General features: G+C 41.5%; 2 protein-coding genes and 1 long non-coding RNA gene across 24 annotated transcripts; 1 reads left to right on the forward strand and 2 right to left on the reverse strand.

The window, feature by feature from the left end:
• Positions 1-612: 612 nt before the first annotated feature.
• Positions 613-51,023, reverse strand: LOC102149358 (uncharacterized). Its single transcript, XM_023631938.2, has 8 exons — positions 50,987-51,023; positions 23,294-23,946; positions 19,933-20,021; positions 12,735-12,792; positions 8,505-8,613; positions 1,437-1,516; positions 1,147-1,252; positions 613-861 (listed from the first exon to the last, which is right to left on the reverse strand). Exons 1-8 carry the CDS (start codon positions 51,021-51,023, stop codon positions 734-736), a joined length of 1,260 nt encoding a protein of 419 aa, XP_023487706.2. The 3' UTR covers positions 613-733.
• Positions 23,499-209,723, forward strand: ZNF438 (zinc finger protein 438). Of its 22 annotated transcripts, XM_070255491.1 has the most exons (10): positions 23,619-23,651; positions 64,172-64,229; positions 107,829-107,906; positions 158,851-158,899; positions 165,803-165,842; positions 175,274-175,340; positions 194,399-194,531; positions 195,425-195,505; positions 205,441-207,271; positions 208,775-209,723. In XM_070255491.1, the coding sequence occupies exons 8-10, from the start codon at positions 195,436-195,438 to the stop codon at positions 209,388-209,390; spliced, it is 2,517 nt and encodes an 838-aa protein (XP_070111592.1). In that variant the 5' UTR covers positions 23,619-23,651; positions 64,172-64,229; positions 107,829-107,906; positions 158,851-158,899; positions 165,803-165,842; positions 175,274-175,340; positions 194,399-194,531; positions 195,425-195,435; the 3' UTR covers positions 209,391-209,723. The 22 variants fall into 22 exon arrangements, with proteins under 22 accessions (XP_023487796.2, XP_070111579.1, XP_070111583.1 ...); XM_070255478.1 differs by lacking the exon at positions 194,399-194,531 and having other exon boundaries at positions 23,514-23,651; XM_070255490.1 differs by lacking the exon at positions 165,803-165,842 and having other exon boundaries at positions 23,596-23,651.
• A 47,631-nt stretch (positions 209,724-257,354) lies between these two features.
• LOC111771200 (uncharacterized) lies at positions 257,355-261,158 on the reverse strand. Its single transcript, XR_002804887.2, has 2 exons — positions 260,962-261,158; positions 257,355-258,239 (listed from the first exon to the last, which is right to left on the reverse strand). It is a non-coding gene; the product is annotated as an uncharacterized lncRNA (long non-coding RNA).
• Positions 261,159-288,358: the final 27,200 nt, after the last annotated feature.

Below are 288,358 nucleotides of genomic sequence, written 5' to 3' on the forward strand. Positions count from 1 at the left end.
TGCATACAGAATAACCCCCCATGCTATGAAATACATGCAGATCAAATCCTTGTTAGAGAAGTTATTGAACATATTTACTTTCTTTACAAACATTATTTAAAAGTCATAAAAATTTCCAACAAATTAGCAGCCAATGTTGTTTTGATGCTTTCTGTGTGTCAAGTATTCTTCTAAGCATTTCAGTGGTATTGACTCAGTCACCCCCAGAAGGTAAGTACTCTTATTACGTTCATTTTTCAGGAAAGGAAACTGAGGCCAGAAGGGCTAATTGCCTAAGGTTGTACAGCTAGTGCGAGGGGAAGTCAACGTTGAAAGCCAGGCGGTCTGACTTGAGAACCTAAAAGACAGACCTCCCTGCCCTCTCCACCACCACGCTGCCCAGGGAGGAAAGAAATACCACTCCCATTAGATCGTTGAAGAAACTGAGGCTTAGGAAGATCTTATCCAAAGTCACAGACGTTCAGTGGTAGAACAGGGATCTGAACTAGAACATAAGCACTTGGCCACATCAGGTCTTCCTGCATTTTTGTGCTTCTCTGTCATCTCAGGCTGTGTTCAATGCTTTCATCTCTTGAATATTTTTAAGGCTTTAGGTGGAAAAAACCTCAGCGATTTTCATTTATTACTTTTTAATTTGCATATTTATCACTCATTTCTAAAGTGTAGGTAGAAATAAGAGTATCTGGTTTAAACAGGAAGTCTTTAGTAAAAAGACATCAATTTAAAAGACTTCTCAAAAAAAGTTCTCAAATGGGCAAATACTTTTTTTTTTCCACTTAAAAACTCTTCTGAATGAACTTGGCAGAAGACTGGCCACTCCTGCTAGCTTTAAGATTCCTCCCAATTTCTCTTCAAAATTCCCTGGAAGATAAACAAAAAGATTAGAAGTGGAAACTAAAGCTGAGAAGACCATATGTGGAGAACAGCCTAATTCTCCACCACCCGTGCCATTCAAAGGGTTCTAGGTTAAAAGTCACACACTCCACAGCCTGAAGCAGAACAGGACAGATGCTCCTGAAGGAGACTGGACAAGCTGCTGACTCACCCGTCTGTTACTGTGACACACTGGGTTGGCACTAACAAGAAAAACAGACATACTCCCCAACTTTTGAACCAATAAAAGCCACACTTCTGCCTTTCACATACCAAGGTCTCCTTTTTGTTTCTGGTTCTCATCTACGGCCAGAGTGGTGGTAGAAGGCGGAGTGGAGAGGAGATGGGATATATTGCAGAAACAATCTAGCAGCTCCCGCTGGAAGAAGCAATTTTCAGATAAAGGGGCACGCTGTTCCCAGAAGACGAAGGGATAAGGTTAGGCTGGTAAACCTAACTGAAGTTCAGGAGATCTGCCCTGGGTGAACACTAGACTTCATAAATTGAACTGGGTTCTACACATCAATCATATTCTCCAATCCGGTGAGGTGAGGAGTGCAGACCTCCATTACCAGGCCAGTGGGTCCATCCTCCAGGTGCTCTGAACTGAACTCTTCTCCAGGGTTGACAGGAGCTGCCTCACCTGGAAATGCAGGAAAGATTACACTCTCCCCCTAGAGATGATGCTCCTCCAAAGACTGGCACTGTGCAAAAGGCCAGGCCCTTCGTTCAAGGTGGGACAATGTTATGGGGCTCTTCACACTCCAGAGTTCCCCCTGGGCTTGGGCTGAAACTAGATCTCATCTGAACCCTCATTTTCACCTCGTTTCTTCCTCAGCCCCATCCTGGACCCCTCACTCGCTCCTAGGTTTTACCTGCAAGCACTCTCACGAAATCACTGCACAATGATCCCCATCGCAGGCTCTGCGTCTAAGGGACACAAAACCTCAGACAATCTACTGAACTAATTAACAGCAGTTCCAGGTACACTGACTATCTTGTAAATAAAGGTGACACAAAAACTCTTATGCATGTAGTTTTTTTCTTATTTTGTAGATTCCAATTTCATTTTCAAAAATACAGATCCAGGATATTTTGTGGTTCTTGAAATGCATTGCCAAATTATTTTTTATAGGGTTTGTCTCAATTGTACTACCTCCAGCAACATTTCAAAGTAGAAGTAACAGCAAGGCAGCCAGCACTAGAAACCAGCACTATTCCAAACTATTAAGGTTATCTTATTGCTGCTCTGATTTGTATATCTTGGATCGCTAATGAGGTTGAACACTTCCCCATATTTGTTTACTAATTGTAGATCTCTCTTAGTTGAATTTCAAATCTACGAAGAAAATTCCATGCCAGGTTTCCAAAAGTTTCAACACCGTGAGATTAATCTCATTGTGTGCGAGGGCTTTTCAGTTCCATGTAAGACAATTCCAAGTTTAAAAACTGGGCAAAGTCATCAGGACCGTTTTCCTGTGGAGAAAGGTTAAAGTAAAGCAGATGTGAAACTGGCCTCAAATCTCTTTTCTCAGACCGTGTTGTCAGGGAATGTTAACTCTTGAACCTACACACAAAAGAACGCTGAAGAAATAATTTAATAGTCATTAAAATTACTTTTCATGTCATTTTATTAATAAAAACAAATGTGCTAAATAACCTCAGCATAACTGTAGTAAATGATCTCATTGGCCTTACTCCCTCAGCTTCCATGGCAAACTCTCCTCATTCTGCCTCACTAGAACTTCCCTTTCTTTCTATTTTTCTTCCCTTTCTCCCTTTTTATCTGCTCTAAATGTAAGTGTTCCCCAAAACTTCTGTCCTTGGGCCTTTTATTGTTTCCCTTTCATCTTCTCCCTTAGTGATTTATTTATAATGTGAAATTAAACTATCTAGAGTGATTTTTTCCAGATCTTTCCATTTCACTCAGGAGTGTGAAATTTCCCAGGGTTCCCCACAAATTCAGCAGTGCTCTCACACTGATAGAGAATGACAGCAACGAGGACACACTCTCATAAGAAAGTGCACTCATGAGGAAATGCCACAGAGATAAATTGGATGTTCCTACGTAATTCCCATACCACCACCTGACCACGGACCTGGTGTGTCAAGACAGCCTGTCCTCCACAGTTTACATGCTTCCTGTTACCGGCACAAAACAGAAGTCGTTAGACAAAGTCAGCTCAAGGATGTGTGTTTCTAGCCTATGTTAAGACCAAGTTACTTACCAGTGTCCAAAAAATGGGAGATTTCATATGCAATTTCTAGCTTCTCTTAAAAAAATGATAACATTAGGTTCCAAATTCCCACATGAAAAGAATCTATCAAAGCCTGATAATGGCTCCCCTCTTTAAATGAGGCATGTACCCTCCAGTTTACCACAGTCCCCACTGCTCCATATTGCCTGAAACCTCCTCATTCTTCTTTGTCTCTTTGCTTAATTCCTTCACTCTCGTTTTCCCTCATTCCTTCTCTCCTTTTTTCCTTCCTTTCTCCTTCCTATACACACTCTTTCCTCATCTGAGATTCTCTCCCCTCAAGCTTCCTTCACCTTACCCCTCTATATGGCATAGCCTATTTAGTTTTAGAATCCTGTTTGGCGAGACCTCTTCTGTAAATGTTTTCCTGACTGCCCACTATCACTACCACCTAGTTAATCATTGATGCTTCTCTAGTTATTCTCTCTGACATGAATACCTGCATATATTTATCTACAAGTATTGGACAACCAACATATATTGAGAGACTAGCATGCAGCAGACACTCTGAGAAGTGCTGCACACATAAAATCAAAGAAAATATGTTCCTGGGCATCATGGAGTACACAGTTTGTGGAAAATGCAGGGACAGAAGGTGGGGTAGGGCGCTGTGGAGGATGGAAGAAAGGCCATTCCCTTCGAACCAGGCTCTTTAGAGCAAGTGACTTACTTGATTTGAGATTTGAAAGACAAAGAGGAATTAGCTTAGCAGATAAATTGAGGAAAAGTGAATTTTAGGGGATGAAAGCATAATCTGAGAAGGCATATGAGCATAAAATACCCAGTGAAGACAGGGACTAGCAATTAGCTCTGTATTGCCACAGAGAAAGGTATATTCCCTGAAGTAGCAAAAAACGAGGCAGGAACCATTTTAACCTACTCTCTTTATTCAAAACCATGGTTTCCTTTGCTTCCACTATAAATTCTAGAATTAATTGAATATCACAATTAAAATACATAAAGCAATTGCATTTTAGAAGCAAGATTTAATTTTTTGCGTGCATATTGAGCCTGCTCTTAAGCTTTCTTTGGCATCAAGAGTTTGGAAGGGAGTTTGGAAGCAAGAACACAAAACAGGCCATTTTTAACATCGAGCCTATCATGCTGCTTTGTTTTCATAGCCAGAAATACAAAAATTAAAGAAAAAAGTTTCACAAACATAGTCAATGAAAGTCGGATGAGGGCTGCAAGGCCTGCTCACTTATTTTGGGTAAAATAAAAATCTGTTTTACCCAAAATTGTTCCAAATTATTTTCTGGAAGTTACAATGAAATCAAATTTGATTTCTCAAATCTCCTCTTGGGGACCATTTGGCAATTACGAAACGTTAGCAGTAAAAATTTCCTCCCAAACTTCCAAATGGAATTTTCTGCCACAATATCAGGAAAATATTACCTGAATTTATCTTGCAGGAAGACTAGCTGATATTTTATATTTTTTCCCTGAAATCAGCTTCAAAAATTAAGTGAGAAGGAGAAGGGACCATTTTTTAACATCAATTTGCTATCCCTGTAGCTGGATTTTGGTTATAATTGCCTGAAGTATACTTAACATGCATTGATATTCCTGTTTATCTCTTAAAATTCCAAGTTCCATATACAAAATTCCAAACCAAGCTGCCAAATACGCCAAGCACCAATGAAAGTTGTTAGTTTCAAACCTTTGAAGTAATTGGTAACTTCCTTGATGTTCTAAAAGTAAGGCTCCTGCAGTCTTCAGCTAAGTATCTTTCCTTTTGATAACTAATAAACTTGAGGATAGGACACAACAACTTCATCAGGCACATTCAAGTATTCACTCAGTAAGGCACATAGTCTAGCACTTTTTATGGGGTTGACTCCTTTGGTAATAGTAGGAATAATTCCCACGGATTCCTGGGCAGGCTCTGAATAACTCTGATTTTCCTGCCCTGCCGAACTCCTCACTATGAATTCCATGCTGCTGGAGCATCATCAGTGCAGATTTCTACCAATTCTTTTTAATCTCATTTGTTCAGAAGAATTTTAACAGGGCTTCAGAGACACAATTAGGTTTGGTTGTAGGCCCAAAGGCTTGAGAAACAGCTTCCTTGCCTCCACACCACCTTTAACCACAAACCACGCAGAAACACAAGGTTTAGCACATGGTTCTTGGGGGCACTCATAAGATGCATCAAACTAATGGTAAGAAAAAGCAAGGATTTGATCTTTTGCAAAACTCAAAGTGTGGTGTCACCAGGTGAGACATTCTAATGTCTGACTACAGCACGCGAGAAAGAAAGATTCCAGAACAGCTTCAAAATATCCTCTCTGATAAACTGCTAGCAGTACTCACAATGCATAGTTCCCTGAGAATTTCTCCAGTGTTGTGAAGTTGGGGCCTCCAGTGATTAAAAGGATTACTTTATGCAAAGTCTTCACAGCCATTATGGTTTCTTCTTAATACATTCCGATACTATCTAATATTATAGGTTGCAGAGAATTGCACTCTAATAATAAGATCTACCTATACAAAAATAAAGTTTATGTGGGGCTGGCCTGGTGGTGTAGTGGTTGGGTTTGCACACTCCAGTTCAGTGGCCAGGGGTTCACGGTTTGGATCCCAGGCACAGACCTATAGACTGCTCATCAAGCCATGATGTGGTGGTGTCCCACATAATAGAGGCAGATTGGCACAGGTGTTAGTTCAGGGAAAATTTTCCTCAAGCAAAAACAGGAAGATTGGCAACAGATGTCCACTTGGGGCCAATCTTCCTCAAAAAAAAGAAAGAAAGAAAGAAAAAAGATTTGTGTAAATCTGATTTAAATGTTATTAAAGCTGAAATAGAGTTCCTTTGATTATTGTTTTTAAGTTGAATCCTTGTTGTTTGGAATAAACTTGGATCTAACCTTGATGTATAAGTGAGCCTCATCACATTTGTATTTAGCTGCCATCCTCAGTTGTCTTATAGGAAAAAATTGTTTTGTTTTGTTTTTTAATTTTTTTTTTAAAGATTGGCACCTGACTAACAACTGTTGCCAATCTTCTTTTTGTTTTCTTTCTGCTTTTTTCTCCCCAAATCCCCCTAGTAATAGTTGTATATTTTAGTTGTGGGTCCTTCTAGTTGTTGCGTGTGGGATGCCGCCTCAGTGTGGCCTGATGAGTGGTGCCACGTCCCTGCCCAGGATCCGAACCAGTGAAACTCTGGGTCCCGGAAGCGGAGCGTGCGAGCTTAACCACTGGGCCACGGGGCCGGCTCCTCCAAAAATTGTCTTTAATGAGAAGTATTTTTCAAGAGTGCCAAGCTGGTTTTGAAGAGTAGAGTGATGCTGATGGCAGAGGTGACTGCCTAGTTTCCCCTCATATGAGGCCAATAAGCCAAATATTTGTTTTATGATTCTCTGTTCTTATTTGCTGTTGGATTAAACTCTGTTGTCAAACAATACAGAGATATAAAAAGAAAAAGGAATTATTCCCCTTGTCGCTTACAAACTCATCCCACTGAGGTAGATCAAGTTATCTATCTACCCTATTCTTTCTGCTCCTACAAAGACATAGATTCATATTTACACGAATATGTAGTGTTTTATTTTATAAAAATAGAATTATATTGCACATTTTCCTGCAACTTGCTTTATCATTTAGTTTCTATGGTTAATCCCTTGGTCCATATAATTCATTTTCATTTTAAAGAACACCAAAAACTAAGATTTTGATTCAATTTACATTAAAATGGAGAAGGAATTGTTTCATCATACTATATTTCCATCTAGCAACATGACATACATTCATTTGTTGAGGTTTTATGTCTTTCAAGAAAAAAGGGTTTTTGGGGCCCACCCGTGGCCGAGTAGTTAAGTTCGCATGCTCCGTTTGGGCGGCCCAGGGTTTCGCCGGTTCGGATCCTGGGCGCGGACATGACATCACTCATTAGGCCATGCTGAGGCGGTGTCCCACATGCCACAACTGGAAGGACCCACAACTAAAATATGCAACTATGTTCTGGGGAGATTTGGTGAGAAAAAGCAGGAAAAAACCCCCCAAAAACCCAGAAGATTGGCAACAGTTGATAGCTCAGGCGCCAATCTTTAAAAAAAAGAAAAAAGGGTTTTCACAAAGATATTGTGATTTTTTGTTAAATTTATTCTCTTTATAGGTGTTATTTTTCCTGTTTTGAAAAAGAGTTTATTTTCCTGTTACATATAACCGGTTATTGCTGGGATGGTAGGTTGTATTATTGATCATTATCTACTCCCTCTATGGTAAGTGGATTATACATCTATGTTAGATATAATTTGCAATATCTTCTTGGAACGAAGCATACTTCCTATCCCCATTTGAGGTGGCCATGTCACTTGTGTTGGCCAATGAATGTGAATGGGTATGACATAAACACATCCAGACAGAAGCTTTAAATTTAATTGTGTGATGTACTTGGCCTCTCAAGCTTCTGTTCTCCGGCATTAAAGCGTCCAAGTAGAGGCTGCACCTTTGGACTAGATCCTGGAACAAGAATGCTTGCAAAGCAGACCTGTGGCCAACCTATAGCATGGAGCAAAGCGGCAGCCAACTGTCAAGAATTGTGAAGAGTCTCATATTTTACCTTACTTTCAAGCTAAGATGTTAACTTGCCAGTTTCATCGATGCTGACAGAAAACACTTAACTCCTGGGTCAGAGACAAAAGACAGTAGCCAGAGTGTCAGCATGTTTGTGTGGGTTCCCTGAGTCTCCATTCCCACATTCCCACACATGTGAAGGGGTCCATGTAGATGCCTGAAAACATAGTAGGTTGCATTCTAGGAGAGGAACACTGACCTTGAAATCCCATCATTTCATAGCAAACAGTGAGCAAGCCTGCTCTTTGCCCCAAAGGTAGAAATTACCTCCTCTGTCAAGGTTGCTTACTGCAGACACATCCCTGAGAAATGGCTGGGTAAAAAATGATCAGGGTCTTAAAGGCTTAGCACACCCAGCAAGACATGTAGGAACATGAGAGACTCATGGAAGAGCGTCTCCCAACACCAACCCTCAGCCCTCATGGAATGTCAGTGAGAAATAAATGTTTGCTATTTTATGCCACTGCAATATTAGGGTTGTTTTTTACATAAAGGTAACTGATACAGCAAATACAGAGAAAGAAAGATCCATTGATATTTGTACATTTGTCTTATATTCTGCCACCTTACCTAATTCTCTTATTTTAAAAAATAATACAGTTTCTTGGGTTTTCTAGGTATAATACCATCATCTGCAAATAAAGTGAATTGTCTCCTTTTCCCCCCAGTATTTATATTGATTATTTTGTTTTCTTACCTTCAGCATTAGCCAGAGCCTCCAAAACAATGTTGAATAGTAATGATTATGATAGTAAATATGCCATTTATTAAACTATTACCCTTTAGTTCCAAACCTACCCTTTGATGCTTTGCTTATGATGCTGGGGCTGAACCATGTTTTTGCTTTGCAAGTTGGCTCCCTGTTAAACTCTGTGGATAGAGAGTTCACGGGCAGAGAGGGCCCAGGCTGGAAAAGAAAGAAGGGACTTAGTTAATACATCTGTAGTGCTTACTACATATGTTCTAAGAACTTTATTGTATATAATAACTCACTTAAACCTACCTGGTTGTGGCTTATAACTACATGGTCAAGTTTGAATTGCCAAATGTTTATTCAGAACTTATATTCATAACTGAAACTGAGCAATACTTAGAGTTTTATATCTTGTATCATTATTATTATGTTTCCTACTATCTTATTGCCTCTATTGAACTGAAAGATCCTTGAAAACCAATGCCTTACTAATATTTTTCTCCTATATAGTCAATATCACAATATCTGGCAAGAATATGTGATTGATGTATGTTAAATGAATAAACACACAACAGATCTAAAGTAAGTCTACTTTTTGAAAAATTAACATTTATTCTGTAATACAAATTCTAATTTCACACATTTAAAAATATTTGTAAGAAGTTAAAATACATAACAATAGGTAAATTTAATATTAATTCAACTAGATTTTTCTAGGCATAAGTGTTCATTTCAGAACTCTGGCAATTTTTAAATTGTTGCTGATCCTGTCTCATTAAACATCTCTTTGTAGAGTTTTAAAATTCTCCAACATTTAGTTAATAGCAATAATTACTTTTGCATACTTTTGACTTACTTTATGTTTTGTGATGTAGATTATATCAAAATTATTTCTTTTTCCAGAAGATTAAAGACAAATTACTAGAAGATATGCATCAAGGATTCCTAATGTATGAAACCATTTTCAACAAAATGCTTTTTATTTAAGTCAAAATTGGATTTCCATGGTTTGGGGTTTCAGGACTTCTAAGGCTTTGCTCCCACAGATTCAAAACTTGAACTAGACATCAAAGGTTATAATGTTGCCCCTTCAAGGCACCAGCTAAAGGATTTGGCAACTATTTTCTATGATTTAGCTTTGCTTGAATCCTTCCCTTCAAAGCAGCTGTTACTATGTCTTTGCGATTAAGTATAAGGACATGTTATCATTTATTTGCGTGTTTTTTAAATTGCATTTTAAGGATCTTCCATATCCACAACAAAATACTGGCAGATAAATAAAGTAAAAATGTATCCTCTACCACCAACGATCTTGCTATATAAGGTAGAGACCATAGGCAGACCCAAATTTTATAGAGAAATAATAGTGTAGGACAAATTTCTTTCAATTCCATTAGCAATAGGAAGAAAAAACCATCAAAATGAGGGCAACACAACTGAAGTGACACCCTGCGGTTTTCCCTATTGTTTTTGTTGTTGTTTTAATTCTAGGTTCCATTTTATGTGGTCAGGAGGTAACGACTGGACATTTATGATCATTATCACAAAGGATCTTTTTCTCACGTCCTCATGGCATGTTTGGAAGCAGTAATACAAACCATGGTAATAAGAATTATTTTAATATTATTAATTTTTTTTCCTTCCCTACTACCCTAAAGTTTATAACTTTAACTTTCATTATAAGGAATAATTGACGTATATCTTTTTTTACTAAAACACAGTAGTTTTATAAGGCTTGGGCTGGATTTATTTGAGAAAAGACTGTATTTTATTATGTGCCCTGAAAGTGACCTAAAATGCATTTTATCAGTTCAATTCAGTTTACTTACCTTAGCCTATGTGGTTTCTGTGTGTGTGTGTGTATCATACTCCTGATGATGGCAAAAACCTATACAAAGTGTTGAAAATCACAAATACATGGAGCTGTTTTGATGACAGTCATCTAATTTTAGAAGTGAATTATGACATAGAGCTATCTTTGATTATATTAAGTACAGTCTACATTACTGTCCTATATTTTTGTCTGCGTTTTTACTTTATTTCTGAATATAGATTCTTTGTTTTATAATTTTCTTGAATTATGATTTAAAGGCAAGAAAATAAGAAATAACAGTTTATAGGATGTTAAGTGACCAACACAAGGATCTATTTCAGGAAATTAAAATGGCAACTTGGACAAATTTGTTTTTCTTTTAAATTAGGTTTATTAAAAAATACAGATTTTCTCATTCACATCAATTATGTGATATTTAAAAATACCAGAACTATCACAGTAGTTTAACATTGTAGTTTAACATTTCACACAATTGACTTAAAGAAGAGGTTTGTTCAAAACTTTTCACCAACTCTCTGGAATGCCAACCACAGGATAAAGTGTAAAACATACTATATTTTTAATCTGGTATTAGCAGCTGTTTACGGTATGGCTTAAGGACTGTTCAGTTTTCTTATAATTTTGTATTGTTTTTTGGTGGTTTTAGTTTGATTTTTGTTGTCTCACTATTTTTAAAATGGTGTTATTTTCACAGGAAAAAAAAGAAAGCATAGACCAAAGGAAGAAAATTATGTTGAGCAAATTTCCATGGAAAATTACTTAGGTTTTAAAATTGAAGTTGACATTTTTGAATTGTGAAGTTTTGGGTCTTGTTTTATTTAAATCAAAATCTCTAAGATTTTATGAGAATGGTTGAAATCAGGAGACAGTTCTGAGTGAAAAAAAAAATGGGGGGAAAAGGTGAAAATAATGGAGAAACTTCAGCAAATGCCTCAACTCCAGAGCAATATCTTTTCTGTTTTGAAAATAAGTCTTTGCAGGTGTGTTTCCTATCTTGCTTTCTTGCTCAAGGAAGAATCATTTTCTGAATTTACCAGCAATTGATGTGTGCTGAGGGCTCATTTATTTCTCACAAAATGTCGCTAACTCACTCCTGTCCTCTTAAATTTGAAACAGCTGCTCCCCACTGGCAGGCTCTAAATCTCAACAGAGACAGAATTCCAGACTCTCTGTATGCCTGTATTACACTATTGTTAATAATAATCTCTGTCCATCAAGGTGACAAGGGGACAATGTGAGTCTACACACATATTTTCTCTGTCCATACATAAAAAGCTAAAGCTTGCATTTTGTTAGTAAAAACCCATGATTTAATTAAAAAAAAATCTCTGATTGTTGGTGCCATTTGAAGCACTATAATTTAGTTTTGCTTGAAGCACCATAATTTTCAACGTTGTTTCCTTTCTATGCAGTTATATTTTTAAATATTATCTATGAATTAGAGTAGCTTATTCACTGAGAGAAAGCAGCAGAGAGGTCCAAACTAAATGTTAAAAGGCAAAGCAAATCTGTAAAAATAAACATATTCTTTAATTTTAAATTGGTTATAATTTAATTTTCAGATTACATTTTCATAATTTAGAATTTGCAACCTCTTCAACATTTATTTGTAAAGAAGACAACAATTCCAACTTTTTCAATGAAGGCCTCACTGTTGAAAATAAGAATTTTAACACAATCCTTAAATACCTGACTTTTTAGTCAAAGGTACGTATTTTTATTTTACCTTGTTTTTACATTGTTACCTCACCAAAAAGAAATCAATTTGTTCTTCTTAGATTTTCTTGCAGAACAACTGTTCAATTTCTATAAAGACAGATTCATCTGTTTTGAAAAAAGCTAAAGATTATTTTCATGCATAAGATAAATCACTGAAAGAGACAGTAAAGAATTCAAAAGGTACTTCATGTTCTACCAGAACAAAATCCAAATCATTCTTCTCCACAGTGAATTCATGGTTTCCTGCAAGATAAGATCTCATCCTGTTAAGGACTTCATCCTCGAATAAAGAAGAACATAATTTCTCAAGGGAACTCCAGTATCATAACTGATGACATCAAATATATCAATAAGCACAGCTCTTATTTTAAAATAGTCACCCAAGTCTCTAGAACCTACAGTTGAAAGTACTGATGTTAACCTGTAATAGTCTACAATAAAATAAACACATGAAAGAGAACAAATAATTGTTTAATTATTAAAAAGTTTTCATTCTCATGAATAAAATTAAAATGCCCAGTAATCCTTAATTAATACATTTAGAATCCCTTCCTCAGTGATGAGAATTAACTTTGCAATTTAATTTGACACTTTACAGTGTGAAAAAGAAAGATAAAAAATAAGCCTCTTGGGAATGGCAGGAAAATTTCCAGTCTCTCACCAGCCAATTCAATTTAATCAGGTCTCTCTGTCTCGCTCTCCCTTTTTTCCTGAAATCATTGGTGTTTCCACCCCCAGTCCTCTCCAGTCTTCTTTTTTTTTCTTAATAAACAGAACTAACTTTAAAGATCCGAGGTTTGGATTTCCTTTCATCTTGCAGTGTTTGTCTAGATTTGTTGCTGGTCAACATGGTAGTCCAGAATTCAAAAAAGATTAAAAAAAAAATTACAGTCTGTTACAAAAGATACATGATATTGTAGATATAAGATACCAGAAACTAAGGATAGCAAAAATTTCCAAATGTTTAATACTTTTTTACAGTGCCCTGCTTATCTTGGTATTTATTATTCATTCATTCACCAAAGCTGTATTGAAAAGCTATAATTCACTGAAGATAGCGCAGGGCCAGGATCCAGTCTCTGCCAAGAGGAGCTCACAGTTTAGTAGGAAGTCAGACAGGTAAACAAGAAAGTTTCAATATTAGACAGTAAATTCTTATATAAAGGGCTGTATGGTACTGTGGGGAAAAAACAAGAAGTCTTCCCAGGGAGGTGACACCTGATCCAAGGCAGAACAGAAGGTTAACAGAAGGTGGAAAATTTATCCTTGGCAGAGAAAAGACCATATGCAAAGAAATGGATATGGGGAATTTGGGGATATAGATATATGAAGTTGCCTGATGGACAAAGTCAATGGTGACAGAGGTGCCAAGGAGAGAGAGAAGGACTGGAGCTAGCCTATGAAAGCCTTCATATGCCAAATTGAGTTAATATTTTAGTCTGCAGGCAATGGATTTTATGCAGAGAAATGACGCAATCAGCTTTAAGACTATCAAAGGTCAGACTCCCTAAGAAATAGTCACTGAAACCCTGTGATTTGTATGCAGCAATTCATACAGGGAATGGTTTTGGGAACAGTACCTGTTAGGGAGTGAAGGGAAGGAGGGGTGGGAAGAGGGGAAGTTAGACCGTGGTGCAGATGCATCGCAGGTGCAGCTGATGCAGCTGATCCCATGGGGAGTTCTGAAGCTGAAATGGCCTTTCAGATTTGTCCCATCTTGAGGCCAGGCAGCCAAGCCTTCTTACCCACACTGAGAAGTCACTGGATGCAAGCTGTACCCCAGGGAGGAGGGGTAACCTTGGGCAAGTTTGATTCCTGTAGGTGAGAGCAATTCCTGGAGAGGGACACAGCTGTGAGCCATCACCAACCAATACATCCAGCAGTTGGAAGCAGTGTCTCCATCCTGAAGAGGGATCTGAGGAATGCATCATATAATCTACTACAGGGGTTTTATTGTTTTAATTATTATTATTATTTTTCAGCTTAAACCTGACCATAGTGAGAAGGATGGTCTTGAGTGAGGAAAGATTGGTTAGAAGGGGATCAGATGGGATTTTGTGAAAAAGGATGATGTCAAAGGTACCATGGTAATTCATGGGGGAAAGACAGTCTTTTCACAAATGCTGCTGGAACAATTGGCTATCCATATGGAAGAAAAAAGAACCTCAACTCTTGCCTCACACTACACAACAATTTAACTCAAAATGGATCATAGTCCTAAATATAAAGGCTAAAACCTTAAAACTTCTACAAGGAATCAAAATAGAAAAATCTTTGTGACCTTGGGTTAGTCCAAGCTGTCTTAGATAGAACACTAGAAAATAAATAATACAAGGGCTGAAAGATTGACAATACCAAATGTTGATGAGAATGTGAAGGAACTAGGACTCTCATACATTGCAGATAAGAAAGTAGAAGTGCACAGCCACTTTGCAAAGCAAACATGGCAGTTTGTTATAAAGTTAAGGATATACTAACCAGGACATCCAACCCCATTACAAGGTATTTATCCAAGACAAATGAAAATATAAGAGTTGTACTCCAAAGTTTATAGCTATTTAATCAATAATGGACAGAAACTAGAAACAACTCAAATGCCCGTCAACAGGTGAATGGATAAATAAATCGTGATATATCTATAATATTGTATACTACTCAGCAATAGAAAAGGTTTGAGCTATTGATAGAATAATATGGATGAATCTCAAAGACAATGTACTAAGTAAAAGGTGCCAGACACAAAAGACTATATTATTATTCTATTTATATGAATTTATTTCTATAAAGGCAAAAGAACCACTGGTACCAGGCACCAGAGTCGAGGAGAGGACTGACCACAAAGTGGTACAAGGAAACCTTCTGGGTGATGGGAATTTTCTACAATATACATCATAATTGTGTAGTTGGCATACGGCTGTATATATTTTTAAAACTCATGGAGTTGTACATTTATTATTTCTGAATTTTATTATATGTTACCCCTAAAAAATGAAATATAAAAATAAATGAGTAGCATTTAAATGGCCACCAGGCCTTATTTTCTTCAGTTCCTGTTTCTTAGAAAAAGTCCTTTTGTTAAGCCTTCAGCATTCATTCACTGAATGAAGACTGACAATGTACCAGGTTCTGTGTTTTTTCCAAATGGCTGAATTTTATTCAAAGAGAAGGCAATCTAGGAATTCGACAACTATAGTTTTAATGCCCTAGCTACTAGTAAATTGATCACCAAGACCATATTAAGAAACTGGTCTACTTTATGTGACAAGGATAATATAATATTTTAAATAAAAAGTATCCCTTAAAAGTAAGAGAGAAACGAAAAACTCAAAGAAACTTAATACAAAATGGGCATCTCTTTTCCTGGATTTTTTTTGTGAGTATAAGTAAAAACGTAATAAGTGCCCACTTAATTGAACACATATGGCAGGAATGAAAATTTTAAAGAGAAGAAAACCATTTTTTGATTCTATAAATAAGAAGATACTAATAGCAAGGAAAATGTCTAGCTAGGAAAATATTTGACATTTCTCTCAACTGTAAGAGACAGAAAACACAAACATCTCTGAGTGAGGGTTTCACTGTATCTGTTCTGGACTCTAGCTATCAGCCTAAATTTCTACTGACATTACTCTACCTCTCTGCTTTGCACTCACTCTAAAGGGAAGCTTTGTAGCTACAGTCAGATAAAAAGTAGAGCTTGAGAACATACATATAACAATAAAGCATTATCAAATATGAGGTATACCCTGCACTTATATCAGCTTTTGTTATGTCCCCAATTTTGTTCCATGACACCTGAGTCAAAAGTCAGTTTTTCTAAATTAAATCCAATCTGACTTGGCTTCCATGCTAGAGAGGCAGAAAATGCTATTATCTATCTATATATCCATCTACCATTTTCCTGGTTCCTATTCCCTCCCTTGGGGTTGTGCACAAACCCCAAAACGATGGGGAAGAGCCTGGTGACTGCCACTCCTGGTCAGCCTTGCCCATGGGCCTGTGTAGTCCACTCACAGATATGAAGTGTCACACCTCTGGATCAAGTCTGGCCTCAGGACTATCTTTCCAGAATCCTAAGCTGGGCTTCCTATCATTTGGCTTCCCTGGGCACTCATACTCCTTAGGGCCCTGTGTACACATGAGCCGCTGACAGAACCTACAATTGGTGTGAACCCCCCTCCTCCACACCTTCCCACCCCACTCCCCAACTGTCCGTCCCCCTTTCACCTCTGACATTGTTCTCCAAGCACAGATCCCGGACCAGCAGCAGCACCTGAGAATTGTTTTTCATTTTAAAGTTTGTCAGGCAACTCTTAACATGTAGCCAAGGTTGAGAATCATTGTTCTAGATTTAAGAACAATCATGATAACAGAGATGATGAGACTATGCATAATATAAATACATGTTAATATACTTAAATGATTGAAGTCTAGTACAAGTAAGTTTTAAGTGAATTTAGAAGAGAAGTTACCAGTGTAGGCTCTTAATTAGCTAAAAAAAGCTTACTGGAAAAAAGTAGGATTTAAGGTGTACAAGCTGCAGAACATTCTGGACCTTCTCCTTCCTGTACACTGGGGAATTACTGGAGCTAGGCTGCCATCTTGGTCTGTGAGTTGGCTTTGGGAATGTAAGTCATGCATGACTGGGCAACAAGATGGAAAGAGCCTGAATTCCTGAAACAACCCTGGGCAAACTGGCCCTGGATCGCCTATGTCCAGACATCTTTACACAAAAAAGAAAGAAACTTCAGTCTTGTTTAAGCCTATTATCTTGGGGTTTTCCTGTCACTTGCAAGCAAACCTTCTCCTGACTAATGTCAATAGCAGTACATACTGTATGACCAGACAAGAGAATCTCGCCAAAATAATAGACATTAAATACCCACATTCTATATCACCTCAGAGTTTACTTTTCAACGTAATGTAAAGGGATTGTGACTACCATTTGTGGTATAGAAAACATGAACGTGATAATTAATCAGCATTCACCTCTCGTCTCCTGTGTATTACACGAGAAGAGAGAGGCTGAGGGAAAGAAACTTTTGTGACTCTCTCCTGGGTAAGAGTGCATGTGAATGTAATCAACACAACATCCCCATATACCAGGCCATACTGTGAACCCAATCTTGTGTTTTGCAATTCATTTTTTCTTAAGTATTATTCCCTTTTGTTTAAATACCCTAAAGAAGTATCTTATTGGGAAATCCCTAATGCACAAAAAAGTTTCTTCTGTAGAAGACAGATATAAAAGTTGTGAAAAATCTATTTGTAGGGGGAAATATGCATATTGAAAATCATTAATTCATTTAGAGCATTACTGAATTTCTGGGCAAAGCTGTTCATTTTGCAGGTTTTATGATCCTTCTTAAGCTAAAAGCTTAAATGATCAAGCCCTTTGCTTTGTCAAGATCCATTATAAACTCAAGTGCCTTCAGTGGCCAGGCGGGTGGGTTAAATAGTCCCCAGGTGGGGGTGATGGGAAAATGGGGAACACCTGGGCTTCTGAACTGGGCCACTTCACTTCAGCGATGATGCCCTGAGTGAGTGGGGGCTAATATCATCAGAGCTTCTGATCTTTTAGAAGAAGCCAAAATGCTCGGTTTTTAAATGTATCTTCCGATATTCAATCTAAAAATTTAAAAACACAACACCGACCAAATCAAACATCCCTGTGAGCTGAGTACCATCTCCAGTTTAAAGTTTAAATGAAACTGGATCTGAGTTTGCAAAATCAGATTTTAAAATTTTGCTTTAATTTGGCCTTAATATAACTGCTTTAATTGATTAAAAATTGCCTGAACCCAACACGAAGGGTAAAATAATAAATGACGATTTGTCAAGTAGAAAAGAGGCATGCTGAATTAATTGCCAGTGGGCTCTATTACATTCCTTTAGAGCCAGAGACAATTTAACTGGGATAATGCTCAGAGAAGTTGTGACTTCATTTTCCTAGGCCATCAGGGCCTTGGGGATAACCAAGGGTTTTGGTGACAACAGTCGTGACTTTTGCCTCCTCCATTGTACCCATCTTGTCACCCTGTCAGGGAGATGACATCCCTTCTTCAACTGAAGTCAAGGAATTTGTCAAATGCCTTTTATGTGCCAGGAACTGTGTTAGGTGCTAAGGACACAAAGTTGAGTAAATCCATCTCTGTCTTCAAAGAATCCATAGCTTAGTGGGAGAGAAAGAAGCATAAGTAATTATAAAACAGTATACTATGTGTCATTAAATCGAAGAAGCTATCAGTGATAAGAGACACCGTTATTTTTTGTACCTCTAAGAAAAAATTAAATTATGGTATCCTTCCAATTTTAAGATGCATTCTGATTTCAGAGAGATTTAAATGTCATGTGCTATGGAAGTTGTGCTAAGGAGCAAAGAGAAGAGAGGATCTAACCCCACGCGTTTAAGGGTGAACTGGGGAGTCAGATTACTTTAAGCCATGTGATCCAGAGCAAGTCCCTCAACCTCACTTTTTCCCTCATCTGGAAAATGAAGTAATAACATTAGCTACCCCATAGAGCTGTGAAGATTAAATAAGGATTTCACATAAAATGCTCACCAGTGCTTTAGATCTAAGTAAGTGCTCAATAAAGGTTAGCTATTATTAGCAGAGGTAATTAATGACAGAACTTGAACTTAAAGAAAGAATACGTCTTTTCCAAGAGATAAGGGAGAAAATAGATTCCAGGGAGCAAGAACAGAATTCACAAAGACCTAGAGGCATTGTTCTGGAATATCTACTACAGCCTGTCTGCTGTGCTGTAGTAGGCAAGGTTTTGCCCTTGAGGAATTGTAAATCTTTTTGACACCCTCTTCTTTCTCTTGCTCCTTCCTCCCCTCCCCTCCGATCCCAACACACCCACAAAGGCAGCTTGCTTCTTTCAGCTTTATACTCAGAAACATGCACCTGGCCCTGTATTCAATCATGAACTCAGCTCCTCAGAGCAATGACACTAGTTACTTGTCTTCCATTTCCCTCCTCACTCCCCGATCTCACCCTCTTGTCGTTGGGGGCAGCCTTTGTCTGACATCCTTTGTTTAAGAGGATTAATTGCTATCCCCCAGTGCCTGACAGTTTCTTTCAGGGGACTTCATGCAAATTAGGCTCCAGGTGGCCTGTCCTGATTTCCCAGAGGTCCCCAAGGGGTAACACCCTATTAGGACATTCACTACGAATAACATTTAGTGAGCCTCACCCCTTTGAGGTTTGGAGAAGTCATTGGACTTGCACTAAAGTACCCATATAATCACAGAGCTGACCCTGTTCAGTGTTTAGCTATGTTATGCTGCATCATCATTCAAAATGTTTTTCCACCTAAAAGATATTCCTTCTCAGTATTATTTCTATTAACGCAGTGCCCCCGTTTTAGAAGGCAACTAGTATCTTGAGTAAGAAACCTATCCAGTCTTTGAATTTGAGTTCATCCATCCATTTCTTCCTCTACACATATTTCCTGAGCACTTACCGAGGGTAGGGGACTCAGCTACAAGAAGAGGATTTGAGGTTGAATGAGGCCAACATGGTCCCTTCTCTCACAGACCTTACAGTTCAGCAAAGGAGGAAATTAAAATAATTCCAAGGCTAAGAGCAAAGACAGCTTAGGGAAAGCTTCTCTGAGGAAGTTCCTGCCAAGGAGAGGTCAAAATGATGGGGAGAATTAGCTAAGTAAAGGGATAGAGGGAAAGAGGTGCTAAAATGAGATGTGAAATACTTTGCAAAATGTGTAACAGCAGACATGTGTAAGACTGTGTGGTTATTAAAGATACATCCCTCCATAGTTCTCCAATCTCTGTCCCAGACAGTCCTTCCATCAACCTGCTTACTATTTCTGCTCCTTTCTCAGAACAACCCCTCTTTTATTCTGTCTTGTTTTATGAGTGTTTCTTATATTAAGTTATTGGTATACTCTTGGGTTTGTGCTGGAGACAAGAGCCTTTCTGGATGTAACAGTGACCTGATTATTATGTCAATTACCTGGGAACAGATCTTTCAGACCAGATCCGGGCGCTGAGAGGGATGCGTGGGGGTTGCCGAGTGGGATTTTGTTTCCCTTGGTCTTGATTCTGAAAGGCGAAATATGCATGAAAGTTAGGCAACTGGTGGTTATAACAGTACTTTTTAAAACTTTTTGATTGAGATCCATAGTAAGAAATATATTAAGATAGCAACTCAATACACACATCTTACCAAAACAGTAGTTTCTCAAAATTTGTGTTGTAGGAAAAATTACCCTTACTACATGTGATACAACGTGATATTTTATATTTTGGATTCTGATTAGTGTTTTTCAGAGTGGCAATCCACTAATGGGTCACAAAATCAATTTAGAGGGTCATGATGAGCACCTTAAAAAATGAAATAGAAGCATCCATTCAGGGACAGGCTGGGAATAGTGAAGAAGATATCTGTACATTGTGGTCAGTCTTTGGAGTTAGAATTTACATATCTTGGATTTTCTAAGTCTCTGCTTCTTGAATTATTTGTACGTTGTAATACGAAACTCGATACAGATGAGTGGTTATGGCTGTGGGTTCTGGAGTACAGGTTCAAATCTTGACTCCACTACTCAGAGGCTGTGTGACATGGGACATGTGACTTAGTCTCCTGCATCCTGCTTTCCTGGAGTGTAAAATGGAGATGACAACAGCACTTACCTCAACCAGCTGCAAGGATTTAATGAGATGATGCAGTGCCTGGCACAAATAAACACTTAATAAATATTAGCCATTATATTTCGATCTCTTTTATTTTCCCCCAGTGTTAAGGTTTAGCTTTTTTCAGCTTGCTAAGTAGAACTGAGGGAAGAGTTATGCACATGGAAGTAGAAGGCTCTGGAAGCCAGATTGCTTAGGGTAGCAGATATCAAAGTGAAAGAAATACAAGGAGAAACTGAAATCCCAAGGGTCCGAATGGAGGTCCTCAGTCCTTCCAGAGCTAACTCTTGAAGGTCCAGGGTTTTATTTTCTTAAAGAAAGCAGTTCCGCTTAGAGTTCTTCTCTCTAATATCAACACACTTTTGACCCTAGCTCCTGGCTTTTCATGTAGATCAGATTCCAATTTGTTACAGAAACTTGACTAAAGCTGATTGTATATTTCCCCACAAATTTCTACTTGACATTCCCTGGGGTTCCTCTTCTTGTTTAGGTACCCTTTCTGCTTGTCAATCTCTTGTTGGCCAAGTTCCTTCCTTCCTGAATCTAGCAATATATGAGGTTTTTTAAAAAAAATTTAGGTATCAAGAAAAAAATACTGAATAATAAGATGAGAATAAAAGAATGTATTTTATCACACCATTTTGTGGCAGCAAAACTATTCTATACTAAAAACATTTAATGCGTTTGATGCATACTCCTTAACCATTTCCACTCCAAAAAATGACAGATGACATTCATCCGTGGGACACTCCCATATGTGTACCCAGAATATCTTTAAAAAAGAATTCCAATTTTTCAGATAACATACATAAAACACTTTATAACATGTAAATAATGAAATTAACAATTTAAAGTTTTCTTAAAATTATTGTTTTGTAAGGAAAAATATAAATACAGTAGTCCTCTCTTATCCTCGGAGGATATGTTCCAAGACCCCCAGGGAATGCCTGAAACTGTGGATATTACCAAACTCTATATATACTATGTTTTCTCCTATGCAAATACCTCTGATAAAGTTTAATTTACAAATTATGTAAAGAGATTAACAATACCTAATAATAAAATAGAACAATTATAACAACATAGTGTAATAAAAGTTACTATAATCTCAGCAACCTCAGTGTACAATTTTCTTTATTAAGTAGAGAACTTTCACCTTTCCATTTAAAAGAAGTACTTCATGGCTTCTCTTTGGCATACCCAAATTGCCAGCATCACTATTCTTGCACTTTGGGGCTACGGCCCCAAGTAAAGTAAAATAATGGTTACTTGAACACAGGCACAGCAACACTGAGAGCTGCTAAGTGACCAATGGGTGGCTATGCTGGACAAAGGGAAGGAGCAGGACAGTGCGAGATATCATCTCCCTACTCAGAACAGCTCCAACTGAAAGCTTATGAATTATCTAATTCTGGAATTTTCCATTTAATATTTTTGAACTGTGGTTGACTTCAGATAACCAAAACCGTGGAAAGTGAAAACATGGAAAACGGGGGACGATTGTATCGTTATTTTAAAAACATGCAGCACTTTAGAAAAGTGCTAATTTTTCTATAACTCTGTTCCAGAGAATGAAAACCTTATCACAGTTAAAATTACGTACAGACTTTACAAATTTCTTACATTACTTGATAATGATCTTTAAAACCTTGTATGATGCCATAGTAAGATAAAATGTAAAAATATTACCCCAATCAGAAATTATTCAAAACTTAAGTAGACATTTCCTGAATGATACAGGTGTTTATTTTTAACCTGCTCAGATGTCAAGAGTTAAAGGCTAACATTCCCCGTCATCACTCTTTCCTATGAAAATACTACAATATTTTCAATGAGTGTGTAAACAAACCATTGTTTCAGGCTTTATTTACACTGGAGCTGCCTGGCAAAATGCCACGACTGACCTAGCCATTTGTCACGATTCCAAGTAAGTTTTTAACACTAATCCTTGCTATTTTCAATACTTCCTCCTTAGGGTCTATTTCCAAGGCCTGTTTTTCCCATTCTTTATTTTTTTCCCCCAAGACAGATTTTTCTGAGCTACTCTTTAGGATAACATTTACTTTTTTTCTGCTTATAAGGTAATACAAGGATCCTACAAGACAGAAATAATCTAATACACTGTCAGTTCCTCGAGCCTTCATCTTTCTTTCCACTGAGCCATCTTTTAACCAGAGCTCTTCTGGTCCTAAGAGCGCAGAAGAACCGAGACCGGAGTCGGGCACAGGAAGGGGTCGTCACGTGAGCGGGGGCGGCGGCAAGTTGGCTCCAGAGAAGAAGCGTACCTATCTGCTTATACAGATCGCCGTTTGTTAAATTTGACAGACGTGAACGGTAGTCTGTAAGCAGCTTCATTGAGCCCAAACGGGAAATCCAGTAGGAAGGGGAGAGGCTACACTCTCAACAGAAAGGGCTGGAGGCGGCGCCGGGACAGGGCGGGGCAGGTGGCACCCAGCCGAGTCCCGAGCGGGAGCCGGAAGGGCGGGCTCGAGGGGGCGGGGCCGAGCCGGGGCAGCTCCGCGCGGGGCGGGGCCGGGTCGGAGCGAGGGCTCGTGGGAGAGGGGGCTCCTCCCGACCGACGACCCGCCGGCACCTGATGGGGAACAAACGGCTGATTCCACACGTGGAGAACTTTTAACGAACACGTGAGGGAAGGCAGGCAATGTCTGTGGAGAATCTACCTCACAACTCTGGCGTCCCACTCCGACCACCTGGGCGACAGCCTGTTTGCTGTGTTCCCGGGGGTCTTCGTCCCCTTCTATTGAACCCCCGCCACACGCTTTAAACGAAGCTCCAGCAAAGCAGCCCCCGCCCGAAGCGTCCCGGCCTGCGAAGCCCACCAGGCGGCGGCCGCGCTTTCCGCGCCTGCGCCCAGCGCCCCACGGCGGGGGCGGGGCCGCTGAGCAAAAGGGCGTCTCTCCCGCCGGCGCGCTGGGGCGGAGCCGTGGGGCCGAGTGGTCCGCGCCCTGCGGCCTGACCTCCCGGAACGCCGGGGCCCGTGACGTCACCTCGCCGTGACGCGCACGCTGTAGGAAAACTGTAAGTTTCGGAGGATTCCTGCAGCCCACTGGGCCTGCGGCGCTCGCCCTGCTGCCAGCGGTCCCCAGCTGGTAGTGGCTGTGGGGCGTCGGACCCTTGCTTGGTCCGCGGAGCCGCCAAAGGTGGGGAGGGGACAGGTGCCCGCCCGGGCGCGAGCGCGCCCTCTGCGGCGGGAGGGGCCCGGCGTGCGAGGCGGTGGGGCCGCGCCCCGCACGGGCCCGCGCCTTCTCCCCTGGGAGCCGGCGGGCGAGGCCGGCCGCGCAAGGTCCAAATGGGGAAGCCTGGTTTTTCCTTCCTGATGAAGGGACTTAGCTTCCCCAGCCCCAGAGTTTGACACGTTAAGTCGAGGATGGAGGATTCTCTCCAAGACTCCATATCCGGGCTTCCTTTGGGGTCCCGCAAGTGACCAGATCGCTGAGGACAACTTGTAAAGATAACCACTTGCTGCCTCAGTTTCCTTTTTGTGTAAAAGGGAGGTAAAGCCGCTGTTGGCCTCCCTGTTATTCCCACGGGACCGGGAACATTGTGAGAGCACGTGAGGTGACACAAGCATGGAAATTTGCTACGAGGAAACTTAGTCGGTATTCTGAGAATGTGGTGGCCAGTGGCCATTGACAAAGGTTTTGTAGGGAGGGATGTTTTTCCCGATTTTGCCTTCTCACCCCTTCTCCCCATCCCCCATCTCATCATGGACAGCGCGCTTGAGCCTGATGGGCATCTGACCTCTTGTCAATGAACTTGGTGGAACAGGGATCAAGAAATAACTGGTGACGTTATCACAATGTTCTTAGCAATTACAGGCCCCCTCGTGTGGGTTTTGCTGAGAAAACTTTTAGCGTGCTGGAACTAGAACATAAAACTCAACAGAGATACACTGAGTTTTAGGGATTGTGGGCGCGTCAGCTTGGATATTCGATCATCAGTCTGACTGCTTGGATTTCTTGGCCTGCCAGGGGTTAGTACATTATTGATGATTAGTGCTGTATTAGAATACTTCTTAAATTCAGGGACAAGTACTTGTCAGAAACTTTGAAGGGAACAATGTTGTGCACACCCCAGGGTGTATTTATACGGGAGATTGAGAGAGCACATTTCTGTAAATTCATTTCGGGGGCGTAATACCCTTCCTTCCTAGGTTGAGGCACCTTAGAGTCAGAAAGCAGGGATTCTAATTTTTGTTCCACTTGTTAGTAGCTTTGTGTCCGAAGACAAGTCACCCAAACTTGGAACTTACTTTCTCCGTCTCAAATGGGAGATGATGATATATCTGCTGTTGCTTTTTCAAGGATCAAGTGAGATCATGGGTGAAAATGGAAGGCTGTCTATGGGATTGTTCTTGAGAAGTTAGTGTAGGTCCCCTGGCCTGGCTAAGAGGCGTGTGGGTTCAGAAGTCAGGTTCTGAGTCAGAACTAGAAGAGAAGAGCAAATAAGACACTTGTCTCCAGCCTAGTGGAGCTCATGTTCCTGTGGGGAAATAGGCGACAAAGAATGAGTAGGTGGTATCATTTCAGATAGTGATGAGCTCGGTGAAGTGGAGGAAGGTAGGAGACTGACAGTGGGGCAACAGGGCAGGTGGGCTTGGATAGGGTCCCCCAGGGAGGGCCTTCCTAAGGAGCTGACACCTGAATCGGTTGAAGTGAGAGGAAGAGCCTGCGGCGAGAACATTTCAGGCAGGAATAGTAACAGCAGTAAACATTAGTGGAGCTTCCTGTGTGTGATGCACTCTTCTAAACACTAAATTGCATTTTTACAGCCACCCTAGGAGGTAAGTATAAAGTCTCCATTTTTATTGATGAGGAAACTGACACACGGAAAGGTTAAGAATTTGCTCAAGGTTGCACAGCTAAAACGTGGTAGAGACAGTATTTGAATTTGGGCAGTCTGACTTCAGTCAGTGCCCCCAAAGGACAACACGGTACCGCCTCGCAGCAGGAGCAGCACGAAGCAATGCTTTGAGGTGGAGACAAGCCTGAGGTGGACAAGGCATCGCAGGGTGAGAGTGTCTAGAACACAGCGAGGAAGGGGGAGAGTGGTGGCGCGTGATGTCGGGGGGCCAGGCAGACGTGGGGGCCCTTGTAGGCTGTGGTGTAAGATGCTCTTCTACATATTCTGAAGGTTTACACCAGGGGAACAGCATGTGATTTCAGTTTTATTGGATGAAGAATTGTAGGGTCATGACGTGGGGTGTATTGAAAATGGGGAGCTGGAAGGCTGTTGCTGTTCCCTGGGGGAGCAATGGAGGGTCTTGAGCTAACGGGGGTAGTTATAGAGATGATAGTGAGTGGTGGAATTCATGATATACTTTTGATGGTAGAGCTGCTGGTGTGGCCTTACGAATGTGGAATGTGAGGAAAAGGGAGAAGTGATGACTTCTTAGGTTTTGGGCTGGAACAACTGGGAGAATAGTGGTGCTGTTTACTGAGAAGGGAGAGAGAGGTTTGGGAAGAAAATCACAAATTCTGTCATGGACAAGGTTTAGATGCCTGTTAAAGTAACAGAAGTGATAGTGCTAGTAATGATACTAAGCACTATGTGAGCATAAGCTGTGTGCCAGGCAGGGTTTTAGGCACTTTTGCATATATTAATTCATCTAATCCATATAACAGTTGCATATGCTAGGAACTGTTATAGTCCCCATTTCACAAATGAGACAACGGAGGCACAGAGAAGTTAAAAGTGACTTACCTGAAGTCCTCCAACTTGTGAGTGGGCTTCAGACTCAAGCAGTCTGGCTTTGGAGTCCATGCATTAGTCCCTGTAACTACTTCCAAGTGGACTTGTTGAGTAGGCAGTTGGATAGGTGAATATGAAACTCAGGGGAATGGTCAGGGCTGGAGAGACACGTTCATAGTTCTGAAGAGAAAGCCTGCTTTTGTTCCTCATCTAAGCCTTGGTTGGCAGTGGGAGAAAATAACATAGGCAGTGGGGCTGTGCTAACTGGCCTTCCATTTCTTGACTCTGTTCACTCAGCCAATATTCAGTATCTCCCCTTCCATGAGGTTCCATGAGGATGAAGTCTGTATGTCTTTTATTTCTCTATATCTTGTCCCTAATCCAGTGCCTGCTGTGTAGTGGATGTTAGGGATGACTTTATATGCAGGACATTTGGTTAGGTTTTGGGAGTTCAGAGATGAATAAAACATAGTGCTCTTCCTGGAGGAGCAGAGTATGAGGAAGAACCTGTGGGAATAAAAGCATAGTAGACTGAGTGCATAAATGCATGCTGATTAGTTCCTTCTGGCCTCCTGCAGCCCCCTGCACCCATATACTCGAGGGATGGGGCATGAAAGGGTGAAAGGAGCTAAAGAATGCCTAAGCAATTGCAGGCTGAATTTGAGGCTCCCTAAGAGTCCTTTTCAACAAAAGAATTACCCCAAATCTTGCATATTTTACTATATTTGCATTAGTTTTGTTTGGCAACGATAGAAGTTTTACCAAATGAAATATGTTTTGATGCTGGAATATCATTGTAGAGTGATGAGTTTTTCCAGTTCTATTACCTCAGTGTTGACAGGGCTCACTAGTGAAATAAGGGAGTTGGCTTGAATGTTGCAGCTTGCATAACAGAGTGATGGAGGGGCTGTGTGAAGTATTTCGGCAGGTTTCCACCAGTTGAAGTGTATCACGCCAAAGTTCCACATATTCGGATAAGTTTGAGTTTCCCTGCTGATCATCTCTTTGAGATACATTTTTTGTCATAGGGGATCTGACGAGATAGACATAGGTGGAATTATAGATTACATTTCTTATATGTGGAACATAGAAACTAGAACTATATACACAAAAGTAAGTGTCTTATTTCTGTAGATCGCTTTCAGGATGTACTACAACCTTAGCACATTTGTCACAATTTTATTACTTCCTATCATGAGTATTTCAAACTCGAACCATTAAAACATTATATAAAATTACACCATTGTAGATTTTATGGTTAATTTCTGAGTTTTTTTCTTACAATATATGAAATTATATATATATATATTTTTAAAGATTTTATTTTTCTCCTTTTTCTCCCCAAAGCCCCCCGGTACATAGTTGTATATTTCGTTGTGGGTCCTTCTAGTTGTGGCATGTGGGACGCTGCCTCAGCGTGGTCTGACGAGCAGTGCCATGTCCGCGCCCAGGATTCGAACCAACGAAACACTGGGCCGCCTGCAGCGGAGCGCGCGAACTTAACCACTCGGCCACGGGGCCAGCCCCTACAATATATGAAATTATATTTTATTTAGCTTTTTTAGCTTTCAGTGGGAGAGTTGATCTGAAGACCAAGTTCACTATAACTCTAAACAGGAACCCTCCACCAATATAAATGTAGAGATGAGCCATCCCATTTTGCAGTTCACAAATTTTAAATCTGCTCTTGTGGCATTCCTAAATTTAATGGAGTTGAAATGATTAATATTTCTTTATACTACAATTGCAGTTAGCTTCCTTAAGAACATTAGATATGGTAAAGTAGAATTGCATCTTAAATGGCCTGTTGATTGCTGGGGCTTTGTCACTTTTTTAAGTTCAGGCTTAGCAAGGCAGGTTGATGGTTCTTCAGTTGTGTCAGATAGCTCGCAGCAGAGCCAGAACGGTAAGACCTCCTGTTTAAAGACAACAGAAGCCACTCTTTCTAACACTGACCAGATGAAATATAGCATCCTATATAACTTATAAAATCCAAATTCCTTTTAAAATTTGTATTTACATAAGCAAATTTAAAAACTACTTTATGTTAAGAGTACAAATGTAAATATATGGAAATTGTTTCTTGTGGAAAACCATGTGTCTAGCCCAGTGATGGAATGTAGTGGGCATTAAATATAATTCTTAAAATTCTGCTTCTTGTAGTTTCTTTTATTTTTGCATATTACTTTCAACTTATATCTATATATGTATATATATATACATGCATATATACACACATCATATATTAGTAATAACTGAATATTAGTTTGTGTACTTTTACTTAACATTGTAAATGTTTGAATATATTTAAATAGATATGTAGCACTTAATTTTGATTCATTTCAGATTAGTTGCTTAGAAATTAAAATCATGAGGCTTGATTTTTTTTTTCCCCCACATAAAAACTAATGAGTAATAATTAGTAAGTCTGGGTGGAGACTAACCTTTAGTGATAAGTTAACCAAGTTGTCGCCCCAGAGGAACACCCAAGAAGAAAATTCTTAGAGAAGCTTAAGCAAGAACAGCATGTTGGTGGAAAGGGTGATTTAACCATAACTCCCCACCATACCTATAATTCTTCTTAAGATATTGCTGTCCTATAGGCAGCGTTCTATTTGCAAAACTTATATTGTAAAACTGCTGGTTTCAAGCTGCGTTCTAAGCCACCAAGCTATAGAGAGAGAAATGTGAGCTAAACACTGGGATGGAGTACTATGGATTTAGCTCAGTGGATCTCCACTGGAGATGATTGTGTCCCTTACCCCAGCTCACCCTGAGGACCTTTGGCAATGTCTGGAGACATTTTTGGTTGTCAAAACCATCTAGGGGTCATTGCTCCTGGCATCTAGTTGGTGGAGGCCAGGGATGCTCCTGAGTATCCTACAATGCATAGGACAACCCCGACAAAAAAAGTAGTGCAAAATGTCAGTGCTACTGTTGTTGCGAAACCTTGAAATATATATTTCTTTTTCTTTTTTTTTTGATACTTTAGATGTTGAGGTGGTAGTTGTATGTGGCAAACACCTAACTTGTACAAAGGATTGTGTTGAACTGCTTTTAGTATGTTGGAAATCTGAGCTAATTTGGTTCCTTGCTTAGAATTGCATGGAAAATAATTCTTGTAACTAATAGCCTTGATTTCTTTTGGTTGCCAATGTGTCTAGGGTTTTCAGTTTGTTTTTAGCCATGGAATTTTTTTTTCTTAGTAAAACTAATTTAATCCAGGCATTATATAATCCTGGATTGTAACAGGTTTGGTATATGAATCCCCTTCAGTTTTGTACATATTGAATTAACTATCTCATAGTTACATGGTTGTTTATGTATTTCAGAAATCCTTTTCACATTAATTTTCGTATGTGATTATCATAAACACCCCATGAAATGTGTAGGACATGCATTACCCTCACTATTTGACAGATGAGGAAACAGACTTAGATCAAATGACTTGCCATATGTATTATAGCAAGTTGGTGACAAAAGCAAATCTAGGACTCAGGTTTTGATGCTTAGGACATTTTTAAAGTTACCAGTTATTGTTATCCCATTTAATCTTCCTTACAGTCCTATGAAATAGGGTTATTATTTCTATTTTATAGATGAAGAAACTGGTTCAGAGATATTAAGTAACTTATTCAAGGTCGCCCAATTCATAATAGAGTTTTGATTATTGCCACTGAGCTGTGCTACCTTTCTAGGTATTCTTCTCTAGTGAATTTGACAGTTTCTGGATAATTCACCAAATCTATGCCTAACCTAACTAAGTAGGTCTCTTGACACTGTAGGGGAGGGAAAATTCTCATCTCCCCTCCTTTACTCTCTAGCTGGGCCTAAGAATTAAAGTGACATAGGACAGATTAACAGGAGAAAAACATACACATTTATTAAACTTTTTTATGTACATGGGAGCCTTCATAAGAGAATGAAGAGCCGAAGAAGTGACCAGAGCAGGAAGCTTTTATACATTTTAGGCAAAGAAACAAATTCGTGAAGATTTGACAAGACAGAGGGGTTTGGGCTAGGGGCAGTAAATGATGAAGAAGTTAAGGAACTAGGAACTGGGAATATAAGGGTTAGTTTAACAAGATTTCTCAGTCCCCAGTTCCCATCTCTGGCGGTAAGAATGTCTTTCTTCCTCCTGGTACAGGGAGGGTACCTTTCCTGTGGGAGTTTTATCTCTTGCTTTCAGGAAGAAAAAATGAGAGTCAGAGTGTCCTTGCACCTGCTATTTCTTAAGTACCTTTAATTCAAAATAACCAGTATGTCAAAGTGGCATATTTTGGGGTGATATTCTGGTTTCCTTCAACACCTAGTCAAATGTTCATGTTGTCGCTTGAATCAATTCATAATTCACTGTTTGTAATCCTACTCTGATTGGACTTGAGTGGAAACTTCACTGAGTTTTGATAAGCCATAAGGTAGCATTACTTGCTGTTTAGAATTTATGTTTTGAGAACACTAAGTTCAAAAGCAGTCCAGAGAGATGGCTTTCCGCTGTGTTTGAGTGTACTTGGGTGAGGCACCCACCTGGCGTGATTACTTTGCCAACGTAATAGAGGGATTTACATTTGGGGTAGGACTCCCATTCATTCTAGTTTTCTAATTAGAATCCATGTTACTCTCTTTAGCCATCTTTCATGTCAAATGTGAGGCTGTTTCTCTTACTTTTTCTCCATGCTGACCTAAACCTGACTGATTGACTTTAACAACAAACAAAATGATAAATAATGGTTGGTTTTTATTTTCCTTTCTGAAACAGAGTTCGTCTTACTCTAAATGAGTGTACCATTTTTGTGAGGTGCTCAGAGCTGATGATAGTCACTTTATTTTCTAGATTGGAAAAGTTAAGAAGAGGTTATCTGTTTACCCAATAAATCAGTTTCAAAGATAGGATTTAGAATTTAGGTTTTCAGATCTTATAAAACCAAGCCACACTGTCATTTCCATTAGATCAGAAAGAATATCTACTTAGATATTTGACCAGTTATCATTTTGTTTGAAGATTATTTGATGATATTCAATTCTTGATGTAAGTTTCAGTAGTTGGGAATTTTAATGTTTCATATAATACATCCATTAGCTGAATTTGGACCATTGATAGTATGAAATTGTGGGTCTGGGATTGAGAGAAGGAAAAGGACACCTTTGTTAGTGCAATTGTGTATTGGGCAAGAAGGAATATAATTAGACTTAAGAGGTGAAGATTCCCAACTTTCCATAAAACTGAATTATTGTTACAAAAATATTTTTCTTCGCTCCATGAAGAAAAATGCTAATATCAAAGTAACCGTAATATTTATTGTATTATTGAGGGAAGAGACCACCATACAAGTGTGGCTGGAACAAAGCTGAATTTCATACTTGCTAAGCAAGGGAGAACTATACTTGCAGAATATAGTCCTCCTAACAGGCAGGGATGTACTTTGATAGGATTTTGAGGAAGCATGAAGTTTTAGGATTGGCTTCTTTCAAAAGAGAGAGAGTTACAGATTGGCCGACTTTAAACTTGGAGTTTAGGCACTGGCCAGCTTTGAGGAGCCAGGGTACTGAAGAGGGGCAGCGGCTCATTGGCCAACTTTCTCAGCTGTGTACTTAAGTGGAAAAGTTGAGTAGAGTTTAAAGCTGATTGGTTGGGGCATATTTAAAACCAGTTCTGTGGTTACTTGTTCCCACCTTGGGACAAGAGCCAAAGAAGAATCTTTTCCTTTCTTGACGTTGGAGAATAGGTACTTTTTATTTTCCACATTTATGTCAATCATTTATGTTAGCAGTTGTGCTAATATAACAGTTTTGATTTTACCTTTCTTCTGAAACTTAGAAAAAAAATGAGTGCAATGAATATCATTTTTTTTCTATCTACCAGTCTCAGGATTATATGATATTTGGGACCCGGGCTGCTTCAAGGATTATTTTTATATGTGGTTAAAAAGGTAATATGTTATTTATGGAAATACTTTAATGCTTTAAACATTGTGGTGAAGCTGTGTTACTTTTATGTCTATTTTTCTGTCTTGTCGGAGTGTGTTGTATCACATGCCTGCCAAAATTAGCCTTGATGAATACTGAATTATAGATCTAAAAGTTTACTGTTCTTGCTATAGTTAGAGATACATCTAGAAGTGATTACTTTTTGAAAATTAACTAGCAATTATTCTTACCAACATTTTAGAAGTTTAATGATTATATTGCATGTCTTTTATATAAGGTAGTCTGAATCATTTGAGTATCTGTGAATCATTTTACCACAATTATTATATCATAGTACAATTTATATAAAGTATTTTGGTTTAACATTTGTTGTAGAATATTTTTATTCTTTAGAATGAAATAAAGAACTATTTATGACTATTTACCAGAACTGTGACAAAAAGTAGATCTTTTCTAAATTGATCTCTCACAGTAATATTTTAGTTTTAAAAATACTTTCCTATGGAGATGTTAGAAGAAGCTCAGAGGGCATTCTTTGTCTTAGAAGTTAGGGAAGGCAAAATGAGTTTTAGTATACTTTATTTTTTGTGTTGAAATTTTATTTAAAATACTCCATATACTTTATTTACATATGAAATAAGCTCATAATATTTAAAAAAGAGTGGGTGCTGTGTGTTTGTATGCAGCCCCTATTTCTTAACCCAGAGCTTTTGTGTCTCACCTCGCTGACTTCAAGATAGCTATTATTCAGTGATAAAGCTTTATTTGCATTTTAGGTAGACCATTTTTATGTGGGAGCTTTTTGAAGACGTGAAGCCTGATTCTTGTTTTGGTTTATAGTCCAAGTTTCTGACCTGCTATGATAGTTAACTGTAAGAGGTTAAGACTAACCCAGTATTAAAATGAATATTATGATATTGTTTATGAAAGAGTGGTTGTTTAACTCCTAAATGATCCTCAAGTGCTTTTATCCTCAGCATTTAAATTTTATAAATTTATGCTAAATAGGTACTTGAATTTTCCAGGAAAAAGTTGTCTGTGATGCCTGCGTATGGTTACTGGCATTATTTCTGTGCTATCTATAATATGAAATAATAGATTTGAAATGTGTTTTTTCTCTCTGCCTGTGCAGTGAATAGTTGAGCTTTTATTACGTAGTGATATGATCAAGAAGGAATCTTAGGTTAGGTAGTCTTTTGTAGTAAAATGGAAAAAAACCAAGAGTTATATACTACTGTTCAGTAAAAGCCTTATTTTCTAGGCTTTACTGATATAATGGATATAAAATGGTACCTCATAGTTTAATTTGCAATTCTGTGATTTACTAGTGAGGCTGAGCTTCTTTTCATTTACTTATTAGCCATATGGATTTCACCTACAGTTGCCAGATTTAGCAAATAAAAATACAGGACACTCTGTTAAATTTGAATTTCAGATAAACACCACAATTTATGGTATAAGTATATGCTATGTAATAGTTGGGACATGCTTATACTAAAATGTTTTCCGTTGTTTATCTTTAATTCAAATTTCATGAGGCATCCTGTATTTTTATCTGACAACTTGATCTTTTCTTCTGTGAATTGTCTACTTCTGTCTCTTACCAAATTTTCTGTCTTGTTATTTTTCTAGAGAGTTCTTGGCATATGCTAGTTACTATATCCCTTTTTTGTTGTTGTTGTTATAAACATTTTCTTCCAGTCTTTTGTCTGTCTGTTAACTTTGTATATAGTGTCCTTTGTTGAATAACCAGTCTTTAATTTTGATGGAGTCAATTCCATCAGAATTCCCCCATGTTGTTTATACTTTTGAGATCTTTCATTACTCAAGGTCACAAATGTATTATCCTTTTTCTTTCATTAGTTTCATAGTATTACCTTTCATATTTAGATGTTTAATCCATTTGATGTTTATTTTATGGGAAGTGTGTTAGGAGATGAGGTGAGAGAGGTAATGAGGGGAACAGATTGCATGGGGATTGTAGGCCAGGTGAAGACTTTGGTTTTTATGCTAATTGAAGTAGGAAGCCAGTAGAGGTTTTGAACAGAGTGCCACGGTCTGAAATATGCTTTTAAAAAAATCCTCTAACTATTGAGAATAGGTTGTGTGAGGTATGGCACAGACTGCTAATAATTGTGCAGTATCTAGTTCTTCCTCCTGTCTTGTAGTATTAGACCCCTCTGGTCTAGCTGAGTACGTGGCTACCCACTTAGAGACTGTATTTTTCAACTTCCCCTGCCTGTAGGTATGGCTATGCAGTTAGGTTTGGGCCAGTTAGATGTGAGCCAAAGTGATAGGTGCAACTTCTGGTTTATCTACTTAAAGATAAGGTGCTTGACCTGTTCCTACTGACTGGAAGGCGGCAAGAAGTATAATGGCAAGCACTGCCTTGAACCCAGAGATAGGAGTCCTTTGATGAGGAGAGTAGAGCCATCCCTCATCAGCCTAGTCCCTGGATGACATTGTGGAGCAGAACCAACTACTCCTCCTCCTCCCAGCACCTGCCTATCTCTCCACTGTTTTAAGGAAGAAAATCAACTTCTTTCTTCTTTGAGCCACTGTAGTTTACATCATTTTGTCACAACAGCTTACCCCATACCCCATATAATGCCGAAACTGTTGTTTTGAAGTGGGGTGTTTGCATAATGAAAAGCTAAAATGCAGGGCGCTGGCTGAGTGGTTGGTCGACAGGCAGTGGGCACTATGTTATAGGCTAGAAAACTGGTGACCTATACTATGCTGCAGCAAAACCTTAGGGGAAACTGTCACCTCTGATAACTTGGAAGGCAGTCAATGTGCCTATCTAGTTCGTACCTCCAGGGAAGTGGTTAGAAAGACTGCTAAAATGAGTTCACTACTCCTTGCTGCTTTAGCAAGGAGCTGCAAGAGGGTGTGAGATAAGGGAACGGTTAGCTAGTTTGCAATAAGAGTTGGAAGGGAGTGTGCTTTGCTAAAGGAGTTTCTCTCTGCCCATGGCTTGTGCTCTGAATTGACTGAAAGGACAGTAATTTGGAGTACTAACAGGGTTGGAAAAATTGCTTCTCAAACAGCAAGAGGTAAGATTCATCCTCAGGAACGTCTCATTAGAATTTCTTGGCTGACAGTGGAAGCCAGTCCAGGCAAGGATCAAATTAAGGATTTAGCTTCCCACCTGAACCAATCAGTTAAGCTGGGTGAAGCTCTGGTTACAAAGTCTCAGTTCCCTACAACAGAGGTTTATTTCCTACTTGTGACATGTCTGTAGCTCTGTTCCACATGCTCTGTTATTCAAGCCAAAGGAATAGGCCTTTGGGGGACATTGCTATTCCATGGCAGACGGAAAAGAGACATGGCAGAACCAACTGCTTGGAGTGGCATGTATTTTGTTCATATTTTATTGGCCAAAACAAATGAAATTGTTGAGGCTGAAATCAGTCAAGGCAGGAAGGACTATCTCAAATCACATGGCCTACTCTGATGTAAATGGGGTGTGATGATATAATCCTCCTGTAAATCAGATGACCTCAAGGTAGCTAACCTTAAATCGAGGGAAAGAGAGAGCGATCTGTCACAGAGGCCAGCAAATAAAAGAGGAGAAATGACAAGTTTAATATCTATGACCAGACTAAATATTTGGTTGCGGTTACTTTCACTTGGCTCTGACTGAAGGCAAACAGACCTATTGAATTTTTGAGAAGGTTGTGTTGTCAAAGATGCCATAAGTTTGGCTTGCAAAAGCCTGGGATGGCTTGACATTGTTTGACACCTAAGGCAACCCTTGACCCCTAAATTTGCTTGACCCCCAGCTCTTTGCTACCTTTTTGGAGTGCATACTCTTTCGTGTCCACTTCATATATGGCCAGAAAGCATAATGGAAAAAAAGAATCTTCCAGAGGCAGAACCACGCTCCATCAGACGAACTGACAAAGGGGATCACCCCAGAGAACAGAACAAGTTTAACCAAGGGACTTGCTTCCCTGGTAGAGTGGGGATTCTTTGCCATTCCTGTCCAGCAGTATTTCGTCATTGCTAAGAATATGTATTTGCCATTCTTTTCTTTTCAGAATAGAAGACTTAATTAAATTCATTTTATTTGCATTTCATTGTCTATTGGGTATGATGGTGGTGGTGGTGGAGAGCAAAGGTTACTTGTCCGTTAGTTTGTAGGTCACCGGGCTGGGACGGAGCCACATCGTTACCTGTTGAAGAGGTTGTGCATCACTCACAAATCCTAGACTTTGAGCTGAATCCAGTAACTGGATGGGGCTTTACGTTATCCCTTTAGAAAGGAGATAACTCTTCCAGAGTGGGAAGAAAGATGCACTCCCACCTCCCATATTTAGCTAGGCACATAACCCCTACATAGAAACTGTATTTCTTAGGCTCCTTGTAGTCAGATGAGGCCGTATGTCTAAGTTTAGACCAGTGGATGGGAGTGGAAGTGATGTGTGCAACTTGTAAACTACATTTGTATTAAAAAGCTCCTTGTTTGTCATATTCTTTTTTCCCCATCCCCATGAATGAGGTATTGGTGAGCCAGCTTCTGTCATACAGACAAGGACAGCGCCCCCTCCAGTGGTGGGACAAGAGAGGAAGAACCTCAGTCTCTGGACTGAGGAGAGTTGCCCACCTTCCTGAGACCACTTGTCTGCCCCTGGACTCTTACGTGAGAGGGAAATAAACCTCTTTTATTTGAGCCACTGCATTCTCGGTTTTGTTACAGCAGTTTAGCCTATATCCTAGTTAATACAGATGGCAATGATGTAAGCAGGAAACAGACGTAGAAAGTCAGATTTGGAATTGTTCTTTGTGATTTTTTTTCCAATTGAAGCTTTTTGTTTATATATTCTTTCTTTAAAAATTTATTTTTCGAATTGTCTAACAAAGAGTTTAGAAATAAACTCTTACTTGAACATCACTCCTGTTATGATTATGATATATTCCTTTTTATTTCATATGCATATGTTTACATATTTATATAAAATTTTGTATCCTGATATTTTCTTGTGATATCCGTTTTCTTTGTCGCTTTAGAGTTCTTATTCTTGCACAGTTGTTACATAACATTCAAGTTTATCATACTTTACTTAAAATTTCACTTTTTTTGCTGCTATGGACTGGTAAGACTTTTAAGGAGGTGATTAAGGTTAAATGAGGTGATCAAGGTTAAGTGGGGTCATCAGGATAGGTGCCTGATCCGAGGGACCTGGTGCCCTTGTGAGAAGAGGCAGAAACACCATGTGTCTCTTGCATGTGGGGACACAGTGAGAAGGCGGTCTTCTGCAGTCCAGGGAGAGGCTCTTGCTGGAACTCAAGTGTGCTGGCACCCTGGTCTCAGACTGCCAGCTTCCAGAACTGTGAGAAAATAAATTTCTGTTACAGCAGCCTGAGCTGACTAAGACAGAGCCTGTACTTTGCACTGCTACACCGTGTGTAGAGGCTTTTCTCACATCACACAGACTGCGAAGAAAGGTCCAGAAACGTAGAACACCAAGAAAGACTAACGTTACTGAAGCCAAGAGGCAAGCATTTTAAGATTAAGAATGTCAATATTAAATTGACAGGCCTAGTAAATTCTGAATGAATTTTCGGTTGAAAAGTCATCTGTATTTTCGAGAGAGTAGTTTTGTGTTTGCAGGCAAAATCTGGATTGTAGAAGGTTAAGTAGTGAATTTGGAGGGGTGGTAGAAATAGTTTAAACTATCCTTCAAGACGCTTGGCTGTGAAGGGAAAGGGACAAATAGGACAGTGGCAAGAGAGAGACATTATGTCTAGGGAAATGTATTAGTTTTGTTTGCTTTATGGTAGGAGAGGTTTAAGCATATATATGCAGTGGGGGAAATGTCAGAAGAGAAAGAGAAGTTGAAGATTTGGAGGGGACAGTGGATAGACGTGGCATCAGATCCATAAGGAGGTGGGCTGGATGGCTCGAGTTCCGGTTGAAGGTTAGCTTTGGGCAGGAAGAGGGACATCCTTCCTCTGCACTGCCAGGAACGTGGTAAGAGGAAACTGAGGGAGTCTGACCTAATCACCTCTCTTTTGTTTCTGTGGAAATGATGTCACTTGCTGAGTGGAGGGGAGAGTAGGAAGCTTGAAGAAAGTGATGCAGGTCTGGAATGAATTCTGTGGGATGTGAGAGAGGGAGCCTGTTGGGGGCACAAAAAAGATTGATGGGCAGCAGTGAGTAAGGGCCTACAGAGATGGGAGACTGTGCATTTGCAGAGTCCCCGGTCCTCATGGTTGGGGCTTTTTAAAGCAGTAATCTCTAGATGATTGGGGGGTGGCACTGAAGAAGTAGCTTCTTAGATTGGTTTAGCGGAAGGACAAGCCAGCGAGAAAGTTGAGAGTTTAGGCAAGAGAGTGGGCAAAATTGGGCAATTAGATCCTGGTTATAGGGGACAGAGAGGAAGCTTGGAGCATGGTTGATGGGTTAGGAAAAAAGTAGAGAAAGGAGTCAGGGAAAAACTGGAAGCTTAAACATACTTAAGATCAAGTATATCTATCTTATTCATTCATTCAATAAATATTGAGCATTTGTCTTCCAGACACTGTTCTGAGTGGTGTGGCTATCTAGATCAAAACAAAGTCCCTGCCCTGGTAGAGCTTACTTTTGGTGGGGAGGTAGACAACAAACATATCTGTATATATAACTTCACATGGTAAAAACATGTTAAAAAGAAAATGAAGAGGAGTAAGGGGGTAGAGAGTCATGCATCTGCTATTTTATGATAATGTGAACGGGAAGAGGCTTTGGAAGAGGTGACCTCTGAGCAGAGAGTCGAATGTAGTCAGGACGTAGCCTTGCAAAGAGCATCCCGGGTAAGGAAACATCCTGGCCGAGCCCTGGCTGGGAGCTTGCCTGAGAAGCAGCCAGAGCACTGGGGAGCAGGAGCCCGGAGGAGAGGGGTGATTAATGAGAGTCATGATACATTAGGGCTGCCAGAAGGATTTAGGATTTTATTCAAGTGTCATGGGAAAGTCACTGGAAGATTCGAATCAGAGGAGTAACTGTCTTTTCTTATGGTTCGAGTTAGCTGCTTTGTGGAGAATTGATTGGCAGTGGGAGGTGAGGAGTGTAGAGAGCTAGAAGGATAAGAGTTTGTGGCCTGCAAGCAGCGTTTGGAGTTTGAGATTTCAGCAGCTGGGTGCTTCTGGGTGACGGATCCCATTGCTGCTGCTTTAAGCAGACGCACCCACTCCACAATAGGCATTCTTTTCAGTGGATGAAGGCCTGACCCCGACCCTTGCCTTATACCGCACCCTTTCCTGTTTTTGACTCTGCTCCTCACCAGTTTCATTATTCATTCTCCCATTTGGTCCTCACCTTGTCTTTCAGATCTGATGCACATTGTTGTGTGCTGCACCAAGACTTCCTCTCGATTTAGGTTTTCAGACTTTTTTCCGCAGTTTGATTTCAGTCTTCAGAAAACTTTCATGGAAGTCTGCTATGTAAGACAGGTGAAGATGAGAGAAATAGAAGTCGGGAGTACAGTGCTCTGCCCACTTACAGCTGTTCTCTGACCCCTCTAAGCAACCCCGAGACGCCTCCAGAAAAGCCCCAGCCTCTCAAGTCACAGTGGGGAAAAGCCTGGCCTTGAACTGTGATGCTGCCTCTCTTGCAGCAGGCGTCCATGGGGTCACCTCGGGTCATGCTGTCCCAGCTCAGCCTGTGCCTTCTTAATCCTTAGTCACCTAGCTGGCCAGACGGCAGCATGCACACAGTTACAGAACAGTGTGCTGAGGGCACTCACAGCCATGAGGTGGGCATGGTGCATCTTCCCAAGTGGTACTTTTACTTGCTGGCTGGTACTTAATTTACTAAATTTGCACAGTAAAAATTAGTGTAGTTCTAATTATAAGCTGTAAGTTCTGTCTGTCCTTCCCAGCAAATTCTTATATTGACCCTAATTAAGGATGTTAAATGTTTTTTATAACAACAGAAAAGACTTATTGTAGTTTAGAATGGAACATTTGTGTGAACTCTTTAAGGACAAAAAACATAAGATCAAGAAATGAAAAGTTTGCTTGGGCCACTTAGGGCTATGCCTCCAGTCTTCTGGGGATTGTTCGATCCCTCTGCTCTGCGTTGGGAATGCTTTGATAGACAAGGTTAGAACTACCTTTTTAGGTTGTCAGATATGTAGTTCTCTACTTTTTTTTATGTTTAATGGAGCTACTCTAACATTTTTCTTCACCATGGAGTAGGAACTGGCCATAATACAGACTCTGAACCGTCAAGCTTTTCTGGTTAAAGGTAAAAATATGAGTATTTTCTTCCTTTAGTCAAGTTTCATTTGGACAAATGTCATTAGAGTAAGCATTGCTGCTTAAAAAAGGATTTATATGAACAAGGAGATGGCCTACTAAGGCCAATACTCAAAACAAGGTTGTCCTGAGCCACAAAATAAGTTTTACACTTTGGATTAAAAACAAAAGGGATATCACTTGCATTAAAATCTGTAATGTTTCCTCTGAGTTGAAGGTGGATCTTTAAGTACTAAGATAAAAAATTTCTTTGTCATTAAGAAATTGATTTAGGGCTAGGGATTTTGCATAACACCACCAAATTATAAGACTATTGAGGGCATCGGTCTGGTCACTTTCACTGATGCATGCTGGGCTAGGAGTAAGTAGCATGGCACCTGCGGTGTCACACTTAATAACTGTATTTTGAGTGACTGAATGAGCCGTCTTTGATAGAAGTGTGGAAATAATATTGTCTGGTTGTAGATACAGGACAGCATCTGGCTTGAACGAGAAAGACTTCCTGGGTTTGCCGTCACAATATTGTTCTGAATATATGGCCCCTTTAAATTAGTAAAAACAGTAGCATAGCTGTAAGTGTTTTTTTTTGAGTTTCCCTGTTGTTAAGTCTGTTTAATCATGTAACATGCCAATTCTATCTGTAAAATGGGGATAGCAGCGCAGAATCTGTTTATTTAGTGTAAGTAGCTGCACTAAGATTAGATGAAATACACAGAATATGAGAAAATACATGAAAATTATATATGACAGTGGACTTGTATCCAGAATTTATAATGAACTCTTACAACTCAATATTAAAAAGGACAAATAACCCAATTAAAAAATGGGCAAAGGATCTGAATAGACATTTCTCCAATGAAGACTTATAAATGGCCACCAAGCACATGAAAAGATGCTCAACATCATTAGTCATAGAAGTATGCAAATCAAAACTACAAAAGATAGCACTTAACACCCATTAGTTTGCTATAATCAAAGACAGATAATAAGTGTTGGTAATGATGTGGAGAACTTGAAATCTTCATCCATTGCTAGTGGGAATGTAAAGGTGAGCAGCCTTTGGAAAACAGCTTGGCACTTCTTTAAAAGGTTAAAACATAGTTACCATATGTTACCCAGCAGTTCTGCTCCTAGGTGTATACCCAAGAGAAATGGAAACATACATCCACACAAACACTTGTATGTGAATGTTCATAGCAGCATTATTCCTGCTAGTTAAAAAACAGAAAAAACCCAAATGTCCATCAACAGGTGAATGGATGAACAAAATGTGATGTATCCGTACAATGGAATATTAGTCATCAGTAAGGAGGAATGAAGTACTGATATATGCTACAGCACAGATGAATCTCAGAACATTATGCTTAAGTGAAAGATACTAGACACAAAATGCCCTATATTATATGATTCCACTTATGTGAAATGTCAAGAATAGGCTAATCCATAGGGACAGAAAGTAGATTAGTGTTTTGTGGGGATTGGAGGACGGGATGGGGGGCGGTGATTGCTCCTGGGTAGGGAGTTTCTTTTTGGGATGATGAAAACAGTCTAAAATTGTTGTGATGGTTGCACGACTCTGGGAATATACTAAAACCAATGAATTGTATACTTTAAAATGGTGACTGTATGGTATATGAATTATATCTCAATAAAGCTGTTAAAAAAGAATAAACGAGGTCATATATGGGAATGTATTTAAGAAGATACTATTATTGTTGTAGCTTGATTATAAGGTCTTTAAATAGTAGCAGGATGACAGATATTTTTCCTTGCTTGTCGGTCTGTGATTTTTATGCAGTGACTCAACTTTATAAGGCTATAACTCAGCAATATAAAATACTGAAAATGTTGAAACATAAAAGGAAAACTGCTTGGCTTACTATTTTTTATTTAATAGGATTTTCTGAATAGTTAACAATAAATAGAATGTGTCATTAAAGAATTAAATTTTAGAATGATAAAATTTTAGAGCTGGCGGAAACTTCAGAAGTCATCTATTCGAGGTCTTCTCATTTTGTTTTGTGAGAGAACTGAGTCCTACAGAGGTTAACTAAGATAACTTTGGTCACAGAGTTGAGTAAGTTCTTGAACTGAGACAGTATTCTTTCTGTTGACTCCTATTGGTTTTGGTGCTATTAATAGTATTAACACTAATAATATCAATAGCAGTTATTCAAAGCTTCCTATGTGCTAGGCATTCTGTTAGGCATTTTATATATATATGTATACGTTATCTTGGTTAATCTGCACAATTTGGGAAGATGATTCGTTTTACCTGTGTATTAGTCTCCTATTGCTGCTGTGACAAATTAACAAAACTTCATGGCTTAAAACAACACAAGTTTATCATCTTACAGTTCTGGAGGTTAGGAGCCCACCGTGGGTCTTACTGAGTGTCGGCAGGGCTTTGTTCCTTTCTGGAGGCTTTAGGGGACATCAGCTTTCTTGTCTTTTCCAGCTTCTAGAGGCTGCCCACGTTCCTTGGCTTGCAGCCTCCATCTGTCTTGAAACCAGCAATGGCAGGTTAAGTCTTTCTCATATGCCGTCTCTCTGGTTCTAACTCTTCTGCTTCCCTCTTCTGCCTTTAAGGACCCTTGTGGATACTTTGGGACCACCTGGATAATGCAGGTTACTCTCCTTATTTTAAGGTCAGTTGATTAGCAGCTTTAACTCCCTCTTGCCATGTAACATAACATATTCGCAGATTCTAGGAATTGGGACATGGACATCCTTAGGAGGGGGCATTTTTCGGCCAACCACAATCTATTAGGTAAGAGATTTAGGTTCAGAGAGGTTAAGTAAGTTGTTCAAGGTCACAGTATTAGTAAATGAAGGAGCTGGTAGTTTAACCCATGTCTGTTACTTAGTATATCTTTCGCAATAAGATGGCCTTTTCCATAAATGCCATTTGATCCTGATCTGGAAAAGTAAACAGGATGGCGAGAGTGTCCAGATAGTAGATAGTTCTTTATTTTTGTTTAAAGATTGGCACCTGAGCTAACATCTCTTGCCAATCATTTTTTTTCTTTCTTTCTTCTTCTCCCCCAGTACATAGTTGCATATTCTAGTTGTAGGTCCTTCTGGTTCTGCTGTGTGGGATGCTGCCCCAGCATGGCTTGATGAGCAGTGCTACGTCCGCGCCCAGGATCCGAACCAGCGAAACACTGGGCTGCCGAAGCAGAGCCTGCGAACTAAACCACTTGGCCACGAGGCCAGCCCCATAGTTCTTTCTTATTAAAGTAAAATCACATTTACTTTCATAATATCAAGAAATAGGCTGTTATTATGGAGCAATGGAAAGCACGTTAGAGAAGTATATTTATTGATGTGGGAAAATGTTTATCACTTTATCAAGACTTCCCATTCATTAACCTCCATTTCTCTCTATTCATCAGTTCCCTTCTGTCATCAATTCCTTCCTTATCAGCCTGGCTGCCTCAGTTAAATTACTCTCCTGCAAATTCCCTCAATTCCTTTGCACCTCTTTGATCTCTTCTATCTGGCAAAGCTTCAGGACTGGATGAGGGAACTACCTGCCTGTTGGTTTCACTTTAGTGATATACTTAGCAGCCTGGAAAATGCCCTGCAGCCTCCCCGAGTGCCTCTATTATCTCTCTCCCCACAGCATACCTCCTCCATTCTTTCAAACCGCTTACCCCTACCCTGTTACCTGACCTCTTAGCGGTTCTCCATGCGGCTGACCACAGTTGAGTATTGCTTCCTTTCAGAAACACTCTTCTCTTGGTGTTTGTCACACACCCTTTCCTGGTTTTCCTTTTCCCATTCTGGATCCCACTTTTCAGTCTTCTGTGTTGGTTCTTCCACTTTTACCGGACTTCTGAAAGAGGAGTTCCTCAAAGTTTAGTCCTCTTTTTTCTTACTTGGCATTTTTAGTTTTGTGTATGATCTATTTGAACAAATCTTTCATATTTATAATTCTAGGCCAGGGTTTCTCAACCTTGGCATTAGTGACATTTTGGGCTGGATTATTTTATCTCATTATTTTAAAGGTTGGCACTTGAGCTAACATCTATTGCCAATCTTATTTTGTTTTTTTTTTCCCTTCTTTTCCTCCCCGAAGCCCCCCAGTACATAGTTGTATATTCTAGTTGTAGGTCCTTCTAGTTGTGGCACATGGGATGCCACCTGAGCATGGCTTGATGAGCGATCCCATGTCTGGGCCCAGGATCCGAACTGGTGATACCCAGGGCTGCCAAAGCGGAGCGCACGAACTTAACCTCTCTGTCACAGGGCTGGCCCTGGACTGGATTGTTTTTTGTTGTGGGGACTGTCATATGCATTGTAGTATGTTTAACAGCATCTCTGGCCTCTACCCACCAGATGCCAGTAGAACCCCCTCTACCCCAGGCATGTAACCAAAAATGTCTCTACATGTTGCCAGATGTCTCCTGGGGTGCAAAATCACCCATAGGCAAGAACCGCTTATCTAGCCTAAACCTCTCTTCTGAGAATTGAGGGAGGACACCTTTTCGGCCTCTCCACTTGAATGTCTCTTAGGCATCTCAAACTTAACATGACCAAACTGGACTACTGTTCCTTTTCCCTGATATGCTCTTCCTCCAGCTTTCCTCATTTCAGATCATTCGTGACCCTGCAGGCCGTTGGAGATGCTTTGGCTTTTATTCTGAGTGAACTAGGGGGCTCTCAGAGAATTTTGGGCTAAGAAATGATATGATCTCACTTAGGTCAGATCTTTGCTGAGAATAGACTATGAGTTGGAAAGTTGAAGCAGGAAGACTAGTTAAGAAGCTACTGTGGTAATAAGTAAAAAGATGATAGTAGCTTGGACCAGGGTGGTAATAGAGGAAATGGTAAGACGTGGTATTTTGGTTTAAGCCTTAAATTCAAATGTCCCTGAGAAGAGGAAGCAATGTATTGTCATGAGAGTAATATCTTAGTGTGATTTGTTTATCACACATTTTTTGAAAACTTGCAGGAAACAGGTGTTGGTTGAGCAGAGTGAGAAGAGAGTAATCAAAGGCCATTAACTTGCAGGGATGTTACTTGAATTCAGGCCAAAATGGGAAGTAAAGTAAGACCCCACAGGAGGAGTAAGCAAGACATCCGTATATCCAGGACTACCTCGCAGTCTTCCCAGGGCTGGCCCTCCCACTGGACAACATGTACCTATGGCAGGATAGATAGAATAAATGGAAGTCGGGAGACTTGTCTTTACTAGATATTGGAAACAGGTCCTTTTGGGCTGTAAGGCTCTTAGCTGAAGTGAGGTGGCTGTTGGCATTTGGGGTGGGGCGAGTTTTTGTTTTACAAGATTGCCCGTACGTTGCGAAACACAAGGCCTGGTTCCTTGCCGGTAACAATGTGTGTTCCCTCATTTTGACATCTGAAAAGTGCCCCTCCCCTCCAATTTCCAAACTCCCCATGGGAGTCAGACATGCTCAACTGCAAACCACTCAACTAGGACCCCTTTTCTAATTTGAAAATTGCCTTCCATAACATGAAGTCAAAAGGCTATGTCATGCCAGGCCCTGAAAGAAACCTTAGATTATTTGTTTCTAGTTTGGGTGGCTTAGAAGATATAGCAGTGAATATTGCCACCAGCACTTTAAAGTCAGCATTGATTTTTTATTGCTGATGCATCCCTTAAGTGTTTTCTGACCTTGATATGTACTTTAAAATATTAATTCTTAATTCTTTCATAGAGTATGTGGATGTCTCAGGGCCATCTCTAAAGACAGTGCAAAGGACAGCTACTCCAGCTGCCTTCTTCCCAGCATTGTTATGTAGGAGGACTTGAATGAAAATGAATGCGTTTGGAAGAAAGGGAGTTCCCAGCTATCTTCTAGCAGAGGGAGTGGGAGCAGGGTTGGGAGAGGACGGTTAGCGATTATATGTGCGTGTTTATGCACATCGTGCCTGGATCAGGTCTAGCTGCTATCCAGAGCTAAATTTGTTTTTATTAAAGAGCTAAGTAGTTTTAAAATCAAATTTCAGAAAAAGTAGAAAATAGAATGTAATATTTATCAGATTTGTGAAAGATCAGTAACTCAGTATCGGAGCAATGAAAAACTCACCAAGGAAAAGAACAACAGTTTTGAATATATAAAATTTAAGACTTATTCACAGTGAAAAAATAATAGACTGGGGGAAATGTTCATATCAAGTATGACTAAGGGTTAATATCTGTAATACCTGAAGAACTCTCTCAAACTTAATGAGGAAAAAAAATCAAGATTTAGTACATAAGTGGACAGAGAATTTTAGCAGATAATGAGTAATACATTTAATAATAATGTGGGAATATGTTCATCATCATGGTAATCAAAGAAATGCATTTTAAATCAATCTTGAGTCACCCCTTCTCTTCTCTCGAAAGTACTGAAACTTAAAGTAACTCTCAGTTCTGGTGAGGTTTTAAGGTATTGCGGTCATTCCCTCCTATTTGTTTCTTGAGCTATAGCTAACCCAGCCACTGCCTGTCTCTGAACATGTATGATTTCAGCTTCTTATGCCTTGGCCATGTGTATGTGTTTTCTCCCTCTTCCATCTGACCTCCTGTTGACTTCTCATCCCTTGAGAGCTGCAGTGGGATGCAGGGGGCGTCCTGACCAACTCAGCACTGCTGGTGAGCTGCCCGCTCATTTGCACCCAGGCCTGCACTGCAGTCCTGGGTGTATGAGTCAAACCCTGCCCCTTGACTGGGCTGTTCTTGAGGTTAGGGGTGGTCAGTTGTGCCTCAGGGCCTGGCACACAGTAGTTGTTCAGTCAATGTTGAACTAAATTATTGAAATTTGGTGAATGTTTTAATGAACTACAATATGTCAAGGTGATGGAATAACATGATCACTGAAATTATGAGTGTAATTTATGGCAAAATTTTGTAACTGAATACATGATGGTTTAGTGTGATTTCAGCTGCATTTGAAAAGGTAATAATCCTGTTTGCTAGAATTTTGATGATCCCTTTAAGTTGCTTTATAAACCAGCAGTGGGGAAGAAGTTGGATAGTAACCTTCTCCCCATGAACAATCTGTAGGTATGTATTCAGAAGTGGAGACGTCTTCTTTGGACTCTTTTTTCCTTAGTAATGAGCATAAGATCAGGTTAAATATTCCACAGATCAGGTTAAAAATGCATTGTGAAAATTCTCTTCTCTTGTGAAAATTCATTATACAAACAAATATGTATTAAGCATGTTCAAAATGCCAGCCACTCTTCTAAGCTCTGGGGTTAAAATAATGGCAAATAAAGTGTAACCCCGACATGAAGATTATAGGGGAGATAGGCTAAGTGATTATAGTAAGTGTGATAAATGCTGTGGTGGGGAAGTGTAGCAGGGACACCTGACTAGTGTGGGGACAAGTGTGCCTTCTTGAGGAAGGAGCATTTAAGCTGAGACCAAACGGCTGAGTGGAGGTGACCAAGGAGAGGACAGGAAGGGCATGAGAGCAGTGACTTGGAGAGGAGAAGGCCCTGCAGCTTGAGGAAGTACAGTGTGGCAGAGTGTGGCGAGTAGAGAGTGAAGAGAGAGGGCGTTGGAGAGGTGAACAGAATCCATGACTAGGCCCGTTCCCCTGGGACTTGGTAGAGGGTGGAGGGAGAAAATGATGTATTTTCCAAAGGAAAAAGTATTATTCTGCTTGGGTGTAGTTCAAACAATAGTCTTATGCATATGGTTTTATAAGGCTTTTATTATTCCTAGTAATGGAATGACTCATAGTAACATTGTTTCTATAGGAAAAATGTTTTGGGCTTCAAAAACTGTCTTAGAAGTTAACTTGCAAAAAATTTTTCTCACCATTTGGGGACTGCTTGGAAAGGCACACAATTGTAGTGTTTTTTGTTATTTGTGCTCAAATCATGCTTTGTCTGGTGTTTATCTATGTGGCTACAGTGTTGATTTTCCACCCTCTGATATGAATCAAAGGTAGCATTCCGCAGATGTGGTTGAAATGTTTTCTTTTCCTGAACAGATTTAGAAAATGTGTGGAAATAAAAATAGAAATCTTTTCATAAATTTTTTGGTTTTCAGAGTATTTGTTCTTCAAAGTTAAAGATTCCTTCTGTAAACTATATTTTGGTATAGTGTTATATACTATGAAAGTATGAAAGATGAAACGGACTTGAAAATTGTTAGAAAGTAAAAGAGATTGGTATGGTTTCACTATGGAAGTCAAATGGAATGCAAAAGGTAAACAATACAAGGATAAAATGCCTGCTTTTAAAAAATACTTTAATAACCATGAGCTTATCATCATCATCTTCTTCATTAATAGCTATTGTTATCATTAGAAACACTAGATTTTTTAAAGCAGAAAAGAGCTGTTAAGGCCAGTCCTTTTATAAAATAGATCTATATGAGCTTCATTTTGTTTAATAAGTGAAACTTCAGGCTGAAACTCCCTCAAATTCCTCTGTCTCCACTAGGCAAAGTTAATTTCATCCACACCTGTCTCAGTGAACATACCTTTCTTTCTATATCAGTTAGAATCCTTTAGCTGGCAAGTAACAGAAGACCCAACTGAAAATGGCTTAAATAATAAGTAAATTTTATGATCTCATATAACTAGAAATCTGGAAGAAAGATGGTTTTATAGTTGGTTCAGGTGTCAGCTAACTGCTGTCATTGGGCTCTTGGGATCTTTCTGTCTTTCCATTCTGCTGTCATGGATGAGTTAGCTTTTGTCCTCAGGCTTGTCTCCTCCTGGTCTCTAGAAGGCAGCCAGCTTTAGGTCCAAGATTTACATCCTCATATCAAGGCATCCAAGACTATAAGAAAAGAAGGTGTCTCTTGTAGTTTGGGCTGCTATAACAAAATACTGTAGACTGGGTGGCTTAAACAACAAATATTTATTTCTTGTGGTGCTGGAGTCTGGTAAGTCCAAGATCAAGGTACCTGAAGATTTGATTCTTGGTGAGGGCCCCTTCCTAGCTTGTGGACAGCCAGCTTTTTGCTGTTTCCTCACATGGTAGAGACAGAAAGCTCTAGTCTCTTTCTCATTTTATAAGGACACTAATCCTATTATGGGGGTACTTACCCCCATAATCTCATCTAACCCAAATTATCTCCCAAAAGCCCCACCTCCAAATAGCATCACACTGGGGATTAGGCTTCACCATACGAATTTTGGGGGAAACACAAACATTCAGGCTATAGCATCTCTCTTATGTCTTTTTTAAGTGAAAAATCTTCCCCAGAAGTCTCCCAGCAGACTTGACTTCACTAGCCAACTTACATGATATAAGCCATTTCTAAACCAGTCAGTGGCAAGAGGTATAGAAGTCCTAAGACTGGCTTAGACTAGTCAAGAGTCATGGCCTTCCAGCCCTCCTGGAGAAGAACAAAATTAGGATTCTGTTATCCAGGAAGGAGAGTGGACCGGGAGGCAACTGCAGTGCCTGCCCTACTCTTCCAAGCTCAGTTCCTCTGCCTGGGCTCCCAATCCCTTCCTACCTTTTGGAGGACTTTATTCTCTTGATTATTTTCTCTCACCTTTATGTTCAGTCTGTCTCTCTTCTCATTCCTTATCTTCAAGCTTAGTGGTCTACATGTGCTGTCTCTGTTTCTTTTCCTCCATTTTATTCTTAAATCTTTTGTAGTCTGGATTCTGCTCCTCCTAATAATAAACTTCCCCTTCTCGTATCATCAGTGCTCACCCGATTGCCTCATCCTTTGCCAGTATTATCTGTAGCGTTTGGCAAGACCAGTGGTTCTCCAAGTTTAGCATACACCAGAATTATCCAGAGGGTGATTAAAATACAGATTACTGGGTTTCATCCTCAGAGTTTCTAATTCAGTAAGTCTGACATGGGACCTGTAGACTTGAGGTTCCTTAAACTCCCTGGAGACATTTGATATTATTGATTTTACTAATTACTGCTTTCTTCCTGAGCTTCAAAACTCAAAATTGCCTCTCAAGCCTATGCTTCTTGTTCCGCCTGTATTCTTTTCTTATTGGTGAGTGACAGTGTTCTTTTTCTCCAGTAAGAAATCTGGAACTCCCCCTAGTTCTTTACTCCTTACCCCCATATACAGTCAGTTGATGTTCCATACTGTAAGTATCCCTCAAGTGCATCATTTTCTCTCCATCACTACAGTCTCTGCTTTAGTTTGAACCTTCATTTCTTTTCACCTGTGCTGTTATAATGATTTCTAAAGTGCTTTTCCTGCTCGGATCTCAGACTTTCTCTTATTTATACTTCATACTGTTGCAAAGTGATTTTTGTTCTTTTAAATGGTAGTCTGATCACATTATTCCTGAGCTCAAAATTCTTTGGCCTCCTGCACCTTCCAGATAAAATCCAGACTCCAGTGCAAACAAAGGGCTTCAGGATTGGGTCTCTTCCCATCTGTCTAGCGTTTGCTTCTCTCGGACCCCGCCACTCTGGGCTTCAGTGCTGACCTGGCCTCAGTTCTGAGTTCTCTTGGGCCTTGGTGCCTTTGTACATTTTCTCCTTGCCTGAAACACTTCTCTCTCTCCTTCACTGCTTTGGTAGCTCCTGCTTACCTTTCAAGACTGAGCTCAGGGAGGCCTCTACTGTCATGCCGCTTCCCCGGCCCCTTTTCTGTATCTGGGAATTAGATCCTCCTTTTCTGTTCAACCATAGAGAAATGCAAATGGTACTTAAACACACTGCTCAATGCTAGAGGTTTGTTTACTGCTTGCCCCCCTCTAGACTATGATTTCTTTGAGGAAAAGATTCTACTTTTCATCTCTTTCCTGATATAACTTAGTAATTGGTCAATAATTGTTTGTCGAGTGATTGAATGTTAAGGACACTCTTTAGTGAGAGAACCTGATCATAAAACTGAATCTGGAGAATTTAGGACTGGGAAACAATTTGGAGGGTAACGGAAACACTTTAGACTTGATTTGTTCAAGATTCTGGTGGAATTAGTGGTTCTTAGAGTCTGTTATAGGGCAGGGGTCGGGGTTGGTGATAAGTTGTAGAAATCATTTGAGTGATGTTCAAATTAGGTTGCTATTTTCATTTTCTTGAGAGTTTGAATGAAATCTGGAAATACGGCTGCTGTTACAGTTCTTTGGCATGTTAAGAACTCTATCCAGTAAGAGGAGAACATCTGATTTCAAACTTTTCTGATATATATATAAAAGGATGCTAGGCCCTATTTATTTCATTGCTCTTTGAGAAGTTTATGTAGACTTGAAAACAAATGGTAGTTGTCACAAAACTGCCATTTCTGTGATATATAAATTTTATTTTTAATGTTTTAAAGGTTAGCTTATTCATCCATTGTTCTTGGAAAATATATATCTGCCAAAAATTTCAAAATAGATTCTGTTCAGTTCAATTTCAAAAATAGAGTTGTACGCTCTAAACTTGCATTGTCCATGTGGTAGCCACCAGCCGCATATGGCTATTTAAATTTGAATTTAAATTAGAATTAAATTAAAAATTCAGTTCCTTAATCATGCTAGCCGCATTTCAAGTGCTTGATAATTGTATATTGGACAGTACAGATATAGGATATTTTCATCGTCTTAATAATTTAGTCAGATGATTAGCATATAATCTCAAATTCCTATTTTTAAAAAAAATCAAAAAATGTTCTTTTGAAAAGAAAGTCTTGGGGCCGGCCTGGTGGCGCAGTGGTTAAGTGAGCACGTTCTGCTTTGGCCGCCTGGGGTTCTCCGGTTCACATCCCGGGTGCGGATGTGGCACCGCTCAGCACGCCATGCTGTGGTAGGCATCCCACATATAAAGTCGAGGAAGATGGCTCTTCATCTCTTCATGGATGTTAGCTCAGGGCCAGTCTTCCTCAGTGAAAAGAAGAGGATTGGCAGCAGTTAGCTCAGGGCTAATCTTCCTCAAAAAAAGAAAAAAAAGAAAAGAATGTAAAACAACAGATATAGAAAACCACCCAAATAAAATGTATGCTTTAATGAATTATTACAATGCCAGTAACCCTAGGTCAAGAAATAGCACTTTGTCTGTTACCTTTGAAACTTCCATGTGTCCTGTGTCAATCATATCCCTCTCTTCTACCGTAAGTAACCATTCTCATAACTTTCATAGTAATCACTTGCATTTTTCTTTTTATAATTTGCAGATCCAGTTTGCTTCCTTAGACACTATAGTTTGGTGTTAACCAAAATAAAAACATTTTATTGAAACATAATTCCCATGTCATAAATTAACTCATTTAAAGTATACAATTCAGTGATTTTAGTATAGTCCCAGAGTTGTACAATCATCACAATCTAGGTTTAGAACATTTTCATCACCCCAAAAAGAAAGCCATACCCATTAGCAGTCACTCCTCATCCCCATCCTCCCAATCACCCCAGCCCTGGCAGCCATTAATCTCCTTTCTGTCTCTATAGATAGGCTTATTCTTATTTTTCATATAAATAGAATTACACAATAAATAGTCTTTGTGTCTGACTTCTTTCACTTAGTATACTTTTTTTGAGGTTCGTCCATGATGTAGCATATACAGTTGTCCCTCAGTATCTGTGGGGGATTGTTTCTAAGACCCCACCTCGCCTCCTCCACCTCCCCACCCAATACCAAAATCCGAGGATGCTCAAGTTCCTTAGTTGACGTTGTGTATCCATGGGTTCTGCATCTGTGGATATGGAGAGTGATTGTATTAGTACTTCAGTCCTTTTTATTGCCAAATACTATTCCATTGTGTGGATATGCTACATTTTGTTTATCCGTTCATCAATTGATGACGCTTGGGTTGTTTCCACTTAGCAGCTATTATGAAGAATGCTGCTATGAACATTTGTGTACAAGTTTTTGTGTGGATTATGTTTTCATTTCCCTTGAGTATGTACTTAGTAGTGGAATTGCTGGGTGAAATGGTACTCTATGTTACAACCTTTGGAACTGCTAAACTGTTTTTCTAAGTGGCTGCACCATTTTGCATTCCCGCCAGCAATGTGTAGTGTTCCATTTTCTCCACATCCTCATCAATACTTGTTATTATCTCTCTTTTTGATTATAGCCATCCTAATGGGTGTGAAATGGTATCTCATTGAATAGCAAATTGACTTAAATGAACTGTTTTCCTTTGCATTTCCATGGGAGCTAATGATGTTGGGCATCTTCTCATGTGCTTATTAGCCATTTGTAAATCTTTGGAGAAACATCTTTTCAAATCATTTGCCCATTATTTAATTTTTATTAAATTTATTAAATGACTGTTTATCTTTTTATTAATGAGTTACAAGAGTTCTTTATGACTAATACCAGTCCCTCTTAAGATACATGATTTGCAATTATTTCCTCCCATTCTGTGGAGTTTTTTCATTTTCTTGATAGCATTATTTATAGCTGAGAAGATTTTAATTTTGATGTAGCCCAGTTTACCTTTTTTTTCTTTTGTCGCCTGTACTTTTGGTATCGTGTTTAACAAACCATTGCCTAATCCAAACTAAGGTCTTAAAGAGTTATTGCCATGTTTTCTTCTAAGAGTTTTATACTTATAGCACATGCATTGAAGTCTTTGATCCATTTTTAGTTAATTTTTGTGTATAGTGTAAGGAAGAGGTCTAACTTGATTTTTTGCATGTGGATATCTAGTTGTCCCCTAGAACATTTGTTGTAAAGACTACTTTTCCCATTAAATTGTTTCGGCTGGCATGCTTGTCGAGATTTACCATAAGTGTACGAGTTTATCTCTGAACTCTCAATTCCATTCCATTGTTTTACATGTTTATCTTTAAGCCAGTACTGTACTGTGTTGCATTCTGCGACTGTATGGTAAGTTCTGAAATTGGGATGTGTGAGTCTTCCATCTCTGTTTTCTTTTTTAAGATTGTTTGACTATCCTGGGTCCCTTGCATATCCTTATGAATTTTAGGATCAGTTTTTCAATTTCTGCAAAAAAGGCAGCTCAGCTTATAATAGGAATTGTGCTGAGTATGTAGACAATAAGGGGAGTATTGATATCCTAATAACATTAAGTCTTAACAGTCTGTGAACATGGCATTTTTTTCCACTTGTTTAGATTGTCTTTAATTTCTCCAAACAATTTTTTGTAGTTTCCAGTGTGTAAGTCTTATACTATTTTTGTTAAACATCTTCTTAAGTATTTTTTTTTTGATGTGATTGAAAATGGAATTGTTTCTTAATTTCATTATTTCATTTTTGGGTTGGTCATTATAATTGTATAGAAATAAATTGAATTTTGTGTATTATTCTTGTATCCTCCAACCTTGCTGAAACTGGTTATTCTAATAGTTTTTTTTTAGCAGATTCCTTAGGATTTTCTATATACAAAATTATGTTATTTATGAATAGAAATAGTTATACTTATTCCTTTCCAGTCTAGATGCTAGTTTTTCTGTTGTTTTCTTGTCTAATTGCATTGGCTAGAACCTGCAGTGAAATGTTGAGTGGAAGTGGTAAGAAATAGGACATCATGTTCTTGTCCTAATTTTAGGAGGGAAGCATTCCATTTTTCACTATTAAGTATGATGTTAGCTGTGAGTTTTTCATAGATGTCCTTTATCTGATTGAGGAAGTTCCCTTCTATTCCTAGTTTGTTGAATGCTTTTTATGATAAGATCATGTTGGATTTTGGCAAATGTTTTTTCTATGTCTATTGACATGATCCTGTGATTTTCATTATTTTTTAAAATTTTATTAATATGGTGTGTTATATTAATTACTTTTTTGTATACTGAACCGATCTTTCATTCCTAGGATAAATCCTAGGTGTATAATACTTTTTATATATTGCTGGATTTGGTTTGCTAGTATTTTATTGAGGATTTTTGTATTTATATCCATGAAGAATATTGGTCTGTAGTTTTCCTGTGATACTTTGTGTAGTTTTGGTAATAATGGCCTTGTAGAATGAGTTGAGAAGTGTTCTCTTCTTTTTTCTTTTTGGAAGACTTTGTTAAAGATTGATATTAATTCTTATTTAAATGATTAGTAGAATTTACCAGTGAAGCCCTCTGGATCTGCACTTAATCTTTGTTGTAAGCATTTTAATTACTAATTCAATTTCTTTGCTTGTTATAGGTCTATTCAGAGTTTCTACTTCCTCTTGAGTTAGTTTCAGTACTTTGTGTTTTTCTAGGAATTTGTCCTTTTCATCCAAGTTATCTAATTTGTTGGTGTATGGTTGTTCATAGTATTCCTTTACAGTACTTTTTATTTCTGTGTGGTCAGTAGTAATGTCCTTTTGTTCAACAGCTATGTAATTTGTGCGTTCCCTCTCTTTTTCTTGGTTGCTCTAGCTAAAAGTTTGTTGATTTTGTTGATCTTTTCAAAGAAACAACTTTTGTTTTCACTGATTTTCTTTCTTATTTTTCTGTTCTCCTTTTCGTTTGTTTGCATTTTATTACTTCCTTCCTTCTGCTTGCTTAGGTCTAGTTTGCTCTTTTTTTCTCACTTCTTAAGGTGGAAGTTTAGCTTATTTATTTGAGATCTTTATTTTTAATATAGGCATTTACAGCTTTAAATTTCCCTCTAAGTGCTGCTTTCTTTAGCTGCATCCTGTAGGTTTTGGTATGTTATGTTTTAGTTTTCACTTATCTCAAGGAATTCCCAAATTTCCTTTATGATTTGTTCTTTGACTCATTAGTTGTTTAGCGGTGTATTGTTTTATTTCCACATATTTGTGTATTTCCAAAATTTCCTTTCATTACTGATTTCTGATTGCATTCCATTATGGTCAGAGAACATTCTTTGCATGATTATAATCACTTTAAATTATTGAGGGTTGTTTATGACATAGTATATGGTCTATTTTAGGAAAGTTTTCATGTGCCCTTGAGGAGAACGTGTATTGTGTTGATGGGTGGTGTGTTGTAGGTCTATCGGGTCTATAGCTTTGTTCAAATCTTCTGTTTCCTTGTTGATTTTCTTCCAGGTTGTTCTATCTGATATTCAAAGGGGATATTGAAGTCTCCCATATCATTTTTGAATGGTCTATTTATTCCTTCAATTCTTCTTTCTTTTTAAACCTATTTTGTCTGATTCTCTTATGGTTGCTGTTGTGTAGTTTATCTTTTTCTATCATTTCACTTTCTACCTGTTTGTATCATTGAACCTAAAATGTATCTCCTGTAGATGGTATATAGTCTATAGTATATAGTTGGCTTTTAACAAAACAGAACCTGATAATCCCTGCCTTTTGATTGGGTTGTTTAATCTATTCACATTTAATGTTACTAATATGATTGGATTTACATCTGCCATTTTGCATCTTGTTTCCTATAGGTCTCATGACTTTTTTGTTCTTTTCTTCTTTACTGCCTTCTTTTGAATTAAGTGAATATATTCCTATGTGGTATTTTAATTTCTTTAATAATTTTTAATTTACATATTTTGCATTTTTTTTTAGCATTTGCTCCTGGGTTTATAATATGCATCTTAACTTACAATAATCTACTTCTGATTTTTGTTTACTTTCAGCAAAATAAACTTTCCTCCTGTTTAGCTCCATTTCCCTTGCCCCCTCTTTTTTTTTTTGCTACTATTGTTATACATATTGTATATTGTAGAAAATCCAACAATATATTATTATAATTTTTACTTTATATAATCTTATGTCTTTTAAAGAAGCTGAGAGAAGAAAGCAAGTACATATTTATAGAATTAGTTATATTAACTTTTCTGTTTTTCATTCTTTTTATATGTTCCTGTGGGTTTCAGTTACGATCTGGTGTTATTTCTTTACTCCAATACACCCTTGTTCTCACCTGTCTCCTCTATTTTGTTATTGTCAAATATGTAAAATTTCTATATGGTATTAGCCCAAGAATACAATTGTATGCATATTATTTTATTGGGTTAATCTTTAAGTCAGTTACAAGAAGAAAAGGGAAAAATATGCAATTATAGTGTCTGTTATAATTATATACATAATTCCCTTTATTCTCACTCTGTTTTTTGTGTGGATTCAAGTTACTGTTTTGTGTTATTTGCTTTCAGCCTGTAAAATTCTCTTTAGTATTTTTTATTAAGCAGATCTCTTAGCAACAAATTCTCTGTTCTTTTTTTTTTTCTGGGAATGTCTTGATTTCACCTTTATTGTTGAAAGAGTTTTGTTGGATATAAGTTTGTTCCTTCAAAGTTTTTTACTTTCAGCAGTTTGAATATTTAATCCTACTGCCTTCTGGTCTCCTTTATTTCTGATGAGAAGTCAGCTTTTAATCTTACTGGGGTTCCCTTGTATGTGGTGAGCCATTTTTCTCTTGCTGCTTTCAAGATTTTCTCGTCTTTGTTTCACAGCATTTTGACTATAATGTGTTTAGGTGTGGATCTCTTTGTATTTATCTTGTTTGTAGTTCATTGAGCTTCTTGGTTGTGTACATTCATAATGTTTTAATCAAATTTGGGGAGATTTCAGCTGTTATTTCTTTACATCTTTTTGCTACTCCTTTCTCTTTTTCTCTGGCACTCTGTTCATTTTTCTTCATTCTCTTTTTCTCCCTCTCCTTCAAACTGCGTAATCTGTTTATCTCTGAGGCGTACCTCAGAGATATTGCACGTTTGGTTCCAGACCACTGCAATAGTGTGAACACCACAATAAAATGAGTCACACAAATTTTTGGGCTTCCCAGTACATATAAAAGTTATGTTTACACTATACTGTAGTCTATTAAGTATGCAGTAACATTATGTCTAACAGAACAATGTATATACCTTAATTAAAAAATAACTTTATTGCTAAAAAATGCTGACTATCATCTGAGTCTTCGGTAAGTCATAATCTTTTTGCTGGTGGAAGGTCTTGTAAAAAATGCAATATCTGGGTACCAGCCCATGGCCGAGTGGTTAAGTTTGCGTGCTCCACTGCGGTGGCCCGGGGTTTCACTGGTTCAAATCCTGCGCACGGACATGGCACCACTCATCAGGCTACACTGAGGCAGCATCCCACATGCCACAACTAGAAGGACCCACAACTAAAAATACACAACTATGTACATGGGGGCTTTGGGGAGAAAAAGGAAAAATAAAATCTTAAAAAAAAAAAGCGATATCTGTGATGCACCATAAAGCAAAGAACACTAAAATGAGGTATGCCTGTATCTTCAAGCTCTCTGATTCTTTCTTCTGTCAGTTCAAATCTACTGCTGAGCTCCTCTAGTGAATTTGCCATTTCAGTTACTGTACTTTTCAATTCCAAAATTTCTATTTGTTTTTCTAATCATTGCTATATCTTTATTGATATTCTCTGTTTAATGAGATATTGTCATCATACTTGTCTTTAATTCTCTATACATGGTTTCCTTTAGTTCTGTGAACATATTTATAGTAGCTGATTTGAAGTCTAACATTTGGGTCTCTTTAAAATCAGTTTATATTGCCTGCCTTTTTTCCTGCAAATGGGTTATACTTTGCTGTTTCTTTGCACATTTTGCAATATTTGTTGAAAACTGGACGTTTTAAATAACATATTGTGGTTTAGATAATGTATTGTACTTTGTGTACTGATAACCTCAGGGCTGAGGGTTAGTGTTGTTGTTTCCTTACTCATTTATTTATTTTTTAGTGACTTGCCTGAGCTGATTGTATGAAGTGTGTATTTCCCCATAGTGTACAACCTCCCATGTCCCTGCTGAAATTTATTTTCTTGTTTTTTTCTTTTAGCCTTACTACCTAAGGCTTACCCCTTGGTCAGCATAAGCCACTTATTGGTCAAAGGTAGTGCTTATACCCTCCTAGCCCAGTTAGATTTTTACTCTTTACTGTTAGATGTGTGTGTGGCTTGAAGAATGCTATCATAGTTGACGAAGTTTAGGTATTACTCAGTGATACAGTTCATAAAGGAAAGGCAGAATAAATTCTTGATTTTCTCCTTTGATTTAATGGTTCTTAAGATAATTAGCACTGTTTTATCTCTTGAAAGTGACCAAGTTTTAAAAAAATATTATGAACGCTTAGAATTAAACATATTTGATGGATTTTAATCAGTTTCAATTATCATCATTAATAAAGCTAAAATTATTCTATCTTTGGCCAGTGGGAGCTTTTCAAAATTGGCTCCTGAGCCCTAGAATCAGCTGTTTCTTTACAAAGCCCTGGTCTCTAAGGGATGCTCATTGATACTGGGTTGGTCAGTGTTTCTAGGCCTTTTCTATAAACAGAGCTCAGAAATTATGCTCATATTTGAGATAAAATGAAAGTTCCTCACAAACTTATATTGATGCTTCCAATTAAAACTCTAGACTAGGGGCCAGCCCCGTGGCCGAGTGGTTAAGTTCACATGCTCTGCTGCGGCAGCCCAGGGTTTCTCCGGTTCGGATCCTCGGTGTGGACATGGCACCACTCGTCAGGCCACGTTGAGGTGGCATCCCACATGCCACAACTGGAAGGACCTGCAACTAAGATGTGCAACTATGTTCCAGGGGGATTTGGGGAGATAAAGCAGAGACAAAATAAAAGAAAACAAAACAAAAAAACCTCTAGACTATACTGCATTTAAATCTTCCTTCTGTATCTCCTTTTCTCTATGCCACAAGTGACTATAGAATTAGAAAAATCCCGTAATTATTCATTCATTTTTATGCCATATTACACAGGCAACAATCTCAGAATGATGACACTAGTGCTACTAGAACCATTATGATTACTGAAAACATTAAAAGACATAGTTTTGTATACACCCTCACCATCTTTAGAGCGTTGAGGACTGGCGATGTCTTCTGAGATGCCATTTATTTAGCAACATTTTAGAGCACCTTCCCTGTCTCAGACTCCCACTAGAAAGGAGGTGCAAAGAGGAGTAAGACAGGACCCTGTTCTTTAAAAGCTGGGTGGTTGGATTATTTGGTGTCATTCTGGTATAGGAACGTGTGGCCCTAGAATCTGGATTTTATTCTTCTTTAAAGGTGATGGTAGTGATTTCAATTGCATGCTTCCTAAAATAAAGCCATTTCACTTTCTGCTCTTATCAGGGGGCACCTTCCATTGGGTGGAGTTCCTTAATGCCTTCTAATCTCCCTTACCTAGTGTATTAGTCAGACATTCCAGAGAAATAGAACTAATAGGATCCATATATATGATTATAGACTATCACATCTTTTGTGGATGCGATGTATATATATAGAGAGAGAAAGAGAGAGACAGATTGAGAGAAGGAGTGTGTGTATTTTAAGGAATTAGATTACATGATTGTGGGAGCTGGCAAGTCTGAAATTTGTAGAGCGGGCCAGCAGGCAGGAAATTTAGCTAAGAGTTGATGATGCAATCTTTAGTCCAAAATTTGCAAGGATTCATGGCAGCCTGGAAACTCACACTGGGTTTTTATGTTGAAGTCTTGAGGCAGAGTTGCTTCTGGGAATTGAGAAAGTTCAGTCTTTACTCTTATGGCCTTCAACTGATTAGATGAGGCCCACTAAATTGTGGAGAGTAATCTGTTATATTTAAAATCAGTCAATTGTAAATGTTAGTCACATCCACAAAGACCTTCACAGCAATGTGTAGACTAGTGTTAGACCAAACAACTAGGCACCGTAATCTAGCCAAGGCGACACATAAAGTTAACCATCACACTTAGGTTACCATTTGATTTATTGCCAAACTGAGATTCTTTTGACAATAAGGAGTATTAAAAAATAATAAAATTATATAATTTTATTTGTTGATTGACAAGTTGTTTTTATTGGTGAATGTATAAAATAGTTCTAAGAAGTTATTTTAAAAATAAATTTATTTCTAAAAGATAACATATTTCCATGTACATTTAAGCAAAACAAAATTGTTCCATACTGATTTTCTCAACATTAAAAAGAACATAAATAGAATTCTCAGTAAAAGTTCACATACATTATTTGGTTTCTTAGTCATAATTTGTATCTAATACTGGGTCTCTGTATTTTTCTGAAAGAAATGTAGTTTTGAAATATGGTTGTACTATTTTTAATTGTTTCGTAAGATTATAGTCTTCAGAGTTTCATTTTATAGTTACTAAATTTGAAATTGTTGATTATTTTCAACAGTTACTATTCACTGTAAATCATATTTTTAAATTTGAGAATATAATATCTCTGTCGGTACTGAGGTACCCAAGTTCAAAACAAATTCTAATAAATTTAGATTATTATGAGTTTTGATTTTTTAAATAATTTAATATGAAAATATTCCAGCCCCCAAATTTTCTCAGGTAACTGGTTTTTTCTTTTTACTTTATTTAGAGTACCTTTAGTCAGTAAAACTTTTACAAGACAAAGCCTGTCCAATAATTTGTATCTATTTATAAGTCTTTTGAATAGTCTACTAAATTTAGATGCTGCTGCATTGTAAGCATTTTGAAGTTTATTTCATCCCGGTACATAGTATAACCTTATCTAAGTAAAAAAGTAGGTTCTCTGTATAAATTACATCTTGCGTTAAAAGTGTCCAAATGACGGAACAAAGTGCAGCCAAGATATAGAGCGCTCGATGGAAAAAGCACAGTGCTGTTGATGATTTTACGAAGCAAATGTTAACAGCCTTAAAGATTTCTAAGACAAGTAGCAAAACAGAGAAAATGTACTGCCATGCTGATGTATTTTACTTTTATTCAACATCATCTTTGTCACAAAAACTATTTTAGTTCAGTTTCTTTAACGATGTGCGTGTTTAAATATTTGTAAATTGTGCTTGCTAGACTACACATCTGTAGTAGATGCGATTGCAAAATGTATTTGCTTCTCCTTTGCTTGGTGGTATATTGCAGTTCACATGGCACAGTTGTGAATTATATGTGAATCACAACCATCTCCAAGTTTATTTCTGTTCCATAATTTTCTAAATAGGAACATTGTTTTTTACTCTGTGATGCCGTGCTTGACCAAATTGTATTTGTATTATTACTGTAAAAACAAATACAGGCTGTCCTCATTATTCGCAGATTCCATTTTGTGAATTCTACTCACAAAAATTTATTTGTAACTGCAAATTCTGCACTCATGGCGCTTTTGTAGGCATTCACAGACATTTGCATAGTGACAAAAAATTTGGATTGCTCAACATACATGTTCCCAGCTGAGATAAAACAAGGCACTTCTTTGCCTTTTTCTGTCAGCTCTTATACAGTAAACAAGTGTCCTTTTCGTGGTGCCACAGTTTTTGCATTTTTGCGCTTCTTGTTGGTGATTTCACTGTTTAAAATGGCTCCCAGGCATAGTGCTGAAGTGCTGTAGGTTGTTTCTACGTGCAAGAAGGCTGTGGTGTGATGTATTTTGTGGAGAAAAATACATGTTTTAAATAAGCGTCATCCAGGCATGAGTAGCACTATTGACTGAGAGTTCGATGTTGGTGAATCAGCAATGTATATTAAATTTAAAGTGTCTTTAGACAGAAGCACACGTAAAACAAGGTTATGTTTGATCAGTTGATGAAAATGTTGTGGCCAGAGGCTCACAGGAACTTAACTCGGTATTTTCTCTAAGAAGAATGGTTTACTGTTGGATAATTCAGGGTTCATGGTGACTTTATAGGATTTATTTACTGTGAATAATGAAAACTAACTAATTTTATCTTTGTTGTTGAACTTTTTGACTGACTTTAAATGGTAGTTATGGCAGCATCGGTTGTTTCACCTTCTACAAAATGAACTTCCAAAAGCTTTACTTTTGATTCCATAGATTGGATGAAAACAATCAAACTATTATTGGAATTAACTGATTTTTCTATTTGCTGTATCTCCTGACACTGAGAGAAAACTGGCATCATTTAAGTGTGAATTTCTTCTGCTAATAGAGCCAACAAAGTAACAGCTGTGACTTAACTTTGTCTATGTGAACAAGATTTGTACTCAGAACTGAGTGAGATAAACTTGAGGAACAGTCGTTTGATCTAAATGAAAAGTCATGCTTTACAGAGTAATATATAAAACATCTTTTTCATCTGCTTTTCTTAAATTGATGTCTGAGCAGGGGCAGCGACATTGAATATTTTCTCCAGTATTTCTTTGCCACCAAGTTGAAGGAATAGCTGTCCCCAGCTGCTGAGTCTGAATGCACTTTCTTTCCCTGCAAGTGGCGTGGGTGCTGTCTGAGAGAGGTGTCAGTTACGGCCCTCCAGAGATGGCTTACTGCTCAGGGTCTTTCAGATTTAACCACATGTTAAATTGGCAGCTGGGGTCACTGCACGTGCATCAACTCTGCTCAATGAGATCGTGGCAGAGCCTGGAAGTAAAAGTCCTGGCTAACTAATGCTACCATAAAAACAATCACTAGAAAGTGGAAAATCCAGGACAAATAATAAATTGAGTGGGACATTGGGATAATAGACATAAATTGGGACTGTCTCAGGCAAACTGACACACATGGACACTTTACCAGACACTTGTCTTTTTAAAAATCTCTTAACCCCAAGGTCTTGATTACTATTTTCCCATCAAAAAGGCTGTGCTGTCAATATGATTCACTTGTTTGTGACTGTTGAGTAATTGCCGCAGCATTATGCACGTGGAAAAGAATGTGAAGCATTCTTCTTAGTCAGTTTTATTCATTGTGGCATTTCTTTTTTTCTAGAACATTTTCTGTTCATCTTAAAACCTTTATTAAACTTTGCATGTCTTCATTTTTAAACTAAAGACATATAATAAATTTATGGACTTATTCTCCCTTAAATTAGTTCTTTTGTTATCTTAATAAAAATATCATACAGCAATTAACAATAGAAGTTGGGAATGAAAGGAAGGCAGTTTTTACATATATTTGATAAAAATGGATTATCTGAATATGATTATAATACTTTATATTCTATTGCAGGATTAATTAAAAGAATTTGCCATATATCTTATGACTCTACTGGAGCTGTGGGAGATAGGTAAGTGACAAGTGTTTTTTGAAAAGATATTTCTGAAGCATTAAATAATTTGATCTCATAGGTTCCTGACAAAGTAGGCAAGGGGGCATATCTTATTTCAGTGATTTACCTCTTTTTCTACTCAATAAAACAGTAGAAATATCATCTTTACATGAATTTTAATGTAACATTTCCCTAATATCCAATAAATCATATTTTCCAGGGAGCTGTAGGTTTATTTTCTATAATAATTATAATGAGGACATTGTTTATAAGACACATGGGTTTGTCATGTTACAAAACTTAAAGCACTAAAAAAAAAATCATTAAATGCAATGTGGTACCCTAGATTGGGTTTAGAACTGAAAAAAGACATTAGTGAAAAAGCAGATGAAATCCAAATAAAGTCTATAGCTTAATTAGTAGTAATGTACCAACGTCAGTTTTTCAGTTTTGTAAAACCATGGTTATGTAAGATGTTAACTTTAAGGGAAACTGGGTGAAGGGTATACAGGAACTCTGTAGTATCTTTGCAACTTTTCTGTAAATCTAAAATTATTCGAAAATAAAGATTTATTTAAAAGCAGAAAAAAATCAAGGTTTATTTGTTTGAAAATTATAGTTAGAGGTAACTTTTCTGTGTAATAGTGTGAAAAATCAAAATTATTCATTACCTTTAAAAAATCCATATTCCATGAAATAAAGATGCAGAGAAATATGCGACTATAGATTTTATCTTTCAGTTCATAAGAGGTGTGGAATTTAATTTCTTTTACATTGGCATGGTGTCCGTGAGCTTCTCCTTGTACTTGGTTACAGACTTGCTTTTTGATTCCTTTGAGGTATTTGTGTGTTCTTCGGTAGTTTAATACAGCATTTTCTATTAACACAAGCAGGCCCTTTAGGTGATTCCCAGGATACTGCTTTTTTCTTTTTCTTTTCTTTAATGTACTGTTAGAGGCAAAAAGGCTAGTAATGTGACTCGGTGTTTTAGAGTTGAGACCCTCTTAAGTGTAGTTTTGCTCAGTCACACCTACTTGAGCTTCTAGGTCAAGTACTAGACACAGTTGACCTATTGTTAAAGAGGATGAGTAAAGATGAGCATAGCTCTGAAATAGCCTCTCTGTAATTGAGATAAAATAATTGATCACTGTCAGATAATAGAAATTCTCAGTTTCCAAAATGAACTCTAGCAGTATAACTTTTAAATTTCTATAAATATTAAAAGACTATAAGAAGGAAACTCTGTAGTTTGCTGAAACTATTATATAACTTTTCATTAATAAAAGTAAAATAGCCATGCTGGTCTTATAAATGGTTTCCTGCTTCTGTTGCCAACTTCAGTGATTTTAGTTAAACTTAAATTTCATAAAGGGAAATAGAAATACATTATACTTAAAGGATATAGACATTTAAAACAACAGACCCAGACCTGAATGACTCTTGCAGAATAATTATTAGGCTTGGAGAGTTCTGTTTTGCTTGACGATATTTATTCAGAATTGGTGTTATCAATCTCATATTAAGAGAATTTACATCTTTACTTTTTAGTTGTGTAACATGATTGTGCTAACCTTGGTAAGGAAGTTTGGAAAAATAGAGGAGAGTTTTTCAGGACAAGTTTAAATTCCATTGATATATAATAGTTCACACATAAAAATCAAACAAGAGCCCTTTTATTTTTCTTCTGTGCTAAAAGAGCATTAAAAGTGTTGTTTTTAGAGATATGCTTACCATTCAGCTGGCCGACTGTCATTTTGTGGTCATCTAAAGTATAAATGACAGCAGCTATATGTATTGAGCATTTTCTATGTGCCAGGTACTTTGTTTACAATGATCCCATTTAATCTTCACAAACTCCTATGAGATAGGCTGGAATTCCCTTTACAGATGAGGCTGGGAGAGTAACAGATGTCTCCAGGCTAACCCTGACGGTATGGGGCAGAAAGAACGAGTGCCCATGGTGTGCAGTACCTACAGTTTGGTTTACAATGTTATCAGGTTCCGGGAAATCCTGAATCCACAGACACACGGTAAACTTCAGCTTACGTCAACTTTTCTGGGTAAAAAGAGTGTCTGATCACACCGGGTGACCTAGAGCAGATTCTCCTGGGATGACTGTCCTGGAGTATAGTCTTCAGTTCCCTGTTCCAACCTTGATCTGGCTCATTCTACAGTTCTCTAACATGTCACTTATTCTCTGCCACCTGATTAACTGCTGAACACTCACTCATTGTATGCTTCATTGATCCTATGCCAAGAACTTTTGGCAGCTCTTGGGAACATGATCTCAACATGCCTCCTGGTCAGTGTTGGGCAACTAGAAGTTGTTCGTTGAGATGAGAACTTGGATCCAGAAGCTAGGATGCATGCCAGAGGCCAGGGATGGGGCAGTTGAGCAGCTGACGTGAAATACAGCTATCCAGACTCAGTCAATAGGTCAGTAGTCAGAAATAGAGTAGGCACATGACTTTGAAAGGTGATTTTTGAAGAAGATTATGATGGCTGGCTGTGGACTTTGTAGACATAAAATAATTCCAACTGCTTTTTGAGGAAGAATAATAATGTTACCAACTTACTATAGCGCTCATTAAACTTAGCAGAAACCTCTCTCCTGTAACTCTTCCCCAGCGGTTCTGCCTGTGTCTTTCTGTAGCTCTACATCTTCAGACCCTTTTACGTTTTAAAGCGTGAAATACACATAAAATTGCAAAGTCTCCTTTGCTACCTCCGCTTCTTCATGGTCTTCAAAAGTTGGCATTCGTCAGGGCTCAGTTCTTGGCCACCTACATTTATTTCTCTGTGTAATCTCACGTGATCCCTTGCTTTAAATGCCGTCTGTCCTCCCACATTTATTTCTTTACCTGATCTCTCCCATGAGCTCCAGGCTCATATCTATGTCTGCCTATTCAACATCTCTATTTGAAAGTCTAATAAACATTTCAAACTTAACATGTCTGAAATAGAACTCTTGAACTCTCCTGCTAAAACCTATTCCTGCCTCCTTCTTCATCTCAGTAAATGACCCACCCAGTTGCTGGGACCAAAAACTAGAAGTCGTCTTTGACTTTTCTGTTTCCTCCATACCCTTCATACATCCAGCTCATCAGTAAGGCTTGTATGCCCTCCTTTCAAAATATATCCCAAATCCCCCTTTGCCGCCCCTCTCCCCACTACTGCCCTAATATAAGTCACTGTCATAAGTTACTAAGATGATAGTAATAATCTTCTAACGGGCCTTCCTTATCTCCTCCTTGTCCCTCTCTAGTAGTTCTCCATATAGGAGAAGTGTTTTGTTTCGCTTTTTACATGTTAAATGGTTCCTGTCATTCCTCTGTTCAGAACCGTTCAGGGGCTACACAGCACACTCAGGATAAAACCCTAAGTCTCAGCGTGTTCTACCAGGCCCTGCATGACTTTATCTGTATGTCATGACTCTGTCTGCAAAGCCTGCTGACTTGATCTCCTGCCGTTCTCCATCGTGCTCACTTTGCTCTGGTTAGACTTGCCTTCTTGCTGTTTCTTAAATCCTCCAAGTCCATTTGGAATCAGCTGAATCCCTCCAGCTCCCCCACCCTACACCCTCGTTCCAGCCAGTTCAGCCTGTGGTACCAGTGGAGGTGGATTTAGAGAAGAAAAGTGCATATCCAAGGCTCTCTAGCACTTGTAGGGGGAGAGGTCGCACTAGAAATTTTACAGTTAGTTTTCTTATTCCAGGTTTCTGTAATTTGAATTGCTTTCCAGTGTCAGAGGGCCTAGAGATGGAGAGCTGCAGAAAGACCTAGCCAGAAACAGTGGGGAGAAGTTACAGAGAGCGCGAGATTTCTGCTCAGTTTAGTGAGCACTGGAATGATTAGATATAACAATTACATCTGCATGAAAATAGACCGGGCTGCTTCGTAAGACAGTGCGTTCTCCACCACTGACAGTGTGCAAGTTGAGGCTGATCAACCTCCCGGGCTGTTGTGGGGAAAATGTGCTGAAGTAGAGGAGGGGAGTTGTTTTCTAAGGTCTTCCCAACTCAGATCCTATCAATTTTTAGAGTCTTCTTTTTTTCAGAGCAAGTCTTCTCAGAGTCCTCCTCAGATTCTTCCTCCTGTATTTGTATTGGGAAGCTTCCACCAATAAAACATAAAGCTCCTATAGGTGGAACCTTCCAATATTTCAGGTGAAGGAAGAGCTACTAGCAAGGTTGATTTCCAGTCAGATTGGCCAAGTCCGCATCTAAGGAATTTAGTTTGAGATGTTTTTCTTTCTCTCATTTTTTATTTAAAATTTATTTTGATTGATCTTTGGTCTAAAATAAACAATACATACATACACAAATTCCCTAATACATTTTAGTTATTTAAAAAGATTCACTGAGTCTCAGAAGTAACGAGCACAATATTTGAAAATAGCCTTTGGTCAGAGTTTGCTAGAAATGGAAAATTCACCTTATCCTTACTCTTATACAAGAAGCTTTTTTGAGAGGTAATGACCGTGTTTGAGTGTTTCATGGAGGGTGGTCCAGCCATTCCCTTATCTTCTCTTAGGCAAAAATATGATTTAAGTGATAGAGATCTTTAAGTTATAAGTGCTTTTAGTTAGACCTGAATAAGGCTGTTTATGCAAACTCATGTCTCTTAACTGCTGAACTGTGGAATTTGGAATTAATGAGATAGGAAAGAATGATTTTCAGGGTCTCAGTGATACGCAAGTGTCTCATATTTGATTGCTTCTGGTAGCTAGCACCTAAATAATAGGATGATGTATCTAAAAGTTGCCTCCAGCCAGAGAAGCTTCTTTCAGCAGCTGGACCTGCCCCACCCCAGCGTGCACCTGGCACACCAGATAAAATCAGCATTCTGATGAACGTGCTGGTCTGACTCTGAACTCCTTCCTATGCCTTCATCTTGAACCTCTTCTTGTTTCTCTGTGTTTCTGACTTTGCTGCCCTCTTTCTCATAATACCTATTTCTGTCCTTTAGATTTGACTCCTTCTTCCAGGTTATTATTTTGATTTCACTAAGACAAAACTGCTGCTCTGTATTGACATTCCTGTCTTAACTTGCGCCAGCTGTCCTCCCACGAGGAGAGTGGACAGCAGAATCTCCTTGCTTGGGAGGGTAACATGAGCATCGCACATGTGTCCTGGTTCTTCCTCTCTTGCTCCTAGACAATTGAGATCAATTTTTGCACCTGGCTTTAGCAGAAGACTAATATATCCATACTCCTCTTAAAGCCAATAATGAAGTAATGAACAAAGAAAGGGAAAAACAATTCTCAAATGTAGTACACTTCTTTTTGTCAAACCCAGCTGCTTAGAACAGATCCAAGAATCAAGGATGAAATGAAAAAGGCTTTTAAGACGCATACAGATGATGTTTCAAAGTTCAGGCCTTAAAGTGGTATATTAGGTTCACTTAGAGCCTTTTTATTTACTCATTTTTCCTCTTAATAGTAATAGCAAACACATAGATAGCACTTACTGTGTTCTATGTGCTTTACATATTTTAGCTAATTTAATCCTCACAGCAATCCTGTGAGGTACATCCTAGTATAACCCCTGTTTAACGGATGAGGAAACTAAGTCTTGGACAGGTTGCATCATTGTCTGTAGTTACACAGCTTGTTGTCAGAGCTGGGATTCAAACCCAAGTGTATAATCACTTGTTATATTGATCCTTGAATTCTCCAAGTCTTAATTCTAAGAAGTCTGGTTCACTGGTTTCTCAGACCATTGTAAGTTAGAAGTTACAAATTTAAAAGAGAGTATAGTGACCTGGGATCCCCATTTTAATGTGTCCATCCTAATAAAATAATGACTCAAGGACACAAAGATATATGTGCATGGGAGTCCTATATAGTGTTAGTTACCATAGTAAAATAATTGAAAATAATACAGAAGTTTAATAATAGGAGAAATGGTGAAACTAGGGCACTGCTTTCCAAATTTTAATGTGCTTGTGAATCACCTGGATATCTTGTTAAAATGTAGATTTTGATTAAATCTGTGGTGGGGCCCAACATATCCTACATTTCTAACAAGTTCCCAGGTAACGCTGACACTCCTGACCTGTGGATCCCACACTGAGTAGCAAGGAATTTCAGTCCATCCGTTTATGTTTGTTAACAGCAGGTCCCGGGGGCCAGCCCAGTGGCACAGCGGTTAAGTTTGCACATGGGGTTGACCATTCAGATCCCAGGTGGGGCCCTATGCACTGCTTGTCAAGCCATGCTGCGGCAAGCGTCCCACATATAAAGTAGAGGAAGATGGGCACGGATGTTAGCTCAGGGCCAACCTTCCTCAGCAAAAAGAGGAGGATTAGTGGCAGATGTTAGCTCAGGGCTAATCTTCCTCAAAAAAAAAAAAAAAAGAACAGGTCTGGGACTAGGGAGAGGTGAGTGGGGTACCTTAGGGGCCCCATTTATCTCACCCTAGTCCAGTCCCTAGTTAAGAATCTTGTTTTTAAAGACTATTCAGTGACTCTCAGTTATGCTTATAACATAATTAAAAGAAAATTCAAAAATGGTGTCTGCATTATCTCAATTTAAGTTAGGAAATATATTTGTGTGTGTGTATATATATGTATCAGTGTATGCATGTATGTATCCATGTATGCATGTATATGCTTAGCAAAACTCTGTAAGAAGACATGCCAAATGTTAACAGTTGTTATCCTCTGTGTCATAGATTTACAGATGGCATATATTTTTATCTTTATATATGTGACATTTTTCAATTTTCATTACCAACCCTGCATAACTTTTAGATATAGATTATGATTATTAAAGTTATTAACACTTTCAGATAACTATATGCTCAAACTTGTTCATGAAAGCCTAGCCTTGGAGGAAACATTTATTTCCTGCCACCCACATACCTCTCTTCAACCTCCCCCAAAACATCTGCTCATTTTTTCGAAGTAAATATATAAGCTGTTTAATGGTTTAGTGGGGCTTCAGTTTAGTGCATCTATCTACACAAATAATAAAGGGCAAATATTTTTAAGAATAAGGGTAATCAATAAATACTTTTTTATGAATAATTATGGGATGCATGTAGAAAACCCTACTTTTCAATATTTGCTGGTATAATTATTACCTATTCACCTTAAGTTTCTTGAGAGGCAAAATCTTTGTTTTTTTGTATTCAGTACCTAAAAAAATATATCTACATAAAATAAATACCCTTTCCCGTTACCTTGCCGCCTCCTCTCCCAGTGAGGAGTGCTCAGCAGGTTTTTAGAGGAAGATCAGTCTTCTCAGCCTTCAGACGTCAGTAACCTGAATCTGTAAGTGATGTTCCTGACTCTCACTGTGGAGCAGGGAAGGAAGGAGCAAGGAGACAGGACAGAAAAGCTTAATTCATTTAAAGTATAGATTTGTTTTTAAAATGCTACAAATTCCATGAAAATAAGACATTTTTTAGTATTTGCATGAGCACTTGCTGCTTCACCTTGCACTTTTATGTTATGGAGACAGCTTCTTTCCCTAAACCTTATGAATGAACCTCTACTAGCTTCAAACTTTTCTTCTGTAGCTTCCTCACCTCTCAGCCTCCATAGAATTGAAGAGTTATGATTTTGCTCTGGATTAGGCTTTGGCTTAAGGTTATGTTGTGGCTGGTTTGGACTCCTATCCAGAATGCTAAAATTTTCTCCATAGAGTCAGCAATAAGACTATCTTGCTTTCTTATTCATGTGTTTACTGGAGTAGCACTTTTAATTTCTTTTAAGAACTTTTCTTTTGCATTCACAACTTGGCTAACTGTTTGATGCAAGAGGCCTAGCCTTTGGCCTGTGTTAGCTTTCAACAGGCCTTCCTCACTAAGCTTAATTATTTCTAGCTTTTGATTTAAAGTGAGAGGTGTGCAACTCTTCCTTTCACTTAGAGGCCTTTATAGGGTTATTGATTGGCCTAATTTCAATACTGTTGTGTCTCAGAGAATAGGGAGGCCTCAGGAAAGGAAGAGAGTTGGGGGAATGGTCAGTTAGTGGAGCAGTCAGAACAAACAACATTTATCGATTAAGTTCCCTATCTTATATGGGTGTGGTTCACGGAGCCCCAAAATAGTTACAATAGTAACATCAAAGATCGCTGATCACAGATCACCATAACAAATAGAACAATAATGAAAAAGTTTGAAATATTGTAAGAATTATGAAAATCTGACTCAGAGACATGAAGTGAGCAAATGCTGACAAATGGTACAGATAGACTTGCTTGATGCAAGGTTGCCACAGACTTTTAATTTGTAAACAAGGCATTATCTGCAAAGTTCAGTAAAGCAAAGCACAGTAAAATGAGGGATGCCTGTATAATATTTTTTGAAGGTAGGTTGTAATAAGTTAAAGAGAGCATCCACTAAAGAAATTTTAAAAACAGAAAGTTTTAACTAATAAGAATGCAATAGTGGATATAAAATTAAATCCTAAAAAGTAATCCAAAAGAAGACAAGGAAAAAGGGAAAAAGAAAGAAAGAACAGATGGGACAAATAGAAAATCAGCAACAATATGGTAGAATTACATCAGACTATCAATAATCACATTAAATGTAAATGATCTACTCCAATTAAAAGACAAAGATTGTCAGATTGGATAAAAAAACAAGAATAAACTTGGCATTGTCCTGAAGAAACCCTTAAAATAGGTTAGAAATGAAAGGATGGTGTGATATTGTGATTTATAAGAAATACATATTTGGTCATTGAGATGACGAAAATATATTTCTCATATATATATTGTCTTTGTCCAGAGTTCCTGGCTTACAGCTCTCAGAACCCTTGGAATTTCCTAAGTGTTGAGAGTGATTAAGTTGTCCTTTCTTATGTTAATGAAGTGACTGGGAAGCACAGAAGGATGGGGGCTGGTTGCCAGGAAAACCAACCATGTGATTGCAGGGCTGGAACTGTCAGCCTCACTCCCTGACCTCCTGGCAGAGGAGAGGGGCTAGAAGTGGAATCCCTTCCCAATGACCAGTGGTTTAATCCATCATTCCTGTGTGCTGAAGCCTTCATAAAAACCCAAAAAGACTGGGTTCAGAGAACTTCTGGGTTGGTAAACATGGAGACTTGGGGAGAGTGGCGTGCCTGAAAAGGGCGTGGAAGCTCCATGCCCCTTCCCACGTCTCTTGCCCTATGCATCTCTTTCATTTGGGAGTTCCTGAGTTATATCGTTTTACAATAAACTGGTGATCTTGTAAATAAAATTTTTCTCCAAGATCTGTGAGCCACTCTAGCAAATTAATGGAACCCGTGGAGGAGGTCATGGGAACCTCTGATCTATTATCATTTGGTCAGAAGTACACGTAACAGCCTGAACTTGTGATTGGCATCCTGAGTTGGAGAGGGTAGTTGGAACCTCCAGTTTATAGATGGTTGTTAGGAAGCACACCTAACAACCGGGGCTTACACTGGCATCTGAAGTGGGGGGCAGTCTTGTAGGACTGAGCCGTTAACCTGTGGAACCTGATGCTGTCTCCAAGTAGGTAGTGTAAGAATTGAGTTGAATTCTCAGACACCCTACCTGTGTCTGAGAATTTTTTGTTGGTTGTGGGGGGAACGCCCCCCCCACCCCATGTTGGAAATTTTGTCAGAACACTAAAAGAGGTGGAAAAACATACACCTTGTAAGCACTAAGTATAAGAAAACTGGACTGGCTGTATTAATATCAAAGTGGGCTTCAGAACAAGTGGTATTAATAGAGTTAAAGAGGGACATTCATAATGATAATGAGTCAATTCATCAAGATGAAATAATAACCTTAAATTTAAATGCAACCAATACCACGTTGTCAAAATACATGAAGCAGAAAGTTACAGAACTGAAAGAAGAAATTGACAAGTATTCAATTATAGTTGGAGATTTCAACACCCATCTCAGTAACTGATGGAATAAGTAGAAAGAATATCAGGAGAAATATAGATGTTTTTAACAACACTATAAACCAATTTGACTTCATTGACATTTATGGAACATTCCACTGAACAACAGCAGAATATACATTCTTTTCAAGTACGGATGTAACATTCACCAAGATAGACCACCATAAGCTAGTGTATAAAACAAGTCTCATTACATTTGAAATGATGGAAACTATGCAGAGTATGTATGGCCTCTGATGACAACATAATTAAATTGGAGATTAATATTAGTAAGATATCTTGAAAATCCTCAATGTTTGCAATACATCACACACTTCTAATTAACACATTGGCTAAAGGAAAAAAAACTGGGGAAATTAAATGATTTTTTGAAGCGAATCAGAATGAAATCACATCAAAATTTGTGAGATATATCTGAAGCAATGCTTAGACAAATATGTAACTTTAAATGCATATATTAGAAAAGAAGAGAAAACTAATACTGCCAAAGTAAGTAGAAGGAAGGAAATAATAAAGAGAAGAACAGAAATTGATGACATATTGGATAAACAACAGAGACAATGAATGAAACCCAAAGCAGGCTCTTTGAAAAGATGAATAAACCTGTAGCTAGTCTAATCAAGAAAAATGAAGAGAGAGAAAACATGTTACTAATTAAAATATCAGGATTGAAGGGACGTCACTGCAGAGTCTATAGAAATTTAAAACCCACAGAAGGAATATTACAAACATCTTTTGGAAATAAGTTTGGCAACTTTGATGGAATGGATAGATTCCTTGGAAGATACAAATTACTGAAACTGACTCAGAAAGAAATATAAAACTAGAATAGCACCATATCTATTAAAGAAGTTATATTCCTAGTTAAAAATTTTCCCACAAAAACCAAAAAAAGCCCCCCAGACCCATACATGTTTTAACTGATGAAGTCTGAAACGTTTAAAGAAATAATTCAGAACATAAAGAAGGAACACTTCCCAACTCATTTTAGAACACCAGCATTATTCTAATATCAAAACTAATAAGACATTACAGGAAAAGAAAACTACAAACAAATGTCCTTTGTGACTATAGATGAAAATGTATCAAATCCAGCAGTATATAAAAAGTGGGTTTATTCTAGGGATGCAAGTGTGGTTTAACACTGGAAAATCCACTAGCGTAAGTCATCACTTTAACAGGTGTAGGGGAGGAAGAGAATTCCTCTGTCTGCTCTAGGTCCTTCTAGCTGGCCTAGAAATTAAATTGATGTGAGACAGAATAACAGGAGAAAATCAAACAAAGCTTTGTAACATGTATACATGGGAGAAACGCAGGAAAACTGAGCAACTCACCAAAATGGCTGAGCTGCCAGCTTAAATATCATCTTCAGCTAAAGACAAAGCAGGATGTTGGGAAGGTGGTTTGGGACTTCAAGGGGGAGGAAGGCAATTTACATGGAGATGGAAAAGTAAATGGGCCAACTATAGACTATGTGACCTGAGAGACATGTTTTACGTTACGTTATAGTTATCTTATGGTATTAGTTCCTCCCTGGAAGAGGCCCTTCTATTTTAAATTCTTTTAGGCAGTTTGTTGGGGCAGGGTGTCAGAGTTTCTTCCAGAGTCTTTTGTTCTTAAAAATAATCAAGCCAGGGGCCAGCCTGGTAGTGCAGTGGTTAAGTTCACACGCTCAGCTTCGGCGGCTCAGGGTTCGCTGGTTCAGATCCCAGGTGCAGACCTCTGCACTGCTTGTCAAGCCATGCTGTGGCAGGCATCCCACATAGGAAGTAGAGGAAAATGGGCACAGATGTTAACTCAGGGCCAGTCTTCCTCAGCAAAAAGAGGAGAATTGGTGGCAGATGTTAGCTCAGGGCTAATCTTCCTCCAAAAAAAAAAAAAAATCAAGCCAAAGAGACACATTTTGGGGTGGCCAATTCTGATCCCACACACAGGAAAAAAGGGGGAAAAAAGCTTTATGATCCTGCCAAGAGTTGCAGAAAAGGCATTGGACTAAATTCAACAGCCATTCATGATAAAACCTCTCAGGAAACTAGAAACAGAAGAGAACTTTCTCAACCTAGTAAAAGATATCTGCACCTAACCTCCAGTTAAAAATCTCATTTAATGGCAAAAGATGGAATGCTTTCCCCCTAAGATAGGAAACAAGGGAAGTGTACCCACCTCCTTCTTATGTCTGTTGAACATTGTAATGGAGGCCCAGCCAGTGTGATAGGCAATAAAAAGAAACAAATGGCATGCAGATTAGCAAGATAGGAGTAAACGTGATCATTTGTGGAGAAAATGCTAAGAAATCTTCAAAAAGCAACTAGATTTTGTAATTGAATTTAGCAAGATTTCAGGACAGAAGGTAGATACACAAAATTAGTTGTATGTATATATACTACCAGTGAACAATTGGAAATTGAAAATTTATATGGAAATACAAAGAACCTAGAAAAGTAAAAACATTTAACAAAGAACGAACAGTAGTGGAAGGTTTTCACTACCTGATTTCAAGACTTTCTCTGCATTTTAAAACTTCCCCTTTAAAGCTGCAGTAATCAAGGCAGTGTTGGCCTAAGGTAGACATGTATATCAATGGAACAGGATACAGTATCCAGAAATAGGCCCCTATGTATATGGTCAATTGATTTTTTGACAGTGGTGCCAAGGTAATTTAATATAGAAAGAATAGTCTTTTTATAAAATGGTACTGTATCACCTGGAATCCAAATGTAAAAAAATTAACTTGAACCCTTACCTCCTTTCTGTACAAACGTAACTTGAAAAGAGTTATAGATCTAAATATACAAGACTAAACTATAAAACTGTAAGAAAAAAATCACAGGAGAAAATATTGATAAACTTGGGATAGGCAAAGATTTCTTAAGACACAAAAAGCATGAATCGTAAAAGAAAAAATTGATGAATGGGACTTCATCAAAATTTAAAACTTCTATTCTTCAAAAGACATAGTTAAGAAAATGAAAAGGCAATCCTTAATCAGAGAGAACATATTCGCAATACATATACATGACGAATGACTTGTAGCCAGAATAGATAAAGAACTCTAACAGCTTATTAAATAATAAGGCAACCAAGTTTAAAAAATAGGCACAAGAAGATAACGAATGGCCAGTGCAGCACAGGAAAGGAGGCTCAACATCACTAAATGTCAGAAAAATGCAAAGCAATACAATAATGAGATACCATTGTATGCTCATCAGAAGAGCTGAAATTAAAAATTAAAAAAGAGCAAATGTTAGAGATGTAGACCAAATGGAACTTTCATATATTGCTGGTGGGAAAGTAAAATGATAAAACCATTTTAGAAAACAGTTTGGCATGTGTCATAAAGTTAAACATATTATTACCATAGGACCCAACAATTCTACTCCTAAAAATTTACTCAAGAGAAGTGAAAATATATGTTCACACACGCATTTGTACATGAATATTCATAGAAGCTTTATTCATAATATCCCCAAGCTGGAAAGAACTTAAATGTCCATCAACTAGTGAATGGATAAACATAGTGTGGCATGTCCATGCAATGGAATACTCCTCAGCAATAAAAGGGGATAAAGTACTGATACACACAACATTTATGAATCTCAAAAACATTATAGTGAGTAAAGTAAGCCAGACACAAAAGAATGCAAACTGTGCGATTGCATTTACCACCCTGGATTATTACCTCAGAAATGCTAGAAAAGACAAATTTAGTCTTATGGTGACAAAAAGCAGACAAGTTGTTGGCTGCAGCTTAGAGTGGAGTGTGATTAACCAGGATGGGGCACAAGGAAACTTTTTGGGATGATGAATGTGTTCTATATCTTGACTATGGTCATGATTATATGTATGTACACGTTTGTAAAATCCATTGAAATGTACACTTAAAAGGTACATAGTTTATTCTGTATAAACTCTACCTCAGTAACATTGTTTTTAAAAAAATACTACATTTCTTTAAAAGATTGGCACCTGAGCCAACATCTGTTGCCAGTCTTTTTCTTTTCCTTTTCTTCTTCTTCTCCCCAAAGAACCCTGGTACGTACTTGTATATTCTAGTCATAGGTCCTTGTGGTTGTGCTATATGGGACACCACCTCAGCATGGCCTGATGAGCAGTGTGTAGGTTGCACCTGGGATCGAACCAGCAAGCTCTGGGCTGCTGAAGCAGAGCCCCTGAACTGAACCACTCTGCCATGGGGCTGGCCCCTCTACAAATTTTGAAAGTTTTTTTTTTTTTTGAGGAAGATTAGCCCTGAGCTAACATCTCTCGCCAGTCCTCCTTGTTTTGCTGAGGAAGACTGGCCCTGAGCTCACATCTGTGCCCATCTTCCTCTACTTTATATGTGGGATGCCTGCCACAGCATGGCTTGTCAAGCGGTGCCATGTCCACACCTGGGATCCAAACCAGCAAACCCCAGGCTGCTGAAGTGGAACGTGCGCACTTAACTGCTGTGCCACTGGGCCAGCCCCTGAAAGTTATTTTGCTAGCAAAAGATTAACTTGTGTCTAATGTTAAAAGACCTCTGTGTAGGGCTGAAATTGAGTTGACCTGAAAAATCCATTTGGATAAATCAATGTGCAAAATATAAACAATAATACCTGAATTAAATATCCTTAAAAAAGAAGAGTAGGTGAATTCTTAATATGCTTTCTAGTTTATGATTCAGTGTAATGGAATGGGACCCTAGCATCCTTAGAATGGGTTGATATGCCTTTCTAATTTTTTAAATTGATATTTGGTGGTGCCTTTGGCACTAAGAAGAATCCAGCTAAAATAATTACAAATAATCCATTTTTGGTTTTGTTTTATTGTTCTTTGCATTTTTTTTTTACTGGAAGGAATATGTGGAAGACACACCAATGTCCCTTAGAGTCTGTTCTTCCTTTTAGGAATAGAACCCATAGATTTTACTAAGTATGTACATGGCTGCCCGTTGAGAAACTTCCCTTCTCTGCTTCACTTGAAGCTGGATATGGCTTTGTGACTAATGAGAGCTGGATGGTGATGTGTATAAGGTTACCTCCTTAAAGACAAGCCACTTGCCCTAGACATTCTCTTCTCCCTTTCTGCTGGCTGGGACGTTGCATCAGGTGTAGCTACTGCCTTAGGTCCAGAGATGGAAGCCATGTTGGGGATGATAGAGCCAGCCTGAGTCCCTGAATGATCAAGTGAAACGCACCTCCCCCTGCCAATTAAAATAATTTCTAATATAGCGTATGATTGCATGCCAAGAGCTTTCTTTGATCTAGTAGTTATTTAGGAGAGTGTTTCTCAAATTTACAAGTTACTTTGAAACTTTAGGTACTAATTATTGATAAATTGATATACAGCATTCTGCTTTTCTAGTTTTTTACTTTTTTGGTGAGAAAGATTGGTCCTAAGCTAACATCTGTTGCCAATTTTCCTCTTTTTCCTTGAGAAAGATTGTCACAGAGCTAACATCTGTGCTAATCTTCCTCTATTTTGTATGTGGGACACTGCCACAGCATGGTTTGATGAGCGGTGTGTAGGTCCCTGCCTGTGATCTGAACCCATGAACCCCAGGCTGCCAAAGCAGAGCATGTGAACTTAACCACTATGCCACCGGGCCAACCCCTGCTTTTCTAATTTTTTAAGGTTTTTATAAAGTAGTTTATGATCAATTTTGGTGAAGCTCCACACACCTTTTTAAAGAAGTTGTCTTATTTATAAGATACCTAAATATTTATCTATATTTTGTTCAACTTTTCTGTAATTATTTTTTGTCTGGTCTATCGAAGGCTTAAAGATATAAATCAGTGATTGCTTCCATTAATTTTTCTTTACATTTCTGTCAGTTTTTGTTTTGGTATTTCTGTTAATATATTATGTACTGTCAACGTCTCAGTTGAGGATTGTACATTTTATCAGAATAGCATGACTTTCTTCCTAATTTATGCCTTGTATTTTGTGTTTAGCTGACATTAATATTGCTACCTTAGTTTATATCTCCCTGTACATCTTTGTACTTCTCCTTATATTAATCCTTTCTTTGTTATTTATTTTAAATATGTTTCCTAAAAGTGGAGTACAATTGGATTGCATTTTTTAACCTAATGAGAACCTTTGTCTTTTAATAGATATTTTAACTCATTTGTATTTATTGTCAAAGTTGATCTAATTGGTTTTACTTCATTGATCTTATTTTAAGCTTTCTGTTTTAATTTCTTTTTTGTTTCCATTGTGTTTTGAACTTTTTGCTATTTGATTTAAAGTTTTGTCTTTGTTTAATTTTGTTTTGATTTTTAAAATTTATGATATATCTTAAAGGCATATAGCCTGTTTTGAAATCTGCTAGGGATTATTTTTAAGTGTTTTTTGAAAACTTAAATCTATATGGAATTTATAATTGACAGTCAAGAATGAGATGATCTTTTGTTTTCCCTCAGTATGAAATCAGAAATTTAATAGGGTTTTGCTTAGCTTCTTCTCAGTGTTCGTTAATATGATCTGAGATTTTTATCTCAGACTATTAGTAAATTGTAATTTAAAACAATTTGTAAAATATTTCTTTCATTAATTTTTATATAGGCATAAAAATTAGGAAAACCCTAAGATTGTCACAACTTTAAATAAATTACCAGTGTTTTCCAAGTATATATTGAAATGAACTTTAAGAAATTCATTACAAATATATTCTTATGTTATATTACATTACTTATCATTATTTTCTTGATCTATTTCTATATTATATCTTAAAAAGACACACTTTTCCTTTTCCCTGTTGCCCACTTTCAGGCCATTTCCCTGCTCATTAGACCAAGAAAAAAAGCAGCAGAAAAAGTCAAATTTGAAATTAAAATATCAAGTTTTGTATTTGGTATTTGCTATAGCAAAGTATAAGATTCAGAATATGTTTTGAATTATTGATTTAATGGATTTTATGGTGGTGGGTGCGGGAACATTAGCAGTTATTTATTAGTAAGCTTGTCCTCTAAGATGTCCCTGTCAATCACTGTATCAAGTGACACCGGAAGGGTGTGGCATTTGCATTTTCAGTAATGCTTGTTCAGTGACGGAAGCTGTCCTCTTGCTGCTTGAGTCTCTGATAGGCCATTATCCCTACATGCTCTGAGGCATGTGACCTTCTCAAATGAGTGGAGTGCTTGTATGGGGCTTTCCCAGTTTTTTCAAAACATACTTGAGGACTATTTAGGGAAGCAGAGTCTTAGAGGACACTTGGCCTTGTCTTGGAAATAGTGTAGAAGGAAGAAGCCTGTAGCAGTTGCTCGGGGTAATAGCTTTAAGAAAACAGTGATGTTGTAAGTTATTTTTAGAGATGGAAGACTTGTCTTTCTCATATTTTTTTAGCAGATAATTGTGTAGCTGGACTACCAAGATGTCAGGAGTGAGGTGGAGATGAGAACAGCCTCTCCAGGATTGCGGTCAGGGCGAAGTTCTTGGCAAGAGGCTCATTTTAGTGTGTTATGTAGAAAGCACATGGGCTGACGAGGCAGGAAGACCTTTGTTCTAGCTGTGGTTCTCTGTTTTTCTTTGTGACCATGGCAAACCACTTAACTTTTCTGGGCCTCAGGCTACATCTATTAAATGAGGAAGATGACTCTCTGAGATCCTTTCTAAGTTTAAAACTCCATGACTGACCAGCACCAGGGATAGCAAGGAAGTTTCCATTTGACAGCATTTTTATTTTTAATTTTATTAAGCAAAGAAGTCAGCTGAATTTCATCTTGTAAAGTCAAGAGGAATAAATCACTTATCTTACTACCTTGAGTTTGGAGAATTAGAAGGGATCATACGTGACTCGTGTATTTGTGCTCTGACCTAATATTAGGTAAGTGACACATGTTGTGGTGGAGTGTCCCAATTATAACACCTGGAAGTAATCTGGTAACAGAGTGACTCAGAGGAATGTTAAATCACCGCTTTTCCCTGAGAAAACTGAGAAAGATATTTATCTAGACTCCCAGAAGGTTATTACCTTTTCCAGTGGGATATGTGCGTGTCTTGAGATTGAGGATGTTGGGAGGTAGGCCCCCTGTGTGGTGACAGTCAGGCATCAGACTGAAGGTCACACTGAAGATCTTTCATTGATGAGCTCCTGACTGGTACAAAGGCTACTAGCGCTGAATTCATGTTTCACAAGATCAGCAGTCGGATGCTGCCCGAGCTGACTTTTTGTCCTAAGCTGAGCTGGGCATGGTCAGAGGCATGGTGGGCAGAGAGAGCTTTCAAATAATGAACGTGTCACAGTTGTGAGACAGCTAGCAAATGGTGCTGACTGAGTAAAATCTATACAGCGGTCAGAGGGTGACTCTTGAAGGAAGGCTTTGTTCTGGTTGGATTCTGGAGGCTGAGCCGCCGACAAGGCTCCATCTAGAGTGGCATGGAAAACATCATGCACAGGACATTTGTTGCTTCTCTTCTCTGTAGTCATCACTTTAAGGACTTAAAAAATCATTGAAAAGTTTTACTTCCCATTCTATCGAGAGCTTCTAGGGTAAAAAAGAGAATTGTTTCATTTCAGAAATGCATTTTGTTTTAGAAAATACAGACATGCCGTGAATAAGTCCAAATAAATTTCAAAATAACTTAGAAACTTGGATAAAAAATGTAGGTTGTAAGTTTTTATGAAGTGCCACGGTCTAGTGGGCCCTTCTAGGGATACAGAGATCAGTGTTCGGTAAGCTCTGTTCTCAGGAACTTGAGGGAGGCAGACAGATGAAGGGCTAGTTTTTATTATGTTTCCATTCGGTTTTTATAGAGCCTCTGCTCAATGCGAGGCACTGTGTTAGATGTTGAGACTACAAGGTAAGAGAGAGTCCCTCTTCTCAAGGCATTATAGTCCAGAGTGAGAGGCATGAACAGGTATCTAGCAGCAGATACGTGGAGGCATACAGGAAGGAGTCAATAATTAGAATGCACAGGAGAGAAGGATGCAGGTCACTTTAAGTGTGTACTAAGAATAGAACTAAGCAGTCTCAAGGTCTCCCCTCCGTGGTTGTGGTAAGCTGTGCTTAAAGGTCTGTTCCAAGAGCTATGCGTTTCTGATGTTAAGGATAGTAATAGCCAAGAATTTTACAATGCTTTATTCTGTGTCAGGCACAGCTCGAGCTTCACGTCTAACAAGTTATGTAATCCTTGCAACAATCCTGTAAGGTAGGTGTTAGTATTAGCCCAGGAACTGGGGCTCAGAGCAGTCGAGTACCTTGACCAGTAACAACTAGCATGTGGTGGATCTGGGAATTGGCTTCAAAGTTCATTTTCTTAACCACGGTGCTACGTTAAGACTTCTAGAATTAAGGGAGTCAACTACTGGAGGAACCATTGTTGTAGATTTTTGTAGGTATAGCAACTTTATAATATTAATGAGTTCTCAGCTGAGCATCTGGGAGAAAAACATTGTCGATACATGTGCTTTTCATTTTCCAGAAATAAAGCTGTATGTTATTATTAACGTTGGAATTGCCCTGTACTAGCTATAAATCATAACTAGAATTTTTTATTAGAAATTATAGGAAGATACCTTTTGATCAAACACTGTTCCCCATTAATTCTCAGAAAAGGGCTTTCTTGAATTTTAAACATCTCTAAAAGAGATTACACAGCCTCCCACAATCACTGAACCCCACAGCTCTTTGAGGTGGGGATTTCGTCTTCTGCCCAGTGTCCTCCTGCTCAAGTAAGAGGCTGTTTTATCTCTCCTCCGTTGAAATGTTGGTCTCTTTTCACACTGGGGCCTTTAATTTATAAGCTGGATTTGTAGATTTGAGGGGTGCAGGCTGGTTGGGCCTGTGGTGCATGTGGCTTGCCTCCATGCCTGAACCACAGGAGGCCCCACTAGTTTGCTGCTCTGAGGGAGGTAATGAGAGCTTTTATGACCTGGTTTGCCCACTATTTATAGGCTCAAATCTAGATGATCTGAAGGAAAAAAGAATGGGATGAAAAAGTCAAAGTTATGGTCATGAACTAGAAGGAAAGTTAGAATTTTAAAACCAGCATCAGTATGGTACAGACAAGAATTAGAAGTTAGGAAGAGCCTAGGAGGAGAGGTTTTTAATTATGGCAACCCTCAAGACATCTGAAATTGTTATGATGATTTTTAAATAGGCAAACCTTTGGCCTTAAAAAGAATCAAGGACTCTGCTTTCTGCATGTGGTTTATTAAATGTAAACACATAAAAAATTAAGAGGAAAAGATTATCTTTTTATGTAAAACTGTTTTGATTTATGGCTTCCCGGACTTTGAAAGCCTCCTTGCACCTTGACTAAATATGTTGAGTAGTTTTAAAACTTAATAAAATTGTAAGGAGGGCATTTTTTTTTTCTTTTTTCACAAGCAGGTATTTTTAATGTAGCAATTAGGAATATCATTAGGAAGATTATTGAAAGCAGTGTGTAATATAAAGCTTGAATGGTATTACCAAATAATGAAAATGAGATTTTAAACTTCATTTGAACACATTAACTACAAATAAAAAACTTTTTTATGTAATGCTGAAATCAACTATGGAATTGAAGAGACAAAGATAATACTTTATCTTAATATATCTAAATATAATATATTCTTAATAAGAAAATATATTTTCTATTTTACTTTTTAAAAAATTCATATTATTTACAGAAGGCAATACATAAATATTTTCTTTTGTTTTAAAAAGGAAAGCATTACAGGGGCTGGCCCAGTGGTGTAGTGGTTAAGTTTGCGTGCTCTGCTTCAGCAGCCTGGGCTTCACAGGGTCGGTTCCTGGGTGTGGACCTGTACAACACTCATCAAGCTGTGCTGTGGTGGCATCCTACATGCAAAATAGAGGAAGACTGGCACAGGTATTAGCTCAGGGACAACTTCCTCAAGTGAAAAAAAAAACCAGTAATAAAAGCATTACAAATCCCATTAAAGTTCCCTTGACCACCACCATCCCGTCTTTTCAGAGGTCATCGTTTTGCCATTTATTCTTTCAAATCTTATTCTGAATATTTATATACATGTATTTGTGTGCATAGAACAGATATTTATGTTTTGTGTAGATGTTAAAAATAAAAATAAGAATGTATTGTTTGCTGTTTCTTTATTTTTGAGGAAGATTAGCCCTCAGCCAACATCTGTCGCCAATCCTCCTCTTTTTGCTGAGGAAGACCGGCCCTGAGCTAAGATCCATGCCCATCTTCCTCTACTTTATATGTGGGATGCCTGCCACAGCATGGCTTGACAAGCAGTGCATAGGTCCACACCCAGGACTGGAACCGGTAAACCCCGGGCTGCTGAAGCAGAATGTGTGAACTTAACTGCTATGCCACTGTGCCAGACCCTGGTTCATTTTCAGTATGGCCTTCCAATATATGTTTTGTTTTTAATAGTTCAATAATGTTGTTACTAATAGCAACTAACATTTATTTAGTAGTTACCATGTGCTACTTTCATAGCAGTTTTTATATAATTGAGTCTCATAATCTTCATAATAAGCTTAATAAGATATGACTACAACTAGTTGATTTTGTATGGATAAAATTCTACCTTCATTATGCCCCACATTTATATTAAATTACTAATACCAGTAGTTCATCATTCTTTAATAAGACTTAAAAAATAAAACCTTTAGAATTTTTTGTGTGTGTGTGAGGAAAATTGGCCCTGAGCTTACATCTGTTGCCAATCCTCCTCTGTTGTATATATGGGTCACCGCTACAGCATGGCTTGATGAGCAGTGTGTGGGTCTGTGCCCGGGATCCAAACCTGCAAACCCCAGGCTGCTGAAGTGGACCACGCGAACTTAACTACTGCACCACTGGGCCAGCCCCTAGAATCATTTTTAAAAATTAGTAAGACTGTAACTTTTAGTTCCGTTAGTTTTGTTATTCTTGTGCAGTTGGCCTTTCTCTACCAAGTCCCTGGAGTCTTTTCTAAGCCAGAGGCTGGGAATCTGAGGGTGACTCCTGCTCACCTTTTAGGAATGAAGAGGTAGTATGTGTCACATTTGACTCATTCTAAATGAAGAACAGACAACCCCAGACATTTCCTCAGTAGTTAAGAGTTTTGAAAGCCTGTGCCTGTGATGATGTCCTTATGTGGGGGGACAGTTATAGGATACAAGAGCTAGGTGGAAGGAGGTTTGTTTTTGAAAGATGGTTTTTATTGTGCCCTTAGTCATAGTGGTATGAGGAAACAAAGGCTGCTGCAATGGGAACTCTGAGAATTTTTATGGGAATTAGTAGAAAGGGAGTGATATTGGGTGGGTTGAGAGAAAAAAGGTTGTGCTTATTATATATACCCCAATTATGGAGTTTGGATGAAGATATTTTCAAAATTCATGTCAAAGTAAAGGGCTCTTAATGGATGGAAGAGCTGTCAGAAGGGTTTAAGTCTCAACTCTGCTGCTTGACTAGCTGTGTGACCTTGAAAAAGCCACTGAATGCTGTTTCAATCAAGTGATAACCTCCACTTCGTAAAGTTGTGGGGTACTGTCCAAATACGCACCCGTTAGGGGATATTCCTCTTGCTTTCATTATCGGAACTGTTGTCAAGGCCTTCTCCAGTTTGCCTCTTCTACTGTTGCCTCTGTACTGAAGACTTAACCTGCTTGCTTCTATCCTTCATTACTCGAAAGGGGGTACTACATTAGGGCTCTGTTATTTTTAGCATAGAAAAAGAAGCCTTATTGCTGAATCATTTAATAAATATTGAAGGCCTGTATGTATCAGTCAGCATTTCTATGGGGCTAATGTCAGAACTAAAAGATCATCTATGGTAAGTCTCAAGGAGAGGAGATATGCTGAAGGACCAATACATACCATTTCATTGTCATTAGTACATTAGTGTTCATAGACATTTTTGACCTTTTTGTCTTCAAGATAAAAGTAAAGAAGTTTTAATTAATATCTGTCCAGTTAAGAATATGTTTTAATAAATTCTACTGTAGTGGGACAGTGTTTGAAAAAAAAGTCAGAAATTATCTTGCTTTGGTTTCTTTTTATAATACTTAAATTATTTTGAAATCTCCTATAACATTCAATGAGGGTATGAGGTTTTTATGTATATGAGAAAAAAATGTGTTAAAAATGGTTAGAAAGCACTAAAAGTAAGCTCCCCTTTCCAGCTGAAGAGAGAGCTCCATTGAATTTCCATTTGGTGCCCTTCAGGGTCCACACTATAGTGAGGAACTGATCCCTGCTTGGAAGCCCAATCAGAAGTCTGGTTTATCACTTGGAGTTTGTGATTTTGTTCCCTGTCATTCTGCTAAGGTTTTTCCTAATATAAATGTTATAGTAACTCAGAAGCCATGGAAAGAGCAGGCACCTTTAGTGTGTTGCAGAGTGATGGGACTGCCTATCTGTGGGTCAGTGCTAGAGAAATTAGGTCTCAGTTGTTTAACTTTAAGACAACTAGGAAGTCTGCAATTTAAATCTCATTTGTCATTTGAGTGATGCGCCATTTATTGTACAAAAACACTACTGGCGTATGCTATTTCTTGAAGGAGATTGTATGTGCTTTGGAGGAGGCACTTCACTAGGAAAAAAAATCCTTTGGTTTTATTGTTTCCTATTCTGGATAGCTCTAAAAAGCTGACCCTTTGGCTTTTGTTGGTGGTTTGCTTTGTTATCTCTATATTGACTTTCATTTCTTTCTTTTTTTTTGTTGAGGAAGATTAGCCCTGAGCTAACATCGGCCACCAATCCTCCCCTTTTCTGCTGAGGAAGATGGACCCTGAGCTAACATCCTTGCCCATCTTCCTCTACTTTACATGTGGACGCCTGCCACAGTGTGGCTTGACAAGCGGTGCATGGGTCCGCACCAGGGATTGGAACTGGCGAACCCTGAGCCGCTGAAGCCGAACCTGCGAACTTAACTGCTGTACCACTGGGCCGGCCCCCACTTTCATTTATTTCTCGACCTGCTCTTTGTGGCAAACCATCTCTATTCTGAAGTTATACCAAAGGAAAAAGTTAAATCTTGTGTCAGAATGACCAATGAAACTCCAGACAATATTTTAAACTTAGCCCATTGGAAATACCACCTTTTTCTTCATTTTATTTTGCTGCTCCACCTATGTCCTCACTATCTGAGGACTCTGGGGTTTTTTTTTGGTTTTTGTTTTTTAATTAATCTCTCTCAAACTCACCTGCTTATAGAAACGGAGTATTTCCCCTCCTCTGAGAGGCAGATATGTAAGAGTAGTTGGTTTTCTTGAGATCTAACCAAGGGTCTCTAAAGAAGTCTGAGATCTGTACAGTCACATTTCCTTTTCCAAATTAGCTATGAGAAATAGTTTAACTTTCCTTGACTATACCTAAGCTGCTCTTTAAAAGAAATTTCGCAAGCAGTTGAATTCTCTAACTTCCTGCCTTACAGTGCTGAAGAAACTTTTACATAAAATAGATAAAGGAATGGAGTAAGAATTTCTGATTCAATTGCATATTATTTATTGTGGAAAGAATGTTTTCCCTACAGACTGACTAGGAACAAGATGTTTAAACATAAGCCAGGGTGGAGACCTGTTTGTTTGGTCAGCTTCAGAGGAGCCACGTTTCCCTGCTCAGGACAAGTCTGCCAACTATTCTACCCCCACCCCCGCCCCCGCCCGCCTGATGCTTCAACTTTCTTTGGCGTTTTTACTTAGGGCTCTGTTGGATAAGGCAGTGCTGCAGTGCACACGTGGCAATTAGAAAGGCTAAAGGCTGTTTTCTGGAGCAACATGATCTTATCATGTCATTATGAATTTATGTTGTGCTGTGTGTGTGGATAAAATGGCTTTTTCCCTTTTTCCCAGTTCCCTCTGCTGTTGGCTTATATATTCGCATAGCTGGACGCCAGCAGGACTTCATTTATCATGGGAGGTGGGAGCGGGTACGGAGATGTGAAAGGGTTACTGTTCGCATTTCCTGTGTAATTCCCTCTGATCTGGCTGAGCTGTAATTCCTTTCTTGATGTTAAACATCCCCAGGCCCCTGTAACCTTCTAGCCTGCTTGCACTGGCCAAGTTTGTCCCAGGTGATCACGGAGGCGAACCTCCTGTTTTCAAGACTAGAAATTGTTCCTTCCCCATGAGGTAGGCTAAAGGCTCATTCCTGTGCAGTCCCAGAAGAAATCGTTTTGATTTAAAACAAGAACAGAGCAGTAACATATTAAAGTTCAAATTTATCATCCAAGTTTGTTGTCAAGTTAATTGTATAGATTTTAGAATCTACTGATTCTGGATTTAGTGAATTTCTAGTTGAATGAAAGCCCATTCTAGCAAAGATTGCATTCTTCCTTCTAAAAACACAGTTGAAAAACGGGTTCTGATTCTAAAAGGATAAATTTTGACCCCGCCATCTCACTTTCAGCTTACACAATTGGTAGATCGTTTTAAGTTGCCTCAGATGTAAACCGGCTTAGCTGAAGCAGCAGCATTTCTACTTCACGTCAATTCAGAAGACTGTAGTTGGGCATACAGAGATACTTGTTATTTTCTACTTTTCCTCTGGTTTCAAAAGTATCTAGCAGCTCATTTCTATTCCACAATATTTTAAATATACATTTTTGTGGTTGGCAAAGGTTTTCTATTTTTGCCTTTCCCCCTTAAGTTTTAGAAGAAAATGTTATGCTCCTATGAAGCATAAGAATGTGTCAGCAGCTGCCGATGAATTGATAGGGACAGGAAGTACCTGTGCCAGCACTGCCCTCACTGCAGGTACCAAGCTTCTGTTTGGACACAGCTCTGGTAAGTCTACTCATATTGCTTGTAGCACATCTCTATGTCCCCATCCAACAACTTGGGAACAACAGGATGGACAGAAACGAAACAATGTCTCTTTGCAGGAATTTACAGGATAATTTAAGTTTGCTGGTGTTTAGGCCAAAGTAAACTATTTGCATTGTTCAAAGCAGTGAGATAAAGTATTTTTTTATGGACCTTAACCATGTGTGATATGGTTTTATACGGAGATGGGTAGATGAATTTTTAGACTGATTCTGTTTGATTCTGCTTTAGAGAGCCAACATGACTGGTTGATATTTCTCACTCTCCTTTAGTTCTCCATTGCCTAAAACAGAGCCTGTCACACAGTAGGCTTTCAGTAACAGTTTGTTGAGTGAATGAATTATACTGTGAAATTACTTTTGTAGGTTCTTAATTGTTCCATATATGTGTAATAATGTTGCTGTCACCCTACTAGTCTCTCATGATGGATCCTGTTCAAAGTCCTTTATTATTAAACAGTTACTTCCCTCACAGCATTCTATGCCTGAGTCCTTAAGTGAGCTACACCTGGCTGGCCTAACCATGACACTGCTCTGTCAGAGAAAAAAAATGACATTTAGTCATAAATTACTTAAATTATAAATAGTCTATTAACATTTCTTAAAACCAATAAGTTTTTATTATTGTCATAGTGGAAAAACGCTTTTATTTTCTTCCGAGGATTAACTATTCCTAGGATCATCGTAAAGCACTGAATAGTAAGGTCAGTAAGTCCACAAATGCCTATAGAATGCTAATATAAACAGCATGGTGCCTGGTATTGAGGGTTCTCCAAATCTGTGTACAGCCTTGGTCCTGCCACCTAAAGTCCCTTAGATTTCTCAATGAACAGGACAAGTACAGTAGTCAAGTTAAACAACAACTTAAGGTACATGAAATATGGTTATATCCTACGTGAGAGGCCTGAACAAGAATCAAGTAGCTTAGTGGAGGGAGAAATCATTTTGACTTGAGTTAGAGAGTGGTGAGAGATTTGAGAGAGGAAGCCAGAGTCGGGCATTAAACAAGGAATTGATTGGGGTTTGGATATAGAGTGAGGCAGTTTGACGTTTATAAATATGGGCGATAGTTATCACACTTCCTTTTCCCAACAGCAGAGAAGAAGCAACAACAACAGAAAGTTGAAGTATCTGGTAGAGACTTTTCTCCATGGGTGAATTATTTATTCCTCACTTTTTACTGAAGTGGAATTTCAGAACAGCTTCTACCAAGGACATACAGCAGCTCTTTCAGTTATCATAAGGATCCACTTCAATAGGAAGTCCTCCCAAATTTCTCACCCAATTAAAATTCGGGAAGGCAGGAATAAGATTTATTGAAAAGTTATCATTCATGATTATACTTGGGTAAACAAGGCCTCGTCCAGTCTCAGTGGCAAGTTTTAACAGTGCTCTCTACTGAGTATATCCTGATTTGAAGTCTAACATATAAGGAGATAGATCCAAATTTACTGTTTTCTTGCACGAATATAGGGAGCTGTTGTCACTATGGATAAAAATAATCTCACAACAATTTTTCATTAACCTCTTAAAGGTTCTTCTCAATAAAGCAATTACTATACTAATATCCCAAACTACTTTAATCCAATTATATGGTTTTGTAAAGCAAATTAAAAAATGGATAGAATTTGTATTGAGACCTTTTGATTTTATTTACTTATTATTAAAAGTAAACACTTTAGTGCATTTAATTTCAGAGCCAAACTTCTGTCTCTCGTTTTATTCTTTTATTGTATAAAGAGCCAAAGGAAAAATAATGTAGCAAAGAAATGAAACCTGTTTTTCCAACATAGTAAAGATGGAACCTTAAGACAGTCTGCTGACTTCGTCTTTTTGGTGTTTTGGTCAAACAAATTTATGTGGCCCTGTGCATATTTCTGAATATCCCCATTTGTTCAGTTGTATGAATTGCTGTCAGTGTGATAATGAAGGGGGCTATAACCAGTGCTTGTTTTCCAGACTGTATTTTTTGTGAAGATCTAGAGTCTCAAAATATTACCTGGTGACCCAGGATTAAAGAGTTCGGTGGTCAGCTAATTTTATGAAAGGTCAGAACCTCTCAGTGATATTGCTATTTTACTTAACCCAGTAATTCCTAAGTGTATTTGACTTTGGAAATGCCCCTGCCTGCCTGTCTTCCTTCCTTCCCTCCAGCTTCCTTCTTTTCTTCCATTCGTTTTTAACAACACTTAGTTAAATCTCCTGTAGAACAAGTTTCAGGAATCGTCACTGGAAAGTTTATACACACACACACACGTTATTTAGGTCTATTGCTTACGTTTACTTTTCTCTTAAGCCCCACCTTTTCTAGGTATAGGATGGGATATGGAAAGAAAAAGAATAATTTTCAAGTCTTGCTGGTTATTCTGATGCCATGTTTGGTGGGAAAGAGGCTGAAGCTCCTATCTAAAACAAGGTGTGAGATTTGTCTCAGGATTTCAAGAGTTCATACTCTCTGCATCTTCTATAGCTCTGAGCCATCGAGAAGTGACCAAGCATAACAGAACTTACCTCTGGGGGGAAGAGTAGGGTGAGTTGGAAGTAAAATGAGACTTTCACTTTTTACTATAAATACTTCTGTTTTGTTTGAATTTTTCCATTAGTGTAAATTCCTTCTGTAACCTTAAAAAGAAAGAACCAAGTAGAAGACCTAAGTAGTTGAGAGAGCCTCTACTTTATAAAAGGATTGCTAACTCCAAGCTTTTGTAAGTACTAGCTTCTCTGGTGTTTTAAAACTCAGTTTGTTTAAAAAAAAGAAACCAAAAATTTTCAACCATTTTTTCAGAAACAAGCTTATTTTATGAAGTAAGGTAAATCTGACCAGATAAAAGTAATATCCCTTTCCCTTGCTACCACTGTATCTTGTACATATTTCTTTGTGGCTATTAATACACAATACCATCGTTCTCTGTTTATGTGCTAAGTGAGGGTCTCTGTATCTTCAGCACCTAAGTTTGCACGGTGCCTCGTATCTAGCAGGCATTCAGTAAATGTTTGTTGACATGGCTGTGGGGAGGAGGGAGATGTAACTTCACAATTACTCCTAAGGGAATACAGTAATGATTGTCACTTTCACATTTAAAGAGGAATACATTCTTTTGAAAATATCTTTAAAATATAGTTTTATTTCTGTGTTTATTTGTAACTATCCTCTCAGAAAGAATTTAACATGATATTCATTAGTACTCACAATATAAAGTAAAATTTAAAATAAATGAATAAAATAACAAAGTTGGAGAGGACTTTGTTACTTCCCAATTTCAAAACTCACTATGAAGTGACAGTAACAAAGACAGTATGGCAGTGGTATAAGGATAAGCATACAGGTCAGCAGAATGGAGTTGAGGGTCCAGAAATAAACCCTTACTGGTCCATTGATTTTTCACAAAGCTGCTAAGACTATTCAATGGACAAAGGATTACCTTTTAAACAAATAGTTCTGGGAGAATTGAGTATTCATATGCAAAAACATGAACTTCCTCACAAAAAACAACCATACACAAAAATTAATTATAGACCTAAGTGTAATAGCTAAAACTATAAAATGTCTAAAAGAAAGCACAGAAGAAACTTGGTGACCTCAGATTAGGCAGAGAGTTGTTAGAAATAACACCAAAAACATGGCACGTAAGAGAAAAAATTGATAAATGTGACTTCATTAACATTAAAACTTTTGTACTTCAAAAGACACTGTTAAGAAACTGAAAAGACAAGACACAGAGAAGATATTTGCAAATCATGTCTGATAAAGGACTGTATCCAGAGCTTACAAAGAACTCCAGCAGTTCAATAAGACAAACAACCCCATTAAAAAAACAGCAAAAGAACTGAATAGACATTTCATCAAGACATACGAATGATTAATAAGCACATGAAAATGTGCTCAGCATCATTAGTTTTTAGGAAAATACACATTAAAAACACAGTGAGATACTAGTCCATACCCATTAAGATGGCTGTGAGTCAAAATGACAGACACTATCTAGTATCTAGGATGTGGAGAAGCACAAACTCATGCATTCTTGGTGGGAATGTAAAAAGCTACACCCACCTTGGAAAACAGTTTGGCCATTTGTTTAAAAGTTAAACTAACTTACCATATGTGTTAAGTTCTCCAGAGAAACAGAAGCAAGAGGATGTGTCTATATATAGGAAGAGATTTATTTTAAGGAGTTTCTTCATGTGATTGTGGAGGCTTGGCAAGTCTAAAATCTGGTAGGGAAGGCCGGCAGCCTGGGGACTCAGGAAAGAGTTGCAGTTCGAGTCCAAAGACAGTCTGCTGGAAGATTAGGAAGAACGGATGTTTCCAATGAAGTCTGAAGGCAGTCTTCTGGGCAATTCCCTCTTGCTCAGAGAGGTCAGCTTTTGTTCTGTTCAGACCTTCAGCTAATTGGATGAGGCCCACCCACATTGTGGAGGGCAATCTGCTTTACTCAGAGTCCACCAATTTAAATGTGAATCTCACCTGAAAACACTCTCCCAGAATAATGTTTGACCAAATATCTGGCTACTTTGCCTAACCAAATTGACACATAAAATTAACCATCACACCATATAACCCAGCAACTCTGCTTCTCAGAATCTACCCAAGAGAAATGAAAACAGATATCCACACAAAGACTTGTATGTGATCGTTTATAGTAGCATTATTCATAATAGACAAAAATGAGAAACTGTCCAAATGTCCACCAACTAGTAAATGAATAAATAACATGTGGTATGTCCATACATTAGAATACTATTGAGGATTGGAAAAAGGAAAACACTGATACATGCTACAACGTGGATGAACCTCAAAAATGTTATGCTAAATGAAAGAAGCCAAATTCAAAAGACTAAAAATTGTATGATTCCACTTGTAGACTGTCTAGATAGAGCAAATCAGAGGACGTTTGGGGGTGGGGGAGGGGATTGACTGCATATGGACTCAAGGAAATTTTGGGGGGTGATGGAAGTGTTCTAAAATTGGATTGTGATGATTGCACACCTCTGTAAAGTGACTAAAACACCATTGAACTGTACACTTACGACAGGTAAATTTTATGGTATGTAAATTGTACCTTAATACTGTAAAAAAAAAAAAAAAGGACTGATAAAAATGAGTCAGATGGACTAAGGATAGAACACACAATGCATCCCATAAGCGCTCCTGTATTTGCTTGAGGTGGATCACAAATTTTGCTCTAAGCTCTCTAGGAAGACCTCTCATAAGACAAGATATGTTTTCTGGTGTTCACAAGATCAAAATTTATCAGCATTTTAGAAGAAGCCTAAAAATTAAAATTCAAAGAACAGTGTATCATTTTGGTCATAGTGCGATGTACTCAACTCTGTCCTCAACAGCATCCTTGTGGTAAATAACTGAAGCCTCTTCTCCAGACCTCTTTCTTAAAGCTCCCTTCCACACAGTCTAGTGGCTTAACATCAAAAGCACTTTACTAAACACAGTTCTGCTGGGTGGATAGGGCAGAGAGCAGTAAAAGGACAAAGTCAAGAATGCTGCTCCTTCCTGGTATGTCTTAATCTAGACAAGCAGTTTTAGAGTAATGAAGGGATGGACTAAATAGCCATGAAGCAGTCCTGTTTTGGTAAAAACCGAGTAACAGTAAGTTTAGCACCTTACTCCTTGGCAAGTACCTGGATTGTAGTTATTCTCAATTATAGGTTAGATATGGAGCCTTTTGCTCTAATAGCCAGCAAGGTTAGGAGTAGGATTGGCATCCTCTTATGAAAGTTGGGAAGCCTGGGGAGGAAAAGTATTCAAATAGACTATCTACCACCTATGAATAGAAATAGTCCAAAGAAATATGTTGGTGGGTTATGAGTCTCCCTGAGAAATAATTCTTTTGGCTGTTCTCTAGTGCTTAGACTGAAGGATCATTCAGGCTCTAAAGACAGTGAAACATGGCGATAGACATTAGCTTCGAATGGTGTGTTTTTCATGGTAAATTTTCACAGGTGATACATGCTTGTACATTTTCTAAAATTCAATTCATATGTCAGGTATAAAGTATATAGAATAAAAATCTCCTTTCTTTTCTCTGTCTCCTTCTTAGCTATGTTCCAATTAATATATAATTAAATTGTTTCCAGGTTTTAGCTGTTATAATACTGCAGTAAACATACTGGCACAGGGCACTCCTCCATTTAAAAACAGATGAGTGTGCACACACACACACATACGTTCATATATGTATATAGATGTGTACATTATCATTTTAGTAACAGCTATTACTTATTCTATACTTCATAATTTATCTCAACAGTGAGTTATTTCTTTATGTTATGTTTTAAAATCACTGCTTTAGACAACTACAAATAGTCTTAATTTTATATTTGTAATCCTAGTCTTGCTTCAATCATAAGAAAATATCTAAATAACCATTTGTTAGATGAACTAAAGGACAACCTGAGTGTGAATTTTTTGGCTTTATGTATGTACAGTAGTTTGTTTAGTAAGAATAAAATGGTTGGTTTTAATTGCAATAACTTAGTTGAAATTTATGATGCTTAGAAAATTATTTGTTTTATGATATCTCAGAGAAAGTTGGCTTTTTTATCTCCAAGAAATAATTTTACTTTATAATAACTTTGCACATTACTTCTGAATAATATCTAGGTTTAGGCTTCTGCTTCCAATTGGGTTGTAGAAGGTGGTGGCAGGACATTGCAGCCCCTGCAAAACTTAAATAAAGATAAATTTACAAAACTCACTGTTGCAATGATCTGTTATTTCATGATAAACTGCCCCAACACTTAGTGCTTTAAAACAACAGCTGTTTTATATTGCTCATGATTCCCTGAGCTGAGAATTAAAGCAGGTCTCAGCTGAGTGATTTTTCTCTTCCATATTCCATTGACTGAGATAATTGGATGATATTCAGCTGGTGGATGGATTGCTCTGGAGGATACAAGATATCTTTTACACGTGTATGTGGTGCCTGGGCAGAGGTGGAAGACGAGTTTATGTGACCTTTGTAGCATGGTAGTCTCAGGGTAGTCAGACTTCTAATATTGTGGCTTGCGACTCCTAGAGAGAATTTGCAAGGGATAAGAAGTGGAGAGTGCCAGTGTCTTAATGGCTAAAACTGGAAGCTGGCGCTGCATCACTTCTACTATATTTTGTTGGTCAAAGCAGTCCCAGAGCCCTCTCACTTTCAATGGAAGAGATGTCAGAGAATTTGTGACCATCTTTGATCTACCACAATCTGCTCTCTGGCCACAAATGATTACATTCCTCTTATATTCAAAATACACTCACCCCCTTCCAAGAATCCCCAAATTCTCATCCCACTGTGGCTTTAGCCTCAATCTTAAGGTCCAGGATCTTGTCATTTAAATCAGGTTCAGATGTGCAGGAAGCTCCTCAGGTGCAGATCCCCTGAAGAGGAAGGTTATCTGCTCAACATATAATGGAGAGGCAGGCAGAGAATAACTGCAGTAAATACTTCCGTTCAAAAGAGAGGAAACAGGAGGCACTAGCTTTCATTGGCCCATAGTAATTTTGAAATTCTGATGTTCTCAGTTCTTTTATTAGGGCTATTTCTACTCCCTGTAGGTGATTATTCATGGCTGCTAGCTTCACCCTATCAATTCTGAGTCATTTTTCCTTTTCTGTAAGAAACAGTTCATGTTTACACCTGGGTATCCTTTCCAGTGTTGCTGCCTGCTTGTAAAAGTTTGAGTCCAAAAGCCTATTTTCATTTTGTGCTTTGCTGCTTTCAGTCAAATCTGACAGAATTCCTTAAAAACTGTGAGATTCCTGTGTATCAAATTATAATCCACTCCATGAGAGAGAAATTACCCCCACGTTTGTTTCTGAGATAGGCTTTTTTCTACTTTAAACTCAGAGTCAAGGTATTATAAGACAATATCCATAAGATTATTAGAGGTTTCTCTGCTTGAAAGAGTCCAAAAGACACACCCTCAAGATTCCTTGAGGGCTTTTATATAGAAGAGAGCGTCTAAGAGGCACAATCTTAAGATTCTTAGAACTGAACTCATACAACTTTAAATCACTTTTCAGTCTCAACACAGTGTTTTACAGCCACACTCCAGAGATTTTTAGCCTGAAACCATGCTTTGCTTGTACAGCCCTAGACTTGATATTTATTGTGAAGCTATTTCTTACTTTTCTGTCTGGAGAGAATGGGATAAGAAACTGTTTTATTTTTGAAAATAGCAAGTCCTGGATCCTTTATATTCTTTATATTTCCTCTAAATTCTGCTTGAAAATGAAACAGTTCTTTTGTTAGCTCATCTTTCTCTGTGCATACCTTATTATATATGGCTGAAAGAGACTAACCCAGCCTTCTACCTAGAAATCTTCTTAGTTCAATCTGCTTTTTACTGGGCATATTTTCTCTTTTCTGTGTTATGCAAGGCACATGTTGCAAACTTTCCACCACTGTGTAAGAGAGGTGGTCGTTTCTCCATCTGTTACCATTTTCACTAATGTCCTTCAAACTTTTGTTAATAGTCTTGAGGCCCTCGCAGCTTCTGCTTACCAGCTGGCCCCAAAGCCAATGCCACATGCTTTAAGATTTTTATTACAAAACTTCATTTCTATGTACCAAATTCTGTTATGGTTATCTAATTCTGTAACAATTACCTAAAAACTTATAATCTTGAAACGACCATTTTATTGCACTTCACAATTTGTGGGTCAGTGAAAAGAGTAGGCTCAGCTGGTAGTTATTCTTTATGTAGCGTTAGCTGAGGTTAGTTGGTGGCATTCAGGTAGAGGGTGGGCTGGTTTGGAGCATCCAAGACAGTTTTAATCACATTTCTGGTACTTTGACAAGGTTAACTCAAAAGCTAATCTTAGCTAGGACTGTCGACCAGAGTGCCTACACCTACGTTCTCCAATATGAAGTCTTACTGTAGTTAGACTATGATGACAGTAGTACAAAAGACAGGAAGGAGGAAATAGGTAGATTCTGTTGTAAAATTCTTATATTATATGTGAAGTGGTATAATATCATTAGAAGTTAGATTGTGATAAGTTAAAGGTGCATATTTTAAACACCAGTGCAACCACTAAAACTACAAAAGAAATAGGTATGTCTAATAAGTCAATAGGGGAGATAAAATGAGATACTGAAAACTATTCAATTGCAAATAATGCAAGAAAAAATGGGAAAAGGAAAGAACAGATTGGGACAAATAGAAAATAACAAATTCAACTGTATAAATTATGACAGGTAGAGATCATCAAGCTAGATAAAAAAGCAAGACCTACTAACTAGATACTGTCTATAACAAATCCTCTTCAAATATGAACACATAGTTTAAAAGCTAAAGAACCGAAAAATACATACAATGCAAACACTAACCATTAAGAAAACTGAAGTGAGTGTATTAATATCCAGCAAAATAGTCTTCAGAACAGGGAATATTACTAGCGATGTTGAGAGAGACTTTGTAATGATAAAAGAATCAATTCATCAAAAAGACATAACAATCCAAAATGTCTGTGAGTCCAGTAACAGAGCTTCAAAATACTTGAAGTAAAATCTGACAGAGCAGAAATGAGAAATAGACAAAACTACTGTTGCAGTTAGTTTCAAATACTTTTCTCTCAGCAGTTGATATGTAAGTAGGCAGAATAGTAATAAAAAAATAGAGAGGCTGGCCCCATGGCCAAGTGGTTAAGTTTGTGCTCTCTCCTTCCACAGCTCAGGGTTTTACCACTTTGGATCCTGGGCACAGACATGGCACTGCTCATCAGGCCACACTGAGGTGGCGTCCCACATAGCACAACCAGGGGCACTCATAACTAGAATATACAACTATATACTAGTGGGCTTTGGGGAGAAGAAGAAGGGAGAAAAAAAAGATTGGCGACAGTTGTTAGCTCAGTTGCCAATCTTTAAAAACAAACAAACAAAAAATAGAAATCTGGGATGACACTGTTAACCAGTTGGACTTAAAAGATTAAAATCATATAGAGTATGTTCTCTCACTATAACTAAATTGAATTAGAAATACGTAACAGTAGAATATCTGGAACTTCTCCCCCAAATATTTGGAAATTAACACACTTTTAAATAAAACATGGTTCAAAGAGAAGTCAAAAGGAATATTAAAAATTATCTTTGAACTGAATGAAAGTGAAAACACATCATACCAATATTTATGTAGCTAAAGCAGTGCTTAGAGGAAAATGTATAGCTTTAAAATACTATCATTAGAAAAGAGGAAAGATCTAAAATTATCACCTTAAGAAGCTTGGAAAATAAAAGCAAAATAAACCCAAAGCAAGTAAAAGGTAGAATATAAGAAGCAGAAACCAATAAAATAGAAAATTATAAAACCAGATAAATAATAGAAAAAATTGGTGAGAACAAAAGCTGTTTTATTTTTTTAACATATCAAGTTAATTGGCTTTATTTAATGGAAGTTCAGTGCTTTCAGTGTATTCCACAATATAAGAAGTTAAAGTTGTCAGTGTCTTAAGTTCTTGGCACAGAAACTGGTGTCATGTTATATCCACCATATTTTTTTTAGTTCAACAAGTCTTTATTACCTTTAAAACAATAATTACTAGTAAATGAACATCTAGGTATGTGCCAGATAACAAAATAGCTAATGTTTATTGACGGCTTACTGTATGCGAAGCATGATTCAAAGTATTTTGTATTTTTTAACTCAATAAAGCAGTGCAATGAAGTGTTTTCTTATCCCCATTTTACAGGTAAGGAAAATTGAGGCAAAGACACTAAGTAACTTATTTAAGGTTACAATGGTGGAGTAGGGGTTCAAACCAAGCAGTCTTGCTAGAGAGACACTCTAGGATAGTGATCAAGAGACAATTCAAACATACTATTTCTTTTTTTCCTAGTAAAGAGAGGATTGAAATCTAGACAGATAAGAGCCCACTCTTATCCATGTCCTAAGGACCTTGTTTGCCTTATTCAGCATCTATCTCCAGGTCCTAGAATAGAGACTGACATGTGGGTGCTAAAAATAACTTTTGAATGAATCAATAAATACCATCTTGCAGAATTGTTTTAAGGAGGAAGGAAGTAATATTTCTTGAGTATCTGCCATGTTTCAGGCCCTTTTATGTATCTTTCTTTTTTCCTTACAGTGTAGCTAAAACAACTTGCTTTAAAATCTGGAGGAATTTAATGTCTAATTCCCAATTTTTAAATATGCAATACAATATTGTTAACTCTTATTAACCATATCTACCATATATTATTGGTCAGAGAAGCCACAGAGGTCACCCAAATTCAAGGAGGGGGAGGGACATATATGCCTACTTCTCAATGGGAGAAGTTTCAGAATATTTCTGTCACTCTTAAGGACAGTCATATTTTTGACACCTCAGAGAGCCATGAAAGCAAATAGGACTAACTGAGTAGAAATTCCAGAAATAGAAGAGCCCATATGAGCTGAGATTGCTAGCAATCATCTTTCCTGATTGTGTTTTCCCAGAATGAATACTGGCCAAGGATCAAGCTTGCTATGGAAGTGAGACTCTACTAGGGGAAAGAGAAACAAGTTGGAGTTTTGATGAGGTTGTTTGCTGAGCCTTGAGGCAGTAATGGGAAGCTAGGAAGTTGAGCTGGAAATATACGATGAAGTCTACAATCTTGCAGTGTTTAGAAGACAGTCTCCATGGGATGGGGGTAGAGTGCAGCTGCAGTAAACACACAACTGATCTCACCTTTGAAATATTTTGTACCAGATGCAAACTAATTAGGTTGAGGTGATCAGCTCCTCACCCTAGCTGTCTAATAGAGGGAAGGATGGGCCCTCACTGGGAGAAAATAACATCAACTACAGTTTTATAGTGGTTACCATCACAATATTAAAAATGCACTAAAAAATTATATGACATGTGAAAAGTCAGAAAGAAAATGTGTCCAAAGAAGAGACAACAGAAGCAGATCCACCAATGATATAGATTCAGGAGTTACCAAACAAGGATTATATAATTGTTATAAATATATTAAAAGAAGCAAAGGAAGAGGTTAACAAAATGGATGAAAAGATGAGGAATGTCAACAGAAAGTTTGAGTCTATAGAAAAATAATCAAGTGAATATTCTACAGCTGAAAATATAATATCTGAAATTAAGATTTGAATTAAATGGCACCTACTTGGGACTGCAAAAAATAACTAGAAGCTGTGAACTCAAGGACAGTTCAGTGGAAAAATGTGCAAGCTAAAGCACAGGAAAAAAAAAGGAATGGAAAGAACAAAGCAGCATAGGAGACATATGGGATTGAGTCATTTCCTATAACATGTATGTAATTGGAGTCCCTGGAGGAGAGAATAAGCAAGAGCAATATTTGAAAAGATGATCAAAGATTTCCCAAACTGTTGAAAGATAGCAATACACAGATTCAAGAAGCATAAAAATCTTAGTGACCCCCCCCCAAAGAAGATTAATGTAAAGAAAACCACATAGGTACAACATAGTGAAACTTGTGAAAACCAGATATAAAGAGAAAATCTTAAAACCAAACAACCGAAAGAAACCACACTGCCTTCAAAGGAGCAACAATAAGATTGATGGCTGACTGTTCTACATAAATTATTAAAATTAGAACACAGTGGAATAACAGCTTTAAATTTTAAATGCAGAAAAGAAAAATACTGCCAACTTGAAACTCTATACTCAATAAAAATTTTTTTTAAATGAAGGCAAAATAAAAATGTTTTTAAACCAAAGATTGGAGACTTTGTCACAGGTAGATCCATATTACAATAATACTAAAGGAAGTTACTCAGTCTGAAGAAAAATGATCCCAAATGGAACCATAAAACCTCAGGATATATTGAAGAGCATAGGAAAGCATAAATCTATGAGTAAATAGTATTTAAAGCAGCCATGACATTGTCTTGTGGGGCTTAAAACATATATAGACATAAAATATATGGAAACAATAGAAAAAGGGTGGGTAGGTGTAAATGGCCTCAAACTGATATTTTTGTCTTGTTCAGGAAGTGGTAAAAGTCAACTGCAATAAATCAAAGAAGTATTTATAATCTTTAGAATAATTGCTAAAAAATTACAAAAATGTTTAAACATAAAGCTAACAAACAGGAGATAAAATGGAATAATAAAAAATGAATTAATCAAAAGGAGAAGAAGAAAAGAAGAAAAAACAGATGGAATGAATAGAAAACCAATAACAGGAAGATGTTCTTAAATATCAGTAATTGATTACATGTAAATGGACTTAGTCCTCCAGTTAAAAGCCAAAAACTTTTTTGGACTAGATTAGAAAAAAGACCTAACTATATATAGTTTGCACAAAACATACATTCGTAAAAGGATATGGGGAGAAAAGAAAAGGTATGCTGTGCAAACACTAAAATCTGATATATTCATATCAGATAAAGTAGGCTTTAATGCAAGAAGTATTATGAGTGATAAAGGGAGCATTTTATAATGATAAAAGGGTTAATTCAATAATAAGACGAAATAGTTCTAAATTTATATGTTCCTAACAATATAACTTCAAAATATATAAAGGTAAAATTGACACAAAGGAGAAGTAGACAAATCAACATCACAGTTGGAGAATTTAACAATCTTCTTTCAACCACTAATGTAGCAAGCAGAGTTTTAAAAACCTGTAAGGTTATAGAATATTTAACTAATACTTTTAACCAACTTGACCTATTGCTATTTATAGAACATTATTCCCAACGACTGCAGAATGCACATCTTTTCAAGTGTACGTGGAACTTATGTGAGAATAGAATATGTGCCGAGCCAAAAAGCAAGTCTCAACAGATTTCAAAGGATTGAAATCATACACTATATATTCCACAGTGGAATTAAATTAGAAATAAATAACAGAAAGATTAAAAAATCCTCAATTTGCTTGGAAAATAAGCAACACACTTCTAAATAACCCATGGGTCATAGAAATACAACAAAAATGACAAAATATTTTGAATTGAATCAGTGTCAAAACTTACGACACACAATTAAAGTAGTGTTTAGAGAGAACTGTATAGCTTTAAATGCGTATGCTTAGCAAGCTTGAAAATCAGTGATCTAATCTTTCATCTCAAAAAGCTACAAAAAGAAGTGCAAATTAAATTCAAATAAACTGGAAGCAAACTGATGATAAACGAAGATGACATAAAATAGAGAAAATAACAAAGTCAAAAGTTGTTTCTTTGATATGATTAGTAAAGTTGATAAATCCCTAATAAGAAAAAAAGAGAAAGCTCAAATTAGTGATATAAGAATGAAAAGGAAACATTACTGTAGATCCAGGAAATATCTAAAGGATAAGAAAATATTACGAACAACTTTATGTCAATACGTTTGACAGCTTATATGAAATGGACAAATTCCTTGAAAAATACAGCTTACCATAGTGACACAAAAAGAAGTAACAATTTTGAGTAGTGCTTAATCTTTTAAAAGCGTTGAATCCATAATTAGAAATCTCCTCACCTCTAATAGTAGTCTTCAACTGAATTGGGTCTCAGTATTAGGTCTTTGAATGTTTCTAGGAAATTTAAAACTTCACTGAGGCTGACAAGTTCTACACTCAATCCACTTTCCATATAGTTTCCTTCAGATTGATTTCCATTTATTCACATCTTTTGTTGGAGTTTGAGAGGACCAATTAATTAAACCACGTTTTTCTTCTTACAACATCTGAACCGTTTGAGAAGTAGACATAACTCAGAATAAAAATGTCAACTTTATTTATGGGGAAATTGGGTCTGGTCTTCCTACCAATTCAAATTGGATTGACTTAACTGGCTCTGTTGAGTTTACTGTATGGAAGAGAGGAGAATGTATGTGCGTTTGGGGGAACAAGTTAAGAGAGAGTGAGAGAGTGGTGACATATGTGGCTGGCCTTTTGCCCTATCTTACTAAACAGATAAGGCAGAGAGAAAGAGAAAGAATGCTGTTTTGTTAATTACCAACCCAGGTGAAGCCCTGCTTTTATTGTGCTCTCCTTTTCCAAGGAGCCCTACCTACCCAGTTCAGGTGGAACCCACAGTTTCACTGCTGACCTACCTCCACTTCCTCATGTCATCTGGACATCCTGCTCTATTTTGAAACAGTTTTTATAACTTTGGTATTTTCCCAGAACTCTTCTTCATTCTCCTCCCTAGATATGTAAACCTGGTTTTCGTAGACAGTGCCACTTTTCTCACAGCCATCTCAAGAAAAAGTATTGAATTTTGTTAACTCTGGATTTTAAAGGAAGGTTGCTGTGTTCTTTTGCTCTTCACTGTCAGTCAGTGATCCATGTGTCACCTTTATTCATCAGTTCCTTCTCTTCCAAATCTTAGTCTGTCATCTCCCCTTTCCAATTCATGTTATTGGTTGACTTCCAGGACACCATGCCGGCTTCCTCAGTCATGTCGGTATCAGACTTGAGACTGTCCTCTCCATGCCACACTACGTGCTTATGATCTTTTTCTCCTTATTCATGTTTTTGAGTTTCTGATACTCAGAAGTCATTATTTTTTAACTTGCTCAGTTCTATTAGCCAGAATCATTGCATGATCTCAAATACTGAAAGCCGCCTCTCTTTTCCTTTCTCCTCTTCTCCAGCAATGTTTTTTCTCTTCTTTAGGTATTCATTCAAATACTGTCTTCTCCTCTCTCTTTCCTTCCCTCCCTCCTTCTCCCTCTCTATTTGAATAGATGGTCTTGCCATTGGACCTTAACTCCCTCAACTTGACCCCCTTACACACAATTTTTATTTATATTCGTCACTCAACCTTTCCTTCATTTCTAAATGTAGAGAAAGAACTGTTTCTCTCTTTAACATGGCTTAACATGTTAACATGGCATAACAGAGTTCTTGTCCCCATCTTCTCTTGAATTTGCTCCATTATTTATCACTCTTATGTCTTCCTTTTACTAGCATTAAAAATGAAACAATAGAAATAACAAAAAATCTTGTTAAAGATTCAGCTTCACTTTTATACAATGCCAGGCTTCTTAAAAGAGTAACATTTACTAGTTACTTCCACTTCTTCTCCTTGTTCTTTGATCTCTCAGTTGCTGGGAGTTTTTGTTCTCTGTCATTGCCTTCCTGAAATTGCTTTCTAGGGTCACCAGTAACTGTTAAGTTCTTCTTAGTCCTCCCTCTGTCCTGAAAAGGCAGAACAGGGTATTCCCTCCTGTTGCTCTTCTTCCTTGACTCCATTGATGGACATCAATATTTTGTCGAAAGCCACCTTCTCAAATAAATAATGTTAGGAGATAAGCAAACTGTTCTGTTGACTTGCTGCAGCAAGAGAGGGCACACAGATGACTCTGACATGGTGCCTCTGTGGAGGAAATGAGTTTAGGGTTTTTGTTGGGTATAGGCAGGGCTCTGAAGTTCTAGGGTCAGATATCAGAAGTGAGGTGACTCTTTGGATTGGTTGACTTACTGAAGTAACAGTTGATGCAAACAACACATGATTGTGATTGAAGAGCAAGGTCTGCTGAGGCCCGAGACATTCTGCCACTGTAACTATAACTGAATGATGGTAATTGTTCCATTTCTCAGTCTCGTGTAACTGATGGGGTGGTTATTCTGGTTCTCATTTTCAAGCACATCTTCATTGAAGTTTCCACTTTTTATTTCCATTGCATTTGCCCTGGTTTCTTCCTATCTTGACTATTTCAGTAACGAAACAGGTCTCATTGCCTTCTGAGTCTTCTCACAGTAATGCATACTGCAAAACCAGAGTCATTTTTCCAAGATACAGATTTGAAAGGTATTCTGCTGAAAACCCTTGATGGCTCCTTTTATATGTAAAATAAAACCCTATATATTGAATGTAGTATTCAACCCCTTTTACAGTATGACCTCAACTCCAGATCGCAGTCCTTCTCTGTCTGTTGGTCTGTCAGTCTCCTGGTCCCTCTTCCTCCTCTCCTCCTTGCTTCCCTCCCTGCCTCCCCGGCTTCCTGCTTCACCTCTTCACTTCCTTCTCCGCAAACTATACTCTTATTATGGAAGTGTATTGACTAGTTCTGAGCTCGCACTGTACATTGTGGCCTCTATGCCTAAAAGAAAGTCATTTTTGTTTCTTCCTGGAATGTTGTTTATTTCTAAACCTTACCTTTATCTGATTGTTAAAATTGTATCTCCTTTACAACTCTATTTAAATTTCGCCTCTACAGAGTATGTTACTTCGCTAGGATTGCATAACAAAACACCACAGACTAGGGGGCTTAAACAACATAAATTTATTTGCTCACAGTTTTGGAAGGCAGAAGTCCAAGAACAAGTGTCAGCAGGTTTGATTTCTTCTGAGACTTCTCTCCTTGGCTTGCAGATGTGCGCTTTCTTGTTGTGTTCTCACTTTCCACTGTGTCTTTCCATGGCGTGCACACATCTCTGGTGTCTCTCTGTGTGTCCTAATCTCTTCATATTAGGACACCAGGCATATTAAGTTAAGGCCCACCCTAGCGGCCTCATTTTAACTTAATCACCTCTTTCAGGGCCTTATCTCCAAATACAGTCACATTCTGAGGTACTGGGATTAGGGCTTCAACACATGAATTTTGGGGGAGACTTAATTCTGTCCATAACACAGAGCCTTCCCATATTTTCCCTGTAGTAATTAACCCTTTGCAAAATCCCGTAGCACCTTGTACCACTTACCATATCAGCACTGATATGGAGTTATTCATGTTTGTCTGTCTCTCCTGGGGTTTGTGGGTTCCTTGAGTACAGGAACTCTCTCTTATTCAACTTCATCTCTCCCTGTTCTCCATGATGTAGTAGTGCATAGGGCTTGATTATTGGCTAAATTTTAATTCAGTGTAAGTCAGGCTTAAATATACTATGTTCTCCAGAATTTTAGGAGATTGACGTCTAAATATATGAAGGGGATGTATTATATCTCCTATTTTGGAAATCTTTGAGCATGGCTTGAAATTTTTATCTTAGGTTCTTAAATTATACATAGTAGAAGTAATGTCAATTTTATAGGACTTCGTATAACTCTTTTATGGTCTTTTAATGTATAATCATGTAATCGGCTTCTATAAGCTACTTATCAATTCTTTCAACTTGACTACTTCTGTTACATTTGTTTTCAGATAAAGATGAATGCCATGTCTCATCCAGTACTGAAAATCTGAAGTTTAGAAGACATTTACTAAGTCAGATCACTTCAAGTAAGTCTGCGCGTATCCATCTTAGCATCAGCTCAAGATCGATTTAAAATGTAAAGAATTAAGTGCACTGCCTTTGATGCTTTGTCAGCTCTCAGATTTCTCAGGATATCTTATGGTCACCTTGTGTATTGAATCACTGCTCTTGGAAAATAGTGGAACGATGATTTGTTATGAAATTTTCATCTGCTTGTCAAAAATATAATGTTTAAATGTGATATTTTTAAAGTGAGACTAACACCTCAAAATCATCCTTTATTTTCTATCAAGTCCCGACTATGTGCTACGCTTAATGTTTTTAAAATAGTTTTTCCATTGTAGCTAATGTTCTTTTTTTTCAGTTTTTTAAGTCTTTGTATGACTATTCTAAATGATTTATATGTTCTCAGTCATTAAAGGGAGATACTCAGTAATTAACTAGCACTTGAACCCTAAATGTTTAACTGTTTAGGGCCGGCCCGGTGGCGCAGAGGTTAAGTGCACACGTTCTGCTTCTCGGTGGCCCGGGCTTCGCCAGTTCGGATCCCGGGTGTGGACATGGCACCGCTTGGCAAAAGCTGTGCTGTGGTAGACATCCCATATATAAAGTAGAGGAAGATGGGCATGGATGTTAGCTCAGGGCCAGTCTTCCTCAGCAAAAAGAGGAGGATTGGCAGCAGTTAGCTCAGGGCTAATCTTCCTCAAAAAAGAAAAAAGAGAAATGTTTATTTATTTAAAAACCTAGTTTTGAACGTCATCTCAACCAACTTCAACTATTATTCTTCCATCCTGTATTCTGCTGCCAGATAGATCTGCATGTAGAACCACTTCAAGAATTTTAAAGCTCTTTAATGGCTCTCCATTCACTGTTGGATGGAATCTATGCTCCTTTGCCTAGCATTCAAAGCCCTCTCCCAAGCTCCTAAAAGTACCCCCTACTTTAGCCAACTGGACTCTTTCCTATTCTCTGAACTCTCAGTGTTCTTCACATCTCTGTGTCTTGACTTGTACTGTTTTTCTTGATATTTTTCTATGATGTCCCCTGCTCCCCACTTGCTGTTTCCTCTGCCTGTTGAAACCTTGTGCAAGCCCTCAAGGCTCAGCCCAGGTGCAGACTCCTCTGTGAACCTCTCCCTAGAAGCTCCAGCGAGAAGCACTAGCTCTCCCTCTCTCTCCTGGCTTCAACTAATATTTTATTTTTATTACTATTATAGCACATTTTACCATGCAGCTTTGTTACTTGTGTGTATGTCTGTCTTATCTCCCATCCTAGGTTGTAAGGACTATAAAATCAAAGATCTTGGCTGACTTATTTTTGTCTCGCACAGCATTCAGCATAGGCTTTAATAATGCTCAGTAAATATTTGTTTAATAAATTAAGAATGTGCCTGGATCTTTCTCTCATCATCTCCTCTGTCTTTCATCCTTATAGCCACATACAGTCCATATGCATGGCAACTACTCATTCCTGTTATGCACTCCTGGCAGACCTCCATGATGCCATCTTATCCTAGGAAAGTGCTGACCATAGTGTAATTAATAAGATACAGTCAGTTCCCTAAGAAATAAACTGTATTCCAACAGTTCATGTCTAATTCTGTTGTTTGGAATGCAGAAAGCATTTTTCCACAAAAGCAATGTTGTAAATAGTGGTTAGGTTCTCCGCCAGCCCTCCCAAGACCGTTTAACTCATAAGTCCCATTGCTGCTGTAACTACAGGCGGCCACCATGGATACCACTGTTTTGTAGAGAAATTCTAGCTGTGGATATGGAAGCATATCTCCCATGCCCTAGAAGCAGAACAGTAACTTTCTGGGCAGCATGAGCCATAGGAGGGCCTGAGCTGGGGTTCTGGCAGTGGCTAATATAGTGGACACTCTCACACCAGTAGCTTTTTAGTGTTCAATATTTGCCTAAGAGGCATTTACTTTTAGGTTACTTATACTCATGTGTTCTAAATTATGTCAAGGGGACATGTGCTCTTCTAATGATTTTTTGTGTGTGTGAGGAAGATTCAGCCTGAGCTAACATCCATTGCCAGTCCTCTTTTTTTTCTTTTTTGCTTGAAGAAAATTAGCTCTGAGCTAACATCTGTGCTAGTTTTCCTCCACTTTGTACTTGGGATGCCTCCACATCATGGCTGATGAGTGGAGAATAGGTCCACACCCAGGGTCTCAGCCCGTGAACCTTGGGGCACCGGAGGGAGCCTGTGGGACTTTAACCACTTGGTCTCGGAGCCCGCCCCCAAGGTGGGTCATTTTTAAGTCAGGTATTGACAGATTAGGAACTGTTTTACTATTACAACTTTGTTATTCTGTCAACTTATGAGAATTGAATATGTAAACATGGAAAATACTTCTATACATAGGAAAAACACTTCTATAGGTATCAATCCTATATTTGACATCACCTCAGTTTTTCTGACTAAGTGACTCTCATTTCTACATGGGCATAGTAATGCTTCCCATGCAAAACATGTCAGTGTATGCATAAACAACCCTGGAGGTTGACAGTTTATGTTGTCTGGCTATAAGAAAAACAGTTGATAAATTTTAGGGAATTTAATTTGTTCAGTCATCGTAAGCTTTGAGCACATTAGTGAATGTCTACTTCATGCTTAGTACTGTCGTAAATGCCAAGGCTGAGGAATGAGAACCAAAGATATTATGAAACGTTTGCTTTCCCTCCAGGAGCCTGAAATATAGAGAGGGAAGTATGAAAGTAACACAGTGCAAACAATACGTTATTAATTGCCATAATATACTTCGTGAAGGTAACAAATGCTCTTAGGATTATCAGAATGGCAATATCATTGTGATTCACCCTGGTGGTACAGATAGTGGTGGGATTTCACATAGTCTTAGAGGAATGGTGAAGATTTACATAAAGAGCCAGGAGAGGAAATGATATGCCAGGTTGGATTAACAGCATGAACAGAGGACTAGAAACACACAAACAAAAGCAAAAGCGTTACTGGCTGGAACAGAAAGTTTAGTTCATGTTGGGTGAAATAATAGGTGGGAAAATTACACCAGTGGTTGAACCCTGGCAGTGAACAAGAGTCATCCATAGATATTTTTAAAAATAAAAGTCCCTGGATCTTACCCCAGAACTAATAAATAGAATTTCTGGAGCATGAGACATAAGCCTGTTTATCTTTTAAAGCTCCGCTAGTGGTTGAGAACCACTGAATTAGAAGGGTGGGCCAGATTTCGGAGAGCCGTGAATGCCTTGCTGGGGACTTGGGCCTCTGTCCCTCAAGCAGTGGGAAGCTCTCACAGGTTTCTGAGATGGGTGACATGATCAAATTGGTGTTTGCCAAGATAAATAATTCATCAACTGCATGTGAATAAAAGAGAAATAAGAAACAGCTTGAATTAGAGCAGAGGTGGTGGGGAAAAAAGAGAAGAGTCACATTTTTAAGTTTACTTAGATGTGTGGGAGTTGATGATGTCAGCCTTGACCTCGACATGATTTGTTTTATAAACTGATTATACAACTTCACCCTCATTAATTTGATCTCTTTTCTCTTACAACCTGGCAACTTAAACAGTAATTTCAGCCAGTTTGCATTTAATGGAAGGAGACCATTGTCTACTCATGTACACATCTAACTCATAATAATAAGTGAAGTTATATGTATGAGGAATATGACCTTTAACATAATCATTATAAAGCATTTAATAACCACCCACATATGCAATAACAGCCCCAGTTCTGCAGGGTTGTGCCAAGAGCTGGAGTCACATATATACCATAGTTCTTGGCACACAATTCTTGAGCATTAAGTTGAAATTTGAAGACATATTCTAAATCATGCTGTTCATTTAAATATTTTTAGCATCAAATTTGATAATTGCTTAATTTTTCTGGTAGCGGTCCTATGCATGCCTCCTGACAACAGCATCTGTGCTTCCTCTGAGCTTATGCTTCTCTCTTACCCACATCCGCAGTGAGTGCAGCCCCTCACCTCCCGTTCAGGCCGATCCCTTGCTAGTGTTGGTCCATGAGCTCCCCCACCCCACCCTCACCCAAGTGAGCCAGCAGAGTGGATGTAAAGGAGTCAGAAGTTAAGTTCTCTTGTCACACTGACAAGCTGGATGATCCTGGTGACTCTCACTCCTGGCCGATGTGGGACATGACAGCTGCTAAGGTACCCACACTCAGGAGTCTCAGCCTCACTATAGTTTGGAAACATTTCATACCTTTTTGGTGTATTTTGAGTATTTTATGTTTGGAAACAATGAGCCTTGTTTATTAGATGGCAGAGAATAAGCTCAAGGCAGGAAGTTTTGATGTGACCTGTCTCTTTAAAAAAAGACTCAACGTCATGGATTTTTCGAAAGAACTACTTTCAGGGCAGCCTGGTGACATAGTGTTTAAGTTGGTGTGCTCCACTTTGGTGGCCCAGAGTTTGCAAGTTAAGATCCCTGGTCTGGACCTACACACTGCTCATCAAGCCATGCTGTGTCAGTGTCCCACATGCAAACTGGAGGAAGATTGGCACAGATGTTAGCTCAAGGCCAGTCTTCCTCAAGCAAAAAGAGAAAGGTTGGTAACAGATGTTAGCTTCCTCACAAACAAAAACAAAAACAGTACTCTCTTGGCTACTCTATAATAGTACGTGCATGACAACAATTTCTGTTATGGTCTTCTTTGCCTGTGACAATGAATTTATTTTTGTATTATCAATATCTACATGTGCCTTGAGTTACTTTTCTTTGACTACTAAGGCCTTCACTAATCATCCCAATGTTTAACCAGACAGTGGGTGATCTGCTGGATTGGGGACCCTGTGGAGGGAGGAGGAGAGAACTGACATTTGCTGAGTGCTTACCCTGGGCCATGTTCTTTCTATGAATTTTGTCATTCCAGCTCCGTTTTATAAATGAGGAAATTGGGATTTAGGGAGGTTTAAAAAATTTATCTGAGGTCAGAAGTCCAGTCAGCAAAAGAACTTAGGTTTTGATCCCAGGTCTGGCTGTCCAACTGTCTAAAACAGCCTGGTCTTATAAGTCTTAATTTGTTGGGAATGATCAGTGAACTCAGAATCAGGAGGTTTGAGTACAAGCTTTACCTCTGTCACTAACAACCTTGAATAAGTTATTTAACATTCTCAGCTTCAGTTTCCTCATCTGTCATACAGGGATAAAACCTGCTCTACTGACCATTTGGGATTATTTTGAGCTTAATGAGCTAGGAAATTTCTGTTTGATTTTATTGGTATAAAAACCAATGAAAGATTGAGAGATTTTTAATTCCATCACAAAACAAACAAAAAACCTCCCAAAGCATTAAATGAGATGATTTGGACAGATTTTGTGTTATTTCACTTCCTTAATGTTGCTCTGTAAACATTCCACAAATAATGTTGATCAATTTTTCAAGTCTTAATTGCCATGGTGTGCCAAACTGCATCACAGAACTTAATATCTCAGTGTAGCAGAGAGAGTCCTGGCAACATATCAGGTACCTCCTTTCACTTACCAGAGCAATCATCAGTTTCTATACTGTGTCAAATAGGTCTGAACTCTGGTAGATACTGAAGAAATGTTCATAGCTCGTGAGTACTCAGAAGATTCTAATGCTGCTAAGTTGCAATAGAGACTTACTGGACTAGAGTTGATGTCAACATTCTCAGAACAATTCTTTATATTTTTGAGGTTTTTGAATAAGCCTGAGTAATAAAGTCACATTTTGTAAAACTGCTTTTCAAAAATGTTTCCATGTTTCTGGACAAGTTTTATAGTTAGAGGATGGTGAACACTGAAAGTCACTTGTGAGCTATTGTAATTCACTATGCTTCTTTCACATATACATATAAGAGATAAACGATTTAGGGAACTCATTAAACAATAAGGATGGTGCTATGAATGAAGTGGCCCTGAGTCTGAGAAGTACCAACGTCATGTCTTAAGCTTATCCAAAACCTTTACCCAGTTAAAGCTCTACATCTCTTATACATTGGACTGATGAAGACAAATTCCTTAGGAAGCTCAGCTGACAAAATAAAGGAACAGTGTTAGACTTCAGATGTGGATCCAGAAGAATGTACCTTGTTCAGCCTTGGATTCATAAATGTGTGGTACTCCCCTGCATCTGCCGCACTCAGTACATCCACAGAGGGTTCCCTCATCCTAAGGTGCTAACTTCCACATGGCTCCTAGTGCCTGCGCTGTGCCTGCTTTTAGATCTGGCGGATGAGGTCTCTGGTTAGGGCTGGTCAAGTAATGTGAAAGGAAAAATAGACGTAGAAAGCAAAGCAAACACACAAAACAGAGATTGTGGCTAGTCCATGTCACATTTGGCTTGCACAATGTTTGTTTTAAACATAAATTAGTTATTAATTAGTGTTATTTTAACTAGTTACTAATTTGATTTGTTGTTAGCTAATTTAATGTACAAATCCAGATTTCTGGATTCTCTTAAAACCTGTAAGATCTGGCAACTTTGGTCCTGCCTTTGCATGTGGCAGTAATGAGCTAGAGCGGAATAGAAATTACCTGTTAGATGGGTGGCTTTGCCTTTCAGGCACAGCCCCACCCCTGGCAGTTGATTTTCTTTAAATAGAATTAAGAGAGAAGTTAAATGTTACTTATACTGATCTCTCTGAAAATTGGAAATCACAGCTTGATAGTGTGAGTGAAAGACAGTGTGTTTGTTTCCTAGGGCTATTGTAACAAAGTACCACAAACCTGGGAACTTTCAATGACAGGGTTTATTCTCTCTCTCTTCTGTGGGCTAGGAGTCTGAAATCAAGGCGTTGGCAGGGCCCTGCTTCCTCAGAGGCCTCTAGGGGAGGATCCGAGGCTTCCTGTAGCCCCAGGTGTCCTTGGTTTGTGGCAGCATAGCTCCACTCTCTGACCCCATCTTTTCGTGACTGTCTTCCCTCTGTGTCCAGATTTTCCTCTTCTTATAAGGACAGCATATTACACTATGGCCCACCCTAATCCAGTATAATTTCATTTTAACCTGATTACATCTACAAAGACCCTATTTCCAAGTAAGGTCACATTCACAGGTGACTTCACAGGTGAAGTTAGGCCTTCAACATAACATTTTGAGGGACACAACTCAACTCACAACAGATGGTGTATTTCTTTGTGGAGTGCAGAGTAATAGTTTAAGAGCAGGGATCCTTGAGACAGAGTGCCTGGATTCTTATTTTCAGCTTATTTGCTGTGTGATCTTGAACAAGCTGTTTCCCCCCTCAGTGCCTCCACACCCTCATCTATAAAACGAGGATAATGGTACCCGCCACCTAGGGTTGAAGTAAGGATGAAATGAGGAAATATACATAAAGCACTTCAAACAGAGCCTAGCCCATACTAAATGCTCAGTAAAGTGAAGTATTATTATCATTATTGTTATTAGCTCTTGCTCGTACACAATTTCTGTGCATACAGGACTATCAGTGCCAAAAAATTATCATTTAAGATAGCATTATGGCACAAACCATGGACAAACTAGGAATAGTAGCTAGAAATGATGCATAAAAAACAAACCTTGAAACAATAAAAAGGACAGAGACTGGAATTTTAATAAGATTTAGTTTTTAATGCAAACAAAATAATTGTAATACATTAAAAATGTTTAGCCTCCTCACTCTTTTAGATTACCTGCCTAGCCTCTAGATGCATGTGAGACTGATAAAGACCCACGTGAGAACTTCAGTCCCAGAAGCTGAGACATTGGCTGTTGGGTTGGCGAGCACAGTGGCCTGTAGATAATAGTGGGGAAGTCACTCCAGTGAGGGCGTCCAAGGAACACGTGACTTCTTAACATTCCTGCCTGTCTCCTTGGAAGCATGTTGTTACCATCTACCTCCTTCCCATAAATCCTTGGGTTGAAATTATCCTGGTTTCTAGTTTCTGGGTCAGAGATTGAGGCTGACGAATTCTTTGAATTTAAGTCGTACTTTTCCTCCTAAGAGAGCAAATATTTTGAGATATGTTATTTCATTTCCCCACATAGCCTTTATGTAACATAACTACACAATTGGAGTTTTATTAAAAACTGGGAACTCTGATAGAAAAGGTTTAAAGAAATGACAAGACTTTTTGAAGTATGTGGAAGAAAATTGTTCTGTAGGTTAGTGGCCATTGGTTTGTAGTACTGCAGAATCTATATGCCTCATTCTCAAAGGTACTGTTACCCTGAAAACATGAGAATATTTAAATAAAATCAAAGTATCTTACCTAAATGGTAGAAGGTACATACATGTATGCTATTTATGATTTGTGATTTTATTTTAATAAAAGAAGTTAGGCTATTTAATTTTTGGCAAAGAAGTGGTGGTTTATAGTTCAGGTATTTGCAATTTAGAACATTTTGATTAAATGATGAATTCATCAGGACTTCTTTGGTTGCAAGTGAAAGAAAGCCAGCTCAAGCCAGCTTATGAAAATAAAAGGAACTTCATTGTTTACGTAATTATGGTTTCCAGAGGTGCATCTGGCTTCAGGCATGGTGCAGCCAGGAACTCAAATGATCTCATCTGGACTCTTTTTCAGCTCTGCTGGTTTCTTTATTCATCATCCTTCAGATAGGCATGTGATCGGTAACGTGACCACCAGCAGCTTGAGACTCTCATCTTCCTAGTTTAGTAATTCCAACAGAAAGAGAACTTTTCAGGCCCAACATCCATCTTTCTGCCTCAGAGAAGATGTGGATTGACTAACCCCACATGTAAGGAGTAATCACTGTGGCCCAGGGAATGGGATACTCTGGTGGGCCAGCCTCAGGTGTATTTTCCTATGCTGCAGTAGAGGGGCATGGCCAGCGATTGAAAGCCCCACTGGGGCCTCATGGAGTGAGGGAGGCTTTCTCCAAAGGAATTAGAAGAAGGGAGATGGGGATGTGTGCTCCACAGACCAAAACTGTAGTGAGTTCAAACCGTTACAAATGAGAGGTGGAATAATTTAGAGACTGTAACTTCTGATTTTAAGATGGCAAATAAAGAACTTTCTGCCTTGTCCTATTAAAACATCCATCCAAAACAAAGGAATAAGAAGCAAAACTTCCAACTCTTTGATAAAAAGTAGGTGACATCAGTAACTCTAATCCATGAATATGAACGCAGAAAGTATGAGACTGACTTAGTAGAGGAACGCAAAAACCTAAGACCTTCTACAGAGGAGAGTACCAGGGACAGGAAGTTTTGCCTTGCAGAACCTTAGAAGGCTCTGTGATTAGAGATGTCCGGTTAGGCTGAAGGAGGAGGTAAGGCCTGGGGCTGGAAACAGATGTTCAGCTGCAAGTCTGTGAAAGGACCAGTTGGACACTCAGGTCTTTATCTCACCCCAGCCAGATAACTACTTTTCCCATGCCCTAGAAGATGGAAGGTTTATTCTCGGAGAGGTTGAAACTACAGAGAAGCTAGGCTCAGGGACACCAGAAGAGTGGAGAATGGAGTTAAATGAAAGTCTGTGCTTCTCTTAGAGCACCAGGATCAATCTGCTAAGTCCCAAATAGGATGTTGGAGGATTCTCTCTAGAAACTGAATGGTCCCAGAGAAAGACCTGTAGTGGTTCCCCCACAGAGAAGTCTGCTGTCTACTTGCTCTTTGGTGAAGCTCACCTTCAACAAGCTCAACTCCGCAGACAGAGCTGCCATCTTGCTTTACTTATATTTACAGTTAAATAGGAATAGTCAGCCAAGGATCACCGGATATTCGGGAATGCCTCCAATATGAAAGCAGAGAGAAAGTAAAGAGAAACAAAGAACTCTAAGGAGACAAAAACTATAGAGACAGCAGTAGAAAGCTTAGGAAACAAACTGTAATTATTATCTTTGAAAATATGAGAAGATTTTGCATAGAAAACAGCATCTTTTTTAAAAACAAGAATTAGGGGGCCGGCCCTGTGGCCAAGTGGTTAAGTTTGCACGCTCTGCTTTGGCGGCCCAGGGTTTTGCTGGTTTGAATCCTGGGCGCAGACATGGCACCGCTCGTTAAGCCATGCTGAGGCAGCATCCCACATGCTACAACTAGAAGGACCCACAACTAAAAATACACAACTGTTTACCGGGGGGGTTTGGGAGCAAAAGGAAAAAAAATAAAATCTTTAAAAAACAAGAATTAAAGGAAAGGAAAATTAGAGAACTAGAAATAACTCATAAAATTTAGAAATATGATTGCTGAATAAGTTCATTAGATGTGTTGAAAGATAAATATGAGGAAGAAATAGAGACATAATCCAGGCGGTCCAGTAACTCATTAATACAAGAGAAAATGGAAAAGAATTATCAAAGAAATAATATAAGACATTTCTCTAGAACAGAAGGAAGAGAGAAACCTTAAAGTTGCCAAAGAAGAAAAAAAAATGTTATATACAAACCAGAGACTTCTCAACATTAGAACTGATATGGAAACAACTAAATTTGTGAAGTATTCTCTAAAGGCCTAATTTTTATCATAAAAAAGCTTCCCTTTTTTAATCATAAAAAAATCTTCCTTTATCTGAGATTTATTGTCAAATATCTCTGAATAGTTTCCTTAGCACATTTGAAATATTTCACTTAAAAGTTTTCCCTTATTTAAACTTATTTAAATTTTTGTTTAATCTGAGGTACCTCTGCAAATTTGTGTTTCAGAGATTTGGGGTATTTTCATGGTGCTTATTCTGTCTGGTTCCTCATTTTTTGATTCACTAATTCACTCAACAGATAATTAAAGTGATCTTTTCTCAAGCACTGTGGCGTTGATGTTTCTTGTTTTACACGGTGGTCCAACATCTATCCATAGTTTTGTAGTCAGTGACAATCAATAAATGTGCTTCATTTAGAATCTCATGGATGAAATTAGGGTATGTGATAGCAGGACTTGCAAAATGTTTGCCATTTTTTGTTTGTCTCAACTTCAGTGATTTGAAGTGACAAAATCTTAAAATGTTTGGCTCTTACTTTTTACATGTATAAAGATAAATAATTATGAGTAACAAAGTATCAATATAAGAATATTAGTTTTTGCTTTGTCTTTTATCAGTAAAGGAGACAGAGTCCTGAATACTATTTTCTTGTAAAAATTAGAGGGAACATCAAAATTTGAATTTCAGCAGACATATTTTGCAAATTTTAATTATTTGAAAAATATTTTTAGGATTCAGTGAATATTATTATTGACTGTATAACTAATAAAATGTTATTATGGTATTTTTTTATATTAAAAGTCTTCTCCAAATTGCTTTTGGATTTTTAAAACATTCTGTATTTTAGTCTGTAAATATTACATAAGAATTGAAATTTTTACTTAGGAGTGGAATTCCCCTCCTCTTTTTGGATTAGTTTCTAAAGCCTAATGAAATGCAAGGCAATTGTCTTTTCCCACTTAAAAAAGTTATATTTTACTGCTTAATGTACTATAATGAAACCAAAATAATATAGAAAAATCAAGAAATGAAAGAGTGCCAGTTTTTCTTGCCAATATAACTTTTTAGAGTTGTGCTGAGTTGCTTTTGCTATGAAAACCAGACCATCTAGTCTGTTACAGATTCTCCAGGTACTGACATTTTGTAGAGGATTTTTGTAGTTCTTTTGGCTCAGGGAGGTCAAGGATTTTAAATTAGAATTATAGAGCTGGAAGGCATCCTCTCACACAATTTACAAATGAAGGAACTGCAGTCTGAGAAATCATGATTTATCCAGGGTCACCCAGTTAATAGCAAAGGTTGGATGAGAATCGTGGCCTCCTGGCAGTCAGTTCAGTGATCTTTGCGAAGACTCTTTGGGCTTATTCTCACCACCGTCACATTACGTGCAGTGTCTATAATTTATTGCATTAGGCCCAATTAGAAAATTGCAAGTTTTTGTTTAATTTCCCAGTGCTGAGGGAACATTTAGAATTAGAAATATTGATAGTGACAACAAACATGGGATGGCAAGAAGCATTTTGAAGAATCGTTGCCTGGAGTAGATGTCCCTTGATGGAGTCTGATCCTGCTCTGTAGAAGGAACTCCATCGTTCGTTATTCTCCAGGACCTGATTGTGCCTTCTGGAAGGGTTTTCCTTGCCCATTTTCCTCCACTGTGACATTTATGTGGACACTGGGGAATTCCCCCTCCTTGGAGGCTATATAACCTTTGTTTCCTACTTTCTGCCCATGCAATTTTGGCAACTTGAGCATTATTTTAAGGTTCCGTTAAAGCTTATAGGCAAGACTTGTGGGGTTTTTGGCAGTGTTATTCCCTCAGAAACTTATCTGGCTCCTGATGTATCTTCTTGTAGTTAATTCCATTTGCTAGTAATACAGTGAGTGCATGTCCCAGTCTGGCAGGGTCAGTCTTGGTTTGTATCTCTTGTGCGTGTTAAGTAATAATGCCCTCTTTCACTTTCATAACTATCCCAGTTTGGACAATAAATTATATGGTCACTCCAGCCAAAAACTACACAAAAAAATCCCAAACCTAATTTATTCCTTTGCTTCCTTACACCTATTCCTCACTCTCCACTTACTGAGCACTGTTGTATGGCCATTTGAAACAGGCTTCATGGGAAGCTAACGTATTTCACCTGATCTGCAGCGAGGCTGACTTCCCTTTGTTTACCTGAGAAAATGTAACAGGCCATTTTTGCTCAAAGCCTTTTTCAGTCTTCTCTCTTACTGTGTAAAATCCAGAAGCAGTCAGCTTTTGTAACCTGGGAGCCCCCAAATTTCTGGATTCTGTATTGTTCGTTTCTACTCTCAGACCTGTCAGTTCTTGCCTGTGCACATTTCTTTCTTGTAAATTCTCCATAAATGCAGCAACTGATATTGTTATTCTAATATTCTGTTTTCCATCTCTTTTCCCCGTAGCCATAGACTTGGTAGACACTCATTCTGCCTCTGAAGCTATCTCAGGCATTTTGAAAAATTGAGGTATAATTTACATACGGTAAAAACACAGTTCTTAAGCATTCAGTTCAGTGAGTTTTGACAATTGTATACACCTGTGTAAGCCACCACCCCAAATAAGATATAGAACATTTCTATTACTCCAGATAGTTGCCCTTTTCCAGTTAATTCCCTGCCTGCTCTCCTGAAGACAACCACTTTTTGGCTTCTATCACCAGGGATTCCTTTTGGCAAGCAATATTTTTATTAAGTGTTTTGTGACTGCATGGCATAACTGTCTTACCATCCTTTACTCAGTTTCTTCATTTCCTGCTGTCTAGCTGCAAAGCAGTTGCCATACATATTAGATTTTTTGTTTGGTATATACCCCACTTAAAGATAACATTTTCTGTGTTAGTTAGGGAAAGCTAACTGCTGTAATAAATGGACTCCAAAAACACAATAGCTTAAACCTAATTAAAGTGTATTTATTGCTAATGAAACAGTGCAGTGAAAGCATTCTTGATCAATAGGTGGCCTTATAACCTGGGCCTTTGAGTCCTCCAGCAGCTGGGGAGAGAGAGCATGAACACACCTTGCTTGCTTCTGAAAAGCCTCAACCTGAGAACTGACATTCAGTCACTTCCACTGACATTCCTTTGAGGAGAACTGTTAGAAAGCCACATCTGGTACAAGGGGGAAGGGTTTGGAAATGTAGAATATGGCTGGACAGCCACTCCTCAATGACAGGTCCACGCTGTGACAGGAGAAAAGCACAGTTTGGATGATCTTAATTGTCTACAGGTTAACAAGGCTAATGTCACAGCTTTTATCTTGTTTTAATAACATAATGCCATGTTGCTTTTCTGTTTTGTCTTCATATTGCTTCCTTTTCTGTGTTATATATTGTTTTATGCTTTTTGAATAAACACTAATATTTGAAACTAAAAAAAAGAATAGTATTGCTTTCTCTATGGTAGACATGTCAAAGCAGAAGCAACTTATTTTCCTAGATTATTCTGATGAACTTAAAATCATCTCTGGGCATCAATAGATACAATTTAACTCTTAAAAGGTAAAAATCCCTGATATCACTAATTCTATTCAGTATTGTACCAGAGATCCTAGCCAGCAGAGTAAGATGAGGGCAGAAAACCAAAAAGAAAAGATGTAGAAATGGAAAGGAAGAAAAACTCTCATTACTGGCAAATGACGTAATTGTCTATATACAAAATTTCCAGAACTCTACAGCTAAATTCTTAGGATTAACTAGTGAGTTGAGCAAGGTTTTTGAATATAAAATCAATATAGGAAAGCTAGAGAGTGATGTCAGCATCATGGCAGAGTGAGCTGTTCTCTTAGGCTCTTCCCCCCTAAGATACAATGAAAAGGACATTCATTAATGAACAGAGGACACCCACACAGCACAATAGGATGTCTGAGAAATCCCCACAGCTGTATGTCTGAAGGTGGGAGCACTGGATCCCTAGGGAAGCAGTTGAAGGAGGTAAGCGGATCTCCTCCCCCTCCCCAGTGGCAGCAATCTAGGGTGCAGGACCTCACACAGCAGCTGGTGCACAACTCTCAGAGGAGATAGAGAAAAAGGCAGCCCTCCATGGGAATGCTTTTGCTCTTGGAGTTGCTTCCCAGCCTATGGGAACACTCCACACTGAAGCGACTAAGTGACTGCAGGGTCACCCTCACCAAGCCAAGCAGCCCAGTCAGGCTTCCACTGAATGCAGAACGGGGGCACAGGTGGGAAAGAAAGCACCCCCTGCTCCCCGATCCTGCTGAGTGCACCAGCTTGGCCAGTTGGCAAGGGCAAGGAATCCCCACCAGAGTGCCTGCACCTGCGTGTGTGAAGCAGTGACAGCCAGACACAGAGAGCCCTATCGGCACAACTTCCAACAGACAGGCACAACTGTCAGGGGATGCAGCAGGCTCAGAAAACACAGTTCCTGCAAACCCCAGTGGTGGCAGGTGAAATCTGTGACCAGATACTACAACTGTGCACTGGCAAAGATCCACCCCATCAAAAAGCATAGAGAAATACATTATACTCTGGACAAGAAGGAAAGTGATAAGTATCCAAAAACCAGTCCTGAAGTCATGGAAATTTACAGTCTAAATGACAGAGAATTCATAATAGTTATCATAAACTCAACGAATTACAAGAAAACACAGAAAAACAGTTCTATGAACTCAGGAATAAAATTAATGAGCAAAGGGAATGCTTCACAAAAGAGATTGAAACTCTAAAAATAAACCAAACAGACATGTTAGAGATGAAGAACACAATGAATGAGATAAAAAACATAGAATCCTTAAAAACAGAGCTGACATTATAGAGGACAGAAATATAGAATGCTTCAGGTGAAGGAGGAGAGAGAGCTAAGACTGAAAAGAAATGAAGAAATTCTTTGAGAAATATCCACCTCCATTAGGAAATGCAACATAAGGATTGTGGGTATTCCAGAGGGAGAAGAGAGGGAAGGGAGAAGAGAGCATGTTCAAAGAAATAATAGCTGAGAACTTCCCAAACTTGGGGAATGAACTGGAATTACATGTAAATGAAGCTAATAGAACTTCTAATTATATCACTGTAAAAAGTCCTTCTTCAAGGCATATATTAGTAAAAATGGCAGAAGTCAATGACAAAGAAAAAATATTAAGGGCAGCAAGCCAGAAGAGATTCATCTACAAAAGAACCCCTGTCAAGCTTTCAGCAGATTTCTCAGCAGAAAGCTTACAGGCTAGGAGAGTGTGGAATGATATACTCAAAATACTGAAAGACAAAATCTTTCAGCCAAGAGTACTCTATCCAACAAAACTATCCTTCAGATATGATGGAGAAATAAAAACTTTCCCAGATAAACAAAAGCTGAGGGAGTTCATTGCAAAACGACTACCCACCTCAAGAAATGATCAAGAAGGCCTTCATACCTGAAAAAAGAAAAGACAGGGTTTACAAAGCCTTGAGCAAGGAGAAAAACAGACAAAATCAGAAAATTGCAGCCTTCTATTCAGAACAGGTTAGCAAACACTTAATTATAACATTAAAGATAAAGGGAAGGAAAGCAACAACTGTAACTGTAATCACTTCATTTTAATCCCAAACTCACAACACAAAATGGAATAATTTGTGACAACAATGTGGGGAAGGGGAAAGGGATGGAAACTACTAAGGCTATCAGAAAATAGACTGTCTCATCTATGAGATCTTTTATACTAAGCTTATGGTAAATACTAAATAAAAAATCAGAACAAGGACACAAAATGATAAATAAAGAGAACACTGAGAAAACCATCATAGAAAAATCACAAAACTGAGCTGGCAGTCATAAATACATGGGACAAGAAATAAAGGATATACAGAACAAGTGAAAAACAAAAGATAAAATGGCAGCATTAAGCCCTCATATCAGTAATCACTCTAAATGTAAATGTATTGAATTCTCCAATCAAAAGACAGAGAGGCTAGATGGATTGAAAAACAAGACCTAACAGTATGCTGCCTCCACGAAACACATTTCAGCTCGAAGGGCAAACTCAGGCTCAAAGTGAAGGGAGGGAAGATGACACTCCAAGCAGATGGCCAAAGAAAGAAAGCAGGTCTTGCCATACTTACATCAGACAAAGTAGATTTCAGGATAAAAAAGACAATGAGAGACAGAGGGGCAGAATATAATGATAAAGGGACACTCCACCAAGAGGGCATAGCACTTATAAATATATATGTGCCTAACACAGCAGCACCAAAGTACTTAAAGCAACTATTAATAGACCTAAAGGGAGAAATTAACAGCAACACAATAATAGTAAATAGTTCTGGGAAAACTGGACAGCCACATGCAAAAGAATAAAAGTAGACCATTGTCTTTTGCTATACACAAAAAATAACTCAAAATGGATTAAAGACTTGAAAGTAAGACATGAAGCCATAAAACTCCTAGAAGAAAATATAGGCAGTACACTCTTTGACATCAGTCTTAGAAGTATCTTTTCAAATAACAAATCTACTCAGACAAAGGGAAAAAAAGAAAATATAAACAAATGGGACTACATCAGACTAAAGAACTTCTGCAAGGCAAAGGAAACCATGAACAAACCGAAAAGACAACCCACCAACTGGGAGAAAATATTTGCAAATCATATATCCAACAAGAGGTTAGTCGCCAAAATATATAAAGAACTCATACAACTCAACAACAAAAATGTAAACAACCCGATCAAAAAATGGGCAGAGGATCTGAACAGATATTTTTCCAAGGATATACAGGTGGCCAACAGGCACATGAAAAGATGTTCAACATCACTAATCATTAGGGAAATGCAAATCAAAACTACGATGAGATATCACCTTATGTCTGTTAGAATGGCTATAATTACCAAGACAAAAAATAGCAAATGTTGGAAAGGATGTGGAAAAAAGGGAATGCTCATATGCTACTGGTGAGAATGCATACTGGTGCAGCCACTATGGAAAACAGTATGGAGATTTCTCAAAAAATTAAAAATACCGTACAACCCAGCTATCCCATTATTGGGTATTTACCCAAAGAACTTGAAATCAACAATTCGAAGAGACTTATACACCCCTATGTTCATTGCAATATTATTCACAATAGCCAAGAAGTGGAAGCAACCCAAGAGCCTGTCAACTGATGAATGGATAAAGAAGATGTGGTATATATAGAATGGAATACTACTCGGCCATAAAAAAGACAAAATTGTCACATTTGAAACAACATGGATGGACCTTGAGGGTATAATGTGAAGCAAAATAAGCCAAACAGAGAAAGACAAACACCACATGATTTCACTCATATCTAGAAGATAAACAAATACATGGACAAAGAGAACAGATTAGTGGTTACCAGAGAGGAAGGGGGTTGGGGTATAGACAAAAGGGGTAAGGGGGAACATATATATGGTGACTGACAAATAATAATGTACACCTAAAATTTTAGAATGTTATAAACTATTATGACCTCAATAAAAAATATACATATATATATATAGGAAAACCAACTGCATTTCTATAGACCAGCAGCAACAAGAACACAAAACAGAATGTAATTTTAAAATACATTTTATGTTGAAATAATAACATCCTACATAGCCATGATATATTTTTTCAAAACTAAGAAATTAACATTGGTATATTAATGTTAACTAAACTCTGCCTTTATTTGGATTTTCCCAGTTTTTCTACTGATGTCCTTTTTCTGTTTCAGGAGCAATTCCAGGTAGCTGTATCTCTTTTGTCTACTCCAATTTGCAGCAGTTTTGGGGCCTTTTCTTTCAGGGACCTAACACTTTTCAAGAGTAGTGGTCAGATCTTTTGTAGAATGGAGCTCAGTTTGGGTTTGTCTGATGTTTTCTCATGATTATATCACATCATATCAACATGACATTGCTGGTAATGTTAACCATGATCTCTTAGTTAGGTGATGTCCGTTGGGTTTCTCCACAGTGAAGTTACTGTAGAAAATGTAATTTTAAAAATATATAGTTTACAATAGCAACATAATATAAATAACATTTGAATAAATCTAACAAATAATGTCTATGACCTTTCTTAGGAAAGTTTTAAACTTTTATTGAAAGGCATTAGCTATGATGCAGTTGAATGGAGAGAAGCACTGTGTTAATGGATTGGAAGACTTAATGTTGCAGAGATGGTAATTTCCTATGCACTTGGAAGCACATGTCTAAGAGAGTTTGGGATTTTAACATTACTACTTCTATTATTATTTTTTTTATTTTTATTTTGGTGATACTTAACATTATAATTCTGAATTTAAATGGAAGAGGAGTGGTCCAAAAATTACAAAGACACTCCTGAAGAACAAAGTGGTTTTTTCTGCCTTATATTGTGACTTAATATAAAACTATAATAATTAAGCCAATGTATGGTGTAGGATAGACAAATTGGCCAATGGAAAGAATAGAGAATTTAGAAACAGATCCATCTATGTATGGAACCTCAATTTATGACAAAACTGGTATTGTAGATCAATGAGGAAAAGGATGGATAGAGTTTTCAATATATGGTGCTGGGGCAAGAGGTTGCTCATATGAAAGAGAATAATATTGGATTCCTATTTCATATCATACACAAAATGGGAAATGGTTAAATTATAAGTTGTAAATTAATCATTATAATTAAATTTAATTATAAAATCAGAAGCCATGAAAACAAAATTGGAAGGAGTAGAAGAGAAGAGGGATTGTACAGAAAAATAGTGAGGTCATGGAGAGTAGAAATGAGAGAGGTGAGCCAAGTCAAATATACTAAAAGAGTGATGTAACACCTTTAGTTTTAAAATACCAGTTTTTTCAGTATGCCAGAACTGCATCATTTATTAACTTTTCTCATCCTGCTGAGTTATGTGCTGGAAATCAGGTGATCTATAAATTATTTTAATGATCTATCTACTGACAACTCAGTCTCTCAATTATTTGTAGAGTGCTAAGAATTGGAAACCAGCTGACTTGCAGAGGGATTTATTATCGCTTTCTCAGTTTGAGGAAGTTTATCGAAAAGGCTTAACTAAGGTTTATCAAATTACTGTTATACTTATTACTCTTTTACTCAGAGGCACCTTGTTTAACCCAATATACTTAGAAAAGGTTATGCGGGAACACTTATTAATTTTAATATGTATTTGCCAATATAAAATGAGCTTTTAGAGAAAGTTTTTGTCTTAACATATGTCTGAAACATATTTTTATCAAAACCTGCAGCTATAAATGTAGATCACTCAGTTTAGGGAAAATAGTTGCCATTTAATCTAACTGACAAAGCTAGTCTTCAATTTCAAACCTTTCTTCCAAGTCAGGCTTCCTTCTGTCAGTAAAAGTCCAACTTGATTTTTCAACTCAAGTAAATATGTTAATGTATGTCTCCATGACAACCATCACACAGCTGAATTCTCATTCTAATACAGATAAATAGGTATGGCACAGAGCCTTACCATGTGTTGCCTGGATACAATAAGATACTGCTGCCTTCACTGTTCTTTACTTTGTGCTCACTAAAGTCTCCAGAGTTGAGATGATTCTTTTACAATAATAAGGGTATGGAAGAGGTAAGATCGTTAAGTAAAAATGCCCTCTCTACTGCTTTATTCTGCTGTACATCTGAATTTATAATATACTAACGTGGGCCCACATACTCCATTTCTTAATCAAATATATGTTATATGTATATGTGTGTGTATATATATCATATATATATGATGAGTAAAGCACAAATCCTTATTGTAGTGCTTTGATTAAGGGAAGATTTATAGATTTGGCATCGTGGAGGGTTTTTATATTCCAGGGAAGTGTACTAGACAGGATTAGTGAGTGGTATGAATTTCTTTTGTAAAGTGGGAAAAGAGTGATTGTGAAGGAGAAGAGGGAATGAGAAAGAGGCTAGTGGGATACCTTAGCTGCAGGTACATTCCCAGAAAGATCAGTAGTAAGAAGGTTGGAAGTTGAGGATCTGGAATTTGATTGCCTTGAAACTACCTGTGCCTACATAATCTCTTGGAAGTCTTTATGTAGTCCCAAATGTACCTCAATTTGTAGACTACTGATTTAGAAGACAGGTAGAGCAGATCCATCATAGGTACAGCAAGACACCCAATCCAATGAAGGAAAACTAATGTTTAAAGATTAATCTTTTCTGAAATAAAAGACAACTAGAGAATATAGAAATGGCATACTGTGTGTCTGGGCCTAGTAAATTTGCTGGACCTCAGAGGTAAAGAAAGATTCCTTTGGGGATCCAGGCAAATAGGTCAAGTTATTTATGAGGGAGGAAGTTACATTAACTTCGGATTTCATTTGATGCAAGAAAATGGACTATATTTAAAAGATTTTTGAGAAAAGGATAGGTAACATAGATTTTTATATCTGTCCAAATAATCCTTCAAGTGTAAGTCAACAGGCAAATAGTTTTGAACTTAAAAAAATTCAGAAATTATTCCTTTAAGACTTTATTGATATACCACTAGAGGATAGACTTTTTTTTTTTAACCTAGTTTTGCAAGATAATGATGTAGGGAGTTGCCAGAATGGGATCTGGCAAGACTTTGACTTTCTCTGTCCCAGTACTGGAAACTTTTTATCATCTGTAATAGTCTTTGACAGGTGGAGTGTGGGTTCTGATAATATCACCTATGACAGAACTGATCTATTTCTCAGGTGTTTGGGTTTTCTGAGAAGTAGGAAAGAATCATGACTTTTCAACAATCTCATCATTGGTGGAAAGGATCTGAGATAAGATATTTAAGAAGATCAACTACATAAATCTACTTGTTTGCGTACAGTTTGACTTCTTAAACACAAGGATGAAGCAGTAAGTTTTCATGAAAGATCTCCAAAGTTTAGTTCATGATGAAGGAGAATCTTGGTCATGGACTTTGCTAATACTATGAATGCTGTTATCAAAAATCTTCCCCAAAGACATTTACTTTGCTTTTTTTGAGGCAAAACAAATAAAATCTGTAAAAGAGCTTGAATGCTTGAGTTGGAAAAACTGAGTGTATTTGGGTTGGTTAGAAAAGTAAGATATAACACCCTTGTCACTTTGGAATAAAACTGCGTAGTTTGTGAGCTGTAATAAAAAATAACTACCTTATATTCCTTTTTGAGAAGCCATCTGAAGAAGAGTATTATAATTTTTTTCCAGTTGTATCTAAACCGAGTTTTCTAATGCCTATACTCTGGTATTTCTATTCTTGATGCCTGTGGTTGACAGCAGCAGATGAGAAAAATGAAAGCCTTTTATAAGTTTATCTGCCAGAGAGCTAACAGTGCTCTTTGCTGCTGGTATTGCAGCCAGGATGTTTGATATTCAGGCCATGAATTGGGTTCTTCAGTTTGATTGCCCACAGGAAGCCAACTCATATTCACAGATCAGATAGACCTGCCAAGTAGATGATGAAGCTTTATTAATTTTGCTTCCCTCAGAAGAAAAAAGGACAGTACAGCAACTTCTTGAGAAGTGCCTATGAATAAAAATTAATCCAGAAGAACTTAGAGACATCTAGAAAAAAACTGAAGGCATTTTTAGCCCAAGATTAACAATTAAAAGAAGGCACTCAAAGGTGTGTTTGTTTCCTACATATGTTAGTATATCTGATTAAGAATTAAGAAGTGTTTGAGTTGAACAAGTTACCTTTATCCAAATATGCTATGTCTCTTGGTCTTGCTGTGACACCTTGGATAAGATTTCTTCAGAAACTAGAAACAATTGACCAAAGAATTGTTAATGAGCCTAGGGCTCTGTCCCTCACCAGTGACTAACTGGAAGAATTTAGAGCTTATTTCAATAAGAAAATGTCCATCCTTTAGTAAGGTGGAAAGAGACCAGAAGCAGAAGAGGAAGAGTACAAGCTGGGGAAGTGGTGGAGGAAGAGAGGCAGATGAGGGGGAGAATGGAAGAGAAAGTGGTAAAAACAAAAGGGCCTCAAACTCAGCCTGTTCTGGTGAGGCACAGAAAATTAAGGAAGTCACAGAAACAAAAAAGTAATGAGACTTTTTAAGTGAATAAGAAAATGTTTAGTGATAAAGGAAAGTTGGTTCACCAATGGCCACCAATGTGGAAATTCATTGTGAAGGATATTAAGGAAGAGGATCATAGTAGTATCAACCTTGATAAGACAAAAGAAAGGCTTCAGGCAAGAGGACAAATTTGACCAAGAAGTGTATGGGAGGAAAGTTTAGGCAAAGCATATGGAGAAAAGACTTCTAAAAAGGGAAGTCAAAAGAGAAGCCAGCAAGAGGCAAGCAAAGGCCAAAGATGAATGGAGGGATGCCTTTTAGGGTTGGAGTGGTGATGATGAGGAATTTAATCTATTCACTCTCAGATCCTGATAAATACAGAAGTCTGAAGAATCAGATAGTGAAGATTTGGAAAATAAATTAATGATGTCAACAAGAAGCAGAGAATGAGGAAAAGGAAGAACAGTGAAGTGGAAGAAGTGAAACAAACAAGTTGTAGTAGAAAGAAAGCCAGGTGGGGAACCTAAGAGCCTTTGGATACAGGCCTGTCTTTAGCAGAGGACAAAGAGCTTGAGTTAGGTCTGCTCAAAAGTCAAAGCTAAATACTCTTGTTCTACTCTTCTTGAAACCCTTAGTCATGATTATGTGGGCCAGAAGTAAAAGAAAAGTTGGCTTTGGAACAGTTAGGTAACAAGAGTCCCATGCTTAAAGGATCAGTGTAACTCCAGATAGAAGTGATCATATGTCTAACTCCCTTCTTACCCCATCACAGAATATACTTAGAGTGAGAGTGGATTAAGCAAATTTCCCGATCCTACTTTCAGCATATATGCTCTTAGACTATATCCTTTCCTTTATTTTACTACCAAGTTGTAGAGTCTTTGTTTCATTTTTAGAAATTCTTATCTTGCTTACTCTGCAGAATATACTATGTACAGGTAAACAAAATTGTTCAGAATTCTGATGTATTTAATATTTCCAAAGAGAGTATATGATGAAACAGCCCTAATAAATGAATATTTTTGAATTAAGATTATCAATAATAAGCCTATTTCCCATTTTTAGTTAAAGTATAACATTTAAGAGTAAATTTAACAAAAGATATGCAAAATTTCTACATTGAAAACAATAAAACGTTACTGAGAAAAATTAAAGATGACTTGAGTAAATGAAGAGAGAAGACATTCGTGGATTGGAAGATTCAATTAGATGACAGTCCTCCCCAAATTGATCTATAGAGTCAACATAAGCCCTATCATAATCCCGCAGGCTTTTTTTGGTAAAATTGACAATCTGATTCTAAAAGTTGTATGGAAATGAAAAAGACTGAGAATATCCAAAACAATCTTAAAATCCTGACTGGGAGGACCTGACCTCATAAGATAACTGTGAAACTACAATGACTAAGACAGTGTGGTGCTGCCATAAGGATCAACAAATAGATCATTGCAACTGAATAGAGAGGCCAGGATAGACCCACAGTTATTGGTCGTTTGATTTCCAACAAAGATCCAAAGCAACCCAGTGAAGAAAGGAAAGTTTTTTAATAAATGGTACTGGGACAACTGGATATCCATATGAAAAAAAACCCTCAATTCCTACTTTGTACTATGTACAAAATTAATTTGAGATGGATCATATTACTAAAAGTAAAAGTTGAGCATAATGCTTTTAGAAAAAAATTCAGAGAATATCTTCATGACTTGGGAGTAGGTAACGATTTAAATGCAGAAAGCAATAACCATAAGAGAAAAAAATTTATAAATTAGGCTTTATCAAAATAAGAAAAAAGTATGCTTATCAAAAGATACTGTTAAGAAAACAAAAAGGCAAGCCACAGACTGGGAAAACATATTTGCAAAACATATTTGTCAAAGGACTACATGGATAAAGAATTTATACAAATCCATAATAAAAACACAATCATAAACAAAAAAGTGGGAATAGGGGACAAATGATTTGAAAAGACACTTTATAGCATAAACACTCCACAACAAAAGATATTCAAATGGCCAATATGCATGTCCTCAATATCGTTAGTCATCAGAGAAATGCAAGTGAAAACGTTAGTGAGATACCTACCAGAATGGCTGAAATTAAACAGGTTGATAACATCAAATGTTAGTAAGTATGTTGAGCAACTGAAACTCTTACACATTGTGTGGGAAAGTTAAATGGTACAACCTCTTAGGAAAAACATCTGAAGTTTTCTTATAAAGCTAAACGTAAATGTACCTGATGATCCAGCAATTCTACTCCTAGGTATTTGCCCACAAAATGAACATATAAGTCTACAAAAGAAGATGTTCATGAGAAGTACATAGTATGTATACATGTAGCTTCATTATAGCCAAAAACTAGAAACAACCTAGGTGTCCAGCAATAAGAGAATGGATAAACAGACTATGGTGTATTCATAAAATAGAATGCTACTCAGCAATAAAAAGAAACAAACTACTGGTATCTACAACAACACGGATTATACTAACTGAAAGAAGTCATATACAAAAGAGTACATACAATATATTACTCCATTTTTATGAAGTTCTAGAACAAGCAAACCATCTATCAGGGAAAAGAATCAAGAGTGGTCGGCTCTAGAGGATGAGGCAGGGAATGACCGGGAAGGATTATGAAGGAACTTTCTTTGAGGTGATGGTAATGGTTTGGGTTATAAGGTATATACATTCGTAAAAACTCATGGAATGGTACGCTTTAAATTTATGATTTTCATTTTGTGTAAATTTGACTTAAAAAGAAAGAAAAAAGAGCTTTAAAAAATATCCCCAGGAGATACTATTTTCATCCACCAAATTGGTAAAAATGTTGGCAAGAAAGTGGAGCATCCTGACCTCTCTTACCCTTGCTAGTGGTAATGTAAATTGGATCAACATATAAAACAATTTGTCATCATCTAATAACTTGTGCATATACCAACCCAACAATTCCACTCTGAGGCATAGAAACTCTTGCAGATGTACACAGAGAAACATGTATAGCAATATTCCAGAAAACTGGAAGGAACTCAGACACCCATCAACAAGAGAAGGCATATGTTGTTCTATGTTCAAACATAACGTCATGGATGAATCTCATAACGTATAAGAATACTTTTCCAACCAATGGAATTCCATCCAAAATCTTGGAAAAGTAAGCAATCTAGGAATACATACAGTAACACTGTAAAGCAAAGTAAAGAACAATAATTCAAGGTAGTTAGGAAGAAGGCATAGCAAGGAGGATTGGAATTGGAATGGAAAAAGCCTAGAAGTGACTTCAAAGTCACCAGCAATGTTCTATTCCCTAAACTGGCTGGTGGGAAAATAGGTGTTCATTTTATTATTTTTCTTTATAACTTACACATATGTTAAAATATTGTTTGGTATGTATTCAATATTTAATAATAACTTCATGGGAAACAAAATGTACTTTTTAAAATTAAATAATCTTTAAGAATTCTTCATTAGCACCAATATAATATGCAAGATATAAGAAATTGGCTTTCTCGCATCATTAGTTTAGTCATTTATTCAAATGCTTATCAAATGCCTGTACACAGCCTGATGGGGATAGGACATGGGTTAAGCTCTTACTTGGAGGCTACTGTTTTGATAACTGTTATCTTAAAAATTAAGTGGAAAAACTACTTAAACCCAGGATATTTACAGTCTTATATAGGCCCAGCTTTGACCTCACTCCCCGAATGCTAGTCTATGGGACTTCTGAAGGCACACTTTTATGACTTGGAATGTCACTTGAACTGATCGTTGACCAATTTGTTAAATTTGCTTTACAATCAGGTCATGGAGAAAGTCTCTGATAGTTTATTTTCTTGAAACTTAACTATGATAAAAATTCTCAGGATGCTGTAGCTAACACCTAGATCTTATTGTTCTTTGATTGAATCTTAAACATTTTGAGGGTATTAATATATTTTTCATTTCAACATTCTCTGCAATATCTGTGAATATTTTTCCTTAAATCAACTCACCAGAAAATAAAGGTTGAATTCTGTAGCTATAATGTGGTCCTAAATTTGTAGCTTAAAATTAAAAGGGCTTACCCCAACCTTTGCTCTTTATAAATATTAAGACATTCATTTGGGTGCCAAATAATAAATTCATGGTGCTAGACATCGAGCAAGTTGACAGTCTGGTTGCCTGTATGAAGTACTTAAATATACCCAATTACAATTCCAAAGCCTTATTGCTTCATTTATCACAGGAAGTGCCAGAGTTCTGAAATATTTTGTAAGAAAAGCTATTCTACTTACATGAATTCTCATAAGAATGACCAAGAATATCATGCCAATTCAATTCTACATATTGAACCTAGGGTTCTAAATGACATTTGATAGTATGATTTATTTTCTATCTTAAACTTTATAGCGCACCAAACAAGATCCTATCCTTTCATACTGCTTTTTATTTCTAAAGCATCTGAGTGATGATAAAAATCTAAGCTTAAGAACTGTCAGATGATTTATGATATTTCATTTATTTTTCAAAGGATTGGGGTGTCACCAGTAAGCCTATTAGAATTGTAGGTTTAAAGTTCCTCGATTTTAAAAGAGACCAGCTGCATAAACAAGTGTGTGAGCTTTGTAATTTAATTCTGTGTGATTTTTTTTTAATACTTCAAAGTACCAAAGGAGGCAGATTTTCTCAAGTCATAAATACTTGTTTATGTCATTATGATCTCAAACTTTCAAGTACACTTCAAGATCTACTTTTTAAAATATTAGTATGTTTTTACTGTGTTCTTTACAACCTCAAGATATTTCTCCTTTTGTTTACCTAAATCTGCCTTTCTTCGTGGGCTGACACTGACTAAGGTGGAATGTGGATATACTGGAGGAAAACTCCTTTAAAAATTTGGAATTCCGTAGTCATGGATGAATAATCTAATAACTGTCTTTGAGAATGTGCTGTAAGCACCTTAAAGCTAGTTTTTATTAAACATTTAAATTTGAGATAATGGTAAATTCACTTGCAGTTATAAAAAATAATATGCACCCCATGTACCCTTTACACAGTTTCCCCAAAATGGTAATATCCAGGATATTAACATTGATACAATCCAGATCTTATTCAGATTTCCCTAGTTTTACTTGAACTCATTTGTGTATGTATATATTTAGTTTCTGTTTACTTTTTATCATGTGTATAGCTTCTTGTATCTACCACAGTCAAAATACAGAACAGTTCTATCACAAGGATTTTTCGTGTTGCCCTTTTATAACCACACTCACCTACCCCACCTTCCTATCCCTAACCCCTGGCAACCACTAACCAGTTATCCATTTCTATAATTTTATCAATTCAATAATACTATATAAATTGAATCTTAGAGTGTATAAACTTTTGGGATTGACTTTTTCATTCAGTATAATTCCCTTGAATTCATCCAAGTTGTTGAGTGTGGCAGTGGTTTGTTCCTTTTTATTGGGTGGTATTGCATCAAACTCTATTTTGATTTTTAGTTTTCACACACGTACTTACACATAAAGTGATAAGAGATAATTGAAATATCAGTTTAAAAGGTATTTAAGACATTGTTGCTATTAACCTCTTAATTAAAATTACAGTAAGTGTAAGTGTCCTTTTAGTCATTTAGATTGGATTTGTCTATGTCTTAACATACTAAGACCAGATAAATTTGCCACCTGTATACTGAAAGTATATTTCTAGTAGGAAAAGAAAAGATCATTCTATTCTGTAACAATAACTCATTCAAATAAAAGCTGGCAAGATTGGAGAAAATACCGGTAGCTGATACCAGGCAAGACAGGTCCTTGTTGTGGTTCCAGCAGATTTGCTATTTAGTTTTTTTTCCCTTCAAACAGCATATGATTACCCAACTAATTCTTTTCATACAGCATATTGTTACACAAGTAAGTCTCCTTACCCTTGTGCCTGTGTTTCTTTTTTGTTTTTTTTTAAAGATTGGCACCTGAGCCAACAACTGTTGCCAATCTTTTTTTTCTACTTTTTCTCCCCAAATTCTCCTAGTACATAGTTGTATATTTTAGTTGTGGGTCTTTCTAGTTGTAACATGTGGGATGCCGCCTCAGCGTGGCCTGATGAACAGTGCCATGTCTGTGCCCAGGATCCAAACCAGTGAAACCCTAGGCCACCAAAGCAGAGTGCATGAACTTAACCACTCAGCCATGGGGCAGGCCCCCGTGCCTGTGTTTCTTAAGTGTGATAAATAAAGCTGTAGATATGGATGAGATGTCCTAGGGAGAGAATATAAAGTGAGACCTGATGTTTGCCTTGAGGAGTTGCAAGATTTAATGACCAAGAATTGCCAGAAAGGCAGAAGGGAAAAAACAGAGGCTTTTGGTTCATGGAAGCCAAGAGAAAAGAGGGTATGAATAAGGAAATAAGATGAGGGATGAAGAGAAGCTCTTGATGACTGGCAAAAGTAGTCTTGGAGGTTGGGAGATGTGGAAATGGCAACTCTAGAGAAGTTTCTTTGCGACACTGAGTATCTAGACAGGCCATTGGACTATAGTTGGAGGGAGAGGTGGTGCCAAATGGTTTTGTATGTGTTGTTGTTGTTTTAATGGAGGACACTTGGGTTTGTTTAAAGATCAACACAAATGATCCAGTTAAGGAGAAGAGGAATATACAAGCGAGAGAAGGAATAATATTTTCACATTGTTGGGAAAATAAGAGTGAATGGAATTCAAGGCAAAGGCAGAGGGCGTGGCCTTGGGAAGGAGGAAGGGCATCCCCTCTATTGTGTCATATCAAATGTAGGAGGGACAAGAGCACATGTAAGTAGTTTGTATGTAATACCAGAAGGGTGAGTGACTTTATCAGATAACTTCTGTTTCTGGGAAAGGAGGTGAAGTGGTCTAGAAAAAGGGAGTAGAGAAGAGCGTAGTACTGAAGGTTTGAGTTGTTAATGGGAGAGGTTTAGTGTTAGTCATCAAGGATACTTGCTCTTATGTTTACAAAATGTCTGGAAAGTGGGATTCCTAGTTGACCACAAATACTATTTTCTGAACTGTTGCAGGGTTTGAGGAGATGAGGATATAGGATACAGAGAAAGATTTAGACTGCTCTACTTACAGCTCTTCTGTTGTGTGTCTGTTTCTCCTGGGAATGAGGTCAGTATTAAAGCATAGAGAGAGGCAAGGTGTAAGGTATTGTACTGTGGAAAATTTTAAACACGTTTTTTAAAAACAAGCATTGGTACATAGTAGTCCTATGATTCTTTGTATTTATATGGTATGAGTTGTAATGTCTCCTCTTTCATTTAAAATTTTATTGATTTGAGTCCTCTTTGTTTTTTTCTTGGTAAGTCTAGCTACAGCTTCGTCAATTTTGTTTATCTCTTCAAAAAACCAACTCTTAGTTTCATTGATCTTTCCTATTGTCTTTTTAGTCTATTTCATTTATTTCCACTCTGATCTTTGTTATTTACTTCCTTCTACTAACTTTGGGCTTTGTTCTTCTTTTTCTGGTTCCTTGAGGTATAAACTTAGCTTGTTTGTTTGAGATCTTTCTTTTTTCTTAATATAGGCGTTTATTGCTCAAACTGACCTCTTAGAACTGCTTTTGGTGCCTCCCATAAGTTTTGTTATATTTTATTGGTTCTGAACAATTATACACCAACAAATTGGACAACCTAGAAGAAATGCCAAGACTGAATTATGAAGAAATTGAAAATCTCAACAGACCCATCACTAGTATGAAGATTGGATCAGTAATTAAAAACCTCCCAACAAAAAAAAGTCCAGGACAGATGTCTTGACTGGTGAATTCCCCCCAAAATTTAAAGAATTATTAGTACCACTCCTTCTCAAACTCTTCCAAAAAATGTAACAGGAGGGAACACTTCCGATCTCGTTTTAAGAGACTAGCATTACCCTGATACCAAAGCTAGATAAGGACACTATGAGTCAAGAAAATTACAGGCCAATATCCCTGATGAACATGGGTGCAGAAATCCTCAATAAAATATTAGCAAACTGAATCCAGCAGTACATTAAAAGGTTCATACGTTGTGATCAACTGGGATTTATTCCAAGGATGCAAGGATGGTTCAACAACTGCAGATCAGTCCATGTGATATACATTAACAAAATGAAGGCTAAATATCATGTGATCATCTCAGTAGATCCAGAAAAAGCATTTGACAAAATTCAACATCCTTTTGTGATAAAAACTCTCAACAAAGTGGATATAAGGGGAATGTACCTCAACATAATAAGGGCCGTAATATGACAAGCCCAAAGCTAACGTTATATGGTGAAAAGCTGAAAGCTTTTCCTCTGAGATCAGGTACAAGATGGGGATACCCACTCTTGCCATTTTTGTTCAACGTAATACTGAAAGTCTTGGCCAGAGTAATTAGGCAAGAAAAAGAAATAAAAGGCATCCAAATCAGAAAGGAAGAATTAAAATTGTCTCTATTTGAAGATGACATGATATTGTATATAGAAAACCCAAAATGCTCCACCAAAAAACTGTTAGAACTAATTAAGAAATTCAATAAAGTTTTAGCATACAAAATCAATGAAGAAAAATTAGTTGCATTTCTATACGCTAATAATAAACTATGAGAAAAGGAAATTGAAAAACAGTCTCATTTACAATAACATCAAAAAGAATAAAATACTTAGGAATAAGTTTAACCAAGATGGTGAAAGAGCTATACACTGAAAACTTAAGACACTGGTGAGAGAACTTGAAGAAGACACAAATAAATAAGAAGATATTCTGTGTTCATGGATTGGAAGAATTAATATTGTTAAAATGTCCATACTACTCAAAGTGATCTACAGATTCAATGCAATCCCTATAAAAATTCCAATGGCATTTTTCAGGAAAATTGGGAAAACAGTCCTAAAATTTGTATGGAACCAAAAAAGATTCTGAATAGCCAAAGCAATCTTGAGAAAGAAGGACAAAGCTGGAGGCATCACACTGCCTGTTTTCAGACTATATTACAAAGCTGTAGTAATTCAGGCAGTACGATATTGGCATAAAAACAGACACATAGATCAGTGAAACAGAATAGAGAGCCCAGAAATAAACCCATACAGATATGGTCAATTAATTTTTGAAAAAGTAGCCAAGAATATGCAATGGGGAAAGGATAGTCTCTTTGATAAATGGTGCTGGGAAAACTAGATAGCCACATTCAAAAGAATGAAGCTGAACCCCAATGTTCCACCATACACAAAAATCAACTCAAAATGGATTAAAGACTTGAACATTAAGACCTGGAACCATAAAACTCCTAGAAAAAAACATAATAAACTCCTCAAAATTAGTCTTGACTATGATTTTTCATATATGACAACAAAAGCAAAGGCAACAAAAGCAAAAATAAACAAATGGGACTACATCAACTTAAAAACCTTCTGCACAGGAAAGGCAAGCATCAACAAAATGAAAAGGCAACCCATAGAATGGGAGAAAATGTTTGCACACCTCGTGTTCCACAAGGGATTAATATCCAAGATATACAAGGATCTCATATAACTCAATAGCAGAAAACCAAATAACCCAATTAAAAAATGGAAAATGGTTGGGAAACAAGACAAGCCTCTACAAATTTAAAAAAATTGAAATAATAACAAGCATCTTCTCAGATCATAGTGCTATACGGCTAGAAATTAATTACAAGAAAAAAGCTGAGAAAGGCACAAAGATGTGGAGATTAAACAACACACTACTGAACAAGCAATGGATCGTGGAAGAAATTAAAGAAGAAATTAAAAAATACCTGGAAACAAATGAAAATGATAGCATGCCATACCAACTCATATGGGATACAGCAAAAGCTGTATTAAGAGGAAAATTCATCGCAATACAGGCACATCTTAACAAACAAGAAAAATCCCAAATAAGCAACCTTAAAGCACACCTAACTGAACTAGAGAAAAAAGAACAAATGAAGCCCAAAGTCAGCAGAAGGAGAGAAATAATAAAAATCAGAGCAGAAATAAATACTATTGAAACGAAAAAGGCAGTAGAAAGGATCAAATGAGACAAAGAGCTGGTTTTTTGAGAAGATAAATAAAATTGACAAACCACTAGCCAGACTTACAAAGAAAAAAAGGGAGAAAGCTCAAATAAACAAAATCAGAAATGAGCGAGGAGAAATAACAACAGACTCTGCAGAAATACAACAGATTATAAGAGAATACTACAAAAAACTATATGCCAACAGAATGGATAACCTAGAGGAAATGGATAAATTCCTGGACTCCTACAATCTCCCAAAGCTCACTCAAGAAGAGGCAGACAATTTGAACAGACCAATCACAAGGAAAGAGATTGAAACAGCAATCAAAAACATCCCAAAGAATAAAACCCCAGGACCAGATGGCTTTCCTGGGGAACTCTACCAAACTTTCAGAGAGGATTTAATACCTATCCTTTTCAAGCTATTCCAAAAAATTAGGGAAGATGGAACACTTCCTAACACATTCTATGAGGCCAACATCACGCTGATACCAAAACCTGACAAGGACACCACGAAAAAAGAGAACTACAGGCCAATGTCACCGATGAACATAGATGCAAAAATTCTAAACAAAATTTTGGCAACCAGAATTCAGCAATTCATCAAAAGAATCATACATCAGGATCAGGTGGGATTCATACCAGGGACACAGGGATGGTTCAACATCTGCAAATCAATCAACGTGTGATACACCACATCAACAAACTGAGGAATAAAAACCACATGATCATCTCAATAGATGCAGAGAAGGCATTTGACAAGATCCAACAGCCATTTATGATAAAAACTCTGAACAAAATGGGCATAGAAGGAAACTACCTCAACATAATAAAGGCCATATACGACAAACCCATAGCCAACATCATACTCAATGGGCAAAAACTGAACCCCATCCCTCTGAAAACAGGAACAAGACAAGGATGCCCTCTATCACCACTCTTATTTAACATAGTACTGGAGGTCCTGGCCAGAGCAATCAGGCAAGAAAAAGGAATAAAAGGAATCGAAATAGGGAGGGAAGAAGTGAAACTCTCGCTGTTTGCAGACGACATGATCTTATATATAGAAAACCCCAAAGAATCCATTGGAAAACTGTTAGAAGTAATCAACAACTACAGCAAAGTTGCAGGGTATAAAATCAATTTGCATAAATCAGTAGCATTTCTATACTCCAGTAATGAACCAACAGAAAAAGAACTCAAGAATACAATACCATTCACAATCGCAACAAAAAGAATAAAATACCTTGGGGTAAATTTAACTAAGGAAGTGAAGGACCTATATAATGAAAATTACAAGGCCTTTCTGAGAGAATTGGATGACGACATAAGGAGATGGAAAGACATTCCATGTACATGGATTGGAAGAATAAACATAGTTAAAATGTCCATTCTACCTAAAGCAATCTACAGATTCAACGCCATCCCAATCAGAATCCCAATGACATTCTTTACAGAATTAGAACAAAGAATCCTAAAATTCATATGGGGCAACAAAAGACCCCAAATTGCTAAAGCAATCCTGAGAAAAAAGAACAAAACGGGAGGCATCACAATCCCTGACTTCAAAACATACTACAAAGCTACAGTAATCAAAACAGCATGGTACTGGTACAAAAACAGGTGCACAGATCAATGGAACAAAATTGAAAGCCCAGAAATAAAACCACACATCTATGGACAGCTTATCTTTGACAAAGGAGCTGAGGGCATACAATGGAGAAAAGAAAGTCTTTTCAACAAATGGTGCTGGGAAAACTGGAAAGCCACATGTAAAAGAATGAAAATTGACCATTCTTTTTCACCATTCACCAAAATAAACTCAAAATGGATTAAAGACCTAAAGGTGAGACCTGAAACCATAAGGCTTCTGGACGAAAACATAGGCAGTACACTCTTTGACATCAGTATTAAAAGGATCTTTTCGGACACCATGCCTTCTCAGAGAAGGGAAACAATAGAAAGAATAAACAAATGGGACTTCATCAGATTAAAGAGCTTTTTCAAGGCAAATGAAAACAGGATTGAAACAAAAAAACAACCCACTAACTGGGAAAAAATATTTGCAAGTCATATATCTGACAAAGGCTTAATATCCTTAATATATAAAGAACTCTCGCAACTCAATCACAAAACATCGAACAACCCAATCAAAAAATGGGCTGGAGACATGAACAGACATTTCTCCAGAGAAGATATACTGATGGCCAATAGGCACATGAAAAGATGCTCATCCTCGCTGATCATCAGGGAAATGCAAATCAAAACTACACTAAGATATCACCTTACACCCATTAGAATGACAAAAATATCTAAAACTAATAGCAACAAATGTTGGAGAGGTCGCGGAGAAAAAGGAACCCTCATACACTGCTGGTGGGAATGCAAACTGGTGCAGCCACTATGGAAAACAGTATGGAGATTCCTCAGAAAACTAAAAATAGAACTACCATACGATCCAGCCATCCCACTACTGGGTATTTATCCAAAGAGCCTGAAGTCAGCAATCCCAAAAGTCCTGTGCACCCCAATGTTTATTGCAGCACTGTTTACAATAGCCAAGACGTGGAAGCAACCTAAGTGCCCATCAACAGACGAATGGATAAAGAAGATGTGGTACATATATACAATGGAATACTACTCAGCTGCAAAACAGAACAAATCATTCCATTTGCAATAACATGGATGGACCTTGAGAGAATTATGTTAAGTGAAATAAGCCAGCAAGAGAAAGATAATCTGTGTATGACTCCACTCATACGAGGAATTTAAAACTATGGACCAAGAACAGTTTAGTGGATACCAGGGGAAAGGTGGGGTGGGGGGTGGGCACAAAGGGTGAAGTGGTGCACCTACAACATGACTGACAAACATTAATGTACAATTGAAATTTCACAAGATTGTAACCTATCAATAACTCAATAAAAAAAAAACTGGAAAAAAAATGGAAAATGGACCTGAATAGACAGTTTTCCAAAGAAGACATACAAATGGCCAGCAGATACATGAAAAGGTGCTCAGCGTCACTAATCATCAGGGAAATGGAAACCACAATGAGATATTATCTCACACCTGTAAGGATGGCTGTTATCAAAAAGACAAACGACAGTGAATGCTGGTGAGGATGTAGAGAAAATGGAACATCTGTATGTGGTTGGTGGGAATGTAAACTGGTACAGCCACTATAGAAAACTATATGGAGATTCCTCAAGAAATTAAAAATAGAACTACCATATGATCCGGCGATCCCTCTTCTGGGAATATATCCAAAGGAAATGAAACCGTTATCTCGAAGAGACATCTATATTCCCATGTTCATTGCAGCTTTATTCACAATAGCCAAGGTATGGAAATAACCTAAGTGTCCATCAAGGGATGAAAGATCAAGAAAATATGGTGTATATGTATGCAATGATTTTTATTTAACCTTAAAAAAAGAAGGAAATCCTGTCATTTTTGGCTACATGGATGAATCGGAGGACGTTGTGCTAAGTGAAGCAAGCCCGAGAGAGAAAGACAAAGACTGCATGGTATCACTTACATGTGGAACTAAAAAAAATTTTTTAAAGTTGAACTCACAGAAGCAGAGTAGAAAAGTGGTTGCCAAGGGTCTGGGGTGTCGGGGAATAGGGGGAGGTCGGTAAAAGGATACAAACGTTCAGTTATAAGATGAATAAGGTCTGAGGATAACACTGTATTGTATAATTGAAATTTGCTGAGAGAGTGGAGCTTAAATGTTCTCACCAACAAAAAGAGGGAAAGGGTACATATGTGAGGTGACGGTTGTATTAACTAACTTGATGGGGGAATCCTTTCACAATGCATACATATATCAAATCAGCACGTTGTACCCTTTAAATATCTTACAATTTTATTTGTCTATTGTACTTCAATACAACTGAAAAAACAGAAACATTTGTGGTGATTTAAATTCTTTTATCAAAAGAATCTTCTGGTGCTTCACGTGTTATCTCACGTTTTGTTTATCGTAGAAGACCTTTTATTCACCAGCAAGACTTTTCAACTAGATTTTTAAAGACAGGACCTGTTTCTATCTAAGCAATCTGCTGAGTGTGTACCCCCCAGGTACTCACTAAATAAATAGTAAAAAAGCGCCGGATATTGCAGCTCTACTGATACTGTGGGACACGTTTTATTTGATCAAGGATTTTTAATAAAACTTTATACTTTTTTGAAAACTTTTGCTAAATACATGTGTTCTTATTTGAAATAATAGAGACCTGCCAAGAGAATTACTTTCTTTTACCCAGCTAAACTTTTTGTTTAACCGAGAAGTGTGAATCATACTTGATGTATTATATTTATTTATTCTTTCATATTTTTTAAATTATGAAAATTTCTATTTACTGGAACCACATTACTCTAAGATTTTGAAACTTTTGTAGTGATTCCCCTAAATGTTTTCAATTCTAGAATATACAAAATTTTAATCTTGATTTTTGATAGGAAAGATACATTGAATACAATAGCTTCAGTTTTAACTATTGATTTAGAATTAGCTTAGGAAAAACAACACTTACATAAAAATTCTTAGAAAGATACTTTAAAAATTATATTTTATTTTCGTCATTTTTGTGAAGAATATTCTAGGTAAAAAGGTAATGTTTTTCTGTAGATCTAAGTATTTTTTACCAAAGTAAAAATAAAGATTCTGTTGAAACCAATGATTCACAAAATTGAGTGATGTGTCAAGACTAACAGATAAAGTCCTTCTTTGCTCCCTTTGTAAGATTAAGATTCTTCATACTCTGTGCTACCAAAGCCCTGCTGAGAATCTTTCATACTGAATAGGTTTTTATTTTTTTCAATCTAATCAGATTTGGAAGTGCCTGCAGCCGTCGGCTACTCTATCTTGCCTCTTTGCCCACCTGTGATTGTAGGAAGCTTTTTTTCCTGGGAGTGGAGGAAAAGATGTTTTGTCATTACCAGATTCTTCTAGACATATACTGGAGAGCTACAGAGTTCTGGGCATTTGCTGAAGCATAGTCCTCTCGTCTCTTCCTAAGCACCCGTCAGTTCTGGTCTTCATTAACCCTGATGTTCTCCATCCTTCTCTCCGGAGAATCTTGCTGTCTAGAACCTATGACTGCTGTCAGTAAGATCTTTCCTCTTTCCTTCCCTGTAGCCTCAGTTGAGTCTGCTTCCCTACTCTTGCACATGGTAACTGTGCTCTAGATCTTCAAGAAGGCGTTCGGTCCTTCTGCATCCACTGCGTCCCAGGCGTGGGTAGAATGCAGAGACCTCTAAGACCTTGCTTCTCCAGAAGTCCTTGGGCCCGGGGAGCCTCAGGAACTATTGTGAAAGAAGATCTAGCTGGGCGTACCATGAATAAAAATAAATCTGCCTGCCACTACCTTTACTTTGGTCATGAAGACAGTTTCAGAATCTCTTTGCATCCCTGTTGTTTTCCCTGCCATGTATATGTACCATAGTTGTGTGGATGTATTGTGATGTGGTTATCAAAATTGGAGGAAGGCATGATGTACCAGCATGACAAATATATTTTTAGATTCAAGCCTGTGCTCCATAGTGGTTATCATGACCTGATAAGCCACAGCTCCTTCTAAAATATCTTTGCCGAACTTAACTTTTTCTCACTTAGTTAGATCACGTAGTTAATGTCATTAATTTGGGATGGAAAGTACCCTTCCATCACTAACACTACCTCCTACAAGTTTGAAAATGATTCACCATGCAGTATTAAGAAGTAAAATGATTTTATTTCTTTCAGTAACTGGATGCATGATATAAGGGTAGCTGTTCAGAGTGAAAATGAAGAAGAGTGAGTAGGAATGAGGACTGGGAAAAGAAAATTAAAGTACAAAGTTATTTTCTGAGATTTCTCATTTTGGGTATAATGTTTGGAATTTGGGGGGTTTTTTTTTAGAAATATAAAATCTCAGCCCAGAACCGGGAGCTCTGCATTTTGTTCAGTTGGAGACTTTTGATGTATTTTTGGAGTCTAATTTTTCTGTTGCCCAAGTAGAGATGGCAATGATTTAGTAGCAGCTCATGGATATTATGTGAAGTACTGTGTGTTGATTACATAATAATCAGAACCAAAAGGGGCCGGCCCTGTGGCTGAGTGGTTAAGATCATGTGCTCCACTTGGGCAGCCTGGTGTTTGTGGGTCTGGATCCTGGGCGCAGACCTATGCACCTCTCATCAAGCCATGCTGCAGTGGCATCCCACATAGAGGAACTAGAATAACCTACAACTAGGATATACAACTAAGTACTGGGCTTTGGGGAGGGAAAAAAAAGACGAAGATAGGCAACAGATGTTAGCTCAGGGCCAATCATCAAAAAAAACCCAAACCATAAGTTAAGTATGTCTTTGGATTTATAACTTCATATAATTTAGGTAGTCACTATTTAAATCATATTCATGTACGTATACTTTGAGAAATCTTAGTTCTTTACCAAAGTGGTAAGTTTTTGTATCGTACAGTAGAATAAGGTAAATATCTTTATGGATTTTGCTTAAGATCCCAAATACTGTGTCTTTTGTTTCCAATAAATGTAGATGTGGCCTTCATGATATGTAAATAATAGTTTTGTATTTTTCTCTTAAGTTTGAAAATCTAATTAGCTTTTCTAATTATGTTGAAGAAAATGAACAAATTTTATCTTCTACACATTTTGAGGAAATAACCACAAACCTCATAGAATAGTGAAAAGATTTTATAAGATAATTTTTGCACACTGATATAGTTGTCATAATTTCCAGATTTGCCACTTAAGGCCTACTTTTAAAAAAGTCTGCATTGGATACTACTTCCTAGAGTATATTTCATATACAAAGTTTCTTAATCATAAAATTTATTTTTGTGTACCAAGTCATATGATCTTCCTTTCAGAAAGTGCTTGGGCAAATTAAATTTCAGTATTAGCTGTTTGAAATAACATTTTCACATTTCACTTTGCACTTATAATAATTTTTTTTATTTGCAATAATTTATTTACACCATACCCATGAGATAGAAGCCAGCCCTGGTGGTCTAGTGTTAAGATTCAGTGCTCTCACTGGCTGCAGCCCAGGTTCATTTCCTAGCCATGGAACCACACTACCTGTCTGTCAGTTTTCCTACTGACAACTGTGTATTGTTGTGATGCTAAAAGCTATGCAGGGTCACCTATGGTGGACAGGTTTCAGTGGATTTTCCAGACTAAGACAGACTAGGAAGAAGGACTTGGAAACCCACTTCCAAAAAAATTTGCCATGAAAACCCTGTGAATAGCAGTGGAGCATTGTCTGATATAGCATGGTAAGATAAGACTGGGAAGAGTTCTGCTCTGCTGTACACAGCGTTGCTAGGAGTCAGAATCAACTCAATGGGCGCTAACAGCAAAGCCATGAGACAGATACGAAATTAATCAGGAAAGGTGGAACAGCTATATTTATTTCCTACTTTGCTCTCCTTAGAGTTCTTCAGAATAGATGTGTTTAAGAGCAAATCCAGAGTGAGGACTTAACTGTGCCTACTTCTTCCCATTAGGGTGATATTAAATGGAATGGTGAACACTTAAAAAGATGAGCACCCTCTTAAGTACACCAGAACAGCTTAGGTTTCATTCCAACGCTGTAAACCAACTGGACCTAAGTGACCTGTATAGAACACTCCACTCAACAGGAGCAGTATACACATTCTTTCCAATGCATATGGATCATTCTCCAGGATAGACAATGTCTTAGGCCATAAAACAAGTCTCAGTAAGCATGAAAAGGATTGAAAATATACAAAGTATGTTCTCTGACCACAACAGAATACAATTAGAAGTAAGTAACAGAAGGAAATTTGGAAAATGCATGAATATGTGGAAATTAAACAACACACTCCTAAATAGGAAATGGGTCAAAGAAAAATCACAAGGGAAATTAGAAAATACCTTGATGTAGATGAACCTAAAATACAACATACCAAAATTTATAGGATGCAGCTAAAGAAATCAGTGTTAGGAGGGAAATTTATAGCTCTAGATGCCTACATTTTTTTTTAAAAAAGGAAAGATCTTAAATCAGTAACTGAAACTTCCACCTTAAAAACTTAGAAAAAGAAGAGCAAACTAAACCAAAGCAAGCAGAAGAAAGAAAATAATAAAGGTTAAAGCATAAATAAATGGAGCCAGCCCTGATGGCCTAGTGGTTAAAGTTTGGCATTCTCACCACTTCGGCAGCCCAGGTTTGGTTCCAAGTTGCAGAGCCACACCATTTGTCTGTCAGTTGCCATGCTGTGGCAGCAGCTCACATAGAAGAACTAGAAGGACTTACAACTAGGATATACAACCATGCACTGGGGCTTTGAGGAGGAAAGAAAAAAGAGGAACATTGGCAACAGATGTTAGCTCAGGGCAAATCCTTCCCTGCAAAAAAAAAAAAAGAAAAAAAGCATAAATAAATGAAATAGAGAATAAAAAAGAATAAACAAAATCATTGAAAGCAAAAGTTCTTTAAAAAAATCTATGAAATTGACAAGCCTTTAGACTGACCAAGAAAACAAGAGAGAACATTCAAGTTACTAAGATCAGCAATGAAAGAGAACATTACCACCAAACTTACAGAAATGAAAAATGATTATAAACGAATACCAGGGAAAATTGTATGCCAAAATATTAGGTGAACAAATGAACAAATTCCTAAAAGAAAAAAACTACCAAAACTAACTCAAGAAGAAATAGAATATCTGAACCTATAATAGTAAAGCGATTGAATTATAACCAAAGAAGTTCCCACAGGGAAAAGCTCAGGCCCAGATGGCTTCACTTGTGAATTTTATTAAAGATTTAAAGAAGACTTACTACCAGTTTTTCACAAAGTCTTCTAAAAATTAGAAGAGGAGAGAATACTTCCCAATTTATCCTCTTAAGTCAATGTTACCCTCATGCCAAAACCAGAAAAAGACAACACAAGAAAACTACAGCCCAATATCTCTTATGAATATGGATGCAAAAGTCCTCAACAAAATACGAGCAAAACAAATCTAATAACATATAAAAAGGATTATAAACAAAGACCAAGCAGGATATATCTCAGAAACGAAGATTGGCGTAACATATGAAAATCAATGTAATATATCATATTAATAGAATAAAGAAAAGCCATGTGATCATCTTAATAGACACAGAAAAGGCATTTGACAAAATCCAAGTCCCTTTTATGATGAAAACACTCACAACCTAGAAGCAGAAGGGAATTTCTTTAATCTGATGAAGGGAATCCACAAAACCCCACAGCTAACATCATTCTTATCAGTAAAAGACTAAAAGCTTTCTTCCTAAGATGAGTAATAAGACAAGGATATATTCTCTTGCCACTTCTGCTCAACATTGTATTGGAGGTTCTGACTGGGCAATTAGGCAAGAAAAAGAAATGAAAGACATCCAAATTGGAAAAGAAGTAAACCTTTTTCTATTTGCAAATGACATGACCTTGTATGTAGAAAACCTTAAGGAATCTATTAAACTGTTAGAATTAATAAATGAGTTCAGCAAGGCTGAAAGATAGAAAATCAGTATAAATATCAGTTGTATTTATGTACCATAGCAATGAACAATCAAAAAATGAAATCAAGAAGACAGTTACATTTACAGTAGTTTCAGCAAGAATAAAATACTTAGCAATAAGTTTAACAAAGAAGTGCAAGACTTGTACAGCAAAATATAAAAACGTTGATAGAAAATAAAGACAAATAATTTGAAAGATACTTTATGTTCATGAATTTGAAGACTTAACATTGTTAAGATGGCAGTACCCCCATATTGATCAACAGATACAATGTAATCTATGAAAATCCCAGCTGCCTTTTTTTGCAGAAGTTGACCTGCTGATCCTAAAATGCATATGGAAATGCAAGGGATCCATAATAGCCAAAACAATCTTAAAAAAGAAAACAAAGGAAGACTCATACTTCTCAATTTCAAAACTTCCTATAAAGCTACAAAAAATAAGATAGGTTGATACTGACGAAAGAATAGACATATAGATTAATGGAGTAGAACTGAGTCCAAAATAAACCCTTACAGTTATGGTAATTTTATTTTCAACAAGGGTATCAAGACAATTCAGTAGGGGAAAGAATAGTCTTATCAGCCAGTGGTCTCAGAACAATGTGGATATCCACATGCAAAAGATTGAAAGAGGACCCCTACCTCACACTGCATACAAAAATTAACTTAAAATGGGTCAAAGACTTAAATATAAGAGCTAAAACTAAAATGATATAAAACTCTGAAAGGCAAACAGGCTGAAATTTTTATGACCTTGAATTAGACAATGGTTTCTTAGATTGAAATGAAAAGTACAAGCAACAGAAGAAAAGATAAGTTGGACTTCACCAAAATTTAACTTTTGTGCTTCAAAGGGCACCATCAAGAAAGTAAAAAGACAACCCACAGAATGGGAGAAAATATTTGCAAATCGTTTATCTGCTAAGGGACTTGTATCGAAAATATATAAAGAACTCCTACCACTCAACAACAAATATAACCCAATTTAAAAACAGGGAAAGGATTTAAATAGGTGTTTCTCCAAAGATGATACACCGATTGCCAGTGAGCACATGGAACATTGCTGGACATCATTAGTCATTAGAGAATAGCCACAATGATATACCACGTTACAACCATTAGGATGACTGTACCAGTAATAGACAAACATTATAAATCTGTAAGTGCCATTTGTGTGAGCAAGGCTCAAGGCAAATTTAAATTAGGAGAATCAAGAGTCATTTAGAGAAAATCATAGTGACCTGCCTTTTTGTAAGCCTCTTCTGGGACATGTTCACTCATATTTGTTCTCATAAGCCAGCACACACAGCAAGGAATTAGGGACTATTCTTCCTAATTTTCCCATAAGAACACTGAAGCTTACATCCATTTGAATCAAGTTTCCATTTTTCTTACTGTCGCTATAGGTTCAGTCTAAGGATTAGCTCTTTACTGATAAGCATTAACTAGTAAGAAAATATAGAAATTGGACACTATAAATTATTGGTGGAAATATTAACTAGATAGCTGCTTTGGAAAACAGTCTGGCAGTTCCTCAAAAGGTTAAATATAGAGTTATCCTATGACCTGGCCTAAACCTATATGAATGTACCTATTCTATTCCTAAGTATATTACCCAAAAGAGATGAGTATATCTACACAAAAATTTGTACACAAATGTTCATAGCAGCATTATTCATAATGGCCAAAAGATGGAAACAAGCCAAATGTCCATTAACTGATGAATAGCTAAACAAAATGTGGTGTATTCATTCAGTGCTGCTACTTTTGTGAACCTTGAAAACATTATGCCAAGTTTAAAGAAGTCAGACACAAAAGGCCACATATTGTATGATTCCATTATATGAAATTTCAAGAATAGGCAAATCTAGAGAGACAGAAAGTAGATTAATGATTTCCAGGAAGAGGGGACAGGGTGACTGCTAGTGGGTATGGGTATGAGGTTTCTTTTTAGGGTGATGGAATATGGTTTTTTAGGGGTTTTTTTTTTGGCTGGGAAGGATTCGCCCTGAGCTAACATCTGTTGCCAGTCTTCCTGGGGTTTTTTTCTCCCTCCTCAAAACCCCAGGAGATGGTTGGTATATTCTAGTTGTAAGTCCTTGTAGTTCTTCTATGTGAGCCACCACCACAGCATGGTTACTGACAGACAGGTGCTGTGGTTTCACACCTGGGAACTGAACTTGGGCTGCCAAAGCAGAGTGTGCTGAACTTTAACCACTAGGCCATCAGGGCTGGCTCTCTTTTTAGGGTGATGGGATATTCTGAAATTAGATGGTAGTGATAGTTGTTCAACTTTGTGAAAATACTAAAAACCACTAAACTGTGTATACTTTAAAAGGGTGAATTTTATGGTATGTGAATTATATCACAAATATAAATAAATACTAACTGAGCTCCTCCTAGGTGTTCTGTTATTGTGCCATATGAACCATATGAACATAAAGGGATGTGAGCCCTACCTTCCAGAGCGTCTTGTCTGTTGAGGGTACTAGGCATTATCTGACTAAAATTACAATTGTGATAAGTGCTCTGAGGGAAAAGACTTATTCCAGGGGTATCTGATCCAGACTAGTCAGAGACAGTTCTCCTAAGGGGGTGATATGGTCTTGAGAGCCAAAGGATGAATCCAAGTTATTAAGAAGAAAAGCAGCATTACAGGGAGGGGGACCAGCATGTATTGAGACTGTCAACAGCCTCAGTATGTTCAGAAAACTGAAGGAAGGCTAGTGTGGCTGGGACACAGGAAATGAGGGCGAGGAGTCCAGAATGAAACGGAGAAGCAGGCCAAGATTAGATTGGGCAAAAACTCATGGACATGTTATGGCTTCTAATGGTTTTCATTCTGGGATGGCATGTTCTAATGAGTGTTTTGAAAACATCACTGTGGCTGTGTTGGTTGGAGAAGGAGCAGGAGTGGAAGCAGTTAAAAGAGTATTCAGTGGTCCTGGCAGGGAATGATAGAGCAACTGGCACCAAGTAGTTGGCAGTGAAGATGAGAAAAGTGGTGTATCTGAGGGCTTTTTAGGAGGTAAAATTGACACAATTTGGTGAAAGACTAGATATGAGAAGTGAGGGAGAGAGGTATAAGGCGTGACTCCTATATGTTGGACTTTTGAAAGTGAAAGTGTTGGAAGTCCGTTTCTAAGCCAGAGATTCCCCTTCAGTATACACTTTGTTAGGAACACCTTCAAGTAACGAGTGGATTTTTTTTTTCTGTTGAGAAATAGTTCTTTCCTACTAACACAGTCACACATAATATAGAACGATGCAGTTTACTGACAGCAAATATTTGGGGAAAGTAAAAAAGATGTTGAGGAAACTAGACAATTTTTTTTTTTATATTTGCCAGATGGATTTTGTTCAGGGAGTCTCATTTGTCCTAGTCTACATCCTCAGTGTCTTACTGTAATTTACTTGGCCTTGCTGATGATCCCCAATGCTGTAGAGATCATCTGTCATTTAAGTGTCCTCATTTTGATGTAAGTAATGAAAATAGACTCTGAAATAATTTTCTGGCAAGTAACTGCCTTCCAATGAGGAATAACTGGAATGGATTCAGCTTTAGCAATTCTTATTTCCTTGGCCAGCCGAAGTCTTAAAATGTCAAGTTTTTCAAAGATGTTTTTATTCTGCAGTTATGTAGAACGATAAGTGTTTTATTATAATTTCTGAAAGCCACCTTGGCAATTTAAGACTACATTGAAATAAATTTTAATCTGTAACCTAAAAGTTTTTCCATATGACCCTTGAAGAGTTAGTTATTGGGCATCCACTTCGATTTGGAATGTCAGCATGAAGACCTGACTGACAGGTAAAGACCTGGTGAAGAAAACAGATCGTGCAAATTGGGTGTGATTTAAGTTATACTGTAACTGCTACAAGAAAGGCGTCTCCCTGCTTATTCTACTGTGCATTTTAATTTCTGAGAATTGTCATTTGAAATGGGACCTTTAAGAAAAGAATGGGGGATTCTTTTTTTTCAGTTATTTTGTTGAGGTCATAATGATTTATAACATTGTGTAATTTCAGGTGTACATTGTCATATATCAGTTCTGTATAGAATGCATTGTGCTCACCCCTAATATTCTAGATTTTATCCGTCACCATACATATGTGCCCCTTTACCCCTTTCACCCTCCCCCAACCCTCTTCCCCTCTGGTAACCACTAATCTATTCTTTGTCCATGTATTTGTTTATCTTCCACATGGGAGTGAAATCATGTGGTGTTTGTCCTTCTCTGTCTGGCTTATTTCGCTTAACATCATACCCTCATGGTCCATCCATGTTGTTGCAAATGGGGCAATTTTGTCTTTTTTTATGGCAGAGTAGTGTTCCATTGTGTGTGTGTGTGTGTGTGTGTGTGTGTGTGTATACACACCATATCTTCTTTATCCATTCATCTATTGAAGGGCACTTGGGTTGCTTACACATCTTGACTATTGTGAGTAATGCTGCAGTGAACATAGGGGTGCATAAATCTTTTTGAATTGTTGATTTCAAGTTCTTTGGACAAATACCCAGTAGTGGGATGGCTGGATCGTATGCTATTTCTATTTTTAATTTTGGGGGAAATCTCCATACTGTTTTCCACAGTGGCTGCACCAGTTTTCATTCCCACCAGCAGTGTATGAAGGTTCCCTTTTCTCTACAGAGTGGGGAAATTTTTGATGTTAGAGGCAGTTGTGGTTAAGAGCAGGACCCAGTGCCTGTCCTCAGACCTCAGTTTCACTATTTATTAGCTGGTAAGTTACTTAATGTCTCTGTGCCTGGTTCCTTATGTGTAAAATGGTGATCATAAAATACCCATCCCAAGGCTGTAGTGAGAATTAAATAAATTAGCATGCATTTGAAATGCTTAGAACACTGTTTGGGGTGTAGTGAGCTCAAAATAAATATTAGTTGCTGCCGCTATTGTTATACTAATAAAATGGCTCTCTAACTCCCACTTGAAAATTAAGATGTTGTAATTAAGTTATGATCTCTTTAAAAAATTTTGTTTATTGTTTGGGCTTTTTGGTGGAGTAAGGACAAGGTTACATGGGTAGTAAGTGGTTTAAACCAGGTTACTAAAGAGTTGGTTTAGGTCAGGAGTTAGCAAACTATGGCTCACAGGCCAAAGTGAGCCTATTTTTGTATGACTTGCAAGGTAAGAATGGTTTCTACATTTCTAAATTACCGAAAAAAAATCAAAAGAAGATAATATTTTGTGACACATGAAAACTGTATAAAATTCAAGTCTCAATGTCCATAAATTTTTGAAAATTTATTGGTACACAGCCACATTTCTTCATTTATATTGTCTGACTGCTTTCAAGCTACAATAGCAGAAAGGAGTAGTCATCACAGAGGCTTAAGGGCCCACAAAACTCAAAATATTTACTAGATGGCCTTTGATAGAAAACGTTTTCTAATGCCTGGCTTATGAGGTTCTTAGTCATTAGTTATGTTGAGTGAATGAATGAACACATGCCTACACTATCCTGCTTTGACAAAGGATGTAAGCTCACAGAAGAAAGCACATGACTTTAATTAGTTATTCTTGTGGCCAAAAAACTTTTGTTTCGATTTAGTAAAAGTATAACTTTCCACCTTGGTTAAACGTCTGTTGAAACTGGCATACAAGTTCATGAGTAGACTTAATTCAACTCTAGTAGACTGCGTAAGTGTAGACATGCCAAAAACCATACATATTCAGTAAAGAGTATTAAGATTTGGATTCCTCTCAAGAATTGTCAAAAGCCCAACTGTGTGTGTGCGCGTGCATGTGTGTGCGCATGCGTGTGTTTAAGGATATTTGCCATCCAATCATTCTTATTAAAAGATTATTGAAATATAGTGAATTCTTAAATAATCTGCTAATATGGTGAATTTTTCAAAGATAACATACCTTAAGCGTATAGTATTATAATCCCATTTCAGAAGTTATTTGTGGTTATTTTTTTCAAGGCTTTGGCTTTGAGACTCAGAGCCTAATATTTATAAGATAGCCAAAACTCTGGAGGCTTTTGGCAGTTGTACTCAGAGAACATATGCTTTGATTTTGTCACACTGATCATTTAGGCAAATAACCTTTTCTTCTGTCGTTATGCTCTTTTTCACTATGATAGGGATCTTTTTTGTTTGCTTGGTTACATAATCTTTATTTAGGATCTGTTTGGCCCTGGAGTATCTGTGAATCTTGCAACTCGTTTTGTTTAGGTTCCTATCTTTCCAAGTATGTTCATCAAATACTTTTAAAAAAAGACTTATCCCCTCCAAGGCTCTGGGGCTGATGGGAACAAGACAGACTTGGACTTGCCCTTGTAGAGTTTTGAGTCTGTCGGGAAAGACAGACATTAAATTAATATGGGTATGGTCAGTGTTGGAAAGAAAGTGTGCAATGAGGTCATAGGCTAAGAAGACCTAAACTAATCAGGGGAAGTGAGAGAATTTGTTTCTTTGGATTTTTTTTTTTTTAGTTTTAAGCTGACTTTGAAAATCCATCTTTAATTTTCTGTTACTAAGCTGAAATTATTTTGAGTTTAGCAAAAGTATTGAAACAAGAAGTTTACAAGAAGTACACCTAATGTCCCTCTTAACTGATAGAGGCGCAATCTACTGATTGCTGTTTATTGATACATATTAGATGGTTGATTATGAACCTTGTACATTTGATTTTCACAGAAAATTACTTAAGTGTAATGGTCACTGTGAATTTGGGATGAGGAAAATGCAAAGCGAAAAAAGACTACTGTTTAGTTTGTTAATTACCGCTTGAAAATCAAAATATCTATTTATCCTTCTTAAATGGAAAGGTGTTTTTTGAGTTGATTCTAACTAGGTTTTTTTTCTCTTTTAGAACAGTTATTGTTTTTAACATAAAGATAGACAGTTATGTAGTTATATATATACACACTATGTGTATATGTATGTGTGTACACACACACATACACACACACTCTACAAAGAGAAAGGGGAAGTTCCACCAACCCAAGTCCTAAAGGTAACTGTTGACAATCTGATGTTTCTCTGTGGGAATACAACTTTTTTTTTTTTAAGACAAATGGGATCAGAGTATACCCACTGTTCCACAATTTGCTTCACTTAACATTATTTCATGGACATCTTTCCCTGCCAGTGTTTGCTGAGAACCACCTGTCTCTCTAGATTGCTTCATTCTTCTTGTTTCTCTTATTGTTGATAATGCTGTTTTAAGTACTACATCCACAAGGTAAAATATTCAAAAGGCTTACAAAAGAGAAGACAGTGGTATGTCAGTCTCCCTCCCAAATGTGCTTCCCAGTTCTCTTTCCAGAGGCAGCCATCCTTTGCAGTGTCTTATCCTTTGAAATCATCCTTTTATTTTTATATGCCTTTACTTACTTAGACTAAAATTAACCCCCTACCTAGTCATTTGTAGGGAAACTGAATGTTTAGTGAATTTACAGTGTCAACCAATTGATTTTGTAATGTAAGTATTTAAGATTGTGTACCAAAGTGAGAAAAGATTTCCCATTAGTTGTATTTCAATTTTGGATTTCATGCTGTGTGATTGTTAGAGGATATGATCTGTAGATGTGCAATCTTTTCCAGAGTTCTAGATCCTTAAGGTGAAACTGAATGGTCCCAGGAGAAGCCCAGCAAGGCCCTGCATGCCCCAGATCACTGCCTCCTACCCACCCCCACCCACCTCCACCCACCCATGTCTGCTTGTTTTGCTGTTGATGCTGTGAATACAGACCTAGGTCTTGGGGAGCCCAAGAATAAATGGCCTTGCTGCTTTTATCTCAAATCTAATAAAAGGATTTATGGTTAATCTCTGCGATGCCTACAGTTAATTTAATCTGGAACCGCTTGGGTTAACTTGATTCCTTCCACTCAATTTCCATCGTGCCAGAGCCTGGGAAGTGGAGCGGGGATGATGGCCAGGGTGGCAGTGGATTGAAGGGGAAGAGGGGACCTCACCTGAGCCAACCTGGAACTGAGAAGATGTTATTTACTGAGGCACTTTCCTTAACACTGGGTCTTTTGCCAGTTGCTAATATTAAGGTAGCCTCATGAGCAAAGATTGCCTGGAAACCCCCTGCCTCTCTGATAAACTCACAGAGAACATGGGGTGATACATGTTTTGGGGAAATAAAAGAAATGAACCAGATCCAATCTTCAGAGTGGCTGTGTTGACAAGCTTATGGCCTGAGGAGCCCTGGGCTGGTACTTCCTGTTTACAGGCAGTAACTAGTTTTGTACACAATATGTTCCTTCAAAAAACACACGGAAGTCCCGTGTATAATGCTATATATGAAGATATTCTATCATCAGACGACTAGTAAAACATTATACAATCTCTTAATACATCATTTCTTTCACGTAGATATAAGTCTAGTATAAATATTGTATATTTTGTAAACATTCTTTAATTTTATTATTTTTCTTCACAATTAAAAAAATATATGCCTGGCTAAAGTCCAGTGTGCTTCCAATAAATGTTAAAGATTTGCACACTTACAACACCTTGAATGATTGCCATTTTCACCTAAATTTAATTGTTTACAAGGTCTATGCTTTTTATCAGTAGTATAATCACATTTACTTTTTAAACATTGTAAACAACATATAACATAAAGTTTACCATCTTAACTATTTTAACTGTACAGTTCACTAGTGTTAAGTATATTCACATTGTTATGCAACCAATCTCTAGAATTTTCTTGTCTTGCAAAAGTGAAACTCTATACCCATTAACAATAAATCCCAATTTTTTCCTCCCCGTAACTCCTGGCAGCCACTGTTATACTTTCTGTTTCTGTGAATTTGACTACTCTTGATACATCATATAAATATAATCACAGAGTATTTGTCTTTTTGAGACTGGCTTATTTCACTTAGCATAATCTCCTCAAGGTTCATCATGTTGCGGCACGTGTCAAAATTTCCTTCCTTTTTAAGGCTGAATAATATTCCATTGTATGTGTATACCACATTTTGTTTATCCATTCATCCGTCGATGGATACTTGGCTTGCTTCCTGACTATTGTGACTAGTGCTACTATGAATGTAGGTGTGTGTGCATATATCTCTTTAAGATCTTGCTTTCGTTTCTTTTGGATATATATATAGAAGTGGAATTGCTAGATCGTATGATAATTCTGCTTTTAATTTTTTGAGGAACTGCCATACTGCGTCCATTGATAGATGAGTGGATAAAGAAGATGTGGTATGTATATATACATGGATTTTACTTAGCCATAAAAAAAGAATGATATCCTGCCGTTTGTAACAATATGGCTAGACCTGGAGGGTATTGTGCTACGTGAAATAAGTCAGACAGAGAAAGACAAATACCATATGATTTCACTTATATGTGGGATTTGGAAAACAAAACAAAACAGAAACAGGCTCAGAGACACAGAGAACAAATTGGTGGTTGCTTGAGTGGAGTGGGTGGGGTTGGGGAAAATAAGTGAAGTAGATTAAGAGGTACAAACAAAGTTATAAAATAAATAAGTCACAGGGATGTAATATACAACATAGGGAATATAGTCAATAATATTGTAATAACTTTGTAGGGTGACAGATGGTTGCTAGACTTATAGTGGTGAGCCATTTTGTAATGTATGTAAATGTCAAATCACTATGCTATACACCTGAAACTAACATAATATTATATATCAGCTTTACTTCAATTAAAAACTGAAACTATCAACAAGGCACGAAATATCCTGTAAGTATCTTTTCTAACTGCAATAGAGTGCATCAAGAACTAGAACTAGTTCTTCAGTTGTTTTCTGTGTCTTCTGAGATATTAAACAAACTGGAATTTAAGTGATTTTTTCTTCACATGCCATTTCTCCTTTTAAAATAATGTTGCCATTGTACTTTTTCCTCCCACTTTCTTTTCCTTTTGTGATTGCTGCTTGTTCATCTTTTCCCTGCTCATTAGTCCCACACGGATGTTAGTACATAGTCCTTCTCCTTGCCTAATTTTCCTTTCCGCCCACCCAAACTCATCACTCACTGTCCTCTGCCCTCATCTCTCCTCCAGCATTTGTAAGTATTGAAACAAGTCAAATAGAGTCAGTGTGGGTATTGTTCTAGTTTTAGGGCACTAGGGGATACACACAGCTAATACATCCCAAGTGCCAGGTTAGGCAGCTTCCTGTCCCACCTGGTGCCCAGGCCAGGTCTTGATAAGGAGGTGGGAACCTGAACTACAAAACAGGAGAAGTGTTGGACAACAACAAACAAGTGAAAACTGCCCATGACAGTTAAGTCCCTTGGCTCCACCCATGTTGAGTTTTTCTTCTTAAATAAAGCTTTATAACAGATAGAGCATTTTCTGCAGAAGCTTCCATATATGTTTATGAAACTTCTTAGTTAAGCTTTAGGTGAGTAAACATTTAGGATTTTGAGCGGTTGCTTTGTTCTGCTAGTCCTCCAGTGAGTCATTTTGCTCTGTGAGAGGATGCAGTAATCTTCTTTGGAAAGTTTTATTCGTTAACAAAAAGTACCAAAATAAATTTAGCTAGGGTCACAGTGTTTAATTTAATAGTATTACAATAATAACTACCATAATTAGTTTCAGATTTGCCTTCCTTCCCAGAGGACAAGATTTTTTAGTTTTTTTGATGCCTATTTAAAGCATGAGAGTGACAGGAAAATTAATGTCATGACCTTTATAGCCTGTTTATGGTTTTTTCATGTTGTGTACCCTAAAGGATTGAGGGAGTAGTGTACATCTAAAATAAACCACTTAGGACAGACAAGTAAAAACTGGGTTAATTGGGTTCACCTGATCCTCAGCTGGTAGCACCTCAGTCAAGACACCATTTCATATTAGACAAAGGAGCACCATTTTTTTTTTTCGAGGAAGATTAGCCCTGAGCTAACATCTGCCAATCCTCCTCTTTTTTCTGAGGAAGACTGGCCCTGAGCTAACATCTGTGCCCATCTTCCTCTGCTTTATATGTGGGACGCCTACCACAGCATGGCTTGCCAAGCGGTGCCACATATGCATCTAGGATCCAAACTGGCCAACCTGGGCCACCGAAGCGGAATGTGCTCACTTAACCACTGCGCCACTGGGCCGGCCCCCAAGGAGCACCATTTTTATACCATGAAATTATTTTTTAAACTACACCTGTGCATCCTGTAATGTCTTGAAAAGAAAAACATTTTTTAAAGGCTAGTTTTTCATATATGTAGGATTTTTTCCCTCATATTATTTTATCTGGTTTGCCTTTTTCAATTAGGAAATCACTTAGTCTTTTCATTTCCATAGGAAGAATGTGCTGACACCAGCGAATGGGCCCTGCTCTGTGATAGTAATGCCTGCCTCCTTTGGGGGATGCTGGGCAGCAGGACTCTTACAACTCACTCTTTTTCCCTTTTCTAGTCTGTCAGGGACTTCCCATAAACAGTCACCCTTCTAAATCTTTAAGATGTGAAACTTGGTTTTCATTTTATTATCAGGGTTTGTGTATTTCAACAAACAGCAGAGTTTGTGTTTTCAGCTAGAGTTGAAAAAAGTATCTAGGCATGCTAGAGTCTCTGAAGCTTTTAGACAGTTGATTGAAAAATTCCTGGGGCAATTTTTGCAAATAGTGATTTGAGGTACTTTCATACATTATTGGATAAATCAATACAGCTTCTTTGAATGACAATGTGGCAATATCCATAAAAATTTTAAATCAGCCCAGAAATTTCTGACTCTGACTTCATCCTACAGATAGACTTGCACATTTAGCAAAGATATATGCATAAGAATGCACATTGCAGCCTTGTTTCTAAGACCAAAAGGCTGAGAATAATCTCATTGTCAGTCAGTGGGTGACTAGTTAATAAATTGGGGTTCCATGCATGAATACTATACAGTCTTTAAAAAGAATGAAGAGGATCCATAAGTGCTGATATGGGAAGCTCTTGAAAATATATTAAATGAAAAAAGAGTAGCATGTACAGTCTGCTCTAATTTGAGGAGGGCAGAAAGGAGATAGAGCATATTTCTACACATGTTAGGTAATATACACACAGACTGTTTCTGAAAGGGTACCCACAAAGGTGCTAACAGTTGTTGCCTCTGAGGAGGGGAATTGGGATTATGAAATGAAAGGGAGGCTTGTTCATTTTTATTTAGCTTTTTCCATGTTGGAAGTCATCATTTTGTGATAACCTAAGTGTTAGAAAAATGCCATCGGGGGCAGGGAATAAAAAAAATTTAGGTGATGCTGAAAAGGTAAATCTGTGACTAGAGTGCTCCAAGGAGAAGATGCAAGTTTGAATAATTTTAAAAGAGGACAAAAAATCACCAGAATCGTTTGTTAAGCAGCAGTTCACACACCCACAAGAACATCAAAAAATATAAAGCATGAATGAAGTTAGCAGGAAATAGAGCAGAGAAGTGGGTATTCCTTTAATTGAACAGTTATTGTTAGCTAATTGATCAGATTTTAACTTAATGCAGGAACTATAGAGAAAGAAAAAGCTAGAGATGGGAGCAGAGCTGAGAGAGAAATGGACCATACTGGCAGTGTTGTGAGTAGTTGAGGATGAGAGTCAGGAGGTGGAAATAGAGTTGGTTCAGAGTATGCCAATGGGTCTATGGTGATGAACCCAAAACTCATCATTTAAAACTTGAGAGAAAAGGAATGTGAGGAATCCAAAATGATCTTAAAATTTTATCAGTTTTGGGGCTGACCCCATGGCCAAGTGGTTAAGTTCGCGCGCTCCACTGCAGGCGGCCCAGTGTTTCGTTGGTTCGAATGCTGGGTGCGGACGTGGCACTGCTCATCAAACCATGCTGAGGCAGCGTCCCACACGCCACAACTAAAAGGACCCACAGCGAGGAATATACAACTATGTACCAGGGGGCTTTGGGAAGAAAAAGGAAAAAAATAAAATCTTTAAAAAAAAAAAAATTTTATCAATTTTCTTTAAACCTGCTTAGTTTACAGATGATTTTGTCAGTGTAGACAAGAGAAGAGCAAGAATGATAGAAATATGATCATTTCAAAGTAATAAATTAAATCCAAACTGATTGAAACGCCACCAGCCAGACTGATTGAAGGGAATGAAATAATGAACAGTTTCATGATAGGTATCTATATCACGGATATGTAAATGACAGACTCCTTATTTTATGGTATTTGTTTTACTGCTGAGTGTCATTTATTACCAGATGGTTCAGTTCTTTTTTGAAATGCTTTCATCTTCATTATCATGGTCACCTCACTGGCCTGAACAACTTCTTCATTCTTTTAGCATTGAGAAGCCAGGCTAGAAATTCCAAAAATGCTCTCTTTGATTTAGAAAGAACCAAACATTTTTCTTATATCTGCATCTTTTATATTTGAATAAATGAGAAATGAAAGGATGTCTGTTTGTTAAAACTTGCCTAAAACTTGGGTCTTTTTAAACTTAACTAAAATGTACTAAGGCCTTTTAACAGGAAAGCAGCATTGTCAATATATTCTGTTTATAGATAATCTTGGGAATCATTGTTTCCTTAGACTTGTTATCTGTGGGTGATGATTCTTAAAACAGTGTTGATGTACTGAAAAGCCCCAAGCCTGGTACTAGAGAAACTGAAGAAACCAGGACATTTTTTCATTTACTTAGGATTATTTTAAAATCATTTTAGGAGTGGTTCAGTCCTTAACACAACCAAGCAATCTGTAGAGATCAAAGGAAATTTATTACTGAAAAAATTAACTTAGTCAATTATCTGTCACTTTAAGTTATGGAAAAGTATAGTAATGGCAAAATTAATAAGACATTGCTTCAGATTTCAAAAATCACTATTCATTAAAAAAATGACTCAGAATTTTAGAAGTTATCCATTGAAAATAAAAGATTTAAATGGTATGAAAAGCACTCTATGGAACTGTGCAGGTATTGTTAATTTCTCACACTCTTGTTTTTACAGGATTATTGACATTTATTCATTCAATAAACATTTATTAAACTTTCTTATGTACCAGTGACTTCTAGGTTTGGAAATATAAAGATAAATATAGCATTGTCCCTGCCCTCAAGAAACTCACAAACTTAAAGGGAAAACTGACAGATTTAAAGAGATGCTACATGCTAAGAATGAGGCAGTCAAAGTGTGTTGGAAGATAATGGACAGATCAATAGGAATTTCTTGAATTGGCCAGGCAGACATTGCAAAGGAGTTGAGTAGGAATTATATAGCAAGACAGGGGAAGAAGGCCTTTCCATGAAGAATCGTGGAGGCATGTGAGAGCTGGCCTATTTGGCCGACTTCTGAGAAGCAGCTCTTAATAATGTAGTGGTGATAACTACACAGGCCAGTGTGTGAAAGGCCTCCTGTGCTGTGTAAAAGAGGTTGGGCTTTATCTTGTGGACAACAGGGAGCCACTGAAGGACTTGAAGCATGGGAAAAACATGATTAGATTTGCATTAAAAAGACCGTTCGTGGGCTATTGGGTAAAGATGACAGTCGAACTCAATTGAAACACTGGAAGATAAGGAATTTTTCCAGAAAAGGCAAAAATAAAAGATAAAACATGGGAAAAGAAAAAAAAAAGTATAACCATCCAGGGAGGGTAAACATTTGAATAATAAGAGTTCAAGGTAAAAAGTACAGAGAAAAGTAAGTTAGGAAATCTCAGAAAAATAATTGAAGAAAATGGCCCAGGATCTGAAATACAAGTTTCCAGATTGAGAAGGCCCACTTGACAAATGGATGACAATGGACTCACTTCATTGTGAAATTTCTAAACATCGTTTCCATAGAGAAAAAAATAAAAACAGATTGCATACAAAGGATCACAAATAGTTTTGGATTTCTTAACACCAACATTGGAAACCAGAAGAGAGTGGAACAATGCTGTTAAATTTCAACTTGGAATCCTATACTCAGAAAAATTATTAAGCAAGATTTTTGTTGATTGAGAGAGAAATAGAGATAAATCTTCATCCTTCACAGTGGGACATCAATAGATACTGCCTAAAACTGAACAATCAAGCAGTAAGATTATAAGTACATTATTGACAGATATGGAGATATAAATACCAGAAGAATTAGCTCTAATAATTGAGAGTGCTTGTCTCTGGGGAAGATCAGATGAGTAAGGTCTGGGGATCTAATGTAGAGTGTGGTGACTATAGTTGGTAGTATCACGTTGGGTTCTTGAAGTTTGCTAAGAGGGTAGACCTTAACTGTTCTCACCACAACGTAACTGTTCTTACCACACACACAAAAGGGCAACTATGTGAGCTGATGGATATATTAATTAACCTGATTGTGGTAATCATTTCTTAAAGTTTACATATGTCAAATCATCACATTGTACACTTTAAATGTACAATTTTATTTGTCACTTATACCTCAATAAATCAGAAACAAGTTAAAATTTTTAATTGAAGAAAAGGGAAAGATTGTTCTGGCTGCATCATAGAGAATAGATTGGAAAGAGGCAAGACTGGAGGCAGGAAGACAGTTTAAGAGGCTGTTGTGATACCAGCAAGCCCTGACCTAAGGCAGTAATGGGGATGGAGTGGAGGCGAGAGCTTTGAGAAGTACTTCAGAGGAGGCAGGAGCTTCGTTTAGTTTGCAGGTAGCCAACTGGAGAAATGTAAGCAGAGAACATTTCACCTTGGAACCTGGGAACTAGAAATATAGAGTTGTAATTAGAGGCACAGGAGTTGAAAGAAATTTTACAGAAAACCTGTAAAGAGAAAAGAAATGAGTGTCTAAAGCTAGAACATATTTTCCTGCATAGATTTTTACTGAGGTAGAAAAATGCCCTCCCAAACGTTGTAACCTGCCTAGTCTAGTCGTATGCGTAGCATGTTAAGGAACACAAGTAATCTGTATGTGCAAGCATTTTATGAGGATAAATGATTAGATCTTACAGTTGGAAATAATGTTTGTATTTCTAAATATATCCTAGTATATTCCCTTTTTTTTCCTTGGAAATGCCAAAGATAGTAGTAACTATTTTCTTTTGAAAGGATCCTGGAGAACTTTATTAACATATGTAATATCCTGCTTTTTTGAACAGTTTTTTTTACAAAGTATTTTCAACACATAGCATCTAGTTTTCATCTTTTCTTCAGCCAAATGGGTTAAGTGTTATCATCTCTCCTTTTCTAGTTTGGGGAAATGGAGGAAAAGATTAAATGACTTGTCCAAGGTAAGAAGTAAGATGTTTCAGTCAAACCATCTACCTCTCCACTCAATTCACTGATCCTTCCGTAACATTTTAACTCTTGTGTACTTGAAATTAGGCGGAAACATAATCCTAAAAATTAAGTCAGTCTAGTCTTTTAGGGTTTTTCATTTGGGGAACAGTAGTGAGCATTTGATGTGACCACTTTAACAACAGGTCTAAAAAATTAGAGGAAATAGGATTACTCCCAAAGTTTCCCCGACTCTACCTAGAAAAGAAGTTGCCTTGGAGGGTCTTAAGCTAGTCACTAGGAAGACTCTGTGAAGAATTTTACTGTCAGTGGCTGACGTTCAGAGCTATCTGAATTAAAGAAGTGCTTTTTTATTGAACTCATTAGCTGTACACAACCATTTAGGAAAGGAAGAAGATTGCCAAATATTAATACATTATATTAATACAAATATTAATGCAAGCAGTTAAGAATTTTCTAAGTGGATCAAAATTTATTCTGTAGATTATCTTTCAACTTTTGTAATCCTTTAGTTCCAATTTAAGAATTTTATTATTTGTTTCTTAAATATGACAGATTGAGATGGGAATAAGTGTTTATTACAGTTAAGCAAATGATAAATACTACTTTTAGTCAGAATTCATGTACTATAAGCTTTTATTTTTTGACAGTATTGAGTGTTAAGGTGTTTAGGTCCTCTTATTTATGTAAAGATCTTGGAAATATGAATTCCATCATTGCTTAGAAGAGATGGTTTTCTAAAATCAATGATATATGGTATGACTACTTTGGAAAACAGACAATTGCTTATAAAGTTAAACACGCTTAATATATCACCCAGCAGTTTCACTCCTTGCCTTTTACCCAAGAGATAGGAACGTGTTTATCTGCACAAACACTTGGACACAAATATTTGTAGCAATTTTATTCATGAGAGCCAAAATCTGGCAACAATTCAAATGCTCATCAATGGGTGAATGGATAAACAAATTGTATTATGGTTATAGGATGGAATATCATTCAGCAATAGAAAGGAATGATCTAATGATACACACAAGAAAAGAATACATACCGTTTGATTTACGTGAAATGATATGAAGTTCTAGAACAGGCAAAATTAGTTTATATTACAGAAAGCATCAGTGATTGCCTAGGGCCAGGGATTGGGGTGGGGATTGACCATAAAAGAGCACAGAGAACTTTTTGAGGTAATGAGGGAACTTTTTGAGATGATGTTAATGTTCTGTATTTTCTTGAAATTTGTCTGGGATTTGTTTTAATCAGATATGATAATGTTACAGACACAGAATGCCTTTGAAAAAAGAATTTATTACTTACAGTTCTGAAGAGGAGGGGCGTGCATGCATTCAGGGCCACAGGGGGAAGTTCCAAGGGTTAGTCAGGAGGCAAGGTTGTAGTTTTCAGTGTGTAATTCTTTTACATCTTTTATCACATTTACCCTTAATTACTTAATATTTTTGATGCTGTTACAAATGGCATTTTAAATTTAAATTTCTGATTTATTTTAATTTCTGATTGTTACTAGCATAGGAAATATAATTGATTTTTGTACATTGATCTTGTATTCTGCAACCTTATTGAACTCGTTTGTTAATTTGAGGAGCCTTTTTGTAGATTCCATTGAATTTTCTGTGTGGACAGTCACGCCATCTGTCGATATAGACAGTTTCATATCTTGTTTCCCAATCTAGATGGATTTTATTCGTTTTTGCTTTATTGAACTGACTAGATCTTCCAATACGATAGTGAACAGAAATGGTGAGAGTGGATATCCCTCTCTTGTTTGTAAACGTAAAGGGAAATCATTCAGTCTTTCACTGTTTAGCACAGTGTTAGCTGTAGATTTCTCACAGATGAGAACCTCTACCAGGTTGAGGAAGTTCCCTTCTATTCTTAGTTTTCTAAAAGTTTTATTCTTTTAATTTTATTTTTTTATCAGGAATGCGTGTTGGATTTTGTCAAGTGTGTTTTCTACATCTGTTGAGATGATACGTACTTTTTCTTTTTTAGTTTATTAATATGGTGAATTATAATGAATTGAACGTTAAGCCAAGTGTGTTTTCCTGGGATAACTCTACATGGTCAGGATGTGTTCTCTTGTTGCATTTGATTCGCTAAAATTTTACTTATAGTTTTTGCATTTATGTTATGAGGGATATTGCTCTAGAGGTTTCTTTTCTTCTAATGATTTTTTTGTCTGGTTTTGATTTCTGCATAATGTTGGCCTCATAGAATTAGATAGTTAGAATTCTCTCTTTTTCAGTTTTCTGTAAAAATTTGTACACAGTCATGCATCGCTTACAACAAAGATATAATCTGAGAAATGTGTTATGTGATTTCATCATTGTGTGAACATCATAGAGTGACTTACACAAACCTAGAAGGTATGGCCTACTACACACCCAGGCTATATGGTGCTATTCTTATGGGACCACCGTTGTATATGCAGTCCATCCTTGATAGAAAAGTCATTATACAGTGCATGACTGTACATTTCATCTTATTTCTTCCTTAAATATTCAGTAGAATTCACCAAAGAAGCCATCTGGGCCTGGAGTTTTCTTTGAGAGAACATTTTTAACTAAAAATTCAGTTTCTTTGGAAATAAAGGGCTATCTTCTTGAGTCAACTTTGATAGTTTGTATCTTTCAGGGAAATTGTCCATTTTACTTAAATTATCAAATTTATTGCCAAAATGTTGTTTGTAATTATCCCTTATCATCTTTTTAATAGCGATTGTATCTGTAGTGATGTCACCTCTCTCTCATTCCTGAAATTGACCATTTGTGTCTTCTTTCTCCTCAACAATTGAGCTAAAAGTTTATCAATTTTATTGATATTCCCAAAAAATCTGCTTTTGATTTAATTGATTTTTATCTATTTTTCTGTTAACCATTTCATATATTTCCTCTGTGACCTCTTATTTTCTTTCTTTTGCTTACTTTGGGTTAAATTTACTTTTTCTAGTTTTTAAGGTAGAAATTGAGGTTGTTTGTTTGAGACCTATCTTCTTTTCTAATATAGATGCTTAGTGCTTTAAATTTTACCCAATGTATTGCTTTAATGGAATCACACAAATTTTGTTATGTTGTGTTTGCATTTCATTCAGTTCAAAACACTTTCTAATTTTCTTTTTAATTTCTTCTTTGACCCATATGTTATAAGTGTTTGATTTAGTTAAACAGTATTTGGAGACTTTTCCAGGTAATATTTGTATTCTTTTGGTTTCTACTTTTATTCCATTGTGGTCCAGGGAACATACATTATATGCCTTGAATTCTCTTAAGTGTATTGAGACCTGTTTTATGGCCTAGAATATGATCTGTCTTGATAAATATTTTATGTTCACTTGAAAACGGTGCATATTCTGTTGTGTTAGGTGGGATGTTCTGTAAATGTCAATAGGTCTCGTTGGTTTATAGTGTTGTTCAGATCTCCAATATCTTTAGTGATTTTCTGTCTGCTTCTTTTATGGATTATTGATTATTAGTTATTGTCTGTTTCTCCTTGCACTTCTGTAAGTTCTTGCTTCATGTATCTTGAAGCTCAGTTATTAGGGACGTATAAATGTTTAAGATCGTGATAGCCTCTTGATGAATTGACCTTTTTATAATTATGAAGTCACCTCCTTTATGCCTGGTAATATTCTTTGCTCTAGAATCTACTTTTCCTAACAATAATATAACCACTCCACCTTTCATTTGACTAGTGCTATATGATGATATATCTTTTTCCATGCTTTTACTATTTTGTAACTTACTTATGTCTTTATATTTAAAGTGCCTTCCTTATAGCCAACATATAGTTGGGTCTTGCTTTTTATCCAATCTATCTGTACCTTTTAATTGGGATATTTAGATAATTTATATTTAATATGATTATTGATATGATTTAAGATTTAATCTATCATTTGCTATTTGTCCCATCCATTTTTTGTTCTCATTTTTCATTTTCCCTTGAAAAGCAGTATTTTTATGATTCCATTTTTTTTGTTGCCTTATTAGCTAAAATTCTTTGCTTTGTGGTTTTAGTTGTTGCTTTTGAGTGTATAATATACATGTTTAACTTATCATAATCTACCTTCCAGTGATATTATACTACTTCACCAATAGTATAAGAACCTTAGGATAGTGTACTTCCATTTCTCCCCTCTCAACTTTTGTCCTATCGTTATCATACATTTTTTTGTTATATATGTTATAAACGCCACACTGCATTTTTTTTTTATTTAAGGTAGTTATATTTTAAAGAGATTTAAATATTAAGAAAAAAGGCTTATATAGTTACCATGTAGTTCCCATTTCTGGTATTCTTTTTTCCTGTATGTAGATCCATATTCTAATCTGGTATCATGTTCCTTCTGCCTAAAAAACGTTACTTAGTGTTTCTTATAGTGTGAGTGGGCTTGTGATGAATTCCTCAAGCTTTTGTATGTACAAAAATGTCTTTGTTTCTTCTTTATTTTTGAAAGATACTTCCTCTGGCCATAGAATTCTAAATTCTAGATTTTTTTCTTCTAGTACTTTAAAGATGTTGTTCCACTGTCTTCTCACTTGCGTTGTTTCCAGCAAATTTGCTGTCATGCTTATCATTGTTCCTCTATATGTAATGTGTCTTTTCCTCTGTCAGCCTTTAAAATGTTCTTTTTTTCACTAGTTTTGAGCAATTTGGTCATGATGTGCTTTGGTGTAGTTTTTATGTTTATTGTGCTTCAGGTTTTTTGAGATTTTTGGATGTGTGTTTATAGCTTTACACAAATTTGGAAAATTTTCTGGCATTATTTCTTAAAATAATTTTTCTGTCCTTCCATCTCTCTTCTCTCCAATTACTGATATATTAGCCTTCTTGAAGTTGTCCTATAGTTCATTGATGATCTGTTCATTTTTTAAAATCTGTTCTTCCTGAGTTTCATTTTGGATAATCTCTATTACTACACCTTCAAGTTTGCTAATATTTTCTTCTGACATGTCTGCTGTTAATCCCATCAAGTGTATTTTCATCTTATATATTATAGTTTTCATTTATGGAAATTTTATTTGGGTCTTTTTTTATATCTTTCCTCTCTATACTTGACTTTTTGAACATGTGAAATGCAATTGTAGGGGCTGGCCCCGTGGCCGAGTGGTTAAGTTCGCGCGCTCCGCTGCAAGCGGCCCAGTGTTTCGTTAGTTCGAATCCTGGGCGCGGACATGGCACTGCTCATCAGACCACGCTGAGGCAGCGTCCCGCATGCCACAACTAGAAGAACCCACAACGAAGAATACACAACTATGTACCGGGGGGCTTTGGGGAGAAAAAGGAAAAAATAAAATCTTTAAAAAAAAAAAAAAAGAAATGCAATTGTAGACTTAATGTCCTTGTCTGCTAATTCTAACATGTGTGTCAGTTCAGGGTCAGTTTTAATTATTTTCTACTTTATGGCTCATGTTTTCCTGCTTCTTTGTATGCTTGATGATTTTTTATTAGATGTCAGGCCTTATGAATTTGCTTTGTTGGGTGATGGATATTTTTGTATTTCTATAAATATTCTTGAGCTTTGTTCTGATACACGGTTAAGACACTTGGAAACAGTTCGATCCCTTAGATCTTGAAACCAGAGAAATGCTCAGTCTAGGACTAATTTTTCCCCTTGATGGCTAAGGCAAGACCCTTCTTTGTACTACCCAATTTCCTGTGAATTTTCAGTCTGGCTGGCAGAAACAGGCAGTATTCCTGTCCTTCTGTGAGTGTTGAGCATCTTGGATCTTTCCCTGGCCTCGGGTAGTTGCCTTACTTGGATGTGCTGATCAAGACACAATGAATACTTGATGGGGAATACTTCATTTCTCTCTCTCTCTCTAGCTCTCTGTTCTCCATTACTCTGTGAATCTCCACTAGGGTTCTCCCTTCCTACAACATAGTCATAGGGCTCATCTCATTTGTTTCCTGTCTCTCAAAGATTTCCTTGTGACCTGATGTCTAGTGTTTTGAAATATTGTTTCCTATACTTTATCTATGGTTTTTTTTTTTTTTTACTATACTTGCTTTTAGGCAATTTCATAGAGAATTGGATCCTCAAATTGGCAAGTACAGTCTTTTAACAGTCTAAACTGGTTATTTCAGGCAAGAGGGCAAATCTGGTCTCTTATTACTCAGTGTAGGCTGGAAGCAAAAGTTGTGCCTTTTAATTTTGCCTAACTTTCTATTTAAAAAACACTTAAAATTTTAATTGGAAAAATTCATCAGTCTTTACCTTGATGGCTTCTGTCTTTGGTGTCATGCTTAGGAACACTTGTAGTTTGAAAGCTAATAAAAATATTTACCTATATTTTTTCAATAAATCTAATTGTCTTATTTTTATATTCAAATAGTTTATTAATATGGAACCTCATATTATAGACAGTTTGGAAAATAGCTAAAATGTAGGGGAAAACACCTGTAATTCCATGACCAAACACAATGCCAATATATGTATGAGCTTATTGTCTGCCGTGCATTTTCTGTGCCTTTGTTTTTTATATAGTTGTAATTCCAGTGTGTATGTCATTTAGTATATTCATCCAATGCATTATATCATCAACATTTTCTGTGTTGCTACATAGTCTTCCTAATTGCATTTTAAAGACTGAATTATATTTCATCAAAGGATTATATTGCAATTATATGACCTTTACCCTACTGTTAAACATTTTAGTTATTTCTTCTTAAACAGAGTATGTGAAACAAAATTATCAGGCAGAGCATTTTTAGAGAACCTTAACCTAGCCTGCTTGCACATTTCCCTGACTCCATGAAGGCAGAGATGCAGATAATACCCATCTCTCAATGTGCCATTGCTTTCCTCTCCAAGCCCACACCAATACGTTCAGTAAAATCCTATCTGTATAAAAATGAGAAGAAGATAAAAACATCAGTTTCTTAATAGTTCGTTTCGTTTCTTATTATAGGCATACCTTGGAGATATTGTGGGTTCAGTTCTAGACCACCACAATAAAGTGAATATCAAAATAAAGCAAGTCACACGAATTTTTTGCTTTCCCAGTGTATGGAAAAGTTATGTTTACATTATACTGTAGTCTGTTAAGTGTGCAATAGCATTATGTCTACAAAAACAATGTGCATATCTTAATTTAAAAATACTTTATTGCTAAAAAATAATAACCATCATCTGAGCCTTCAGCGAGTCATAAACTTTTTGCTAGTGGAGGGTCTTGCCTTAATGTGATGGCTGCTGACTGATGACTGATCAGGGTGGTGGTTGCTGAAGGTTGGGGTGGCTGTGGCAATTTCTTAAAATAAGACAATAATGAAGTTAGCTGCATTGGTTGACTCTTCCTTTCATGAATGATTTCTCTGTAGCATGCGATGCTGTTTAATAGCATTTTACCCACAGTAGAACTTCTTTCAAAATTGGAGTCAAAATCCTCTCAAATCCTGCTGCTGCTTTATCAACTAAGTTTATGTGATATTCTAAATCCTTTCTTCTCATTTCAACAGTCTTCACAGTGTCTTCACCCGGAGTAGATTCTATCTCAAGAAATCACTTTTTCATTGCTTATCCATAAGAAGCAACTCCTCAACTGTTGAAGTTTATCATACGTTGCAGCAATTCAGTCACATCTACAGGCTGCACTTCTTGTTCTAGTTCTCTTGCTGTTTCCACCACATCTGCAGTTACTTCCTCCACTGAAGTCTCGAACCTCTCGAAGTCATCCATGAGGGTTGGAATCAACTTCTTCCAAACTTCTGTTAATTATTCCAAACTTCTTCTGTTAATTCTTCCAAACTTCTGTTATTGATATTGACCTCTTCCCGTGAATGACAAGTGTTCTTAATGGCATCTAGAATGGTGAATCCTTTCCAGATGATTTTCAGTTGACTTTGCCCAGACCCATCAGAGGAATCAGTATCTATGGCAGCTGTAGCCTTACGAAATGTGTTTCTTAAATCATAAGACTTGAAAGTTGAAATTACTCCTTGATCCATGGGCTGCAGAATGGATGTTGCATTAGCAGAATGAAAACAACATCAATCTTGTACATCTCCATCAGAGCTCTGGGGTGACCAGGTAATATTTTGAAAGGAATCTTTTTTTCTGAACAAGTCTCAACAGTGGGCTTAAAATATTCAGTAAACCATGTTGTAAACAGATGTGCTGTCATCCAGGCTTTGTTGTTGCATTTATAGAGCACAGGCAGAGCATATTTAGCACAAATCTTAAGGGCCCTAGGATTTTCAGAATAGTGAATGAGCACTGACTTCAACTTAAAGTCACCAGCTACATTAGCCCTTAACAAGAGAGTCAGCCTGTGCTTTGAAGCCTTGAAGGCAGGCATTGACTTCTCCTCTCTAGCTATGCAAGTCCTAGATGGCATCTTCTTCCAATAGAAGGCTGTTTCATCTCCATTGAAAATCTGTTGTTCAGTGTAGCCCACTTCATTAATTATCCTGGCTAGATCTTCTGGACAACCTGCTGCAGCTTCTGCATCAGCACTTGCTGCTTCATCTTGTACTTTTGTGTTATGAAGATGGCATCTTTCCTTAAACCTCATGAACGAACCTCTACTAGCTTCAACCTTTTCTTCTGTAGCTTCCTCACCTCTCTCAGCCTCCATAGAATTGAAGAGAGTTAGGGCCTTTCTCTGGATTAGGCTTTGGCTTAAGGGAATGATGTAGCTGGTTTGATCTTCTATTCAGACCACTAAAACTTTCTCTGTATCAGCAGTAAGGTGATTTTGCTTTTTTATCATTTGTGTGTACACTGGAGTTCACTTTTAATTTCCTTCAAGAACTTTTCCTTTGCATTCACAGCTTGGCTAACTGGTGTAAGAGGCCTAGCTTTTGGCATGCCTTCGTCACTAAGCTTAATCATCTCTAACTTTTGATTTAAAGTAAGAGACGTGCGACTGTTCCTTTCACTTGAACATTTAGAGGCCATTGTAAGGTTATTAATTGGCCTAATTTCAATATTGTTGTGTCTCAGGGAATAGGGAGGCTTGAGGAGATGGAGAGAGATGGGCGGACGGCTGGTTAGTGGAGCTGTCAGAACACACAACATTTATCGATTAAGTTCCCTATCTTATATGGGTGCAGTTCATGGAGCCCCGAAACAATTACAATAGTAACATCAGAGATCAGTGATCACAGATCGCAGTAACAAATATAATAATAATGAAAAATTTTGAAATATTTTGAGAATTACCAAAATGTGACACAGAAAGTTGAAGTGAGCAAATGCTGTTAGAAAAATGGTGCCAGTAAACTCGCTCGATGCAGAGTTGCCACAAACCTTCAATTTGTAAAAATACAATATCTGCAAAGTGCAATAAAACAAGGTATAGTTATTAATAGACTGTTTAAAAAGCTTATAATTTATATTTTTTGTATGTATTAACATGGCATCTCAATTATGTTCTAATTATTATTTGTGCTTGGTTATTTTTAGGGAAGTTCTATTCAAGTCAAATACATCAGAATGCAGAATTCTTTATCAGTGTCACCAAAAGATCAAGGTAAGATAAGCCATGCTGAGGAAAATGGTAATGTGTGTGTTATAAATTAATTGTTAATTTTATGACCCTATCTTCTAACAATAGGGTGACTTATTTCTTGGAACTAAGAACAGAAATTCTAATTACGTATGAAAGTTGATTTCCTTTGGTAAATTACTTGAATGTGTATGGCTCCTGGGTTATAAGGACATGTCTCCGTTACTGAGAGCTCCTTAAGAGCAGGGCTGTCTCGTTCCACATGGAACTTCCAGAGCCAGCACAGTCGCTGGCTTTGCTGCCGCTGATAGATCAAGAGCAACTACGGAGTACTGGATTTAGTGATGCAGAATGACACGTGTGTCTTAGTGAGAAGAATATGTGTATGGATACATATTCATGCACACACACACATGCACATACAACACACATGTAGACAGAAAGGATATTGCAAATGCATATTTTCTTATGTATTTATTTGACCTGTTTCTTCCCATACCCATTTAAAAAGAAACCTAAAGAAAACCATTTCCCCCTGTATGATTTATTGAAAGAAAATCATGATTTTTTTAATTGGAGCTCCCTGAACTTTCAGAAAAGCAGTTTACAGGTAGAGATAGAGTCCCTTCTGAATAAAAAATAATTAAACTCTTCCTCACTAAAGAACAAACTCTGTTTAGGAGGAATTTCAAGTGTTTCCCTTGCTCTTACATCTTCTCTTCTGCACAGAAGGAAGTTTTGATGTGTGTGTGAGAAAATCATGTCTTTAATGATGTAAAATGGGGCTGCCTCAGTGGAGGATGTAACTTAGTGAATGGAGGGAATTTGCTATAAAGAACGTTTAACTGGAGCAAACACTCTTTCACCTCTCTACAGAAAAGAGAGGTAGTATCGTAACTGGTAAGAACTCTGGGTTAGAAACTCAACTCTACCACTGAATTGCATAACCTTAGGTAAGTCACTTGATCTCAGCGTTCTTATCTATAAATCTATAAAATAAAGATAGTAAGTCCTACCCTATAGGTTACGTGGAGATTAAAGGAGATAATATATCTAAATCACCCAGCATATTGCTAATTGTGTAGTAAGTGTTTATAAGATGATAGTTGCTGTTGCTCTTAATGGTTGTTTTTAATAGCTGGGCTCTCTCCATCTGTGAAGGTGGTACAATGAGCATGGCTGCCTCCTGCTTGGGATACCTACTGGTCTTAGAAAGCCAAGCATGATCAGAGGGACCCATGGGAAGTGAACACTGATCGCATTCCTTTGCTTGGTTCTCATCCAGACCTTGGGCCAAAGGGAGAGTAAGAGTCCTTGAAACTTGCACAAGATTCAGCCCCGAATGCTGGGGCAAGAAAGGAGATGGGAATGAGAGGGAGGAGAGCAAACCCTAATTAGAAGGAAAAAGTGTACATTTCCTGTGAGTGTTTTCTGGTGTGTATCCTTTGGAAGATTTGTACAGTAGGTAGCTGATCAAGAGTTTGGAAATTCATTGTCCTGGCTGGTATCACCTTGTTCGTCTGAGCAAGCAAGGACAGGCATGACTGCTTAGAAGAAAGAGTATTGGACCAAATGTTGGAAAAGCTGGGCTCCTTTCCTAGATCTGCCTCCAGCCAGCTATGGAAGCTCAGACAAGTTATTTTGCCCCTAAGCCTCGGTTTCCCTGATAATAAACCCAGGATTTCTAGACATTCTTTTCCAGCTCTAAAAGGGTATGAGTGTGTGCGAGTGACTGAGCAGTGAGCCGCTTGGTTTCTGGCTGATGGAGGGATGGAAAGCATGTCACCACTCACATCTCTTGCCTCCTTTGCTTGTGACCAAGGTTTACTTTGTGTTGTTTTTGTGTCTACATTTCTGGGCTGTTACATAAGCCTAGTTACCTCTCTTGACTTGGCCAGAAAATAAGGTGCCTTTAAGCCTAGCTACAAATTTCATACCTCTGGTAAATTTCTCATCAGTCTTTTCTGGGACCAAAGATGCTTAAGGCCCAAACCTGGAATTTGACAGAGAAAGCGATATAATAGCTAAAAGAACTCAATCAAGTGCCTCCTGGGTGATAGTAACTCTGTCTACAACTTTGCATGCTTTGTTTTATTTAATCCTCACGATAAGTTCCATATCATCTTTATTTTAAAGCTTCAGGGAGATTAGGTACTTTTCCCAAGATCACCAACCAGTTAAGTGAGCCAGGATTGGAACCCACATCTATCAAAATCCAAATTCGCTATTTGTCCATTGTGTCACATCGTAAATTTATAGAGAGTGTTTTTAATCTATTTTTAGATAATTTCCCTTTTTCCTCTCTGATCAAATATATTAAGCTTAATTACATATATGAATACTTAAAGCTATTTTAAACCAAAGTAGGCAGAAATTAAATTTATATCATGGGAAATTGCATCAGTAAGGAAAAATAGCATGGTACATATGAGGTCTAAGAGTTGCCTACTTTTTATTAATTTACTCATTTACCCATTCAAATGCTTTGTGCATGTCCTGGATTACTACTAATATATTTTAACAAAGAAGAATACCAGATTTGTTAATTATGATTCTGTATATCTGTCATCAAACATAATCATTTGTGAGAAGTTTGCTGGGTGTATACCATTTGTTAATTATGATTCTGTTTATATTTCTGTCATCAAACATAATCATTTGTGAGAAGTTTCCTGGGTGTATACCATTTGTTAATTAAATGGTGCGTGATTTATTTAACAAACCATTGATGGCTGTCTATAAATTATGGTACTTTTGAATTTCAGACTTGTAAACACGTACACACGTATTATACACATTTGTGTATGAAATTCAGGTAGAACATCACCAGCAGAGATGCGAGGCTTAGGGAAAATCTTCTGCGTAACATACGATCTCTTAACAAAATTTCATGTGGTAGAAGCAGATTTAATGATCACCAAGGTAATACTTACTAGGAACTGTGTCGGATGCTATAAATGATCCAAAAGTAAATCAGACAGAGCTTGTGCTTTTATGAAACAAAGTCCTATTAGAACAACAGACATATGCAATTAACTAGAATAAAGCATGATAAATTCTGTGCTAGGATTGATTAGGACGTACTTTGAGAACCTGATGATGAGACAGTTAGTTAGGCCAGAAGTTCTGAGGCTGGTCAGGAAACACAACAGAGAGGAGATGACATTTGCTCAGCACAAGATGTGAGTTTAAAGCTAGGAAAGAACTAGAGGAAACTAATTAGAAATTCTAGTGCCTTCTATTTAAATGTTTTCTAATTTTGGATGAAGAGATTTAATATTGTAATATCACTCTGAGGATAATTTGTACTATATTAAAAGTTTTTCATTATAATTTAGTGTTGTCATTATTCCTGTCTGTGTGAAAGTATTACATTTAGAATCTCCAGAACTTCATTAGACTTATTTTGGTACAATTTTCTATCTTCTCATGCATTCAGGATTTGGGGATTTATGGTTTTCCCATAACTTTATTTTTTTGTTTGTTGTTTTCCAAATGATAAGCTAATAGAAATATAAGAACGGATATTTTGTGTTGGAAAATAGCAAATTGTAGCAAGTGATAAACCATGTTTTTGAAAAAAAGGCATGAAAACAACATCATAAGGTAAACTACAGTTGTTGTAACTTCCACTTGAAATTTGTTGAAGGAAAGACAAAACTGACACAGTGATTGGAAATGCAAGTGAATTTATATACCTGCCAGATAAGGAAACACACAAGTGAGCAATTTTGCCAAATAGTTCTCTGACAGGAACAATTTATGTTTTTTTGTGCCAGAAAGAAGTTCACTGTGGTTGATGCCAATTAAGGATTGAAGTTTGCACCTTGAAAAGGGCAGGATGAACTTTAAGTCCCCACACAGTTGGTTAAGACAAGTCCCAGTTCATTGCTCAAGAAAGAGTTTTCGTTCAAGTGCAGGGAGGCTGTGTTTTCCTGGAGGCGTTCAGAGTTCTCGAGCCGTGCACCATGCAGTTGTGCCGTTTCCTCGGCAAGTGTGCTGCGAGTCGAAGGTCTTCCTATACAAGTCTTCTGACACTTTTCTCAGCTCCGTTCTAATATTGGTATTGGTTGGTATTGTTTAAACATAGTTTTCAAATTGTGAGTGCTATTTTTATTCAATGAGAGTAATAATAAATGAGGGTGAGAAGACAGCAGAGGCTTTGAGGCAAGACCCAGTGGGTCTGAGTGACCCCTTTGGAACCATGGCAGTTAGTGAGTATGCGCTGCACAGCTCCTACTAGTTCTCTAAACCTGTACATTATTTAAGTGTGAAGCCATAGCCATTACTGTCTATCATGTGAATTCAGAGTTGGATCTGTAAAAAGAAAAAACCTGGATTTTCTGATTCAATAAAATGTTTTTAAAATAATTATGGCACAGCCTAAAAATATATTCTCATTTCTTATAGACGTAAAAATATATACTTACATCTTTCAGACATAAATGTTTTGGTATTAGTGAATATAGCATTTTAGAACTCAGGGAAGGAACACTTGGGGTTTCTAGTTAATATTCATATTTTTTTAAAGTTTAGAAAAATGATCTTACTTATTTACAGTCCGAGTATCAGTTAGGTTCTTTATAAACTTCCTGATGAATTTTCTGTCTTTGGTAGTGGTTTTTCAAATGCATATAAAATTTTGTTGAAAATGCTTTAAACTCTCAAATGTTTTTTTAAAAACATCATATTACTTAGTTGCTGTGAAAACATTTTAATCTTTGCTTTTTACTGAAACACCAAGCTGGAGTTCTCAGGTGTATGTGTTCATTTAACAAATATTTATTGTCTTTGGAGAGGCAGTGAGCAAGGAGCAAAGGAGAAAAAGGGAAAACCAAACTAAGCTCTGCTCTCCTACAGCTCAGCTTCAGTTAATAAAGCCGGGCTGCCTGTCCAAGCAGGAGTTTACTTTTCATGAGGATTCAACCTAAAAATGGCTTCTCTTGTTATCAAACTACAGTTTCACTCTTTCAAACGTGGTATTCAAGCTGTTTGTTAAGCTCCTTTCCTATTTTCTCTTCTCGTCTTCCCCCTTGGTTTCCTCCACTCTCCTCTCAGTCCCATGAAAGAACACAAAGCTAAGAGCTGGACGCTTGAGCACTGGTTATTCTTCTGCCCTTCTTTTTAGGCTCTGTGATCTTGGCTAAATCAGTGAGCCTCAGTCCCTCTCTCTTTCAAATGGGGATAATTATTCTTGCCCTGAAATAGTCAAATGAGATAAGTACAGTCGATTCTTGTCATTCACAGTAGTTACATCCTATAAAGTCACCGTGAACACTGAATTAGCTAACACTGACCCATCGCTTCTAGGGCAAATACACGGTTAGGCTCCTGCGAGCCTCTGATCACAACACAACATTTTCATCAACTATCAATGCAGAACCCAGCTTTATATGTGTTTCTGTTTAAAGACACCTCATTTAATATATATTGTCGATTCCTTAATACTGAACCCGACAGACACAGCATTATAACTCATGCCTGAACAGAGCTTGTCGAACACTTATTTTTCCATAAGGCACATCATAGTCTTCTTATGCTTAGGAACACGGGATAGCATGTCAGCACTATACTTAAAGGCTACTTTAAATGGTGAAATCAGCAACAAAAAGGAAAAAAATGCAAAAAATGTGGCACTAAATAGACCACAAAAAGGACACTTATTTATAGTAGAAGAGCTGAAACAAGGCAGAGCATTGGTCACTGCTGAGAAATGCACATCGAGTGACTCAGAATTTTTGCCTGTGCATGTCCAAAAATGACCACGAAAGTGCCACCAGTATCGATTTGGGGATTACAAGTAAATTTTAGCAAGCAGGTGAATTCACAAATACAGAATCTGTGAATAATGAGGATTAACTGATGAATACACCTTGTAAACTCTTTTAAAGCACAATATAAATCTCAGAATAATTTGCAGAATAAAACTTATTTGGGGTAACATTTAACTCAGATATAATAACTTTATAAAAGGTTGATATTATCAGTGTCAAGTTAATAAAGTAGTCTATTATTTAAAAGTGACCGCAAGTTCTTAGCTCAGTAAGCTGCAAAGACAACTGCTATTGCAAATTCTTTAGCTCTTCAACCCTCACATTGAATGCACAGTAGCAAGGAGAACCAGTGTAATTTGATACTTTGCATTTTAGTGGTTAACATGGCTTTGTGACCTCATTATTTGGAGAAAAAAAACATTCCCTATGCATTACCAAAATATTATGTTTCCAAATATGTGACATTCATATGGAAACATTTTGATCGTAACTAGTGTGTAAATACTGTTCTTGGACTTTTGGTACCATTTTATGTTGCAGACCAAGTACAAATTGACATTTTCAAGCTGGTTTTGGTTAACTCCTTAATGTTGGAAATTGGAACTTTCCAATGTAATAACCTCTGCAAAATACCACTGTGGAATATTAGTGCGTTATGCTGTTGACAGAAGTACAAATGGAAAACATGCACGTATCTATAGAAATTTATGTGTAGAACAAAATGAAAATGACCTGGGTGGCCTAAAACTTTTTAGGTAGACCTTATACTGGAAGTCATTTTCCTATTTTGAGATAAACTACTAGAGTTTGGAATATTCTTATTAGTAAAATCAGATTATGAGTATTCTTGTTGTTTGAAATAGCCATATTTCCACTGCTTAAAAAGCAGGCTACTAATCATATAATCTTCTTGGGCACATATCAACGTCAGTGTGACCATTTGGCAGCAGAGTTTCTCAGAAACTCCAATTAACCGTGTAAATATATTTCATAGCATCACATCTCACTTTGTCAGAACCCCTGCTGCCTTTATATCATTAACATAAATGCAGGTGCAAATAGCATTTAGGAACTTTGATAGAAAGCAGTTGGAGGCATTTCACTGTGGGACACAACACTTTCAGATTGTGTACATCTGTTCAAATAATGTATCCAGCCCCAGTGACATGAACACAAGGATGAAAACATCTGTCCCTGAGACCATTTGCCATATAGCAGATGCTTACATCTTTATTTATGCAGATGGTTTGTGTGATGAGTTGAGCAGGGATAAAAGCAAAGAAGTTTGACAGGAGTATTTAAGATATTACACAAGCCAAAAATATAGGCTAAGCATTTTTTGTTTATAAAGATCTAATACTAATAGGAATAGAAATCCATAAATCCAGTAACGCTTTTAATAGAGTAAGTGTATTGTTCTTGTCTTTAAACTAATTGGCACCAAAATCCTAAAAACATTTATAGAAATTCCAACATTCATCTTACACTAGAAACAGCAGCTTATGATTATTTTGGTTTTAACAAGGTAATTAAAAATGATTTTGAATGCATTTTGTTGAAAGGAGGGTCTTTAAAAACAGTGCTTTATTTTGAAAAAAGACTGTATACTACCAAGAGAATCTTATGATGATATTTCTTAAATATTTTTAAGATTTTTGTCAAGGATTTTATTACAGGTAAGCTGTATTCTAACATTTCCAACTAGTGATATTTTAATTATAATAGATATTTTCATTAAGATAGTCTGCCTTTAAATACTTTATTTTGGAAACTCTGTCCTGTGGATCTGTCATATTATATTCTCATGGGAAACAAAGATGAAGGAAACAAAAACTTATCACCCAAAAGCAAGACATTTCCAGATTTGTTTTAAACAACAAAAAAATCTTAGAATCTCAAAAGAGCTGGGACCTTAGATTTCATCTGGTTCAACAGTTCTCCAACTTTTTAGGTTCATGACCCCTCTACAATCTTAAGAATTATTGAGGACACTACAGGTGACAGCATCATGGCAGCATGAGTTGCTCCTTTTGTCTCTCTCCTCTACATTACAACCAGTAGGACATCTGTAGACCAAGATAGGATCCTCTATACAGCACAGCAGAACACCTGACAGATCCATACATCGATACATCTGAGGGTGGGTGGACTGGACCTCGTGAAGGCAATGGAACTAGGGGAGCTGTGGCAGTGGCCCCCAAGACCGGAGGCTCCAGGAACTGTGGTGGCGCCCATGAACAGAGGCTTTAGGGACCATAGCAATGCTTGTGAATGGAGGCCTCAGGAACTGAAGAAGCACACATACCAGGAGGCATCATGAACCACTACAGCATCTGCAACCCAGCCCCCTCCCCCTCCTCCAGCAGCAGCAGTGGACCTGCAACCCTGGCCCTCCTGGCAACGGGGTCTGCATCCAAGACCCTGGTATCTCAGCAGTGGCAGCAGTGCCTGAGACCAGAGCTTCCAGGAACCACTGTGGCACCTACAACTGGAGGCTTCAGGAACCGCAGTAGTGCCTGTGACCCAGGTACAACTCCATGGCAGTGCTGGCCGCACCTGCACCGCCAGCCTGTCCAGCAGCAGTGGTGGCAAAACCTGTGAACCCAGCACCCCCAACAGCCGTGGTTCCAGCACCCCCAAAAAAACCAAGAGCAGCAACAGGAGCAGCAACAGAAGCATCAGCCCCCTGGCCAGAGTAGCACCCAAAGCTGCAGAGAGCCTGGTAGCAGCAGCTCCCCCCCCAAATGATAGCATCACCTATGAACCCACCAACACCAGATTTGGTGCCCATGACGCCAGTTCCCATCTCACCATCTCCCACCCCTTCTCATGGTGGGGAAACCCACGATCCAGGTGACCCCAGAAACAGCAGAGGCCCTCCCCAGCCTGCTGACCCCAGTGCCAAAAGCAGTGACTGCAGCGACACCAGCAGCAACAAGATGCAAGCAACCTCAGAGGCACAAGCTGCACAACGGAGGGCACTGATGACACCTCTGGCAGAGGCAGTGGAGGGTGGAAATCACTGGCTCTCATATACAACCAGAAGTAGCTCAGAATCAAAATAAACAAAGGCTTACCTAAATAAAAAATTTGTAGTTCACTACTACAAATGTGCTGGCAGAGGTCAACAACTCATCAAGTACCATGAAAAATTATGGTAACATGGTATCACAAAAAGAAAATGACAGATCTCCAGAAACCAAACTTGAAGTCATGGAACATTGCAATCTGATAGAGAATTCAAAATAGCTGTCATGAAGAAACTCAATGAGCTACAAGAAAACTCATAAAGACAGTCCAACAAGCTCAGGAATAAAATTAGTGAACAGAAGGAGTACTTCATCAAAGAGATTGAAACTCTTGAAAAGAAGCAAACAGAAATTCTAGAGATGAAGATCTCAATAAATGAAATGAAGAAAATGGTAGAAAGCATTGGAAATAGAGCAGACCATATGGAAGAGAGAATTAGCAAGCTCAAAGATAGAAATCTAAAAACGATTCAGGTGGGAGACAGAATTAAGATTTTTAAAAAATGAAAAAATTCTACAAGAAATATTTGACTCCATTAGAAGAAGCAACAAAAGGATAATGGGTATCCCAGAAGACAAAGAGAGGGAGAAGGGAGCAGAAAGTTTATTTAAAGAAATAATAGCTGAGAACTTCCCAAACCTGGGGAAGGAACTGGATGTACAAGACATGAAGCTAATAGAACACCTAATTATCTCAATGCAAAAAGACCTCTCCAAGACACATTATATTAAAACTCCCAAAGGTCAATGATTAAAAGAAGAATATTAAAGCAGCCAGGGTAAAAATAACAATAACCTACCAGGGAACCCCCATTAGGCTATCAGCAGATTTCTCAGCAGAAACTCTACAGGCCAGTAGAGAGTGGAATGATATGTTCAAAATATTAAAAGATAAAAATTGTCAGCCAAGAATACTTAATCTAGGAAAGTTATCTTTCCAATATAAAGGAGGAATAAAGGCTTTCCTGGACAAACAAAAGCTGCTGCAGTTTATTGCCTCTAGACCTGTCTTATGAGAAATGTTGAAAAGAGCTCTTATACCTGGAATGAAAAGGCAAAGGTGTACAAAGTTTTAAGCAAGGTGATAAAGAGACATACAGAATCAGAAAATTGAAGCTCTATATCAGAATAGGTTAGTAAATATTTAATTATAACAATAAGGGTTAAAGGGAAAGGAAGTATTAAAAACCATAACCAGTTCAATGTGATAACAAACTCACAAAAAGGGATAATTTGTGACAAAAAAAAAAAACATGGGAGAGGAAGAGTAAAAGGACAGAACCTGCATATGCAAATGAAGATAAGATGCTATCAGCAGAAAAAGAACTATCTCATCTATGAGACCTTTTATACAAACCTGATGGTAACCACAAAAGAAAAACTCAGAACAGAGTTACAAAACATAAAAAAGGAGGAAACTGAGAAAGACATCACAGAAAACCACCAAACTGAAATGTCAGACAGGAACACAAGGAAAAAGAAACAGTAAAAATATAGATCAAGAAATATAGAGCCAGAAAATAAAAGATAAAATGGCAGTACTGTCGTTATATATCAGTAATCACCCTAAAGGTAAATGAATAGAATTCACCAATCAAGAGACACAGAATGGCTAGATGAATTAAAAAACAAGACCCAACAATATGCTACCTCCAGGAGACCCGTCTCAGCTCTAAAAACAAACATAGGCTCAAAGTGAAGGGATAGAAGACTTTCCAAGCAAATGGCAACCAAAAGAAAGTGGGTATAGCCATACTTATTTCAGACAAAATAGACTTCAAGCCTAAAAAGGTAAGAAAAGACAAAGATGGACCATATTTAATGATAAAGGGGACAATCCATCAAGAAGACATAGGATTTACTAATATATATGTATCTAGCATAGCAGCACCAAAGTATATAAAGCAATTATTAACAAATCTAAAGGGAGAAATTGACAGCAACACAATAACAATAGAAGACTTTAATACTCCACTTACATCAGTGGATAGACAAAGTCAACAAAGAAACTTTGGCCTTAAATGAAACATTAGACCAGTTGGACTTAATAGATATATATAGACGATTCCATCCAAAAGCAGCAGAATATACATTCTTCTCAAGTACACATGGAACATTCTCAAAGATAGACCTTATGTTGGGAAGCAAAACAAGTCTCAATACATTTAAGAAGATTGAAATCATATCAAGCATCTTTTCCAAACACAATGTTGTGAAACTAGAAATCAACTACAAGAAGAAAGCTGGAAAAATCACAAATTTTTGTGAAGAAGAAAGATGGAAAAATCACTAAAGAATATGCTACTGAAGAAATATTGGATCAGTGAAGAAATCAAAAGAGAAATAAAAAAATACATGGAGACAAATGAGAAGGAAAACGCAATATACCAAAGTCTATGAAATGCAGCAAAAGTAGTACTAAAAGGAAAGTTTATATCAATATAGGCCTACCTCAAGAAATAAGAAAAGTCTCAAATAAACAATCTAACATTACACCTAAAGGAACTAGAAAAAAAGAACAAATGAAGCCCAAAGTCAGTAGAAGGAAGGAAACAATAAAAATCAGAGCAGAAATAAAGGAAATAGAGACTAAAAAGACAATAGGAAAGATCAATGAAACTAAGAGCTGTTGTTTGAAAAGATAGGCAAAATTGACAACCTTTAGCTAGACTCACTAAGAAAAAAAGAGAGAAGCCTCAAATAAAATCAGAAACAAAAGAGAAATTATAATGGGTACCACAGAAATACAAAGGATTATAAGAGAATACTATGAAAAGCTACATGCCAACAAATTGAGTAACCTAGAATGGATAAGTGGAATGGATAATTGTTAGAATAATACAATCTCTCAAAACTGAATCCGGAAGAAATAGAGAATCTGAATAGACTGATCACTAGTAAGGAGATGGAAACAAAATCAAAAACCTCCCAAAAAACTGAAGTCCAGGACCAGTCAGCTTCCCCAGTGAATCCTACCAAACATTCAAAGATTTAATACCTATCCTTCAGAAACTCTTCCAAAACTTTGAAGAGGAGGAGATGCTTCCTAACTCATTTTATGAGGCCAGCATTACCTTGATACCAAAATCAGACAAGGATAACAGAAAAAAAGAAAATTACAGGCCAACATCGCTGAAGAACATAGATGCAAAAATCCTCAACAAAATATTAGCAAACTGAATATAACAGTACATTAAAAGGATCATACACCACGATCAAGTGGGATTATTCCAGGGATACAGGGATGGTTCACCATCCACAAATCAATCAACTTGATACACCACATTAACAAAATGAAGAATAAAAATTACATGATCACCTCAATAGATGCAGAGACACCATTTGACAAGATTCAGCATCCATTTGTGATAAACTGTGTATGGAAGGAAAGTAATTCAACATAATAAGGCCATATACAACAAACCCACAGCTAACATCATACTCAATGATGAAAAATTGAAAGCTATCCCTCTAAGAACAGGAACAAGACAAGGATGCCCACTCTTGCCGCTCTTATTCAACATAGTTTTGGAAGTCCTAGACAAGAAAAAGAAATAAAACATATCCAAATTGAAAAGGAAGAAGTAGAACTGTCACTATTCATAGATGACATGATTTTATATGTAGAAAAACCTAAAGAATCTACCAAAAAACTATTAGAAATAATAAACAAGTACAGTAAAGTGGCAGGGTACAAAATCAACATACAAAAATTAGTTATGTTTCTATACACTAACAACAAACTAGGAGAAAGAGAAATCAAAAATACAATCCCATTTACAATTGCAACAAAAGGAATAAAATACTTAGGAATAAATTTTAATCAAGGAGGTAAAAGACCTGTACACTGAAAGGTATAAGACGTTGAAAGAAATCGAAGACGACGCAAAGAAATGGAAAGATATCCCGTGCTCATGGATTGGAAGAATAAACATAGTTAAAATGTCCCTATTACCTAAAGCAATCTGCAGATTAATGCAATCCCTATCAAAATCCCAATATTTTTCATGGAAATAGAAGAATCCTAAAATTTATATGAAACAACGAAAGATCCTGAATATCCAAAGCCATCCTGAGAAGAAAGAACAAAGCTCAAGGTATCACATTCCCTGATTTCGAAGTATATTGCAAAGCTAGAGCAATTGAAACAGCATAGTACTGACAGAAAAACAGACACACAGATCAATGGAACAGAATTGAGAGCCCAGAAATGAACCCACACGTTTAGGGACAGCTAATTTTCAATAAAGGAATCAAGAACATACAATGGGGAAAGGAAAGTGTTTTCAATAAATGATGTTGGGAAAACTGGACAGGCACATACAAAAGAGTGAAAGTAGGGGCTGGCCCAGTGGCATAGTGGTGAAGCTCATGTACTCCGCTTCAGCGGCCTGGGGTTTGTGAGTTCATATCCAAAGTGTGGACCTACACACCGCTCATCAAACCATGCTGTGGCAGCATCCCATGTAAAAAGTGGAGGAAGATTGGCATAGATGTTAGCTCAAGGACAATGTCCCTCAAGCAAAAAGAGGAGGATTGGCAACAGATGTTTGCTCGGGGCCAGTCTTCCTCACCAAAAAAAAAAGAATGAAAGTAGACCACTGTCTTACACCATACACAAAAATTAACTCAAAATGGATTAAAGACTTGAATGTAAGACCTGAAACCATGAAACTCCTAGAAGAAAACATAGGCAGTACACTCTTGGACATCCATCTTAGCAATATCTTTTTGAATATGTCTCCTCAGGCAAGGGGAATGAAAGAAAAAATAAGTAAATGGGACTACATCAAACTAAAAAGCTTCTGCACAGAAGAGGAAAACATCAACAAAATGAAAAGACAGCCTTCCAATTGGGAGACAATAGTTGCAAATCATATATCTAGTAAAGGGTTAATATCTAAAATATACAAAGAACTCCTAGAACTCAACAAAAAAAAAAAACAGACAACCCAATAAAAAAATGTGAAGGGAATCTGAATAGACATTTTTCCAAAGAGGATGCACAGACGTCCAACAGGTACATGAAAAGATGTTCAGCATCACTAAGTATTAGGGAAATGCAAATCAAAACCACAATGAGGTATCACCTCATGCCTATCAGAATGGCTATTATTGAAAAGTCAAGAAATAACAAGTGTAGGAAAAGATGTGGAGAACAGGGATCCCTCATATTCTACTGGTGGGAATGTAAATTAGTGCAGCCATATGGAAAACAAAATGTAGATTCCTCAAAAAATTAAAAGTAGAGCTAGCATATGATCCAGCTATTCCACTTCTGGGTATTTATCCAAAGAACACGAAAAAACTAATTCAAAAAGATTATGTACCCCTATGTTTATTGCAGCATTATTCACAATAGCCACGACTTGGAAACAACCTAAGTGCCCATCAAGAGATGAATGGATAAAGAAGATATATATATGCAGTGGAATACTACTCAGCCATAAAAAAGGATAAAATCCGGACATTTGTGACAACATGGATAGACCTTGAAGGTATTATGCTAAGCAAAATAAGTCACATAGAGAAAGACAAACTACGTGATTTCACGCATATGCGGAAGATAAACATATGGACAAAGAGAACAGAGTAGTGGTTACCAGAGGGAAAGGGGGATGGGGGTAGGGCAAAAGGGATATAGAGACACATATGTATGGTGATGGATGGCAAGTAAGCTTTTGGTGGTGAACACAGTGCACTCCATACAGAAGTCAAAATAAATGATGTACATGTGAAATTTATATAATGTTATAAACCAAAGTTACCTCAATTAAAAAAAATAAAAACTTACCTTCGATCAAGTAAAAAAAATGGTAAGCAATTATAAGGCAAAAGTATTCTTCATGAATGTAAAGGATTTACAACATGATTTCTTTAAACATTGAACTCTCCTACCACCTTTCAACACATTATTCAACTTAAAATAGGATTTTAAGTTTCTGTGGAAATTTTGTCTAACACGATTAATATAGAAAATAAGGTATTTCCCTCAAAAAAATTATTGAGGGCTCTAAAGAACATTTGTTTATGTCAGTTATATCTATTTGATATTTGCCATATTCAAGATTATAAACTGAAAAAATATATATTTGTGAATTCATTTTAAAATAATAATAAGCTTATTAAAGCTTAACATAAATAACATATTTAATGTAATTGGCTCTATTTTCCAAAAGAAAACCCAGTGAGAATGGCATTGACTTAACGTTTTTTGCAAGTATCTTTAAAGTCTGGCTTCACGAAAACAATTGGAGTCTCATATCTGGTCCTGCATTCAGTGTGTTGTGATACGTTGTTTATGTTGAAGTATTTGAAGAAAATCCAGCTTTACAGTAGCTGGGAAAGGAGGGACTATATTAATAGTCTTTTCAGATAATTGTGGATGTTTTTCTTTGCTACTATACCAAAACATGTCAGATAACTATAGCTGACTTTAAATGAATCAGGTAACTTCTTAGAGTTGTAATGTGGAATTTGAAATTATGTCACTGTACTTCTTGTGTCCTGTTACATTTTGGTCTGTCTTACACTTGAATGATCTTTTACCCATCCATGTAAAATCAGGCATTGGACATTAGGAAACATTAGTTCACTGAGTTATGCAAATCTTCTGTAAGTGTAATTTTAGACACTATTTTTAAAATCATATTTGTTATTGTAACCACCAGTCTCATCTGAAAAACCATTAAACACTGGGAAACTTTAAGCTCCTGGTGACAGATTCGAGTTTTCCCAAATTCTAACTGCGGCTTGAAAGAATGATTTTTATCACTGGCAAGTTACTGTCAGATGTTTTTTCTCATAATAACAGGCTCCATTCGTTCACTTTTGAGAAAATGTCTGCCAAATACCCAAGTCTATGTTCTTTCAACATATGTCTGTCAGATGTTCTTTCAAGTAAGAATGGTATTCCATGAAAAAAGCAGCTAATTCCGCTCCACAGCTCAAACAGTTGACTGCACAAGTGCTTTTCCTCAGGGCAAACATCATATAGCAGAAGTGCTCGATGAGTGGGAGCCTTTTCATCACACAGAATCTTAAAAAGGCATGTGAGGATCAAGGTGGAATAAAACTAAAACTTTATACTGCTTTTTCGTTGTTCTGCTGAGTGAGTGTGGTGGTGAAGAACGCAGCTGCTGTCACTGCCTTCATTCAGGCTAAGGTGCCAGAGCACGTGTGCCCTTTGTCTCTTTTGCCCATCACTGCATGTGTAAAGGTGAACGCCGTGGAGAAGGCAAACGACATCTTAATATTCATACAAAAATAGAGTGTTGGGACCCTCCCCAGAGTTTGCAGACCATGCTTTGAGAAACAATCTAGTGCGATCCTCTCTTACTAAAGTGGAGGAGCTAAGGCCAAAAGGATTATTATCTTGCTCAGGCTCATTCCAGTAGTAAATGGAAGACCCAAAGCCGCCTCTGCTCTCTTTCTTACAGGTAATGCAATTTGTCTTGTTTTCCCTGAGGAACTGCCTGCCCCACCCCTCAAAAAAGGAAAATTCCCCGGATCTGAACAGTATCCCACAGCACCCATGTTTTATCAAGTTTACTAAAGGGGCAGGACTTACCACATAAAGAATTTAGAAATTCTTTCAGCATTTGTAGACTTTTTCATTCAGTCCTAGTGTTCTCCGATGACCCCAGTTTTAGAAACAAATGGGATAGGATTCGAACATATCTAGGAAATTTATATTATATGCAGAATTATTAAAGACCTGAGTAATGATTTTTTTCCTTCATTTTTGCTTATCATAAAAGAACTTTTTGTCAGTACCTAAAAGTGTTAATAGGGGCCGGCCCCGTGGCCAAGTGGTTAAGTTTGCGCGCTCCGCTTCGGCGGCCCAGTGTTTTCACTGGTTTGGATCCTGGGCGCGGGCATGGCACTGCTCATCAGGCCATGCTGAGGCAGCCTCCCACATGCCACAACTAGAGGACTCACAACTAAGATATATGGCTATGTACTGGGGGGATTTGGGGAGAGAAAGCAAAAAAAAAAAAGATCGGCAACAGTCGTTAGCTCGGGTGCCAATCTTAAAAAAAAGTGTTAATAAATTTATTGTGTAATTGTTCCTTTAAAAAAGTTACATTTGGCATAAGCCTGATTTGTTCACCAGGAGCTCTGTAAAAGAAGGCTGCTCATGTGAGAGCCTGGCTTTTAAGCACTAGGGCATTGCAAAGGGACTCACTCCGTGTAAATTTCATTAACTGCCTCTCCAGCAACCGTGCTATAGATTCCTGTTAAAAAAGGAAGCTCTCCCTCTCTGGACAGTTAGGCTCTCTGATTGGAAAATCTTAGTCAAAAAGATCTTTATTTTCTCCACATAGAGATGGCTTATGTGGCACTCACCAGCCACTCGAGGAGATTGACATATAAATGGAATAACTGCAAAACGCTTTTCAGAGTTCAGTGTATTGGAATGGAAGGAGAACAGCTTTGGTGCCAGACAGACCTGGGTTCAAATCCAACTCTCACCAGCTTTGTGACCTTGCAAGAAATAATTCAGTTTCCACGTCTGTAGACTGGAGATGTTAATGTCAGGAGCTGGTAGAGGATTAAGTGAGATACTAGGTTAAGCACTGCGTCTGACTCCTGACACAGGGACTTGCAGAACTTCATCATGGAGTTTAGAGTTTGAGAGGTTGAGGAAAGAATAGGAGTTGATGAGCAGAAACAGGAACATATACACTATCTACAGTAAATTTTCTCATGAGGAAAAGGAGATAGGACAGTAACTTAAGGAGGAGATCAAGCCCAAGGACTCTATTGTTGTTTTGCGTGTGTGTGTGTGTGTGTGTGTGTGTGTGTTCAGCTAAAACAAAGAAGAAAACGACAATACAGTTGAGAGTTCACACATTTAGTAATTAATGTACTGTGCAACTGCATGTACCAGACACAGATCTAGGCACTGGAGACCTGGCAGTGGACAAAACAAGCCCCAGCTTTCTTGGAGCTTACATTCCAGTGGGAGGAGACAGAGAATATAATCTCGTTATAAGGATAAGTGCCATGAGGACAATTAAAGCAGAGAAAGAAAGGAGCAAGCGATTGCAGGGGGCTGAGCAGCTGCTTTTAGATAGGATGGTCAGGGACGGCCTCCCTAATCGCTGGGGAGCCCACTGGTGGTGCAGGGTCCCTGAGGCAGTGCGAGGGCCTGCGGATAAGTGTGGGGCCCAGAACAGGGTTGGGAATACTCCATTTCCTTACTCTGAGATGCACATTTTAATATTTCAGGACTTGAGGTGGATGTTGCATAGAATGATAGGGCTTCTCACTCCTCACCCTCCCCCCCCCCAGAAAAGGTAAATTTATTTGTGTTGTATAATTAAAGAAGAGAGTGTAGAAATAGAAAGAAGCCATGGTGAATGAGTTCCTACTTGAGGACCTCTCTGTTCTCCATGAGGTTTTAGTCACTTCAGGCCGCTGTAACAAAGTGCCAGTGGCTTACAAACAACAAAAACTTATTTCTCCTGTTCTGGAGGCTAAAAGCCCAGGATCAGGGTAGCGGCATGGTCAGGTTCTGGTGAGAGCCCTCTTCTGGGTTGCAGACTGCCATCTCTCCTTGTATCCTCACATGGCGGAGAGAAGGTGAGAGACTTCTCTGGGGTCTTTTTATAAGGATACTAATCCCATTCATGAGGGCTCCACCCTCATGATCTAATTACCTCCCAAAGGCCTCACCTCCAAATACCATTACACTGGGGATTAGGATTTCAACATATGAATATTGAGGGGACACAAATATTCATTCCATTGCAAAGTCAATGCCAAAAATCATTGGCAAGAGAGAGAGCTGTGGGGCTCGGTGGGGTAAGCTGGGGGTCAGGTAGAAGGAGAAACCTGGGCTAGCTCCAGTGAGGAAGTGAGGGGAGCCTGTTAGGGAGAAGACGCACATTGTGGAGTAGGTCTGCAGTTCGAGACTGGAAACCGTAAATGTGTAATGCTGTCCAGTGTTACAGTGGTTAGATTTCTCCAGCACTAAGCAGCAGGCAGCAGGAGTGGAAAGCACAGGGTGGAGCCGCTCAGGGTAGGTGCTGTAGGAAGACAGCAGTGGTGTGAACCCACAATATTCTGGGGATGTACATGGATGATCAGCCATGAAGCCAGCTCCAGAACCAGAAGTACCTCCCCATGTGCACGTGTACAAACGTGCACAGCTTCGAGGAAAAGAGAAGGCAGGCAGGTGGACTGCGAATCGTTCCATCTCTAAGGGAAAATGGAGAGTTAACTCTTACATGCTCTTAACCTGTAAATGAGAGTAAATGTTTCCTTCAACCAGGTTTTGAAGTTGTCACCCTAAGAACAATAAAGGTATTAATGGAGGAGAAGCCAGGCAGAATTCAGAAGAAAAGGAGTCCATAGTGGCCCACAGCTTTCAAACTCTGATGACTTCGCTCTTTGTAGTAGCTCAGGTCAGCATCGATTACATGAGCTGTACCTCAGAATCTGTGTATGCCGGTTAACTCATACAGCCTCACAAAGGCAACCACCACAAATCCAGTTACCTCAGCACCAGTCAGTGCCTGGTGCTTCATCGTCTTTTTCTTTACTTTCTTCAAAGTGTCAGTATTGTAGGGGGTCTCTCTATGTTAAGGTAAGGTGTGCCTTGATTAAAGAAGTAAGTAACAGTCAAGACTTACCAAGCAGGAGTTTTAGGGAATAATTATTGATATAACAAAGGAATACATGGTCTGCAGTCATAGTTACAAATCATGAATTATTTGACATAAAAGCTGAGGTACAGGAAAACTTGCAGCAAAAAATGTTATAAATCACTGTGAGTTGAAGATAAATCAGAAGTGAAGATGAAGCATCTGTAAAACTATACTATAAAGCAGTGGAACAATTATTTCAGTTTTTAAGTTGCACTTTACACACTCAAAAATGCCTGTTGTATGTATATAAAGTAAATCTACTTTTGAAATTACAGTATAAAAATATCTTTGTGATTCTAGTCCCTTGCTCTTAATTATGCTGTTTTTGAAACATTGTGGTCTTTCCCACTTTAGTTTCATAATCCTGGTGTTTTGACCGAAGGCAAGAACCTTCCAACCTTCTGTGTGTGTCCTAGTTTAATTGTTCCAACTGACTACACATTCTGGTGCTGAAACCTTATCTTTCTGTTTATCCCATGAAGGAAAAGGTTTTCTTCACCAACTGTCATTTTGTTAGTCATCCCAGATGCTTAACTGTTCCAACTGATATTGAAATAGAAGATTAAAAAAGAAGGGGCTGCTTTGTAATTTGTTGGTGGAAGATTTCTTGCTGTGAGATATCTGTGCAGCTTACTGCAGCTCTTTTGCAGGAGATGTTTCCATGCTCACCAGGCCTGAGAAGCAGCTGAAACAGAAAATGTCAGAATCTCCTGGAAAGACAGTGTGCACAGGTATTTGTTATGGGTGATAGCATGTCAAATGAAGTGATTCTCTGCTTTTACCTTGATGAAGTTCAGTTAACAAGCTCTTCTCAATTTCAGCTCTCTGACTCAACTGAATATTAACAGTTCTAGTAATGTTAACAGCAAAATGAATAATGGGAGGATGGCATTAATAAAGTATTTCAAAAGTTTCTCTTTGTCTTGCTTTGTGTCCCCCATAGATCATTAGCTCTTGGTTAAATTTTTGTGTTACTCAGTCATTCGTAGATTTGGGTAAAAATACAAGATTGATTGTTTTATAATAACGAATAAAATCTTGTGTATGTAACAATTTTGTTTTTACAGAAAGATAACTTTATCTTTCTAAATGTATTAAAAATAAAAATATTTCATCTAGCTTTCAACTCTTTTTCATCAGAAGCACTTGAAATTAAAAACAATTCCTCCCAGAAATAAGGACTGATAAAAGGGGGATTCATTAAAATGAAGGGGAAATTCATTGAAATTGAAAATTATGAAAATATATTTTAAATGATAGAGCTTTTTAAGTTTTATTTTCATTTGGGACATTGTATGGCTCAAAAAGAATAATTAGTTACTTGGATTTAACAAACCACATTATGTTATTTTTTTCTTTTATTGCCATTTATATTTTAGGTAAATAGCTTTTAAATTCTTCCATAAAGAATGCTTGTTTCTTCTTGCTTTATAATATATTACATATCTAATTTATTCAGCTTTATGGGCTGCAGTACCTCTTTTGGTGCCAAACTTTTCTTTCTATATTCAAGCTATCCTGATTTCCTCCACAAAATACTGAAATCTGCAAGAAAGTGCTTTCAAAATTCAGGTTGTCCTGCCCCTGCCCTCTGTGAGAGTCCACATGTTTTCTCTTCTGAATTGAGAAATCACACAGCCATTGCTCTCACCGTCCTCCAGAGATGTGACCAGCATCCTTAGTCCTACTCTAGGCCCCATTCCTCACAAGGCCACTGAGACCTGGGCTCACTCCTACTCCATGAACTGTCTACGAGGGTGGGTGCCTTCTTTCCTGCTAGGTTTGAGAGCAACAACAATTAGCATCAATACTCAATATAAAGAAAAGGAGAGAAGAGTGTCCCCATAAAACAGCTCTTTAAAAGGCACATGTTAACTCCTATTCACTAGAATTGTTCATCTGATTAGCACCTTCTCAACTGAGTTGCAAAAATTAGGGACAGGGAGTAAGAGAGCCTAATAGGATGGATCAGATGTAGGGAAAGTTGAACTCCCAGAGTGGATGGCAGGGGAGAGGCATGAAAGAAAAAATGCTTTATGATTTTATCAGGAGCGTTATTCACAAGCAATAGCCATTTCTTCCCTCTTACCTTCATTTACCTCTCAAAAAAGAAACACCAGTTTAAGGATTCAGTACTATTTCCGTATGATTCCATGTCAGGAACCTCATACTTTTTGCCAAGTGAAAGTGGAAAACCAGTGTCTGCTGAGCACTAACTTGTGGTAGGCACTACCCTGGCACCTTCAGGGGTACTTTTTCCATTTAATCCTGACAGTGACCTTTGTAGCCAGATACTTTTATGCCCATTTCATAAATGAGAACATTTAGGCTCAAAGAGTGACTTTCCCAAGCCATAGGACAGAGCCAGGAGTTGAAACCACGTCTGTCTGAACCCCAAACCCATGCTCCTTCCACTGGAGAGTGTGACAGTGGCCATAATGATACATAATAGCTTACCATCAGCACATAGAGGTGGGAAGAGCCCTGGGAGTCACATGGGCCAAAGTTTGAGTTTCAGCGCTGTTACTTACCAGCTGCAAAATCTTTATCTGTAAAATGTACATAACAGTAATTCCTAACTCAGGTTATTGTAAGGATTAAATGAGATAATGCATGTAAAATATTTTGCTCAGCGTCTGACACATAAAATATTCCCTATCATTGGAATAATGTTTAAGAAACAGTATTGGTAAGTGCCAGGAAATAAAGAAACACTGGTGCTCAGAAAGCAAGAATTCCCTTTCTTGCTAAACTGGGAGGTAACTTCACTGTTTGGCAAGACAGCTCTCAGAGGCCCGTGCTGAATGGAAGGTGCCTGGGTATCACTGGTGTTTTTACAGGAGGAAGGGCAGGGAGCTAGCTCAGAGGAGAGCAAGTATGCCAAGGAGAATGGGCAAAACTAGACTCGCAATACAAGATACCCAGTTGGGAATGTGTTTATTTCCTTTATATAGTGTCAAATTTCCTGAAATTTGTGCCCCAGATGTAATGACTCTTGGAGGTCTTAGTGCTACAGATATGGGCACTAGAAATGATATTTGGCATCCTGAGCCCTTAGAAACAAAAGAACACTTGTGCTTGTTGCCAGTACATTTTACAGGGCGCTCACTACGGTCCACGCTCAATAAATTCTGTTGACTCTGTTGCCACAGAGGCTGGACAGTGCCCTGGGGAGAGGGTAGGCAGTGGCTAAATGTGTTTATAGGTTTTTCAGCAAGATTAAGTTGAGCTCCCTTGTGTTATGAGGCATTTCTTTTATCTCAGACTTCTCCAGAGTTTATCATATTTGTTTTAACCAGAGACCATCTTGGGAAACAGTTTGAACCCAAACTGGAATTTATTATTTGAAAGCCAAGTGGGAGGGAGAACAGGGATGCCAACAAATAAAACTGAAAATAGAGTTTTTCAGTTTAATAAAATTAAAACCTAAATAACACCTAAAAATTTTGGCTCTTTTGTGGCTAAGACTTGGCAGCACTTTTGTTCTGAGCCTGGATCCAGGAAGCCTGTTTCAGGAGCAAGGAGTCTGTCTCCTGCCCTACCTGCTCTCTTCTCCGTGCTCAGCAGTAGGCCTGTGAATCCCAACAGATGGAATAAAGGAACTCTGCCCAAGCCAACAAAGGGACGACCAGGAATAACTTTGTTTCAAAGCAACGAAGTAGGCCTTGGTTCTGCCAGTGGAAATCAGGAAGGGAGTTGTTTGTGGCCGTCTAGAGAATTGCCTGCCGAATGTACTTGTCTCTTAATATTGTCCATGCCAGCTGTGTTGTGAAACGGTTTGATCAAGCTGGCATAGGTGTAGGCACTTAGTACTCTTGAGCCCTCATTCTTCCTTCTGCGGCCTCTGCCCTGCAACCATATCCATCAGATCACGTGTTTTGGTGGTGATGGAGGAGGGGGACCCACATTGCACTTTCTCTAAACAAATATCTGGCAAGCTTATTAGATTTATCAGAATCCTATGGATAGTAAATGGCAAATTCAACTCTAAAAATCTGCTTTCATCTTAGAATGACTATTAATTTTTCATGAGTTCTGTCTAATAAGCAGGCTTTCAGAAAGAATCAGTTAATGGTAATCAAAGTTTTAGGATATGATAAGCCATTTCTATTGCAAATTTTCTGTTTTTTCTCCTTAAAATTCAGAAATAATATTATACTTTGAATTAATTAGGGCAACTTTATATTATAATTTTCCTCCTTTTGAGGGAAGTGTGAAAGAGAAGGTTATTGCTTCGAATTGTAATGGGACAGATCCAGGTTGGGTCGACTTTAGCTTAACTTCCTTAAGCCTCATTTTTCTTAATCTGTGAAAGGAGAACAATAATATTTATTTGCAGAGTTTGTGTGAGAGTTCAATGAAAAGACCCAGCGTGGATTCTAGACCATAATATGGACTCTATCCTCCTCGTTTCCCTTTAATCCACAGTTAGATCAATTTCTCACCAGCTGTAAATGTCACTTTTCAAAATAGTTTTTTAAATATGCTTAACATATTAAAAACAGCCCACATTTAAAATCCTAAGTATTCGCATTGTATAATTGTGCAAAATTAATTTTACAGAGTGAGCCCTTTATGTTTTCAGTTAATAAAAATCCACGTTTAGTGCCTGAGAGTCCTTTCCATCTCTTTAACTGTGTTATGGGTGATTTTGCAGGATTTCCAGAAATTATGAATGTCAGTGGAAATCTCTCCTTCCTATTTAGTGCACAGTTCTATGAGATCCGTAATTTAGTAGGTGGCAGGTGAGGGTTTAGATCACACTGTCTGAAAGGCCTTGTAAATGTGTAGTGGAGTAAACCGCTGTTGTAGCCACACTGCCAAGAAAGACTTCCTACAGTCCTACCATCTTAGCGTTTTAAAAATTTAATGGCATTTTCAGCTTCTCTAAAGACTCCTATTGTTCAAAATATTTTAAAAAGAAAAAAAAAAAAACCCCTGTAGTTATTCTAACATAAGTGACCTTTATTGCAAATTGCCTTGTTTTATCCTAAAGAGCCAAATGTTTGGACGAATAATTCTCAGGACTCAATTGTCCTTAGGAGGTAATGAGCTCTCATACTTCTCAGTGCTTAACTTTGGGGGCTAGTTATGTACTGCCTGTCAGATTATTAGATTGCTTCCCTTATTATTAGCAATTCTTGTCATTAAGTAGGCAAAGAAAATAGAAAACGTGAGCCACTCTCAGTGTGTAATCTAGATACAGTCATTTATGCAGACACACTTACCCGTCACAGATATCCCAAAAGAAACCCCTTTTTAAAATCGATTCAAAATGGAAAGTTTTGTTTTCCTTTTATTCATTCAACAAATATTTATAAACACATCCTGTGTGCCAGGCACAGAGAGTGGAAAGTAAGGATTTTTCCCATCCTGACCTTTTAGTGCTCCTCAGTGCCCTCACCCTGAAGGTCACCACTAATACTAGTTTCTTTTGTTTCCTTTAAGAGATATTCTGTGCATACATAGGAATATATTTGTGTGTATATCTCAGTGTTTTTGTTAAATGCAAGTGATAGCATACTATAAGTGTCGCATCTTGGAGAGTGTTTCATATCAGTCCAACTCATTCTTCTTTTCTACTGCTACATGATATTATGTGATGGTTGGATGCTTATTTTATTAGTACCCTGTTGCTGGACATTTAAATAATTCCTAGGGGTACTTTATTCTTCTGTGTTTGTGGCCTTGCCTCTTTCTCCCACCTTGCATTTCTTGTAATACATCAATATCATTCCCCATCACTTCATTCTGTTAAAAATGAACCCAAAGCAGCCAATTATTTTAACTGCAAAATGAGTTTATTTGGGAAAAACCAAAGAATTGCAATTCAGGACCTGCATGCTTGCCATAGGCAAGTCCAGCAATCAAAGGAGAAGAACATTATTTTATAGGGAAAAAGGAGGAAATTGGGAACGGTTGTTTTGAATGAAAATCCATTGGAGAAAAGCAAGAATTCAGGGTGGTAATGGTTTCTCATTGGCTGAGTTGCTGGGGTCGTCATTTCTATTTGGGATGTAATGCACATTTCTTCCTGTTGGGGTCTGTAATTGATGATTCTTCCTGTTGATGACTTCTTTTTGTTGGGTCTATAATTGACTGTCTTTCCTGTAATCGACCTCCAGTGGTACTGCATGAGAGCTCCCCCTTCTGTCTGGGAAATGGGACTCAATACCACCCTCATGGAGACTGTCACCCTTGTCTGTACTTCCCAGTAGATCCAAGCGAGCCTGAGTACATTGAATTTACCCTCAAAGGCCTTATCTTTTCACCCCACAGATTTCTTGTGATTAGCTCTTGATTATTGGTCATGAAGCCAACTGATAAGCTCTTCTACCCCAGTATACCCTTCTTTAAATGGCAGGGAACTTGAGGAGAAGGAGTGGTGTGGCAGCCTCCACACCTGTGGTCTGGGAGTCCGTGGTTTCAGGTTGCCCAGGCTGCTCACTGAGCAGTGCTCTCCCCTGCTGGGGAAGCTAGTCACCCCAACGAGATTCCCTTGGTGCCAGACCACCGTCAGCCTCCTTTTCCTTTGAACATCTTTGCTCTTCCTGTGTGATTTTATTTCCACTGTAACGTATAAACTTTTGAAGATCAATTGAAGCACGTTACCTTTAAATGCATCATAATTAGCCCATTCCCTTTTGGAATGGCTCTATAAAGTATATTTAGTCTCATTTCTGGAAACCTTAACTGTCAGGGTTGTTTTCTTACACTCGGTCATAAAAAAATAGGAAGCCCCTTCCCAACTGAAGTCTTTAGAGACTGTGAGGTGACCTTGACCACGGGTTGTTGCTTCAGCTGCATCTTCTGTTCTTTGTTATTTCTGCTCTTCTTCATGTTGACGTGACCGTTCTCTGCCTGCGAGGTCCAGTTTTCCCTTTGTGGCTGTCCGTCTCCTCTTCACTCTAATTGCTCTCTTTTCTCTGCTCTGTAAGTCTGATTTCTTTAAAGCACTTTCTTCTTCAGAGCTTCCTGATCTCTTTGACTATTTTAGTTTGTCCCCCAACAGCATGATTTACTGTTCTCTCTTATTCTTTCCTCAGATGGTCAGTCAGTTGGCCTCACCTATCCCCTTTATCTTGAAGGGTTTTATCATAGTGCCAACCCATTCCCTTATTCTGGCAGTGGGCAAAATAACTGAAAAAAAATAATGTCCCAGAGATATATCTGCTATTTCTTTTTCAATTTTCAAAATATGGAAGTGTTTGAGTTTGCTTTTAAACTGTGTACTTTTTTCTTTTTCATTTTTTAGAATTTTCTAAGTGCAATCTGTAAATGCCTTATTTCAGCCATTAATCACTTTATTACCACTTACAAATTCAACAAATAATTATTGAATTCGAAATGATGTGGGGTCAGCGAGCTAAAGAGTCAAAAGAAAGATTTCTTGGACTCTCAAGGTCTGGCAGTAGTGCTCTTTTATTTAGAGAATAGTATACAATAGCATGGGGACAGGACCCATGGGCAGTAAAGAGCTGCTGCCCTGAGTTGAGTGTTAGGGCTAAATTTATAAGGAATGGGTACGTGACTTATTTTTACTGGAAAAAGAAAAGATGATGTAAAAAGTCGTTAAATGATTTCAGTGCAGATGGGGTCTGGTTATTGTGCGGTCGTATAACTTTAGATACGAATCTGGTCATATAGATTGGCATGTAGGTGAGGATGCCCTGGGCTTCTCTCCCTGGGGCAGCCCTAATTCATACCATAAAAATCCACTGGGTCATATAGATCGGCATGTAGGCCAGGTCACCTTGGGCTTCTCTACCTGGGGCAGCCTTAATCCACATCACTACCACATGCCCAACACCGTTCTAGGTACTGACGACACAAACTCCCTGCCTTGAAGGATTTCGCTCCAGTGAGGGAAGACAGCAGACCATCATGTAAGCTGTAGGATGGAGCAAGTGTGCTACAGAAAATTCAAATGGGACAGAGGGCCCAGGCGTTCAGAACAGGCGTACGGTTTAATAAGGCGGTCAGAGAAGAGCTCCCTGGAAAGAGGCCATTTGAGCAAAACGTGAAGAAAATGCTGCAGCAAGCACTCGAGATAAATCCGGAGGAGGAGCGTCGGGCAGTGAAAGCAGCAAGTGCAGAGACTCAGGAGTGGGCGAGTGGCACAGTTAAGGAACAGGAGAGAGCCACCGAGGCTGGAGGGGAGCGGGTGAAGAAACAAGGCAGAGAGGTTCCCAGGGGCGGTCCTGAGGCCTTTTAGGCCATGGCAGGGCCTCTGGCTTTGGCTGTGAGATGAACAGCAACTGGACAGTCCGAGCAGACCAGTGAGGTGATACGTCTTGTGCTGTGATGTCTTGTTGTCACATATTATTTCAAGAGGATTTATGACTGATTAAGGACAAAATAGTCTTTCTTCTAGCTCTTCTTGTGGTAAATATTTTGTGCTCAATCAATTAGTAGGAGTGTGAACTAGAGATAAATGACGCACTGTTGTCTCTTCTCTTCCTTCCTCACACCCAATCTGTTGTGTAGACACAAAGACCATTGTTCTTGTTAGTATAATTATTTAAGAAGCCTTGTCTCTAGGTAACCAAAAGCTATCCATAATTTTAAGCTTTCTGCAACTCTCTCAATCCTGATTTAATATATTTATTCGCAACTTACTCCGGTATTATTCCAAAAAGAAGAGAGGATGAGGCTTAAAATGATAGACAATTTAAAGGCTGTGAAAATAGAACTAAAAAATAAATTATGTAGGAAGAAGAAACGAATGTAGTTGCCCCATGTGGGCGACTGTCGCAAGGTGGCTGAGCAGTCAGTTTACCCTTGCACTTCGCGATAGCAAAGTGAAAAGGAAGATAACAGATGACATAGTTATCCTCATCTGATTTTCCCAGATCATAGCACTCGACTTTTTTCTTCCTACTCTAATGCAAGCTACCATGTGAAATGTGTTTAACAATCTTTTTTCCACCAATGGTTGCTTTCTAAAATAAGTTGGTCAGTAAACATTTCAACCTTATTCTTACTATGCTACTTATTTGTATATTTGCAAAATGTCATTTTTGCTGAAAGAATCAGCTTTCTGCTAAAATGTTAGTTTGCTAACTGTAGATAGAAAATTTGCGGTTGGTTAAAAAAATCTTGTGAATTGTCAGTTTCACCAGCTTGTCAGCTACCTGAGGCAGAAATCATGTCTGTTCATCTTTGTGTCCTTGGTATCCCCTAAGCAAATAGTTCTTCAGTCCCCTACCTTTAACTCCAAAATCTAAAAAGCTCTGAAAACAGAAAATTTTATCAAAAGTTGGCTATGAAAACTCATTCAGAGGCAAAACCTAAACTGGAGTAAGACTTTGGAAGTCTTCCTTTGTCCTGCTTGTTGTGGATGCCATATATGCTGCTGCAGAAGTGTAACAGGCCTAGTCACGGGTGCTCTGCAGACTCTGCTGGGTGTCACGTAACATTTGGTGTATGCCGCTTATTATTGCTCTTCTCAAATGTGAAAGTGTAAATTCCAAAATGTGTCTGGCCTTAAGGTTTCAGAAAGGGGATTGTGAGCCTGCAACAGCCAGTCCCTAGAACAGCGCAGGTACCTGGTGAGCAGGCGTGGAACTGAAGTTTGCCGAATAGGAGGTACTTAGAGATGGGAAACTTTCCTGCAGCCAGGCCTTCTGACCCGGAGGCCTCGGAATAAAATAGGTGATTCTGTCCTTAGAAGCAATGCATGAAATGTGTCCTTAATGCTTCTCTTAGAGTCCTTGTAACTGGTCTGTATTCAGCCTAATAAATCTGGGGTGTATGAAGTGTTATTCTGTCAGTTTAAATTGTGCCTGTTAGCCTCATAGAAGGTGCTTTTTGTGTGATTCATGTATTTTTTTTATTTGTTGTCTCTGTATCTGTACTTATCACATTGTATCTTTTTGTTTTTCTGCAACATTTTTTTAAGGTGTCACCTCAGCTTTTTTAATCCTGGTGACTTAATTGCAAAAACGCACATAAACAGTTTGAAAGGTGTGAGGAGAAATTCACAAGTCACATGGGAAACAGCAACCAAGCTAGCATTCAGTCTGGAATTCATCCACTGTGTAAAACACATCGCACTGCCAGTGGATCAGATGGTGTAGCCCGAAATGGAGTGAAAAACAAGTTTGATACAAGAAACATTTGTTTCACACTGAAGATACAGTGGAAAATATCATGATGAATTACATATAGACTTCACACTCACAAAGCTTAAGTTGAATAGGGAAAACAAGACATCTATGCAAAATAAATAAAATACACAGTAGAACATACCAGAGGAGGTGACCAGAGGAGAGACTTTGCAGCTCAGGAGATCAGGAAAGGAGGTGGGGTGGCACTGGCCTGTCAAGATGAGTGGGCATTAGGTAGATGGAGAGGATGGACTTGCAGAATACAAGGCAGGGAGAGACAGTCCCAGCTCTCCAGAAGCTCTGTGTTTAGTAGTAGAGATACGCAAACAGATAAATTATTCTGGCACGTGGTCAATGTTATGCAATAGTCAGTCCCTGGAAGGGGGCAGGGGCTGACCTTCAGGCTAGATCTTGAGGAACTCAGGCGTTTGCCCGGTGGGGGAGGGCTGAGTCTCAGAGTGCCTCGTAGGCAGAGTGAATGATAAGATGCTTCTTTCTGCTCTCAGCAACAGGACAGTTACACTGCAGTGACTTTTTATATTGTGTTGTCATTGCAGGTGAATCAAACATTCCTTCTGGAACAATTCAGAGTGGTAAGGGTTTGCAGAATAAGAGTCAGTTTAGGACCATTGCACCAAAAATTGTGCCCAAAGTGCTAACACCCAGAGTGTTATCATGCCATTCGCCGTCACTCTCTGATCAGGTGAATCCAGGACCTTCCATCAACTCCAAGCCCCTGGGGATGCCCACCCAGAATTATGCTCTGATGCAGGTTTCTGGCCAGGAGGGGACATTTTCTCTTGTTGCTTTGCCGCATGTTGCCTCAGCTCAGCCAGTCCAGAAACCCAGACTGCCCCTGCCTGAAAACCTTAAACTGCCTATTCCTCGATACCAACCCCCGAGAAATAACAAAGGATCAAGAAAGAAACCCATTCTGAGCACCTCTGAGAGTGGTTGTATCAAACCTCCTGCCCAGACCCAAACGTCCCCTTGCCCACCTGACCGTCCAGAACCCCCACACACACCCAGTCCATCCGAGCCCGTGCTGGCTCTAGACCACGCCCCCGCCAGCATCACCACGGCTGCACTGACCAATGGAGGTGGCCACGGAGACTCTCGCCCTCCAGTGACCAACGACCACGGAGATCCAAACCCTGCTGCCACCCCAACATCATCCACACCAGAGGAGCCCTCTGCCAAGCAGGGCCTCATGCAGATTTCAGGGAAGGCAAACTTCACAAGCAAGAAAATACCCAGTAAGCCTTCTGCTGTGGCCAGTGAAAACCAGAATGAGCAAGTGGACCTTGCAAAAGCCGTGACCAATTCAGCACCAGCCGTTTTGGGCAATGCAGTTCAGCTGATCTCCTCAGTCCCCAAAGGGAAACTGCCCATCTTCCCCTACTCAAGAATAAAAAGCACGGAGGCTTACAGAAGTGAATCGGATGCTAACATCACAGAGTTTTCTTTACCTGGGCTCAGGGCAGACTGTGATAAGACAGCCTCCATCACAGAAGGCTTGAATGCAGTCCCCAAAATCGCCAACAAGATCCCTGCCCCACAGGTGTCGAAGCAGAGTCCCTGTGAAAGTGCCTTTTGTCCGGCCACCAAGCTAGATCTCAGCCACAAACCAAAACTCAGTGGTGGGGCAGCAAAGAGAAGAGGAAGAAAACGGAAGGTACCGGATGAAATTTTGGCGCTTCAGGGAAAAAGGAGGAAATGTGTCATTAATAAGTGTAAAGATGGTAAAGAAAGAGTAAAAACTGATCCCCAGGAATCCAGAGATCAAAAACCTGGGGCTATGAAGAAATACCGTAGCATTATGCCTAAACCTGTCCTCGTCATGCCAGCCTTGGCCCCCCTGGCTTCTCCTGCAGCCCCAGTGCAGTCCCACACGCTCAGCAGGATAGCACAGGACGTTCTGTTCAGCCATTCACTCACTCCTCAATATCTCGGCTGTAAGCAGGATGACAGCCCTTCCGCCAAGCCCAGCTCTGCATTCAGAAATGGATTCTCTGGCATTAAGAAGCCTTGGCACAGATGTCACGTCTGTAACCACCACTTCCAGTTCAAACAGCACCTTCGAGAGCACATGAATACACACACGAACAGACGGCCATACAGTTGTCGGATCTGTCGCAAGGCGTACGTACGCTCTGGCAGCCTGAGCACACACATGAAACTCCATCACGGGGAGAACCGTCTGAAGAAGCTCGTGTGCTGTGAGTTTTGTGCAAAAGTGTTTGGTCACGTCAGAGTCTATTTTGGCCATCTAAAAGAAGTGCATAGGGTTGTCATCAGCACCGAACCCTCCCCCAGCGACCTGCTGCCAGGGGACATGGCAAAGAGCAAAGATGTGAACGTACGGGCACTGGAAGGGTCGGTGGAGAGGTGAGTGCCGGCAGGGTGGCAGCCTGGGAGGAAGGCTGTTTGCATTTGGGGACAGGTGAGGTTCGCATTCAGCAAGGGGGGTTTGCGGAAGCATCCCTCAGGTTAGGATGTCATAAGGTAGCTCCTCCTGCCCCTAGTTCTGTGAAGAATGACCTCGGTTCTGATCAGTCATGATCTTAATTACTCTAACCCCTGCAAGCCAGTTTGAGGTATGCTGGGGACAGTTGGGTGAGAGATTGTTTTTGGATTGGAAGTATGAAATAGTAAATATTGTGTATAGTTCCTGGTACTCTTTACAAGTAATTTTCCCCATAAGCACGTCCACAGAATTTATGTCTAAACAGCATCGTTTGCCCTGGAACATGGCGTGACACATGGTGGGGACGCAGCATAGGTCTGCTGCATTGACCAGACCCTAAGGTGCCCAGACCTGACCCTCTACATTGGCCCTGTTTTTCCTCTCAGGCCAGGTTCACTTTTTCCTGTGTCATTCCCTTGTGCAGATACTGCTTCCTAGCATAATAAATAAACAAGCTAAGCACTCTGAAAGCCTGGCAGGCGGTCTTAGAGCAATAAGCAAACCAGGGAAATGCCCTCAGTCTGTCCTTTGCAGCAGGTGACAGAGGGAGCTTCACTGAAATGGATTCTCATCAGCACCATGAAAATTAAGCATTTTCCAGCACTTTGGATTCTCTGTCCCTTGTCATTCTTAATTGTCCTAAATTGTTCTAAATACTTTCTATTCAATTTTGGCTTACTCTTAATCATTAAAATAAGGAGTGCTCTGGGGCCAGTCTGGTGGCGTAGTGCTTAAGTTTGTGTGCTCCACTTCGTTGGCCCCAGGTTCGCAGGTTCGAATCCCAGGCACAGACCTAGCACGTCTCGTCAGTCCACGCTGTGGCAGCGTCCCTCATAAAATAGAGGAAGAGTGGCACAGATGTTAGCTCAGTGACAATATTCCTCACAAAAAATAAATAAATAAGGGTTGCCTGTCCTGTTTCTTCCTGGCTTTTCTATAGTTTCTCCGTTTTTCTAAAGAAACCTCACTTCCTAATTGTTTTCCTGTAGTGCCTTTTTATTTTAGGTAAGATGTCCAAACTGCATTCAGTGCTCAAGGGTAGGGTGGGCAATGGTGGCGTGGGACAGTTACCTTCAACCGGACCAAGTGTGCTCCTGTAGCGCTTCAGTTGGTGCTGCCTGACTCCCATGTTGATTGCACCTGTTCCCACAGTAACCAAAGGACAGTTAGCTCCTCTGGGGAGATGCAGAAAGGGAAACAGTCTTTTACTAAAAGGACCCTGCTAGCTTGAGAAATGTGTGGCCCCACACAGGAGTGACAGCTGGTGTTCACCATGGCCTGTCTTGTCCGTGCTCCGTTTACTCCATCCTTTGTCCTTCCCATCACTGTGGGGATTCTAGGTCCCTGAAGCCTAAGAGCTGGAAGGAAAAGTTCCAGTTGTGTTTTTCTACAAAATCTTATCTGGACTCTTTCCCCTTTTTCAGGGAAAACAAGTCTCACCTGGAAGAAGACCTCCTTCTGAACCAGGCTGATGAAGTCAAATTACAAATCAAATGTGGCCGCTGTCAAATCACAGCTCAGTCTTTCGCTGAAATAAAGTTCCATTTACTTTATGTTCATGGAGAGGAAATTCAGGGCAGGCTACAAGAGGAGATCATACCAGGAAACAAGGGAGCTCAGGAAGAACTGGTTAAACAGGCTGCTCCTTACTGGAAACATCGTCCCGAAAGAAGAAAGCCCGCTGCACACTGTCCCTCCGACGAGGATGTACGTGCGTTTCCTAAATTGAAAAAGCAGCTCTGCGTTCATCGTCAGAATGACGTGGGCGTGCTCATGAAAAGTGAAGGAGGCCAGCCGGTTCCGAGGGAGCCAGGGGAAGAGCCCCGGGGCCCTGGGTGTCCCAGCCCCCGCCCCGGTCTCCTTCAGTCCCAGCGGGGCTTCCACTGTGTCCTTTGTGCACAGACTCTGGGAAGGAAAGAGGAGCTCCTCCTGCACTGGGAACAGCAGCACAGCTGTCAGGACCCTCCCAAACTCTGGACGATTTTAAACGCGCTCTCCAGCCAGGGAGAGGTGGAGCTGTCCCCGAAAACTGAGAAATGAAACGCTGGGCGAGAGCGAGGTTAAAGAGAGTTTTGCTATCACCTTTCTCTCGAAGCTTTGAGTTTTATGGTGGTGCTTAATTACAGAAACCAAACAAGTTAGGATCAGCACTAATGAGCAGAAGGGATGTTTGTACATAGTTTGTTTTCTTATGACATATATCTATGCCCTTGATGCATATTTTTCTAACCATATGCAGCTTATTTTAAAATTCTGTGTACTGTTAATGTCTTAGACTTTATTTCAGAATAAATATGTAAAAAGATCAAAATTTGGAAATTGAAATATAAAAGATTATAGGCTGTTCCTAAAATACACTTTTCAGTAAAAACACGTGTTTGAGTGTGTGTGTGTGTTTTCTGTTCATATGTTTTCTGTTTAAGTAGATCAACAAATGTGATAAATTTCTAGGTGACAAAACCATTTCCATCTCAACCATAGTGTATTATTGATATTTATCAAAGTCTCTGCCTTATTTGAATGTTCTGTAGAGCAGTATATTTAATAGCGTTCTCTCATCTACCAAAATTTAAAATCCATGTTTTCAGGACTTAGTTTTTTTAAAATTTTATTTTCTTAAATGCACATTGCCTTGAAGATTAGCTATTGGTAAGTCTTAAAGCTATAGTGTTTCATATCAAAGTAATCAAAAATGTTTTAGTACTTCAGCTAATAAAACAATCTACTTTTTCGGTTAAAGGTTATTTTCAAATAGTCTTTTGGGCCAGAAAATTTACAAGCTGGAAAGTGAACTGGATAGTTCAGTCCAGATGTCTAGGTGTCTCAGCTGCTTTCCCTCCCTCCCAGGTAACTTCAGTGGGTTGTCGCTCGCTGATCAATTTTAGATGCAACTGTGCCTTTCAAGTCCAGGTTCTCTTTGAAACTCAAGAGTAAATGATTGCCTCTTAAGTTCCTGTGAAATTACCTCGAATCAGAAAAGTTGCCATTTGACGTTTCTGGCCATCCTGGCTGCAAAATCGTTTTCTTAGAACAGGAGGGTTAAACAGTCATCCTACTAAAATTTCAGCCTTTGGATGAAAGCACCGTGTATGTAGCCAGCTCTGTTTGCCCGAAGCTAGGCCCAGGCATCGTCATAACGTTCTTCTGTGCTAAAGGAAGTTAACCTAAACAGAGGAAGAACTAAATTCTAATTGATAGGCTAGTGAGTCTTGTCTTTTTGGTTTTTTTGCTGAGGAAGATTCACCCTGAGCTGACATCTGTTGCCAATCTTCCTCTCTTTTTGCTTGAGGATGATTAGCCCTGAGCTAACATCTGAGCCAATCCTCCTCTATTTTGTATGTGGGTCACTGCCACAGCATGGCTGACAAGTGGTTTATGTCCGTGCCTGGGAACCAAACCCACAAACCTGGACTGCCAAAACAGAGCACACCAAACTTGACCACTGTGCCACAGGGCCAGCCCTTTAAGTCATCTTTTTAATATCTAGTTTTAGAAGCAAGTGTTCATAGGCATGATCTGGCTCAAATAGTACAAAAAGAGAAAACTCAATCCTTGGCTTTTTACAAATAGTTTTATAAATTTGAGAATAAGAGGGTAAGGATAGAAATTTTTGAAAGATTTTGCCGTGGTTTATCGATTGATCACATTCTACCCTGTTTCAAAGAGGTAACATCAGACCTCCACTGTTTCGTATTTTCAGAACTGGGTTAGTAGTAAAACAGCTTTCCCCTTCAGTGCAGTACCCAGTTTGTTTTGGGAAGATTGGCCTTGAGGACGTTAAAAAATGAGACCTGTCAAGAATACTGCTTGAATTCAAACTACAAAATAGTTCACAGACCACTCAGTCCTTAGAAGCTAAGCAGCATTTCTGAAATACTGGCCAGTTGGCCAAGGACAGAGGAGCATTCTGGAGTCTGTATGGAGGCAAAGGTGTTGGGACAGAATGCTTCCACCCAGCGTGTAAAGGAAAGTGTCAAGTCCCCAGGGTTGTGGAGACACCTGCCTGTGGCCAGCGTTTAACCACGTATTCTTGCAGCGAGGACAGAGATAGTGCCTGGAAAGTAGCGAGTCGGGAATGGGGCAGAGAGCAGAGGTGGGGAGAAGATGTGATTGGCTCAAGGCTAAGTGCTCTGGCTGCATCCCCCTGGCAGCAGGGCATGATCTGTGGGGGCGGGGCAAGGGCACTCATCTGCAGGAAACCTTTTTCAATGAGAAGGAAACTTGCAATGCAGAAAGGCCTCACAGGACGCCTGTATGTGTGCATTGTTGAGAATCAAATGTTTCTTACAGTTCTTAGCTTCTAGAAACACTCCCTGCATTACAGCTGAACAGCCCCAATGTCACCTAAGATAAAGAGTTTCTGGCCTTTAATAGTAGCACTTCTTCAGAGAGAATGGTGGGAAGAGGAACTCCAGTTGGGGAGCGAGTAGAAAAGAGGGAGTATATAGCTAAAATAACTTTGAGAACAGCTCGAATTGATAAGCCAGTGGGTCTTAGTTGATGAGCCGCCTTTGGGTGTAGACATGTTGTTGGCATAGTCCCAACCTACTACCTAACCCAGAGGCAGGTGTAGAAGTGGTGTGATGCTTACGCCATGGGACCTTGAGAGAGTACCTTTCGAAGGCTCTGTTCCTCATCTGTGAAGTGAGCCTGAAGATCCCACCGCAAGGCATTGTTGTAAGAGCCGATGAGACACAAAGAAAATGGCCGGCACACTTGGGCCACGGAATACCTGGTGGCTGATATTTACTATGCTTTCAGCCAGACTTGGAAGAAGAGGTGTGTTCTATCATGGAAAGACCATTCACAACAGCTGAGGGAGCCTCAAATCCAGGATTCAAGGATGAAAACTACTGAGAACCATAGAAATTTGCATCTCTGCATGAAAAGTATATTTTCATTTTTAAATAAACTGGGATTTGGATTACAAGGAGGTTTGGTAAGTGTCTATTTAATCAATAGAGAAAAAGCAAAATTCGCTAAATTGTTCCCATTCCAGGCTCCACCTTGGGCTTCATATTCCCCCCTGTGGCTGCCCCCCCTCTGCCCCTCCTTCACCCTGACGTAGCCGCTCCCACAGTGCCCACTCCCATGTCCTGACCTTCTCGATGGACTTGTCTCTTCCCACGCTAGACTACACGCCTCCTGAGGCCAGGGACTGTGTCTTTGTTCAGCATGTAGCCCCACAGGGTCCAACACCTGATGTGGGATAGAACACAATAAATATTTGTTGGAAAAAAAATTTGTTGAAAAAAATATTTGTCAAAAAAATTAGCTAAATACAAACAGAATTGCTACTTCCCTTTTATTAATAAAGCCAGCTCTAGGAGCAACCAAACTTATAGGTAGGACGGCATCAAGGCAAATTTGGTCTTAAATGCAGCATTTTGCTTAATGTCTTTTGCTTCTTGGAAAGTTGTCCCAAAGCCAGCAAAATGAGATTTTTTCCTTTTCTTTTGGCCCTAAATTATTTCTGAAAGTTACAGCATTTTAGATTTGTATTGTTTTATTAGCTGTCATTTTTACTCGTGTCCCCTGGTGTTTCTCTCCTTCTCTGGGCCTCTTCCTGGTTTAGCCTGACTGTTCCTCTGTTAAGCTGTTCCTCATATGGAAAGCTGTCTCTTCATCAGCACGCCATAAATAATCAAACCTGGGCGCGTTCCATTGCCTTCTCTGGCTCCACACTCCCTCCTCCCAGCTGCACGGCTCCAGTTTTCTGTGGCTCCAGTGACATGATTGTTGGCTGTAAATGCTCAGCTTCATTTATTTATTGGAATTTTCAGATCTGGCCTGGTTTGCTCCATTCAAGCTGCTGACATGCTTTGTTAGGTACGTCTTTTACAGTCTCCCCTTTTCACTGAGCTCTGAGGAAGAGTGCCCTGGCCAGGATGCACTGGGATTCAGCAGAACAGGTTTTTAGCTTCAACTTGACGCTGGCTTCCCTGACACTGGACAGCCAGCAGCTTATCTAGGCTTGTGGTGCAATCCAGTATATATTTTAGCTACATCCACCTCTTCAGGATTGTTCCTTTCGGAGGTGAAATGTTTATTGTATCTCATATTCGGTCTTGGTTATCCCCATAATAAAACACTAACCACAGTTTTGCAAGCATATTTTCAATTTGTGTTACGTATGCAGATGTTAGCAGAACATCACATTTTCCAAACTCCCAAGTGTGAAAATGTTTCAGTGTGTTGCCTAACCTTGGGACAAATCGCCATCTTTTGAAGGAAACCAAATGTGACAACTAAAGGGGGAGCAAAGATTGCTTGCTCTAATTTTGATGTGAAGCTAAGCAGGGTTTTTTCTTTTTTTAGTGAAACTTGCTCCCATCTTCAAAATTGCCCCCCACCCCTTGGTTAGCTTAGCAGTAAAGAATTCATCTTAATAAGAGGGCAATATTGCCTCTTTTAGTATGTTCCAAAAACAAAATTGCAAGCAATTAGCATTATAATCGATCATTTTTTGATAAATCAAACATCCACTAAGTACAACTCAAAAGAAATAAAAGATTTTACCTTCTGTTGTTAAATAGGAATTTAATCTCCACCCAGGAGTTGCAAGGAGACCACCAGGTGTTCTGTAGGCATTTGCAGAAACAGAGCATTGAACTTGATCTGATTACTGCCTGAGTTGTAATGCAGATCTTACTTCAAAAATTTGGCCATGGAAGAGACCCAGGTGGCTCCAACGTTGGAGCTGTGTAACCATCCCATAGCTCTGGCTGTATCTGGAAGTAATATTTAAGAGTCTGTGCTGAGGAAACTAAAACATGCCTTTTCCTAGTCTAATCCAAATTACAGCACCGTTACATTTTTCATAAGACATTCATTGAACCAAGACTTTTTGACAATGGTTACACCCAAAGAAAGTTAAACTATCCAAGAAGACTAAGTCAGTTGAATGGTGTTTATTCTTTCTTGAAATAAAGGGCGGGGTGGAGGAAGCAGGAGGGTAGGAGTACCATGTCAAGACAGGGCGTGAGGAGCTTTTTGATGAGGGACGGTCCAGTGGGGCATGGTAAGTAGAAGAGGTCCTGGCTCCAGTGTCCAGGCAGCAAAGTGCCATTAATATTTTGGTATGGCCTCAATAGACTGAACCAAATTTGACATTGCCTATCAAAATCTAAAATGCGCAGACCTTTTGACCCTGGAACTCCACTTCTAGGAATTGTCCGATAGATCATGTAGATATTGCTGCACAAAGGCAGAGACAGCTGTGTGAGGGCATTCACTGCAGTGTTGTTTATAAGAAGCAAAAGACTGGACGCAAATGTCCATCAGAGCTGGTAAAAGAATTACCATACACCAGAGGATGGCCTGCCGTGCTGCAGCGCAGAAGACCCAGATGGTCCTTCACGTGCTGAGGGATGCATGGTGTGAAGGGAGCAAGGCGCAGAACCAGGATAGTGTGCTCTCGTTGGCTTTTTGAGAGAAGGAAGAAAGGAAGGGAGAGATGCATGCTAGCGTGTGCACAGAAAACTTCTGGAAGGTCACTTCAGGAAAGGGGTAGGGGGCATGGGAAGGAGGGACACTTTTGCGTTATCAGAATGTTTTTGCTGTGTCTTATTTTTTTCAGTTGAAAAAGATGTCCTCACCACATTAAGCTGCAGCTGTGCTGTTGTCTTTTGGAAAGGCCTCAGCGAAACCGTGAAAGAGGGAAACTGCCTCTTACCCCTCAGCTTTGGGGCCCACACGAAGTCCCCACCTGAGCCACTGCTGCCTGATTGTACTGCACAGACCGTGATGCACGGGGAGAAGGGCATCTTCTCAGCCCAGTACACACGTGCACACATATAGAGACAGAGGTACCTACAATCAAGACCAGAGTTTGATTTCATAAAACAAAACAGTGTACATGATAATGCCCCCTGCATTTTGGTATGTTCTCATTTCTTTTTTAAATTCTGGCCACCTTGCACTAAGTTGATTTCATGATCCTCTAATGAGCAAATCTGAAATATACTGCTATAGACTTTAGATTTTCTGACCCTGCCCCTATCCCATTGTGGCCTCCCTAGGCTGTCTTCCAGTCCCTCAGGTCCCTGCCATCAGGGGCTTGCTGAGTGACTCGAATCTCTTCCCACAAATTTGCATTTTATAGACCTTTTGAAGGGTAGCCTCAAGCCAAAGGGATGACTAATGCTGGGAATTTTAGACACCCTGTGGCCAATAGGAAGGCCCTTTGGTGCCTCTCCAGAAACGCCCTAGGTGGCTCTTGAGTGCCCCTTTGGACAAGGGCAAGGCCCTTGCTTAGGAACCGAGAGACACTGCTGCTCAGCTGGGGGCTCACCCCAGTCAACTGCCAAGTTTTGAGACCCTTTTTCAAAGTTTCACTTGACTAGAGTTTCCAATTCATTGGATTTGGGTTGGGTTTCAAATTGGCTCTCATTTCTCATCCTAATTCAAGGAAAATGATATGGCAGAAATCGAGGCCTCTGAAGAAGACGCAAGTTCTGGCAGCGTTGGAAGCAACGGCCTTCCTCCACCCTCCACCCCTCCTCCTCTTCTTGCTACGGAAGCCCACATCTGGCCAGTTTTCTGAGTATATGGGTGTGACCTCACCTCACTTTTCTGTTGAAGGCCCTGCCTTCACCAGGCCTTCAGGATAACTGAGTCACAGGGGTAGAGCACGGTCAGAGAAAGGGCCTCTCCGACTTCTCAGTGATCCTGTCCTTCCTTCATCTCTCTAGGGAGTGACTCTGAAATTAGACCAGGTCTCTAACTGATGCTGACAAATGCTACTGCCCCCCTCCCCATGTGAGATACCCAGGGCCTCTGTGAAGAGGAAATTCTGCTTTTCACTTAGCTGTCACTTGGCCCAAACCATTCAAAGGTAACACCTAGTTAATTCACATTCTCCTGCATGTATTCCTCAGAGGTCCCTCTTTTTCGATTTTGGTATGTTGGCTTGAAGAAAATAGGTCTGTTTCCCCTTTTTATAGCAGCTTAATTCTGTCCCAAGTTGCCAAAAAAGTGTTTATGGAACTACGCACAGTTCCTCCAGGGAGATTTCCAAATCGACGCAGAGCTCCTGCGAGCCCACACGCACGCGCTGAACTGCGCCGCCAGCACACCCGCTCCGGGATGCTGCCCGAAGAGCCAGCCCAGCCCAGAGCCGCTCCGGTTGGGGCATCTTCCAAACTTGCAGTCGGATGGGTTTATCGGGGAGCTGCGGCCTCTAAGCTGTACTTTTCCACTTGCACGTGGCTGGGAGAACTGGGTCTGGCTCTCCCATTGATAATAGCCACTAAGAGGAAAAGACTTCGCAGATATTAGCTAACAATTGGATGTTTTCATTTTGCTATGATTTTCATCAGTGCACTGAGATACTGCTTCAAACATGTGCATCATCTTTATGGAAAATAATAATTACAGTAAGAATTGCTTTATCTCTGAGGGCCTTTATTGTTGAAGAGGGCAAGATTACTCCAGTTTCACAAAGGACTCATGCTTTTCTGGGTCCTGTGGGATTAATTGGCGATTTCAGTCCAGTCACAATTGGGAAAATTTCCACATCATAAAATCTATTGCTATAATGGACAGTAATTGGCCTCCTTGTTGACAGTCCCAGAAGAGAAAGTTCTGGGCCCCAAGACTTAGTGATTTGCTAAAGAGTTGAGACAATAGGTGGGAAATCATGCTGTTGCAACCCAAGATTTGCTCTCTTCTGGGGATAAGGGAGTATCCGGGGCTGTAGGACTGTCAGTGTCACAGGCAATCCATTCAGAAATAGCAAAAGGCCTTCTAGTGTAACAAGAAACTTTAAATAGAGTCAGGAAGACCTTAAGCATACTCCAGCATTAATAGTCTTTTAACTTAGGGAAGAAACCACTGAATTTAGTTGGTGGCAAGGCCGATAGAGGGGATAGATGAAAGAGCTAGTTCTCCTGAAGTAAGTGTGTTTGACCATATTTCAGGAAAACAGGCTAATGGCTCTCTTTCTATGCATTGTGGCTGGCAGGCTATTTGCATGGACCACATTAGTCTTCGGGAGAGGGAGTAGGCTCTGCCACACGGTGAGGTCTGAATTAAAGCTTTCACACTCGGGCAGCACTGAAGGCTGACTCATCTCATTATTAGCTAGTGCCAGCCAATTTCCTACTAAGTGCGGTCTGATGTTGGTGTGAGGCAGCCAGCAGCAAGCTCTTAAGTCATCCCAATATTTTCTGTCAGATTCAGCACCAGCTTTGAGAAAATGTCTTAAATGGATGATTCTTCTAGAAGACCATTACAATAAGACTCAGAAAAGACCAACAACCCCTCAAAAGTCTGTTGGATCTGAAGCATGCAGAAATTACACCCCCCCCCCCCATATACCATGGACTATCTTATTTCCCCCTTTCAGACCAATATTTATAGTGCAACCATGGTTTCACAGGCCTGAGCATCCAGGGAACAGGGATGAAAAGAACTCATCTCTGGCTCTGAGATCCACCTTGGCGCCGACCCTCCTTCCCACACCCAGCCCAGCGCAACCTGCCTTCTCCTCTGCTCCTGGGGGCTTCCCCTGACTCTGCTCTGGCCGCGCCTCTCCATCTGCCCAGTTGTTCATCTGACCACTTGCATGTGGTCGCCAACGATGGAACCGTTCCCTCGGAGGCCGCAGCTGTGCTTCCACGTCAACCACCCGAGGCTGAGCCCTCCTCCTCAAGCAGGGACGCAGATTTTTATTGTGCCCCTAGCTGGGAGATTAGCCCTCAGTTTCTTACAGTCACCTTTTATTCCTTGTTTACCCTCTTTATACCCAAACTTGAGTCAAGCTCAATGGGAAGGCGCTGGGAGCTGCGCCACACAGTGCCATGCCGGACTCAGTCCTCCCAGCAGCCTGCAAGCTCTGTGACAGCCGCGACCACCTCTGGGTGGGCTTTCTGCATCTGGGGGCTCCATCCTGGGGCTGTCACTGCAGTGGGTGTCAGTTTTCCCTCCCAGGCAAAACCTCCCTAGCCCCCCGCCCCACACACTGATATGAGCCCCTTCTCTGCCCGGCACCCTGAATGCCCACAGGAGCCGCTCCCTTCGCCTTTTGGGAGCATGGTTCTGTTTCTTGTTATGATTCACACAAATGAGCATAGGGTGGAGTCATATCTTCCAAGGACCCGAGTTCCAACCTCCGCAAGGAGGGTGAAAGCCATAAACTGTCAACTTACCTCCACCCATGAAGCACACTACCCTGGGTTTTGTGAATACAATGCTGTCGAGTGATGTTTACAAAGTACAAGTGACATGGTATCTAACAGATTATATGTAAATGCAAGTTTACGTACTTTCAATTAAGAGAGAGAGGCTGGAGAATGAAATTTAAAAAGGAAACCAACCTGCACATTCCCAGGATGAAAGTGGGGGGCTCCCACTCACAGGTGGGAAACCGCACAGCCATGCCTCTGGTCTCTGGCTTGGCCGGCGTGCCCACGGAATAGGATGGGGTGGAAGCAGGGCCCATGCTATTGAAACCATGTTGTCAATGCCTGGATTGCCCACCCGCTTGATCTGGGAGCACAGGTGGTTCAATTCTCGGAAATTAAATGCAGGCACAAGGAGACCCCACTGAATGTCTTTGTTGGAATCATCCCACTATCCAGGTTGAGGAAACGCGCTCAGGGTTCTGGTTTCCTAAGTAACTTGTGCTCGTCAGTCTCAAGGACCTCGTGCTGTTTCTTCCATGGAACTTGATTAACGAGTTAGACGAAGGACCAGTACACAGTACAGGTGACCAACAGGGTCTGAGCGGGCTCAGACTAGTCAAAGCAATTAAATGTGTGAACGGCACTATTTATGCAGTTGCAGGGCTGTAAAAGAAATGGCCGTGCTAAGCAACAGAAATCCGTCCCTGGAACACCAAGGCAAAGGCCCACTCTTCCTAAAAGCGAATGGGTGTCCCCTTCACCACAGGAGAAGACATCACCAGCTCAGAACATTAGCCCAGGTTGGGGTTCTCACAGGACCTGCTCTCCCGAGGTGGTGAGCAGGGCACCAGCGAGGCCCACTGACAATTGCTGACGCGATTTACTAGGGAGGGAAATTTGGAACTGAACTTCACCGTTGGGATTTACTTGCATTTGAAAGCAATGCAGTTAGTAGTCCATCTTTCAACACTGACTGTATTTTCTCCACTTTTCTATCTTTCTGATGAATTAAGGGGTTATTTAAGGTGAGGGATTGAAAACATTAGCAGCTGAATATCTTAGTGGATCTGCTTGCCAGACATGGCTGGATGGAAAAACACAGGGGCCAATTTTACATCATTTCTCCCCACTTCACATCAGCCACAAACTGCGAGGTTTTCCTCGTTCAACTGTGGGGGTAATATGGCTTCCTTGCCCTCTGCGTCTCCAAGCCGTTTTGAACAAGGTCTGCTAATTGAATTCAGTTGTTTGCAGTTTTAAACATTCCGTGTTTTCCACAGAGCAAGAATATATTGAACTCATTTAATCTGTCATCCGAGAAGAATTGGAGCCTGCATTTTTATTACCAACTGACTTGCGTTCACCTTTATCCTAGATTTTTTCTGAAATGTTTACAATGTAATTAAAAACAATCAAGTCAAATTATCTATCTGAATTTGTCCCTTTTGGGGAATATTAAGGAGGAGAAAAGGTGTTACCATTACTTCATTTTGCCCTAGCATTTCTGCCTTCTACACAGAAATATATCAAGTATCTGGTCACCAAGAGCATTCTGTAATGTCACTGGTGATTTAACAATTACAAAATATTGTAATTAAATGTTTGAATGCCCTCTTACATTGTCCCATTACAAATGATTGTGAAACTGGATTGATTTCAGCGGCTTAGAAAGGCCGTGGCTTTTGTGATATTGTTTCCTGTGATACACACCTCCAGGGAAAATTAGGATCTGAATCCTGAAGTCAGAACCGATTAAACCCTTGCATTTCCCCTCAGTCCAGCGTAAGATGAGCACACTTTTCAGGCATGGCGCAAGCAGACTTGTGAGGTCTCTGGGGCTCAGTGCCTCTAGGCTCTGCATGTCTACTGCCAGCTGTGAAAAAGCATTCCCTGGGAATGGTCGCATCTTGGGGAAGGAAAATGATAACGCACAGAGGCAGGGGCCACCGTGGGCGGTTCGGGGCACAGTGCTTGTTCAGCATCAGGTTAGCTGATGGTAGGGAAGCCCAGCTCCCTGGCACAAGAGCTTGATGCTTTGATGGTCACAAAGAGGTAGGTAGCTAAGAAGTTGTGGAGCAGAAAATGAAACCTCTGTATTAATTGTCAGAAGGGAAAAGGGGCTTCCGACAGAATTTGCCTTTGGGCTGACAGAACTCAGGAGCAAATGCTGAGGTAAGCCGTCAGAGAAGAAATGAGCAGGCAGGGGCCACTGATCAAGCTTCCTTATTCTTAAAGTTAGTTTTAATGATTCCCCAGATGATTTATAGAAACAACGCGAAGGTCTTGCCTTTTCTCCTCTAGGGACTTGAATGTTGTGTAATTTTGCTCCATCTGACTTTTTCCCTGACTTTGCTGTTAAATAAACAAACGACGCCAGAAACCTCCAGGATAATTAAGATCTCACAAATGAGCTGTCAAAAGAAAACGGCCTCCTCTTCCGGGGAGGACTGCTGCCCACTGTCTGCTTTGGAGGGTTTTTGAACAGCTCTGCCCTGCTGAGTGATAAATGCCAACCCCAAATTTGCTACTCAGAATGTTCTGATTTTTTTTACAAAGGGGATTGTGTTTTGCATTTTCTTTCTTGACCTAAAGTACACGGTCTTTGACATGTAATATTGATGCCAGCCTCTTTTATCACTCTTGATTTATAAAGCAGTCAGCAACTAGGTCGATAGCACCAGAAATGAGCCCAAACAGGCCAGGCGATTGTAGTGAAGGAGCCCGCCAGCCCCTCGCCAGTGTCTTGACATCCGGGCCCCCCACCTGCTAGGAGATCTGTTTACCAATATCAACTCTACATAACCTGCTCCTTCTCTTTTCTCCTCACATCAATATATGTCCAGGTATTAATAAATCTTTAAGACGAGCCCAAATCCTTCTAGACATTTCCCCAAAGTCCAGCAAAGAGTGGTGTTTTATTTTTACATGTGATTTGAGCAATAATTAGCCAATTCTTTCTCATTAATGCTGTCTCATTATTAGCCAAGCAGAGCACTACAGCACATCCTTTGTATTGACAAAGGGATATTTTGTTTGATGTCATGATCCTTCTTAAGGGAATCACGTTCCAGATGTGCACCAGGACCATCCCAGAGTCAGATGGGAGGTTGCTGCCGGCCTCCTGGGCTGAGTGGAGACAGCCTGCCCTGGCCAGCTTGAGGGTGCTGGACAGGCTGTGCCATCCTCCCCCCATGTCTGAGCTGTGGTGTAAGAATTTTCCAGTGGCGATCAACCCCAGCAATGTGGTTCCCCTCGTGGTTGGATATCTGAACTGAGACTGCAGTACCACCAATAGCCTGGGGCAGGAGGAGGACAGACCATTGCCCATCAACCAGAAGGGCATGTGTGGGGGATCCGGGAAGAGAAGTCAAGGAAGTACCAGGCTGCCCTAGGTACTTGAGAAGTACTTGGTCTTGCTGATCATGTGTTCCCAGACCACAGCATCTCCAAAGGAGGAAGCAACTCAGGCCTCTCACAGCCTGGAAAGCCAGGCTGCCCCAAGACCCGAGGGTCTTGTTAAGCCAGCCTCTGTCAGCTCCAAACTTGCCACCCACAGGTACCACCAGGCAAAGGCTCTGAGGCCCAAGAGGGACAGCAGAGCAGGTGGGTGAGGGAGAGTTCAGTGGAAGGGACCAGAGAATGTGGAAGAGAAAGAAAAGTGGGTGGAAAAGCCAAGGGTCTCCAGAATTGGAAGAGTTGGGATGGCCTGAAGGAAAAGGCCAGTTTGGAAGGAAGCCAGCACAGGGAGGACCGTTCACAAGCCTGGCAGACACTCAGCCTGAAGGGCTGGTCCAGGCAGCACCCCGAGGCCCAGAGCACAAGGCCACTGGCCCACGGGGGATAACAAAAGCAGACTCTGCTGGACTCAGCACCACTTTCTAACCCAAGGGGTGCTTGCCCTCAACCAGATTCTCCATCTTGGTGCTTCTGGTAAAAATCCGATCATAACTTCCGAAGCCCAGTCAGATTTACAACAGGAGAAGGCTGGAATCACGGGAATTGAGCTGTTCGTTACACCTGCCCCGCCTCCCTCCCCCAGCCATCACCCAGCAGCCAGCAGGTTTACGCTTAGAAATCCTGAGCTGGGCTGAAATGCACCTTGTCCCGAGACTGTGGAGATAAAACAGGATTTAAAGACAATGCGTTTTCTTCTGGGCAACCTTATCAGGACTGACTGCTCTGGGTTTTCAGCTAAGTGTGAATGTGAAGGGTAATTACCATCGTGTGTTACCTGCGATTACAGGGTTGTATTCCAACTAATGACACCAGAAGAACCAAGCAGTGGTTAATATTTAATCAGTCTCTTGGCTTAACAATTGGATAAATGAGGTGTGTAATTACTCAATTATAAAAGACATTTCGGATAGGAATGGCGCTATTATGAATCCTGAAGGTGAAACCTTGTGAAAACACACCCCGGGTCATTGCAGGAATATTACCAGAGACCACCCTCCGCAGAGGGTCTCCTGGAGGAAACTGTAAGCACAGATCTCAAAGGCTTTTCCAGGGTGGACTTCCCCTCCTCCTCTGGGGCGCTCAGTCTTGAACATCAGGCCGATATTTTGTTGACGTCACAGATAGCTATCACTGGAGTATTTAAATGGGCCCCAAGAGACGAGCACCAGAGTTTTCTTAATTGCATTCTAAAGGTGAGTCAGGTTTAGTGGCTAAATGTGCTGGTGGAGTTTTGCTTGTTCATTTATTTTTCATTTGGGGAATTGACAGTTGACAGAGACTAAGCCCAAACCCAGGACAGTGAACACCTATGCCACCTTCCTGGGGTTGTTTCTACACCCCCCAGTCTGTACCACCGCTCCCCGCCCTGGGAGGCACTTGTCTACCAAGGGAGCAGCCCACATCGTCCCTGCTAGAGGATGCGATTGGCAATCACCGTGTGGTCTAACTGGGTGCTCTGGTTTCTTCTGGTGCTCAGAGCTCTTCAGCGGAACATCCTGCGTGCGCATTGAGGGGCCGCAGCCCCCAATTTACTGAGTGTTCTTCCACTGCCGACACCTGGAAAACACAGTCAAGAGTCCATTAAAAGCACCCGGCACATTTTAGCACCCAAACTAGAGCTGTTATCGACCGGGACGATGGCAGATCTGTGATCTGAAGATGAGTGATGTCTTGGGAATTTATCACGGTCAGAGCCATGTCCCTCAAGGGTCATTCATCAGAGCTGCAAAGAAGCCCTTCTCCCACGTGCCATTTGTCCATCATTTGAAGACTCACCTGAATTCACCTGGCCCAGCGATGCGCCGTTAGCAGCTCGGAAGGCCCGTCCCCATCTCCCCTACCGGGCAGCCCAGCCTCCATCCCTGTCCTCCTGGACTTGGGGGCCCCCAGGCTTCACGGCCTTCCTTTCTTTCTGGGCTCAAGGGAAGGAAAGGGAAGCCCCTTTCGTGCCTCACCTGTTTAGCAACATCCCTCAGTACCGAGGCCAGCCTGTCAGCACATGCTCCAGCACTGGCAGGAAGCAGAGCCCTCCTCACTCCCGGGCCTTCTCCGAGGGCGACGGATGAGGGGAGAGGAGTCTGGGGACAGGAAGTCTCGGTTCATTTTGCAGTTTGAACGTCCCCCTCAGTCTGAGGCCTTCCTCAACTTCTCTAGATAGGGAGTCACCTCCCCTTGCTCTGGGACACTGTTGCTTTTGCGAGGCTGAATGGTCTGGTGGAAGATTATGGGCCCAAGAGCTAGACAGATCCAAGTTTGAAAGCTGGCTCTGCCACTTACCCTGAATGTGAACTGGGGAGCGATTCGCCTTCCGACGCCTTCATCCCCTCAGCCATAGGGTGGAGGTTCCATCCGAGCGCTGTTGGGGGGAGGGGAGGCCCAGCCCCTGGGCAGGCTCTGTGGAGATGGTGGTTTTCTTCCCCTCATTCGGGTTAGAGTTATTAATTGGTGCCACAGACTATGAGTTCCTTGAAAGTGGAACTAGGGCCAGTTCATCTTGGGTTTCTGGCTCTTGATGCCTTCAAGCACACAGTAAGTACTCAATGAAGACTAGCAATAATTGTCAGCAATTTAGTTTTTCACAGTGACGCCTAGATCTTTCCTGAAAATCAAAGCTTCACGTTGTACCATCTCCTCTTAAAAGCTGAGAGAGGATACCTGACATGATCTCCTACACCTAACAGCTTGGTGAATAAATGAACTGCACTGAAGGCATGAGGAAGCCACGCCCCTCTCTCCGTGGCGCCATCGAGGCTGCCCTAGGATGCTCTCTGCAGGCACAGCACGTGGGCGGGGGTTACTGATGTCTGCTGTTAAAGCAGATCCTGTGACAACCCGCCTTGGCCCAGGCTCACAGCAGACACATCATAGGCAAGTCCGTCCAGAGCAGGCAGATCGTCAAAAGTTCGCAATTAGAACCATCCAGTTCCGAAGGTTTTGGCTTCACAAAGGAAAAGCAGCATCTTAAGCAGAAACTCAGGGGTCTGGCACAGAACATCCCTTAACACATTTGCACTTAAATTGTTGGGGGTGCTAGAGGAAAAGTATTTAAATCTTAATAATCATCACTAACTAGTTGGAAAGAGTAAGCAAGGGAAAACTGCCACTACCTCGGGGAGACTTCAGTTGCTGGTTATCAGCCTGATCATGCGGTCCTTTCTCAAACACAGAAGCAAACGCTCCAGTGGCTCGTGCCGCAGTCAGAGGTCTGGCCAAGGAGGAAGCCCAGCAGAGGACGAGTGCCAATGTCTTTGTGATGGGTCCACGTGGTCCCCTCTCCTCTCATCACATGTGCCCCAGCGCTCAGGCTCCCTGGTCTTTGTCACCAGGCTGCTGTTGAAAGTCAGTTCTCAGCTCAGTCAGTCATGCTGGGATGAAGCAAGGCCCCTGGAAGACAGTTAATCCTTTCCCCATCAAATCCCCAACAACAATCTGGGTTTGTTTAGCTGTTGGGTATGCGTATGTCAGTGCTTTTTCATCAACACTGAGGGAATCGCTCACTTTGGCGGTGGCCAGAATGGCCATGACAGCTGGGCGCCCGGTCACTCCTGCTCACAGGGGATGGCCGCATCGTACCCTTTGTACTAGAGGAAGCCGGTCATTGCTCTGCATGGTCCGCGGGAGCCGCAGAGAGAAGCACAGCAAACTTGTACGGCACCTACTGTGCACCGAGCACCAGGCCGGGGTCCTTACCCATATCAGCTCCTGAAACTTCACAGCGTCCCTCTGAGGTCGGCATTTTTATTACTCCCACTTTACACACGAGGGAACTGAGTCACTGAGAGGTTAAGTAACTTGCTGTCAAGTAGTTGTTACTGGATTCAAACCCAAGAGCCTACTGTGGCGCAAACACGCCCGTCACACTCAAGGCTCCCCAACACAAGCACCCGCCCCCCTGAAGCCCCCACCCTCCGGTCTGCAGGCCTTTCCAGAGTCTTGGTGAGCTGCAGGGGCCTGAGAGGCTCTGAGAGCTTCTGTCCCTCTGCTCTTTCCTCCTGAGGCCATCACTCCGCATCCTCAACCACTGTCACCCGACCTGAGGTAGCCCGATGTCACAGACCCCCTGCTCGAGACTCCCTCACCTCTGTCCTGGCAGCTGTCCATCCATCCACCTTCCTGCACGTGGGGGCAGCACACTGGCACGTGGAGGAGGAGGAGAGAGGTGGTTTCCTGTATAACCCCAAGGGAGGTACAACGAGAGGGACGGCAGGAATGTTTCCTCGTTTGTATCATGGACTTTTGTAACGTTCTCTCCCTGCTGATTCTGGAAAATAGACTCCCTGAGCATTTCCGCATGATGCTGAACTTTTCTGAATCATTTTCTACAGTAATATGGGAGGTCTCAGATGAAAGTAGCAGGAGAGAGGAGAGAAAAGGGGTCTCCAGCAGGCATTTTGAAGAGGCGCGTTCTCTCCTGTCATCATCCCAGAGCTAAGCCATCCATCCCAGAGATCGCTGGTGACACATAATTTAAGAAGTCTAGCAAAGCTGGTATCTCTTCACTCTCTCCCTTTCAATGTCCCCATTTTCTCGTCCACTCCTCCATTCCCACTTCAATTCCACACCATTCTTCCCTTCCCCCATTGCCATCTGGGCACTGACCCTCACCTGGAAACCTGCGCTGGCCATTGTGACATACAGTTGTTTATCTCAACTCTTCCAAACTGCCTGCTTTGGCATCTTTTAAGGGAGGGGCATCATTTGCCCGTGGCTAAAAATAAAGATGTCTCTTTGCAGCAAGCTTCCTATTGATCAGTGTATTAGTCAGGACAGGTTGCCAGTGACGGAACTTCAACTCAGATTTCCTCAAACCAAAATTAAGGTGGGGGTGGGCCAGGTGTTGGCTCTCCCAACCGAAAAGTTCAAGCAACACCCTCCAGATGCCCAAATGATGTTATCAAGGCTCCATCGCTTGTTCTACCCTTGGCTCTGATGGGTTCATTCTCCAGACAGACTCTGCATGGGGAGGCAGGAAATACGCTGGCAGCCCCAAGCCTGCCCAAGCCTCATATCTCACAGCTGCACAGAAGGAGACACGGCCTCCCAGGTGGCCAGCAAAGGTCCTGGGGAGGATCTGGGGTCCTTGGTCATGGGTTTGGGTCATGAGTCCACTGTGCCCAAGGGTCAGGGTTGGCGTGGTGTGAGTAGAGAGAGCCCCACCCAAAGCAAACAGGAATGCACATACTACAGAGAAATGGCTCCCTCAAGGACAGCGTGCTGGACAGACAAACCAGGTGTCCATTCCAATAACACAGTCTCCTAAGCTTCCTCTGGCCTCCTTGCACCTAGAACAGACTTTCAACAAGAGGATTTCATCTTTCCCAACCAAAGAGCGTGCCAGGGATTCCTGCTGGGGGGCCTGTGCATCCCCCTGAGTTTGGAGGGCGGGGAAACGAGGCACTGATGTGAGTCTTTCCTCAGGAGTGTGGTCACAGCTGTGGTGTCTCTGACACTCCCAGTGACCTGAGGCTGGAATGACAGGCTCCCCCTGGAGAAAGGGCAGGTGGCGGGGGACTCTGGGAACAGGGGCCGGGCTGAGATGTCTCCACGTCCCAGGCTCATTTCCAGCCTGGCCAAAGTTCATGTGTCAGATCCTTTCCCTTCTGATGGAAATATTTCTTAGGCTTTTTCAAAGGCCACTAGGCCCTTCCCAGCACCCTCACGGGGAGGAGACTTCACGCTCCTGGAGCCTCGCTCGGGGGTGGGGCCCTGAGGAGCTTCAGGGTACTCCTTGAACAGCACCCAGGGTGGAGCTTGAGGGCTGCATAGCCTACACCTTGGGCTTGGAGATGCCGAATCTGAGCAAGTGAGGGCCTATCATGAACCTTGCCCGGAACTGGCCACTTCTCACACTTCCTCTCATCTGAACCTCACAAAGCCCACAGAGGTGGGTGTCGTGGGCACCGCACCCACAGATGAGGGACCGAGGCTCTCGGAGTGGAGGACCCTACCTGAGACCACACGGCTGGGGGCGAAGAGACAGATCGGGTCTGGCTGGTTCAGAGCGTGGCTTCCTGCTTGCTGTCTTCTTGCTCCACTGCCTCAGCTGTCCCCTGCAATGAAACCCTCCTCCACATTGGGCCATGCACTTCTCCTGGGACAGACCTCCCTCGGAGTTCATGTCCAGGTCTCAAGGTTTGGCCTCACTTGGAGTGGAATCAAGATTCGCCAGCTCAGAGGAAGGTGGACCGGGCTCCCGGGTCTACTGGAAGTTTTCTACGTTTCACTTACCTCCCTCCTCTCTATTGTCAACATACACACATGTAACACACTCACACTCACATGCTCATACATATTGTGCACTCACACATGTACACAGACATGCATATGCACGCACATACACACATGCACATACATTCACACAAGTGCACACATGTGTATACACACACACTCGCGCACACACATGGCATTTCTGTCTGACACACAGGAGGCTCTGGGGTGACCCAGGTCTGCATGGCCTCTGTGCACGTCGTGTCTCATCTGTGATCCTCTCTAGCAATTTCCAAGGGGGAAGTGATACCCCAAGCCCTCACGTCCTTAGAGCGAGAAAGGAGTATAGAAATACCGTGTACACTGGAGGGGCGGCATTCGTCCTCGTCACACAGCCAGGTCTAGATCGGGTCTCCTCAATCCCGTCTGCAGCCCTCTTCCTCCGTCCCGCACCACATATCACCCCTCACACCTAAGACTGAAATGTGCAGCGCCTTCCAGTCCTAGGTCCATGGGCACAAAGCAGGCACAGCCGAGCTGCAGATACCAGATCGCCGGGGCCTGGAGAGCACCCGGCCTGCTTCCCACCCCACGAGGACGCGGGTCCCACCCCGAGACTCCGATCCCATTGGCCTGCAGGGCGGTGATTTTTTAAACTTTCCAGGTAATTCTGAAGTGCAGCCAGGGCTGATTACCTGAGGCCAAGTTGACGGCCCCTAGCAATGAGATCTCAAGTTCAAGGGGGCCTCGGTGTCCTCCATTCTCCCGCTCCCTCACGTTCAGCCCTCCAACTGCCAGTCCTTGGACCCTTCCATGTGCCTAGGAGGAGCTCACAGCGGGAAGGGAAGGGGGACCATGAGCAGCGTTCTCAGGAACTGAATGACGGGCTGCAGGAGAGCGGAGGAAGCGAGGACCTCCTGGGAGACTTTGGGAGCACCCAGAGGAGGTGACACTGGATGGGGACCTGGAAGCATGAACGTGGAGGGACTAGCCAGGGTGAAGGCACGCTGGTAGGACAATGCTGAAAACATGAGCGCCTGGAAGTATGGTGTCGGGGGGGACACGTGCTGGGGGCGGGCTGTACCGGGTCCTCCGTACCCCTGGGGCAGTGGGGAGCATTTGTTTTTCAGGAAAGCATGAGTCTCTGGTGTTTTTCCTTTCAGACCCTTGACAGTGTTAAGGGTGAACTCAAGGGCAGGGAGTCCTCCAGGAGGCTGTTACATTAGGTCAGAAATGACGGAGGCCTGGGCTGAGAGACTGGCAGTGCCACTGAATTAGAGACGTCACTTCCTCCATCAACAACTACGTGTCACACGCCTGAGCGCTGGGGAGAGAGCTGCAGACAAGACAGGTGGGCTTCCCGCCATCAGAGAGCTCAGCTCCTGGAGCAGCGCTGCCTACAGAACTTTCTGTGAAGATGAAAACGCTCTCACGTGTGGCTATTGAGCACTTGGGATGAAGTGAGTGTGGCAAAGGGACTGAATCTTTTATTTCATTTAATTTTTAAAATTTTAAATAGCCACACATGTCTTATGGCCACCATATTGGACAGCACAGGCTGGAAGGGGTGAAGGTGGATCTGGTAGGGTTTGATGACAGGTTGGATCTGGGGAGTGAAGGAGAGGACAGAATGGAGGCCAACTTCCAAAGTCCAGCTGGGGGAGCTGTGTGGATGGCGATACCGTTAACAAAGGTAAGCAACGCTAGAGACCGAGGGTTGAGGAGGAAGCTGAGAAGGTGGACTTTGACAGGATGAGGCTGAGGGCCTGTGGGTGGTCCAAGTGGTGAGCTCCTCCTTTGCACAGGCTTTCTCTTTCCTCTCTGCGCCCCTCCCCCACCCCTCAGTCAATGCCCCCGCTGGAGGAATGCAGAAAGTGTGTCGGACGTTCGGAGCGAGGAGGACCCCACTCTGGCTCGGTGGGGGGGTGAAGCCAGCACACAGAAGCAGCTGGACTAGTCCAGGGACCTTACCCTGTGAGCCAGCACAGTGGTTTCCTTCTCCCCCACTGCCACCCGTCTCTGTTCCTGGGAGGCCAAGCTGGGTGGGAATGGGTAAAGCCATTGAACAGTGAACGGGGCAGATGGATGGTGAGGGGCAGAGCAGCGAGAGCCCAGACAGTGCGCAGCCTCAGCTCTGCTCCTCCCCTGGGAGGTGATCCAAGTGCCGGGGGAAGGCGCCAGCAGCTGACACAGCGGCATCAAATATGTGCTCAATTAAAAATGTAAATTGTTCCAGGCGTGCAGCTTTGTAAATGTCAGCAGGTGAGGCACTGGAGTAATTGCCATGCTGCCTGGTTCTGCCCTGTCTCTGCAGAGATTTTCTGTGATACTGCATTGAAACGTGTGCCATGGCAACCCCTGCCGTAGGTAAGCACCTTGCACACAGGTTACGGAAACAGGGCCCATAACCAGGTAGGGATGCGGAGAAGAGCTTAGGAAGGGAAAGAACTGAACCTGCGCCACCTTGAAACTCAGCACAGAGAAGCAAGGCTCTGTCCGCTGACTGAGGAGGGCGGGAGCCAGCTCCAGCATTCCCAGGAAACCTAGGGATTGGATTCTGCAGCCTGAGGACCCTCCCACGCCTCTCCCCACCTACTCCTCCCTCTTTCCTCACTTCTTGTCTGAATTGCCCTTCCTCCTTTCCCAGGGCACTGTCCTTGTCTTCTTCTCTCCCTTGGTCTTCCTTAGAGAATTTCAGACACCGGAAGTTGGTAGCGGTGGCCCTGCTCACACACACCACCACTGCGAGCCTCAGTTTCATGGCCTGGGAATGAAAGTCCCAGGGCCAGGTCCACTGTAGATCGCTCCCGATCACCGTCCAGCTACAGATGGCTCCCCATCACTGTCCAGCTGTAGATCACTCCCCATCACCATCCAGCCACGGCCAGAGCCACTGTCCCTTCACTGTCCCCAGCTCTGAAAATAGGTTTTACAGGCAATTTTCCCCAAGGTTTCTAGAAAAACAGAAAATCCCTAGGCACCCAAAAGAATCTGGAAATTTTTTTTCAGCTCTTTGGTAGAAAATTTCACTGCCATTGTCAAATCATTTATTTGCTTCTCAGTTTTCTCCTGGAACTAGAATGTAAGTGCCAAGAATACAGCGCTTGTGTTCTGCTTCAGGACTATGTCCCTGGGGCCCAGGAGGTGCCCAGCAGAGAGCAGCTTCGTACATATCTACGGAGAATGGAGGAACCTGTCTTGACTTGGGTCAAGTTCTTCAACTCCTGCATTTGAGACAATGTCAGGCATTTGAGACGTGGCCCTTCCCACGAAATGCTGTGCTGAGATCCTGCTTCTGAACTTGCATGACCTTGAGAGTATCAGAGGGAAGCTGCCCCTTGATCTCCCCAAACAAACAAGAGGAGTTTGCTTGTTACCGCTGGCCGTCCATCATCGGCGTCACCGTCCCCTTCTCCTGGGTGGGAGTGGACACAGTGTGCTTTGCAGACAGGGCCGGCTCTGCAGACCATCTGCAGAACTTCTGCAGGGGTTAATAAGCCCCCCTAACAAAGTTTGTTCTGGGCATTTTGCTTTAAAAGCCTCATCAAGCTTTCGGTATAGAAAACCCCAAGTAGGAGGCAAACGCTCATATGGGGTTTCCTTTTGAAATTCCCCAGCAGTTGGTTAACCATAAACACAGCCACAGGGAGTCATGGTTAAAGGGGTGCGTTCTCAGGTGCATATGGTATTGAATTGAACATCTCGGCTGTGGCCTCTTGGAGTTTGTTCCTAAAAAATACCCCAAAATATATTAAACAGAGGCAAGTCTCTGAAGAAAAAGGTCAATCCAAAATTGCGTTTAATCAAATGCCGTCACTTCTCAGCTGGACATTGAGGGCATGTCAAGAGAAGGGGAAAGTGAACTAAGTTGGCAGGAACAAGCCATTCCTAAACCCAGCTCGTTTCCGTGAAAACAGGCATGAGAGTGAAAACATAATTTCAAACCGGCTTCTCCCCGCGTGACTCAGGGGTCGCCTTTCTGATGCTGATTTTCAATTAGTTTTATGGTTGGATGAATGGAGGCCCTCAGCAGGAGTCTGACCTCCAAGCGAAGAAGGAGCACATCTGACAGCATGTGAGCACCAAGCGGAAAGGAAACCGAGACAGATATTTGGACGCATATTTTGGAAAGGGAGGTAATGTCCAATTAATCTTTTTTTTTTTTTCCTAAGATTTTATTTTTTTCCTTTTTCTCCCCAAAGCCCCCCAGTACATAGTTGTATATTCTTCGTTGTGGGTGCTTCTAGTTGTGGCATGTGGGACGCTGCCTCAGCGTGGCCTGACGAGCAGTGCCATGTCCGCGCCTAGGACTCGAACCAATGAAACACTGGGCCGCCTGCAGCGGAGCGCACAGACTTAACCACTCAGCCACGGGGCCAGCCCCAATGTCCAATTAATCTTCACCAAACCTTCACCAAAACCGAGACAGATATTTGAAGGCATATTTTGGAAAGGGAGGTAACGTCCCATGGGTCCGTTTTAGAATGCATTCATGTATGGGGAATGGGGAGGAAGTGGAATTTAAAAATAAAGCCGTCTACCTCACAGACGCGGGTTATGAAAGCACAGCTTCTCTTTCAGACCGCTCTGAAGTTCGAAAGTATGAATTACATGCACTCATTAAAACGTTTTATGTTAAACTCAAAGAGTAAAATTAGAAGCCATGCTAACGGCCCCGCCATGCAACAACTGGCCAGCAGATGTTGGAGCCTCATGGCTAAGAGATTACACGCTTGGAGCTGACAATTTACTGTATGTGTCCCTGGCAGAGAGGAGGGGCAGCAAACATGTGATCAGACTCAGAAAGTCTGCAGCCTGGGAAAAGGGAACGTGCGAGTCAGACTGCCCGCCATGCTCTCAGCGCTGCACATTCTTCCACCAAACTGCTACTTCAGAGACTTGGGTGGTTTTCTCCTTAAGAAGGAAGAGTTAATCTTACCCACGTTCAGAGCCAGAGACCCGTCCTAGTAAACCCCAGGGAAGACCGACATCCTTCCAACCTCCTCCCTCACCACGAGGCTGCGAGATCCCGTGACCCACAAGCTAACTGGCTGTCATGCGAAATGGAGCTGTTCCTCACCGCTTTGAGGAGTGGGTGTGGATAGTAGAGGCCCAAGGCTGAGCCCTGCGGGCAGATGAGGTTAAACCCACTTTACCCTCTAAGGTCTAGAGAAGACTCTTGTTCAAGGCTGCATAAGCTGGTCAGCTTAGCCCTTTCCCAGCTCCTAGGGCCTTGGGAGACAGGTCCCCAACCCCCTTTGTCTTGTCTGCAGGGCTTTTTTGCAGGCCAGGAGCATCAGTGACGGCCTAGGGAGCAAGTGCTACATGGGGCCAGGGTGGGCAGGAAGCTGCACGCAGTCCCGCACAAACATGTGCCATGCTGCCAGCCAGACCCCAGAGCTCTCACTGTGGCCCCCAGGGCTGGCCTGGATCCCAGGTCGAAAGGACAGGTCAGGAACTGCATAGCATTTGCACTTCTGCACCAAACGCTCCCATGACACCCTGGGGCAGATGAGCAGCAGGTCAAATTGACGACCTCCCCTCAAAACCCCCTGTATCTATTCATGGGATTCCCTGGACGCCCCATGGAAGGGCTGAGATGGCTCTCTCTCCTGAGACAAACTCTAGGACAAAGGTTTCTCCCCTGCCTCCCCACAGCCCCCGGCTCCCATCTCCCCACTGGAGAGCTTGGAGTTCACAGCCACATTCCTCGAGGGCGTTTCCTCAGCATCAGCCACATGGCTAAAGCCCAGTCACCTGCCGCTTTCTCCAGATGTTTAGATTCCCATGCCATTCTAGGGGGAACTTTTTGTCACCTCAATCCACACTGGCTGTGGAAATCCACATACCTGGTATTTGTTTTTTGGGCACGTGACTTGAAAGGATAGGTCCTGAACCTTTTCCCTGGGGAGGCAGTATGGTGGCTAAGGGTTTCAAAGCCCAGCTCCTCGATTTTCTGGCCGTGTGACCTTGGGTGTTACCTATCCTCTGGGTGCCTTAGTCTCCTCATCTGTAACATGGAGATAATAACCATCCCCGGCTCACCGGGTGAAACGAGGTAAGTGTCAAGTGCTTAGAATAGTGCCTGACACACAGTGAGCCCTGACTAAACCCCAGTGACTGTTATTACTCCCGTAAGCCGGTGATAAATGGGCAGAGCCCTCTTGCCTAAACCTGGTTGGAGCCGTAGTCAGAAAATAGAAAGTTTTACATTATTTAAGCCCGTGCTGGTGGGTGCCGAGAGTCCTGAGTCACAGTAAACTGCAGCGCTGAGGGGTCAAGCCTATTCTGAGTCAACTGAAGGAGCTCTCGCTCACGTTTCACTGTAAGGACGGCTTTGCCGGGTGTGCTTGGGAGCAGTCGAATTAAGAGCATCTCATCAGTCGAGGAAATCTAGGTCTTAGAATCCAAAGGGACAGAAGCCAGATCGTAAGACAGCTGGACGGGCAGGAAACTGCCCACATTCTGGCATTTTCTTTGCATCCCCAGACTTTCTTGCACATCCTCAGGTGTCTGTCCCTTCCCAGGACAATCAGGCATAGCCGGCAGAGACGTGGTTCTTGACTGGGAAGCCGGTTCCAAAGCCTCAGGTGCACAGGCCCCGGAGCAGAGCCCCCGGTCAGGGAACACGCAGCTCTTTTGGAAACGAGCTGAGCTTCTGTGCTGCTCGGCCTGGTTGCTGGCTCGAGGGGCCTCGGGGGGCCAGGCAGTCTGCTGAGCCTGCGACCCCGCAGTCACACCTCCCCGGCCCCAGGGCTGTGCTCCCTCACGCAATCAGGAGACGGTCTCTCCTAGCGGGATTGGGCGTTTTCCTGGGCGTCTGTGACTGCGCTCATCATCTGCCTGCTCACAGTAGTGTCAGTTCTGCTCCCACCTGTGTAAAATTCAGGAGCCGAGCTTATGCTGGAGCCCCTGGGGCTGCTGCTCCAGCTCCATCAGAGCAAGAACATCCGGAAAAGTATAGGCTTGAGGTTCTCGTTCACAGCTTTTCTAAGAAATGTTAAAACAAAAACGTAACTACTAAAATAAGAAATGTTCGTCTGTGTACCACCATCAAACTCCCTTCTTGGAGAAATGAGTGAACTGAGGCTCAGGGGCAGCTGATGGGGACAAGGCTCTGCCCCATCGCGGCCTGAATGGAATCTTCGTGACATGCTGATGCCCCACTGTGCTACGGCCACCCGCCCTTCCAGGAAACTCTTCCTGCTCCCTTGGCTTCTCCAGGGTCCCTACTGCCACGTAGCAGAGGCCTCTCTCCTGCTCTTCCTGGTCTCCTGGGAGCTCTGCACACCCTCCGGCTTGGGCACCTCCTCCTTGCTGTTCTCCATATCATCCTCCTATAGTCTCCCACCACATATACAGCGGCTCTCCGTGGGCCACCCTAGAGACACAACGTGGAATGACACCCAACCCCAGCCTTGCACGAGCAGCACCTGGTCCCAGCCCCTGCCATCACACTCCCCGGCCTGGCCAGAGTCTTAGGCAGGAACTTCCTGGAATCGTGATTCCAGAGGTGGAAGGTCTTGGTGTCTGGTCACTTTGAGGACCAGACCACAGGGAAGAGGTCCTCCCAGTTTTTGGGATTTCATCGGATGCTCTAGAGCTGGGGTTCTGTCAGCTGGTCCCAGGAGTTGGGGTCCATGGAATTCTAGTGTTCCTTGAGATGTTCTGTGAAGAGCGGGCTCTGTGATCTAGGAGATGTGCACAGCACTGCAGACCCTTATTGCCTTTTGGAGCATTACAACCATGTTGACATATAGAAGACTCTAAGAGGGGCTGGCCCCGTGGCCGAGTGGTTAAGTTCGTGCGCTCCGCTGCAGGCGGCCCAGTGTTTTGTTGGTTCGAATCCTGGGCGTGGACATGGCACTGCTCATCAAGCCACGCTGAGGCAGCGTCCCACATGCCACAACTAGAAGGACCCACAACGAAGAATATACAACTATGTACTGGGGGGCTTTGGGGAGAAAAAGGAAAAAAATAAAATCTTTAAAAAAAAAAAAGAAGACTCTAAGAAATTCTCAAGTAGAGACATTTGTTTAGCCCAGCATTTCCCTAACTTATTTGATCATAGAATCTTTTTCTTGCAGAACACAGTTGGAGATGATAGAGAACACTGGGCTATATCAAGGTCCTTCCAGTTCAATACACCAAGGTCTCTTCTCCTCTGGTCTGGTGGTGAGCTCTCAAAATTTGGGACAGACAGACCGATTTTTCAGAGACTAACAATTTCTGATAATTGCATGTTAGAAGCCTTCCTTCCCCACTCTCTCATAAGAAACTTAACCCCAAGGGAAAAAAATTAGTTTCTGGCCTCAAATGGAAGTAAACAGCTGAAGCTGATGAATTCCAGAAGCAAGAATTCTTTTTTCCTACACGCATCTATAAGAGAGCGAGCGAGTGAGAACAGAGGCTATGTAAATATAATTATTTCTAAGTAGAGTACCTTCAACATTTTCCATTAGGTAGCGAGGAGGTCATTGTGAGGCCAGCTGTCCAAATATGGCTGCTGATTCCCCTGAGTCAGCGAAGGATATAAAAAACCATCTTTGGGACAGAAATTTCTTGCCACACATTCTAGTAAGTATCCCCAAATGTATGGGATATTATGTTTAGGGTTGTGGTTTCCAAACTTTTTTCAAAGCATGAAAACCCCTTTTTTTACAAGAGAAATCCTATTAAAACCACTTTGCGCAACCCCCAGGCCAGCCCCTGAGGCATCTTCGGGAAACCCCAGGAATCCAGTCTGGAAATCTGTGGTCTAGGGCCTCGCTGCTCCAAGAGCAGGCCTCAGACTAGAAACTTCTGCAGCACCTGGGCCCCCCCCAAGACCTGCCAAATCAGAATCTGCATTTTTGCACCATCTCCAGGGGATTTGTGTGCACATTAAAATTTGAGAGGCTGATTTAGGGGATTTGCTCCTGAATATTTCTCCCTCTGTTGGATCATCCTAAATACCTAGATGAGGCTTCGTGAAAATTAATCTGGAAATTTTAGGCTCCCAACCCAGCTACGGTTCTAAGTAGGGTAATCCAGGATAGTCAGGTCATCTGCTCGATGCTTCTTGTCTGTCAAATCTAATCCGTACCCTCCCGTCACGGAAGCAGCGAGAGGAGCGTGAGGGCAGCCTCGAAAGAGACCAAGGAGAGAGCAAAGCGGTTAAAAGCAGAGATCGTGAACCCGAGTTTCTGGGTTTGAACCGAACACTCCCACCTCCCCTCTGGGTGGACCTGGGCAGGTTAGTTAAGGTTCTGTGCCTATTTGTCCTCACTGGTCAGAGGTGGTGGGGACGATGAGGCACCCATTGAATAAGGCACACAGGATCGCCTGGGAGCTTGCTGAGAGCTTTCCTCCATGAGTCAGTAGGAGCCGGACCTGTGCAGAGGCCTCATGTGAGGCAGGCACAAAGAAAACCTGCTGCATCAAACAGATCGGAGCAGTCACATAGGACTCGCCATGGGGCCCTTTCAGATCATCCCACCACTTAGAGGATGATCCAAAGAACGAACACAATGGAAACTTTTTGAGCTGCATGTCACTTGTTTTTAGATTTAAAATCTGGAAAACCTGTTTCTATTGTTGCGGCTTCTGCACTTAATAGCTCAATGATCTTGTGCACGTCCCTTACAGCATTTATCTCATTTTCCCTGTCCAGGGTCCGAGCGATAATTCCCCCACCACTTCCAGCTCACAGCAGTCCTGGAAGCTTAGTGGAGGGAGGGGACACGCGAGGCTGGAAGCTTCTGGAGTGCACAGTAGAAGCCAATGCCAGGGCAACGCGTCCCCTCACCCAGCCCCTGACTCATCACCCCAGAACTGGAAAATAACTCTCGAGGGGCTTTCTTCCCTTCCAGGGCAAGGCTGTGGCAAGAAACAGCCAAAATAGGAAAGTGCTCGAAAGAGCCATGTACAGTCAGGAAGTGTATTCTGGCCAGTGCCTCACTCAGGAACCTTTCTCTTTATTCTACAGAACACCAGCCAGAGCGCCTGCACCCCAGCCCTTCTTCCTCATCTGAGATGAAGGCGAGGCCCCCACTAGAGCCAAGACCAGGCTGCTCAGGGAGCCCACGGGCAGCGGGTGTTATGCACCTGAGCTGGGAGCCTTGCTGGGCCCGCGGGTGCCGGAGGGGCCACCACCTGGGCCGACCCCAGGGATCTGGTGTACCTGCTCCCAGGGCAGCTCCTCAGTGGGGGTGCTGGTGCCAAGAGGCCTTCTGCATCACACTTGGAGCCTCTGCAGCCTCTCTGGTCTCTTGGCACCATGAACCGCTTGATCTCAGTCCAGTGATTTGCTCTTATAAACGAGAGGGGAAAAAATTAAAAAGTTGTGACGAATAGACACAGGGAATTAGGTCACCCTAGAGATTCTAAGACATCGGCAAAGCTCTTCTTTGACATGACTGAGTTCAGAGACCCCTGACCACAGCCAGGCCCCGAATGTGGAGGCAGAGAAGAGTGAAGACCGAACAGGGCAGGCGGGAGGAAGGCCACGGTGATCCCCAGCTCAGGAAGCTCTGCGGGCGCTCGTCCTCCGCGGCGTGGGGCGAGCTGCGGGCCTGCTGGGGTGGTGAGCGCGCTGGACCTTCTGTTTGACCCAGGAGTCTGGGATCCTGATGCGGTAACGGAAGGGGGCTGCATCTCTTCATGTGATTCCGCGTCTCGTTCTCCCGGGAGCAGAACCGTAAGCCGCCCCACCCCCTGCTACATGAACTTCATCATCAGACTCCACTTCCTCGATTTTAATGTCAAGGTGGTGTTTACTGGGGTCATGCAGTCGCCATGAATTGTCCTGCGAAAACACCTCTAATGATGAGAGCTAGGCTTCCACTCTGCTGTAAGCCCTTAAGCCACTTACAAGACTATTTTTACTCTAAATGCATCTTTCTGTAGACAATCACCAGCCGCGGGGAACACATTTCCACCTCAGAGCAGCGGAGTGCATTTTAATTGAGTTAATTAAGAGCGGAGACAAGGGTAAGGATGAAAGGCCCAGTCCTGCTGAACTGAAGGCCGCTGGACGACCCTAGAGCAACGACCAGCTGACCCCGGAGCCAGGGCCGGCAGAAAGGGCCGCCACTCCCCATCCTGAGGGAGAAGGGAGCTGCCTGCCATCTGGCTGCCGAGGGCCTGGAAGGGAAGGGAGCTTATAGGTGGCAGGTGCATTTAACGGAAAGAGGAACAAAGGAAAATAGAGTTGTGATGTGGTGGAATGAGCGCTGGTCTTGAGATTAGCTTTGAGGCAAGTTATTCAAGCTCTCTGTTTCCTGATCTACAATGGGTGTCATGATCTCTCTCTGCTGAGGTTGTGATGGAGGTAAGAGAAGAGGTTGCAGAAGCCATAAAGCACTACACAGCACCTGATATCATTCTTCAAGGCTGCCAGGGATCGTGCACTGACTAGGAGCCGGGCACTGTGCCGGTGATTTTACCGACGCTGTCTCCGTGCTCACAGCAGCCCTGAAAGCAAGGTAGGTGTTATCCCCATTTTACAGACGAGGAAAGCAGGAGCTTAATTAACTTGCGCAGGGTCACAGGCTGGCTCACGGTGGAGCTGGCTTTGACTGTGCCCTTCACCCTGGGGAAGAATGAGTTCATGCTGCGCTTTCCTGTGACTGCATGATGGGATCTGCCCACTGGCCGTAGAAGCGGAGCCCGAGTCCACGAACTAGCTCTCTCTTATGCGCGGCTACTCGCCCTGCCTCCGCCCCGCCCTCCCTCCGAGCCCCCACCTGGGAGTGGCTGGCGAGAGGCTCTGTTGTCACCCATGTGCCAGCCCTGAGGCACAGCAACGATGAGCTTGACTTGCAAAAGTCCTTCCCTCTTCCAGAATCAGTGCTCCCGGCTTGGTTAGATTTTGGATAGGACCAGAATGCTGAGCGATTCTAACAGGACATCTCATCCAGTCCCTGGTACTCGGCCAGCGCCTCTGTGGGTCTACATTTCCAGAGAGGAGAATGCAGACCTCACTCACATCCATTCTAGGATGGAAGAACTCCTTGTCACAGCGACTTCAGTCATCCTCCAAGTGCTCACTGAAATCTACTTCTTCCAAAGGGACATCGCGTGAAGAGAATCTCACCCCCATTGTCTGCACAAGGACCCCTGGGAGCCAGTCTCCTTTTCTCTAAGAAAAACATCCGTGACCCCTCGTCTGTGGGGCTAATGAGAGCACATTCTCAAAGAGCAGGCTCTGCGGGTTAACACGCACCCAGAGCTCCTCTCCTCGCCCTGCCCACGTCCAAGTCCATCCTGAGCAGCCGCCTGACCCCGCGAGATTTCCAGCCTCGCGAAGCCTCTACTGCGCCACCTACGGAAAGAGGGTCCTCACGTATGGCGGGAGCGGGGAGGAGGGGCTGCCGTAGGCAACGTTCCCACAGTGCCCGGCTCTGGGGGAGCTGAATAATTCGGAGATTCCACGGTTCGTGCGTTCATTAACTGGGGATGAAGTCGGGTTTTTTTCTAATTGTCCACATTATATTGCTGATTCTTCATCTGCATTTATAGATCCCAAATTTCCGGAAAGTCCTGACATTCTGAAAATCTTATCTGGAAATGTATCAGCCATTCCCCTCCTAGAGCCTGTGAGCATCGGAGAACAAAGCCGCCAGCTGGGCCTTTGCTCCATGGCTGGGTGGCAGTGGGAGTTTAGATTTATTGAGTACCTCTGTGTGAGGGGGTGATGCTCAGAGAGAGGCAGAGAGAGAGAGAGAGACAGAGAAATTTGCCCACTAACAAGCGAATGAGCTGGAATGAAATCCAGTCGAACTCCGGAGCCCAGGCCTCTTGCTCACACCCCCAGCTCCTCCGGCCTATGCAATCTGTCCATCTAATGAGTGTTATCAGGTCTGGGTCACATTGGGGAGGGGGGGTTGGCAGTCCACGTCCCCCAGGCTGCTCAGCCAACTGAAGGGAGCAGGAGCTCCGTTCTTGTCCTCTTCCTCCTTTTCTCCCCCTCCCTCGCCCCCTCCCCCTCGCAACTTTATTAAAGTACAATTACATCATTAACACAATAAACTGCACACATTTAAAGTGTTCAGTTTGGAAAGTCTTGCCATGCAGCCCCGAGGGCCCTCTCCTGGCCCAGCAAGGCAGTGGACTTGGTGCTGCCAGGCCCCTGCCCTCCTGGGGATTGTGGTCGTGGGCGGGGTTAAGAAGGACCAGGGCGCTGGCCACGACTTCCCAGGACCAGGCTTGGAGAATGATCCAGAAGCAACCAAATATTGGCCCTGTATTCATATTTCTAAGGTTTCTGAGAGAAACCGCTCTCAAATTGAAGGTGAAAAGGGAGAGGTCGCGAGAGAAGAGAGCAGAAACCAGAAGGCCAGTCAGAAAGGAGGGAGGGCTGGCGTAATGTGGATTCACCTGAACCCCAGCTTTAGTCTTGGTCCAATTGTAAGTTAACTCCTGCCTCCTAGACTAATTAAAGGCAAATCCCACAGGCCACCTGTTGTTTTAACCATTTTTCTTCTCTGGTGGAGACACGAGGACTCTGCAGAGGGAACACGGGGCAGCAACCAGTGACTGCCTGCTCCTGGGGGAAATGAGGGAGAAAATGAATGATGAACATCTTGTCTTCAGAACCTCATACATGTTTCAATACCAGACCCCAACAGCATTAGATTTTCCTCCTTAATTGGAATGCAGACTACTTGGTAACAGCACACGTGCGTTTACACTCCCCACGTGTGTGTTCTATTTTCTTATGGGGTCGAGAGGGAGGAGAGCAGACAGCCCTGGCCTCGTTCTGTTTGCATCTGCACGGTGTTAGGTACGGTGTTGGTTCTGTTTGGTGAAATCGCAGGCTCCCCTCTGCCCGTCCCCAGGGAAGCGGGTGACCAGGTTTTCCATGCGTATGGAAATGCCATAGCAACAACTGCTCTTCTGTTGTTCATTTCCAAACAGCTTGAGAACTGAGAGGGAGTTCACCAAACCAGGACGTCCATGAACGTGCCCAGGGACTAGTGCCATCCAGACAGGTGTCCCTGGGACCAGGGGACCAGGACAAGTGGCCGCAATATTGGCATTTGCATTACTTCACTTCATGTTGTCAATTGGATCCTGTTATCAACGGGCAGCTGCTGGAAACCCCGACGAGTGGTGTAAATTCAGATTGTGAATGACATGGACTGAGGACCTGATGCGGGCTGGTCGTTCTGCCGGCCATTTGGCACAGGCTGTCCTCCTGTTCAGTTGTCACAAGAAGCTGTGGAGGCCAGAGGAACGTGGCCTCTGCCATGGCCTCTCTGGGAGGAGCCGCGCCCACCCTTGGGACTTCGACTCCAGGCCTCTCCCTCCCCAGGGCCTTTGCCGACTTCACGCCGTCGTGGACCATGATTCGTGCCACGTCCTGGCACCACCGTGTACTATCCTAATGATTTTTGCCATTTCCACATACCACCTGTAGTCTGTATTCGCTCAATCTTTTTCCCTTAGATGGATGCACAGTTTTACTTCAATAAATTAGTTTATAAGGAAATTTCCTATTACGACACTAAATGGAAAAAGCAGTATCATTTGTCAGACATAGAAGATAACCATAACAAATGCAATGAAAGCAAAACAACTATCACCAGATTTAGCTGTGGCCAGAGGAAGCTGTAGCCTGGGGCCTGCCCTCTACCGTCAGAAGGAAGATGAGCCAGTGTGGAAGAGATGCTGGCGACACCGGAGCGTGAGGCAGGGCTCTCTGTGACGTCCCCGAATGGGGATGGATGAATCGAGAAGGAAACTGTTTCTCACCAGGGACTCAGGGCTGCTTGCAGGGCTGGCCTCTCTCGACCCCTGAGGCTGGGCAGTTCCTCGCCTTGTCCTGGCCTCCCTTTCCCCTCAGTGCCTGCAGTGTGGCTTCAGTCCCTCGGGCCATGAGGACCTCCTGGTCATCCAGTTCTGTGGCTTCATCACAGTCTTCATCAGATTGTACCTCCTTGCAGCATGCAATTCCCTCCCCTCTAGAAACCTCTTTCTTTGGCTCTGGGACTGTTGCCCTGCCTTCCAGATCGTTCCTCCTGTTCACCCCCCCCCCCCCCCTTTGGAATTCCTCCCTCTCTCCTGTTGTTTGCATGCTGGTGCTGCAAATGACTCAGAGCCAATTAGGCATCTCTAGTCACAAGGACCACGAGACTGCCTCGCTGACCTCAGTGTCCTTGGATGTCACCTGTAGGACTGTGCTCCACGGGGGCAAGCTGGGCTGGGATGGCGGGTGTCTGTGGGTCCCCAGAAGCTGCAGCCAAGTCAGTGTGGTACCAGCTGACCATAGGGCCTATCAATGATCGGGGTCTGGCCTCTTGGCTTCCTGGCCCCAGGATACCTGGTACCCAAAGGACAGGCTGATCTGGCACAGTCACTGCTGGCAGGATTGTCCTTGAGAATCACAGACTCACTCTCCAAGAATCAAAGCCAGAGCCTATGCTTCCCTCTTCCCAGTGCCAGACATGGCAGTCGGCCTGGGTAGAGGAGCTGCTGTGCCCCAAGGGCCTGCCCCCTGAGCGAGCAGCTGCACTCTCAAGGCTGGGCCTGTGCCCTGCTGGGAGGGCTCCAGCCCATACAAACGTGTCCCAGGGCAGACAAAGGTGCTTCCCCTCTTCGTACCCAGCGGCCACTCTTTGCTGGCAAACTTGCCCGCTTTCAGATTCTCATGAGTCTTTGGCATCCAGACTTGCCACCTCCAAATGTGTGTTTAACCTGGGACCCCTTCTGGAGATGGCTCGTTGACTCCAGCGTGAGGATTTCCACCTGTTCCTGTTGGGAGAGGGAGGATGCGACGGGCACTCTGCCTGCCCCACCACGACATCCCAGCTCTCCCTCTGCCCAGTGTGTCTCCCGCTGGCTGAAGGTGGGGACTGGACTTCTGCCCCCTGCATACCTAGCTGGTGGCTCCAGCCCATCTGTCGCATGCACCTGGCAGAGGCACTGCAGTGATGGGGCCTCTGTCTGCCACTGAGAACCTCCCTGGGGTGAGGAATCACTTTGCAAACACCTGTTTCCAATTTCTCGGCAGGCTCCAGCTCAGGTCAGGGACATTAGAAGTGGTGCCGCTTCGCTGGGATCCGCTCCAGGGCGTAACTGTGCTGTGTTTTTGCTCAGATGCCTTGGGGGGGTTGGAGAGCCCAAACCCATATCCTGGGCCTTTCAGGGTGACAGACACATGGAAATAAAACTCCCAAAGGTCCTGGTAGGAGGAGCTTGGGGTGACTGTAAAACCTCAGACGAAGGCTTCCACAGCCCGGTGCAGTGGCCAGACCCTCACAGCTGCCCCATGAGGGAGCCCCATGCCAGCGTGCTGTGAGGATGGCCAGCTGACAAGTCAGGGCTCAGACCCAGGCCCTCTGACTCCAAAGCCAGGCTCCATCACTGTGGTACCCACAGATGAACTCAATGCAAACTTCAAGTTTTCACACCTACTGAAATGTTAACACTCTTAGATTACATTATAATACTAAGTAATTAGGTTAACTCCATGTTTCCTTGTCCAATAGGTTCTTTTGCTAGGCTGTCCTAGCCCATGGTTCTCAGGCTGCCCCCAGAAAAGAGAGCGCATGAAGACCAGGCCTGGAAACACAATTCTCATCTTTGTTTGAAATTGAGACCTTGAAAAAAACAAACAAACAATGGCTTGTCCCATCAGGTATGGGTTACCCACATGCTGAAAGCCTGGGTCAGGGGCTGGACAGATCCAGTAAATGCTGGGGTCATGAAGTCCATGTGCCAAGCTGTAGGGTGCTGTAGAATGCTCATCTCCATCTCCACCGTCACAGCCACTGGTCCCCTCCGTGCCACCCGCCCCAGCCTGTGACAATGCAGCCCGAGGATTTAGCTCCGGGGGAGATGCTGGGTGGACACAACTCACCTCTAGGACTATTGGACTCGATTGTGTCAACCTGGGATATGGAGATAGGAAGGGAAACACAGCAGCCAGCCAGCCTGATTTATCATGGTAAGACTTTAATAAAGCCTCTCTTTGATACAAAACACAGTGATGGTTACTTGGATCTCTTTCAAGATACCATGTCACCCTTTGCTCTTGGAGATGTTACAAAGCTGTTATGGACACGGGCCAGAGTCTGGTTTTACAAGTTTGTTGCTTAGAAGTGCAACTGTGTGTTGGCTCAGTGGATGCTCAAATCTTTGGAGGAGTGTAGGGGGGAAAAAGATTAAAGTCACTATAAAACCACAAACTATGTACAAAACGTATTGTGGACTTTAATTTGCGGGTTGTTCCTTTTTTTTGTTTTTTTCTTTTGCCTCATACAGCTTGAGGCAGTGGTTTCCAGAAGAGTCTATTGTTTGTGTTTAAAGCTGCTGTGTAGAAATACTCCATTTCCAGAGGTTCTGTGGGTCATGAAGCAGTCAGTCTGAGTCCTGGCTGGGCGGGAAGGCTGGTTCTCTGGATGATTCAGGCGGAGGCGGAGGGTTGGCCGAGAGGCTCCAGGAGTCCTGCCTGGGTGGGGACCGGGCCTGCCAGGGTCAGCCCAGGGCCTGGAACCCTAGAGCTCCAGATACCCACTCATCCCTCATCTGCCTCCCTAACTTCAAGTTAAAGAAACTGAGTCCTAGGGGCTTATCTGCTGCCTTTGTTATGTTTTATCCTTGAGTTTGAATTCCAATGTGGCCTTCAGACACAAACCTCATCCACTGCCCTGACCTTTTGAGTGTCCAGTTGCTTCTGAGTTCTGGGTGGTTTGAGCACAGAACACAATATTGTGAGGCCAGACAGGGGCAGGAGACCTCTGTCGTTTGTTGATGGTGACATCACCTCACACTTCCAGACGTCTCATCCTCTGTGTATTTCATGGGTGGTGAGACCCACACATGGTGGATCGCTGTAGTCCGTCCTCCTGGGAGTAAGTCTTGCTTTGTACACAGATGGTAAACTCTATCAAGCCAGACACCGTCCTTATAGCTCCTCTTTGTCCTGATGGTAAGAGGACTCAGTATACCATCTGGATTGAATTAAAAGTCCCGGACCCAGTGTTCCAGCCTCAGACATCTGGGCCCAGAGGCAGAATGCAAAATGAGTAGCCAAATGCTTGCGTGAAGGTGCTGGTCACAAACTTGACATGTTAGTCTTAAGCAGGAAATCCTGCCCTTAAGGGCAACAAGAGTTCCTTATAGTCCGTGTCACACAGCCCAGGTTCTGCCAGCCTGTCAGGCCTCCCACGAAGACAAGGGGTCTGCAGCGCCCGTTTCCATGCACATGTGTAACCTGGGGGCGGAAGCTCCTCACGGTCCTTCGATTCCAGTCCCATTCCAATCTCAACTTGGCTTGGAATTCAAAGCAAGTTGTGTCCTGAGCATGAAGATCACAAGAACCTCCGTGCAGAGAGGGTCCAAGAGCTCACTGAGTTTGAAAGTTCTACGAGACACGTGCAACATGTTCAAAGGCCTCAGCCCTGGGCTGGGAGTCAGCACATCTGAGTGCCGGTTCTGCTTCCCACCTGGAGTAGTTTGCTCGGGCTGCTGTAACAAAGGACCACAAGCTGAGCAGGTTAAACAACAAAAGTCATTGTCTCACACTTCTGGATGCCAGAGTCCAATATCAAGCTGTCGGCAGGGTTGGCGCCTTCCAAGGGCTGAGAGGCAGAATCTGTCTCAGGCCTCTCCTCCAGCTCCTGCTGGTTTTCCGGCTATCTCTGGACAATCCTTGGCTATAATCCCTCGCTTAGAGAAGCATCACCAGGATCTCCGCCTTCCTGTTCGTGTGGTGCTCTCCGTGTGCCTGGCTGTGCCCAAATTCCCCCTTTTTATAAGGGCACAAGTTGCGTGGGATTAGGGCCCACCCTACGATGATGACCCTATTTTCAAATAAGGTCATATTCTGTGGAACTGGGGGTTAAAACTTCAGCATATGGATTTTGGCGGGGGGAGGGGGACGCAGTTCAACCCGCAAACCACCCTATCTCTTGGACCTTGGGTGAGTGGGTGAAAACTTCTGAACCTTATCTTCTTGTTCTGTGATGTTGCTGATCTTTAAGACTCTTCCCAGCTTTCAAGCTCAGTGACTCTAAAAGTCTATAGAGTATGATGGTCCATCTCATTTCCTTTCTTAACGGTTTTCAAGCAATTCTTTTCATTGAATGTCATTTTTTAAAACACTTTATTTGGGCTTTACAAAACTAGTCGTTTTCTGCCTTTGACCATAGTTATTTGCACGGGTGATATTAAATATATTCAATGGCAGTATGTTAGGACCCCAACCAATCAAATGCCCACTGGCCATTGTGGCTGCACTGGGACATACTGGAGTGTACTGGTGTGTACTGGCCGAATCCCAGCCCTGGAATTTTCTGTATTTGCCTTAGCTCTCCTTAATATTTTTCTTTAAAATTTTTTTTTCTGATTTTAAAATAAGTATATAATCATTATTGAAAATTTCAAGGAAAATACAATAAAAATAATCTAAAATACCTCTTGTTGATACCTAAAATACTTCTTAGTGATACATTTAGTATCAAAGTGGGTTTTTGTGTGTATTCTCCTTTGTCATATTTTATCCTAAACATTTCCTGTGCCATTACATACTTTTTAAAAACGTGATTTTTATTTTTGCGGAATATTCTATTCTATGGATGTGCTGGTTCCATTTTTTAATGTTATAAATCACCTGTCTTTAACATAATGATGTAAGTAAAATGGTATTTAATCTTTGTGCACATCCTAATTGCTTCCTTAGGCAAAGCTCCTTAGTGTGGAATTATTGAATGAAAGTTTGTGCATATTTTTAATGTGTATTACCCAACTGACCTCCAGAAAAGTGGTCACAGTGAATATTTTCACCAGCAGCATCTGAAATTACCTTGTTTCCTACAGGGATCTTGCCTCTTTTCTTATTGATTTGTAAGAGGTCTTATTATATTTAAAGATTAGATCTCTTTCTAGCGTACATGTTGAGAATGTGCTCTTCAAACTTCTTAAAGTAAAGGTCTACATCTTATTAAATGTGCATCTCTCATAATACTGAGTTCCATGACTTGCACAAAGTGATACCAATAAATATCCAAAGGATGTAAAGAAATAACTTCTGCCATTAAGAAGCACATATTATAGTCAAAGGAATATAAACAAATACAGAGAGCAAAATGAAATAAATGCTATAAATGGAGGCACCAGATAGATGCTGTGGGATCAAATAGGAAAGTGTGATCAAGTCCAACCAGGAGAACTGGGGACACCTTCACGGAGGTTCAATTTCATTTAGGTCTTGGGTGTGATTTTTTAACCAGAGAAGACGACGTTCTGGGCTGAAGGGTCAGCATAAATACAGCGCATGGCATGAAAATGCCTGGTATGTTTGAGGAAGAGAGGGGCTCCCTGCCTCCTGATGCTGAGAGGCCTTGAAGGCTGCAGGGCTTTCTATGGACAATGGCAACCAGATAGAGAACACTCTGCTTTAACCTGTGCTTAGGGAAGATGGTGCTGGTAGCTGTGTGAATGAGAGAGGGGGGAGGAGAGAGACTGCTAACTTGCTGTAAAGGAAGATTTGTGGGACTCCAGACCAAGATGGCGACACAGAAGGCTCCAGAATTTCCCTCTTCCCATGGATGCACCAAATACACAGCTCCACACAGAGAGAGTTCTCCCTCTGAGAGAAATCCATAGACTAGTTGAGTGGCTCCCATACATCAGGCGACTGAGAAAATACCCATATTGACATAAGTAGGAAAGGCTGAGACACTCTTTCTGTATAAACACCACCTCTGTCACACCACCACACAGTTGGGAGGGAACCTCCCATTCCCAGCTTCTCCCGGAGGATCAAAGCGCCTGGCCCACACATCTAGTGCCCCAACTTTTAAGGCTGCCGCCCAAGAGACAGGTCCCTAAATCACCTAGCTCTGATAGCCAATGGGACCTGCATTCATGAATCGCATGAGACTCTAGAAAACAAAGAAGCAGTTTTTAAATGGACACAGTAACACTCTGTGTGGTTATACACCCAGGCTCAACATAGAGGGAGCAGGCGAAAATGTCTGTCTCCCAGATTCTCCCTGGAAGGGGTTTAACTGCGTCCTTTCCTAGCTGCTGCCTGAGGGTCTTCTAATCAGCCTGCTTCTAGTTGGTGACTGATCCTCCCCTTTGGGACACTGACAGATCTTGGCACAGTCTCAACTACTAGGAGCCACTAAAAACAAAGAAGACAACGTGGACAATTGCAAAGCTTTGAGGGGCCAGCCCCGTGGCCGAGTGGTTAAGTTCATGTGCTCCGCTGTGGCGGCCCAGGGTTTCGCTGGCTCGGATCCTGGGTGCAGACATGGCACCGCTCATCAGGCCACGTTGAGGCGGTGTCCCACATGCCACAACTAGAAGGACCTGCAACTATGATATACAGCTATGTACTGGGGGGATTTGGGGAGAAAAAGCAGAAAGAAAAAAAATAGATTGGCAACACTTGTTAGCTAGGTGCCAATCTTTAAAAAAAAAAAAAAAACAAAGGTTTGAGAGGCAACCAGGAGCTCAGGTTGGGCTGCTTAACCAGGTTCATCTCCTACATGAGACCAGCCCGCTAATGCTGGGAAAGGTGGCTGTTCTATCAACTACACAGAAACCAGCACAGAGAGTCAAGGAAAACGAAGAAACAAGGAAATATGGTCCAAGCGAAAGAACAAGATAAATTTCCAGAAACCGATCTTAATGAAATGGCTCTAAGTGATTTACCCAATAGTAGACTTCAAAATTACAGTCATAAAGATGCTCACTGAGGTCAGGAGAGCAGTGCATGAACAAAGTGAGAATATCAACAAAGAGATAGAAAACATTAAAAAGTATCCAACAGAAATCACAGAGTTGAAGAATACAGTAGCTGAACTGAAAAAATCAATAGCGGGGTTGAACTAGATCAAGCGAAAGAAAGATTAGTGAACTTCAAGACAGGGCAGTGGAGTTCATCCAATAAGAGGACCAAAAAAAAAAAAGAGAGAATGAAAAAGATGGCACAAAAGAGGCAGGCAGGCTGGGCACCCCTCTTCCCTGCGTCTCCGAGAGGCAGGTAATTACCCTGTCATCTGAATTTCTAGGGGACGTTCAGTTACGCTTTGTTGCATTATTGATGATTGCCCCTGCGGGCAGAAACCCCTCCTGCTCTGATTTCTCCGTCTCCCCCAGCTCCCAGCAGAGGCCTGAGCACCCTGAGGATATACTGGGACCTTTCACAGACCAGGTCACAGATGACCTTCTTCTCCCGTCTCACGGAGGCGGACCACCGCTTAATGTTACCAAATGTGAAGCGTATTAGGACGTAATGAGCAAAGCCGCCGCTGGAATCAATTATTTTAACATGATTCTAGTGTCTACACATTCTCACCTACCCTCTTTTTAAACTGAGAAGGAGGGAAAATTCCCTAATTCATCTGTGTGCCGTCTCACGCTGCTTCCAGGAGAATGAAAATGATGAACACGCTGCGGTTCCCATGGAATAAATAGCTCTTGTAAAGCCAAATGGAGTAAGGTGATTTGCAATATGGATTTTTCCCTCTGAGTCATTAGCATACGTTCAGTTAGCACATTTGGCCTCTGTCTCCAGCAATATGGTAAATGAACAGCACTCACGGCCAGCCCCGCGCAGGTTGTGGACGGGCGGCGTTTGTCTTGGCAGGTGGGGCGCAGGGAAGCAGTTTCGGACGTGTGTCGTCAGAGAGATGCTCACTGGCTTACTTTTCTCTTGAGGACACAACCGACTGAGAGCAAGGAAGGGGAAGGTGGATCCAGCAGTTGCTGTGCCGCCCTGCAGCCTGCATCTCATGTCTGTCCTGCTCCCACAGGGCCCCACGTACAGTGCCTGCACACAGTAGGTGTGAATCGTCCAACCTCCCTCTGCCAGCAGGCCTACCCCACAGCAGCCATGTGAGATCCCTCACTGAATCTGGCAAGGCCTCCAGAGAGGTCACCCCCAGTTGATGGGCTGGGTGTCTAATGGGATGGGAAAAGATGGGCAAGGAGTCAAACACAGGTTGCAAATTCTTTTTTTTTTAAGGTTTTTTAAATTTTTTTCCTTTTTCTCCCCAAAGCCCCCCAGTACATAGTTGTATATTCTTCGTTGTGGGTCCTTCTAGTTGTGGCATGTGGGACGCTGCCTCAGCGTAGTTTGATGAGCAGTGCCATGTCTGCGCCCAGGATTCAAACCAACGAAACACTGGGCTGCCTGCAGCAGAGCGTGTGAACTTAACCACTCGGCCACGGGGCAAGCCCCCAGGTGGCAAATTCTTAAATGAGAAAACCTGATATATAATAGCCCTGCTTGGCTCTAAGAAGCCCCTCTCTAGCTAATTATGGACTCTAAGACAAAGAAGCCCAGCTAGTAGGAGGGGACAGCAAGGCCATAGAAGGAACCTCTCTCTGGGCTGATGACTCACCAGGTTCCACGTCTCCTGTCTGTCGAGGGGGTGAGTTTGGGCTCTGATCACACTGCGTTGATTCACTGAGCCCTTTGCAGCCCTTTCTAGCATTGCTGTATCCTGTCATGAATTTTTGGTTCCATTGGCCAGGGCATCATATGCTTTCCCTTACTTTCACTGAAATGATGCAACGGGACATACACAGCATCACACACGATGTTGAAAAAGCCACCTGTGATGTGGAGGGTTCAGGGTTGAGGTATCCTGTTTAATAATGATTCAGGAAGCTCACCTTGTACCTCCTGGGCCCATGCAGCTTTTCTTATATTCCCGTCCTCAGGATGTGAGGACATGGGAGCACCCTATAAGCAAGAATATTTTTAGTGTTTTCGGATGAGGTGCCAGAAGACCCCCTCCCCTTGCACTGCATACGTCACCGTCACAGCTACCTGGTCAATGTCCCCGAGCTTTCCAATCTCTTTCTCGATGTTATGCAAGGGCAGCTCCAGTGTCTTCACCTCATTTACTAAAGTCTACCCTTATGCCCAAGCTTCAAGCAGCCTTCTTGGCACTATGAGGACTGGCTCCAGGTGTCTTTGCCAGAAATTGAACCCCAAGTCAAGAGTGATACCCCCAAGACAATAAGTTCTCTTCTCTTTAAGCCACTTATTCAACCCACCCAGCCCAATGCCATCAAGAGCTCCTTGCACCCGTGTCCCCCCAGCGCCTGCCAGATTCTGAATTCCTTCGGGTAGGTAGGCCTTCTTCTCCTGAAGCAGGGACTGTGCTTCCGCACTTCAGCTAGGCTGAGACTAGCGTTAATTATCCTCCCGAAAGAAAAGGAGTGCTGAGGGCGGGAGGAGATCAACGCTCCAGTCAGGCAGGCAGGAGCCAATTCAGCCTTCTGCCTTTTTGTTCCATTCAGGCCCTCAACTGATTGGAGGGTGCCCACCCATGTTGGAGAGGACCATCTGCTTTATTCAGCTCACTAATCTCTTCTAGAAACACCCTCCCAGACACGCTCAGAAATAACACTTAACCAGCTATCTGGACACCCCATGTCCCAGTCAAGATGACACATAAAATTAACCAGCACATGTGGTGAGGTGAATCTTGAAAAGGAGTAACAAGCGTTACCTGGCAAGCTACCTGCTTCAGGTAAGACCCTTGCAAGGCCTCCAGGCAAGAAGACCTCTAGAACATGGGTGCTTGGAACATTCAGGGGAATCAAGGTTCAAGATTTGGGGGCTTATCTACCCAAATGTTCCCATTTTAAACCTCAGGGTCCTCCTTTCCTGTCAGCGCTCTGAATTTGACCTTGGAGACCTGTCAAGGCTGTGCACGCCATACTGTTTGTGGTTCTGCCAATCTTACAATTAGATCACAAGTCTGATTTTCAGCACAATCTGCCCTGAGGCCTGCAGGTGATACCTGTCTCCTGAAATGCTGTCGTAGAGGCCCTTTGCCTTTCACAGTGTGCCTTGAGTTGATCATTGGCGGTCCTGAGCCTATTAGGTCACAACACCTGGCCAACTGCACAGGCCTTACAATTCCCATTGTCTCCACACTGATCAGATGCCACAGCTGCCACATACCGCAACACTTGACCTTCTACCTGCTCCTCATCCCCATCCATCTCAGGCAACAATCTGGGTAATGATGATGCTATTGTATATCAGATGTTATCAGCACCCACTTACCACATGGCCACCCTACAGGCAACTGGTTCTCCTTTCTGAGAGACCTTCTGAGGAATTTAGGAGTGGTGTCTCAGAACTGTCTGCTCAGGAGATAAAAGGCAGAAGGCCTTACCCATCAATTCCTGTCCCCCATTGGCTGAGGATGGACCCATGGGCGTGAAGTCCCCCACGCTTCTAAGTTGCCCATATGTGAGTGCCAAGCAATTTCCTGCAAGCGTGGGAGAAGCCCAGAATCAGGAATCAAGAGGTAGGTACACTGCAGGAGCCTGAGGCAAGGTATTGTCAGGTTGTGCCCATCAAAGCCAGTGGGTGCATGGAACTGGCCACTGCAGCAGGGGCTGGAACACCAGGTGGGGCCAAGAGGATCTGAAGCGATGCTTGAGGGATGTCCACTACAACTGCCCATGCTAATGGAGGAAGAGAGAGTCACAGACAGATTAACGTGTCTGATTTGGGAATGTCTTTAGCATTTCTTTTCTATAATATCTGCCTTTTTAATTCTGTTTAGCTCAGGTTAATATTAAAATGAGATTGAATTCTCTGAGCACACCCAGATAGCCACAGATGGGGAAAGAGAAACCCAACCCGTTATTTGAAATGTCCTACACAGAAAACCCACTTGTGATTCATTCATTCAACAAATAAGCACTGTTCCAGGCACTAGGATTACAGCCGTGAATAAAACAGAAGAAACGTCTTCTCTCCGGGAGCTTACAATACCGGGGAGAGGGGACAGTGAATAGCATGAGGAAATTAAATAGTACACTAAAAGGTGAGAAATACTCTCCAGAAATATTAGGGCAGGAAGAGGGTAGGGAGTGTGGTGGGAGGAGTTCCTGTTTTAAATGGGATTCTCAGAGAGGACCTGCTAATCAGGGGACATTGGAGCAGAGACTTAAAGGAGGGGAGATGTGGATATCTGGAGATGGCATTCAGGGAGGAGGAATGGCAAGCACAGAGGCCTCTGGTAGCAGGGAGCCTGGCAGGCCGAGAAGCCAGGTGGTCCGTGGGCTGGTGTGGAGAGAGGGAGTGAGCCAGAGGGGTGCCCCCCTGCTGTGGGGTCCCACAGGAGGGCCTCCCGTCTTTACTCTGAGGGAGGGACTCCGGAAGGGAGGCGGGAAGTCCCGGGAGGGTTCCCAGCAGAGGAGAAGGTGATGCTCTGATTCTATCTGAATCATGTGCACACTCACACATCAGTGTGAACACCCAGGTCTCAACACGGCTCAGTCTGACGTTCCTAAGATTGCCATCCAGCCGACGGCATAGCTGCCGGGGACTGTGACGTTGAAGGTCGCTCTCCGGGCACTGAGACACGGCAGGACTCTGGGCATAGATGACGGAGGGCTGATGGCAGAGGAGCGAGGCACAGATGAACTTCCCAACTGCAGGGATGATGCACGCCGAGGGCGCAGGCGCCCAGAGCTGCCCCAGAGGAAGCCCCGGTGGCGCTGACTCACCCGGGCCACCTGCGCCCGGCGGGAGGCGCCCCTCCTCCCCTGTCCTGTGCAGCGTGTCTAGCACAGAGTTCTCGCTCGTAAACCCCGCCCTTGACAAGCATGGCAATAAAACTTCATTGTTCCTGGTGGCAGTAGTCTGTTGTTTTAACCTTTGGCTTCCTTTCTTCCTGGTACTTTTATACATCCGGTTCTGGTAAAATGAAAAGATTCACTCGGTTTTCAACCGCACTCTGTTCGGGCCCGGGTTGCCCTCGGCCCTCCCCAGCTGAGGGGGCAGTGCTGGCGCCCTCCTGGAGGAGCTTCCCCTCGGGACAGCGCCCACGCCGGGCTCCCGAGGGCCGTGGGAGGCAGCCGGCGCGCCTGCTGGAGGTCATCGCTCAGGAGGGGACGTTCCAGGAGGCCATGCAGGCACGCGTGTCCCTCCTCGGCTCTACCAGGCCCCCCGTGGGACTCGGCGCTGAGGGGTATTCCAGGGGACAATGAAGCTCTTGTGGTGGTGGGATCTTGGTCCCGAGTGGGTTTCGCTGACTACTGTCTATCCTCTACTGTCTGCTGGTGTCCCAGCATGTGCAGAGTCCTCAGGATGGGGAGAGCCTCTTACTTGCAAATGCTCCTTACACCCGTAGGCGGGAAAGAGGAAGGAAGACGCCTGGAGAGAGAACGAGGAGGGGCTCTTCAAGGCACACAGCGAGAGAAAGCTGCCCCGTGGGCGGGACAGGGAGAGAGAAGGGGAAGAACAAAGGCTCCTTGTCGCCGGATGAGGGGCTTAAATCAGGCGCTCTAACTGGGAGGGCGCACGCCTTTCCCTCTCTGCCCCATAAAGAAGGCCCGGGCAGCTGAGCGCCCCCCAGGCCCGGCCGCCAGCTGTCCATCACGTCCCACTGTGCAACAGGAAACCTCAAAGTCACAGTCAGACGGGCGCCAGACGAGCACCCACGCAGAGTCTCGGAGCTGCAGCCACCGCGTGCGACCCCACGGCCACGTGTTGCCTTGAGCGCGCCAGCCGCGCTGGGAGCCGGGCTAGGGCTCGCGGCCTCCTGCCCGCCCCTCGGAGACGCCGACAAAAAGGACCGTTCTGTTGTCCGCATTTTACAGAGGAAGAAACTACCTCAGAAACCTAACTGCCTCTGGTTTCCACTGATCCACATGACTCCAGAGCCACATGACTTCGTGGACATAAAATGGGCAATGCACACAGATACACAAACACACACCCCCCCACACTATACAGGCACCCCACTCCACACACACATACTCCCCACAGGCACACACACACCTCTCTCACACACATACATACACACCACACACCCACATACACAGTCTCTCACCCATACACCTACACACATCACACCCACACACATTCCACAAGGACAGACACACATGGATACTCCCCACAGGCACACGTACATCCACACACACCTTTCACACACGAATATACCACACACTACTCACACACACACACTACATGCTACCTAAACACACACCCCACATGACACACACACCAAGCACTCGCCACACACATACAAATATGCGTGTCCAAAAATATGACAAAAAAGAAAAAAGATTAAAAAATTCAGATCTACTTGTGTTCAAAGAAATACACATTTTAAAACAACATGAAATGGGCCACATGAAACAAACTCCTACTCTGTGGATGGAAATGACAGACTGTGGAGTCAGCCTGCCTGAGGTGACGGGTCAGCCCTACAGCTCCCTTGCTGGGTGACCATGGACAAGTCAGTTCACCTCTGTGTCGCCTTCAGCTCCTCTGTGATATGGGGACAATGGCACTACTTCAGAGTGGTGGTTGTGAGAATTTCATAAGTAAAAATATGTGACGAGCTTAGAGCAGTGCCTCCCACATTGGGGAACTCCACACACCTGCCACCGTCATTATTATCATTACTGTTACTGCTGCTGGTGGTGAGGGTGCCTCTCCTCGTTATTGGTAGGAATGCCTCTCTGGAACGTGACGTACATCAAAATCCCTAAAAACTGTCATCCCAGATGGCCCAGCAACTCCTTCATCCTGAGGACACACACAGAGAGGCAGTCACAGACTTCTGTTTGAGGATGTTCATCGCAGCATCATTAACAGCAAAAAAAAAGGAAAAACGGAAACAACCTAAGTTCCTGCACAGGCGTTGGTCATGGGGCCATCTGCCGGACCACTCAAGCAAGAAACCTTCAAGTCATCCTTTGTTCCTTGCTCACATCCAGTCAACGGCCAACTTCTGCAGTTTCCACCTCCTCCCTCAGGAATTCGACCACTTCCTGCCTTTACTGTCAGGGCTCTGCGAGAGCGTGACTTCCTCAGAGAAGCCTCGCCACCCCCCTGCCCGCCATCCACTGTGTTGGGTCCCTCTGTTGCACGCTGGTGTGGTGCCTGTCCTTTTCCATCACACCCGACACCTCTGCAGTGACCGCTTCCTCACTTCTGCCTCTCCACCCGATGATGAGTCCCAGGAGGGTGGGGGGCTGGCTGTCTTTTTTACTATTATCCCAAAAGCCTACAACAGTGCCTGGCATACGCAGTGTTTCCCAATGGAGTCAGAGAAGGAATGTGATTCAGCCTTAAAGCCATATTCTCATGGAATCCATACGGCAAAATGCTCACGATACAATACAAAACGAGAAAAAGTCTACGAAACTATATATAGAGAGAGCATGACAATATTATACACAAATATAAATGTAAAAACCCAGATGAAAGGCGCTAAATTGTCAGCAGTGGTTATTCCCCGCCATTTTTATTTTTTCTTTATATATGCATGTATTTTCCAGACATTTTACAATAAATATCCATTTCTTTTATAATTGTGAAAACAGTGGACAAAATAGATGGATACAGCAGAGGATCCAGGATTTGTGCAATGATCCATAATTTGAGTCCAGGGTCTGGATGCTGGAGGCAGCCTGTGAAATACCCACAATGGGGTATCCATTGATACCCCATCTGTTGATTCCAGCAGTCATTTCCACACAGCTTGGCACGATCACCGGAGATTCCTCTATGTAATGGGCTCCTTTCTTTCTTGTGGGGCCCCATTAGGCCGAGTACAGCGGAGATGACAGGTGGTGGTTTCAGAAAGATAACATAAAATTTTTTTTCTTCCTAACAGAAAAATTCAGGGTAAATAAGTCTTTGTTTCCTTAAGTCACCATACTTGCACATTCAGGGTTGTGTCGCAGAGGCTCTTACAGGAAGACCTGTTTCTATGTGTCCACGATGGCATCTTCTACTGTTCGCAGTATCTGTGAAAGGTGCCAGTGTGACAGCCCCAACAGTGGGGCCACCAGACCACCACTAGGCCAGACCTCCCCAGGTTTGGGAATCCATGTGGGCCCAGGGAACCAGCACATGGACCCTTGAGTCCATGGAACTTGGGACAGGGTTCCAGTCTTGATCTGGACTCTGGATTTCTTCTATTGCCTGATTTCTCAGGGCCTCAATTTTCCCTTCAGTCAAATCGCAACGTTGACGCACCTCTCAGAGACAGCTTTAAGGAGTAGTGAAATTTACAGCACTGCCAGTGGGGTTGTGTCTTTCTGCCCACAGGTCTCTCTTAGGCAGATCACCAAATGAGGAACAGAGCGGGAACAAGCAGGGATGTTCAGCCTGGAGAAGAGTAGAAAAAGCAGAGGATAGTGGAACATAAAAGTTGTCACACGTACCAAGGACAGATTTGTTCCGCGTGGGTCCCCAGGGTGGAATTGGAGCCAATAGCAGAAGTTCTAGAAAGTCAGATGTCTGCTTCACTTAAAAAAAGAAGCTTCTAAGGACAAGAAGTAATCCAAAGGGCTGCCTTGCAAGGCAGTGCTGAGCCCCGTGCTGTGAATATTTCAGTGGGGCTGACTGGCCAGGGGGCAGTTTGGGTAGAGAAGATTCTTGCCTTAAGTCCGAGACCACACAGGTACCCTCCAACATTCCTTCTGACTCCGAGAACCTATGTTTCTGCCAGTTTTTGCTTTCGGAATTGCTTGAAAATAATTTCTAATTCCTCCCAACACCATTTCATCTAGGCCGCGCCAGAGTGCAATTGTCAGGCGGTCTCCCTCCGTGCTCACGGCCAATGGTGGAAATTTGTCTTGTCTGTGGCTGGCTATCTCCTTATTACAGGAAATGCTCACAATGAGTCCTGCCTTCCCTGAGTAAAAGTCAGGACTCAAATTCCCAGCCTCCTGTGCAGGAAGGATGAAGACTGGACCTTCAAATACTCCTATTCAAGATTTGAATGTGGAAGTGAAAAACCTGAAGAGAAAAAAGGGGGCCAGGGGTTTCCGCCTAGTGCCTCAACACTTTCTTCAAAGTGTTTTAGGTGATGGCAGTGACATCCGGCTTTGAGGGTGGCAGGTGTTTCCCAGACACTGCAAGGCAAGCCCTGGGGCTGGCAGTTTCCTCAGTGACAGCAGAGGTGGCATGTGCAATCAAGAAGATTTCTGGCATTTAGTGTCTCTGGGTGCAGAGACCATTAATGTCTACTCACTGCATTTGTGGCTGTGTTTGGAGTGTGCTCCTGGAAGTTCAGCCTCAGCTCTCACTCCCACCTGCCCGTGAGTCTGTGTGCTTCCTAATGTTGCCTAAGAAAATGGCTAGATGCTCACCAGACCCATTTTCTCTGGGTCCTTGGACACACAGAGCTAGAATGCCTTGCCCAGCCTCCCTTGTGCTTGGGCGTGGCCACATTACTGTGTTCTAACTAATGGAATGTGGGCAGAAGTGACAGACTTTCATGCTTGGTCCCTAAAACCTCTGGGACAATCTTCCATGCCCTTATCTCTCAGCAGGGTATAGAGGATACAGCGGAAGACGACAAAAATCCCTAGACGATGGTGGAGCCGCTAGAAGAAAGGAGTCTGCGTCCTTGAATCCCCACACTGGACTGTGACCGTGACCAAGAAACAAGCCTCTTATGGTTTTAAGCCACTTTGATTTGGGGGTTGTTATAGGGTTAGCCCATTCTGACTAATACACTTAATAAACCCATTTTCTGCTGAGCTGGCCAGAGTAGATTTTATTTTTTACGACTAAGAGCTCTGAGCGTTTCCCTCCCCGACTTGATCCGCCGTCAGGAGGTCTGCCTTGCTGATGAGACTCGTAGCCTCTGTGCGCTCAGAACAGGCAGCGCGGGGCTTGCCTGGACCTCTCCGCCAGCGCAGCACAGGGGAGCGAGGCAGCGCCCCGCCCGGCAAGCACCCTCCCCGCTCAGGACCAGGCCACAGAACCACAGAAGTCTCTCCGAGGGAGAGTCGGCCTCTCCTCTGCGGTCAGGGCAGGGCCTGTGGTCCTCCTGGCGCCCTGCTAGGAGCTGAGGGCACTCAGGCTTGTTCCTCCTGATGCTCCCGCACTCCGCGTGGGGAACCCTGCCGCTCTACCTTGTTAGAGGGTGAAGGCGGCTGAGTCAGCACCCAGAGAGCTGTGGCCGAGGAAACTACTTCGCGCCCAGCTGAAAGCAGGCGTCGGGGTTGCACAGCAGGGTTACGCAGCCGACACCCTGCGGCACGTCTAGCCTGCTGACCCAGTGAGCCCGGTACCCACCAAGCGAGCCGAGGCAGCCAGGCTCTACCAATGACTGACCCTCCCCTCACAGCTGATTGGCTAAGGCCTGGGCACGTGATCCGAGCTGGGCCAATCCCATGTTCTGCGCCTAAAATGTGGAACCGCAGTTTCAGGCGCGGCTGCCCCGAGGCCAGGCCGTCCGTTGAACCCAGCAGACGGAAACCGATCGTCGCTGTGTGGGACGGTCTTCTAGGCCCCGCAGACTGAGAAGTAGGCCGGGAGGAAGCCAGCTGGCTAACAAAAATAAAGCAGCAGAAACAGAGAAGACAAGGGAAGAGAAGGAGGAAGGGCGAACTTGCTGAGCCTGCCTGCATCCCAGGCTGTGGGCCCACGAGTGAACCCTCTATCCATAAACTAACTTTCCTCTAGTTTACTCAAGCTCGTTCACGTGAGTTTGTAAAATCTAAAACTGAAGGGTCTTAACTGATACAGTAAGAAGCAGACAATGTTACCCCACAGATTGCCACCTCGTGGAAACCAGGCACCTCCTGGCTTGTCACGAACTGAGAAACCTAAATATACTCAGAGCTAGGAAAAACACGGCGCTGGCTAGGTCTCCCGGGACTTATCTCTAAGTGGAAAGGACATGACCTTTTCTCCAGTCCAACAGCCTCCTGTCAGAGCAGAGCAAACGCAGAGCCTAGAGAGGTGGGTTGACTTCCCCACGCTCCCACCAGCAGCCAGGTCGGGGCCAGAACCCTGGTCCCCCAGCCTCCCAGCGGCAAGGCCCAGTAAAACCCCAAACTTGAAATCCCCCTTAGAAGGAGCACCCTTTTCCCACCTGCGGCCGCAGAACGCAGGGGCCGGGCGGAGGTATCAGAATAAGCAAGCACGTGTTGCTAGGCTGGCGACAAATGACGCGGCTAATTCCCCTCGTCCCCCGGTCCCCGCGCCGCGGGGTCGCCGCGCTCCCTGCGCACATGTGCGCGCCCGGGGCCGCGGGAGCAGCTGCGGAGGCCGGGCGCCCGGGCGGGGGATGGGGCCAGCGCCCCCGCCCAGCGCGGCGGGGAGGGCCCGCCAGCCGGCCTTTCAGAGCTAATTAGCCTTCATGAATATGGATGCCCCCGCCGACTGAATACGGTTGAGAGGTCACAACCCGACCCCGCGAGGCGCGTAGGAAGAAAAGACTCCTGTTCCCAGCCCGTCGCTCGTTGAAAGCCTGAGCCGCCCGCGCAGCGCCGAGGGTGTGATCGCCGCCGCCCCATTTCTCCGGCAGGAGCAGCATTGAGGGGCGCCCTCCCCGGCCCAGGCCCCGACTAGCTGTCGCTAATGACCCGCAGGTCTGTGCAGGCGGCCCAGCGTCCGTCCCGCTGAAATGTCGCTGTAATGCTCTTGCACTGGGAATTCATTCTGAAGCTTCCTTTTTCCATGATGGTTTTCATTTCCTGTCACTGAGAGCTGGAAGCATTTATGGAATATCACATGGTTTTCGTTTACACAGGAAATCAGCTGCAGTTGTGAGAAGATACCGACTTAGATTTTTGTTTGTTTTTTAAATCCTCCTCCCCTCCAAAAAGATTGAGAGAGAGAGAGAGAGAGAGAAAAAAGACCAGCTTGCAGCATTTTGTTTTGAAATAGTTTCCCCCTTTTGATCCAAAGTCACCGTTCTCCGAAGTGATCTGTGGTTGTACAGAAAGCAGCTGCTCATTTCGGACACGTGGTCATCACTGCACGTGAAGAAAGCCGGGCACCAAGCAGAGCAAGGAGCGACCCAGAGGGGCGGGCCGGCGAGGGGCGCACAGCTGCGCCGGCAGCCCCGCCTCGGGGCCGGGCCCGCGGGGGAGGCCGAGACACCGCCCCCAGAGCGCCTCCGGGGCTCGGCGCCCACCGCCCCGAAAGACAGCGCTTCCTGCGCGGTTAACCTACTAGGACCACTCTGCGTGAACCTGAAAAGAGCAGTGTCCTGCCCCGCACCCCCTTCTACCCTCAATGGCCCCCGTGTAAGTCCACTCTTGACCCAGCCCCAACCCAGCACCCCAGGAATCAGAATCGCAGGGCTTTCTAACAGAGGTTGAGAATGATGTGGAAGAATTTGCGATTTGTTCTTTAAGCTCGGCCCTCCGGTTACCGCTCAGTGACAAACTCCTGACTAGAAGCCCCACAAAGACAGCGCTCTCTCTTACCCTCTCTCCTTCCCCCGTGTGGTTCTAGCTGCTTCTCACCCTCCACCCACGTCTCAGGGCCACCTGGTCGTCCCTGGGCAAGAGCGCCACCTTGTGGCCAGAATCCCTCTCCGAGCCTTTCCTCTACCCCTTTTCCGGGTTCCTGAACAATCCCTGAGACTGTCTTTAAAGATCCAGCGTGCCCAGAATGGATGGACTCAGGGCTACAGAAGAGCCCCCATCAAGGGTTGAAATGGCTCCTACCTCCTTTCTTCGTGTCCCTGAATGAGCTGAAAGCACAGGAGACAAGAGCTCTCCTTTCATGTCATCCACTATTCCACAATAACAGACCAATTCTTGTGATTTAAGGCTGAGCCCCCAGTTAAATGGCCTTGAAGAGATATAATTTAAGGACCTATTTTACGGTGAACCAGTTTATTACATTTTCCCAAGGGTAAGTGGGCTCCTAGAGAGGGGAAAAGGCAAAGAGGCAGGAGGCCCACCCTGAGGTCCAGGAGGGGCAAGAGCCAGCACTGTGGCCACCCTTGAGGGCAGGGGGCCATCCGGGGGGTGGACTAGGAGGTGGTGAGGTGGTGGCTCTGGGAAGCAGGGTGGGGACAGAGTCCTGTACACATTACAGGGGTGGGAGGGAGCCCTCAAAGAACATCGAGTCCCCAATGGGCCCCCGGAACCCAGGTGTCCCTCCAGGGTGGCTGTGTCCCCGGAAGCTGAGACCCACTTAATGGAGACTCTCTGGCAGTCTCCCCACGACCATGGTCTTCTGCCTCCCTCCCCCAGCCCATAAAACCAACAGTCCTCTGTGGGAACACCAGCCCCGCGTTTTTATGGGCTGTCTGCTGGCGGCTATGGGACAGTGGGGACAGAGGCTCATTGCCGCAGGCCTTTCACTCTCCAAATGTTCAGCTGTGTAACGTGACCTGTCCTCTGAAACCAAATATTTGCAAGGACACCCAGAAGCCACCTGGCTACCAAATCTCTTGATGCCGGGGGTGGGGGACGGGGGGCGGGGGTGGGTGAGGTCAGGTGTGCCGTGAAAATCCGACCTGGGAATCTTTCTCAGCTTCCGAGGAGTCAGCAGGCCAAGCCCCCTGCCATTATGCCGGGAAGCCTGGCCTCCCGGCTGTCACAGGCGGCCCCCACTGGGATGTGCCACCCAACTCTCAGGGGAGCCCTGAGCCGAATGAAAGGAACCCCGTTCATTTCCGCAGCAGGCAGCTCTGGTCGCTATCTGAGGCCCTACACTCTCCCTCCCTCCGGGCACCGGCGTGGACCTCACGTTGCTGACGACCTGACTCTGAGTCAGCGTGCGCTGCTCTGAGGGTCCTCAGCTCCACGACCAGCCCTGCGCTGCCGAGCTCGTGGAGAGCAGAACATTCCACGCGGAAGGCACTACTTTGGTCCATTTTGAGATGCACCTTCTTGCTTTCTCTTTCTCTCTTCTACCCAGCACTCCTCTTTTTTCTCCTCTCTCTGGAAGTATGGAGTTTATTGGTCTCTGGGGACTGGGGGTATGGTCACAAACTTAATTGCTGTAAGACCCAACCCCTGCCTGGCTGATTCGGTCTTAGGGTGGTTCCTGGTGAATCACGAGGACTCTCGAGTGGCACACCCCCTCTCTGCTCCCGGCTCTTCCTGCTCCTCTTGGCCTCACCGTCTGGAATACAGGAGGACTTTCTGACGGAGGGAGAAGTTTTGAGAGGAGAAATCAGATGCAGGAGAGCCTCTCTCTCTCTCCCAACCCCTTAGGCTTCTGAGAAGTCTCACCCAGGCCTCACCCCCAGCTGCTGCCTGTCCTAGGGGAAGCCTTCCCTGAGGGCGAGCCCCCCACTCCGCGCAACGCCTGCGCTTACCGTTTTACCAGCCTGGACTCAATTTTCAGTAGATCGACTGCATTTACAAAAAAAAAAAAAAAAAAAAACCACCCACACGCACACACAAAAACCAACCTTCTGGTAACATGCCAGAATGAGATATATAATGATGCTGTTTAGCAGCAACTGTGTCATTCAGTGTTGTTGACAGTAAAATAAATTAACATAATAAACATAATTTGCTCAAAAACGGCTAAGGAAAAGCAGATGGTTAGCACATTTCAGCGGGACCTGTTGGTCCAAGTTTGCACGGATGTTTAGACGTGGTGCTGCCTGCAACAGATGCTCGCCTGGGTCCCCACGTGACGGGCACAGGGGGACTCCGCGACAGCCTTGGGGGGAGCGCTGGGACCCGAGCCTGGGGGCATCCGGTCCAGGGCCCATCCCTGGAAGAAGGGGCACACGGCGGCCGCGCATCGGGGTCCCAGCCAGGGCTGGCGCCTCCCCGCCTCGGAGCCCGCGGTCCCCATTAGCATTCACAGCCCGTCCCGGCCCAGCGCCCATCCTTTGTGCGCCTGGAACAGGCGCGCTTTCTTCAGGGAGAGGATGGCGCCGAAGCGCTCCGGCTCCTGCCTACGCACTTCCTCGGGGTTTCAGGGGCTGTGGGTCTCCGCTGGGCGCTCAGAGTGGGTGCCCCATGGCACCCAAAAGAGAAGAAAAATTATTTTTGCAGAAGGAGGCAGCCCTGGCTCTCCAGTGCCTGGGAAGCAGAGGACTGGGGGAGGGGCGCGGCGGCTCCTTCCTCCCCAGGTTGGAGGGAATGAGAGCTGGACCTTCAGGTCCAGGTAGCCCGGACCTGCTCCCTTCTCCAGCTTTTTTTATGAATGGGCATGTCAAGCCTGTCACTAAAAGGGGACCCCTTACCAGCGTTCAGATGGGCCCAAGAAGCTCCTGGAAGTGGCTGCACTGCCTGGGCACTTCTGTACACAAAATCCGGGCTTGATTCTGGAGACTGGAAACGGCTCAGATGTGATTTCTGACAGGACAGAGTTTAGAACCCGAGAGCAGCAGTGTATGAGATCCCCAGGAAGGGGCTCTGTTGCAGGACAGTTGGCGTGCCCCCTGGGCCACAGCCCAGCTGTGTAAGGCCGCACAGTGACCCTGGCGGAGGCCTCTCCTCATTTTCCTAGCAGTGTTGTTGTGAAGACTGGATATAATGACTATTACGGCCTGCTTAGCACCAGGCCCCGCCTATGCTACATGCCCTCCAAATGGCGGCCATTGTTAATCCTGACTGCAATCTTAGATAGTTTCATGGAAAGGCAGCATTTCCCCTGGGTCCAGAGGATAAGCAGGACCTCATCCAAGTGGCTAATGGGCCCCTCAAATAGAGTATGGCCAAGACTTATCTGTCCCCAGATTTGCTCCTCAGCAGCTCCTGACTGATCTGCTCCATCCCAGCTCCCACGGGCCCTCCTCCACCCACAGCCCCAAAGCAGACTGTGCTGCTCCTCTGCTCAAAACCCACTCTGTCAGGCCGGGTTCTCTGGGAAGAAAAGGCAAGATGGAATTATAAACGAAACAGGTTTACTAGGGGAAACCTGTGAAGGATAAGGGGGCGAGGGAGCAGAAGGCAGGGAGAGCCTGCAGACCAGGATGCAGGTCTGACACCTGCAAAGGGAGAGGGGGAAGGAAGACCGGGTAGGAAGAGCCTTAGATGTGGTGCAGCTCTAGAAAGCCTGTGCCAGCCCTGCAGGGAGCTCCATGTTGGAGTCCCAGCTCTTGTGCCCCTGTAGTGATCAGACATGGGGCAGTGTGGCCTCCAGTCAAATGCTGGGTGGATCTTGAGGGCACTGCGGGTGGAAGCTGTCAGGTGACTGCTCTCCTCCCAGGAGGTTCTCTCCTGAAGGGAGAGTGGGGCAGTGTGCCCCCATGCTGCAGCAGTCACCAGTGGGTCCCCTTTCACCTGGAACAGTATGCCCTGCCTCTCCAAGCTCCTGACTACCTTGTCACGCTTGTCTGCCCCTGCCCCCCACCCCCTCCACCACCTCCAGACACTGTGCTCCAGTCCCCGCATCCCCAGACAAGCCAAGCTTCTCCCACTGTTAGGGCCTTTAGGATTGTCCAGAACGCTGACCTCTTCTTCCTCCTGTGCTAGATTCCTCCTGCAGTTCAGACCTCACTTCAAACATCAGCAAGGCCTTCTCTGGACCATCCACTCTAAAGCAGCTGCACCCCACCCTGCCCCTCCCACCACTCTCCTCCATAGCATCTTATTCCGGTCTTGCATAGCCCTCATCGCTGCGTTCTTCTTGTTGTTGCTTATGTGTGTACATACTCAGTGTCACTTCTTGCAATCGGGGCCTTCTCTGACCTGTTTACCACTGTGTTTCTAGAACACTGCTTGGCACACAGTAGGCACATACAGGATGCTGGCAGGAATGCAAGACCTGGAAGAGCTGAGAGCACTGGAATTCAATAGCTGAGTGTTCTGGGCAAGGCTCTGCCCACTTCTCAGAACAAAAAGAATTAGGTGCTGACTGTTCATGGGCCTCAACTCTGCTCTCCTGGGCACCTGAGACAAGTCTAATAGGAAAATTCAATAGAGAAAGTGCTCTGAAAAGCCGGGGCACCACACATATTGAAAGTGTTTATTCCTTATCTAAACCTTTTAGGGCTTTTAGCATAACAACCACTGTGATGTGCTAACATGCTAATGAAGGACAGATCAGAAACTCTTTCCCCAACATCTCCTCTGTCTGAGTAGTTTTAAAAAATCCTTCAGCATAAAAGCCCTGCTTTTGTTGTCTAGCCCAGGAGACTGGCTCCACTGTTGGCAATTTAGTTGTTACCAGCAGACATGATTCTAGAACATTCCAGTAATTTGCTCTGTGACCTTGGGCACTTTTCAAGCATAATTCTTAGGTTATTTTGTGGAAGCAGTGGGAGAGTATATCTATATAAAGTTCTCCTTGCTGACATGTATAAACAAATGTTTCCAAATGATACTTATATACCAAAAACAAGCAAAACGTCCCCCTAGAACCACACCCAATAACAACCTTAAAAACCCTGAAATTTCCAATTATCCCAAATCCTCTTGACTAGCAGAACACAGTCCTCTCAGTACTGTATGTACCGTGCTAGAAGATCATCCCACAACTATTACAAAAATCTCAATCGGCCGTGGCAGCTGCTGCACAGATGTTCTGCATAGCGACTAGAGCATTGTTGAGTATCAATAAACACTATCTCCGAGACAGAAAACGTGAGCACGGAGCTACACATGGCGATGACGAGAGCCACGCAGGCCATTTGCAAGGAAATGGAATAAGACGCGGGACTGGAGGCAGCCTCCCCTCCCCACATGGAATGCCCAATTTCAGAGCAACTGTGATTTAGGTGTTGAGTGTTGGCAGGCCCCGGGCTTGGGTCTCTGTGCCAAATGGCCAGTTTGCTCCTCGAGATGGATGCCTGAAGTTTGTGCTAAACCTGAACACCCCAATTTGTGGTTCTCCAGCCCTGGGTCCACCCTTTGGCATCTGCCTAGCAGATGTCTTGAGAGATTTAACTCTGTGCGTGCTGATTTCTGAAGCTGCCCAGGTTGTGCTCAGCTGCAGGCAATGTGGGCTGGCCACAGCCAGTTTAAAGGAAATAACTCCCAAATAGATACCATCCCTCCAGGACACCCCGCTAGTGTCTTCCTGCTCTCCTTTCTGCCAGAACACACCCTCTGTAGAGATGACAAACTGCCACACTGACCCTCAGAGCTCACCAGTTTCTCTGAAGGGAGATGACACCAGCAGGAGGGGTTGAAGCCAGTGCTGTGTGTCTGGGCGCCCCTGGATTTGAGCCTGGGGGGGACCTAAGAGATGGGCTAGCCTAGCCCTCATTTTGCAGATATGGAAACCAGTGCCAAAGTAGTGACATGACTGCCAGAGATGCCATGGCTGGTGGAAGCAGCCAGAACTGGACCCCTGGCCAGTTTGATGTCTGATGCCAACTGCCACTTCCGTTTAGTCCTTCTTTGGTTGTGCCTTGTCTTTTAAGCGTGAATCATTGTGGGATGATTAGTACCTCCTCAGTTAAAGGGACACCCTCCAATCAATATCTGACATTAAAAAACAAAGTCAACAGAAGGCAGTACCTTAGCCCTATGGACCTGAGTTAAAAGGTTCCCAACCCTGTCATACAGGAAGGACACAGGAGGAGGACATGAGGTTCTAGACCAGACAAAATCCAGTGACATTGTCCCTAGAAAATAGGAGTCTAGGGGTCTCCATATGGCTCTAAAAGAGCTAAGATTCCAGAAAGTCTTCCTCAAGTCTATTCCAGTCTCCTCCAGGGTAAGCTGAGTTGCTGCGTGAGTCCGAGTGTCATGTGATGGCTCTGAATGTTGGGGGCAGGTCCAGAGTGGGCTCTCTCAAGGACTTTGCATCAGGCATGATCTGAGTCAGGAACAGCCTCCGCAGGCCACCTGGAAAAGGCTTCCTTGAGCCTATGCTGGTCCAGACTGGGGTGACATGCAGGCTCCCGGATCTGATACACTATGACTTGCCCCTGGCTCTGCACCAGCCTACGGTGGCCGGGGACTCATAATCCTGTCTCCCTCGAGGCCCCACAAACAGCAGCGTCTCGCTCTCAATACTCTTCTCCGTGATAACTCTCTGCCTGTCTTCTGAGGGGCATCCAGTGGCACCAGCCCTCTCAGGGCTCTGCAGCTGAGCATTTGCCGAAATGCTGACATACAACTTCCAGAAAAGAAAGAATCTGAGAACTCTCTGACCAGTGAGATTCTGTAAGTTTCTCCATTAAGTTTCATTCTTGCTATTTGAAAAGAAAATTGCTTTCCAAAGTGCCCTGTGGTGACTGTGGGAGTCAGGGCCTGGTCTGGAGCGAAACCTTCAAATATTGGCCACTGTCCCTCTGCCCTGGCAAGCCAGCTTTAATGAACGAGAGCCGAGCAGCGCCAGCGAATCGAGGCCTACAGAGCAGCTAGTGAGAGGTGAGAAGAATGGACACCTGCATGATGACAGCTTTCCGTCTTCTCATTGGTGATGGCCTCAGGGTGAGGTGGGGCTTGGGCCCCCATCACCATGGTGGTCGATGCTAAGACTCATGGGAGGCAGGTCTGAGAGCATCTGTCATCATTAGGCCAACATTTGTTGAGTATCCGCGACGTGCCAGGCACCGTGTGGGGTGCTGGGGCCACAAGAACTGGAAGCAAGATCCCATCCCCGCCTTTGGCACATGCCAGAGGGAAGCTGTTTCTCATCCACGAGAAGACGCCCTGGTGCAGGGGAAGTGTGGTATGCTTCGTGAAGGGCATCCTGGGGAGAGAGCCACTTGGATAAGCCTCAGCAGGGGTGGCGGGGCTGTTGGTGGTCCTCTCAGGACTGTTCCTCCTCTGGACCACTCAGGTAAGTCTGGGGACAGAGGTGCCAGCCTGGCTCCTTGCCGCTCCGCTGTTTGCCCAGATTCCCAAGTGTGTGGTGCCCGGCTGCTTTTCTACAGGAGGGCGGCCAGGCCCACCTATGCCAAGGGGAGGCGTGCCTTGAGGGCGCAGGATCTTCAGGTGTATCGGGTTAGATGGAGCTGAGTTATTAGTGAGATCCGGGGCTGAGGCTGGGCCTAAACAGAGATCTGGGTTTGGTTCCGGGCAAGGACGGGCTCAGGCCAGAATCTTCCTCTCCCAGCTCCTACTTCCTGCTCTTGGAAGGCAGGCGGGTGCTGCAGCTGCCCACCTGGACCCAGGCGGTCTCGTGGCCAGGAGCTGCGGAGCCCAGCCTTGGCCAGGTCTCCGGACGCCTCTCAGTGCGGGTCCTAAAAGCAGCTGAGTGAACGCTTCCCAACACACGCATTTCCTCAGCCTTGTGGACTAATAAATACCATTTAAAAATAATTAGAAGTGATGGATACTTAATGTCAGAAATAGCCCTTGCCAAACAACTCATTGAGTGTAATCTCCCCGGGTGCCAGTTCTCCTCGTGGTTAGACTTAGGTCTCAGGAAAAGCAGTGCTGAGTTTAGCCCAAGTTTCCAGTGAGAATCCTCGCTGTCGTCGGCTGCCTTCCCGATTCCCAGGCCCTCTGATGTCCCAGCAGAGTCCATCCTGGTTCTCTGCGGCTGGGACTGCAGGGCATTGGGTGGGGACACCTTGGGTTTTCCTCTCAGGGGACCACAGGCAAAGCCGACACTCTCATTTCTGTGCTAACGTCCTCGCTGATCCTTGTTCTTGGTTGTCAGGCAAAGTGCTGGAGGAACAAAAATCCAAGCAACCAGGACGTCTTCCCTATGCCTTGGCGTCAGTCCGTGGGTCCAGTGGGCGCTGAGGTTCCCCTGGGCCACGGTCAGCCCAGCAGCCTGGGCCCTGTCCTCTGGGTTCACAGCAGACAGTGAGTTCTCCGAGGTAGGCTTGCACCAGCGAGTGTCTAGTGAATGAGGGAAAGAGATCTGGGGATGGTGAGCCACATGTGCCAGGGTCCAGAAACAGGTGGCTTGGTGCCCTGCATTTTCTTCCTCCTCTTTCCATTTTGGCCAGTGGTGGGTTCTGCTGGTGCCAGATGCATGGCCTCCTGGGAGCAAAGACCCCAAGAGCTGTGGTGCAGACCCCCCACCCTTCAGTGACTCAGTCTAGCTGGAGAGTTGAGATGTGTGCCCATGAGGGGAATAACAATAACCCAAGTCTCCATCGACAGTGGAATGTGATGTCAAGTGAAGGGTCTGGACAGCAATTCCTACAAAAGTCCAAGAGAGGGAGCAGGCCTTCTGTGATCCTGGAAATCCTTCACCGAGGAAGGCAGATATGAGGTCTGTCCTAAAAACATGGTAGAATTTGGAAGAAGGTGTGTATGTTGGGGGAGGACAGCAAGCATGAAGGCCCATGGGCGGGACAGCATAGGAGACGGGGAAGAGTGGGTTCATGGGCCAGTGGGATGTGGAGGGAAGGGGGCTGATAAGGCTGGAGAGGGGGTCAGGGCCAAGCTGTGCAGGCCTTGAATGCTCGACTTTAATGGGACAGAACATTCCTTTGGAAGGAAGTGATGAGACCAGAGTGGAGTCCGGGCTCTCACAATGGAAGGGACTGTAGGGTCGCTACACCAGCCGCGTAGGTGGTGCTTCAGGAAACTCTGGCTATGGGGGGCAGGAGGGATGGTTGGGGCCGGAATGGTCTCCTCCATCTTAAACTCAGAACTACCAGAGGATAGACACTGGACCCCAGACTCCTGTCAGGTATTAGGCCGCAAGTGACAGAAATGCGCAAAATAACAGTGACGAGAACAGTTCTCTTCTCTCACATTCTAAAAATTCCAGGTAGACAGTTTCTGGGTTATAAGGTGTTCCATGGCATCAGGGATCTGGACTGCTTCTAGCTTGTTCATCTGCAGTGCATACCTTTTATTTCCAGCAACTGCTCAAAGTCCAACTCCAGCCTTCACATTGTCAGTCCAGGTGACAGGAAGGAGGAACGGGTGAAGGTGGCCAAAGATGGCCATTCATTCCTTGATAATTCTCCACTGAGAAGTGGGGACCATGTCCCTTCCCCTTGAATCTGTGACTACTTTGTCCACTGGAAGATGACAGGAGTGATGTTAATGTGTTGGTTTCCAAACCCAAGTCTTAAGAGAGTGGCAGCTTCCATTCTCCCTGGAAACATCCTCCCTGGAAGCCTTGAGCTGCCATGTGACACACCTAACCATCCTAACTGCCGTGCTGGAGAGGCCATGTGTAAGGATTACACCTGCCACCTCCACCAAAGTGCCAGCTATGCGACAAAGCCATACTGGCTCTTGTGGACCAGCTCGCCCACCAGCTGAGCTGGTCCACAAGTGACTCAGTAGAGGAAAAAACATAACACCCAGTGAGCTCTATCCAAGTTTTGGATCCACAAAATTGTGAAAAATAATAAAAACCATTGTTATTTTAAACCACCAAGTTTTGGGATAATTTGCTATGCAGCAATAGATAACCAGGACAAAATTTGGTAGCTGGAAGGGAGTTGCTGCCATAACAAAAACCTAACACATGGCCTTGGCTTTGGGATGAAGCCTGGGGCAAAAGCTGGGAAGACCTTGAGAAGATTGTTAATGATACTGGAAGGACCTCAAAGAGATTGTTGATGAAAGCCTGGAGAACAGTGAGGAAAATGTTATTGGAGGCTGGACAGAGAGTTTGGCGGCATTGTTGCCTGTGGTAACATGGAAAACAGAAAGGTACCCAATGAACTTTTGGGTCTGGCAGGGGAGACTCCAGGCAGAAGATGAAAGGTACCACTGGCTCCTTCCAGCCGCCAGAGATAAACTATGAGAAGAGAGAGATGGGCTAAGGAAGGCACTATTAAGGTGCAGAGCAGAGCTCAGAGGAAATAGAAGGGGGTCAGGACTTTCTGGGTGTGACAATGAAACTGTGTCTCTTTTCCGTTGTCTCCCAGCAAAAGTCTCTCACACTGAGAAATGGCTTCAGGACAAAGATCAGATCCAGGGCACTCTGTACAGCAGGGCCACAGGGTGATGGTCCCAAAGTAAGACTTCTAGTAAGACCATAGAAAGATTTAAGGATATGCCTAGTAGGGCTTCTAAGAGTATTAAAGGCATGCCTTGTAGACTTTCTCAGACAACAGAGCTTTCAAGAATTTTGAGGGCATTGCCCACAACAGCTCCTGACTCAGAGCCACTGGGAACCTCTCCCCAAGAGCAGGACTTGGCTCCAGTCAGAGAACTGGAGATGTGTGCTCGCTGGATTTCCAAATTGCCATGGACCAGTCGCTGATACAGGCTTCTTCGCCTCCCCCTTTTCGAATGGAGGGTGTTAAATGGGGTTTTCCTATCCTGATGGGGCCACATGTGGAGGCCACGGCATTCTTTCTCTAGTCCACAGGTCTTCAGAAGAAGAGGAACCAGACTTGAGGAGCTGCTCTTGAGGAAACCAGACAGACCTGGACCTGCTTTAGGAAATGAGATACTGGACCTTGAGCCTGAGCCTGAAGCTGTAGTGGCAAGAGATTTTGGGGGTCTTTGGATTTTGTGTGTGGAATTAATGGAAATAATTTGTGTCGGAGGGTGGTCTGTGGTGAATTAAATGTAGCAGCAAGTTCTTTGATGCCCACCCACCATTCTCTGGGTTTAGATCACAAACTAGCTGGATTTGAGGGTTTTTCATTTGAGGCGACTTTATAGTCTAGTTTAAATGCAAATAAAAACATTGGAGGTTAATCGTTGGGGTGTCAGCGCTTCAGTTCCTGAAAACCCTGGCTGAACCCTGAGGGATGTCAAACCAACAACAGTGTATGGGGGGACTGAGAGAGAGAGAGAGAGAACAACCAAAGAGAAGCGTGACCAGCTCCAGGGCTGCAGCCAAGCTCCCAGCTTTCCGTTGGGGCTATGGAGCGTGCCCCTTGTGGGGAAGGTGACACAATCTAATGGACTCTGATGTGACCCTCCTGGAAGGTCACACGTGGAAGGGCAGAGGCTTCGGTGTAAGAACTGTGTGAGGGCAGCAGGTTGCCGAGGAGCCGGGGGTGAGGTGGAGCTCCCGTGACAGGCTGTGAGAAACGACTTAGAAAAAGTGGTTTTCCAGCTCTCCAGGGGCAAGCCCCTGAGCTCTTTCCCAGGGGAGGTCACATGTCCACAGAAGCAGGAAGCACAACGTGCAGGTGAGCCCAGGGACAGGGAGGCCCTGCCACAAGCCCCTGGGGGAACAGCTTCCCTCACTCTGCACACTCTCCGATGTTTTTCTTATAGCTCTATGACCACATCCAATTTCATCTCCTCAACTGCCCTTCTGAAGGCACGTTTACCTGTCTCCCAAGAAACAGTTTAGAAATGACGATGAAACCAAGCCTTTAAGGTGAGGGCCCAGGTGAATTCCACTGTGCAGCAGGATGAGTGTCTGCAGGACAGACGCCCCAAAGGCTTCTCTGCCCCCCTCCCAGAAGGTCCCTCTCTCTGCTCCACACCTGCCAGAAACTCTGTTTATGTTTTTTACGCTCTTAAGTAACTGACTAAATAGATTATATTGCACCCAATCATAATTGCCTCGAGTGAAACAATAAAAGTTTTACTGCTCTTCTGCAGTTTAGTTATAAAGAAAGTAAAGCAAAGTGTGCCAATTTAAGAGCCTGGGACTAAGCTTCCTTTGGGGACAAAAGCTGGAGGTGTCAGACACCCAGTTGCTAGTCAACGCTGTGCTTCCCATTGTGGAAATGTGACAGCTGAGAACTGAGGCAAGCACGACTAGCTCAGAGGGAGAACGAGAAGGCCAAGGCTGCTCCTGGTCGTTGGAAGGTTGGGGGTGCCGAAGAATTGGCACGGACGTCCAGTCCTTATTTTTTCCTAAATGAGCAAATGCTCTGCTATAGAAATGTCAAGCATTTTCCAGATGACGTTCCAGGTAGAGTCAGTCAACTCGCATTTCTGAGAAAGCACTTAAAACCAAACTTCAGGAGCAGACGTCAGCATTTTGGACCCTCCGGACATTATTAAAGGTGCAGGCGGCAGCTGGGTAGGAGCTGGCACCAGCCAGGAGGTAACACGCCTCACCGTGCCCTAAAGCAACCATCAGGGTGACGCGGGAGGCCTGAGAAAGATGGGCATACAGTTGAAAACACATTTTGAGTCCAAATTAGGTGTGAGCTCCTATTAGAAGAGGGAACACATGATCCCAGGCTGCTGGTCAGGATCCCCTGTGATGGGACCCCGACACCTCCCCTCGCTGGGCCGGAGTGCCTGCTCCTGCGGCTCACCCTTAAGTTGGTGTCCCCCGCCTTCTGGTGGTGCCCAGGGAACCTGGCCCACTCTCTCGGGACCACTGGGCTGCTGGAGCAAAGCCACGCGGGCCACCCAGCGTGTCTGCGCATGCTCCCACCGCCCCGCCTCTGGGGCTGCGCTGTCCCCAACCACGCCCAAGGCGTCCGCCCCATCTCAAAAACTGCAGATCTTGTTTCAGGAAGCAACGTGGCCTCTCCCCTAATGGTAGGGGTGGGAGCACAAAAGCCGCCACAGGCCGTTCCTTTGCCAACAAAAAGGCTGAAGTTCGGTCCTCCCAGGTTCCATTTCAAAGAAGCCTAAAAAAACCCCTCATTTCGCCTAAGTGCTGCCTTCACAGGGTGAAAATGGAGACTTTTATTTGTCTCTGCCCGCTGCTTTCTCCACCCCACCTGCTTCTGAGGTGGTCTAATGGGTAAATTACTCATGTCCTGCTAATCAGTTCCAGGGCCTGGGACAGGAAAGCGAAGGAGGCCAGCGACCGCAGGGCGGGCGGAGGGCTGTGCTCCGCGCCTCCTCCCGGGGCCGTGGACTTGGCGCGCCCTGCTTCCAGGGAGGCCCCGGCCTCCAGCCCAGCGCCTTCCGGGGACTCTGCTCTGGGTCCAGCGGGGGCTCTTTTGGATGAGCTCTCCAAGAACAGCTTTCCTACTCCGGCCTCTTGAATTGGCCGTGGGGGTCCGACCTGGGGTAGGAGGAAGCTGTCCCTGCCTCCCCCATCAGCTCCTGAGAGGCAGCCAGGGCGACAGGGCCTTACACGACTCAGCTGGACTACAGTTTTAAAGGAATATTTGATTTATTAAACTTAGAAAATTTGAAAAGCCCAGTCTTTCTTAAGCTTTTAAGTTCAACTTTTGATAAACCTAGCATTCATTTTTAACTTACAATGATCCGATTTTGAGCTGTCATCTTACCCAGCTGGTCCATTTAAAAGCTTGGACGCCTTTGTGGATCTTCCGTAATGTTCTTAGCTTTCCCTGCAGTTCAGTCCAGGCAATTTTCCTCTCTGTCTCCCTTTCCATGCAAATACCCCGTCATCTTAGGGGAAAATATGACTTGAGAAATAGTGTTCAAATGTGAAGCTTCCTAAAGTGTAAATGTTGAGACTTGATTCTCCATTTTGCTATATGTGCTTGGACTATGTGGCTATGAATTTTGAGAGTCCAGAGCAAGGAGCCTCTTTTACCACCTAGACCAGAGCATTTCAGAAAGAGCCTCTGTCTGTGCCTCCTTCTCTCTGGAAGGCAGGTTCGGAACACGCGTGAGGTGGTACTGCACGCCCTCCCCTCAGAAGCCTGGTGCCCACATGGAGTACCTCCATCCTTGTCCATACCCAGCTGACCTGAGAACCCAGCTCCGTCCTTGGCTGCCCTGGCCTCACCCCAGGCCTGGGAGTAAGTGAGATGACTCACTCGCCTAGGGCACCCGTTCACCCCACCCCAGTCACCTACTTCCGAACTCACCTCCAGACCCCAGCTCAGATCTGCTATTCAGTATATTCAGTACCTGAATGTCATCAACACTTAGTCAATCTCAGAATTTCTCTAATGGCATATTGTTTTGTAAAACTTTTTCTACTGATGGGTACTTCCATGAGAAGTGATTTTTCAGGTATGTCTTGGAAGAAAAATTCATTGCTGCAAAATTAGAGAACCTTAAATATTTAAACACATATACCACGAATTTTCACAATAATAGATTACTAACAAAGTCTTTGGAGAGTTTTTAATGACTCCCCTTCCCATCTCGGCCCTGGACTGTAAGCAATGGTCATTAAGTTACCAGTTAAGGGCATCCTGGGTGGTGTACTCCAGTGTTCACGGGCCTGAGCCACAAAAATGACACAGGATTGGCCTTGAGCAGCCTCTGCCTGGCTTGTTGAAAACCAGTAGTTGTGTAACACGCTGACTAGGTAATTTGAAAGTCACCCTTTGGGATCTATATACTTTAATTTCAAGATCTTAATTCATGAGCAAGTTTATTCAATGAGGAACAGGCGTGGGGAATTGTGCAGAGCTACAGAAAATGTCTACCAGGCCAGTTACACCAAGTGTGGACCCGTAACAGCTCTGGTGCTGGGTGTGTCGTGTCTGTAAAGAGTGCCTATCATTTCTGTTTGATTTGTGTGTGCGTCAGGGAGCAGGAATTTCTGCTTTCATTCAGGTTGATTTATTTTTATTTTCCTTGGTAATTGTTAAAAAACAAAATAAAACCTCCTGTGAGCCTTTCGGAACTTCTGGAAAAGTCCCTTTGCTGAGGATCGCTGAATCTGAGAAGAGTTGGGAGCAGAGCTGGAAACCGCTTCTCCACAGCCCTTCTTGCCTGGGGTGTGTCTGGGTGCCCACGGCTCCCCAGGATGCCGTGAGCTGGCAGGAGGCTGTCCCTGGGCAGTCAGCAAAATAAACCAAACCAGATTGAGTTTGTGTTGGCAAGAGGCACAAGAAAACCTTGCTGATGGTATGAAAGGACGGCTACATCATAATGAGAATGAAATTCTCCTCCTCGCCTCTAATTACAAAGAAGAAAAAAATCACTGAAAAAAAAGGTATAAAGTATCTTAATGTAAGAGTCCAAAAGCCACCATCTTAAGCTTTGAAGGCCAAGTACTTTGAAGCAGTTTCCAATTTTAACTTCACTTCAGGGGGATTTAAAGTGGTCATGCTGAGGGTTCTGTTCCAGAAAGGTGTCCTGCCGTCCTGGATGGGGGTCATACTAGGGGGGAATCTCCTAGAAATGAGGGACAAACTCTATGGGAGTTGGCTTGATCAGGGTAGAAACTGCATCTTTAGGCTCCCTCTCCAGCTAACTGCCAGCATGTCCGTGGCTCTGGCACCATCCCCTTCATTAGTGACCGAGGACACCTAGTCACTCTTTCGGGCTCCAGTCCCAGTGCCTGCCAGACACTGACAGGACCACAGGGACTTGCAGACTCACTCTTCCCTACAGCTCTCTGGGTTTACTTGGGCCCTGGAAGGGATGAGAAGCCCATGGTGTGAGGACAGAGTGAGGACAATTGTGGCATCAAAGCTCCCAGACACTGGGCTTTGTGTGACCCCATAGGAGGCAAACTTTCCATCTCTTCAGAATTCCTATCTCTTGTGATTCTATATTAACTTAGTTGCTTTGCCTTCAGCTGGACCCTGAGGAGGCTGCAGGTGATGGAAGAAAGGACTTCCATGTACTGACAGGAGGAGGACTTGGGGGTCAATGAGGGTCATTTAGCGTTGGCGTGGGCCCCTTAGACAGGGAGGAGATCTTTAAATGGTCCCTTATGCATCTCATTTCAATGTCTATAACATCATCTTGACCACCCCAGCACACTTATCTTCTGAAGTCCCACTTAACTGTTGTCATTGCTACTCATGGTTCATTTTGTGTGTGTGTGTGTGTCTCCATCTGTATGAGGAAGATTGGCCCTGAGCTAACATCTGTGCCAATCTTCCTCTATTTTATGTGGGATGCCACCACAGTGTGGCTTGACGAGTGGTGCTGGGTCCATGCCTGGGATCCGAACCTGGGAACCCTGGGCCACAAAAGTGGAGGATGCAAACTTAACCACTATGCTACTGGGCCGGCCCATGTGATTCATTTCTGACACGGGAACTTGCCTTGTTTGGAGTCTATGTCAAATCTTCCTATGAGACCATGTCCTGCTCATCTTTGCCTCCGCCCACCAACTCCTCAGCCTCATAAGGCCTGGCACAGTCTCTCGCACTTTGAAAGTAAGTAACAAACATGTGCTGAATCGTTTACTCTTATTTATTTACACCCACCTTCTTCTAGAAAGCGTTTAAGGTGACTCATAAGATGTATAAAATACAGCGAAATGGAGTAAATTACTTTCTAACTAAATGAATTCCAGTGCTTTCCAGATCTGAGAACCTAAGAGTTGACACATATGAGATCCCTTCTACATAAAAATATACACAGACACAGTCCTGAAATATACACATAGAGAAGCAGTCCTGAGTACCACACTCGTGAGTCTAAAGAGAAGACCCATCACCTGGAGCCTCGCACTTGGTTATGTGGGGACTGATGGCCTTCTCCAGCTTCATACACGTCGATCTTTTTTACTCCCTGGAGTACACGGCACTTGAAAGGAGGTATGGTCAGCTATGTTTGTGTCCACCAAAGGGTGTCGTATAACTGGAGCCTCCGGGAGGTGTGGAATGGAACCTTTAGCCTGATTTGAACCCAGCCCTGGAGACAGCTGCCCAGAAAGACTACAGCCAATGATATGACACTTTCGTTACTCACCCCATGGTGGGGGCTAGTTGCTACAGGCCCTTAAGTCTTTTAAATGTTTGTAGCATTTAGTGGAATATCCAATTTCTGTACCAGCTAGAGGTCTGGATTTCAAACACAGAAATTGACCCTGGTCAGTTTCTACAGAAAAGGAATTCCGTGGGAAGATAAGAGGTAACTCACAGAATCTGTGGGAAGTATTGAGAAGCAGACTCTGGAAATGGCGGAAACAAGGGGGTTGGTAGCAAGGTCACTCTGTGAGGACTTGGTCCCATTGCTGCTGCTGACTTACCACCAGCAGATCCTTGCCCATGCCACCCTGGAGTCACAAAACTGCCATCACCACAGTAGTTTCTCAGATGGCTCAGTGTCTGTGCTGCACTCCCTCAAAAACTGAGCCCAGGGGTTTCAGTCCAGGCCTTGAGAAGCAAAGCTAGTGACTTGACCTTGTCTTCCTCTCCAGCTCTCCAGTTCCGTTATGAGCAGCCACCTCACGCTATAATCCTTGAATCCTTCATGCTGTGAACACCATTCTAGGCAGACCCGGTCCTGTCCTCCAAGCCCTGCCCTCGATGAGCACTTCATTTCAGATGACCTCAGGTAATAATTTAGCTAGCTGTTTTCCCACTGTGGTTCAGAATCCCACCTCTCAGCAATGGAATTAGCTCGGCCCTCAGCCAGAGAACAATCCGGGTTTTGCCTCATTTCCCTTGGAGTTGGTTATTGGCAACCCACTCACAGTTAGCAACGTCTCCCATGCTAGATTGTAAACTCCATGAGGGCAGGAACTTTACCCATCTTGTTCGTTAGTGTGGCGCCATTGGCTAGAACATTGCCAGCCAGGCAGCAACTATTTGATGAATGTGTTGAATAAATGAATGAATAAATGATTTCAATAGCACTCTGCATCACAGAGCTATGCTTAGGAAATTCTTTCCTGTAATTCTAAAATCCTCCATGAACAGCCAGGATCAGCCACCAAAGAGCCATGTATGGTTTTTCAGGAAGCGGTGGGATCCTGGGTGGGATCCTTGGTCCTCTCTTAAAGGCCAGAGAGTAACCACCCCCGGGTTGTAATCCTCAGGCCCGTCACTGTTTCAGATCCATGATGGGGCCAGGGATGGGTTTGATCATTTGGCTCATCCATGCTTCCTTGGGGTGGGGGCCCAGATCAGGGGCGTCTTCTTGCCGACAGCCCTCAGTGAAGCAGATTCAGGAATGGCTGGGGCCTGTGGGGCGGGTGGGAACTCTTAGAACTTCGTGCTAAGTTATGGCCTCTGAACGACTGACTGAGACCTCTGAGAGATTCAGGTTTGCGAGTATTTGAAATAGCGATTATTTGCAGGGCATTGCTTAGAAATTTTTATCGATAAATGACAGACTTAAGTGTTTTGTTGTGTCTTTGTTGAGTGATTATTTACAGGACATTGTTTAGAAATTGTCCAAACAAAATTCTCTCAGTTCTGAACATATTGTTTGTCTATGTACTAACGTTATAAATAGTGTTCACAGAAGTTTATTCATGAGTATCCAACTCTTTCCTTTCTGGGGACACTAGTGAGCCTAGCACTAGCCAAGGGAAAGTTATTATGTGTTAGTGCATCTCTGTAGAAAGCAACTTAATAGTGAAATGGATCACAGCCAAATTTGGAGAGTCTTAGAAGAGCGGACCTGAAAGAGACCTTTGAGATCATCCGCTCCAACTTCTTAATCTACGACGAAACTGAGGCCCAGAGAGAACAAGGGCTCTCGGACTGGAACTCAGACTTGCCTCTTCTTAGGAGAACTTGAAGACTGAGGCCAAAGAGATTGGGAAGTCAGTGGCGGGAACAGTATCCTGGAGCGCAGATGGGCCGCGGCACTTTCTAATGCTCCCTGCTTCCTCCTCCTCTGACTGGATGCCTACTTTCTCGATGGCTTGCTCCCACAAGGGGCCAATGCTGCCTAGCTCTGAGGAGCTGCACGAGGCTCTCTGCACTTGGCTGGGCCTTGGTGCAGAGTGAGCATCTGGCTGGGTCCCACCTGTTCTCCCTCCTGTTTCCCGGATGACCTGACGAAGGAGGAAGGAGTTCTTCCCTGGGAGTGGAGTGGGCGGGAAGCAGCCCGCGGCCAGAAGCTGCACAGCTGGGATCCATTCAGCGCAGCCTGGGCGGCAGCCCAGCCCAAAGTGGAAACTTGTTCTCCGTCAAATGGGCCAACTCCATCTGCCCCACACCTTCACACGAAAGCTTCTCCTGGTTTCTTTGGAAAGTAACTTTACCTAGCCCATCCAAGCTGAGGCGAGGAGTTGAAATTTTAGCATAGGCCCATTGGGAAGTAGGAACAAAAGTTAAACAGCTCGAGATATTATCCTTTTTGCCCATTTCAACACTGATTACATGGCCTCCAGCTGGAATGTGGAGCATGTACCACGGAGCACACACTGAAACAGCTGGAATTTATCAGTGGACCCCACGTTAACCCCTTGGTTCCAGGAGCTGGGATTTCCTGAACCCAAAGCACTAATTTTTGCACAGTTTTTACTTTTCCTCTCTGACTTTTAAGGAAGCAGGGAGCGTGTGTGGGCAGTGAGGCCAATTTGGGTAGCAGCCGATTGCTTCTCCGTTGGCCTCATGCAGTGACTTTAGGAGCTCAGAGAGAAAGGAGAATACTGTCAGAATGGCCCATTTGTTTATTGTTCCTAACAGGTCCGCTGAGGTCTCCACGTTCCTCTCCAGCATGTACCTTTGCCTCTGGCTCTTGGAATACAAAGCCCTAAATAACATTGACCCTCATCACCTGCCCCGTGAACTGATTAAACACAGTTGGTGATCTTGGACTGGAGAGGCGAAATGCTCACTCTCCCAGGAGGGACGCTATGAGGTCCCAAGAGAGCAGAGTTCCACCTTCATCTGGACCCAGCAGGAGGAGTGAGGCGAATCCGGGGTGCGTGGGCTGGGGGCGAGGGGGCAGAAGAAGCCAGAAAACAGCAGGCTGACTTCTTATGTTCTTTAGCGATTGGCCCAATGTTTCTCATGCCTGTTCTTCCGATGGCTGCATGGAGCTCACCCCCATGAGACTGTAAAAGGAAACTAAACTACAGCGAGATGGAAGGCAAATTCCCACCCAGGTGGTCTGTTTCCACCCCTGCTCATCAGCTACAGCACCCTCGTTCCCGGGGCCCCGGTGGGCGTGAGTGAGCACGGAGGCGAGAGCTCCTAACCCAGTGCCCGGCACGGTTTAGGATCCAGTCAACGGTAGTTCCTGCTGCCCGTTCAAGACATTTGCATCTTACTCTCAGGCAGAAATTTCCCTATGAAGATCACCACGAGCTACGTATGTGTCAGTCCACGGTCAAGGGGCTGGTGGGTCAGTAGCGCTGGTATTTTCCAATGAGCGGCAAATGTTCGGAACCCAGGGCCGGGTCTGCCCATATCGGGCACACGCTTACCCTCTTCTCCCTCTGCCGTCCTTTCCTAGACACCTCGACTCTGCCTGGGAGATCCCTGCCTCAGCCCAGATCAGAGGCCTCTGTTTGCAGTTAGCACATTGGCTGGGTGGAACTGCCCATAAGACCCTCCAAACATCCCTCCAAGGCCCAGGGGAGTTGAGTGAGGCACCCACGAATTGAGAGAAAATGGCAGAGGCCATGGTACTGGCCTTGTAGAGTAGGAGGGAGAGGATGGACAGGTCACTCTCTCACAATGCGTGGGGCCTCTTCTAAACTGTTGTCTGGGGTCCTAGGGTCTCAGTACCCACATGCTTGAGGGAGGGCAGCTGTCTGGAGACCAGGACTGAGGTGAATGCAGGGCACCCCCCCCCCCATCTTTTGGCTGCACACTGGGAAGAGAAAGGAGGGAGGGCAGCAGCGTTGGTACCACCAGCCAGGAGATGCCGAAGGAAGGACTCGGGGAGAAGGGGGGTTGCAGCCACTGCCCATGGGCCGGGGAGAGAGCCCTCCAGGTGATGTTCCCAATGCCGTGACATAAGGCACCCGGGTAACAGCCCTGTGCTGCCCTCCATTTTGGAAATGGTACCGTTTGTTGGAGCCGGGTGGTCTCATACCCCGTGAAATGCAAGTTCCCGCAGGAAGGATGCACTACCAAGACTTTATAGCCCACTCTCCTCCAGGACAGGAGCCCCTGGGCTTCCGACAGCAGGATGAAGGAAGGAACAAAGGGGAGATGGCTGCCATACTTTGTCTTATTTCAATTATGCCCTAGGCAGCCCAGAGAGCAAATGGCAAAGGGTCTTTAAAGACAGTAAATAAGAAAAGGACGCAAGGGTAACTGATAGTTTTCCCCTGAGACCTGCCTTCCATTTGCTTATAGGCACCCTCATGGACAGCCCAGATTTATGGAAAAGGCCAGGATGGCATATAAAGAGGTGGAGAAGCAGGTGGAAAATAGCAGCTCAGGCGGGCTCGGAAGGAGACGGACGCCCGGCCTCGCAGCTGCTGGAGGCTTTGCTTCCGAGCTGCAGGGAGGGGACCCTCACTACGGGAGGCCTGGAGACGACCAGGAGGTGCCCAGGAGGGCAGAGGCCACCCACAACACCCCATGCTGACAGAAGAAATAGCACCCCGCACCCCATTCTCGGCCCAGTGTGCTGCGGGGGGAGCCTGCCATGCTGTTCCGGGCATACTGGTCATTAGTAGAAAGGAGAGGTCGAGAATATTGAATTTCTGATTAGGCCCGCTACCCGGCGCTTATCAGCCCAGCTCCAGTTCCTCACGGGCCACAGATCATCTTTATGACTGGTGAAAAAAACCGTTATTATCTACACGATATACTTTTGCACAAAGGGCTGGGCCTGCAGAGGCTCCAGCGCCATCCTGAGGGGCAGGGGACGGTTGGCACACTGCTGTATGGTGCTCCCTGGTGGTTCCAGGGCCTCCTGGCAAAGCCAGATCTGGGAACCCTGTGAGAGCAGGAGGCCAGAGGGCTGGGCTTGGGGAGGCCCAGGGAGAGGGTGGGCTGAGGTGCTTTCCTGTGTGGTCTGTAACCGGCACTGAGCCTGCTCCCAGCCGTCAGGGCTCTGCCCACGCTCCCCATACCCACCAAGGAGGGTGCAGGCCCCCAGCCTGTTCCCGGAGGAGGGTACAAAGATCCTTGTGTGAATCACCCATTTCTGCAGTGGAGGCCAGGCCCTCCTCCCCGAGGGGTACGGGCCCTAAGGCTCCCTGCCTGTGCAGAGGCGGTCCCTCTCTGAGCTGAGTTGGGGTGATAAGGGGCTGCTTGGCTGTGTGGTAAGTGGATGGGCAGGCACCTTCCTAAACAGGGTCCATCACAGAGTTTTCTTGTCCTGCTGTCCCTCTGGGCATCGTCTCTAGACCTAAGGGCAGTGGGAGCTGCAGGCTACCTGCCAGGGCCTGATAATGCAGGCAGAGTGTTGCCGTCACGTTTAATTTTCTTAAGCTATCACGTCTCACCGGCCCTCAGCCTTTGGAGGGCTCTGTTCCCCGGAGATCTCAGCCTCGCCTTCATGGTCCCCCTCCAGTGCGCCAAATGGCTCCAGCTCCTGACGTCTGCGCCGGCCGTCAATTAGCCGGTGAAGTCAGAGGGTGGAAGGCCAGCTGCCTGCAGCCAGCTCCTGATTCTTCACGCTCCCTTCCTCAATATACAGTTTCAGCTCCAGGATTACCAGTGGGCAATCCGATACAAGGAAAAGACCCGGGAGGGCTTCTAAAGGCCACATGAACTCCGTGGGCCTTGGCACTGCCTCAGATGCTGCCTGTAAGGAAAAGCAGGACTTCCTGGTCCCCGGCCCCCTCCTGGCCTGCAGTTTCCTTCCTCTGGTTTTGTAATCTCTGTTAATTGCCAGGCACTTTCCATTGTGTGTGACTTCATCGTGGACATAAGGCTCCGTCAGTTCGGCAAGTGGGGACTGAGCCAAATAGTTTTCTGATCAACTTCATCCTCCAGTGTGCTCCGGGCTGGCTTGGCACAAACAGGCGTTTCTCTCCCTGCACGCAGCCCTGGCTCCTGATGAGTCTGAGGCCCCCTCTGCCGGCGACTGGACTCCACGCAGGCCCTCTGTACCCAGAGAAGCAAAGTCAGAAAGTTAACAGGCACTTTTCTTGGCACCTAAAATAACTGATAATGGGAAATAAAGACAGGATGTGTCCAGCTGGTTATACACAACTTGGTAACACCTGCTTTCCTAAGCTGCGCAAACTGACCTTCTGGTTGTGCCTGTTGTCTCCACGCAGTTTAGATGCCTTCTTCGGGAAGAGGAGCCATCGGGTCCTGCATAACACGTGTCGCACCCTCCTGCAATGCTCCGATGAGCGTTATTGTTTGGGGTCGATTTTCTCTTTGCTTCTTCACTCAGAGAGCCTTCTGAGATCCCAGGTTGAGCACGGTGCCCTGCACACAGCGACGGTAAATGTTTCTGAATAACTGTGTGAATGACTCTGTGAATGACTCAGCGAGTGGTTTGCAGCTTTGTGGGCGAAAGGTCTGGTCTACTGAAATATTGAAAAATAAAAAAAGACATGTTATCTTACAGTCACCAAGCTCTCTCAAAGTTGTCCAACCTGGTACCTCCCACGCAGACTCCCTGTTGCTACTGTCTGACTCGGTTGAGGGCCCACCAGAATTTGTGAGCTGGAAATTCTAAGGGACTCTTCCTAACCACATGTCGTGTTGGATGTTGGCACTCTCACAGGTAGACAGCGGAACAGGCAGGTAAGCACCAAGTCAGGCCGAGCCGAATAAAAATGGACCCATGACCCACACTGCGATCTTTTTTTGGTTGTCTCTCTGGCAGGATTTCCTGAGGAGTAGGAGTGTGAGGGCCGCGAGCGTTTGCTGCTTGCCTCAGGAAATCCTGACTCCCCAGATGGCGGTTACAGCATCACCTCCGTAACCCCTCAGAACCAGGGTAGGCCAATCAAAGACCCTTTTGCTTGTTGTCCTTGGGAAAGGACAATGGCTCTGTGGTCATTGGCCGGTCTTGGGGTAACTCATCAGCCACAGCTTCTGAGCAGAGTGGGCTTGGGGCTGCCGACTGGCCTGGGTCAGAGCTGGGCACACAGGTGCCCCACTGCCCCTAATCCTCGCCAAGGTTTGTGGACAGGGCCTTTCCTTCATGGCCCAGCTTGTCTGTGGTCAGCTCTAACAGGCCAGTGGTCAAATCTTCTGGTGGTAGCCAGTGAAGGCCCCTCCTTCGGGCACGGGGGCCCCTGTTGTTCCAGATGGCTCTCCTCACACTGGCCTGCACACTTCTTCGGCCCCCCACCCATGCGGGGACCAGCCCTGCCTAGCCCTCGGGTCCTGACTCCTTCCAGCATCAGGCCCACACTCTCTGACAGCTACCTGAGGCCTGTGTCCTCTCACCCCATGCCCCGTCCAGCTTCTTTCCTCATCCCCACAGTAGGCCCCTCTGTCCTAATGGCGCCCCATGGAGGCCCCTCAGGGCCTTTGCTTCTTGTTCCCTCGGCGGCCACACCTCACGTGGCCTTCCCTCCATCCAGTCTTCCTTTTACCTACAGCACCCAGGCCACACACTGTCTCCTTCCTTCATCTGTCCTTGTCTAATTGGAACCTTATCTCAAATGTCCCCTTTCCTGAACTCTTATGGCACTTAAGCATCAGGCAGATCTTGCTGGCATTTCTGTCTCTGCAACCCTCTAATAAATGCTTTGAGGAGAGGCACTGTGGTGACAGAGGGAGAGTCACCTGCAGGCGAGGGGCTCTTGGGCTCTGGTCCTGGCTCCATGCTCCTCATTAGCCCTTTGACAAATTACCCCACCTCAGCGGACATTCGGCAATGTCCGGAGATGTGTGGCTGTCACCACTGGGACAGTGCTACTGGCCTCTGTTGGATTAGAGGCCCGGGATGCTGCTAACCCTCCCACAATGCACAGGACAGGCCCCCCAAGCAAGGATTAGCTGGCCCCAAATGTCAATAGTGACAGACAGTGAGAACCCCTGGCCTGCCTTCAGTCTCCTCACCTGCATACGAGGAAGGTTGTGAAAAATCACCAGAGATGAAGCATGTGAAAGCAGACGCAAACCGTAAATGCTGTTCTATTCTGCTCTCTGCAGCCCTCCTACGATGTTTTTTTTCTGTGAAGTAGGGATAGCGTGAGGATAACAGCCAACATTGAATGAACCCTTCCTATGGATTTTCTCATTTGATCCTTGTGGAGACCCAGCTGCACAGGCTTTAGTGGGGTCCCTACTTTCCAGAAGAGAGACTGATGCGAGAGCCACTGAGGAAGCAGCCCCAGGGCACACGCTCAGCGGGGAGTGGGGTCTTGTGAGCTCATACTTAATCACTTGTCACATCGCCTGGAGACAGTGTTTGTAAAAGCATCTGACAACATCGAAACAGTGTGCAAATGTGATTTTGATGCTCTATCCATAATCCTTCTTGTGCCACCTCTTTCGACAGCACTGTGTTGGGTATGCAGTTGAGACTCAATAAATACCTGTGGATTAATTCAGTGTGAATAACTCCGGAGAGGCTGAAAAACTTAAGGCTGTTGTGTGGCCTGGAAGCCAAATCACCAGAACCTCGGAAAGCACTAGAAGCTGGGAAGAGTCTCAGTAGCCACCCAGGAGCTGGGAACCTTGTGAGTGAGGGTGACCCGCCACCCACGCCTGGGCTGACAGCCATTCTCAGAGGACACTTAGCTCCTGTGCACTGCACCAGCACGCTGAGCACTCCGTCACACAGCAGACAAATGGAGTCAGCAATCAGGGCAGCAGCAGAGTGGACGGAGCCACGGTGCTCACGCCCAAGGTGGGGTACCCAGAGTTTGCAGGAGTGGGCAGCCCACATTGCAGTGTGTTGTCCACAGCACGACTCTGTCCCCTGCCGTGATGCCACATTCTCCATTGAGAAGGATTTTAATCTCCACGGAGAGGTTGCCAAGTTCCCTGTGGGGACTCATGTCCGTGAGGATGAAGGGCCCAGCCTCAGCTGCCCGCCATCTACCAAACAACCACTAAGCATTGTCTTCCTATATTTAAAGAGCAGATGAAATCATTGTGGCTTGCCTATCATCACCTGACCAGCTTTGGGGAACAAATTTACTCATCACCGTCCATCATTTCCTCTTTGTTTTTCCATTTGGGAAGTAAGAGATTAAATTTGTATCTGAAAATCTCTTTCAAGGTTTTCCAGTGAAAACAATTCTGAGATTAGGAATGATTATTCCTATGCCCTGGGCCTTCAAGCCTTTAAGACTAATGACATTGACAAAATTCTCTGAGCAACATGCAGGAGGCAACATAATCCTTCTGGTAG

The sequence above is a fragment of the Equus caballus genome, chromosome 29, assembly GCF_041296265.1.
Source record: "Equus caballus isolate H_3958 breed thoroughbred chromosome 29, TB-T2T, whole genome shotgun sequence".
Taxonomy (NCBI): domain Eukaryota; kingdom Metazoa; phylum Chordata; class Mammalia; order Perissodactyla; family Equidae; genus Equus; species Equus caballus.

Coding starts and splice junctions, on each gene's coding strand:
- LOC102149358 (XM_023631938.2), bottom strand. CDS start 51,023: ATGACAGTAGAGGCCTCCCTGAGCTCAGTCTTGAAAG. Junction 1,253..1,436: donor CCACTGGCCTGGTAATGGAG/GTCTGCACTCCT, acceptor TGCTTCTTCCAG/CGGGAGCTGCTAGATTGTTT. Junction 862..1,146: donor GAAACAAAAAGGAGACCTTG/GTATGTGAAAGG, acceptor TTTATCTTCCAG/GGAATTTTGAAGAGAAATTG.
- ZNF438 (XM_070255478.1), top strand. CDS start 64,202: ATGACTCTACTGGAGCTGTGGGAGATAG. Junction 158,900..165,802: donor GAGTGGATAAAGAAGATGTG/GTATGTATATAT, acceptor CTCCTTTTCTAG/TTTGGGGAAATGGAGGAAAA. Junction 195,506..205,440: donor TGGAAAGACAGTGTGCACAG/GTATTTGTTATG, acceptor TTGTCATTGCAG/GTGAATCAAACATTCCTTCT.